At 45.6% G+C, this 288,358-nt stretch overlaps 1 protein-coding gene across 2 annotated transcripts; it reads right to left on the reverse strand.

Moving 5' to 3' along the window:
• Nucleotides 1-4,931: 4,931 nt before the first annotated feature.
• On the reverse strand, nt 4,932-231,243 carry LOC140403854 (myosin-9-like). Of its 2 annotated transcripts, XM_072492055.1 has the most exons (42): nt 231,022-231,243; nt 192,744-193,094; nt 187,155-187,311; nt 143,546-143,573; nt 129,723-129,816; nt 129,378-129,398; nt 125,818-125,910; nt 123,387-123,450; nt 122,155-122,253; nt 120,433-120,576; nt 115,785-115,880; nt 114,705-114,823; nt 101,112-101,264; nt 94,393-94,566; nt 94,130-94,303; nt 93,538-93,652; nt 84,381-84,574; nt 80,836-80,957; nt 78,041-78,110; nt 76,324-76,484; nt 70,398-70,506; nt 65,916-66,047; nt 65,470-65,676; nt 64,844-64,981; nt 64,573-64,696; nt 57,503-57,674; nt 56,345-56,557; nt 47,115-47,259; nt 44,366-44,572; nt 43,034-43,138; nt 41,768-41,920; nt 39,935-40,183; nt 37,546-37,758; nt 36,297-36,509; nt 35,777-35,938; nt 35,038-35,166; nt 31,382-31,470; nt 30,078-30,201; nt 28,388-28,596; nt 15,819-15,927; nt 10,155-10,327; nt 4,932-7,285 (listed from the first exon to the last, which is right to left on the reverse strand). In XM_072492055.1, the coding sequence occupies exons 2-42, from the start codon at nt 193,074-193,076 to the stop codon at nt 7,171-7,173; spliced, it is 5,901 nt and encodes a 1,966-aa protein (XP_072348156.1). In that variant the 5' UTR covers nt 193,077-193,094; nt 231,022-231,243; the 3' UTR covers nt 4,932-7,170. The 2 variants fall into 2 exon arrangements, with proteins under 2 accessions (XP_072348156.1, XP_072348157.1); XM_072492056.1 differs by lacking the exon at nt 129,378-129,398.
• Between the last annotated feature and the right edge of the window lie 57,115 nt (nt 231,244-288,358).

A 288,358-nucleotide genomic window follows, 5' to 3' on the forward strand; every position in this document is an offset into this window, starting at 1 on the left:
AATCAGCATAATCACAGCCTTGTGGTATAACTTGAGGTTTGTAATAAAATCAGTGATGGGCCCTTTGCTTCTCTGGCATTTATGACAAGTTAAATCTTTCCAGCATCTCACCAGACTTACTCTTAACAGTGTTCATCAAATTATTTGAGTATTACTTCTAATTTGGTATTGTCTTCACCTTCTAAGTAATTAAAGCAATTATAGATTTCTCTAGCTTCATGCCCTCCTATTGAGAGTAGTGCTATTTTTGTTGCATCAGAGACCGTGCTTAAATCATTAGCTGCGATAAATATTTGGAATATCTGTTCAAATCTTTTCCAGTCAAATCTTAAATTACCGGTTGTTCCCAGCTGCCCTAGAGGTCCAATGAGTCCCATGGTTAGTCGTCGAGGATCAATTTTCTGCAAAGTCTTCCACAGTCAAATATCTGGTCTGAATTTTCTTCTCTTTTTGTCTAACCTAATCTAACTAGTTCTGTTAAAGCCAACACGCCTGGTACCATATTTTGTTACCTGTGTGGTAGGTAACATGTGCTACTCAATCCTTGGTTAGTGATGAGGTATTCTGAATCTCGATGAAGATGATTCAAACTCATCCAGTAGTAACAAAAGGTTTATAGAGTAACTACAATAATAATTGCATGAGTTCTTTACTTTAACTTTGATGCTAGTGATAAGGTTAACAAGATCTAACTACTGTAATTATACGTAACTCAACTAGCCATCTGAACTAGTCTGCTATTGCCCTGGTCACAGTGCACCCATGAGAGAGCGAGAGACCTAATGTGGTTGCTTTTTATACCCCTGTTGGTCCGGCCCTCTAATGATCATGTGGTGCTACTGATTACGCATTAACTCCTTGTGTACATGCACATATAGAGATCACTGCGCACTCAATCTCCGGCATCATTTCGGAGGTATCGTCAGATAATTGGGAGGGCAGCCTTACCACTCACACTTATTGGAACACTCAGGTGCAATCATTCTGACCCCTGCTGGAGTTCCCAAGATCCTTCCACCGACAGGTGCTGGTGGTCAAGCTCGAACCAAGATTGCTCAGCACAACCAGGAATCAGGATGCGAAGCGCACCACGTCAATGATCAGGCTCCTGACCTGCTGCCCACACTCCCACTGCAAGCAGGTTCATTCTATTAAAATGTCATCCTATAATCGGACAAATTACAGCTCAGGGGATCCATTGTTCTTTTGAGCACTTAATACACACGGACAGTTGTGCTAAGGGGGTGCTACAACCCTGGGTGCCACTTTGCTGATGAAAACCAGTCACTTTCTCGGATGTAGGAAAAAAGATCCCATCGGGCTATTTTGAAGAGCAGGGAGCTTTCCGACGTACTGACTAATATTTATCCCTCAATCACCATTCACTGCAAATGATCAGATCACTATTGCATTAGTGCTTATGGGATCTTTGCATGCAAATTTGGCTTTTTACATCAACCCAGGCTAAAGTTTTTTTTCCACTACCCTTTGAATGAAGCTCACCCTGACATGTCCGACTAGCCCAACTCTTATTTTGAGGTTATGCCTGCTTTTGGACATCTCCTCAGCCAACATTATATACATAAGGGAATGCAAGCCTTCATAATTTAACTCCTCTAACCAAGGTGTTATTCCAGTAAATCTGTGCTCCAAGGCCAATAATTTTCCGAGGTGCAATGTCCAGAACTATAGTATGCCAGGTGAGCTCTAAGCAGAGTTCTATACTGTTTACGCACTTGATAGACTAGCCTCTGAGAGGCTCTTTACAGAGTCCAGAGTTAAGGGTCATACATCTCAGAATAGTGTTGGCCATTTAAAGGGAAGATGGTGACGTTGTGGTAATATCACTGGACCAGTAATCCAGAAGCCCAGGCAAATGCTCTGGGGACATAGTGCATCCGAACACGCCGGAGCAGCACAGTTGCTTCACAGCTCCTAGGTCCCAGGTTTGATTTCCGGCTTGGGTCACTGTCTGTGCGGAGTCTGCATGTGTTTCCCCCCAGTCCAAAGAGGTGCAGGTTACGGGGATTGGCCATACTAAATTGCCCATAATGTCTCAAAAAAACGTTTGGTGGGGTAACTGGGTTGTAGGGATGGGGTGGAGTTGTGGGCTTAGGTGGCTTGGTCTTTTCGGTGCGGACTTAATGGGTCAAATAGTTTCCTTCTGCACTGTAAATTCTATGTCTATGACTAGGGGATTTTCAGTTACTTCATTGCAGTGTTAATGTTGTCCTACTTGTGACACCAATAAAGATTATTATGGGTTTAAATCCCATCATTGCGCTGGCAAAATTTAATTGCAATGTATTTTTCTAAAATTGATAGCAAAGTCTCCAGCACAGATTGTTGTAAAAACCCATCTGATTTAACCTCACTCGTGCCCTTCAGGGAAAGAAATCAGCCAACTGTACCATCTGGTAGGGCAAGCACGATGGCTAGCTCTGCTACCTCAGCGCCAGGGACCCGGGTTTGATTCCGGCCTCGAGTGACTGCGTGGAGTTTGCACATTCTCCCCGTGTGTGCGTGGGTTTTCCTCCCACAGTCCAAATATATGCAAGTTAGGTGAATTGGCTATGCTAAATTGTCACATAGTAGTTACAGGGATAGGGTAGGTGTACACCCGTTGGGCCAAATGGCCTCCATCTGCACTGTAGGGATTCTGTGATTCTGGCCTACACGTGGCTCCAGATCCTGACTCTTAACTGCCCTCTGAAATGGTCTAGCAAGCCACTCAGTTCAAAGGTGCTAGCAATGCCCACATCCCATTAGAAGATAAAAATAAATCAGGGCCAAGATTAAACAATTCATCAATCACGAGGGTTGCGAATCTTTGTGACTCTTTACTCCAGAAGGCTGTGAATGCTCAGTCAGGGTATATTTACGACAGAAAGTGATAGATCTTTGAACCCAGGCTTGGGTGACTGTGTGGAGTTTGCACTTTCTCGGTGTCTGCTTGGGTTTCTCTCTCCCCTCTCTTCCCCCCCCCCCCCCCCCCCCAGTCCAAAGATGTGTGTTAGGTGGATTGGTCATGCTAAATTGCCCAAGAGTCCAAAGATGTGCAGGGTAGGTGGGGTTATGGGGATAGGGTGGGGAATTTGGCCTGAACAGTGTTCTTTGAAAGGTTCGGTGCGGACTCTATGGGCCAAATGGCCTCCTTCTGCACTGTAGGAATTCTATGGTTCTCACTGTGGATCTTGCTGCCAACTCCAGGGCATCAATATCTGTTATAGAACGGCAACCCATATTTGGGGCAGAAATTGACTTCAGAAAATGCGTCAATCAGATTTCGTACCCCCTTGAGTTGCAACTGCTTGGCAGGATGCTATTCCACCGTAACGGGATTAGACTCCAGTTGGTCATTCGCCAATTGGATTTATGGGTTAACGCCCTAAATGGTAAATTTTCCACACACCAGCACTAAGGCTGTCACTGGCATGGATCACTTGGACCTCCTCAGGTTCTCTATCCTGTTGTGGATAATGGGGGACAACATCGATGAGTTAACTGCTGTAGGATATCAAAAGCTTTTTGAAACAAAATACACTATGGAGGCACTACTTTTGAAGCAAACTATTTAGGTCAGTGCTGAAGGATGTATTGTTTGACCACATGGCCTGAAGCAGTGGCGTTGGACTGGAAAATTCTAGTTTGTGCCCGAGCATACACTCCCCAGTTAATGTTCGTTTCCTTGTAACCTTGGTTCCTTGAAAGTAAAGAGCAGTTCTTCCCTGGAAACAGTTTTCTATTTCTCAGAGGTTTATCATCTGCTGTGGACTTACTTTGACAGTATCTTGAGAAACAATCCTAGACATGCCAAGCCCTCATTCCAACAAAATTCTGTATAGCAGCTGGAGATTTTAATTCAAGTTTGGGATCAATGTCTAACAGCAGTGGAGAGCCTCTGCCCAAAGTCCCAGGTGACAAGCACTTTCTGAAATGTGGGAACAGCACAAGTTTCATCAGCGCACTTGGCGCAATATCAGAAGCGGTCAAATTAGCACCTGCAGGGGAGGCATGGTGTCACAGTGGTCAGCACTGCTGCCTCACGGCAACCGAGGATGCGGGTTTGATCCCAGCCCCAAGTCACTGTCGGTGTGAAGTTTCCACATTCTCCCAGTGTCTGCCTGGGTCTTGTCCCCCACAATCCAAAGATGAGCAGGGTAGGTAGATTGGTCATGCTAAATTGCCCCTTAATTGGGTAAGAAAAAAAGAAAATCGGACACTTTAAAAAAAAAAAGTTAGCACCTGCAGCAGGTAGAGAATGAGCAGAGACTTCCACCTCAAAAAGTGGAAGAGAAAAAAAAGTGTAACCCACTTGGGGTAAGGCAAGCACGGTAGCACAGGGATTAGCACTTGTTGCTTCACGTCAGGGTCCCAGGTTTCCGGCTTGGGTCACTGTCTGTGCGGAGTCTGCACGTCCTCCCCGTGTCTCTGTGGGCTTTCTCCGGGTGCTCCGGTTTCCTCCCACAAGTCCTGAAAGACGCGCTATTAGATGAATTGGACATTCTGAATTCTCCCACTGCGTACCCGAACAGGTGCTGCAGTGGCGACTGGGGCTTTTCACAGTAACTTCATTGCCGTGTAATGCAAGCCTACTTGTGACAATAAAGATTATTAAGTGGCAGTTGGGAATGAAAAAAGTAAACATTATTGCTTAAAGTGAATTTCATTTGGGAAACGAGGGCTCATTGGCAAATAAAAACAGGACACTATGAGCATGCAGAGAACTGGTTTCCCAAGAGCACGCAGGCCAGAACTGAAACACGAGGCAGGGAGATGGATGCAGAGCTGCAGCTACACAAAGCTGAAACATAAATGTGTCTGAACAGGTAGGTACACTGGAGGCACAGCAAGGCCCACCATAACAAATAAGAGTTCATTCTTGTGAATGTCACAAAATGGAAAAGCCGACAAACATTTCACACTAATCATACTTTTTCAATAAACTTTATTTGTAACACATTTGTGGTAATATCTGTAAACCACGGTTACAATTCAGTTTAGCGGCACTGGTGTGACACATGCTTAAGGCACTTTTATAAAAATATGAGTGCGTGCGTGTCTGTTGCGGACTCGACCAGTTTCTATAGCAACCCTGACAGGAAGAAATAAATGGAGCAACTTCTCTTTGTGAAACTTAAATGTTGCAGCATAGAGGAAAATGAGACACCTTTTGCTCTCTTAGCCCAATACTTGTGTTGTGTGTGTAAAACACATTGAACCAAGGTCCCAAACAATTCAGTGAATAAGGGAACATGCATGTGGAATATCCTGATGCACCCAGTGCGCACTGCATCCCCTGCCAAACATGGCAACTGAACTTAAAACTGTGCAGTTTACATTTTAGCACATTTTCCAGTTTTAATTTTTATTTAAATTGGAGACCAGTGCTCAGAAAAAAAGGTCATGATTGGCCAGAGCAAATGGTTAATTATACGTATATATATATTTATATATATAAAAATGAGAATCCATTAACAAATTTTTCTTGATTATATTTTTCCTGTTTTAAATATATATTTGGTCCTTAAAAGAATCACAGGAAATTAAGTCATTTTACAAATCCAGTAAAGCCAACAGATTATCAAAAACCGTTTCCAATATAACCATGAAGCAATACTCATTTGGATAAAAATGAATATATATATCTATGCATTTCCTTTCAACAGTCTTCTTGGACGTCATTGCACATTTAAAACATTTTCAGAGAAATCTTGGAACTGGCCAGGTTTGTTTTTTGTCTGCAGTGTTAGACGAGCATGTATCTCCTCTCCCAGTGTCAGTACTGTGGCTCTGTACAGCACCAGCACTGGAGCAGTGTTAGACGAGCATGTATCTCCTCTCCCAATGCCAGTACTGTGGCCCTGTACAGCACCAGTACTGGAGCAGTGTTAGACGAGCATGTATTGCCTTTCCCAGCATCAGTACTGTGGTCCTCTGGCACAGAGATCTGAAAACAGAGATTCTGAACCAAGCAGAATGCTTCATAAATAGCTGGCTTAGGTGGGGGTTGAAATGCTTGCATTTCTGCACCACAGGGAGGTGTGCCACATAGAAATGGATAGAAGCCTTTGCTCGGAGAATAGGAGGAATGCCCATGTTGACAACATGCTCTGGACATTCTGAACTAGGACATCACCTGAAATCAGTATTCGACAATGACTGGAGAAAAATGGTATATTCCCTTTTCTCCTTTCCCATGAAAATGGAAATGGGTAGATCCCAGTAACTAAAGCTAGAAAAGAAGGATTGTCACAATTAAATTCACAGAAAATACAAAGGGTGTTGGGCAAAGTACACTGGCTGCACATCAACAAAGACAAACTGAACAGACGGGCTTCCAGTTAGAAGTTAATGTTTTCTGTTGGCACCTGAGCCTAGTCACATCAATAGGAAAAGGGAAACTTTAAAATTCTGTTCTCGAACCCACTGAAATCTCTCGGGCAGTGATTGGGTAGCCTGCTCCAACCGGGAACTTACTCCAAGCAGCAAAACTCCAAATATGAAATGAGATATTCCCACATGAGACAGAACTGCGGTTAGCATGCATCGATGATGATCTTAAAAACTCAATTACAGAGGAAAGCACTGTGCTATATTTACAACACCCATTGATGCTTTTGAGCCACTGAATTGTCAACTTGCGCTGTGTGAGCCCCAACAAATGCTTTTAAAGATTGTCAAAACAACATGAGAAATTTGTTGTCTAAAACTAGACACTGGTTCCAAGAGCCTCCTGCCCAAAATGCTACATTCCTGAATCACAATAACCCAAAGCAAAATAAAGACAAAAACTCTTAAGGAAAGTGAGAAGGACTGCCCCACGGGCTCAATTCCAGGCCAAGCTGGGTCACAAGCTGAGAATTGCAGTCGTGATTATTTGAAGAAATATAATTCCACGTCGGGTTAAATCGAAACCCTCCATCGCTGGGCGCACTGCCGCACATATGATGAGCCTTGTTCTTCCTGATGCACAATAACTGTACTATGCTATTAACACATTACATTATTCAGAAAGATGTTATATAAAGCTGAGGGGGAAAAGAGGGAAAGAGTGCCCTGATGTTACCTGTTGCAGCATAAAATACACAACTACGCATTTTAAAAAATCTTAATAGCAATTGGCCCAATGATGGTGTTTATACTGAGTGTAGATTGGCGATTTGGCATTTATTCAGCAGGTTTGGAATCTCCTCCATCAGCACGACCTTCGACATCATCATCAGAGATTTCATCCAGTTTTCTGCCTGCGGTACGGCGCACAGCGAATCCCACATCTGTACGCCTATGCATAAACATGTAAACATTACCATGTGAATTTCTAGTCAAGCGATTTTGAGAACGAGCGATTAGCCTTTTTCAAAATGCAGTAGTTACAGCTCAATAATGGGACAGATCAGATGGCGGTCAGAGCTGCCCCTCCAGCCACCTGTTTTCTAGACAGATTGCGAATTGGGCAGCACGGTAGCAGTGTCACTGGCTTGGGTCACTGTCTGTGCGTTATCCCCGTGTGTGTGGGTCTCCTCCGGGTGCTCCGGTTTCCTCCCACAAGTCCCGAAAAACATGCTCGTTAGGTGAATTGGACATTCTGAATTCTCCCTGTGTACCCGAACAGGCGCCGGAATGTGGCGACTAGGGGCTTTTCACAGTAACCTCATTGCAGTGTTAACGCAAGCCTACTTGTGACACTAATAAAAATGATTATTATTCAGTCGTGCCCACCAGCATTTTGCTTACAATTCAACAAACTCTCAGATTTGGAGCCTTACACCGGCAACACAGTAGCACAGCGGTTAGTACAATTGCTTCACAGCTCCAGGGTCCCAGGTTCGATTCCCGGCTTGGGTCACTGTCTGTGCGGAGTTTTCACTTTCTCCCCATGTCTGCGTGGGTTTCCTCCGGATGCTCCGGTTTCCTCCCACGGTCCAAAGATGTGCAGGTTAGGTGGATTGGCCATGTTAAATTGCCCCTTAGTGTCCAATAGGTTAGGTGGGGTTACTGGGATAGGGTAGAGGTGCGGGCTTAGGTAGGGTGTTCTTTACAAGGCCCGGTGCAGACTCGATGGGCCAAATGGCCTCCTTCTGCACTGTAAATTCTATGATTCTAAGTCAAAGCTGATTCCAAAGCATAGTGCTTTGCCAACTTACCCATAGCCCTATTTAAATAGACTAGCATCTGATTACTATTCACATGTACCTGCATTTCCTTGTAGTTGTAAAGTATCCAGACTCAAGACCCAAGATCCTGATTTGCCAAGTCCCATTGCAGTTTTAAGCATTCCAATTAGATCATCTCAAGTTTCTAAATTTAAGGGGTCACAAACCAAGTTTATTGCAACACACCCTCAAATTTGAACGATTCGGTCCTGACCAAGCTAGAGAGTTTTTTTATGTTAGCCATGTTCCTGGTCATTTCTGCAAGTGGACATTGAAATTGCTACAATTTGGAGAGTGCTTTAACATGCCCAAAATCCAGAGAAATGATCAAGAGGCACAGGTATCACAACAGGATATTCTATGAACTGGCTCCACCACTTGATTCTCTCCTCTCAGAAAGCAGGCCAAACATGCAAACTCGAACAAATGGTTTATTCAAGCAAAACCATCATTTTTTTTTTCTTTAAAAAAAATATATAGAGTACCCAATTTCTTTTTTCCAATTAAGTGGCAATTTAGCTTGTCCAATCCACCTACCCTGCACATCTTTGGGTTGTGGGGATGAGACCCACGCAGACATGGGGAGAATGTGTAAACTGTGACCCGGGGCTGGGGTCAAACCCAGGTCCTCAACGCCGTGAGACAGCAGAGCTAACCATTGCACCACCATGTGAACATATACCTATATGTAGATTTTATTTCTCCCATTGTGAAACTTGCTGCAGTTTCAAACTGGCTTAACGTAACAGCCGATAGACAGAGCAAAAAAACAAACTGAAAACATAAATCCTCCGATGAGGCACATTGCAGTCTTCTGGACTTAACATAGTTCAGCAACTTCAGACTTTCCTCCACCATCACCCCATTTTAATTTCTATCATTTATTTTCATTTATTCCATCGATTTTCCCTCACCATTGTCCCCCTCACCCCCACCACTTGGGCCATCTGTTCCATGCTCCTAGTTGTCCTTTGACACACAATTTTACGTTTGTTTTGCCATTAACACATTCTGATATCAATGTGCCACTATCAGCACCATTTACATTCCCCTCGTCTTTCTGTCCACAACATCTCTGGCCCTCTATGCAGCCCCACTGTTCCATGCGTCCCCCCCAGTATATATCTGATCCCATTTCCAGTACTCTCCAGCTTTGGCAAAGAGCCATTCAGACTTGAAATGCTAACTGCCTTCTATCTCCACAGATGCTTGTCAGACCTGCTAAGATTGTCCAGCATTTTCTGTTTTTGTTTCAGATTCCAGCATCCGCAAGAATTTGCTTTTTTCTGAAAATATAGACCCATCCCAACGACTAAAAAACTTAAATCTGACAACTAGCCCTTCTAGAAAGCTGAAGTTGAAAAAAAAAAGATTTAAAAGCTTGAAAACAGATTTTATGTCTCATGTTTCTCATTTTTCCGTTTCACCCTAAATTGTCTAGTCATCCCATTTCATTTATTATTAACTTTTACCAATGTACCACCTGGTTGTCACTTTCTAATTTCCTTTGTACTTCTTTCCCCCAGTGTATCCTGATTTAAAGCATATCTTTGGACTTGACTCAGTAAATTAAATATATTACTTCTCCTGCTTCATAACTGAATATAGTTTGACTGCCTGGACAGAGGCTGCAGAATACTCATTCTGTGCCTCTCCTCCCTCCATCGGCTGGTTTAGCACAGGGCAAAATAGCTGGCTTTTAAAGCAGACCAAGGCAGGCCAGCAGCACGGTTCAATTCCCGTACCAGCCTCCCTGAACAGGTGCCGGAATGTGGCGACTAGGGGCGTTTCACAGTAACTTCATTTGAAGCCTACTTGTGACAATAAGCGATTTTCATTTCATTTAATTTCCAGGGTGTTAAAGTGAAAGTATCATAAAATGTGACTAAAACATAAAGAGTAGGCCAGGACCAGTTACTTTAAATGTGTAAATACTTTGCCTTCTTAATGTGCTCAAAGCAGGATTATTCTAGTGTTAGTGCTTCGTCACCCTCTCACCTGAGCTTGCTCTTGAGTGCGCTGACTTCACGGGTCATCGCGTCTGCAGTTTCAGAAGTATCTTCCAGTTCTCGCTGTAGTTTTCTGCGTGAAGCATTGGCACGCTGGGCTTCCTCTTCTGCCTCCTCCAGCTGCCGTTTCAACTGTTTCAAACGGGAATTGGCTTTCTCAACCTGCAAGTGAGATAAGAGGGGATAATCCCATTACCCCAGATTGCCAATCACTCCTTGCTAGCAGTTTTTATTATTATAATCTTATTTTCTTTGGAGACAAACATGGCTAAAGTAGACCTAATAGGCTAGTCCCAGGTACACTACATGAAATACAATTGCTGGCTGAATTGTTGCAGATCTCAGCAGTCTAAGCTCTGGATTCCCTTCCTTGATATCTCCCTCTCCTTTTTAAGACTACTTAAAACTCAACCCTTTGCCTACACTCCTAATATTTTCTTTGGCATAGTTTTTTTTTTAAAAAACACTTCTGATGTGATGGGATTTATTTTAAAACTTCACAGTTTATGGGCGGCACGGTAGCACAAGTGGATAGCACTGTGGCTTCACAGCACCAGGGTCCCAGGTTCGATTCCCCGCTGGGTCACTGTCTGTGCGGAGTCTGCACGTTCTCCCTGTATCTGCATGGATTTCCTCCGGGTTCTCCGGTTTCCTCCCACAGTCCAAAGACGTGCAGGTTAGGTGGATTGGCCATGCTAAATTGCCCTTAGTGACCAAAAAGGTTAGATGGGGTTATTGGGATAGGGTGGAAGTGAGGGCTTAAGTGGGTCGGTGCAGACTTGATGGGCCGAATGGCCTCCTTCTGTACTGTATGTTCTATGTTCAAAAACACAATGTTGCTTTTTGCCTGAAACATGGCATTCGATAAAGAAAGAAGAATGTCATTTATATAGCAACATTCCAACACTCAGAACATTACAGCACTTTTAGGAAGTCTTGTATCCAAATTTGATGATACAAACCTAGGTGACATTGTAGACAGTTTAGATGATGGCATCAAATTGCAAAGTGATATTGACAGAGTAGGTGAATGGGCAAAATTGTGGCAGATGGAATTCAACGTAAGCAAGTTATCCATTTGGACCAAAAAAGCACAGAGTACTCTCTAAATGCTAAGTACAGTGGATAGCCAAGGAGACTTGGGGGTTCAGGCCCATAGATCTTTAAAATGGCTTGAACAAGTGCAGAAAATAATCAAAAAGGCTAATGGAATGCTAGCTTTTATATCTAGAGGATTGGAGTGTAAGGACACAAGGGTTGTGCTGCAGCTACACAAAACCGCTTGGGTTACTGTGAGCAGTTCTGGGCACCACACCAGGAAGGATATTTTGGCCTTGAAGGAAGTGCAATGAAGGTTCACAAAATTTACACCTGGACTACAGGGGTTAAGTTACGAGGAGAAATTACACAAATTAGGCCTGCTTTCGCTAGAATTTAGGAGATTACAGGGTGATTTAAAAAAACAAAACACTTTTTATTCTCCTTTTTCACATTTTCTCCCAGATTTACACCCACCAACAATAAACAGTAACAAATATGTCAATCCCCATATCAATAATAACGATCCCATCCTCCCACCAAACATTTGCCCGCATGTTCACATAAACAAATGACAAAAAGGAATCAGGAATCACCCATAGCCAACATTAACACACACCGCACCCCCCCCGCCAACTAATGTTCGATGTTATCCAGTTCTTTAAAGTGCATAATGAATAATGCCCATGAATTGTAGAACCCCTCCATCCTGCCCCTCAGTTCAAACTTAACCTTCTCAAGGGTCAAGTATTCCAACAGGTCCCCCCGCCAAGCCAGGGCATGGGGTGGAGAGGCTGCTCTCCAACACATCAGGATCCGCCTTCGGGCGATCAACGAGGCGAAGGCTATAACATTTGCCTCCGCACCCGTTTCCAACCCTGGCTGGTCCGACACCCCGAACATGGCCTCCCGAGGGCCCGGGTCCAGTTTCATGTGCACCACTTTAGAATTTACCCTAAAAACCTCCTTCCAGTAATCCTCTAGCTTTGAACAGGACCAGAACATATGAACGTGATTAGCGGGGCCCCCCGCAACGTTCACACACATCTTCTACTCCTTCAAAGAATCTGCTCATCTTCGCCCTCGTGAGGTGTGCTCTGTATACCACCTTCAGCTGTATCAGCCCCAACCTCGCGCACGAGGTGGAGGCTTTCACTCTCCGGAGCACCTCGCACCAGAACCTCTCCTCCATATCCTCTCCCAACTCTTCCTCCCACTTTGCTTTGATCCCTTCCAGTGGTGCCTTCTCCCCTTACAAAATAGCTCCGTAAACCGCTGACACTACCCCTTCTCCAGTCCCCCCCGTCATCAGCACCTCCTCCAGCAATGTGGAGGCCGGCTCCACCGGGAAGCCCTGATCTCCTTTCTGGCAAAATCTCGAACCTGCATGTATCTAAACATTTCCCCCTGCTCCAGCCCATACTTTGCTTCCAGCTCCTTCAGTCATGCAAACCGACCCCTAAGAAACACATCTTTTAGTGTCTTAATCCCCTTCTCCTCCCATTTCCGAAAATTTCCATCTCACCTCCCTGGCTCAAATCTGTGGTTCCCCCGAATCGGCATTTCCCTTGACCCTGCCCCCAACCCGAAGTGTTGGCGAAACTGCCTCCAAATTCTCAATGAAACTATTATTAACGGACTCACTGAGTACTTCCCCGGGGCTATCGGAAGCGGCGCTGTTGCTAGTGCTTTCAATCCCGTCCCCCTGCACAAACTCTCCTCCAGTCTGACCCACTGGGAATCAACCCCTCTGACCCAGCTCCGCACCTTCTCCACATTCGCCGCCCAGTGGTAATACATCAGGTTCGGAAGACCCAAACCCCCTGCCTTCCCCTCTGTAGCAGCACCTTTTGAACTCTGGCCACCTTCCCTCCCCATATGAACGACCTAATCCTTTGCTCAATCTCTGAAAAAAGCCTTTGGCAGGAAAATCGGCAGGCATTGAAAAATAAACAGAAATCGCAGCAACACGTTCATTTTAAACCGCCTGTACCAGACCCGCTAGTGACAGAGGGAGACCATCCCACCTTGCTAGATCCGCTTTCACTCTCCACACCAAACTAGAAATGTTGTACTTGCGGAGCCCCCCCCCACTCCCGGGCAACCTGAACCCCCAAGTACCTAAAGTGAGTCCCTGCCCGACAGAATGGCAGCCCCCCCCACCCCCGGCCGAGACACCACAAACTACTCACTCTTGTCTAGATTTAGTTTGTACCCCGAGAAAGACCCAAACACTCGAAGCAGCTCCAATATTCCCCCTATCGACCCACACGGTTCCGACACATATAACAGCAAGTCACGGTATATAAGGATACCATATGCTCTATTCCCCCCCTGCCCGCACTATTCCTTTCCATACCCTGAACTTCTTAATGCGATGGCCAACGGCTCAATCGCGAGTGCAAACAGCAGGGGAGACATAGGACATCCCTGCCTAGTCCCACGGTGGAGAGAAAAGTATCTCGAGCTGATGTTGTTTGTGTGGAGACTCGCCCTCGGCTCCTTATATTATAGCTTTACCCAGTTCACAAATCTTGGTCCAATCCCAAACCGCTCCAGAACTGCCATCAAGTACCTCCATTCTACCCGGTCAAACGCCTTCTCAGCGTCCAATGCCACAACCACCCCTGTTTCCTTCCCCTCTGCCGGTGCCATAACGACGTTCAATACCCTTCTAATGTTTGAAAAGAGCTGCCTCCCTCTCACGAACCCCGTCTGATCTTCACCTTTCACCTTCAGGAGGCACTCCTTCAGCCTACCCGCCAGTACCTTCGCCAATACTTTTGCGTCCACATTCAGAAGTGATATGGGCCTATACGACCCACACTCCGTCGGATCCTTATCTTTTTTTCGCAACAGGGAAATCGATGCCTGCCCCAAAGTTTGTGGCAACACCCCCTTCCCTATCGCCTCTTCAAACATCCTCAACATCAGGGGTGCCAGCTTATCCTTGAATTTTTTATAATATTCCACCGGAAACCCACCTTCCCCGGCTGCATCCTCCCAATCACATCCTTTATCTCCTGCTCCACTATCGCTCCTTTTAAAAAAAAATTTAGAGTTCCCAATTAATCTTTTCCAATTAAGGGGCAATTTTAGCGCGGCCAATCCGCCTAGCCTGCACATTTTTGGGCTGTGGGGGTGAAACCCACGCAAACACGGGGAGAATGTGCAAACTCCACACGGACAGTGACCCGGAGCCGGGATCGAACTTGGGACCTCGGCGCCGTGAGGCAGCAGTGCTAACCCACTGCGCCACCGTGCTGTCCCCACTATCGCTCCTTTTAATGTAGTCCTGTCCCCCTCCCCTAACCTCGGGTACTCCAACCCATCTAGAAATTCCTGCATCTCACGGTCTCCCCCAGGTGGCTCTGACCTGTACAACCTCTCATAAAATGCCTCAAAAACCTTGTTAATCAGATCCAGAGCCACCACCAACTTCCCTGCTCTATCCCTCACCTGCACAATTTCCCTTGCCGTTGCTTCCCTCCGGAGCTGACCTGCTAACATGACCTTATCGCCATGTTCGTAAACTGCACCCCTTGTTCGTCTCAGTTGGCGCACCGTCTTCCTGGTAGACAATCGGTCAAAGCTCGCCTGTAGTTCCTTCCCCTTTTCCAGCTTTGCTGGGTCCCCATCCTTAACATAACTCCCATCTACCTCCAACATCTCATCTATTATCCTCTGCCGCTCCAACCTCTCCGGTTACAGGGTGATTTGATTGAAGTTTTCAAGATATTAACAGGAAAAGATAGGGTAGATAAAGACAAACTATTTCCTCTCGGCCAATCAAGTCCATGCAGAAGTGACTGGGTCAATTTGGTGTGTCCTAGCCTGGAATAAGCTTCAGGTCTATGAGATGACAAGAGCCATGGTTAACATACAATGAGCATGGTGGTGCTAAGGAACTGTGACATTTGGCAAACATTTAAAGCTGTTGTCTCGGCGCCAGTGATTGAAAAGTTGATATAAGGACTCGAGTCGAATGGGTCAAGTTTTACGTCCGTGACACCTCATGATCAGATTATGCGGGTGGCAGAAAATATTAAACAGAGTTCCAGTGATTCTTCCCAGAGTGGGAGTGAATTCAGAGTTGTTCTTCAACGGCTCTTCCCGGCAGCCAGTTTGAAAAGTAGTACGAAAGGATTAGCAGGTGGTCACGTTTCAGCGGGAAACTTGAGAAAAATGCTGGCTCCAACACAAAAGATAAATGATTCTGTTCCCGATTAAATAACCTGGGCTGTTGTCTATCTTATAATGTGGAATTAATATGCACAGACGCCTATTTTTGCTGCAATTTACAGATCTTGCAGATGGGTACCTCAGTGAGAGGGAATTGGTTTGAATTGATATTTCACAGCATGAAAGTGTACAACATGACAAATGATTGATGAATCAGGGGATCTTGGAGGGAAAGGCAAGCAGACCCAAGGGTTTTTCATCTTGGGGCTGGTCTTACAGTTCTGAGCAGATGGCACTGCCAAGGCAAGCATATGGCTTAGTTTGGAGGAGAAACGGGACAGACACAAATTAACTTGTATAGTTCACATTTGTAAAGCACATCATGTTTCTAAAGCATATCATTCAATCAAAATTATCAAAAGCTGCGACTGACCTGGTCTTTGTATTGATCAGAATTGCGTCTTTCATCGTCCATCTGCAACATCACCTCCTTCAGCCTCTTATCGGAGCGACGGGCCAGCTTACTGGCAGCTTGTTTATCCCTAGTTTGACAAGAACAGTAAGATATATTTGCAAATTTTCCCACGGTGCTAATACTTACTGGAGAACAGATCTGTGTGCTGACAACCCCCTGTACTTCACCCAAGGAGTTATTTGAGGGTTGAGCCAACATTAAAGGCTATTTGACGTCTGCACCATTACAGGCGAGCACCATCCTCTCCAAACCAAGTACTCATACAGTCAAACCTCCCAGGCGTTACTGGATAGCAATCAGAGGGACTTGCTGAAAAAGACATATGCTGTCAAAGCTTTTCATTTTGCACTCATCCCGTAACAATTTGGCATTCTTGCAAATTGCCCCGAGTGCAAGACGCAAAACTTTGGTCTTTTTTCCAGCAACACCAGTTCTGTCCTACCAAATGACTATTTAATCAGAGGGTTATTGGTAATAAATATTCACCCTTCCCAATCTCGGCCACTTCTTAATTCCCCAAATAAGATCAGTTAACTAACCATAGAGCAAGGATCAAAACTGGGGCCTTCATTCAAGGCATGGTGCATTTCCCCACTGTCGGTGCTACTTACCAACCTAACCAATGAAAGCTTAATGTTATTTTTTTGCAACTGACTAAAAGGTATTTGGAAGTGGAATACTGATCAATGATAATTAGAACTTGACTGGCCCATGAATATCCTCCCAAATTAAACTCAATACAGAAATATTCAGTCAGTGTTGATCTTTTGAGCAGTGAATTCGCTCATGGGACACAAGTGTCGCTGGCTCATCCAACATTTATTTCTCATCTCTAACTACCCTTGAAAAGGTGTCTTCGTAAACTGCTGCAGTCAGTGTTGCAGGGCCACTTGCAGTACTGTTAGAAAGGGAATTCCAGGATTTTGACCCAGCGACAGTGAAGGAACAGCATTTATTTCCAAATCAGGGTCGTGTGTCGCTTGGAGGGGAACTTGCAGGCGGTGAGAGTTCCCATGCATCTGCTGCCCTTAACCTTCCAGGTGGTATGGGTTGCAGGTTTGGAAGGTGCAGTCGAAAGAGCTTTTGTGAATTGTTGCAGTGCATGTTGTAGATGGTACATACTGCCGCAACTGTGCGTATTGGTGGTGAAGGAAGTGAATGTTTAGGATGGTGGAAGGGGTGCCAATCAGTTGGGCCATTTTGTTCTGGATGGTTTCGAGTTTTATGAGTGTTGTTGGAGCTGCATTTATCCAGGCAAGTGGAAAGTATTCCATCATCCTCCAGACTTGTGCCTTATAGATGGTGGCCAGGCTTTGGGGAGTCAGATGATGAGGTAGTCGCTGCAGGATTCCCAGCTTCTGACCTGCTCTTGTAGCCACAGTATTTTCTGGCTAGTCCAGTTCAGTTTCTGGTCAATGGCAACCCCAGTGTGTGAATAGTGGGGGATTGTAATAACTGAATGTCATGGGGCAATGGTTAGATTGTTAGAGATGGTCATTGCCTGGCACTTATGGCACAAATGTTGAGTGCAGTAAGAAGTGGCTGAAATAGCCTTTGAAGAATGCATAATGGTCTGAAACAGTGACATTTTTATCTATATCTTCATTCCTCAAAATTGGTTCATGCGTTTGGTCATTAGTAATCTAACAATGCTGAATGGCACATATCTAATTACCAGCAGCCTCCAGTGATTATCAAATCATAGATTTGGTTAGAGCACAGAAGGAGACCATTCAGCCTACTGTATATGCTGTCCCTCTGAAGCAATCTGATCACCAGTTTCTTTTGGGCTTCATGATGGTGACATCAACAGAAGAGAAAGTGCTGATTGTTGAGTGGCCTAAGTCCTTATTTAAGTCTATTATAAGTTATTTCTCTTAATTTAGTTAATACCACAATAAATGGAGGCATGGCACCTCAGCCATGCGGATTATGTATCTTGGTCCACATGGAAAATTCAAGACGTATCTCATGTGCTGGGTAATCACACGAGCAGAAAATGTTATGAGGAGCTGGAGCTCTGGATGTCAGAGCTTTAGTAGGAGTTGGAGCTCACGGTGATGTATCCACGAGGCTGAGAGCTACGTGATTGGCATGTTTCTAGAGGAAACCAAGCTGTAAGTTAAGCAGTGGGGCAGAGGGGGAATGGGCAACTTCCAGGCAGTCAAGGAGAACCAGGCAGGTACTACAGGAATCCCGGGATGCATCTCATTTTCCAACTAGTGAAAGGTTATCAATACTGGTGAGAATTGTGGGTCTTTAAGGAGAGTATAGCCAGAGCCAAAGCCACAGCATCATGAGCTCAGCTGAAAATGGGTGCAGGAGGAAGGGGGAAGATTGAAAAAACAAAAGCAATACAGCATTTCATAGCTAAAGGAACAGGCAGGTGTTGCTGTTGCTGCAGATGTGAGATAAGTATGTTGCCTCCCCGATGTCGGGGTCAAGGATGTCACTGAGTGGCTGCAGAGCACTGAGGTCGGAGGGCAAACAGCCAGACATTGCAGTCCACATCAGCACCAATGACATAAGTAGAAACAGAGGTGAGGTCCTGTAGGCAGATTTTAGGGAGCAAGGAAGATGATGAGAAAACTACACCTCAAAAAGATACTGATCTCCATATTAGTGCCACACTCTAATAAATATAGCAATTGGAAGATACAACAGGTGAACACATAGCTGAATAGATTGCGTGAGAAGAGAGCTTCAAATTCAACGGACATTGGGACAAGTTGCAGGGGGGATGGAACTTGTACAGGTTGCTGGCAGGGTGGTTTGTTTTTGCTACTGTTGAAGATTTAAACTAACTAGGCAGAGAATCAGAAAGGAGAAACAAGATGCACCAAGGATTGGGGCAGACAGAATTAGAATAAGAAATAGTAAGCTAATAGGTGGGGTTCGAGTAAGAGGAAATGTAATACGGTCTAAATTAGGCTTACATTTCATGTATGTAAATAGACAAAGGATAGTAAATGAGTTTGGTGAGCCGCAGGTGCAGATAGACACATGGAAATTTCATGTTGTGACAATAATGGGGGTCCTGCTTTAAAAGAGAAAAAAAATGGGTAATAAATATTCCTGGATATGAAGTGTTCAGAAAAGACAGAAAGGAGGAGAGTTGGCTGTGTTGATCAAGGTGAATAGTACAGTGCTAGTGTGAGGATGTTCCACAGGGGTCAAGGATATAATTTATTTGGTTAGAGTGAAGGACAAAAAAGAGGCACGAGTAGGTGGTCAACTAGCAGGAATGAAAGAAGAATAAATTTGCAGGGAAATTACAGAGAGGTGCAAAAACTATTGAGTAGTTATGATGGGGGCCTTTAATTATCTGGATATAGATTGGGTAGTAAGAGTTTAAAGGTCAGAGAAGCAAATGAGTTTCTGCAGTGAGTTCAGGATATCAGTGTGTCTCTGGACCAAAAAGGGGACTACACATGGAGGAAGGTGGCAAGCACATTAAATGGGTACTTTGCATCTGTCTTCACTAAAGATGATGATGCTGCCCAAATCCAAGAGGCAGTATTTGGGACACTGGGTGGGCTAAAAATTGATGAACAGGAGATATCAGAAAGACTAGCTGTATTAAAAGTTGATAGGTCACCAGGACAGGATAGGATGCACTCGAGGATTGGGGGCAAGGGTCAATTATGGAGACACTAACAATGTCCCAATGCTCCTTAGATACAGGGAACTGGAGAATTGTAAATTTTGGACTTCTGGGTGCGGCGATGACCAGCTAAGTCGCACGTTTCGGCAGCTCCCGGTGGAAAGGACTTTTGGGCTCTTAATAGGAGGAGCTTATGAGGAGCGGTTGAATAAACTCGGTTTGTTCTCACTGGAACGAAGGAGGTTGAGGAGAGACCTGATAGAGGTATACAAAATTATGAGGGGCATAGACAGAGTGGATAGTCAGAAGCTTTTCCCCAGAGTAGAGGGGTCAATTACTAGGGGGCATAGGTTTAAGGTGAGAGGGGCAAGGTTTAGAGTAGATGTACGAGGCAAGTTTTTTACGCAGAGGGTAGTGGGTGCCTGGAACTCGCTACCGGAGGAGGTGGTGGAAGCAGGGACAATAGTGACATTTAAGGGGCAACTTGACAAATACATGAATAGGATGGGAATAGAGGGATATGGACCCAGGAAGTGTAGAAGATTGTATTTTAGTCGGGCAGCATGGTCGGCATGGGCTTGGAGGGCCGAAGGGCCTGTTCCTGTGCTGTACATTTCTTTGTTCCTTGTTTTTTGAGCCCCAACGGCAATTTTAACGGCTAAAAGTACTGTGCGGTAAACCAGAAGGGAATCCCCCCTGGACACATATGGATAAAGGAGAGGAAAGTGGCCGGATTGCGGTGGATCCTCTAGAGCAGCGGCAAGGAAGGCAAGCACAAAGCAAGATGGCGTCGGAAGGAGGCAGTTTAATATGGGGCCCTGACCAACAAGAGTTCCTGCGGCGTTGCGTGGAAGAACTTAAAAAGGAGATGAAGAAGGAGCTGTTGGCCCCGATATTACAGGCGATTGAAGGGCTAAAGGAGGAGCAAAAGACCCAGGAGCAGGAGCTTCGGGTCGTGAAGGCAAAGGCTGCTGAGAATGAGGACGACATACAGGGCCTGGTGGTGAAGACAGAGATGCACGAGGCACAACACAAAAGGTGTGTGGAAAGGCTGGAGGTGCTGGAGAATAATGCGAGGAGGAAGAATTTAAGGATTCTTAGTCTTCCCGAAGGTGCAGAAGGGGCGGATGTCGGGGCATATGTGAGCACGATGCTGCACTCGTTAATGGGATCGGAGGCCCCGACGGGCCCGTTGGGAGGTGGAGGGAGCCTATCGAGTTATGGCGCGAAGACCGAGGGCTGGAGAAATTCCTCGAGCCATAGTGGTGAGATTTCTCCGATATAAGGACAGATAGATGGTCCTCAGATGGGCAAAGAAAACTCGAAGCAGTAGGTGGGAGAACGCGGTGATCCGCATATATCAAGATTGGAGTGCGGAGGTGGCAAGAAGGAGGGCAAGCTTTAATCGGGCAAAGGCGGTGCTGCACAAAAGGAAGGTTAAATTTGGAATGCAGCAGCCGGCAAGACTGTGGGTCACACATCAAGGGAAACACCACTTCTTTGAAACGGCAGAAGAGGCGTGGACATTTATTGTCGAGGAGAAACTGGAATAAGCGGGCTGGAAAAAGAACGTTTGGGACAAAGTGGTGGGGCGAATATGTGGGGTGAAGAGGGGGGGGGAAAAGGGGGAAGAGATGATTTCCCAAGTTGTTAATCCTGCGACCCTGTAACTTTTCTCTCTTCCCCATGTCGTGGGGAGGGAGGATGAGGAGCTGGGGGCGCCAGACATTGGGGGCGGGGCCAAATGGGAAGCGCGGGCTTTGTTCCCGCGCTGGCAGGAACAGGGAAGCAGGAAGGAGGGGGCCTCGCACAGTGGGAGCCGAGGTCACGGGGGGAAGCAGAGGTCGGCCAGAGTTTGCTGACTTCTGGGAGCAACATGGGGGGTGCAATTACGCTAGTGAGGGATCTAGCGGGGGGGGGGGGGGGGGGGGGGGGTTAACTGGGTTGCTGCTGCTGGGGAGAAGGGGGAGCTGGTATGGGGTGGGGTGGTCGGGGCGGGAGGGCGCCGTTGGGGGGAGATACGGCTACATGGGAACCGGGTGAGGAGCTGGATTGAAAAAGGAGATGGCTAGTCGACAAGGGGGGGGGGGGGGTAAAGAGCCCCCCAACCCGGCTGATCACGTGGATTGTGAGAGGGCTGAACGGGCCGATAAAGAGGGCACGGGTACTCGCACACCTAAAGAAACTTAAGGCAGATGTGGTTATGCTGCAGGAGATGCATCTGAAACTGATAGACCAGGTCAGACTACGCAAAGGATGGGTGGGGCAGGTGTTTCATTCGGGGCTAGACGCAAAAAACAGGGGGGTGGCTATACTAGTGGGGAAGCGGGTAATGTTTGAGGCAAAGACCATAGTGGCGGATAGTGGGGGCAGATACGTGATGGTGAGTGGCAAATTGCAAGGGGAGGCGGTGGTCTTAGTGAACGTATATGCCCCGAACTGGGATGATGCCAACTTTATGAGGCGTATGTTAGGACGTATCCCGGACCTAGAGGTGGGGAAGTTGGTAATGGGTGGAGATTTTAATACGGTGCTGGACCCAGGGCTGGACAGATCGAGGTCCAGGACCGGAAGGAGGCCAGCTGCAGCTAGGGTGCTTAAGGACTTTATGGAGCAGATGGGAGGAGTAGACCCCTGGAGATTTAGTAGGCCTAGGAGTAAGGAGTTTTCGTTTTTCTCCTATGTCCACAAAGTTTATTCACGGATAGACTTTTTTGTTTTGGGAAGGGCACTGATCCCGAAGGTGACGGGACGGAGTACACGGCTATAGCTATTTCGGATCACGCTCCACATTGGGTGGACCTGGAGATAGGGGAGGAAAAAGAACAGTACTTGGAACTCAATGATAATGGGGAGGTTCAGGTGGGAGTGGTCTGGGAGGCGCTGAAGGCAGTGGTTAGAGGGGAGCTGACATCTATTAGGGCACATAAAGGAAAGTAGGAGGGTAGGGAAAGGGAGCGCTTGTTGAAAGAACTTCTGAGGGTGGACAGACAATATGCGGAGGCACCGGAGGAGGGACTGTACAGGGAAAGTCAAAGGCTACATGTAGAATTTGACTTGTTGACTACGGATAATGCAGAGGCACAATGGAGGAAGGCACAGGGTGTACAGTACGAATATGGGGAGAAGGCGAGCAGGTTGCTGGCCCACCAACTGAGGAAAAGGGGAGCAGCGAGGGAGATAGGGGGGGCGAGAGATGAGGAGGGAGAGATGGAGCGGGGAGCAGAGAGAGTGAATGGAGTGTTCAAGGCATTTTATGAAAGATTATATGAAGCTCAGCCCCCGGATGGGAAGGAGAGAATGATGTGCTTTCTGGATCAGCTGGAATTCCCTAAGGTGGAGGAGCAGGAGAGGGCGGGACTGGGAGCACAGATTGAGACGGAGGAAGTAGTGAAAGGGATTGGGAGCATGCAGGCGGGGAAGGCCCCGGGACCAGACGGATTCCCAGTTGAATTCTATAGGAAATATATGGACTTGCTGGCCCCGCTACTGATGAGAACCTTTAATGAGGCGAGGGAAAGGGGGCAGCTGCCCCCAACTATGTCAGAGGCAACTATATCGCTCCTCCTAAAGAAGGAAAAAGACCCGCTGCAATGTGGGTCCTATAGGCCTATTTCCCTCCTGAATGTGGACGCTAAGATTCTGGCCAAGGTAATGGCAACGAGGATAGAGGATTGTGTCCCGGGGGTGGTTCATGAGGACCAAACTGGGTTTGTGAAGGGGAGACAGCTGAATACAAATATACAGAGGCTGCTAGGGGTAATGATGATGCCCCCACCAGAGGGGGAAGCGGAGATAGTGGTGGCGATGGATGCCGAGAAAGCATTTGATAGAGTGGAGTGGGATTATTTGTGGGAGGTGCTGAGGAGATTTGGCTTTGGAGATGGGTACAGTTGCTCCGATGGCGAGCGTGGTCACGAATGGACGGGGGTCTGATTATTTTCGGCTCCATAGAGGGACGAGGCAGGGATGTCCTCTGTCCCCGTTATTGTTTGCACTGGCGATTGAGCCCCTGGCCATAGCATTGAGGGGTTCCAGGAAGTGGAGGGGATTACTCAGGGGAGGAGAAGAACACCGGGTATCTCTGTATGCGGATGATTTGTTGCTACATGTGGCGGACCCGGCGGAGGGATGCCAGAGATAATGCGGATACTTGGGGAGTTTGGGGATTTTTCAGGGTATAAATTGAACATGGGGAAAAGTGAGTTGTTTGTGGTGCATCCAGGGGAGCAGAGCAGAGAGATAGAGGATTTACCGTTGAGGAAGGTAACAAGGGACTTTCGGTACTTGGGGATCCAGATAGCCAAGAATTGGGGTACATTACATCGGCTTAATTTAACGCGGTTGGTGGAACAGATGGAGGAGGACTTTAAGAGATGGGACATGGTGTCCCTGTCACTGGCAGGTAGGGTGCAGGCGGTTAAAATGGTGGTCCTCCCGAGATTCCTTTTTGTGTTTCAGTGCCTCCCGGTGGTGGTCACGAAGGCTTTTTTCAAAAGAATCGAGAAGAGTATTATGAGTTTTGTGTGGGCCGGGAAGACCCCGAGAGTGAGGAGGGGATTTTTGCAGCGCAGTAGGGACAGGGGGGGCTGGCACTACTGAGCCTAAGTGAGTACTACTGGGCCGCCAATATTTCAAGTGGATGGGAGAAGAGGAGGGAGCGGCGTGGAAGAGATTGGAGAGGGCGTCCTGCAGGGGGACTAGCCTACAAGCTATGGTGACGGCACCGTTGCCGTTCTCACCAAAGAACTACACCACAAGCCCGGTGGTGGTGGCTACATTGAAAATTTGGGGGCAGTGGAGACGGCATGGGGGAAAGACGGGAGCCTCGGTGCGGTCCCCGATAAGAAATAACCATAGGTTTGTTCCGGGGAGAATGGATGGGGGATTTGGAGCATGGCAAAGAGCAGGGGTAGCACAATTGAGAGATCTGTTCGTAGATGGGACGTTTGCGAGTCTGGGAGCGCTGACGGAAAAATATGGGTTGCCCCAAGGGAATGCATTTCAGTATATGCAACTGAGGGCTTTTGCGAGGCAACAGGTGAGGGAATTCCCGCAGCTCCCGAAGCAGGAGGTGCAGGATAGAGTGATCTCAGAGACATGGATGGGGGATGGTAAGGTGTCGGACATATATAGGGAAATGAGGGACGAGGGGGAGATCATGGTAGATGAGCTGAAAGGGAAATGGGAAGAGGAGCTGGGGGAGGAGATTGAGGAGGGGCTGTGGGCTGATGCCCTACGTAGGGTAAACTCATCGTCCTCGTGTGCCAGGCTAAGCCTGATACAATTTAAGGTGTTACACAGGGCGCATATGACTGGAGCACGGCTCAGTAAATTTTTTGGGATAGAGGATAGGTGTGCGAGATGCCCGAGAAGCCCAGCGAATCACACCCACATGTTCTGGTCATGCCCGGCACTACAGGGGTTTTGGGTGGGGGTGGCAAAGGTGCTTTCGAAGGTGGTGGGGGTCCAGGTCGAACCAAGCTGGGGGTTGGCTATATTTGGGGTTGCAGAAGAGCCGGGAGTGCAGGAGGCAAGAGAGGCTGATGTTTTGGCCTTTGCGTCCCTAGTAGCCCGGCACAGGATATTGTTAATGTGGAAGGAAGCCAAACCCCCGGGTGTGGAGACCTGGATAAACGACATGGCAGGGTTTATAAAGTTAGAACGGATTAAGTTCGTACTAAGGGGTTCGGCTCAAGGGTTCACCAGGCGGTGGCAACCGTTCGTCGACTACCTCACAGAAAGATAGAGGGAATGGAAAAGAAGAAGACAACAGCAGCAACCCGGGGGGGGGGGGGGGGGAAATCGGACGACTCTCAGGGATGTTATTGTATATGTATAGGCACTTGTTTTAGGTAATGTATATTGGACTGTTGGATTGTATCTTTGGAGAGTATTTATTTTTGACCAGGCAGTTGCCATTTAGTTTGGTTTTTGTTTCTGTTCATATATTATTTATTTATTTGTTTAAAACTGGCCACTGTTATTTATATTGCTTTATTGTTGTTTAAAAGAAACACTACGTACTGTTATGTTTAGCCGAAAAATCTTGAAAAAAATATGTTAAAAAAAAGAATTGTAAATATTGTACTTTTATGCAAAAATGGGTGCAAGGACAACCCAGCAACTACAGGCCAGTCAGTTTAACTTTGATGTTGGGGAAACCTCTGGAAACAATAATCTGGGGGGAAAAATAATGATCACTTGGACAATTATGGATTAATTAAGGAAAGTCAGCACAGATTTGTAAAAGGCAAACTGTGTTTAACTTGATTTAGTATTTTGAGAAAGTAACAGAGAGGGTTGATGAGGGTAATACAATTGATGTAGTATACACGGAACTTCAAAAGGTGTTCGACAAAGTGCCACATAATAGGCTAGCAAAGTTGAAACCAATCAAATAAAAGGTGATAGTAGCAGCATGGATACCATGTCGTTAGATTACAGAGTGATATAGACAGATTGGTCACATGGGCAGAAGTGGCAAATGGAATTTTACCCTGTAAAAGTGTGAGGTGATGCATTTTGGGAAAACTAACAAGGTGAGGGAAAACACAATGAAGTGTAGGATTCTCGGACTTAAAGAACCAGAGGGACCTTCAGTGCATGTCCAAAGATCCCTGAAGGCAGCAGGACATGTAGATAAGGTTGTTAAAAAGGCTTATGGAATACTTGCCTATTTAATTGAGGCTTAGAGTACAAGAGCAGGGAGGATATGATGGAGCTGTATAAAACAGCTCATTAGGCCACATCTAGAGTACTGTGTGCAGTTCTGGTCACAACACTACAGGAAGGATGTGATTGTACTGGAGAGGGTGCAGAGGAGATTTAACAGGATGTTGTCTGGGCTGGAGCATTTCAGCCAGGAACATGATGTGATGATAATTTTCAATCGCCTGCTCTCTTTCCTCCTTGGTGATGGCTTCATCAACTACCTGGGACATGCGCTTTAACTGTCAAATTCCAAATGACACGGACTCCAGATCCCGGACAAACTGCCTCCTCCTACTAATTCCTGAGGTTGATTAGGCTGGAGTTGTTCTCCTCAGAGCAGAGGAGGCCTGATCGAGGTGTACGAAATTACGAGGGACATAGAGAGGGGAGATTGGAAGAAATGTTTTCCCTTAGTTGAGGGGGTCACTAACCAGGGGCAAAGATTTACGGTAATGGGCATAAGATTTTGAGGCAACTTGAGGAAAACCTTTTTCACCCAGAGGGTGGTGGGAATCTGGAAGTCATTGCCTGAAAGAGTGGTAGAGGCCAGAACGCTGACAATATTTAAGAAGCATTTAGATGAGCACTTGAAATGCCAGAGCTTACAAGGCTGCAGACCAAGTGCTAGAAAATGGGATTAGAATAGATAGATGCTTGGGCGGCACGGTGGTACAGTGGTTTGCACTGTTGCCTCACGGAGCTGAGGATCTAGGTTCAATCCCGGCCCCGGGTCACTGTTCTAATAATAATAATCTTTATTAGTGTCACAAGTAGGCTTACATTAACACTGCAATGAAGTTACTGTGAAAATCCCCTAGTCGCCACACTCTGGCGCCTGTTCAGGTATATGGAGGGAGAATTCAGAATGTCCAATTCACCTAACAGCACATTCACCTAACAGAACAGTACTGGGGCTGGTTTAGCACAGTGGAATAAACAGCTGGCTTGTAATGCAGAACAAGGCCAGCAGCGCGGGTTTAATTCCTGTACCGGCCTCCCCGAACAGGTGCCGGAATGTGGCGACTAGGGGGCTTTTCACAGTAACTTCATTGAAGCCTACTTGTGACAATAAGCGATTATTATTATTATTAACTACTGCACCACCATGCTGCACTCTATGACCAAGTTGGCGGAGTGACAATAAACACGATTAGTGGTGAACATTTGTTTTATTTAGAAGGGAATCAGTTGGGGTTCCCAGGGAACCTGTGTGGACCACTGCTGTTCTTGATATAAATTAATAACTTGGACTTGTATGTACAGATCACAATTTAAAAATTTGCAGATAACACTTTGGCATTGGGGATCCTAGGCTTTATAAACAGAGACAGAACCTTTTTCAAACACTGGTTTGGCCTCAACTCGAGTATTGTGTATAATTCTGGGCACACTTTAGAAAGGATGTAATGGCATTTGAAAGGGTGCAGAAAGGATTCCAAGATTGGTTACAGGGACAAGAGACCTCAGTTTTTGTGGATAGATTGGAGCAGATGAGGTTGTTCTCTTTAAAGAGAAGGCCGAGAAGAGGTTTGATAGAGACATTCAAAATCATGAGGGGTTTAGATGGAACAGAGAAACTTTCTATTGGCAGGAGGGTCGAGGACCAGAGGACGCTGACTTAAGGTGAATGATAGAAGAACCAATGGCGACATGAGGAAATCCGTAGGTCTTCGAAGGAGTGGTTAGGACCTGGAATAACCAGAGACTGTGGTGGAAGCAGATTCAATGATGCCTTTCAAAAGGAAATCAATTCAGCACCTGAAGAGAAATAATTTTCAGGGAAGGGCAGGGAAGTGAATTCTCTGCACAGAGCCAGCATAGACAATGGACCAAATGGCCTCCTTCTGTGCTGTAACGATTCTATGATTTTGGTGTTCAAACTTTGTTTTAAACAGTGAAGTGGGACACAGAGGTATTGATACCAAAGCACTACCAGAACAAAAGAGTTCTAGTGCCTTTTTAATGCTATACTTCAGTCTAGAAACAAATCCTAATCTTAACTTTGAAATAATGCTAATGCTAAACTGCTGTATTTACATTTCCCAAATCCAGCATTCCTGCAGTCTTAGGTGAAACTACCTTGAGTTAAATTATGGACCTCAATTTTTTTTGGATGCTTGGCTTCCAATCATTTCAAAAATAAGTCTTTCCCCACCTCCTTCCCAAAATAGCTGTTCCTGACACGATTATATTTCTAATCTATTTGTACCGGGTCTCCGCATCAAGCTGCTCCTCCAGCTGGGCAATTTTGGCCTCCAGTGCCGTGATGTTTGCCTTGTATTTAGATCTGACAGCATTCTCCATCTCCTGCAGCTTGGCTTTCAACTCTTTGTTCTGACGATCTAGTTGCTGGCGAGCATTTTCAGCCTTTTGGGCATTGCTGCGTTCAGCCGAAAGATCAGCATTTATCTGGTCAACCTGTTGAACAGAATCATGAGCAGATGCAAGAAATTATCCGCTTTAGTTCTCACACCCGATTTTCTGAGAGCGTGGAGTGAAATCATTTGGTCAACTCCCCCTACTCAACAGCAGAAAATTGCAGTTCCGACAAAACAAATTCCTGAATAAGTTGTCCCCACCAAAGTACAGGGTGGCTATACTAATTCAAAGTCCACAAAGTCCATTCTCCAGTGAGGGATTCAGAATAATTGCTCGAATTTTTAAAAAATGCAACAAGCAACTCAAGTCTTTTAGAGAGAAATTAGCCACTACAAAAAAAATGAATTTCACATCATCTCCAGAGTACCTAGACTCTGCCACATACATACCCCTCATCATACTCTGACTTTTATGGCATTCCAAGATACTGACTGGCTGATCTTTCATTGGGGCTCCCCATCACTTTGACAAGTGTGTGCATGTGCATGCCAAAGAACCAGAGCTATACTATTTTTAGAGCCGTAGCTTCAATGTTAACCATGCTGCCAATGTGAAAGGCACCGGGAACAGTTCCACATGCGCACTTTGTCCACACTGCGGCTGATGCTGCATGTGCAGCTGGATATCTTACTGGTTAGCGGCAGAGGTTTGGATATATCAAAAGCTATATCAAAAGTCTCTCACTACATTGGAACCTGCAATGTCAGCTATTCCCACGGGAATTCTAATGTTAAAATTCAACACGTGTGCATGTATGTTGCCATTAATACCAAGAGACATTATCATGGGAATTCCATTGTTGCATTTCAGTGTAGCACTCCAGAAACTAATCTGTGATGAGATCGATATCTCAATGAGATTTTATATGAGTGCTGCCTCCTCAGGCTAGATCCAATGTGTTAAGGCTTTGTGTAGGGAGTTTCTACAGAGCCCAGGTGGCTCAACTGGTTGATAATAGGACTCTTAATCCCAGGGTCATTACTTTGAATCTCACATTGGTAACTGTCCTTGAATTAAATATTATGATCAATTGTCCAACATTGGTACTGGAGTACCTCAGTTATTTAAATTTCTTGCTCATATATCTTCGTCAGAAGCATGTTTTAGAGAAAACATTTGCTAAAAGTGAACTAAATACAAGATAATGCAATTGGTTAAGGACTGCACAGAACTAAAAGCAGGTAACTTGAACTCTGTTAGTGTGTCAAGCCAATTTGTTTGTTTTAAAGCTGCCAGCTGATACTGCAACTGAGCATAGGCAGTAACTTCTCCACCTAATGTTGCGGTACAAATCAACACAGCCAATTCTCAACCTATGCTGATGTTTCTTGACACTGCACATCAGCATATTTGTCCAGTAGAAATTATGCCCAATGTTTTCTGATCCAGCCATAAGATGCTACAGTTGAACCAGTCAATAGAATGTCAGGGAACTGGAATATTTCACGGAATCTTCCTTTTATTGTCCACAGCCCAAGAAGTTCTCACAGTAACAAAGGGATAGCTAATGGAACACATACTTGGAGATTTGCTTTTCTGAGGCGATCATTGGCCATTTCAGCATTGGTCTGCTCCTCCTCTACTTCCTCTTCGAGCTGAGCAATCCTGGCCTCAAGGCGCCTCTTCTCGTCCAGAGCCAAAGACCTACGAAAGGAATCAATGACATTAGTCAAAAAAAGTCCTTTAAATGTGACAATTTCCCTGCCTTAGCAATATTACTGCAACAAGAGCCAATCCCTTTTTAGAAAATGCTGAAAGTTTTACTGAACCTACCCTAAATTCACTTTCGCCCTCATGCACATTTTATAGCAAAGTGCCAGCAATCCTGTCACTCACCCAGGAAGCCAATCTTCCAACCTGCCATGGGTCTGGTCAGCAAGTTAAAGAGAAAGCATCCTCATACACAGGCGGCACTAATCCTATTGCTGACTCACATGCACAAAGATAAGGAGACATAAAACCAGAGAAAAATCGCTGAAGACCAATTAGCTAGTTTCAAGGAGGGCAGTGTATTGCTTTAAATTCCTGCGCCACCGTGCTGACCTAATTTTAACAGGTTTAGTTCTCAATGAGATTATAGGGATTTCCAAATCAAACTGAGAACCTACATCCTAATATGGAAAGTACTCTATTCTTGCATGTGGGCAAATCACACTTTCCCCAAGCTCAGACTCTAAACATAGATTAGCAAAAGTGAAGAAATTCAGCTGGTGTATATCCAGCTAAAATGTACTCGGAGAGGATGGTAAGGTGATGCAGTGGTTAGCACCACTGCCTCAGTGCCGAGGACTCGGGTTCAATCCCAGCCCCGGGTCACTGTCCTTGTGGAGTTTGCACATTCTCCCAGTTTCTGCGTGAGTCTCACCCCCACAACCCAAAAAGATGTGAAGGGTATGTGGATTGGCCACGCTAAATTGCCCCGTAATTGGGAGAAAAAAAACTGGGTACTCTATTTATATATTTTAAAAACTTATTAGGATCGAGCACTTGTAAGCGTTCTGCTGTTTACCACCCAATGCAATAGGAACTTGGCATTAAGGTTCATCTGTAATCAAGTGGGGTGAATAGAAACCTTTAGTGACATGTTTATCTCTCTAGGGTTAATGAACAAGTCAAATTAAATCAATGTCCTGGAGTATTACACACCTACTGAGCAGGCGATATCTGATTACCAGTTTTCTACAGAGTATCAATTGTGTTCTAACCGATCAGCTTTCTCAGGAAAATCTGCTTAACCTTCCCACCCAGAGGACGAAGACATTGAACAACTCTGAATAGTACAAAAGCTGAAGAAAATAAAGTCCTGTTTATGAGAGACACATACTTTCCAGAACTATTGCTGGCAATCTCCTCAGCCAGTTCATCTCTCTCCTGCTGTATCAGCCTCTTGGCACGCTCTACTGCAGCAAGCTCCTGGATAATAACAATAAAACAAATGTGCTGTATTAGTCACTGCCATTCAGCTGGTCATGTTCTTGAAAGCTCAAAACAAATACATCAAAATAAAACTGTATTTAAACAGTTGCTGAAATATGTATCTCTCAGGCATTCTCCATCTGCCAAGATTAATACTCTTGTGGAACCTGGCATCAATTCGCCAGTAACTTAGTAACTCCAGGGTCAACTTTGAGATGTGTGCTTGTTACACAATCCTTGGGGCTGGACTTAACTATATCATTTAACATACACATTTTCCCGATATGGGCGGCATGGTAGCACAGTGGGTTAGCACTGTTGCTTCACTGCACTAGGGTCCCAGGTTCGATTCCCGGCTTGGGTCACTGTCTGTGCAGAGTCTGCACGGTCTCCCTGTGTCTGCGTGGATTTCCTCCGGGTGCTCCGGTTTCCTCCCGCAAGTCCCAAAAGACGTGCTTGTTAGGTGAGCTGGACATTCTGAATTCTCCCTCCGTGAACCCGAACAGGTGCCGGAGTGTGGCGACTAGGGGCTTTTCACAGTAACTTCATTGCGGTGTCAATGCAAGCCTACTTGTGACAATAATTTCACAGTAATTTAATTGCGGTGTCAATGTAAGCCTAGAATCATAGAATCATAGAAGTTTACAGCATGGAAACAGGCCCTTCGGCCCAACCAGTCCATGCCGCCCAGTTTTTACCATTAAGCTAGTCCCAGTTGCCCGCACTTGGCCCATAACCCTCTATACCCATCTTACCCATGTAACTATCTAAATGTTTTTTAAAAGACACAATTGTACCCGCCTCTACTACTACCTCTGGCAGCCCATTCCAGACACTCACTACCCTCTGAGTGAAGTAATTGCCCCTCTGGGCCCTTCTGAATCTCTCCCCTCTCACCTTAAACCTATGCCCTCTAGTTTTAGACTCCCCTACCTTTGGGAAAAGATGTTGACTATCTACCTAATCTATGCCCCTCATTATTTTATAGACCTCTATAAGATCACCCCTAAGCCTCCTACGCTCCAGGGAAAAAAGTCCCAGTCTATCCAGCCTCTCCTTATAACTCAAACCATCAAGTCCCGGCAACATCCGAGTAAATCTTTTCTGCACTCTTTCCAGTTTAATAATATCCTTTCTATAATAGGGTGACCAGAACTGCACACAGTATTCCAAGTGTGGCCGTACCAATGTCTTGTACAACTTCAACAAGACGTCCCAACTCCTGTATTCAATGTTCTGACCAATGAAACCAAGCATGCCGAATGCCTTCTTCACCACCCTGTCCACCTGCGACTCCACCTTCAAGGAGCTATGAACCTATACTCCTAGATCTCTTTTGTTCTATAACTCTCCCCAACGCCATACCATTAACTGAGCAGGTCCTGGCCTGATTCGATCTGCCAAAATGCATCACCTCACATTTATCTAAATTAAACTCCATCTGCCATTCGTCGGCCCACTGGCCTAATTGATCAAGATCCCGTTGCAATCCTAGATAGCCTTCTTCACTATCCACTGTGCCACCAATCTTGGTGTCATCTGCAAACTTACTAACCATGCCTCCTAAATTCTCATCCAAATCATTAATATAAATCGCAAATAACAGTGGACCCAGCACCGATCCCTGAGGCACACCACTGGTCACAGGCCTCCAGTTTGAAAAACAACCCTCTACAACCACCCTCTGCCTTCTGTCGTCCAGCCAATTTTGAATCCAATTGGCAACCTCACCCTGGATCCCGTGAGCTTTAACCTTCTGCAACAACCTACCATGCGGTACCTTGTCAAAGGCTTTGCTAAAGTCCATGTAGACAACGTCTACTGCACTGCCCTCATCTACCTTCTTGGTCACCCCCTCAAAAAACTCTATCAAATTTGTGAGACATGATTTTCCACGCACAAAGCCATGCTGACTGCCCCGAATCAGTCCTTGCCTCTCTAAATGCTTGTAGATCCTGTCTCTCAGAATACCTTCTAGCAACTTACCTACTACAGACGTTAGGCTCACCGGTCTGTAGTTCCCAGGCTTTTCCCTGCTGCCCTTCTTAAACAAGGGCACAACATTCGCCACTCTCCAATCTTCAGGCACCTCACCTGTGGCTGCCGATGATTCAAATATCTCTGTTAGGGGACCCGCAATTTCCTCCCTAGCCTCCCACAACATCCTGGGATACATTTCATCAGGTCCCGGGGATTTATCTACCTTGATGCGCTTTAAGACTTCCAGCACCTCCTCCTCTGTAATATGCACACTTCTCAAGACATCACTATTTATTTCCCTTAGTTTCCTAACATCCATGCCTTTCTCCACCTTGAATACCGATGAGAAATATTCATTCAGGATCTCACCCAACTCTTGTGGCTCTGCACATAGATGTCCTTGTTGATCCTTAAGAGGCCCTACTCTGTCCCTAGTTACTCTTTTCCCCTTTATGTATCTGTAGAATCTCTTTGGATTCTCCCTTAAATAATAAAGATTTTATTATTTCACAATATTGGAAGGGAAGGTATCAGCTCATTGCACAAACACTGCACTATGCAGAGCACTCAAAATTAAAATGACAGAATCCCAATGGATTGTAAAGCTGGACATCAAAATGATCTCCAAAGTGATGGCATGATCTGCAAGTTCTCAGAAATGGTCAAGTTACAAGTGAGATCAACTGCATTTGTTCAATTGAGTTGAATGCATTTTTTGTTTGCGGGCAAGATCCACTCTGGACCAGGTTGCCTTTTTACAGGACTTTCACTGCAACTCGCATGGATATTATTTGCTACTTCATAATTGAAGATTTGAAGGCAATGAAAGCATCCAACACAATACTAAAATTAAAGAGCAAACTTTGCTTACAGCACCAGCTCCCAAGTAAGTTTTCTTGTGGTAGATTGAGCAGATCTACCTGGCTGCTGCACACCCTTAGAGACTAAACTGCTGAATTCCTCAAGTCAGCATTTGCACGCCGTTTAACACAAGTGAAGTTTTATAGTGCATGAAAGAATGAACAGAAGAACCCAAAGCATTTACTCATTGTGCTGTCCTTGTTCATAGAATTATAGAATGGTTACAACAGAGAACATTATTTGCCCCTCATGTACGTGCTAGCTCTCTGCAAGAACAGCTCAGCTAGTCCTACTCTTTTCCCACAGCCCTGTAATTTCTTTCTCCAGTTAATTATCCACCTCCCTTTTGAAGTCCATGATTGAATCTGCCTCCATCACATCCAGGCAATGCATTCCAGATGTCAAACATTCGCTGCGCAAAAAAGTTCTAACAGTACACAGACCTTCACAACTTTATTGCAATAGGGCCATAATATAATGCTTAAGCACTCTGGATGCCAAGTGACATCTGCTGGCTATTGTTAAATTCACAGCAACAGGCCCATATTAAATAAGCAAACTCGGATTAAAAAGGAAGCAGAGCCAATCAACGGGTTGCAAGCATCGGATCAACACCATTCAGGAACAAAATCCATCAAGAGCACTGAATCCCTGATCCAAAATCTCTCAGTATTTAATAGAATTCCTTCTGCATTAATTTCATATCAATATGTAATCTCGCACCTCCTGCATATGAATTATTTCTGTCTCAAGTGCTTTCAGCCTCTTCTCATTTTCTTTGGATTGGGTCAGGATTTCCTCTCGAGAGTTGCAAGCATCTTCCAGTTCACGCTGACAGTCTTTGAGCTGAGCCTGTTGAAGACAAAGAAAGTGTAACAAATCATAGCCAGGCACCTAGTTGTATTCTCTCCCAACATTCCTCCTCCCAAAGTAGGAACGTTAGCTAGAGTAGTTGGGGCAGGACAATTAGCATCAACACTACTGGGGCCCCAAGAAGGAGCTTTGTAGAGCCACCTGGATTACTGGCGAGGACAGCAACAGGCTTAGCCATGATGCTTTCCACAATCCAGTTGGATGTTGTGCATCATTTTGAATGTGCATTTGTGAGGCACCCGAGAGCTGTCAGCACTTGTCACTCTGGACTCTTAAAATGGAGATGGGGCAGTAAATTAGCAGAGATCTCCAGGCAATACCTAACAATCAAATGAGTAAGACTAATGGAGGCAATGAGGATTTTCTTAAAGTCGAATGAATCCAGGGTATAGTTATATTTTGGGCGTGCTTAACAGCTACCTCCAAACTTGCACTACAAACAGCTTGAAAACAGCACTAATGTTTATTCTACATACACCACTGAGGAGAAATGCTGAGCTTCATTCATAAAGTCACAAAACGGACAGCGATATGGTCACAGAGACCAGTGCTGTGTTCTATCCTATCCGTGCTAACTACTGTAGCTTACTTGTAGTTTGCGAAGCTGCTTGATGGCTTCCTCACGACCTTTGTTTGATGCTTCGATTTGTCCCTCCAAATCCTTCAAATCCATCTCCAGCTTCTTCTTGGAAGTAATAGCCATGGAACGTTGCTTCCGCTCATCTTCCAGCTCACTCTCCATCTCACGCACCTGGAACATGCAAATTAGCAGCAAATAAAATAATTACTGTTTAGGAAAACAAAACAGAGCAATAATGATTTTTTAAAAGGCCAGAGTAAATAAAAATGATCTAGTCCTCCAGCGAACATTCGACACAAGGATCAGAGTAAGGCCATTAGACCTAACAAGCTAATTTCTGATTGGAGCCATGATAATTGAACCAGAGTGGAAAAAAATTGCCTGGATCAGCTGAATCAATTCTCCAGATAATCTTGTAAATTTCAATTAGGCCATTAGAAAGTCTGTTCTTGTCCCCCAATGCAAGTGACTTTTCCCAGAACTTAAATTCATGATATTCACCTCTGTATACTCTCAAGGACATACTTGCCTGCTTAATTAGCTGTCTTCTCTTTTCCTCACTCTGCTCATCCTTACTCAGCAGGTCCCTGTCAAACTGAGCTTTCATGGCTTGCAGATTTACTTCCAGACGTAACTTGGCATCTTCAGTGGCCTGGAGTTCATCCTCCAGTTCTTCCAGCTGAGTCTTCATCTCTTCCACTTGCTGCTCCAGAGTACGTTTCGACTTTTCCAGCTCATGTACCTGCACAGAAATAAGTGGAATAATGTAAATCGCAGTCGATTCACAACAGCAGTGTGTTTCATGCACAGCGACAAAAGGTCAGATATCAATAAAACAGCTCCCATTCAACAAACTTAGGAACACACTGGCATGGTCATTTAGGTGATCCATATTCCATGGAGGGAGAAAGAAAAAATAGCAGCTTTTTTCTACAGTAACCTAACAAGTTTCATATTAACACAAAAAACTGCATTTCATATAAAGATACTAAGTGGTATATTATATGTTTAAAATGCTTCCAAGAGCTCCCTCAATGGCCAGGTGAATGAAAGTGGTACTAACCTGTAAAGATCTGTCCTCTGGATTGATTTGTGATTTTCACTGAGTTACTGGACTCCAGTATCATCAACAGTTGGCCTCAGTACCAAGACGAGGAAGCCAGAGTATTAATCATGGCCATTGTCCAGTGATCTCAAGTAGAGAGTGCATGTAGGATGGGCATTATATGAGATGGCGATCAGTGGCAGTGATAATGTCACTGGGCTAGTAATCCAGAAACTCAGGCTAATGCTCTAGGGACAAAGATTCAAATCCCACCCACAGCAGCTGGTGGAATTTTAATTTTCATTAAAAAATCTGGGATTGAAAGCTAGTCTCAACAATAGTGACTACGACACTATCATCACTATAAAAACCTACCTGGTTCATGAATGCCCTTCAGAGAAGGAAAACCGCTGTCCTTACCCGATTTGAGCAGATTGTGACTCTAGACCCACAGCAACGCAGTTGACACTTAACTGCCCTCTGCAATGGCCTAGTAACCCACTCAGTTCAAGGGAAAATAGGGATGGACAACAAATGCTGACCTTGCCAGTGACGCAACATTCAACAAAAGAATAGATTTTTAAAAGTCAGGCTTGGTTGTGAAACCACTGATGTTTGAATAGCCTAAAATGAAGGATTACTTAAATTAACTATTGATGTGCTGTGGATCAGTATTGGGGAAGGGGAGAAAGGGACGGTTCCCTACCCTCTGCTGCAGGGTGCATCTACTTACACTCTTTCCTACATCATCCTTGGAGCTAACAAGGTCTTCCATCTCTGTGCGCAGCAGCTTGCTCATTTTCTCCATTTCTTCTTTCTGTTCCATAGCCGTCTCCAGGGCACGGGTCAGCGACAGGACCTTGGTTTCTTTCTCGCGGGCCTCCGCCTGTGCCCGATCCTGTTCCTCGGAGTACTTTAAGGAGATGTTCTTTTCTTCAGCCAGCATCTGAAACAGTAAAATGTGACCCAATTAACAGGATTGTACTAAAACGATTTTTATTAAAATAAAGGATAAGTGCAGAGCCCAGACTATTCATGTAACACCTCTGAGAATATTCTTGGACTAACCCAAAAATGAATAAGTTTCAAGGTTAGGCAAGATAAAAGTTAAAGTTGATTGGCTCCGAATTAGTGAGTTATATTTAAATATTTTGGTACAATATAATTACATCTTGATTGATAACCACATCCACAGCAAAAATAATTTCCTGACTTCTTTCTGGCACCAGAAATCATCAATTCCAACAGAAAAGCTTCTGCTATTTGATAAGTTTGTCCACTCCCCATGTATAAATTACATGGATAACCTATTCCTGGGACAGCATTACTGCTTGCATAAATAACATTAAGAATTTTAGTTCCTATTTTACAACTTTAATGAACTTCCGAGTTTAAAACCAAAAGGCTTGAAAGTTATAGGGAAGATTCAGGACAAATCTCATTGCAATCTTCTCTCACACTAAGAATCTGGTTGTGGAGTTGGTCTCTTTTGGTCCCTCAAAATTTTCATTTTTTACAAAATATTTTTATTCTCCTCCTTTTTCACATTAATTATATTTACAAAAACAAATTAACAACAACAAATACAATGCCAATCCCTTGGCCAACAATCCTCTCAACCCACCCACCCTCAAACAGCTCCCAACATTTCAAATACAAACCAATGAAAAAGAATCATCATTAATTTATACATTCCAAATGCCCCCCAGCCTAATGTTTGTCATCCAATTCATGAAAATGCATGATGAACAAGGCCCATGAGTTGTAGATATTTTCCATCCTCCCTCTCAACTTGAACTTTACTTTCTCAAGCGTTAAGAACTCCAGCAGGGGGCAGCACAGTGGCACAGAGGTTAGCACTGCTGCCTCACGGCACACAGGTCCACGGTTCGATCCGGGCTCTGGGTCACTGTCTGTGTGGAGTTTGCACAGTCTCCCCGTGTTTGCGTGGGTTTTGCCCCCACAACCCAAAGCTTTGCAGGGTAGGTGGATTGGCCACACTAAATTGTCCCTTAAGGGAAAAAATTAATTGGATCCTCTGAATTTATATAAAAAAAAGAACTCCAGCAGGTCCCCCCACCACGCCGATGCACAGGGAGGAGAAGCCGACTTCCACCCCACCAGAATCCGCCTTCGGGCAATCAGCGAGGCAAAGGCTACAACATCTGCCACCTGCACCCGTCTCCAACCCCGGCCGATCCAACACCCCGAATATACCCTAAAGACCTCCCTCCAATTCTGGGCAGGACCAAAAAATATGAATGTGATTTAGAGCCCCCACCCCCCCTCCACAGGGTTCACAAACGTCCTCCACCCCCTCAAAAAAGTGGCTCATCCTCGCCCTTGATGTGTGCCCTATACACCACCTTCAACTGTATCAGCCACAACCTCACGTATGAAGTTGACACATTCACCCTCCGTAGCACCTCACACCACGGTAGCATTGTGGATAGCACAATTGCTTCACAGCTCCAGGGTCCCAGGTTCGATTCCGGCTTGGGTCACTGTCTGTGCGGAGTCTGCACATCCTCCCCGTGTGTGCGTGAGTTTCCTCCGGGTGCTCCGGTTTCCTCCCACAGTCCAAAGATGTGCAGGTTAGGTGGATTGGCCATGATAAATTGCCCTTAGTGTCCAAAATTGCCCTTAGTGTTGGGTGGAGTTACTGGGTTATGGGGATAGGGTGTGGAGGTGTTGACCTTGGGTAGGGTGCTCTTTCCAAGAGCCGGTGCAGACTCGATGGGCCGAATGGCCTCCTTCTGCACTGTAAATTCTATGATAAAAAACCACAACCCCTCCTCCATGTCCTTCCCCAACTCTTCCTCCCACTTTGCCTTAATCCCATCTATTGATACCTCATCTTCTCCCAGAATAACCCCATAAATCGCCGACACCACCCCTTTCTCCAATTCCCCCGCCGTCAATATCTCTTCCAACAGTGTGGGGCCGGTGCAATCGGAAAGCTCTGTACCTCCTTCCTGGCACAAAAGTTTCATTATTGTTAAATTTTATATCTTCCCTTTTTGCAAAGAGACTCATGTTTACGTCCTTTGAGAATATATAAGCATTGAATGGCTTAAAAGCCAACTTATAAAACTTTGGATCAATCGGTCTTTCTCTCACACCTGGTCAAATTTCTTTTGTTTCTTCTCAAGATTGGAAACAATCTGCCGTTGGTGGTCCAGACTCACAACCAGATCATCCAGCTCCTGCTGCAGACGGTTCTTGGTCTTCTCTAGCTTGTCATAGGCTGCCGTTTTCTCTTCGTGACGCTGTGTCAAGACTTCCATGTCTTTCTGCAGCTTCTTCTTACTTTCCTCGGCAAATTCCAGAGATACATTTCCATCCTCCTGGCGCTTTCTGAATTCAGCCAACTGAAATATTAACCAACAGTGATTAGAAAGTAAACTTCAACATACTCTACCTGTGTATTTAGATTATTTCAGCTGCAAGATCAATTTAACAATTTGCATTAGTGTATGGTAGGAAATTGTTTCACTAATGTATACAGTATGGCACTTAAAATTGGACTGGGTGACCAAAAGATGGGAGAGAAACAATCTTAAAGCAGAACGAATTGTAGAATTATCAATTATTACATAGCACTGATTGATTGTAACTTTGCAGTGAGTAGGGGGGAATACTAAATGGATTTTCAATGCCGGTGTGGTACTAGGTATGTAGGTTGTACATCCCAAAAGATCACATCAGCAGCAAGTCCCAGCCGCTGTTCGCAATGGGCAAGGTAGACCGTAGCCAACCAGCCTGTGCTTGCAAAAACTCAAAGCACGGTGTCCAACGGGAGATGGGATTCGCAATAAGACACTGACAACCAACTTAAGATGGTCGGTCAGGCTCACAGTATGGTGCATTTGCATGTACTGGAAGCTACATATGTTAACAAAGAGGGCCCGGTTCTTCGCAGACAGAAAGAACATGTACACACATTGCACCTGTTTCAGCACAACAAAATAAGTGACAGCCATTCGTTGACTCATTCCTCAGGGCCCAGAACAATGCCTTGAGCAATCGGGGTCAAGCTGCCCGGGTTAAATTTTATAATGTTCGGCAGTTATCTGCCAGTCACCATCAACTGGTGCATTCTCCATGGCAATGCCTCTACCAATTATCATTCTCTTCTCATTGCGTATAAATTGTTGTTTTCCCCCTTACACTGTATTCTTGCAAAATGTCCTAATGAACGCAAGAAACTTTTGATATGTCTCTTTTTAGCAATGCATGAATTATGGTAACTATACTTGCCGTAATCTTAAAAACTTTTAGTGTCCTGCAAAACATCATTTTTATCACATTGATGAAACCTTTTCCAATTTCATTTTAGCTATGCACCCTAGCATTGTCACTGTCAAAAGATAGATACACAACTGCACTGACAAGATCTAGAGTTTGAGCAGTCTAGTGAAATACATGCACCGGATTGTAGTCTATTTAGGCCAATTGCCTACTCCACATTGGGGTCTTGGATAGAGTAACAATTACACAATTTGAAGCATCACATTAATTGGAGTGTAGGACTATTAAAGTAATCACGTTTGTAATGATTGATGAAATTTGATGCCTCCAAGAGAAGGCATTATAATGATGTGCCACAATGGGACAGCCTTGATAACCATGAGGCTTCTAATATTCACGAGGAATAGACGCTTGGAGAGGTCTGAAGCCTATACATAACTAAAATAGCACAGAAGTGTAGAAGTATTTGGAGATGGGCGGCATGGTGGCACAGTGGTTAGCACTGCTGCCTCACGGCGCTGAGGACCCGGGTGCCATCCCGGCCCCCTGTCCGTGTGGGGCTTGCACATTCTCTTCGTGTCTGAGCGGGTCTCAACCCACAACCAAAAGATGTGCAGGCTAAGTGGATTGGCTACGCTAAATTGTCCCTCAATTGGAAAAAAAAGAATTGGGTACTTTAAATTTATAGTTTGGAGATATTATACCTGAGCCTGGATATTGGAAATCTGTTTCTCCAAGTTCCTTTTTCCTTCCTCCTCCTCTTCCAACTGCTCATGGAGGTGACTGTTCTCATCTTCCATATGTCTCATCTTGGTACTGAAAGCCAACTTCTGTCGAGTCTCTTCTTGAAGCAGCTCCTGCACAGGGCATGAGACAATAGTAACACATCATGGGCAAATGGGGCAAAACAAAACAAGGATGTGGATTAGCAAGTCATATTACTGAAAATACACATTCCAAGGTAAGCCATTGCCTGCATGGAATCCATAAGACACCCAGGTATCACTTCTAAACCACCATTAGATTTCATTTCCACAGCGTTTTATTTTATTTATCCATTACTTTATCAGCGTTACAAAGCCAGAGCACAGTGCGGGGACAGGGGCGAACCCGTAATCCAGCTCTTTGCCTGCTCCAAAAGCCAATTCAAATTGAATCCAATTCATGGTCTCCACAAGAGAGACATACCAGATCCAGGCATTACACTTAACCTCATGCTCATCTTAGCCAAAAGGCCAAGATGCGATACACAGGGTTTTATGTCACTTAGTCACAAAATTTGAAATCAGGCTATCCATTGATTAATGTTAAATTCAGTGCAGTTTATTACAAAGATTTCAGTACAGCTTCTCCTTAAACCAAATGGGTCTATATTCCCACCCAATTCTGCACCATTCCAATCGTGACTTCTAGTCAAACAAACATTGCGCCCGTTATAAATAGCGCGCATCCTTTCTTCTCTCCTAAATGACCCCCAGGCTCAGTTCCTGGTTCAATTTACATGGGTCTAAATTTCTTTGTGAAGTTGGCCAAATAAGGAGAAATCTGTCCTCCCTTTATTACACTCCCTACAATCTTTGTACCCCAGCTGCGGCTACCATTATAATCCAATATTTAGAAAATAATTAGAGCTGCACCATTATCCATACAGATCCACTTTTAGACATTAGACTTCAAATTAGTGTTTAAGAATTGTTTAAAATCCAAACAGAAGTTTATGCTTTGGTAAGTCATTAGCATTCTGGTAGCTTTGAATTGAATTCTAGATGACTAGTGATTTTCAGGTTGTCGAAACAAGAAACAAATGAATGAAAGGATATCTATAAACAACATACTACTCAATTTATCATGGATTATAGGTCTGTTTAGGTAGTGGAGCTCTTTTTTTTTTAAAAAACACCTCTTTACTCGGTTTGTAGATTAAAGGGCCTTTCACCAAATCATTTAGACCACTTCTTCCTCTCACATACCTGTGTGTCCTGTAGCTGGGATTCTAGGGTGCTGTGGTCCTTAGCGAGTTTAATGGTCTTGCTTTCTGCTTGATTCATGAGGCCATTAACGTTGTCCAATTCACTCTGAACATAAAGCAAATATTTCAGTAACCATAAGCTAGGTCGTCCACTTGACAGCAAGTTAGAGCTATGAACAAGTATCAAATCTCAATCACGGAACAAGGGCACCTAGGCCCTTCTTTAGATTCCACACCAATGTGTGGTTTGGTTGCTCCCAGATTTTTATGTCCCCCAAACTCAAAACAAACAAAACATTGGGTAAGGTAACATAGAGGCAACTGAGGCAGAAAGCAGCATCTGTCACCTAGTTGTGAAGCACATTTGATAGCAACTTGGATCAATCAGTTTTTTAAAACTGTGATTTTGAAGACAAGCAAGCGTAATGATACCATTTCAAGACAACTGGCAACTTGCATCTTTAAAGACCTTTTTCTACAGGGTTTCTGGATGCCTCATTGGGTACATCACATAGAATGAACCCAGGGAGTCCCGTGGATCCCATGACCTATCAATATGGATCACAAGCCTGTCCATGTTAAAAGGTCTGAGCACTCAACTATCTTCTACATTCCTGAGTAGCAGAAAATCAGCAAAACTGTTGCCCACTCACTGCTATCTCAACTGTCCCTCCAATGTCAAACCACCTACCAACAGAGTCATTGCCTGGGTTCATACAGCAGTAGGTACTCTGGCCTCGATTCCATCAAAAATCTCAGCCTTCAATAAATTCGATGACTCAGCCTTCACTGCTTTCCGGGGGAAGGACAGTTTCACAGGCTAACAACATACTATGTACTCTACGTCATTTCAATGGACTGCTTCAAAACAATCCGATAAACAGGATCAAAACCACAGAACTGCAGTCAACACACTGATCCATGGAACACAGTCGATTCCTGCCAGTCTATAAATTGTGTTCTGATCTCATCCATGCATGAACCAGAAAACCTGGAGCTACGCACAAAAGAGGCTGGCACAATATCTCACACTGCTTTTCTTAACCAACCCTGAAGTGGTATTGGCAGATTCTGGGTCTAGTTTACGGGATGGTGCAAATGTAGAGATAGAAAATATTGGGGTTTCTCAAATATTGATTATATATACACTTGGATGGTATTCCAATGTATAGATACATAAATTAATATATAAAATGTATATCAGAAATTAAACTCCACAACAGCTTTATTCTACTGTTGGTCCTCTTACCCAAACCAAATGGTTAATTATATTTCGAGGATATATTGATTTAATTTCACCAAGGTAGTAGCAACAGCTAGCTTGTGCATTTACCTGAAGCTTGCTGACTTTTTCACTGAGCTCAACTCGGCACCGATCTCCATCTGTGTTTTTAACCTGCAGCTCCTGCAATTGGGACTCCACCTTCTTCCGCTTGTGCTCAGATTCAGCCTTAGCCTGCAGCAGACGTTTTACCTCAGAGCTAATCTCGTTGCGTTCATTCTCCAGGGCTTGCTTGGCCTTCTCCACTCCAACTTTGAACTGCAGAGAGAACGAGTTTAGTCAATTTAGGTTAGTCAGAACTTAAGATCACTGCAAGGTCCAAAGTTACGACACCCATTTCCTCTTATGTGCAGACAAATATTAATAGGGTCAGCATTTAGATTTTCAGCAACGTGATATATATATATATATCTATCGACTATTATCACTCACGTTATCTACCTACACCATAGCGAGTTAAATCCTTCATCATCTATTTTTCATCTATCAGGCTGCAGTTCTTGTCGCTATTCTATGAAGAGCATAATTGAAGCATCAGAGAAGGTGCAAAAGCTATTTACAAGGAAGGTATCAGAACTAAGACTGAATAGCTTGAAGCATTTTTTTTTTTTTAAAAGAAAAAAAACCTTACAGGAGACTTGTTAAAGGTCTTTAAAACTTATGAAATCGGTAGGCGTGTAGACATTACTCCCCACTTGTGGAAGGGTGCAATACAAGATAGTTACTAATAAAACCAATAAAAGTAGAAATTTCCTAGCTTGCTACAAGGGAGTGGTTCAGGCACCAGCTTAGATGCATTCAAAAAGAAAAGAAATTAGACAAGTATGAGAAAAAAGGGAACAAAAAGGTATGCTGGAAGACTTGAGAAGAGATAAACGGAATGAGAGGGGACCCTGTTTTTATACTGCTTATTCCACATAATTCTATTACTGAGATCATCAAAAAGGGAAGGACCTTTACAAATCTATGTGAATAAGTCTCCAGTGTTAATCTTTCTTTCACCAGTGCGGGCTACAAGACTTTAATTGTTTTAACTGTTCAGTAACTATGGAGGGATTTTAAAGAAAACTAGCAGCTATTAATAGCCTGCAGAATTATTGAACTTCATAATTATAAGTATTTTTCAAACATCCCAAACCTATTCACGATATCAGAATTGCCCCGAGTATACTCCCAGTAGCGAACGACGTGTGACAAATAACCAGAAAGTAATTCCCTTAGATTTTTACTATCAGGTAACTAGTGGAATTAAAAACCAAACTGCAAATCATTATTCAAATACAACTTATTAATAAATAATGTTATTTTGTACAAACCAAAATATATGTATTTTATTCTAATTTCAAGAAATGATAGTAATTTTAGACACTTAATTTATCAGAATCATTTTCAGTACTGTGGTCAGTGTGGACTTGGGCAAGAATAACATTATACAAACAGAACAGTTCATATTTATTAATCATTCTTAACAATTTGTGTTGTTCCTCCCTTACGGAGTTCTACCAAACTCTTCACAAGGTTGTAACAGTATAACGGTGTCTTAAATCAACTACACAATGCATATGGGGTGGGAAGGTGGCCAAGTGAGAAAGGTGCTGCTACAGAGGGGAAGGCAGGCAGGGGGTTTGGGTCTCCCGAACCTGATGTACTACTACTGGGCGGCAAATGTGGAGAAGGTGTGGAGCTGGGTCAGAGGGGTTGATTCCCAGTGGGTCAGAATGGAGGAGAGTTTGTCAGGGGGTCGGGGCTGAAAGCACTAGCAACAGCGCCACTCCCGATAGCTCCGGGGAAATACTCAGGGAGTCTGGTAATAATAGTTTCATTGAAAATCTGGAGGCAGTTTCGCCAACACTTCGGGTTGGGGGCAGGGTCGAGGGAAATGCCGATTCGGGGTTACCATAGATTTGAGCCAGGGAGGTGGGATGGAAGTTTTCGGAAATGGGAAGAGAAGGGGATTAAGACGCTAAAAGATTTGTTTCTTTGGGGTCGGTTTGCAGGATTGAGGGAGCTGGAAGCGAAGTATGGGCTGAAGCAGGGAGAAGTGTTTAGATACATGCAGGTTCGGGATTTTGCCAGGAAGGTGATACAGAGCTTCCCAGAGGAACCAGCCTCCACATTGCTGGAGGAGGTGCTGACGGCAAGGGGACTGGAGAAGGGGGCAGTGTCAGCAGTGTACGGAGCTAGTTTGGAAGAGGATAAGGCACCACTGGAAGGGATCAAAGCAAAGTGGGAGGAAGAGCTGGGAGAGGTTATAGAGGAGGGGATCTGATGTGAGGTGCTCCGGAGAGTGAATGCCTCCAGCTCACGTGCGAGGTTGGGGCTGATACAGCTGAAGGTGGTATATAGAGCACACCTCACGAGGGTGAGGATGAGCTGATTTTTTGAAGGAGTAGAAGATGTGTGTGAGGGGGGGGGGCTGTGTATATTAAGGGTGACACTATGGGTAATCCCAGATTCCTTTTTGTCATTTGTTTATGTAAACATGCGGGCTGATGTTTGGGGGTTGGTGGGAGGATGGAATCGTTATTGTTATGGGGATTGACATATCTGTTGCTGGTTATTGTTTATTGTGGGTGGGTGTAAATTCGGGAGAAAAGATGAAAAAGGAGAATAAAATTTTTTTTTTTTTTTTAAATCAACTACACAATTGGTGGCTGGCAAGTTCCCACTGGATATTCCTGATCAGAATAATGATGTGCCATTAATGTTCATTTGTCCCCTATTACACAAGAACAATAATATATTACATTTCCTACTCCTCGAAACTCCATTTCCTTCACAGACAAATAAACCAACATACCCGCTTTGTTTGTTCTAGTTGCTCAGAGATATCTTCCACAATCTGGGAATGTTTTAGTCTCATTTCCTGGATCTGCTGTTCATGGGTTTTTCCCTCATCTTCCAGGACTCTCTTCATCTGGTTCACCTCTTGCTCACGCTTTGCTCTTTAATGATAATAGAGGAAGGAGAGAGCAGACGGAAACAAAGGTCAAGTGCTGCACATAATGAAAATTAAATTCAAATGAGTCCATTTGCATAGAATTGTTTTGGCGCAGGAGGCCGCCATTTGGTCCATCGTGTCTGTACCAGGATACCTACAATGTTAAAGAGATAGTATTGCAGTCCAGTACACCAGCTACCTCAAATGAAGGAAGAGTCTCACTTAGAATGTTTTTTGAGAAGTGACTGAAGTAGTGGACATAAGAATGTCTTTGGATGATATTTATATGGACTGCCATTGGCATTTGATAAAGCCGCTCAAAAGGGACTGCAAGTTGTTGTGAAGCCCATGGAAGTGAAGACAAATAATTGATCGGATTAGGAAACTGACCCAAGAGGAAGGAACTGAATAGGAAGAGAGAATGACCAAATACTCTAACTGGCCAATGTGATTAGTGGTGTTTAAGGATGTATGTTGGGGACATCCGGGTGCGGCTATGCAGAGCTAGGTCGCATATTCGGTAGCTCCTGCTTGGAACGGACTTTTGGGCTCGTTACAGGGCCCCCACGGCATTTGTTTGACATTTCCCGGTGTGGGAAGAAGGCTGCAACATTCCCCCGACAGTGTACCCCAGGAAGGGTATGTCTCTTGGTTGCCAGACACGGCAGAAACAGTAAAAGATTTGGCTGCAACTGCAGGATAAACAAGGCCTCTTCCAGCATGCAGGCGGGGAAAGGGCAAGCTTAAAGCTGCAAGCTGACCTGAGGGCCTGTATCAAAGGTGAATTCTAGCAGCAGAGGGAACAACTGTGAAAAGATCTCATCAAGGCCACTGAAGGGACTTCCGGTTGCGGTGATGCCGAGCTAGCCGCACGTTTCGGCGGCTCCAGCTCAGACGGACCTTCGGGCTCTTTTAAGAGCCCCAACGGGGAATTTTTTGACGACGCAACCCGGTGTGGGGTGTGTGAGAAGGGAGTCCCCCCCAAACGAAGGAGGAAAAAACCGGCGGCGGCTGCAGCGCGAGGAATCGTCGACCAAAGGGTCAGAAAGAGAGAAGTACAAGATGGCGGCGGAGAAAGCGCAAGCGACATGGGGGCCTGAGCAGGATGAAATTGTGAGACGGTGCGTGGAGCTGCTGAAGAGGGAGGTGCTGACCCCGATGCTACAGGCAATTGAGGGGCTCAAGGAGACACTAAAGACCCAGGAGACAGAGCTCCACGTGGTGGAGCAGAAGGTGACAGATATTGAGGACGAGATCCTGGGCCTGGCGGTTAAGACACAGACGCACGAGGCACTTCATAAAAAGTGTACTGAAAGGATCGAGGCCCTAGAAAACGGAGCGCGAAGGAAGAACCTTCGGATACTGGGTCTCCCTGAGGGTGTGGAAGGAGTGGACTGTGGAGCGTACGCAAGTACGATGCTGAGCTCACTGATGGGTGCTGAGGCCCCTACGGGCCCCTTGGAGGTGGAGTGGGCAAATCGGATTCCGGCGAGAAGACCAAAAGCAGGAGAACCACCCAGGGCGATAATCGTGCGATTTTATCGCCTTAAGGATAGAGAAGAGGTCCTGAGATGGGCTAAAAAGGCGCGGAGTAGCAGATGGGAGAATGCAGTGGTACGGGTATACCAGGATTGGAGTGCGGAGGTGGCGAGAAGGAGGGCGCGCTTCAACCGAGCCAAAGAGGTGTTGCATAAAAGGAAGGTGAAGTTCGGGATGCTGCAGCCGGCAAGACTATGGGTCACGTATCAGGAGAGACACCATTATTTTGAGACGGCGGAGGAAGCATGGACCTTCATCAAAGAAGAGAAATTGGATCGGAACTGAGGGACTGATGCTGCAGGAAATGTTATTGTTAATGTTATGGTTGAAGTTAATTGAGAAGTAAATTGGGAAGGGGGGAGACATTGGGGAAATGTGGGCGCCGGTGAGGGGGGAAAGATGGGACACAGTTGGAGAATGGGGAAGGGGAGGGGGAGGGGAAAGGGAGCTGCGCCATAAGAGGCGGGTCAGGTAAAGGAATGTTCCCGCGCCAGAAAGAATAAGGCGGGAAGACAGGCGCAAGGCGGATGAGAGTTCCCCACACGGGGGGTCGAGGAGTGAGCAGGAGTAGTCGGGGTCAGTTGAAGTCAGCTGACATACGGAAGTAATATGGGGGGAGCAATCATGCTAGAAAGAGATCTAGCGGGGGGGGGAGCAACTGGGTTGCTGCTGCGGAAATCCAAAAGGAAATGGCTAAAGAGTGGGTGGGCAGGGATGGTGTGCGACGCTGGGGGAGCGAGCGGGAGCGCGGAGGCGGGATATGGGACTGGCCTAGAGAAGGTAATGGCTAGTCGACACGGGAGGGGGGCAGGTAGCCCCCTAGTGAGGCTGATCACGTGGAACGTGAGAGGCCTGAACGGACCGATAAAAAGGGCCCGAGTGCTCGCGCATTTGAAAGGACTAAGGGCAGACGTGGTTATGCTCCAAGAGACGCACCTAAAGGTGGCGGACCAAGTTAGGTTAAGGAAAGAATGGGTGGGGCAGGTGTTCCACTCAGGACTGGACGCAAAGAATAGAGGGGTGGCCATTTTGGTGGGGAAACGGGTAGCATTTGAAGCAAAGGACATCGTAGCAGATAGCGGAGGTAGATATGTAATGGTGAGTGGTGGGCTGGAGGGAATGGAGGTCGTGTTGGTTAATGTGTATGCCCCAAACTGGGACGATGCGGGATTTAGGAGACAGATGCTGGGGCGTATACCGGATCTGGAGGTAGGAAACTTGATTTTAGGAGGGGACTTTAATACGGTGCTGGGCCCGGGGCTAGATAGATCCAGCTCAAGGACCGGAAGAAGGCCGGCAGCGGCCAAGGTACTTAAGGGGTTTATGGACCAAATGGGGGGAGTGGATCCATGGCGATTTCTTAGACCTAGGGCTAGGGAGTTTTCCTTCTTCTCCCATGTCCATAAAGTGTACTCCCGGATAGATTTTTTTGTTTTGGGAAGGTCGTTGATCTCTAAGGTGGAAGAAGCTGAGTACTCAGCCATAGCGGTTTTGGATCATGCCCCACATTGGGTGGACCTGGAATTAGGAGAGGAAAGGGAGCAGAGAACACTCTGGCGATTAGATGTGGGACCGATGGCGGATGAGGGAGTGTGCGCAAGAGTGCGGGGGTGTATTGAGAGATACCTGGAGGTCAATGACGACGTCGAGGTCCCTGTGGGAGTGGTATGGGAAGCACTAAAAGCGGTGGTCAGAGGAGAGCTGATCTCCATTGGGGCCCTAAAAAGGAAAACAGAGGCCAAGGAAAGGGAAAGATTACTGGGGGAGATTTTAAGGGTGGATAGGGAATTTGCAGAGACCCCGGAGGAGGAATTGTACAGGGAGAGGAGACGACTCCAGACGGAATTTGACCTACTGACCACCAGAAAGGCGGAGGTACTGTGGAGGAAGGCACAGGGAAGGAGGTATGAATATGGGGAAAAGGCTAGTCGCCTGTTGGCTCATCAATTGCGAAAGAGGGCAGCAGCGAGGGAGATAGGAGGAATTAGAGACGAAAGGGGAGACACGGTGCGAAGGGCAGGAAAGATAAATGAGGTGTTCAAGACCTTCTATGAGGAACTGTATAGGTCTCAACCCCCAGAGGGAGAGGAGGGGATGCGGCAGTTCCTGGATCAATTGAGGTTCCCGAAAGTGGAGGAGCGGGGGGTGGTAGGCCTGGGGGCACTGATTGGGGTGGACGAGGTTATTAAGGGACTGGGAAGCATGCAAGCAGGGAAGGCCCCAGGACCAGACGGGTTCCCGGTGGAGTATTACAGAAAATATGTGGACTTGTTGGCCCCGTTGATGGTGAGGACGTTCAATGAGGCCAGGGAAGGAGGGACTTTACCCCCGACGATGTCGGAGACGACGATACGTTAATTTTGAAGAGGGATAAAGATCCGTTGCAGTGCGGGTCCTATTTCATTATTGAACGTGGACGCCAAATTGTTGGCAAAAGTACTGGCATCGAGGATAGAGGACTGTGTCCCGGGGGTGGTGCACGAAGACCAGACAGGGTTCGTAAAAGGGAGACAACTGAATGTTAACGTGCGACGACTATTAGGGGTGATAATGATGCCCCCAGTGGAGGGGGAGGCAGAGATAGTGGCGGTAATGGACGCAGAGAAGGCATTTGATAGGGTGGAGTGGGAGTATTTATGGGAAGTGTTAAGGAGGTTTGAGTTTGGGAACGGGTTTATTAGCTGGGTTAGACTTCTTTATGGGGCTCCAACGGCAAGCGTAGTTACAGGTCGACATAGATCGGAGTATTTCCGACTATATAGGGGAACAAGACAGGGATGCCCGCTGTCTCCATTGTTGTTCGTGTTGGCAATTGAACCTCTGGCCATGGCGTTGAGAGACTCCAGGAAATGGAGAGGGGTGATTAGAGGGGGAGAAGAACACAGAGTCTCGTTATACGCGGATGACCTATTGTTATACGTGTCGGACCCAGCGGGGGGGGGATGATAGAGGTTATGCGAATTTTGAGGGGGTTCGGGGATTTCTCGGGGTATAGGCTAAACATGGGGAAGAGTGAATTATTTGTGATACATCCAGGGGACCAGAGTAGAGAGATAGAAGGCTTGCCTCTAAGGAAAGTGGAAAGAAACTTCCGATACCTGGGGATTCAGATCGCTAGGAGCTGGGGAACCTTGCACAGACTTAATCTGACACGGTTGGTAGAACAAATGGAGGAGGACTTCAAGAGGTGGGACATGCAGCCTCTATCGCTGGCGGGCAAGGTGCAAGCAATTAAGATGATGGTCCTCCCGAGGTTCTTATTTGCATTTCAATGTCTCCCTATACTAATCATCAAGACCTTTTTTAATAAAATAGACAGGAGCATCACGAGCTTCGTGTGGGCAGGGAAAGTTCCGAGAGTAAGGAGGGGGTTCCTTCAGCGTAGTAGGGACAGAGGAGGATTGGCACTACCGAACTTGGGCGATTACTATTGGGCCGCCAATGTGGCAATGATACGTAAATGGATGATGGAGGGTGAGGGAGCGGCGTGGAAAAGACTGGAGAGAAAGTCCTGTAAAGGGACGAGTTTAGAGGCGCTGGTGACGGCGCCGCTACCGATCTCACCTAAAAAGTTTACCATGAACCCGGTGGTGGCGGCAACATTGAATATCTGGGGACAGTGGAGGCGACAGAGAGGGGGAGGCGACAGAGAGGGGTGCGGGGAGCCCTGGTGGGGTCCCCAATCAGGAACAACCAATAGGTTCGCCCCAGGAAGAATGGATGGAGGATTTCAGAGCTGGTACCAGTTGGGAATTAGGAGGGTGGGAGATTTATTTATAGATGGGACTTTTGCGAGCTTGGGAGCATTGGAGGAAAAGTATAAGTTGCTCCGGGGAAATTTCTTGAGATATATGCAGGTGAGGGCGTTTACTAGACCACAGGTGAGGGAATTTCCGTTGCTCCTGACACAGGGAATTCAGGACAGGGTGCTTTCAGGGGTGTGGGTCGGAGAGGGCAAGGTGTCAGAGATTTACCGAGAGATGAGGGAAGAGGGGGAGGAGTCGGTAGGCGAACTAAAAGGAAAGTGGGAAGAAGAACTAGGGGAGGAGATAGAGGAGGGTATGTGGGCTGATGCCCTAAGCAGGGTAAATTCCTCTTCCTCATGCGCCAGGCTTAGCCTGATTCAATTTAAGGTGCTACATAGAGCACACATAACGGGAGCAAGATTGAGCAGGTTCTTTGGAGTGGAGGACAAATGTGGGAGGTGTGGCGGGAGCCCGGCAAACCACGCACATATGTTTTGGGCATGCCCGGCACTGGAAGGGTATTGGAAGGGAGTGACGGGAGTGATTTCGTGGGTGGTGAAGGCCCGGGTCAAACCAGGCTGGGGGTTAGCTCTATTTGGAGTTGCGGAAGAGCCGGGAGTGCAGGAGGCGAAAGAGGCCGACGTTGTGGCCTTTGCGTCCCTAGTAGCCCGGCGCAGGATCCTACTCATGTGGAAGGAGGCGAAACCCCCCGGACTGGAGGCCTGGGTAAATGATATGGCGGGGTTCATTAAACTGGAGCAGATAAAGTTTGCCCTGAGAGGATCGGCTCAAGGGTTCACCAAGCGGTGGCAGCCATTTCTCGACTACCTAGGGGAACGTTAGAGGGAAGACAGATGACCAGCAGCAGCAACCCAGGGGGAAGGGTGGGGGAGGGGGGAGGGTTTAGTTTAGTTTAGGTCAAAGATAATGGGGTTTTGTTAAAAATGTCTGTATTGTTATTGTTGCGTTTGCTTTGTAAGAGGGGAAAAATTGTTGTTTGGGAAAAAAATTTCAATAAAACATATTTTTTTAAAAAAGGATGTATGTTGGGGCCTCAACTATAAACAACTGACTTAGTTGATGGGTTTGAAAGCCATTCATTTAAATTTGCTAAAGACACAAAGATATAAGGTGGTATTACAAGTATATGGAGCATGGAATTCCAAAGAGACTGTATAGATTAAGTGATTAAGATGAAGTGAAATGAATTTCAAAGTAGGCAAATGTGAAGTCAGTAGTATTGGACCTAAAAAGAACAGAACACTTTGGAAATGGTGAAAAGTAAAAAACAATGGAGGCCCAATGAGACTTTGGGATTTAGGCACACAGCTCATGCAACTGTCATGAATAGATACAGCAAAATTATCAAAAAGACTAAGGGAATGCAAGCCTTCATGTCTCGAGGAATAGAATACAAGGTGTCGAAGTCATGCTTCAGCTATGCAAGGCCCTGGTTAAGACCGCACTTTGGAACACTGCAAGCAATTCTGGACATTCCTTAATACAGGAATGTAAGTCTGGACTTTAGTGTAGGTTAACCAGGCTAATACCTTGACTCCAGTGGTTATGCTATGTCAGTGATTACGCAAACTAGGGTTGTACCTACTGGAGTTTAGAAGGCTAATGGATGATTTGAAATCTTCAAAAGACATGAGGTGGAACAGATTGGGAGCAATTATTTCCACCAGCTGGGGAGATCTTGGATGGAGAGGACAGTCTAAAAACTAGAGCCAGGCCTTTCAGGAGTGAAATAATAATAACAATAATTGCTTATTGTCACAAGTAAGCTTCAATGAAGTTACTGTGAAAAGCCCCTAGTCACCACATTCCAGCGCCTGTTCGGGGAGGCCGGTATGGGAATTAAACCCGCGCTGCTGCCTTGTTCTGCATTACAAGCCAGCTGTTTAGCCCAGTATGCTAAACCAGCCCATAATTGAAAATACCGCTTCATGCAAAGGATTGTATAAATTTGGAACTCACTCCTGGCAAATTATGCTACACAACTGTTAACTTGAACAAAGAACAAAGAAATGTACAGCCCAGGAACAGGCCCTTCGGCCTTCCAAGCCCATGCCGACCATGCTGCCCGACTAAACTACAATCTTCTACACTTCCTGGGTCCGTATCCCTCTATTCCCATCCTATTCATGTATTTGTCAAGATGCCCCTTAAATGTCACTATCGTCCCTGCTTCCACCACCTCCTCCGGTAGCGAGTTCCAGGCACCCATTACCCTCTGCGTAAAAAACTTGCCTCGTATATCTACTTTAAACCATGCCCCTCTCACCTTAAACCTATGCCCCCTAGTAATTGACCCCTCTACCCTGGGGAAAAGACTCTGACTATCCACTCTGTCTATGCCCCTCATAATTTTGTACACCTCTATCAGGTCGCCCCTCAACCTCCTTCGTTCCAGTGAGAACAAACCGAGTTTATTCAACCGCTCCTCATAGCTAATGCCCTCCATACCAGGCAGCATTCTGGTAAATCTCTTCTGCACCCTCTCTAAAGCCTCCACATCCTTCTGGTAGTGTGGCGACCAGAATTGAACACTATACTCCAAGTGTGGCCTAACTAAGGTTCTATACAGCTGCAACATGACTTGCCAATTCTTATACTCAATGCCCCGGCCAATGAAGGCAAGCATGCCGTATGCCTTCTTGACTACCTTCTCCACCTGTGTTGCCACTTTCAGTGACCTGTACTCCTAGATCTCTTTGACTTTCAATACTCTTGAATCAACTGACAATAGATTATTTTATTTATTCTTTCATGGGATATGGGCGTCACTGGCTGGGCCAGCATTTATTGCCCAACCCTAATTGCCCTTCAACTGAGTGGCTTGCTTGCCCATTACAGAGGCAGTTAAGTGTCAACCACATTGCTGTGGATCTGGAGTCACATGTAGGCCAGGTAAGGGCGGCAGATTTTCTTCCCTAAAGGACATCAGTGGACCAGATAGATTTTTACAACAATCGATTCATGGTCATAATGGATCCCAAGGCACTATCTGAAGTGCAGTCAAGTGTTCCTGGTGTCTTGGCCAATATTTCTGCCTCCATGAAAACCAGCACAAATATATTTAGTTGTTCATTAATATCGGTGGGAAAATGCTCTTTAAAATTTATTTGTCATGCAGCCGTTTTAAAAAAAATAAGTTCAAGGTCCCTTGACCTGTTTTTGCACAAATGCGCGCACATTATTTATCACAGAAAAGATCTGTGTGGACCTTTTAAGGGTGCTGTGCGACCGTATACCCACACAGTTTAGTGGGAGCATTGCTTGGGACCTCGCTGCACAAATTAGCTGCCAGGTTTACATGCCTAACAGGTGACTTCAACCATGAAGCATTTGGAGCTGACATCAAGAAATGAAAGGCATTATTGTAAATGCTGGTTTTCTTCTCTTAACTAAATTGAACAGCCTTGATAGGTTGCAACCAGTGGCAACCAGTCCAAATATACAAAATATACCAGGCTCTCTTTGGGCTTCAGAGTCAAAATTTTATATCAATTGCTAAATGGCTACCGGACACACTCCCTGGGAAACAGTAAGCTTGATTAAAAATGACTGACTCAGGACACTTCCGAATTTGGTATTAAACAATGCAGTCTTCATTCCTTTACTCTCCCTCTATCTCACTCCGTTGAGTCATCTGAATCACTTTTGGACAATCTTATCATGGAGAAGGCCTTGCCGAAGGAGACTCAATAAATAACATGAACAGAGGCAGCGATTTAAAGTTGCACTTTACAGTTGAATCTTGAAACATGAAAATGCAGCCATTGCACTTCCAGTTATTACCTGAGTTCCTGTTGGGCAGCTGTTGAGTCAAGTGTATCTTCTAGTTCTGTTTTCAAAGCCTCCAACTCCTCACCAAGGTCTCGCTTCTGTTTATCAGCCTTAGTTCTGGCAACTTTCTCAGATTCCAGATCTTCCTGCAGTTCACTAATATGAGATTCCAGTTCACGGATTTTCTTTAGCGCAATAATCTTTTGTGCACCTTCTTCATCTGTTCTGTTGAAGATACAAAGAACCAGTTCAGAACAAAAAACTGGGCGTAACATTGCAGAGGCTTTCTGGACTGGTCCGCATTAATGTCTGGCAGTTGCAGAGGACCATAGGCAGGAAGCTGAAGTCAAACGTACACTATTTATATGTTGCATCTTCATAGGTAGGCTTCCAGCAACCAAAGGACAAGTTTAAAAAAAAAAAATATTTTTATTCTCCTCCTTTTTCACATTTTCTCCCAAATTTATACCCTCCAACAATAAACAATCAGTAACAAATGTCAATCCCCATATCAATAACAACGATCCCATCCTCCCACCAAACATTAGCCCGCATGTTCACATAAACAAATGACGAAAAGGAATCAGGAATCACCCAGTCACCATTAACACACACAGTCACGTCACCCCCCCCAATAAAACTAATGTTCGATGTTATCCAGTTCCTGAAAGTGCATAATAAATAATGCCCATGAATTGTAGAACCCCTCCATCCTTCCCTTCAGTTCAAACTTAACCTTCTCAAGAGTCAAGAATTCCAACAGGTCCCCCTGTCACGCCAGGGCACAGGGTGGAACGGTTGCTCTCCAACCCATCAGGATCCGCCTTCGGGCGATCAACGAGGCGAAGGCTACAACATCTGCCTCCACACCCGTTTCCAACTCCGACTGGTCCGACACCCCGCATATGGCCTCCCAAGGGCCCAGGTCCAGTTTCACGTGCACCACTTTAGAGATTACCCTAAAAACCGCCTTCCAGTAATCCTCCAGTTTTGGACAGGACCAAAATATATGATCGTGATCCCCCCCCCCCCCCCCCCCCCCCCCCCAACCCACAACGTTACCAAAGGACAAGGTTGACTACCAATGTACATCTTATTTTTTGTGAGTAGAGGTTCTGAATGGAGAACAAAAACTATCTTCTCTGTCCACATTCCGATTGTAATCTTTACCTGGCAAGTGCAGCCTGAAGTTCCTCCTCTTTCTTGGCCAACTGTGCTTTGAGCTCTGCAATCTGTTGCTGTAGCTCAGCAATCTGGTCATGTAAATCAGATGAGTCTCCCTCCAATTTACGGCGATTCTTCTCCAGCTCCTGTCGTTGCTTCTCCTCCCTCCTCAGACGATCTGTCAAAAAACAAATGTGCTACAATGTACTGTTTTGCTTTATCCACCCTGAAAACCTCAATTCGGAGATCCTGTTCAGGATGGAAATGGGGTACAGTGCACACGTGATTTCTTTGTGGTCCAAAATTGGTGAGCTGCCTTCTTGAACCACTGCAGTCCCTGAGCTGGGGTACACTCACAGTATTGTTAGGGAGGGAGTTCCAGGATTTAGACCCTGAACATATTTAAAGTGTGAAAAGGGGGACTTCCGGGTGCGGCGATGACCAGCTGAGTCGCACGTTTCGGCAGCTCCCTGTGAAACGGACTTTTGGGCTCTTGATAGGAGCCCCAACGGCAATTTTAACGGCTGAAAACACCGTGCGGTAAACCAGAAGGGTGTTCCCCCTGGACACGGATGGAAAAAGGAGAGGAAAGTGGCCGGATTGCAGCGGATCCTTTGGAACAACGGCAAGGAAGGCAAGCAGAAACCAAAATGGCGTCGGAAGGTGGCAGTTTCATATGGGACCCTGAACAACAAGAGTTTTTGAAACGCTGCGTGGAGGAGATAAAAAAGGAAATGAAGAAAGAGTTGTTGGCCCCGATATTACAGGCGATTGAAGGGCTGAAAGAGGAACAAAAGACCCAGGAGCAGGAGCTTCGGGTCGTGAAGGCGAAAGCAGCAGAGAATGAAAACGATATACAGGGCCTGGTGGTGAAGTCGGAGATACAGGAGGCACACCAGAAACGATCTGTGGAGAGGTTGGAGGCACTGGAAAATGACGCAAGGAGGAACAACTTGAGGATTCTTGGCCTTCCTGAAGGTGTGGAGGGGGCGGACGTTGGGGCATATGTGAGCACGATGCTGCACTCGTTAATGGGAGTGGAGGCCCCGACGGGTCCGTTGGAGGTGGAGGGAGCATACCGAGTTATGGTGCGAGGATCGAGAGCAGGAGAAGCTCCCAGAGCCATAGTGGTGAGATTTCTCCGTTTTAAGGATAGAGAAATGGTCCTTAGATGGGCGAAGAAAACTCGGTGTAGTAAATGGGAGAACGCGGTGATCCGCGTCTATCAAGATTGGAGTGCGGAGGTGGCGAGAAGGAGGGCGAGCTTTAATCGGGCCAAAGCGGTACTTCACAAAAAAAGGATAAAGTTTGGAATGCTGCAACCGGCAAGACTGTGGGTCACATATCAAGGGAGGCACCACTACTTTGAGACGGCGGATGAAGCGTGGACTTTTATTGTAGAAGAAAAATTGGAATGATTGGACTACGAAAATGAACGTTTGGACAAAGTGGTGGGGGGGGGGCGAAGAGGGATAGTATGATTAATCCTGCGGTATGGTAACTTTTCTTTCTCCCACAGGTGGTGATGGGGGGAGGTGGGGAGGGAGAGGAGATGGGGCGTTGGCCATGGGAGGCGGGGCCGAGGGAGAGGCGCGGGCTTGGTTCCCGCGCTATGATAATTATGGCGGGAATAGAGAAGCAGGAAGGAGGGGGCGCCGCACGGGGCGAGCCGTGATCACGGGGGGAAGCCGAGGTCAGCCAGAGTTTGCTGACTTCTGGGAGCAACATGGGGGGAGTAATTACGCTAGCGGGGGGTCTAGCGGGGGGGGGGGGGGGGAATTACTGGGTTGCTGCTGCTGGGGAAAGGGGGGAGTGGGTACGGGAAAGGATGGGCGGGGGGGCACCGTCTGGGAGAAATACAGCTGCGTGGGAACTGGGCGAGAAGCTGGAAAAAGATGATGGCTAACCGGCAAGGGGGGGGGGGGGGGTGGGAAGCCCCCCAACTCGGCTGATCACGTGGAACGTGAGGGGGCTTAACGGGCCGATAAAGAGGGCACGAGTACTCGCACACCTTAAGAAACTTAAAGCAGATGTGGCCATGTTACAGGAAACGCACCTGAAACTGATAGATCAGGTTAGGTTGCGCAAAGGATGGGTAGGGCAGGTGTTCCATTCGGGGCTGGATGCGAAAAACAGGGGGGTGGCTATATTAGTGGGGAAGCGGGTAATGTTCGAGGCAAAGACTATAGTGGCGGATAACGGGGGCAGATACGTGATGGTGAGTGGCAAATTACAGGGAGAGATGGTGGTGTTGGTAAACGTGTATGCCCCGAATTGGGACGATGCCAATTTTATGAGGCGAATGCTAGGACGCATCCCAGACCTAGAGACCGGAAAGCTGATAATGGGGGGAGACTTTAACACGGTGTTGGAACCAAGGCTGGATAGGTCGAAGTCCAGGACTGGTAGGAGGCCGGCAGCAGCCAAGGTGCTTAAGGATTTTATGGAGCAGATGGGAGGGGTGGACCCGTGGAGATTCAGTAGACCTAGGAGTAAGGAGTTCTCGTTTTTCTCCTATGTCCATAAAGTCTATTCACGCATAGACTTTTTTGTGTTGGGTAGGGCATTGATCCCGAGGGTGAGGGGAACGGAATATACGGCTATAGCCATTTCGGATCATGCCCCACACTGGGTAGACTTGGAGATAGGGGAGGAAACAAGAGGGCGTCCACCCTGGAGAATGGACATGGGACTAATGGCGGATGAGGGGGTGTGCTTAAGGGTGAGGGGATGCATTGAAAAGTACTTGGAACTCAATGACAATGGGGAGGTTCAGGTGGGAGTGGTCTGGGAGGCGTTGAAGGCGGTGGTTAGGGGGGAGCTGATATCAATAAGGACACATAAAGGGAAGCAGGAAAGTAAGGAACGGGAGCGGTTGTTGCAAGAACTTTTGAGGGTGGACAGACAGTATGCGGAAGCACCGGAGGAGGGACTGTATAGGGAAAGGCAAAGGCTGCATGTGGAATTTGACTTGCTGACCACAGGCACTGCAGAGGCACAATGGAGGAAGGCGCAGGGTGTACAGTATGAATATGGAGAGAAGGCGAGCAGATTGCTGGCACACCAATTGAGGAAAAGGGGAGCAGCGAGGGAAATAGGGGGGGTGAGAGACGAAGATGGAGACACGGAGCGGGGAGCAGAGAGAGTGAATGAAGTGTTTAAGACATTTTATAAAAAATTGTATGAAGCTCAACCCCCGGATGGGAGGGAGAGAATGATGGAGTTTTTGGATCGGCTGGAAATTCCCAAGGTGGAAGAGCAGGAAAGGATGGGATTGGGAGCACAGATCACGGTAGAAGAAGTGGTGAAAGGAATTAGGAACATGCAGACGGGAAAGGCCCCGGGACCGGACGGATTCCCAGTTGAATTTTACAGAAAATATTTGGACTTGCTCGCCCCGCTACTGACGAGGACCTTTAACGAGGCAAAGGAAAGGGGACAACTGCCCCCGACTATGTCAGAAGCAACGATATCGCTTCTTTTAAAGAAGGAAAAGGATCCGCTACAATGCGGGTCCTACAGACCAATCTCCCTCCTCAATGTAGATGCCAAGGTCTTGGCCAAGGTAATGGCAATGAGAATAGAGGAATGTGTCCCGGGGGTGGTTCATGAGGACCAAACTGGGTTTGTGAAGGGGAGACAGCTGAACACGAACATACGGAGGTTGTTAGGGGTAATGATGATGGCCCCACCAGAGGGTGAAACGGAGATAGTAGTGGCGATGGATGCCGAGAAAGCATTTGATAGAGTGGAGTGGGATTATCTGTGGGAGGTGTTGAGGAGATTTGGGTTCGGAGAGGGGTATGTTAGATGGGTGCAGCTGTTGTATAGGGCCCCAGTGGCGAGTGTGGTCACGAATGGACGGGGATCGGCATATTTTCGGCTCCATAGAGGGACAAGGCAGGGATGTCCTCTGTCCCCATTACTGTTTGCACTGGCGATTGAGCCCCTGGCGATAGCGCTGAGAGGTTCCAAGGGATGGAGGGGAATACTTAGGGGAGGAGAAGAACACCGGGTATCTTTATATGCGGATGATCTGCTACTATATGTGGCGGATCCAGCGGAGGGGATGCCAGAAATAATGCGGATACTTGGGGAGTTTGGGGATTTTTCAGGGTATAAATTGAACATGGGGAAGAGTGAGCTGTTTGTGGTGCATCCAGGGGAGCAGAGTAGAGAAATAGAAGACCTACCGTTGAGGAAGGTAACGAGACTTTCGTTACCTGGGGATCCAGATAGCTAAGAATTGGGGCACATTGCACAGGCTAAATTTGACGCGGTTGGTGGAACAGATGGAGGAAGATTTCAAGAGATGGGATATGGTAGCATTGTCAATGGCAGGGAGGGTGCAGGCGGTTAAGATGGTGGTCCTCCCGAGATTCCTCTTTGTGTTTCAGTGTCTCCCGGTGGTGATCACGAAGGCTTTTTTTAAAAGGATAGAAAAGAGTATCATGGGTTTTGTTTGGGCCGGGAAGACTCCGAGAGTGAGGAAGGGATTCTTACAGCGTAGTAGGGATAGGGGGGGGCTGGCACTACCGAGCCTAAGTGAGTATTATTGGGCCGCTAATATTTCAATGGTGAGTAAGTGGATGGGAGAGGAGGAAGGAGCGGCGTGGAAGAGATTAGAGAGGGCGTCCTGTAGGGGGACCAGCCTGCAGGCTATGGTGACAGCCCCATTGCCGTTCTCACCAAGGAACTATACCACGAGTCCGGTGGTGGTAGCTACACTGAAGATTTGGGGACAGTGGAGACGACATAGGGGAAAGACCGGAGCACTGGGGGGGTCCCCGATAAGAAACAACCATAGGTTTGCCCCGGGGGGAATGGATGGGGGATATGGAATGTGGCAAAGAGCAGGTATAACGCAATTGAAAGATCTATTTGTGGATGGGAAGTTTGCGAGTCTGGGAGCGCTGACCGAGAAATATGGGTTGCCCCAAGGGAATGCATTCAGGTACATGCAATTGAGGGCTTTTGCGAGGCAACAGGTGAGGGAATTCCCGCAGCTCCCGACACAAGAGGTGCAGGACAGAGTCATCTCAAAGAAATGGGTGGGGGACGGTAAGGTGTCGGATATATATAGGGAAATGAGAGACGAAGGGGAGACTATGATGGACGAACTAAAAGGGAAATGGGAAGAAGAGCTAGGGGAGGAGATTGAGGAGGGGATGTGGGCAGATGCCCTAAACAGGGTAAACTCGTCGTCCTCGTGCGCCAGGCTAAGCCTGATTCAGTTTAAGGTATTACACAGGGCACATATGACTGGAACACGGCTCAGTAAATTTTTTGGGGTGGAGGATAGATGTGCGAGGTGCTCGAGAAGCCCAGCGAATCATACCCATATGTTTTGGTCATGCCCGGCACTACAGGGGTTTTGGATGGGGGTGACAAAGGTGCTTTCGAAAGTAGTAGGAGTCCGGGTCGAACCAAGCTGGGGGTTGGCTATATTTGGGGTTGCACAAGAGCCGGGAGTGCAGGAGGCGAAAGAGGCCGATGTTTTGGCCTTTGCGTCCCTAGTAGCCCGGCGCAGAATATTGCTAATGTGGAAAGAAGCCAAGCCCCCGGGGGTGGAGACCTGGATAAATGATATGGCGGGGTTCATAAAGTTAGAGCGGATTAAGTTCATCCTAAGGGGGTCGGCTCAAGGGTTTACTAGGCGGTGGCAACCGTTCGTCGAATATCTTGCGGAAAGATAGATAGGGGAGAACAAAGAAGGCAGCAGCAGCGGCCCAGGACTTGGGGGGGGGGGGGGGATGGGGGTGGTGCTGTGTGGCCTGAGACAAGGCAGTTGCCAATTAGGGCTAGTTTTTATTTTTTGTTATTTAATATTTATTTATTTGTTGTTGTTTTTGTTTAAATTTAAAAAGGTCATTATTATCTGTATTGTTACAATGTTGTGTAAAGGATGCACAATGTACGATGCACAATGTACTGTGTTGGTTGACCAAAAATTTTCAATAAAATATTATTTAAAAAAAAATAAAGTGTGAAGAGTTTTCAGTGTGAAAACTGAAGCAAACTCGGACTTGAAAGGCAGATTACTGAACAGTTTCCCTGCCTAATCAGGGCCTATAATTGACGGTCAACAAAACATCAAACTTTCCACTAATTCTATTCTAGGCTGTTTCATCTCCAAACCCAAACTGTTTCATAGAATTTACAGTGCAGAAGGAGGCCATTCAGCCCATCGAGTCTGCACCGGCTCTTGGAAAGAGCACCCTACCCAAGGTCAACACCTCCACCCTATCCCCATAACCCAGTAACCCCACCCAACACTAAGGGCAATTTTGGACACTAAGGGCAATTTAGCATGGCCAGCCCACCTAACCTGCACATCTTTGGACTGTGGGAGGAAACCGGAGCACCCGGAGGAAACCCACGCACACACGGGGAGGATGTGCAGACTCCGCACAGACAGTGACCCAAGCCGGAATCGAACCTGGGACCCTGGAGCTATGAAGCAATTGTGCTATCCATAATGCTACCGTGCTGCCCCAAAGGTGTTCAAGGTGCATCGCCAAACACAAACCTTCAAAAGGTACATCTTTAAAGCTCCATCTACTTGAGAATCAATACTCCAGTACCAAAAACCACTCATGCATATGGTAGTGTGGGAGATATGTTTCTGGACTCGTAACTCAAGAGGCCGCGACTAATAAACTTTTAACCTTTGGATTAACAATTTTAAGTCAGTTTTTTCAAAAGTACAGAAGTACTTTTAGCCCCAAGTAAATTATTCCATTAATGCCCAAGTAAATTATTCTAACAAGCTACTACTCAACGCAAACGGGGACAGGCAATAAATGGCATCTTTACCAGTGGCACGCACATCCTGAGAAACGTATAACAGAAAATTGATATTCTAGATGGAGCTCAAGTGAAACTTTCTTTCTTGTAGGGTACCAGAGCTCAAATACAATTTTAAGCAAGGGACTGAAAGCAGCCCACCTAAATGCTGTCAAGGTTAACTATGATAAGCATTATGACTCTCAAAATTGAACGAGTGCTTCAAAAGCACGTTACAACAAAATACAATTCTGATGCAGGTAAATATTTTGCTGATGGCAGTTCCTCACCTTCCAGATCTGTGATCATGGTTTCATGTTTAGTCTTGAGCTTGAAAAGACTTTTGGACTTCTCCTCCTCTTCTGCAAGGTTAGTCGTAAATTCTGCTACTCGCTCCTCCATAAGTTTCTTTTCCTGTGGATTCATATGCAGAGAGGGTATGCACAACAGATCAACAACATATTGAGGTGATGAAAGTGATTGCTAGGAATGCTTAACTTCTTCTCAAAATTTGGAATAAACTATATGCTGTACATAAAAATGTGAAAAGCAATTGCTAACCTTATTGAGTTTATTGTTCTGATCTTCCATGAGAAAGATTTCATCATTCATTGCCTTCAGCTTCGAATCAACAGTACCTTTATCTAATTGCAACCTTTGTCGAGTTGCCTCCTCTTCTTCCAGCTGTTCCTCCAGTTCCTGGAAACACAGAAGTCAAATTGGATCATCAATATCACTCATCCCTTCCCTTAGCCTGGAGGCATTCAAACATTTTCTTCATGTCCAATCATTGGCAAGAATAACAGACAGGGGCAACACTGTTAGAGATTCATCCCACCAGGCATGCCATGTGACAACTCAAACCTTTTGTCACCAAATAAAAACGCTACAGGTCTACAAGGACATTCTCCTCTGCTTCCCAACATCATCCAAGTCTTAAATGGACATCAATTAAACAAATCCCAGAGCATGCAGACAAGTGTACGAAAGGGTGGTTTGATATCTAACAAGATCATCTGCACAAACCCTCACTCCAAAATATCCACCCTTTTCTAAGATGATCAAGTGAACAAATTAGGACATCTCCCCCTCACAGATCTCTCTAGAGTTGGAAGGAGCTGGGTACTGAGCGCAACAATTTTAACACCGCTACAAACTTACTCTACAAATGTATATACCAACTTTACCTGGATGTTCTGTTGCATTTTCTTCTTATCTGTCATTAGATGCTGACAGCGTTCTTCCTCCTCCTCCACTCGGGCTTCCAGATCATGCAAGATCTCCTCTAGTTCCTGCTTCTTGGCTGCAAGTCGTGCCCTCATTTCCTCAGCCTCTGCACAGAGCTCAGTCTCAGCCTGCAGCTGCTCCTGCAGAGCAGACTTCTCAACCAACAACTGCAAGGCAATTGGCAAGATGACATCAATCGGTACAACTCAACTCTGGCAAAAATGGTCCCCCACCTCCCTCCAGTGAAATCAATCAGTGCTCTCCAGGCGATGCAACAAAGAGTGCAGTCAATCTGCATGTAGTTTTGCTTCTGTTAATATTCAGGAGTAACACATTTTACCATTGGAAGAGGCAACTATTTCAGGGCGTAAGAAACATGAATACAGTATTAAGGGAAGGCATTCACCTGGGTCTGTTGCTCCTCCAGCTCAGACAATCTATTTTCTGTTTGCAATTGTTTCTCCTTGGTTTTTGATAATTCATCCTCCTTGGCAATCATTTCTTCCTCTTGTCGACTCACTTGAAGCAATGGCTTTACCTATATACATTAATAGTACACTTGTTAGAAATGACAACCACCCAGATATTTTCTCAAAAAATGAATCCAAAAATGTTTGTACATAGACATAAAAGGGTGACAATGCAGGGTAACAGATCACAGCGCAACAGAGCCCTGTCTCAGGCCCAGTACAGAACCAGCACCATTCCATGCAATTATACAAGGAGGACCAGCAGCCTTGCAGCAAAAAGGACGAAGTGGATCACAGGTTAATAAGGGTCAAGACCCAACTATTGGTCCATATTCCCCTGGTGCATGCCCACTCTCATTAATGAAAGAAAGAGTGATTTAAAAAAATGCTCAATTAAATAAATAAGAAGCATCCCTGACCGCAAGAGAGGAGCTACAGTATATGAACTAAAGTTCAGAATTCGGCTCAACCTCAGACCCCTGTGCACAGAAGAAACCTCTCAGGATGTCCCTAATAAGTGCCTTTGGTATCCCAATCTCCTGGATACCAACTTCCCGTACCGGCCTCCCCGAACAGGCGCCGGAATGTGGCGACTAAGGGCTTTTCACAGTAACTTCATTGAAGCCTACTTGTGACAATGTGATATTTATTTATTTATATACAGCACCAAACCTGGCCTAGCCCAGCACATTCCAAAACAAGACCTATCACCCCTAGACCAAGTTGGCTTTCTTAAATTAACTCATGCTTTATCAAATGAAAGTTTATATTGCCTGATATTCGCAGAATAATAGTGCAGAAGAGGCCACTCAGGCCAAGCGGGTCTGCACCAACGCATGAAAAACACCTGACCTGCCTATCTAATCCCATTTGCCAGCACTTGGCCCATAGCCTTGAATGTTATGACGTGCCAAATGCTCACTCAGGTACTTTATAAAGGATGTGAGGCAACCCACCTCTACCAATAATAATTCCCAATAACTTCCCAATGCCAATATTGGATAGATTTTCACAGATTCTGGTTTATCCCTACACACGTCTCTCACCCCCACTCTCTAATTGCAGCATATCAATCCTCCATCTGCCAGTTCTTCACCTGCATCCAACCAGGGGCTGGTTTACCACTGTGCTCAGTAGCTGGCTTTGAAAGCAGACCAAGGCAGGCCAGCAAACAAAGAACAAAGAAAATAGGGGCTGGTTTAGCGCACTAGGCTAAATCGCTGGCTTTTAAAGCAGACCAAGGCAGGCCAGCAGCACGGTTCAATTCCCGTACCAGCCTCCCTGACCAGGCGACGGAATGTGGCGACTAGGGGCTTTTCACAGTAACTTCATTGAAGCCTACTTGTGACAATAAGCGATTTTCATTTTCAAGTACAGCACAGGAACAGGCCCTTCGGCCCTCCAAGCCCGTGCCGACCATGCTGCCCGACTAAACTACAATCTTCTACACTTCCTGGGTCCATATCCCTCTATTCCCATCCTATTCATGTATTTGTCAAGATGCCCCTTAAATGTCACTATCGTCCCTGCTTCCACCACCTCCTCCGGTAGCGAGTTCCAGGCACTCACTACCCTCTGTGTAAAAAACTTGCCTCATACATCTACTCTAAACCTTGCCCCTCGCACCTTAAACCTATGCCCCCTAGTAATTGACCCCTCTACCCTGGGGAAAAGCCGCCTCCGTCGTTCCAGTGAGAACAAACCGAGTTTATTCAACCGCTCCTCATAGCTAATGCCCTCCATACCAGGCAACATTCTGGTAAATCTCTTCTGCACCCTCTCTAAAGCCTCCACATCCTTCTGGTAGTGTGGCGACCAGAATTGAACACTATACTCCAAGTGTGGCCTAACTAAGGTTCTATACAGCTGCAACATGACTTGCCAATTCTTATACTCAATGCCCCAGCCAATGAAGGCAAGCATGCCGTATGCCTTCTTGACTACCTTCTCCACCTGTGTTGCCCCTTTCAGTGACCTGTACACCTAGATCTCTCTGACTTTCAATACTCTTGAATGTCTCTTGAATACTCTTCAATGTCATACACCGGGAGCAGTGACAGCTGGCGGCCCTGCACCTTGCACCTACCAGAGGCCCAGGAATGTGGTGGCATCCAGAACAAAGGTGAGCGAGGGGGGGGGGGGGGGGGGGGGGCCCACGTGGTGGGAGTCATGGGTGGGGTTCGGAGGGTCAGAGGCAAGGGCAGTGGTTTGTCTTTTAGTGGCTCCCCCATCCTCTATTCCACTTCCCGATGCCGGATTCCTTGGTCCGACAGGATTTACTGGGCGGCCATTCGAGGGCATGAGGAAGCTGGACGGCTACCATCTAATCGCCGAGCCATCACTAAATTGAAACTTAACTGAAAGACTGAAAATTGCTTATTGTCACAAGTAGGCTTCAAATGAAGTTACTGTGAAAAGCCCCTAGTCGCCACATTCCGGCGCCTGTTCGGGGAGGCTGTCACGGGAATTGAACCGTGCTGCTGGCCTGCCTTGGTCTGCTTTCAAAGCCAGCGATTTAGCCCTGTGCTAAACAGCCCCTGCAGCAGCCTCGGGGATAATGGGTGCCGATTGGATCATTAATTAATCTAATTGATATCCCGTCACTGGTGGCTTGGAAAGAGTTCCCCTTCCATCCTCCAACTTAATTGGGGGAGGCTCTCCCGTTGCTGAGAGACAGATGTGCCCCCCCCGCCCGTCGCAATGGGTTGCTTTAAATCCAGTTCAATGTTTCAGGTTGATGATGATGGCTCTGACGAACTGTCAGACGGTGGAAAGTGAAGAAAGATGCGAGGTGGCTCAAACGAAGCATAAATGTCAGGATACGTGGAGGTGATGACATAATGGTATTGTCACTGGATGGTAAAACAGACACCCAGGGTAATGTTCCGGTGACCTGGCTTTGAATCCTACAGATAATGGCGAAATTTGAATTGTATAAAATCGGTGAGTCTCTTTTCAGCAATCCTCAAGTTCTGTATTACGAAACGACTTTTTGAAATATATACATGTGAAGTACATGCATCAAATGACGTGGTATCGTGCCAGTGAAGTAAAGTGTTCAAGAAACCCCAGTGGGAATGTGTAAACGTAAAAGTGAGGAAATGGAGGACTCTCACTCAATGTGACCAGCAACAAGGTGAAGAAGCTGAAGCCTCCAGCATGGTTCAATTCCCGTACCAGCCTCCCCGAACAGGCGCCGGAATGTGGCGACTAGGGGCTTTTCACTAACTTCATTTGAAGCCTACTTGTGACAATAAGCGATTTTCAATTTTTCATTTTCAATAGGAATTGAAATTTGTGACAATATCCCTGTTTCTTTCAACATCCTAGGATGCATTACATCTCAACTAGGGGACTTACCAGTAATGTTAACCCTTTCAGCACATCTTTTCTATTGATTATCCATCTATTCTTCTGGTGCAACCTTCGCATCATCCACTTTTTATGAATGTCGATAAAGTACTCATTTTTTTAGCCTTGTCCTTTGCCTCGACAGAAAGAATTCCCCCATTGGGGCTATTACCACCCTGCTTTCCCCAGTTTACCACTTACACTTTGTAACATTTAACTAAGCGCAAACATTTGTCTCCTGCAGTGACTTTCACAATTCCTTCTGATACTATTCCTGCTGGTGAACTAAATATTGCTCCTGAGACTTGTCATAAGCCTTTTCTTTTTAAAATACTTATAGATTTTCAGAAATAATTCAGTCTCAAACAGCCCCAAATTCCAGGCTCGAGGCAAGGAAAGGTGCTTGGTGTAAGAGCACTTTACCTACAAAATCCAAAGCCAACTGCCAAATTTATATGGTCAAGTTTTAATTCTTTGTCCTATTTGCAATTCTACTTTTGGCCTCCTACACTGCTCCATGAAATCAATGGAAGCTTGAGGAACTGCAACTCATTTCCAATTAGAACCCTTACATCATTTTATCTCAACATCAAATTCAATCATTTCAGATCATAAACATCACTCCCATTTTTTGGACAGGGAATGCTGTAGTGTTTCTGCTGTTGCCATAGACCCATTGTGTGTTTCTTTACGGTCCCATTACAATCCCTTCTTTTGTCTTGCACAATTCATCCTTTTTGTCATTTAATCGATCCTGCCTTTCGCCCCATCAGAAGTCAACTCTTTGTTCTTTCCTCCGCATCCAATTTCCCTGCATAAAAACTATTACAGCTCTACATTTTTCAGTTTTGACAAAGAGTCATTGACCTGAAGTATTAACCTAGATTTTCTCCAGATGCAGGCAGGCTTGCTAAGTATTCCCTGCCTTTTCTATTCATAGTGGAGTATCCAGATTGTCAAAATTTACAAGTGACAATATACTTTAATATCTACGTTGAAAGGAGAAAAAAATTGAAAGCTCCTTTTCAGGCAGACAATTTTATCTAAGGAGTGGGCATCATACTTGCCTTTGTGAACAGTCTCCACCACTGCCAGTTACGCAATTTGAGGTAAGCAGCGCAGTTCCTCTGTATCACCTTCATGGCATTCAACTGCTGCTGGCGTCTGGCAAAGGCCCTGTAATACACCAACAGTTAGAATACAGTTCCCATAATAGTAGCACAGCACCACATATTCCAAACTCCTGGAGGACTCAGTTATAGAACAGGAGTCTGGAAGCATGATTAAACATAAAATGGGTGGAAATCCTATTAAAGATGAGCAATGTACATAGTATATGTACTAAAAAGGGGAAACTTAAGACAATCATGAAGTGGGAGGAATCAGACATAGCAGGAATTACTGAAACATTGCAGGGGAAAATATATTTAGATAAATTAGAGTAAAGTGGGGAGGTGGCGTAACTGCTTATTCAGGTTAAAATAATGGTAGTAGGAAAAAAAAGGGATGGAAGACAATAACAGAATCCATTTGGATGGAGATAAAGATAATAAAAGGTCAGTTACATGGATAGGTGTAGTCTACACACCACCTCATAGTGGTAGGGAGGCTGAGAAAGAGTGTGCAGACACGTTAGGGAATTGAGTGAACAAAAAAATTATGGGGGATTTAATGGTGGCACGGCAGCACAGTGGTTAGCACAGTTGCTTCATAGTGCCGGGGTCCCAGGTTCGTTTCCTGGCTTGGGTCACTGTCTGTGTGGAGTCTGCTCGTTCTCCCCTTGTCTGTGTGGGTTTCCTCCGGGTGCTCCGGTTTCCTCCCACTGTCCAAAGATGTGCAGGTTAGGTGGATTGGCCATGCTATTTGCCCTTCGTGTCCAAAAAAGTTGGATGGGGTTACTGGGGAAAGGTGGAGGTGCAGGCATGGGTAGGGTGCTCTTTCCAAGGGCCGAATGAACTCCTTCTGCACTGTAAATTGTACGACTCTATGATTAACTACGCCGATATCAATTAGACCGAAGGGATAAATGAATGGAGATTCTACAATGTGTGCGAGACTCCTTTCTAACCCAAATGTGTAAATAGCCCTAAAATTGAAGAGTTGCTATTGGATCTAGCAATTGGAAATGGAACAGTAGACTAAGAGAACTAAAAGTAAGGAAACATCTAGGTAACAATGATCATAATATAATGTGCTTTGAGATGATGATACAGAAGGTCATAATTATGACAAAAAACATGTTAATAGATTGGAGATTGGAGAAAAGATGACCTTTGAGGGCCTAGGAATAGAACCTGTGAAAATAAAATGGGCAGCTATTTTGGCAAATAATGATGTTGAACAATGGAGAGTATTTTAAATGGGGTTTGGAATACAGGGAATACATATTCCACTAAAAGGAAAGAGCAAAGTAAATACTACTGGGACTCCATGGATGAATAAATACATAAGGAAACAATTGAGGTTTAGGAAGAGGAATACAGTAAGTCCACAGACAGCACATTACACAAAAATACTAAAAGATTCAGAGAGAAGTTAAAAAATAAATAAATAGGAAGGCAGAGAGGTACTATAAAAAAAATAAACTATCAAGGAACAAAGGAAAATAAAATATTTCACACACATCAACAAAATAAAGAAAGAAAGCGGTGATGAGAATAGGCCCATTAAGGTATAGTCAGGATATAACCACAGGCAATGATAGAAAAATGGCAGGACTATGAATTGTTTTGCTTTTGTATTTACAAGGCAGATAGAACAGATAGGCAAGCATTGAAAGATGATATGCGTAATGAGATTAAGTGCATTTAGGGTAACACGGTGGCGCAGTGGTTACTACTGATGCCTCACGGCACCGAGGACGCGGGTTCGATCCTGGCCCCGGGTCACTTGCCATGTGGAATTTGCACATTCTCCCCATGTCTGGGTGGGTCTCACCCCCACAACCCAAAAAAAGATATGCAGGATCTTTAATGTGGATTGGCCATGTTAATTGCCCTTTAATTGGAAAAAAAAATTGGGTACTCTAAATTTATTTTAAAAATTTAAACAAGAGATTAAGTGCATTTAAATTTTAAAAAAGACACATTGAACAAACTCCAAGGACAAATAACCAGGTCTGGATAGATTGCATCTAAGTATATCAAAGAATCTAAGGAACAGATAGCAGAGGCATTACTAGTCATTTAATAACTCGTTCATAAAAGGTGTAGTGTCAGAGGATTGGCAGATAGCTAATGCAATTCCTATCTTTAAGAAGGGGAATACAAAACATCTCCAGGGAATTAGAGACCAGTCAGCTTAACGCAGTGGTGCAAATATCTGGAAATGAGAAATACAATAATGAAAAGGCAGCTTGGATTTCAAAAAGGGGAAAGTTTTGTTTGACCAATCTTATTGAATTTTAAGAGGTAACAGAGAGGGTAAACACCGGTAAATGAGGTAGGTAGGTATGATTCAACTGGATTTTCAAAACAGCTTTGAAAAGGTGCCCTGTAATAGACTAAAGAATAAGGGAAGCCAGTGGACAAGTGACCAAATGGATTACTAGCTGGCTTTAAGCTAGAAAGCAGAGACTGGGATGGTTAATCAGAGCGATAGAAGTTGGGAAGCAGTGTTACAAAAGGATTCGTGCTGGGTTCACAGCTTATAGTATTTGGACTTCAAAATCACAATTTCTAATCGCAGATACCAAATTGAGGGATAGTCAAAACGGAGGAAGACTGCAACAAACTGCAGGAAGATATTAATAAACATGGAGAATGTGCAAATAATCAGCATGAGGTTCAACAAAGATAAATAAGTAGTACATTTTGGTACAAAGAACAGGGAGGTGATTTATTATTTGGAAGGTGCAAGTCTAGGTGGGATAGAAGAACAAATGGATCTCTCACAATCATTAGGTTGTGCCAAAGGTTAGTTAGGCTATTAAAAAAAGCAACCAAACACTTGGTTTTATTTCTCATTCATTCAGGTGGGCTCCATTCAGAGGCAGGTTCTTAGCTCGTGGCCTGATGCTTCAACCTGACCCATTTTCTTGGCAGTTTTTGTCAGTGGTAGTTTGCAATTGTCCACTCTCGATGTCAGGGCAAGGAGACAGGTCCCAAGTCTATAAAACTCTAGTTAGACCACATTTGGAATATTGTGTCCAGTTCTGGTCGCCTCATTATAGGAAGGACGCGGATGCTTTGGAGAGGGTACAGAGGAGATTTACCAGATGCTGCCTGGACTGGAGGGCATGTCTTATGAAGAAAGGTTGAGGGAGCTAGGGCTTGTCTCACTGGAACGAAGAAGGCAGTGAGGGGACTTGATAGAGGTGTACAAGGTGATGAGAGGCATAGATAGAGTGGATAGCTAGAGACTTTTCCCCAGGGTAGAAATGGCTGTCACGAGGGGACATAATTTTAAGGTGATTGGAGGAAGGTATAGGGGAGATGTCAGGGGTAGAGAGTGGTGGGTGTGTGGAATGCACTGCCAGCAGAGGTGGTGGAGTCAGTCATTCGGGACATTTAAGCGACTCTTAGACAGGCACATGGACAGCAGTAAATTGAAGGGGTGTAGGTTAGGTTGATCTTGGATTAGGATAAATGGTTGGCACAACATCGTGGGCTGAAGGGCCTGTACTGTTCTATTTATTCTGAATGACACATTAGTCATTCAGCCAATTGCGCCAACCGTGCCCCACCTTATTTCTACAGGAATAAAATTTAAAAGTAGTGAAGTGATGCTAGGTTTGGTTAGACCACACAGTATTGTGTGCAGCTGAGGTCGCCATGTTATAAAAAGGATTCATTGAGGCACTGGAAAAAGACGCAGAGACGATTTACAAGGGCGATTCCAATAAAGCACAAGTACACATCAGGAAAGGAGTGGTAGGCTGGGTCTAGTTTCTCTTGAACAAAGGCCGAGGGGTGACCTAATAGAGATCTCAATTATCGAAGGTTTTATAATAATAGTAATAATAATCTTTATTGTCACAAGTAGGCTTATAGTAACACTGCAATGAAGTTACTGTGAAAATCCCCTAGTCGCCACACTCCGGCACCTGTTCGGAATGTCCAATCCACCTAACCTGCACATCTTTGGACTGTCTGAGGAAACCGGAGCACCCGGAGGAAATCCACGCAGTCACAGGGAGAACATGCAGACTCCACACAAGCAGTGACCCAAGCTGGGAATTAAACCCGGGTCCCAAGTGCTGCGAAGCAACAGTGCTAACCACTGTGCCATCGTGTCGCCCGTGATAGAGTGGATAAAGATAGAACATTTTTTATGGGGAAGAGCATAACTATAGATCATCAATACAAGATGGGAGGAGGCTCAACTGAAGCAAACACTAGCATCGACGAGCTGGGCTGAGTGGCCTGTTTCTGTGCCACATCTCCTGTGTAATCTTATCTGCTTTCTCACAGCAATGACTGATTCCATGTGTACAGTAATATTTTTAGATAAATTTTGGTGGTGACTGTTTTCAAATTTGAAAAGATTATAAACAAATCAGGAAATAATTGACAGGCTGGATTACTTCTCTCTTGAAAAGAAAAGCTGAGGGGTGACCTGATAGGTCTTCTAAATTATGAAAGGCTTTGGATCAAATGCTTCAGTGGAAATGCGGCTTGATCAAGGATCCGATTCTTAGAAAGGGTTCGTGTGATCAGACATATGATAGTCATCAGGTGACAAAATATTTAGGAATGAAACATCGGAATTTTGCACTGTCCATGTATCAGCATTTTCAACCTACTTTAAAGTGCAGAGTTATGGCTGTGATTACCAACAGAAGTGCCTAATAAGCATCTTATTAACCAATGGCCTACAGAGACAGAAAACAAAGATGCGCAAGGCAAATTGTAAATCTGGACTGGTGGACAATTGGGTACAGGTAGTTTGCCTCCACTTGGTTGCAACCCAAGCCAGGAGGTCAAAGTAATATTTTGAAACTCAGCGTAGTTTCTATTTAACTAAATATGGGGCTTGGCTTGGATACTGGGCTCTCGGGTCACTCAAATCAAATCCCAACTAAACTATGGGGTGCGGTCAGAAACTCTCCACTTGCCTGGATGAGTGCAGCCCAACACTCTAAGCTCGACACCATCCAGGACAAAGCAGCCCGCTTGATTTCCCCCTCTTTCACAAATATTCAAACGCTCCACCACCGACGAACAGTGGCAGCCTTTTGTACAAGATGCACTACAAGATCTCGCCACGGTTCCTCAGACAGCACCTTCCAAACCCACGGCCACTGCCATCGAGAAGGACAAGAGCAGCAGATACCTGGGTACCCACCACATGGAGGTTCCTCTCACCTTCCTAACTTGGAAATATTTGGCATTCCTTCACTGTCACTGGGGCAAAATACTGGAACTCCGTCTCTAACAGCACAGCAGGCGTACCTACACACCAGGGACTGCAGCGGTTCAACAAGGCAACTCACCACCACCTTCTGAAGGGCAATTAAGGATGGGCAATAAATGCTGGTGTAACCAGACATCCACACCCCGTAAATGAATAAAAATGTTTTAAAGTGCACAAGTTCATTGAAAAGTCTGCCATAAATTTCCATTAGTTCACATTCACTGTAATTATCTCATCCTTATTTTTTTTTTCCAAGGCAGGGTGCTGGCAAGAGAGCAATAACGGTATAATAAATTCAGCCAGCCAAGCGGAAAAATAGGACCTGCATTGTATCAACATAGGAGGAATAAAGTTCAGGATAAATGTGGATAAGTGCCAGTTCAAATCTCAGTGAGCAGGGTACTGCTCGGAGCCACACAACATTACATCACTCCCAAGCTGATCTCACGTCTCCAGGTACGCAGACATTGGAAAAGGCCCAACAAGCCCAACTTATCAGAAGATTAAAAATATTCCAAGATTACTTAACCCAAGCAAAGGAACCAAATTTTTGCTTCACTCTAGATATCTTTTGGGGAGCAATAGCAAGAGTCCAACCCTAACCCAGCGAAGTTAATAATTTAAAAATCACTTTCTTACTTTCTTGCCAAATAGCCTCTGCACAAGGCTTGGAACTCAATGATGACATCTGTGATCTTCAAGTCCCTCTCTTCCTCAAGATGAGCCAATACACCAGCACGGAAGAAAACCTTACTCTGTCCTATCCGGTACAGGTTAGGGTCCAACTCAAGAGCTTTGATCTGTAGAATGCAGCAATACAGGGTGGAAAATCCAGAAGATATAATATTTTTCAAGGAATAGCTATAACAAGTCTCTCCTGATGGGATCGTGACGTGAAACTCAGATCACAGCATGGGTTGAGGTATCAAATATTATTTGGAACATTAGCTGATGACAAGATGGGACTCTGCTGTGAAACACTTATTACCTCAGCTCACATACAAAGCTCTCTTAGTCAAGGTAAGTGCCGGTACCTGTGAAACTGTGCTCCAAGCATAAGATAATACTGACAGAAAAGGGTGGGTAATTTAGACACACAAGTAGTTATCTGTTGCTTTACATCCAGAACATTGCATGTAGAACAGGGGAGTTATCAATTTAGAGTTCCAAGCGATGGTTCCTCTGGGGAGTGCAGCCAGAGCAAAGTGCATGGCACCATATATGACTCAGCTATAGGGAGGTCAGGAGGAAGGTTTGGAAATCAATAGCGATAGGAGGTTTTTTAGTTTGGGGTACAGACATGCAGGCTGTGTTGCCCCTCATATGCCAGGTTCAAGGATGTCACTGAACAGCTGCTCAGTAATTGGAGGCGATGAACAAATCAGCCAGCAGTCGTGGTCCACATCAGTACCACTGACATAGAGAGAAAGAGGAAAGCAGCCCTAAAGGCTATTTTAGGGAGCTAGGGAAGAGATTAGAAAGCATGACCTCAAAGGAAGCAATCTTCAGGTGCCACATGCTAGTGAGCATAGTCACTTGGGCAAATGTAGATTAATTAAGGAAAGCCGGCACATATTTGTTAAAAGCAAAGCATACTTCACTAACTTGCTTTAAGTTTTTTGAATAGGCAACAGAGTGGATTGATGAGGGTAATGGAGTGAATGTGGTGTATGTGGATTTCCAAAAGGTGTTTGATAAAGTTCCACATACTAGGCCTGGTAACAAAGTTGAGGCTCATGGAAAACAGGTTCAGTGACAGTGTGGATACAAATTGGGGGTATATAACAAGTTCCCCAAGGGTTAGTATTAGGATCACTGCTTTGCTGCAGTTAATCTGAAGTGCAGATCATAATTTAAAAATTTGCAGATGATACAAAGCTTGGAAGTATTGTGAACTGTGAGGAAGATAGTTATAGACTAAAGAGGACAGAACGCCAGTGGAATGGGCAGGGTTATGAGAGAAAGAGTCTGTAGGGCTAGTTGAAGTGCTCTTGCAGAGAGCTAACATGAGCAAGGTCAGCCAAGTGGCTTCCTCCTGTTCTGCAGTCAATCTATGATTGTCCTCTTTGAGCGTAAGTGAACAGAAATGGCATTTGTCAAGATTCCGTCACGCCAAGTTTCAGCATTACAAGAAGGTAAGGAAATGGGTAGGTTGGACTGTACACCAATCTCACAGCTGCATTAAAAAAAAAAATCACACTTCATATTAAAACATGTATTGGCGTGACTAAATCTGATCACACCATGCATTAAATGCTGGCCTTAATGATTTACATGCATCCCATGAACTAATTAAAAATTACAGGCAAGTTAGAAAATACCCTCCAAATTTAAGAACAGCTTTTAAAGTACATACCATGCGCACACAGGCTTGCTTTCCATCCATGAAACCTTTAGGGATGGAATTAGGTGTAAGGATTTCATATCTGCAAGAGAATTACAACAAACCAGTCAAAACAAAGAAAAACTGACTATCCCACTGATACACAGAGCTTACTATTAGAGCCTGTTAAAGAAAAACAATTGGCTAGATTCTGGCTATCTGCATAAACCAGAAAAGTAACAAAACATTGTCATAAGAAGTGATTTGAGATAGGGAACTTCGACAAAATAACTTCTGCAATCGTGCTAGATTAGCACATGAAAACAAATATATTTCCATGCATTTACCCACATATTATGACCCTGTTCGCAAGCATTAATTAGGGATGAGTTTTCTTGCTCTATTTACCATCATAACAGGCAAGACAGTATTTCAGAGAACCCATTTTTGCTTAATGAGCCCAGTGCAAGCACTATAATAATAGTAATGATAAAGCACAAGAAAGTCATGCTGGGAACAGATGATGGCTGACCCAATTTTTGTTATTGGGATATGGGCAACTTTGCCAAGAAAGCCCACTCATTGCCCAACTCTCATTTACCCAAAGATCATTAAGAATAGTGTGGGATTGGAGTTCATTCAGTTCAAAGTAGGGTTGATAGGTTCTAAACCCGTCATGTTTATAATGCCAACTCACAGCTTGTCCAGCTATTTTCAGTTCCAGCCTACAAATTACCAAATTTATTAAATTATTTAAAAAAATTTTTTTTTTTTTTTTTTAAGAATACCCAATTATTTTTCCCCCCCAATTGTGGGGCAATTTAGCGAGGCCAATCCACCTACCCTGCACACCTTTGGGTTGTGGGGGTGAGAACCATACAAACATGGGGAGAATGTGCAAACTCCTCACGGACAGTGATCCAGGACCGGGATCAAACCCGGGTACTCAGCGCCATGAGGCAGCAGTGCGAACCACTGCACTGCCCTAAATTTATTGAATTCAAATGTCATTACGTTTGGAATCAGAATGGTTTCAGCACAGAAGGAAGCCCATCATATCAGTGCCTAATCTCAGTTGGTCCAATCCCTCTACTTTCCCCTCCACCATAGCTGATTGAATCTGCCTCCTCTACCACATTCACAGGTAGCATATTCCTAGCCACTCTCTGCGTTAAGACGTTTTTCCTCTTGTCACCTTTGTTTTTTTTGTCCATTTACCTTAAATTACCTTCTCTGGTCTCAACCCTTCCACCAATGGGAGGTTTCTCCCCATCTGCACTGTTCAGATACCTCATGACTTTGAAAGCCTCCATTAAATCTCGTCAACCATCTCAGGAGGAGAACAGCCCCAGCTTCTCCAATTTATCCGCTTAACGCAAGTCCATTGCCCCCAAAACTAGCCTTAATTTGTTTCCCGTGCCCTCTCCAATGCCTTCACATCCTTCATAATGGGTGGTGTCCGGAATTGGACACAATATTCAGTTGAGACTAAAGCAGTGTTTTATAAATATGCACCATAAATTACTTGCTTTTGTGCTCTATGTCTCTACATATAAATCCCATATGCCTTATTAACCACTTTCTCAACCTGCCAGTCACCTAGGCCTCTGGTCTTGCACCCCCTTTAGAATTGCACCCTTCATTTTATATTAGTAGGAAGAACAAGGATTGGCAAAATGCATCACTTCACACTTCATTGGATTAAATTTAATTTGCCCTGTGCCATCCACCCCACCAATCTGTCTATGTACTCACAAATTTTCAACATTGTGTCATCTGCAAATTTTCAGATTGTGTCTTGCACACCCAAGTCTAGGTGATAGCTTAAGTTGTGGTCCTAATACCAACACCTGGAAACCTCTCCACATACTTCCTCCAGTCCAAAAAATTTACTATTCACCAATACGATTAATTTCATATCAATCAGCCAACTTGGTACCCATGCTGCCAATATCCCTTTTATTCCATAGATTTTAACTTTTCTGACAAGCCTGTTACGTGGCATTTAATCTTTATATTAATATCTTTCACTGTGAATAAATCCAAACTGAGTAACTGGATGGTTAGCACTGCTGCCTCACAGCACCAGTGGCCTGGGTTCGATTCCAGCTTTTGGGGACTGTCTATGTGGAATTTGCACATTCTCCTCATCCGCGTTAGTTTCCTCTGGGTGCTCTGTTTTTTTTCCACAGTCCAAAGGTATGCAGGTTAGGTGGATTGGCCACGCTAGATTGCCCCTTTATTGTCCAAAGCTTGGCAATTTGCTGGAGATACGGCAATAGGGTGGGGGAGTGGGCCTAGGTAGGTGGGTTGGTGCAGACTTGATGGGCCGAATGGCCTTCACCTGCACTGTAGAGATTCTATTCATTCTAAAGGTTGGCTCTGGTTTAACTGGCTATCAGGACTACAATGTACATTATTACCATTATCAATCCTCTGCTCCTCATCAAGAAACCTAATCAAAATAAATCCAAATCAGTTCTGGCTTTCCTTAATTAATCCACATATGCTTATGGTGTTTCTGCACATGGAACTGGCCAGATCATTGGAAAAAGCAGTAGGTTGGTATCTCTTTACAAGAAGTCAATCCCAAGTAGCTTTTCTACATTGTTTAGTTGCCAGTCATAGAGTAGTGCAGGATTGGAAGGTCACTTGCCCTCTCATCCAACCAGAAAGAAAGCGGAAACTATTTTCTTCTCGACTAAAACCGTTTTGCTTCATGAACTGAGAAACGCAAACCCATCTCAAGGAACTGAACCCAGTTATCTGCACATTATTGTGCAACAGATCAACAGAAATTTACTGCTGAAAAGGTTAGGGAAAATTACCTTTGGCGGAATTCCTGGAACACAATCCGGTTGGGGAATCCCTGTCTGCAGATACGAATACCCTCAAGGACACCATTGCAGCGTAGCTGATCCAAAACAAGGTGTGCTTCCAGTTTTCCAGACTATTAAATCAGAGAAGTCCAGACATTTATACATTTATACTGTTAATTGGCAGCATGATTTGTGCAATCATGATGGGGTTACATGCCACAGAAATACAGTAGCACAGTGGTTAGCACTGTGACTTCACAGCACCAGGGTCCGAGGTTCGATTCCCTGCTGGGTCACCGTCTGTGCGGAGTCTCCACGTTTTCCCCGTGTCTGCGTGGGTGCTCCGGTTTCCAACCACAGTCCAAAGACGTGCAGGTTAGGTGGATTGGCCATACTAAATTGCCCTTGGTGTCCAAAAAGGTTAGGAGGGGTTACTGGGTTCTGGGGGTAGGGTGGAAGTGAGGGCTTAAGTGGGTCGGTGCAGACTCAATAGGCCGAATGGCCTCCTTCTGCACTGTATGTTCTATGTATCTATATAGCCTAAAATACACAAATCCAACTTTGCTTCCACAGTTCATGCCAACTTAGAGATACTGCCAAATTTATGAAGTGATTTTATTTAAAGCTATGCATCTATACATGTTTTTCTCTCACAAAATGTTGGGAGACAGCGCCATGGTTTTGACTTACCAGTTAATGGAGGCATTGCTTCCTCCTTTATTTTGCTTATGGGTTATCAAACAGTAAAGTTGGGGGATTGGGGGTGAGGATGTGGGAGGGGGGGGTGGTTTCATTCGGTCCATTTTTTTCTCCCTTAAATAGAAACTTACAAGGACCAGCACGGTAGCATTGTGGATAGCACAATTGCTTCACAGCTCCAAGGTCCCAGGTTCGATTCTGACTTGGGTCACTGTCTGTGTGGAGTCTGCACATCCTCCCAGTGTGTGCGTGGGTTTCCTCCGGGTGCTCCGGTTTCCTCCCACAGTCCAAAGATGTGCAGGTTAGGTGGATTGGCCATGATAAATTGCCCTTAGTGTTGGGTGGGGTTACTGGGCTATGGGAATAGGGTGGAGGTGTTGATCTTGGGTAGGGTGCTCTTTCCAAGAGCCGGTGCAGACTCGATGGGCCGAATGGCCTCCTTCTGCACTGTAAATTCTATGAAATCTATAAGTGCTCCCTTTATAGTATCCAACAACCTCTTGAATTACTTCTGCCATTCCACCTGGACGATTATTCTAGTTATTAGACTGGCTCTTCCTAACATCAATTCTGAATTTGACTTTTAACATGTCCTGAAGTCAGGGTTTATAAAATAGTACCCAGGATCAACATTTTCTACTTAGTACCTATGTACCTCTATCAAGGGTTCCTCTCTTTCAAGGGTTTTTTATAATGTTTCTCAAGGCATGGATCAGCTGGAACACATTTCTCTTAAGGAATCGTAGAAATGTTTTACTATGGAAGGAGGCCATTCAGCACATTGTGTCTTTGTTGGCAAAGTAGTGATCAAGCCCAATGCCACTTTCAGGCTCTTGATCCACAACCTTGTTGGTATGGCACCCTTAAGTGCATATCCAAGTAGGTTTTAAATATGAGGGTTTCTGCCTATTGCTTTTTCAGCTCTAGATTCTCATCACCTTTTGGGTGAAAAAAAATCTCTTTAAATCTCCTCAAAACCTACCCCTTACCTTAAATTTATGCCTTTGGTTGTGGGGTCCATCAACTAACCAAAGGGCATAAGGCGCCACAGTGGCACAGTTGTTAGCACTGCTGCCTCATGGTGTTAAGGACCCGGGTTTGATCCCGGCCCTGGGTCACTGTCCGCGTGGAGTTCCGGGGTAGTTTAGAATTGTGGAAATTATAAATGCCTTAATAAAATATTTTCTAAAAAGAAACTATCCCCCAATATGAAATGGCCCAGCAACCCACTCAGTTCAAGCAAAATTAGGGATAGGCAACAAATTCTGGCCCAGCCAGCGATGCCCACATCCCAAGAATGAATAATAAAAACCACCTCAATTACAAAGAAAAGAACCTGAGCCAAACCGATCTTTTAAAATTCTTAGCCAACCTCCTTGTAAAACTTCTCTGTACCTTCTTTAGTGAAATAATTTTCTATAGTGCAGTGACAAGAACTGCATGCAGTACCCCTGCTGATGGCCAAATCAGTATTTTGTACAGCTTCAACATAACCCTCCGAGCTCTTATATTCTATGCCTTAGCTAAAATAAAGACAAGAATCCAGAATGCCGAGCAGCACGGTGGCACAGGGTTAGTGCTGCTGCCTCACGGTGCCGAGGTCCCAGGTTCCATCCCAGCTCTGGGTCACTGTCAGCGTGGAGTCTGCACATTCTCCCCGTGTTTGCGTGGGTTTCGCCCCCACAACCTAAAAAGATGCGCAGGTAGGTGAATTGGCCACACTACATTGCCCCTTAATTGGAAAAAATGAATTGGGTACTCTAAATTTATATTTTAAAAAAAGAATCCAGTATGCCTTTTTGTCCACCTTATTTACCTGTTGAGCCACCTTCAGGGATCTGTGGACATAAAGGTCTCTGTTCCTCTACACTTCTCAGTAACCTACCATTTATTGTGTATTCCCATGCCTTATTAGCCTGAAGTGTCTTCTCCAGATTAATCTCCAGCTCCTATTGTTCCACCTATCTGACTATGCGATCGATATCTTCCTGCAGTCTACATACAGCTTTATTCCTCACTATCAGTCATGTGGCCAATTTTTGTATTATCTGCAAACTTCTTTATTTACAATAGAATCCCTACAATGCAGAAGGAGGCCATTTGGCCCATCAAGTCTGCACTGACTCTCTGAAAGAACATTATACCTAGGCCATTTTCCCACCCCATCCCCATAGCCTCACTTAACCTGGACACCAATAAGCAATTTAGCACGGCCAATCCACCTAATCTGCACATCTTTGGACTGTGGGAGGAAACTGGAGCACCCGGAGGAAACCCACACAGACACGAGAACGTGCAAACTCCACAGAGTCACCCATGGACAGAATTGAACCTGGTCCCTTGTGCAGTGAGGCAGCAGTACCAACCACTGTGCCACCATGCTGCCCTCAATCATGTTCCCTACGTGGAAATTCACTACAAAAAGGAACATAGTCATGAGCCTACAGAATCCCACTGGAAACAGCCTTCTACTCAAAAACATCCATTGAACATTATCCTTTGCTTCTGGTGTCTTAGCCAATTTTGGATCCAACTTGCTACTTATGGACTTTTACTAATGTGACCATTTTTTTTGCGAAACGCAGGGGACCACAATTACTATGGCAAACACTGCAAGGAAGGGATAAAAGAAAAGGAAGGAGAAAATGTGATGTATCTATGTAAATAGTTAAAACCAATCTTGATGTAAATAATTCTAGTATTACTCCTTATATACTCGCTTGCATTATTCACACTGCTTGGTCATATTTATATTGTTTTGTAAACCAAAAACCCAATAAAAAACTTTTTAAAAAACATTGTGCTCCTCCTCCCTATCTCATCTGAAAACTGACTGGGAGAGATCATGCACTCACCTTCTTCTCATGGTTAGGAATAATGCAGCGCACAAAGTTAGGATTGGTGTTCCTGAGCGTGGCCATCAATTTCGAGAGCTGCTCCTTGTAAAGTTGACTAACTGTGCGGAACATGCCCCTTTTGGTTTTGAATGCACCAGGCAATGTTGAATGGGACATATCTACAACTTGATCCAGTCCAACAATTCGGTCCACTGAGAAAGCAATTGATACAAGCTGATTAACTGTGTCAGACATATAGAGAATTGTGAAGAGGAGTGCCAAGTCAGGTGAAAAGTGTGGGTATGGTGAGAAGTGACAGCAAGCAGTAATAAACACTAAAAAGCTGCAGCAATTTTGATTAACCCACACAGGTGCTACTTCAAAGCCTTTAGAAATTTATCTTCAATAGTTCAGAGTGAACATAGAAACCAATTCAAAAATTAAATGGTGCAATATTCAGTAGAAATTGAAAATATAATGTAGGGGGGGGAATGTACACAGATTGTCTTCTAAACATATTTCCTGGGTTTGATCTTTTAATACTGAGAAACAGACATCATTCAAAAAGGTGTTGAATGCCTTTGACTATATTAATTTAAAATGGGCAAATACAGCAATGCACATTGGCAAATAAAACAAGTCCACAACAGATGGAATTATTGGCAATGGCAACAAAAGACTTAATGGCCACAAAAAAAATGCTAAACCATTACCCAAACTAAAAGATTAAAATATATTTTGATGATTACAATCAGTAATAGGCTGTTGTATTGTATTTAGCCAACTGGTAACTGCATAACTTCCAAAATAAAGTTAATGAATTTGAGAGTTTAAAGTCAAAGCAGAGTGTTCAGAAGACAGTGAAGGATTTTGAGACTTAAGTTCTGAAGAACTGAACACTTGCCTTACAAATACCAATAGGGACTGTTAATGTAAACAGGTTAATGAATTAAATTGTGTTATTTAACTGAAGACTGATCATAGGGTAGGGACAAAATCAACATTAGTCTCAAATGATACCAGAATTGCATGGAACATGAAAGTGTGAACATACTTAAGGACTGACTAATACAGTGAGTTAGCAAACTGACCTTTTTCATCTCAGTCTAGCATAGAATGGAATTAATCCTTAGCTGGTTCTACACAGAATGAATTTGCACAACCACAACTTAAGTTTCAACATGCGCACCGCAAAGGACAAACTCCCTTCAATTTTCCCTTTGTAATCAGATAATGAAAATTTGGAAGTGGAAATAGTATATGCATGTGGTGAAGTCTTTTGTTCTGCAGTTAAGTTAGGATAGAAACCTAATCCAACAGGCAGTCATGGTAGAGATTTTGGGGTGTTTGATGCAGACAGCAGTGTCTAAAATGGCAAAGCGTGCCATTCGGCACCACCAATGTCCCTCACACGTCAATAACCACCCACACAAAGATCCAAATTGTGCAAAAAATATTCCCTTTGCACGCCCACATTTTGGCCAAGGCTCTGGAACTGAACAAGTCCTTTTCAGTTGTGTTGTTATCATGACCTGCACAAAGCTTCTTGTGGGATCAAATACATATTCTACATTATATTGTCTTTAAATATTTTTCTCCTTTGCAAGTAGCTTGGCTGGGAATGTGGGAAAGTCTAGGTCACAGATGCTCCATGTGAAGTAACGATGCACTGACAGTCAGAAAGTGATGTAATCATAACTGTGCCAGATGACAAAAGGAGCGTTTCCCCTTCCAACAGCAGTATCGGTTCCAAATGGCGAACATAGCAAAACACCAAAAGCTAGAAAAAAAGGTTTTCTGCATCGGATATCCTGGAGACATTTCTACTGACTATGGCACTACAGTCTCCACACCAGTAAAAACAGGTATAGATCTTAATGAAATGGAAGAAATCAATTTTTAACACCCATGTAGGATAAACAAATTACACTACAGCTTTAAATCCCAGCTGTAATTTCTATACAATACATCCAGTGCAACTTTAGACTGAACATCCTTGGGTCATGCAACTCAATCCGCTAAGTACTCAGCAATGAGCAAGGCTACAAATGCAAGCTGAGATTAATGAGCCCAAGGAAACTGCTATTCACAATTATTGCAGTTATTGGTGATAGTGAAAATGCGGATGTAGCAAATTACAATGTTAAAATAGTCTTAATCTAAAGGGAGTTTATGCAGCTACTCTTTCTTTAATCCTACCAGCTGCGACTTTCATGTTTTCTACAATCATAGGAATTACAGTATTAAAAATAGCACAATTCCCTCAGAAACATCTTACCCTAATTTCAAAAATGTTCCACCTTTTATAATCTTTACCCAAACTGTTCAACTGCATGCAGCCAAACAAAAATCCTTTTACAATGTCTTTGCAAATTAGATTATTGTTCCTCGTTTTGTGGGAAAGCGTTCTTACGTGTTAAAACATTGTTTAACTTCCTTCTTTCTCATAACACCAACTCAGAATCTATGCCTTCAGTAAATAATTTACTTACCAATTTTACACTATTTAGCCCCTCAAAACCACCTATTTTGAAAAGCTCGTTCATATCCCCTCAGCCATCTCTCTTCCAGGGAGAAAAGTGGCAATTTTTATTCGTTTATAGCAATTCGATTCATTGGTCTACTTTTTCTTCCATATTCTAGAAACACAGGGTGAAAGGAGGCCATTTGGCCCAGTGCCTCTACTGGCTCTTTGAAAGAGCAGTTTGTTTGCTGCCATTTCCCCATTTTGCAACCCTGCAAATTGCTCATACTGAAGTAGCATCCAACTCCCTTTTCCGATCAGCTGCCACCACCTTTCAAGTAATGTTTCGGAACCGACAATGCTGAATTTAAAATGATCTTCCCTCGGCTCTTTTGCCAATGATTATGAACCTACGAGTTCTGCTTATTATCCCACTTACCAGAGGAAAAAGTGTTTATCTATTCTATCCAAAGTCAACAATCTGAACTTTTCCAACATCTCCTCATAACTGAAGACCTTCATCACTAGTATCATAGTAATCCTCCTCTGTTCCCTTTCTACGGTCTTTGCGGCTTTCCAAGTGTTGTGCCCAGAATTACCTATAATACTCCAGCCAAGGCCTAACAAGTGATTTATAACGTTTCAGCACGATTTCTTTGTTTTTATTATATTCCTCTATTATTAACTAAATAGCGCACCAAAACCTTATCAACTTGTTCTACCACCTTTAAAGAATTGTTTATATGGGTGCCAAGTTCTCGCTGCTCATTTATTACACTTTTCAAATTATAATTTTCTATCATTGCAATCATATCTTTGCATCAAGATGATAGATTAAAATCACGTATAATCATTCCCATTTAACGAAACGGTGACCTGTGGAACAAATCCAATAAATAAACTCTTTACAAAAAAAAACTTGGTGAAGTTTTACTACTCTTCATCTTATAAGCTATAATTACCTGCAGTCTTTTGGGAGGTCAAGCCACCAGTAAGCAAATTTTCAATAAAGGATACTAACTTCTCAACACTCACGGTACCTTGGTATACATGAGGCTATGGTTGTTTACCCTAGGCATTGCTTAATTTGATATCTCTGATGTTCCAAGAAACACAAGGGGGTTAAACTTTGGGGTTTACACTGTGTTAAATAAACCTTTCTTTAAACAAATGTGCGGCAGGGCCGAAATTCCTAACTTGGACCATAGAAATTACAGCTGAAGTCTTTTGTAATCAGGCTAAACTGACTAAGCTTAGCTGTTGCAATGCAGATAAATGCTGATGTAACGCAAGATGTAAACGCAAGATGTGGAAAACTGAAAGATTATTTAGAAGCTGAACCCAATTTCTATTTTTTTTAAAAATAGCACGAAAGATAAATATTTACATATTTCAAGGAATCTTCAACTGCCCCATAACATTACAAAAATTATAAAAAAGGTTACAGTAGAGGGCCATTCAGCCCATCACATCAGTGCAGCCCACAGAAGGGACCACCTATTCCCGTAACAGCCTCCCCGAACAGGCGCCGGAATGTGGCGACTAGGGGCTTTTCACAGTAACTTCATTTGAAGCCTACTTGTGACAATAAGCGATTTTCATTTCATTACATTCATTGCCACTCCCCTGTCCTTTCTTCCCGCTAAACCTGTAAACTTTCCCTTTTCAGATAATGATCCAATTCAGTCTCGAATGCCTGATTTGTATCTGCCTCCACCACACACAGGCAGTGAATTCTGGTTGCTAATCACTAGCTGTGGGAAGTTTTTTTTTTTCTTTCAGCCCCACACTCTTTCTGATAGTTCCTGCACTTTTGTCAGTGCGGATGTAAAGTTAATTCAATGCCATGATTAAAATTCAAACATATAAAGACTTCCGGGTGCGGCTATGCAGAGCTAGGTCGCATATTCGGCAGCTCCTGCTCGGAACGGACTTTTGGGCTCGTTACAGGGCCCCCACGGCATTTGTTTGACATTTCCCGGTGTGGGAAGAAGGCTGCAATATTCCCCCGACAGTGTCCCCCAGGAAGGGTATGTCTCTTGGTTGCCAGACACACGCAGAAACAGTAAAAGATTTGGCTGCAACTGCAGGATAAACAGGGCCTCTTCCAGCATGCAGGCGGGGGAAGGGCAAGCTTAAAGCTGCAAGCTGACCTGAGGGCCTGTATCAAAAGTGAATTCTAGCAGCAGAGGGAACAACTGTGAAAAGACCTCATCAAGGCCACTGAAGGGACTTCCGGTTGCGGTGATGCCTAGCTAGCCGCACACTTCGGCGGCTCCAGCTCCGACGGACCTTCGGGCTCTTTTAAGAGCCCCAACGGGGAATTTTTCGACGACGCAACCCGGTGTGGGGTGTGTGAGAAGGGAGTCCCCCCCAAACGAAGGAGGAAAAAACCGGCGGCGGCGGCTGCAGCGCGAAGAATCGTCGACCAAAGGGTCAGAAAGAGAGAAGTACAAGATGGCGGCGGAGAAAGCGCAGGCGACATGGGAGCCTGAGCAGGATGAAATTGTGAGACGGTGCGTGGAGCTGCTGAAGAGGGAGGTGCTGACCCCGTTGCTACAGGCAATTGAGGGGCTCAAGGAGACACTAAAGACCCAGGAGACAGAGCTCCGCGTGGTGGAGCAGAAGGTGACAGATATTGAGGACGAGATCCTGGGCCTGGCGGTTAAGACACAGACGCACGAGGCACTTCATAAAAAGTGTACTGAAAGGATCGAGGCCCTAGAAAATGGAGCGCGAAGGAAGAACCTTCGGATACTGGGTCTCCCTGAGGGTGTGGAAGGAGTGGACTGTGGAGCGTACGCAAGTACGATGCTGAGCTCACTGATGGGTGCTGAGGCCCCTACGGGCCCCTTGGAGGTGGAGTGGGCAAATCGGATTCCGGCGAGAAGACCAAAAGCGGGAGAACCACCCAGGACGATAATCGTGCGATTAATCATTAAACTGGAGCAGATAAAGTTTGCCCTGAGAGGATCGGCTCAAGGGTTCACCAGGCGGTGGCAGCCATTTCTCGATTACCTAGGGGAACGTTAGAGGGAAGACAGATGACCAGCAGCAGCAACCCAGGGGGGAGGGGGGGGGGGGAAGAGGAGGGGTGGTGGGGGTTTTAGTTTAGTTTAGGTCAAAGATAAAGGGGTTTTGTTACTTTGTGTATTGTTAAAAATTTCTGTATTGTTATTGTTGCGTTTGCTTTGTAAGAGGGGAAAAATTGTTGTTTGGGAAAAAAATTTCAATAAAACATTTAAAAAAAAAAAATTCAAACATATATAGCAGTAAAATATTTATAGCGCTGGATTACACAGTGGATGTATACAGACAGTAATCCTTCTACAGTATTTGCGACAGGCCTGTAAACTTTAAAATTAGAAGGAATTCAAGTTAGTATATAAATTTTGGTGCTGATATATAGGCTTCAGTATTAGTTGTGTGAATCAACAACATGACATGCTCTTGGAAACCCATTTCATGCAACAATCTTTAGTACCACAAATAAGGAAATAAGCCTGTACCTTTCAAAAAAACCTTCTACATTCTTAAATGACAAATCAGAACATCAATTTCATAAAACATAACCTGTGGAATACTGTAGAGGCAGTTGACATAAAGTGCACTTTAAGTGTGCGTATAATTTTATAGAGAAAAGTGATTAATTCAAATGTCTGTATAGGTTAATTTGCAAAGATTGTAGAAACCGAAGTTGCCTGATGTTCCACACGGTGAAGCATGGAATTGAAAGGAGGGAATAGCAAGAATGTTACCTTGGGGTGTTTACATACTTGTCCTGCAAGCCCATTCAAGCCTTGCACTGTAAATGGTTGACAACTTGATGCTAGTCTTCCCCCTTGCTCAGCATGGGGGATGCTACGGTGGAGATGGGAGAAAAGAGAATTGTAGGAATGGATTTTTTTTTTTAAGAAATGGAACACCTAGTTGAGAATTAGTTTGCAATGGTCCACCACTATCTTAAAGAAACTGGAAGGACATCAAGGCCCTAGAATAAAACTTGTGCACCCAAATTTTGTTCCAACAATAACAAAATGGTTATATTTATGAAATTACAGTCTTATCATTGAATGCAGAAGAAAATTCCTCATACAGGAACAAGTCAATATTTAAGTTAAAATTCAAGATAAAGCTAATTTCAACTTTTCCACACAGGTGCATTTTGCTTACGAGTTGGTGGAACATGTTTCACCACTGCAGCTCAGGATGAGGCACTGTTGAAATGGTTGGGCCGCATTAACCTGAAGCGAGGGGGAAACAGAAAAGAAAACTGCACAACCAGGAATGGAAAGGAAAGATGAGCATTCAAAGCAGGCGATTCTTAGAAGCATCAATCTACGGCACTATCAGAGTCTCCTCTCTCACGTCACCTGGTTCTAGATGTAGAATAGGAAAGCGAGTATAGAAATAGGCTCTCTGAAAGCTTTTTATCTCTGCAACAGATACAGAGACATCAAGACAAAAATAAGAAATAAAAATAAGTCGTTAAAAAAAAAAATCCCACTAACAATGAGAACTACAAGATACACAAGATTTAGTCTGGTCTCTTTTGGTAGTTAGTCAATTGTAATTAATCATTTAGCAATTACGTATTCACCACCTTCAGGAGTAGGTGCTGAACACAGAACAAGCATTCCTCTAAAAAGGGTGGGCGATATCAAAGACAGAAATGCCACTTATCATTTCTTAAATTTCAAATTATTGAACAGTATTAACAGAGGACTGCAAACAGATCACCTGCCTATCTTTTGAGAAATTGTGCCCTATTGGGGGGTTTGGAAATGGGAATGTGGAGCTAAAGATATTGCAGAAAACAATGAAGAAATTGAACAGATTGAATCCTACCAAGGAATGCAATGATGTAGTTTTAGTACTATTTGTGAATTGAAATGCAAGGAAAATCTCTCACTGTACTTTCTGTTATCCCGACATCAGTCTTTGGGAAAGGTCTAGTTTATATTATTAAGGAAATGTTAAGAATGAATTTAGAAAATCAGTGTGATCAGACAAAGTCACTTGGATTTATACAAATGAAAATCATGTTTGACAAATCTATTAGAGTTTTTTTAAGGATGTAACTAGTGATCCAAAAGTCATTCAACAAGTTGCCACACTAAAAATTAATACACAAGGGTACATGGATAGAGGATTGGTTTACAAACAAGAAACAAAGAGTGGGGATAAACAGCAAATTTTGGCAGGCTGAAACTGGTGGAGTGGCACAAGGATGATGTTGGGGCCTCAACTGTTTACAATTTTTATTGATGACTTAGATAAAATGACAGAGAGTAATGTATCTAAGTTTGCCGACGACACATAGCTAAGTGGGGATGCAAGCTGAGAGAAGGACACACTAAGAGGCTTCAAAGAGACATAGAAAGGTTAAATGAGTGGGCAACAAGATGGCAGATTGACTATAATGTGGGGAAGTTTGAGATTATTCATTTTAGCAAGAACATAAAGCAGAATTGTATTTAAAAAGATGCAAACTTAACACAAAAAGCTAGCATGCAGGTATAGCAAGCAATTAGGAAGACAAGTGTAGGCTTTTTGTGCAAGGTGACTGGAGTACAAGAATAAGGAAGGCCTGCTACAATAATTTCCACCTTTAAATGAAGGATATACTTGCACCGGAGGCAGTAAAGCAAAGGCTCACTGGATTGGTCCGTGGGGTGAGAATATTGGCCGTACAGTGGTAAGTTGAGTAAATGGGTCTGTGGTCTCACAGAGTTAAGAAGAATGAGAGGTGATCTCATTGAAACATGCAAGATTATGAAGGGGCTTGAAGTGCTAGACACAGAGGTTGTTTCCCCTGGCTCTGGAACCGACACGGGAGCACGGTCTCAGGATGATCGTTTAGGACAGAGGAGGAGGAGAAATTTCTTTATCCAAAAAGGGACATAGATCTTTGGAATTCTCTACCCAAAGGGTTGCTGATGCTTTATCGTTGAATATATCTACAGCTGGAAATGAGATTTTTGGTCTCAGGGATTTGTAGAGTGGGTGATAAAGTAGGAGTTGAAGCCAAAGATCAGACATGGTTATACGGAATGGCAAACAGGCTCAAATGGTTGCACCCATTTCTTATGTCCGTGCTCAAAGTCGCCAAACCAAAGAAATCACAACAAATCATAAATGGATATATTACACATAGCAGGAAAATTATCCTTCTTAGGCTCTACCCAGCCTCTATTTTTCAATGTTGATTGTCTGAAACTCTTAAAGCAGAAGCTTAATTGGCAATTGTGATTTGGGGATGAAAACACTCCACTACTCAATCCACTAACCGCTACTTAGAAATGGGTTACTGAAAGTAATTTTTAAATTTCATTTTCTAAGCAAAACAAATTCACCCAAAGCAAAGAGGACCGGATTGGATTGTCCTTTTTGCAAGATAAAGTGGGGTCTTATATCTTGCACATTTCCACTTGACTTATTATGGTGTCATTGCATACCGTCTGTGCTAGATCCTTGTAAACGTGGCGTTACAATCAGGCACACGCTGCAAATGTTTTCAAAATTCATAGTTTAGGAAGCAACTGGAACTCTGAACTTAATTAATGAAGAATAAAAAGTGTTGCATCCTTAAATCTAGACAGCATAAGAAGTTGACCACGGTATATTGAGAACAAAAATCTGTTTAAATCAAAAAGCTACAATAAACAATAGAAGTATTTTAGACAGCCCAAGTTACTAATTTTAACATACCATCCCTCCAGAGATCAGCTATAAACTTATCAGATGACTGGTGCAGTAAAGTGGCAATGTTATCATTCAGGGGGTCCATGTTCTTCATCAGCCATTCATTTGCTTTGTAATCCACCTGTATTGCAAAGGAGATACCTTACATAAATACCTATAGAGTACAGAGGTTAATCAGCTATCAATTATTTAATCTGTCGAGTCGTGGTTATGAAGTCTGGTCAACACATTTCACTTTCATGTTCTTTGAAGGAAAGCACAACCTCAGGCAAGGAGAATAAAACAGCTCAACAACAGGGCAACTGAATGACTGGATTGTCACACATTCATTGTAATTATTTTAGGTATAACTTGTGTATTGTACTCATAGGATAAAAGGGTGTAATGCTGAAGCACCTGGGGTTGAACACAGTTTTTAATAGAGGTTTATTGAATGGTTGTAAACTGTACAAAGGCTTGATCTAGACTGACGCAAAAGCCTGTGAAGCAGTTGATGATGTCACGGACTATCACGTGACTAGACTCTTAGAGAGACCATGCAACACCACAGCAACTCTCATATACAACAAAAACCCCACCCAGTTTTGGATCTGCCTACCTTGCCAGCATAGTGAATAATGCAGAAGTCCGCTTTATCTTTTAGCTGCTTGGGTTTCTGGAACTTAGGGTGGGTCCCCTGCTCCTGCACCACCTTCTCCACAAAGCTCTTATCAGTAGCCTTGGGGAACCAACACTCTTCGTCGAGCAGAGCCAGGATACCAGGAGGACTAGCCTGAAAAAGGAAGTATTTTTTAATAAGTTAATCCCAATATACTTCTGGGGAGCTAGTTAACCGAAAGTCACAAGAGGAAAAGGACTCACAGATTTTTCAATTAGATCAATGCAAGGCTGCAAGTCGAGGCCAAAATCAATGAAGTTCCATTCAATTCCTTCGCGCTGGTATTCTTCTTGCTCCAGGATAAACATTGTGTGATTAAAGAGCTGTTGCAGCTTTTCATTTGTGTAGTTAATGCACAATTGTTCAAAGGAATTCAGCTGCAGAAGCACAAAAAAATAAAATCACTAGGAAAGAAGAGGAAGATAGCACCACGTGACAACCTAGATTCTCCAGCCAGGTGAAACGGTGTCTGAGTATTTACCCTGTCAAGTTCTTTCATAATGTTTCAATGAAATCACTTCTATTTCTTCTAAATTCAAATAGACCCAATTTACTCAAGACTCTTGGCAAAGCTTCACTCCATTGCCTCAAATAAGCATAACCTTCCTTAAACATGGAGACTAAAATTGCACACATTCCAGGTGTGCTCTTACTGAAGACCTGTACAATTATAGCAAGACTTCTTTATTCTTGCACCCCAATTCCAATCCCTTTGAAATAAAGGCCAGCGTGCTAATTATTTTCAGAATTGCTTCCTGCACCTGCATGCTAACTAAAAAAAGAAAGTTTTGAAAGCTCTGGCAGCATCTGTAGGGAAAGAAAACAGGGCTAATGTTTTGAGTCCACATGACCCTTATTCAGATCTAAAGAGGGAGAAATGTGATTATGAGGGGGTGGAACAGCAAGAAGTGGTCAATGGGAGCTGGAAGTGATTGCAATAAAGATGTAGAAAATCTTAAGAACAAGTTACAGATGGCCCAGTTGTGGGTAGGGAACAAATAATGTTTGGGATGAAAAAAAAATGATGAGAAGAACGGTTGTAGTCAATGTTGCTTAGTGAGGGATGTAACGTACTAATCGGAAGATGAGGTGCTGCTCCACCAATTTACGTTGGGTTTCACTTTACTGGAGCACTGCAACAGGTCAAGGATGGGCACGTGGGCATGAGAGCTAAATGGTGAGTTTAAATGGCAAGCCCTCCCTCCTACACCATTCCTGCAGCCACGTGTTCATCTGCACTCTCTCCCTATTCCTAGCCCCGCTATCACGTGGCACCGGCAACAAACCAGAGATGACAACTCTGTCTGTCCTGGCTTTTAACTTCCAGCCTAACTCCCTAAACTCGTTTATTACCTCCACACCCCTTTTCCTACCTACGTCGTTGGTACCAATGTGCACCACGACTTCTGGCTGCTCCCCCTCCCCCTTAAGGACCCTGAAGACACGATCCGAGACATCCCTAGCCCTGGCACCCGGGAGGCAACATACCTTCCGGGAGTCTCGCTCGCGACCACAAAATCTCCTATCTATTCCCCTAACCATTGAATCTCCTACTACTATTGCTTTTCTATTCTCCCCCCTTCCCTTCTGAGCCCCAGAGCCAGACTCAGTGTCAGAGACCTGGCCGCTAGGGCCTTCCCCCGGTAGGTCATCCCCCCCCCCCAACAGCATCCAAAACGGTATACTTGTTTTGAAGGGGAACGGCCACGAGGGATCCCTGCACTGTCTGCCTGTTTGTTTTCTTTCCCCTGACTGTAACCCAGCTACTCTTGTCCTGTACCTTGGGTGTGGTTACCTCCCTGTAACTCTTCTCTATAACCCCCTCTGCCTCCCGGATGATCCGAAGTTCATCCAGCTCCAGTTCCCTAACACGGTCTTTGAGGAGCTGGAGTTGGGTGCACATCCGGCAGGTATAGTCAGCGGGGACACCGGTGGTATCCCTCACCACCCACATCCTACAGGAGGAGCATGCAACTGGCTTAGCCACCATCCCCTCTTACCTTACAGAATATAGCTGCCCTGTGGACCAACTAAACCTCCGCTCTCCGACTCTGCTCCCAGTCAGCTGCACTCTCTGTAAACTCCTGGCTCCCTTCTCGCTCTTTGTGGAAATGTAGGAAACAAAATGAAAGGAGCACCTTACTCCCTCCTCACCTAACTCCCTCAGTCACCAAACTCTCACTATAGCACTCAAATGCACCAAATTCAGCACTCCCTCAGTCACCAAACTCTCACTATAGCACTCAAATGCACCAAATTCAGCACTCCCTCAGTCACCAAACTCTCACTATAGCACTCAAATGCACCAAATTCAGCACTCCCTCAATCACCAAACTCTCACTATAGCACTCAAATGCACCAATTTCTGCACTCAGTGCAAACAAAGTCTGCACTGTGGAGGATCACTTTTATACTGTAAATCTAGCCTCTGAATACTGGCCTAATCCAATTAACTAATTAACAAGCTCCAGCTGAAAGTACCTACAAGTAGAACCTTTGTTTAAAGCTGATTGAAAATTCACCTTCTTCTAAACCAAACAGCAACTTTTAAGTTAATTAAATAAAAGAAAGACTAGACTTTAGATAAAAATGAAGCCTTTATATCCCTCAGTCACCAAACACTCACTATAGCACTCAAATGCACCAAATTCAGCACTCAGTGCAAACAAAACCTTGTGTCTAGTCACATCCTCAAAGAATTCAATGAGGCTTGTTAGGCATGACCTGCCCCTCACAAAGCCATGCTGACTATCTTTAATCAAACTATGTTTTTCGAAATAATCATAAATCCTATCTCTCAGAATCCTTTCCAATATTTTGCTCACCACAGACGCAAGACTGATGGGTCTGTAATTCCCAGGATTTCCCTATTCCTTTTCTTGAACAGGGGAACAACATTCGACTCCCTCCAATCATCCGGTACTACTCCAGTGGAGAGTGAGGACGCAAAGATCATCGCCAACGGCGCAGCAATCTCCTCCCTCGCTTCCCGTAGTAACCTTGGGTATATCCCGTCAGGCCCAGGGGACTTATCTATCCTGATGCTTTTCAAAATTTCTAGCACATCCTCCTTCTTAATATCACCTGTTCGAGTCTATTAACCTGGTTCACACTGTTCTCATGAGCAACAAGGTCCCTCTCTCGAGTGAATACTGAAGCAAAATATTCATTTAGGGCCTCCCCCATCCCCTTAGACTCTAGGCACAAGTTCTCTCCACCACCCCTGATCGCCCCTACTCTCACTCTGATCTCCTCTTATTTCGCACATACATGTAGAACGCTTTGGGATTTTCCCTAATCCTTCCCGCCAGGGCATTTTCATGCCCCCTTTTAGCTCTCCTCAGTCCATTTTTGAGTTCCTTCCCGGCTACCTTGTAACCCTCTAGAGCCGAGTCAGATCTTTGCTTCCTCAACCTTACATAAGCTTCCTTCTTCCTCTTTTGTTTTTTCTCAGTACTCTTCCTTTTTTTAATAAATGTTTTTAATCGAGGTTTTGGTTTACAGAGCAGAAATATAAAGATGGACAAACATTAGGAGATGAAACAAAAGCAAAGAAAGAAAGCAAAATAAAAATGTAAAACTATTTACACATAACATCGGCTTCACCTGTTCAAATATATACATCGCAGTTTCCTTTGTGTTTCCTCCTGGCAGTATTTGCAGGGGCAATTGTGGTCCCCTGCTTTTTGCCTCCCATCGGTTTTCTCTTTGACTTTTCCTCTCCTCCTCCTCCCCTCCCCTCTCCTCTCCTCTCCCCATTCAGGTTGTTGCACCTGCCCCCTCCTTTTGTAGATCATGTTTCTCTTATTGGGCTTGGTTGAGTTCGATGTTTCCCTGACCACCCCCTCCCCCCCCCCCACATCACCTTCCTTGCTGTGTCGTGGCTATCCCCTCCTGATCTTTGGCTTCCTAGTTGTTGACTACAAACAGGTCTTGGAACAACCCAGTGAATGGTTCCCACGTTTTGTGGAAGCCTTCTTCTGACCCTCTAATGGCGAATTCAATTTTCTCCATTTGGGGAAATTCTGGCAGATTAGACTGCAGTCTGCAGCTTTCGCTGGGGCTGCTGACCACCAGCTGAGCAGGATTCTCTGGCAGACTATTAAGGAGGCAAAGGCAAGGGCGTCAGCCCTCCTCCCTCATTGGGCAGCCCGGTAGCACAAGTGGATAGCGCTGTGGCTTCACAGCGCCAGGGTCCCTGGTTCGATTCCCTGCTGCGTCACTATCAGCGCCAGGGTCCCAGGTTCGATTCCCTGCTGGGTCACTATCTGTGCGGAGTCTGCATGTTCTCCCAGTGTCTGCGTGGGTTTCCTCCGGGTTCCTCCCACAGTCCAAAGACGTGCAGGTTAAGTGGATTGGCCATTGCTAAATTGCCCTTAGTGACCAAAAAGGTTAGGAGGGGTTATTGGGTTACGGGGATGGGGTGGAAGTGAGAGCCTAAGTGGGTCGGTGCAGATTTGATGGGCCAAATGGCCTCCTTCTGCGCTGTACGTTCCTCCCATGAATAGATCTGGCTGATCTGATATTCTGAAGACTGCCATTCTCAGGCATGGCTCCACCCTCACCCCCTTGGCATTGCCTCAAAGGCTGTCCAGAAACCCCCCCCCAGGGCAGACAAGTCCCCAGGGCTACATCAGGAAATGGCAGCAGAGATAGTGGATTCATTGGTTAGGATATTCCAAAATTCCATGGACACGGGAAAGGTTCCAGTGGATTGAAAAAATGCTAACATAACACTCTTATTCAAAAAAGGAGGGAGGCCAGACCAGTTAGTTTACCATCTGTTGTTGGAGGTTGTTAGTCAATTATCAAGGACATAATATCAGGACATTTGGAAAGACAAAGCACTATCCATCAGAGTCAGCATGGTTTTACTACGGGCAAATCATGCTTAACTAATTTGCTCGAGATCTTCGAAGATGTAACAAGCAAAGTCTGGACTTCTGGAACACGTTTGATAAGGTCAATTCACAAGGTGCGATCACATGGGATTAGGGGTAATTTATTAACTTGGGTAGATGACTGGCTGACGGACTGGAGACAGAGTCGGGATAAATGGGTCTTTTTCTGGATGGCAAGATGTAACTAGTGGGGTGTCACAGGGTTCAGTCCTTGGGCCCCAGCTATTTACAATCTACATTAATGACTTGGATACAGGGATAGAAGGTTCTATAGCCAAATTTGCAGATGACACAAAAATAGGTGGGACAGTAAGTTGAAATGAACATGGATAAGTGTGAGGTCATGCATTTTGGAATGGAAAGGCAATTTATCTAAATGGGAAGAGACTGCGGATCGCTCCGATGCAGAGAGATCTGGGCCTCCTCGTGCATGAGTCACAGAAAACGAGCATGCAGGTGCAGCAGGTAATAAGGAAAGCAAATGGAATGTTGCCATTTATAACAAAAGGAACTGAGTATAAAGATAAGGAAGTGTTGTTACAACTATACAAGGCATTGGTAAGACCGCACCTGGAGTATTGTGCACAGTTTTGGTCCCCTCATTTGAGGAACGATTTAGTGGCATTGGAGGCAGTTTAGAGGAGGTTCACTAGATTGGTTCCAGAGATGAGGGGTTTGTCGTACGATGAGAGATTGAATAGTTTGGCCTATACTCTCTAGACTTTAGAAGCATGAGGGGAGATCGAATTGAGGAATACAAGGTGCTAAAAAGTATGGATAAAGTAGGCGTGGTGCTGATGCTTCCTCTTGTGGGGCATTCTAAAACGAGACATCATAATCTTAGAATAAGAGGTAGCAAATTTAAAACAAATTTGAGGAAAAACTACTTCTGCCAAAGGGTTGTGAATCTGTGGAATTTGCTACCCCAGTGTGATGGATGCAGGGACAGTGAGTAAATTTGAGGAGTTAAGACAGATTTTTAATTGGCAATGGGTTGAAGGGTTATGGAGAACAGGCAGGGTGGTGGAGTTGAGGCCACGATGGGATCAGCCATGATCACATTGAGGGTGTTAGGCCCGAGAGGTTAAATTGCCCACTCCCGCTCCTAAATCATGTTTTCTCGGGAGGAGATGCTTTGGCTGATTTCGCAATCCAGCTCTTGGCCTGTAACATTGTAGGTAGCAGATGAGGAACATATCAGCCATGATAGAATGGCGGAGCAGACTCGATGGCCCGCATGGCCTAATTCTGCTCCTATATCTTATGAACTTAAGCTTGAACGATTTCAATCCAATTCCTAGTGGCCGTATACTCAGATGAATGCCATCTTTAACTTGGGGGACAAATTGGCAATGTCTCTCAGGCTGATGTCATGATGGTTAGTGTGGGGGAGGGGGAACCACCACACTGGTATAGAATTTGATGGCAGAGTCACAGGTTAAAAGGGCACTATTCTGAAACTAATAATATTACGCCAGATCGGAGAGTGGATCAATATGTAGCACTCTATTACTCGGAACTCAAATACATCACTTGGCCAAGTCACATTTTTACGAAGTTGCTCTCCAACTGGAAAGGGCTCTGAAGTGTGAATATGAAATTCAATCACATAAGTATTGCAGTTCTAAAGACACCAAAAAACATGCTGCTCATTGACAAAGAGTGTATCATATTTTGGGTTCAACAGATTTCAGGACGGAATGCTGAGTTCAGAAATCAACCCAATGCTCAGGTATTTACCATCTTAATGTCAAGTCCTTGAAGCACATTCCAACCATTCGAAGGCTACTTTACATTCAGTATTCTCCCCATTATCCATTACCCATGTTCTCCAAAGTTAAACTGTAGGGAAATTGGCATTTGTCACTCCTTACAGGAAACAGAACACTGTAAATACTCCAGAAACGTCAGCTGAGATGCAGTGCCAGAATTGCCACAAAAGGCTGTTCTTGACCTTCTGACTAGAAATCTACCCCAACTTGAAACATCTCCAATGAAACAATTAAGCAATTTCAAGGTACCTCGAAGATCTCAAAGCCAGCAATATCCAAAATGCCCACAAAGGAGGCACCCTGTCTTTTGGTTCTATCCAGAGCTTTGTTGATGCGCATCACCAGCCAACGGAAGAAACGCTCATAAGTGGCTTTGGCCAAAGCCTCAACAGCAAAGTCAGCCTAAATGTAAAAAAAAATAAATCCAAGTCAGCTCAGCTACTTATTGATTAAAAACCCAAGAGACGAAAGTGAGAAATCAAATAAAACAAAGTACACCAAATTTTGATAAAACTATGTATTGCAAGCAGAAATCATTTTAAAACAGTAAATCCCATATGAAGACAGAGCAATGGATTTTGCAGTCATGATCTCCCAAAATAGTACGGGTGGCCCGGTAGCACTCCAAATAGCACCAGGGACCCAGGTTCGATTCCAAGCTTGGGTCACTGTCTTTGAGGAGTCTGCACACTCTCTCCAAGTCTGCGTGAGTTTCCTCCGGGTGCACAGGTTTCCTCCCACAAGACCCAAAAGACGTGCTTGTTAGGTGACTTGGACATTATGAATTCTCCCTCAGTGTACACGAACATGCGATGGAATGTGGCAATTAGGGAATTTTCACAGTAACTTCATTGCAGTGTTAATGTAAGCCTACTTGTGACACTAATAAAGATTATTATAATAAAATATGCCCGATTAGGAGGTTTGCAAATACCTATCAAAGAACTACAAATGCGATAATAGCATAACATTCAATAGATTATTAACACATGTCTATTTGGATCAATCAGATTGCTGACTTCAGTCAGGTATTTCTTCTCGTTAGACCTATTCCAACCTTAAAATAGTCCAAATCTCTCACTCCTGACAGATTCACTGAGAATCTGGCACAGAAATAAATGCTTGAAATAATGGCAATGATTATTTCACAATACAGATGGTCATGCTGAGTCTATTCCAACAATATCCAAGATCTGCAGATACCCACCAATTGGTTATAATAATAATCTTTATTATTGTCACAAGTAGGCTTTAGTCAACATTCCATGATACTACCTGCACATCTTTTTTTTTAAATAAATTTAGAGTACCCAATTATTTTTTTTCCAATTAAGGGACAATTTAGTGTGACCAATCCACCTACCCTGCACATCTTTGGTTGAGGGGGCGGAACCTACGCAAACATGGGGAGAATATGCAAACTCCACACGGACAGTGACCCAGAGCCAGGATCAAACCTGGGACCTCGGCGCTGTGAGGCAGCAGTGCTAACCCACTGCGCCACCGTGCTGCCCAACCTGCACATCTTCTGATTTAGCACCAATTCACTGGCCAAGCACTCAATTAAGCAGCAGCAAAATGAAGGGAGAGATGATCTTTCTCAGCCATTGTGAATTTATTTGGTTGAGAAAACAGATCCTCAGGAACAGGTTCTATCTGATCTGTGAACACAAAACATAGTGTGCAGCAGGAGACCATTCAGCCCATCGAGTCTGCACCAACCCACTTAAACCTTCACTTCCACCCTATCCACGTAACCCACTAACCTCTAACCTTTTTTGGTCACTAAGGGCAATTTTATCACGGCCAATCCACCTAACCTGCACGTCTTTGGACTGCGGGAGGAAACTGGAGCACCTGGAGGAAACCCACGCAGACACGGAGAGAACATGCAGACTCCGCACAGACAGTGACCCAGCAGGAAGTCAAACTTGGGACCCTGGCGCTGTGAAGCCAGTGCTAATCACTTGTGGTACCATGCTGCTCAGTTGATGAAGGAGCCATGCTCCGAAGGATAGTGATTGCAAATAAATCTGTTGGACTTTAACCTGGTGTTATAAGACTTCTCACTGTGCTCTATTAGTTGTCATTATTGGAGCATAATGTAGTGTGGGTTTCACAACATATACAACTTAAGGAAGTCCAATTTCAAAACAGGACGTACTTTTTCAGAAAAAAACCAGAAAGCCCTTCTTAGTCCCTCACTGTGGAAAAACACCTCTGTGCTTCCTGTGATAGCTCACTGCAGACTGGCAACACATAGCTATTAAGATTTAAACCTACATGTTAACTATCCAATCCAGTTGGTGAAGCTTTCAGGTACTGCGGCAGCCTTTGACCCAGAAACAGTAGAGTAGGAAAAGTTGCAATTACTTTCAAATGTCTGGAAACTGTGATTGGTTTTCAGAATGTTTGAAAATGAGTTGCATCAATTGTAACGGAATCAATTGTGATTTTCTTGGATAAATAGAAATACTGATCCATGTGCCTCGGCGATCCTCGACATGGAAGCAGCACCAAGGAAGCAGTATCAAAAGAAAGGAAGTTAAGACAGAAGCTGTGTGGTTGATAGACACCAAGAAGTGCTGGAGGCAAAAGTCATTCAGCATACAGGCGCTGCACAAAGAAATCGTGCAGCAGGACACAGTTATCAACTTCATGGCACTGAAGTAGGCCATTTTCCAGGATCATATTTTTATCTCATCAAACATTCTTCATTCATTGGACTGTTTTATTGGACCGATTGGCACCGTTTATAATGTGCCCACAATGCAGAAGGGGACACCAGGATGGACATGCGTTTAAATCCCCTTCTGCACAGCTGAGAGACCTTGAATTCGAAATTGATGGAAGACCCTTGTTCTGCCCAGCAACAGCACGAGGCTGCATCTTAAAACGGCCCCCTGGCCAGGAGATCGGGATATCTGCGAGTCAAGACCCTGGCAGTGGGATATATGGCACAACTGTATTGCAAAGACTTATGAAAGAATGAAATAATATATTAATAAAATGGCCAAGGCAGGCAAAGAAACCAGAATAGGAGGAATAAAAGAAATGTATAAATTAGATTAGCGTCCCCACACACACAGCAGGACAAAGATGACATTAACACCTCATCTAGCAAACACAGAAATAAACGCATAGCACAGCCACAGACATCGGAGGTCGATTTAGTTAAGGAGACACATCAGGGGGATAATGGGAAACACATTAAAGAAGGGAAGGACACTCGGAGCAAGCACAGATAATCTCATCAACACGAACACACTCCATACAGATGCAAATTGACACGGGAGGGACACTCTGAGCAAGCACAGATAATCTCATTAACATGGACACACACCATACAGATGCAAATTAACAAAGATGCATATTCTCAGTTTAAACCTGTCTGAGAGATCTAAATCAAAACTACCCTTTGACTATTATGTATGAGCAAATGTTCCCGCTCGAATTTGGATTCCTATAAAAATCCAGAGCGAATGTGTAATTGTTGAGATCAACGTGGGCCAAGCCACTGTTTGAGCTGGCTGCATGGGTCTCCCTGAAGGCTTCAGTAATTGTACAATAAAGAACAACGCTTTGAACCTTGCCTTGAGACTCGGCCTCTTGACTGTACTGGTACAAGGGATTTTTCCCTACAACAAAATGGCGCTGCGAGCAGGGTTTGATATCTGACTTCTCAAGCCAGGATCAAATTCAAACCAATCTGATAAAAATCCAGGGCAGTCAACAACGGGTACAAGTCTCCGTTCAAAGTAAGGTACCTTTAAGGGCTAGGGTTTGTCTGTTTAAATTGTATAATCTTGCCTAAGTTTTTTTTTAAAGTAAAACAGAGAATCTTTTTGAGGGAAAGAGGACGCCAGACAGAGATACCGTGCGTTAAAGAGGTATAGGTCAAAACGACCACGTGGAAGAAGGTAAGTAAGACCTTATGTGAAACTTTTAATAGAAGTAATAGAGGACCAGAGGTAAAGATAACAGTTTTTGGGGTATTTTGATAACGGGGATAAGGAATTAAGACTAAAATAAGGATAAGAACCGCATGCAGAACTAATTGGTGTGACTAACCCAGGATTGTAAGTGAAACCGCTGTCTGTGCCAAGGCAATAGGACAAGGGAGTGCTTGACTCAAGATGCCCTACCTTAAATCGAACGTTAAGAGGAGGAATCTCCCACGCTAAGGTTGGGTGTTGAAGCGGGCACTGAGAGGCACAGGCACTCAGGGTGCAAGGCACGGACAGTGTAAATCGGGTAACAGCACAGACTCTGTAGGGGCGAACAACGCAGAGTCGACACAGTTACTAATTATAACAGGGGCTTTGATAACAGATACACATGTGTAAGTGTTGAGGAAAAGGGGACCCGATCCACCCTGACCAAGAGATACGACGACGGAGAGTCCATTAGGGGCCCGGGCGGAGTTTGATAACCTTGTTCGTCTGTAGGGAACACCACAATCCATAGCAGGGTACCAGGGAGCTGAGGCTTCCTCTTTGGGGTGATGGATCAGCCTTGCTAGTGGAGGTGGTGGCCAAGCGGGAGGCGTTGTACTTAAAGGGGCTGGGGACAGGGGCCGACAAACCCACTAAAGACCAGCACACATCCCAATAAGACAACACAAAATAGACCAAGCGTGAGGTGTCAGGAATAGTTGGGGGAGCACAGGGGCCGAGACTCACTGGGGCCCCACTACGAGACCCTACAGCAATACAGACGGTGCTGGAGCAGTATGTGGTAAGAGAGAGTTGGGGCGCTTTTACTGTTAGAACCAGCACACGGGGGTTGCAGGACTGCTAGACAGAAAAATGGCAGACCACGTTACTAAGGGAGAAACTGCAGTAGCTCTCATTTTTAAGTATTTGTTAGCCAGAGAAGCGATAGTTGCAAAGATGAAACGGAAAGGGTGGAACGCATCACAACCTTTGGAAGATCAAAGAAAATGGGTGGAAGGAGTAAAACGGGACAAAACAAAACTAATGGGAGTAATGTTGGTGACCCAGTTAGCTGGACTAATTGAGAGGGTAAATGCCTCCATGGAGGAGAGACACAAAGAGACAGAACAAATTAAGGTGTTGCAGGAGAGAGTGAGGGAATTAGAAAGCAGAAACCACACTGCGGAGATAGCGCAGAGATCAAAGGAAACAGACCCTCTGCCCTCATACGAGTCAGTGCAGAGTGATGCAACCGCTCCAGTATCAGAGTGGGACATAAAAAATTACAATCTAGCGCCAGTCACCAGAGGAGGGACAGCAGCACAACCGAAAGCAACCTATAAGCCTTTCACCCCAGGGGAAAGACAGCTGATTATGGCCTCACTGGGGAAGTTAAAACCCAGAAGCGCAAACCTGGAATTTTGGGGCGAATTAGATATACTCTGGGTAGGGCACCAGTTACATTTAAGGGACATACACCAGCTGGTCAGGGCAGCCTGTCCAGCGGATAAATGGAGGCTAGTGGCAGGAGGGCCAGCGACCCAAGCAGCACAGGACTATAATGGAGGAAGGTGGACACATGCCGTTCCTGTAACGGCTGAGATAGACGCCCAGCAGGCACCCTTCACATTATTTAAGACAGAAATCTAACGGGTCTTAGGGAACTCCCCCACTAATTGGAGCAGGATCACAAATACTAAACAAGGACGGGCGGAAAGTGCATCGGAATTTGGAGAGAGATTATTCCAGGTATATAAGGAGTGTTCAGGACAGGACAATGTGGATAGGGGAGACAGGGCTTTTATCCAGGCATTCAAGGACGGGCTATCAGAAGTACACCAAGAGCTCCTTAAGATGGGGGTGATAGCATCCCAGGACTATGACGAGTTAGTCGAGTGGGCTAGCGGATAAAGGAAGGGAAGGTTGCCCAGACCAGAGAGGACCGGAACCCCCCATAACAGAGGTGAGGGAAGAACCGGGCTCAGCTGCTACACGTGTGGCCAGCAAGGGCATATGGCTAGATTCTGCAGGGCAGCACCATTCAGGGGGAGACCAGAGAATGGCAGACCCCACTGTGACCATTGCCACAGGGCAGGGCACACCGAGGCAACGTGTTGGGGGAAACATGGGAGACCCCAAGACTACTACAGACCAGCCCCGGAGGCACCACATCCCCAGAATTCTCAAGGGTGACTAGAAGGAACCCCAAACCCGTGAGATGGGAGACAGGAGAGGATTAGTGTAGCCACGCCCACAGAAGACAGTGAATCCCAACAGAAGCCGGTGTCCACACACCCCACGCGTCGACCAACACCGGTCGAAATCTCACAACCCGTAGCTCCCATTCAAAGCAGTAAAGAGGGAGATAGGATATATGTGGAAGCCTTGGTGGGGGGTAGGGAATGCCACATGTTAGTAGATATGGGAGCAGCAATATCAATTACAAATCTGCCGTTGCCACTGACCAACAAAAGAATATACATAACCGGGGTAGGGGGAGAGAAAATGCCAGCCTATCTTAGCGAGACCACATTGGTAGAAGTCAACCACAAGTACATTCCAATGCAATTTTACGTATGTCAGAATAATGAGGGCACAATCATGGGGAATGACTTAATGCGGGAATACCAGGTGCTGATAGATTGTGGGAAAGGGAAACTAATTTGGCCACAACCTGACGGTAGGAAGACCGAAATAGGGACATTAGCAAGCCTCCTGGGGACGATCGGGATAGCCCCCATTGTGGCCCAAGATTGGGATAAGGAAAGAGAAGGGTTCGGAGCCATCTGCGCTTCCATTCCCGAAGCCTGGACTTGGACAAAATTAGATACTGGGCGAACCGACACAGAACCGATAAAAGTCCCAGGACCGGAACACAAGCCCCACTGGCAATACCCTATCAAGCGAGAAGCGCAAGCGGCAGTGGTAGACATAGTCAAGGGTTTTGTAGAAAAGGGAATCCTCAGGGAAACCACCAGTACCACCAATTCCCCACATGGCCAGTCATAAAACCTGATGGGAGCTACCTGCTCACCATCGATTACACAGGTTTGAACAAAGTGACACCTAAATTACACCCCATTGTGTCAAACCCCTCGACTATTTTAAACGGATTGGCACAAGACCACAAAATTTTCACGGTATTGGATATAGCAAATGGGTTCTGGTCCCTTCCACTGGACACAGAATCCCAAAACAAATTTGCCTTCACTGTGGGAGAAAAACAGTACACATGGACTCGCCTCCCACAGGGATTTCACAACAGCCCCACCATATTTCACAGAACAATGAGTAATATCCTGAGTAGGGTGAAATTGCATGAGGACAATACGGTCCTCCAGTATGTGGACGATGTATTAATAGCATCCAAAACAGAAGAAGGGCACAAAGCAGCCCTGTATTCAGTATTAAAAGGATTGGCGAATGCCGGGCTGAGAGTCAGCCCACATAAGGCACAAATTGCAAAACCTCAGGTCCTGTACTTAGGACACCTAATTTCCCAGGGAATTAAAGAAATGCCTGAAGATCGCAAAACCGCGATTAAAAGGATGCCGCGACCAGTTACAGTAAGAGGGGTCCGGAAGGTTTTAGGACTATTCAATTACAGTAGGAGTTTTATCCCTAATTTCACAAGAATCGCAGAGCCAATTCAGAGACTAGTGAAGGGAGGAAAGCCAGCCTTAGAAAGTATAAAGTGGGAACAGGAGCAAGAGACAGCATATGCAGAGTTGAAAGCTAGGTTAGTTTCAGCCCCAGGACTGGGACTGCCAGATGGAAGCAAGGAGTTCCACGTATTCTGTGACAACCAGGACGGCTTCTATTCGGCCGTGGTGGCACAGACTCACGGGGATAGGAAGAGACCCGGAGGGTATTATTCAACGGCTGAGGGACCAGCAGTCACCGGGATGCCCAGGTGCATAGCCGCCCTAGATTGTGCAGCATGGGCTGTGAGGATAAGTGAACCCATTGTCATGACAGGCGATATCGTGTTACACACAAGACATACACTGGTGGAAATGCTAAACACGGGCAAACTCAAAACAGTCTCGAATATAAGAAGGGCAAGGTGGGAGGCCACACCCCTACCACCTAACAAGTCAGTCACCATCATTAGGGACACGGGAGAAAACCCCGCGGAAGGGATTTTAGCTATTGGGGAAGCGCACAGCTGCGGAGAAAAAGATAGCGAGGAAGAGAAGATTAGGGACGAACCCCTTCCAACAGCAGATCAGACCCTCTATGTGGACGGGTCCCGCAAATATGTATCCGGATCACCAAGGACAGGGTGGGCAGTAGTAGACCAGAACCTGAAAACCCTAGAATCGGGACGGATCAACGGGAGTCAGTCCACTCAGGTAGCAGAATTAGTTGCCCTCACCCAAGCCTTGAGATTAGCAGCAGGGAAGACCATAAATGTGTACACGGACAGCCAATACGTGTTTGGCGTGATCCACGACTACATGTCCACATGGGGGAGAAGGGGGTTCATTACCACAGGAGGTACCCCCATTAAACATCAGCAGCGGATAAGGGCACTGCTAGCAGCTAGTGAGCAGCCTAAAGAGGCTGCAGTAATTAAAATAAAAGCCCACCAGCGGGAACCAGGAGGGAACACCCCGGGGTGGATTCATTTCAAAGGGAATCAAGCCGCAGACATAGCGGCACAGCAAGCCTTAGAAAACATCGACATTAAAAGCATGCCCCTGGCAGCGATAGCGGTAGAACAGGAAGTAATTGATATACAGAAATTACACAGGGACATTCCCCAACAAGAACGAGATAGATGGGAGGAGTTGGGCGCAGTTAAAGGGACAGATGGGGTGTGGAGAAAAGATAACCGGGTATTGGCACCAGGATGCATCCAGACCACATTACTGGAACTACACCACGGACTCCCCCACACAGGCAGGGATGCAATGATACATAGCCTGGGGAGAGAGTGGTGGTGGAAAGGATTGGGACGGGATGTGGCTACGTACTGCCGCAGATGCACTGTATGTGCACAACACAACCCCGGGAAGCCCATAAAGGTAAAGATGGGACACCAACCCAGACCGAAGGGACCCTGGGAACAGATACAAATGGATTTTATAGGACCATTGCCTCCCTCTCACGGGAAAACATACTGCCTGGTAATAGAAGATCAATTCACCAGGTGGGTGGAAGCATTCCCCACCACCAATTGCACAGCCCCAACGGTAGCCAGGATCTTGGCAGCAGAAATCTTTCCCAGATGGGGGATGCCAATTCAGGTTGATTCGGATCAGGGAACACACTTCACAGGAAAAGATATGAAAACTATGTGCCAACTATTGGGAATAAAACAGAAATTTCACATCCCCTACCACCCACAAAGCTCCGGGATGGTGGAGAGGATGAATCGGACTCTAAAAATAACCATAGCGAAAGCAATGCAATCCTCAGGTAGGAATTGGACAGAAGTCCTACCTGCAGTTCTGATGAGGCTTAGGGCGACCACAAATCGAACTACTGGCTTGACTCCATACGAGCTGATGACCGGGCGAGCAATCCACTTACCCGAAAGCATTATTACAGGCAGGACAGATGTGGGCCCGATAAAGGATAAGATCCGTCAATACATCCGAGACCTTAGCACCCAATTAAAGGGGATGCGCCGGTCCGTAATTTTAAATCAGGCACAGGTCGACACAAAGGAGGACTCAGAAATATTACCGGAGGTCCCAAAAGCCGGGAGCCGGGTCTTAACAAAAATGCTTCCTGCAAAACCAGGATTTGCCCCGAAATGGCACGGACCTTACAAGGTCATTATTAGCGGAGATACCTGTGCCTGTATAGATATAAGGGGACAGGGGATCTGGAAACACTGGACCCAATTGAAGCTGTATGAAGACAAATGAATTAAAGATACTATTTTTCTTTTATATTTAAATTCCACAGGGACCAGGACCAGATCTACTATCAAGACGTCGAAACAAACAACTTTTAACTTAATTACCGGTTTATTTTCTGTATATACTATAATTATAAAAAATACTGTTGTAAAAAAAAAACCGATATGGGAATAGGGACACATTTGATGATAGCCATGACCATTGTAGATACGATCCAACACATGAGGATTATGGGAGCAGCACCACCAATCGTGGAAGAAAACCTATTCCTGAGAACACATTCAGATCTATGGGAATAGGACCGCTTGTTACCCTTCAGCGCGATCAGTAAACTCCCTATTCATCGCGACACCAGGGTGGCTCCCACAAGAGTTATTCACTATCGACACATCAGGGGCGCCCTGCAAGGAACATAGTGGGTACTTTAAACAAGGGATACAAGGGAGGTGTGTAGAGCTCACTGAGCCGGGAATTCCTGGGGGGGTGGGACCCCAACGGGTAGACACACATGGGGACTACCCACAATGTTTTAAGGGAAAGGGATGGGGGTGCGTGCATGCCTTTGTTCCTAAAAACGATTTGTGCGCTGAGACACATTGTGCTCTCCAGGACTGCCGGGTCCGGGAAGGACACTTCACCTGTGACTGTAAGCAACAAAAATGCATTGCAGCCACCGCAGGTAGGCAGCTCATATGTGGCAAGTGCAACGGCACCCACGTAAGCTCAGCCTCGTGGACATACCCATTCCATTCTCACCAAGGGGTACAATCGAGTGGGCAGTCCCGGGGGAGGGAAGGTTCCACAACATGGAACCATGAGGTCAGGCGACCCAGGGGTAATGCATGTTATCGGGTTAAAGAGAGTTATGTGTTTTTATTTTAAAATATATACATGACGGCCACAGACAGGCCTCCAAGGTTCTTTGCCGTAGGGACAATCAGACCCCTCACGGTTCCATGCCCAAGCGAAGGGCATGTCCAGAAACGCATAGTGACCAGGGCCATCAGCGCAGAATTCTGCGCCGACTGGCAGGCCCCTGTCACATTAGGATCTTCTTTGGGATATGGATTTCTGGCGACACTATCCCTAGGGGGATCAGCAGGAGTGGTCAGTGCCAAGAATAGGAATTTCTTCATATGCGGACTGACCATCTTAGGGAACAGCACCTACAAGCACTAGGGGCAATTGACCAAGAACTCGCGGAGCTCAGACTATACACACAGCAAACGAGATATGCAGTAGACTATCAGTTAGCCAGACAAGGAGGGGTATGCACCACCAAAGAAAAATGCATCACATATGTACATGACGAAACATTAAACATAACAGCAGCCATGTCCAGGATACAAAAGCAATTGGATAGCTTTAAACAGGGATTTGCAGGGACTGATGAGTGGTTAGGGTGGTTGTTTAACACAGTTTGGGTAGCATACATCATGAAAGGATTAATTTTAGTAGTAGCCATCCTGTTCACACTCTGCCTGGGCCTAACTTGTATTAAAATGATATGTGCGAATATTGTATCGAGAACGCTACCCACTGCCAGTATCCAGATGCAAGAAGTTCACCACACCGTAGAGGAAGAGGAACAACAGCAAGGACGACATCTGCACAGGTCTCTATACCTCTGAAGATCGTCCATGGGGGGGTCAGCCATGAATGGGACCCCCTGGACGAGAGGAGGGATTGAAGTAGGCCATTTTCCAAGATCATACTTTTATCTCATCTCATCAAACATTCTTCATTCATTGGACTGTTTTATTGGACCGATTGGCACCGTTTATAATGTGCCCACAATGCAGAAGGGGACACCAGGATGGACATGCGTTTAAATCCCCTTCTGCACAGCTGAGAGACCTTGAATTCGAAATTGATGGAAGACCCTTGTTCTACCCAGCAACAGCACGAGGCTGCATCTTAAAACGGCCCCCTGGCCAGGAGATCGGGATATCTGCGAGTCAAGACCCTGGCAGTGGGATATATGGCACAACTGTATTGCAAAGACTTATGAAAGAATGAAATAATATATTAATAAAATGGCCAAGGCAGGCAAAGAAACCAGAATAGGAGGAATAAAAGAAATGTATAAATTAGATTAGCGTCCCCACACACACAGCAGGACAAAGATGACATTAACACCTCATCTAGCAAACACAGAAATAAACGCATAGCACAGCCACAGACATCGGAGGTCGATTTAGTTAAGGAGACACATCAGGGGGATAATGGGAAACACATTAAAGAAGGGAAGGACACTCGGAGCAAGCACAGATAATCTCATCAACACGAACACACTCCATACAGATGCAAATTGACACGGGAGGGACACTCTGAGCAAGCACAGATAATCTCATTAACATGGACACACACCATACAGATGCAAATTAACAAAGATGCATATTCTCAGTTTAAACCTGTCTGAGAGATCTAAATCAAAACTACCCTTTGACTATTATGTATGAGCAAATGTTCCCGCTCGAATTTGGATTCCTATAAAAATCCAGAGCGAATGTGTAATTGTTGAGATCAACGTGGGCCAAGCCACTGTTTGAGCTGGCTGCGTGGGTCTCCCTGAAGGCTTCAGTAATTGTACAATAAAGAACAACGCTTTGAACCTTGCCTTGAGACTCGGCCTCTTGACTGTACTGGTACAAGGGATTTTTCCCTACAACAGCACGTTTAGCAGTAGCCACCATCTCTATGAAATGTATTTATTCTGTTTGGCAGTAAGAAAAATAGAATTCCAGAAGGTCTTGGGGAAGTGCAAATGACACATGAGTGAATCCTAAGAGCAGTGTGAATAGTTCAGACAGACGAAAGAGCTGTGCTTGTAGCAGGGGACGAGATTGCAAACCGGGCATTGTTGGCTGGTTGAAAGGGAATTCTGGAGAGCTCTGCCATCAGGATTGACGTGAGCTGCACGAGTGAGGGTTTGTAGATGTGTGCCTTGTCAGTATTAAACATATCTGGGGCCTCTGATGGAATACGGCTGCCAGTGAATGCAACTAGAGGGCAGAATTGATTGTGTGGGGAAAATTAGAGATCTTGCGTACTAGAGGCAGAGTTGGAAGGATTGTGCGAGTGAACATGAAACCACAAAACTAGTTTGGTTGTTTTGTTGCATCGACGATTTAAAGTGAAACCTATCTTATTTCAAGTATTTTAAAGTATTTTAAAGTCACATTTAGTTTGAGTTGATTCCTATTCGTGTTAAAATAAAAGCGACAAAAAGCAGGTAATTTCTTCATTTGGGCATCATTCAGCAAATTAGGTTACTTTATTTATGGTTCCCCAAGGAGTTCATAAAAAGTATTATTAAAACTCTTGCCTTGTAGCAGAAATCTTGTTATTAAACGTATCTGCAGGACCTTAGAAAAAATGGCTAGTGCCCCCAGCAGCCACAACCTCAAAACAGAATTCCCTCCAAAAGGATTTATTAAGGTGGTAGAAATAAATAAATAACCACAATTAGATTACTACAGTTAAGACAACAGATGATGGGTATTAATTGTCTTTGAGCACCACAAATAGGGATCATAAGAACTAGGAGCAGAGTAGGCCATCTGGCCCATTTTTATCTGATTATTTTTTCGAAAGGGGAAAGCTGGGACACTAGGTTGAGTGGGAAGAGAGCTGTGAGACTGAATAAGTCAATAAACTTTGTAAATAAAGAAAAGCTGTGTGTCTTGGCTTTGGCTTCACCAACCGGTATGGATCCTATTAATGCCATTCCCGGATAAAACTTTGCGTGCCTAATTTTAAATACTGTGCGTGAATTCTGCCAGCTAAGATTCCAGATATGCGGTATATTAATGCAAATGTCTTTTACATGTTGCTATACCAATTGTTTTACATTGACACACCGTTTGAAAGAGTATGGATAATGTAATAGTGTGACGGTTTCTCATGAGTGCATTAACTACTTTCTGATATAATTGATTGAACTAATTTTAAAATTCCAAAACCATTTTCAGTATTCCAACTTCAGCATGAGCTTTTTAAATGATTTCCATAGAAACTTAGCCAATACTCACTTGTTCTTTGGTCTGAGCTTTCTGAACATAGTCCCTCCCGACTTTGATGCGGGGAGTGAGGATTGCCCTGCTGAAGTCAGTTACGTTGATTCCCAGCAGGTGGCAGACTTTTTGGGCAGCTGTGAAGCAAAAGACACGGTGAAGATTAAACAGCCCTTCATGTCATTGAGAATCTAATACTTTGCTGACAGACAACAAAATGCTAGCTGCACCTTCAACAACCAGAAATATAATATAGCACAGCAATATTTCTGCACAGATCAAATTAAAGCAATACGTAGAATTAACAGCACAGAAACTGGTTATTTGCTCCAACAGCTCTATGTTCCACATGAGTCTTCTGTCACACCTCTTCATTTCACCCCGGCAGTGTATCCATGACCTGGCTTGCCCTTAATTGCAGCTGCACCGTCTGCATCATTTCCAAAATGTTTTATTCCTCAAATCTGCCATCCTGTTATGGAACTTGCACGCTCTTTACACCTACAAAGCATCTTTGGATTTGAACCTAATGATATTTTTAAAACTAAAAATTCTGTAGAATAGGAGAAAAGTCAAGCTAAAGTATTTAGGTCTAAATTTGAAATAATACAATTATTTAAAATTCAGCATTTATTTTACATACGGATTTTCAAACTACTCAGCAATAGTTAAAAAATAAACTCTTCGATTTTAAAATCAGCTCGGTTAGAATAGTCAATTCGCGACTTTCTCTGTCATTTACTGCTTATTGTTTTTGCATTCAGTGCACTTTATTGCATTTTACCCAGGGGAAAACCAACAAACAATTGAACATGCCCAAAATAAAATTCAGCTACTTATTAACTTGCTATATACACACACCAACTTTGAAATTGATAGTACAAATAGTGAACTAATGGCTTTCGCTTTTAGGCTATCAGCAACTGCTTGGTTAAAACATGGGACATTCTGAATAGCGGGGAATAGACAAACTTCACAAGAAAACACAACTCAACCAAGTAAATGCAATATCCAGTGCAATGAGGTTGCGCATGTGAGCATGAAGACGAAAAAAAGTTGAATATTCATAAGAGTCTCTTAAGTTACAGTTCTGTTTACCTGTATTATCAGGCATGGAAGCTTGGTCTGTGTTGCGTTCCTTCTTGAAAATTATGTTGCCAAATTGAAGTACTGCAGAAACAACCTTCAGCATGGCTGAAAAAGAGAGGGAAAAATTAAATGTGCAACTTAATCAAATGGGTGTTAATAAACTGGGTTGATGCACTGCACCATAGAACAAGAGACTGCTAAACTCTTATCTCAGTTGGGCCATTTAGTGAGTGTGTAAATGGGGGGCTGTTCACGCCAGGAGTACGCAGAAATAAATAAATAATCTTTATTGTCACAAGTGGGCTTATGTTAACACTATCATAGATTTTACAGGGCAGAAGGAGGCCTTTCAGCCCATCGAGTCTGCACCGGCCCTTGGAAAGAATACCCTACTCAAGCCCATGCCTCCATCCACCCTAACCCCACTTAACCTCTTTTTGGACACTAAGGGCAATTTAGCATAGCCAATTCACCTAACCCGCAGATCTTTGGACTGTGAAAACCCACGCAGACACGGGAAGAATGTACAGACAGTGACCCAAGAGGGAATCAAGCTGTGAAGCAACTGTGCTAACCACTGTGCTACCCTGCAATAAAGTTACTGTGAAAAGTCCCTAATCACCATTCCGGCGCCTGTTCGGGTACACAGAGGGAGAATTCAGAATTCTGAGCTGGTACGGGAATTGAACCCGCGCTGCTGGCCTTGTTCTGCATCACAAACCAGCCCTATCTATCAATTTCTGTCTTGAACGTGCCCAATGATTGAGCTTCCAACACCCTCTGGAGCAGAGAATTTCAAAGATTCACCACCCTCTGACTAACCCCACAACACTCGGATGCAACACAATAGATAAAAATCTTCGGGTTATAAGATGTGCAGGTTAGCTGGGGTTACGGGATAGGGCAGGGAAGTGGGCCTAGGTAGAGTGTACTTTCAGAGTGTCAGTGCAGACTCGATGGCCGAATGATCTCCTTCTGCACTGTAGGGATTATGGATTAAACAAAAACGTAGATTTTGTGTTACATTGCAAAGGGTTTGCAATATCAGATTTAAAGGCTTTGATGGCTAAGCAGTTGGAATTTTAACATGACAATGAAAACAAAAATGCGGATGACAAATAAAGAACATAGAACATAACAGTGCAGAAGGAGGTCATTCGGCCCATCAAGTCTGCACCGACCCACTTAAGCCTTCACTTCCACCCTATCCCTGCAACCAGATAACCCCTCCAAACCTTTTTTGGTCACTAAGGGCAATTTATCATGGCCAATCCACTTAACCTGCACGACTTTGGACTGTGGGAGGAAACCGGAGCAAACCCGCACAGACAGGGGAAGAATGTGCAGACTCCGCACAGACAGTGACCATGCAGGGAATCGAACCTGTAACCCTGGAGCTGTGAAGCTACAGTACTATCCACTTATGCTACCGTGCTGCAGGTAAAGTAGAAGCTGCGCTGCCCTTGAAGAGGCCACATCTGCGGTACAGTGCTTTGTTTTGGTCTCCATATCCCAGGAAAAATGCAAGATCATTGGCAGGAGTCCAGAAGAGAGTTAAAAGGTCAAATTCTTAAACTTAAAACTGAATTGTGAGAAAAGGTCGCCCACCCTGGGATGTTACCCTCTGAAGTGGGAGATGTGGCTGGGAAAACCTAAACTGTTTTAAACTTCCTTGGGCATGGAGAATATAGACCCCGGAAAGTCTGCCAGAGATGGTGCTCAAGGACTTTGGAGGCATAGTTTGAAGTTTAGTATGCTAGACCAAAATAAATTTAGGCAACTTTTAAAAGAAAAGCATGACGGAGTTGTGGAACAGTTGCCAAAAAGAGGGGTAACTGGAACATAAAACCAAGTTTTTTTAAGTGGTGGCTGACAATGTTGGGAAAGGGAATTTCCGATTAATTAGTCCTAGAATCAAAGTAGAGAACTTGACATGAGGGTTGGAACAGTTTGCAAGATGATCCAATTATCTTCCCTTGCCAAAAGTAATACACTGCTAAGAAATTATTAAGAAACAATGAATAAATGTAATAACTGTTGCTTCAGCATACATTAACTTAGAATATTTCCCATGGAAATTTAACTGTGACATGGGGTAACAAACCCCTCAACTAGAAACTAGGGACAGATTTTTTTTTTCAATAAATACCGACATTGCCATGATGCTGCTTGTCAAGAACTTGTTTCAACTTGCACTTGTACACAGCAATTAAATATTGCCCTTCCCCAAAAACAGGGTTCTACTAAAGCTTAAAAACATATTTACAGGGCGGGGCAAGAACCCAGAGCTGTGTAGGTCCTACAGGCCGTTCTCCCTTTTGAATGTAGATGCCAAGTTGCTGGTCAAAATCTTGTCCTCCAGGATCGAGGATTGTGTTCCTGACATTATTGGGGAGGACCAGACGGGGTTTGTTATGGGAAGGCAGTTGGTGGCCATTGTAAGAAGGTTGTTAAATGTGATCATGATGCCCCTGGAAGGTAGGGAGGTGGAGGTAGTGATCGCAATGGATGCAGAAAAGGCTTTTGATCGGGTAGAATGGGACTATCTGTGGGAGATAGTGGGACGGTTCGGATTCAGGCTGGGCTTTATTGACTGGGTCAGGTTACTGTATCAGGCTCCTGTGGCAAGTGTGCGGACGAATAGGACAACATTGGACTATTTTAGACTGCACCAGGGGATGAGACAGGGATGCCACCTCTCCACACTGTTGTTTGCGCTGGCTATAGAGCCGTTGGCAATTGCTCTGAGAGCCTCGAGGACTGGAGAGGAGCGAGATGTTTGTGGTCCAGGAGAGGCGACTGGGAGAGCTGCTGTTTAGGTTAGTAAAGGGAAGCTTTAGGTACCTAGGCATCCAAGAGGTGCGGGGAATGGGACCGGCTGCATAAATTGAATTTGGCTCGGCTGGTGGACCAAATGAAGGATGATTTTCGGAGATGGGACGCGCTTCCGTTGTCTCTGGCTGGGAGGGTGCAAACGGTGACGATGGCGGTCCTCCCGAGATTCCTATTTGTATTTCAATGTCTCCTCATCTTTATTCCACGGTCCTTTTTTAAGTGGGTCAACAGAGTGATCACGGGCTTTGTCTGGGTGGGCAAGACCCCACGAGTAAGGAAGGTAATGCTTGAGCAGAGTCAGGGAGAGGGCGGGCTGGCACTGCCAAATTTCAGCAACTATTACTGGGCGGCTAATATAGCCATGATCAGGAAGTGGGTGGTGGGGGAGGGGTCGGCATGGGTGCGTATGGAGGCAGCTTCATGTAAGGGCACCAGTTTGGGGGCATTGGTAACTGCCTCTGCCGTTCCCGCCGGCAAGAGGTGTCGGAAGACCCGGGAATCCAGGAGAAGAAAGAGGCAGACGTTCTGGCCTTTGCATCCCTGGTAGCCCGGAGACGGATACTATTAGCTTGGAGGGACACAAAGCCCCCGAAGTCGGAGACCTGGCTATTGGACATGGTTAGCTTTCTCTGTTTGGAGAAAATCAAGTTTGCCTTCAGAGGGTCACTGTTAGGGTTCACCCGGAGGTGGCAACCGTTCGTCGACTTCTTTGCTGGAAATTAACCGTCAGCAGGGGGGGGTAGTTTAGATTAGAGTAGGGGGTCAATAAGGGTGGGACTTGTACGAGAGGTAAATGGCTTTTGCACTATGTTTATGGTTTCATGTATATTGTTTATTTTGTTGGTGTCACTATAACCAAAAATACCTCAATAAAATGTTTATTTAAAAAAAACATATTTATAGATCAGTAGATGTAACCATTTCAAACAAGGCCACAGATTTGTTTGCTTTATAAGGACTGATCCTCTGTTCAGTCACCCCAGCTTCTCCTCTCCGCCACCTCAGAAGTGGAATAAAGTATTTAAGCCAATAGGGCGGCACAGTGGTTAGCACTGCTGCGTTACAGGGACCCAGGTACGATTCTGACATCGGGTGACTGTGTGGAGTTTTCACATTCTCCACGCATTTCCTCTGGGTGCTCCAGTTTCCTCCCACAGTCCAATGATGTACAGGTTAGGTGGATGGCCACGCTAAATTTCCCCCAAGTGTCCAAAGGTTAGGTGGGGTTACAGGAATAGGGCGGGACATTAGATTGGGTGCTCTTTCGGAGAATTGCCGCAGACACGATGGGCCGAATAGCCTCCTTCTGCGCTTTAGGCATTCTATGGATTCGAAATTCAATATATGTCCAGTGGCAATGTAACAATGAATATTCTACTGCATGAACTTATTTCACTCATTCAAATATTGACACATATATTGGAAAGCAAAAACGTAGCAATTTGAGCTTGAACTGCTTCTTGGATACTAAAAACATTGGGGGGTTTTTCAACATTTGCTAATGACAACTACAGCCTATGCTTTTATATCATCAGAACTGGAGCCATTTCCTGCCAAATAAAGTAATCAAAGTAGATTTTTAGATTATTTATCACAAAAATCTCAATGTGGAAAAGATTCAGGTGCCAGATAAGCTAATTGATTTGAAATCAGAGTATGTACTAACTTCAAGACTTAGTTACTAAAAGCTAGCAAATTGGGGAACTGGGGAGAAGCTTACAGCATTTTTAAATGGATTGTGGGGACCTCTTAAGTTACCACTATGAATCTGAAGTGTATACATGCAATATCAAACGATTTGTTGCTACTCGTCAAAGCATACCAATTAGTTCATCATCAGGAATTCCCATGATTCGGAATGCCTCCATTGTTTCCTGAAACAAATCCTTGTCTTGTTGTCCAGGAATGGTAACGTGACCATTAGAGAGAAATTTGTAGTTATTGTAACCCTCTAACAACAGATCAGCTGCAATCAAAGACATTTCATACATTAGCATTGAAGAAAATGGGCAAATTTGTATATAGTTTTTCACAAGTTCAGGACATACAATGATGCTTTACAGTCAATTAAGGATTTGAGGCATAGTCAGTGTACTAATATAGTGAAACACATCTATTGCACAATTATGGTTGAGAATCTTTAACGGCCTGATGGGAGCTCCGGTGGTGACAGGTGGGAGAAGGCCGCACATGGCTCAAACCATGGTCTTTTTGGATTTTTTAAACCTGGATTCCTGGGGATTTTAAGACCATAAAACATAGGAGCAGAATTAGCCCATTCGGCCCATTGAGTCTGCTCCGCCATTCAATCAGGCTGATATGTTTCTCATTCCCACTCTCATCAAAACTGGCGCATCACATGGAATAAGGAATTTGTCAGCGATAATATGTTGAAATCTATGAAGAAGGTTGGTGGGAAGAAGATTACAGGGGGTAACCCTTCAACGGAGCCAGTAAGCCTGCGAAGCTCTGCAGGAGGCAAGGCAGCAGACCCGGGCTTGGATGTGGCGGCCCATATCGCGATGGAGAATCCTGAGCCGCCCAAAGCAAACTGGTTAATTTTGCAAACACCAAGCTAACCAAGAGGGGGTAGAATCTAAGAAAGCAACTCAATGATTTCAAATGATTTAAGTCAAAATGTGTAAGAGGACAAATTAAATTTAATACACCTTTTAAAAAAAAACTGATATGGAGCTGGGAGGAGCAGAAGCATGTACTTCCCAGCTCCAAAATAATTTTATGGCTGCAGTCTGACCCCCCCCCCCCCCCCCCCCTTTCACTTTGAGCCTTGGCACAGATGTACCCACGGGCCTTGCAGATGACCCAAAATTCCAATTTTCAGTCAGGGCAGTCATGTGTGGAGGCACAACAGACTCTGTAATTGTTGAAGATCAATCCTCGTTTCCATTGTCTGCTGCAGGTATACTTCCTCTGCCACTTGGTGCTTGAAAACTGACAAGGAACTGGTTAGGATCTGGAACGCACTGGCCCAGAATGCGGCAGATTCAATCGTGGCTTTCAAAAAGGAATTGGATCATTTTCTGAAATGAAAAGATTTTCAGGGCTCTGGGGGGAAAGGCAGACAGTTGGACTAACGGATTTGCTCTTGCAGAGAGCCAGCCCGAACACATGGGTCACATTGGCTTTCCACTGTGTTATAACATGATTCCACACTCAAATTATATAGTGCTCTGGTGAAAGATTGCAAAGAGATCACCTTGAAAGAAAACAATAATGGGGTGATCTTGGGGTACTTCCAGAAGCAATATAGAAAATACAGATCTGGAACATTGCAGAAGGAAATTGATTTAAACTCATGAATGGTTGTAAATGTAAAGATTGCAATGAGGAAAATTTTGATCATTCAAAAAATGATAAATACATGTAATCAATTTATGGGTGAGATAGTAAAGATAAAAGCCTATTTAATAAATATTTTGATGTTATGATGCAAATCCTTCAAACCGATTTAAACGAAGATTGGTCATTCACCCTTCTCCTCATACGTATCTTTCCTGTGAAATAATTCAGCATGCAGGCTTACTTTTCAAGTGTTCGCCAGCACCAGAAAGTAGGTAGTAAAATATATGGAAGGTGCGTTCATCTTTGGCTTGACGTATGGCACGAGACTTTTCCAACAGATCTGGTAGTTGGTGGTTAAAGAGGCTCACAGTAGATGATTATCAACAAAAGTTAAAAAGGGTAGCAAAGTGGAGTTTAATTTAGATTTGTCAGAGTTTGAGGTTAATATGCAAATTCTACCTTTGGGGGGGGGGGGGGTCAAGTTTTAAACCAAGGTAAGCAATTTATTCCCCAAGATCTACAGGGACATAATTTAGATGGACAAATTATTGAAAAAATGGGTGTAACGGTTATTTGCGTCCCAATTCTAGGGTCAGATTGGACAATTTTCCTAATCTTAACACTTTTCTTTAAATCTTGAAGCAGGAAATAATTTCATTAATTTCAAAGGCTTCAAACCTCTTTGTATTTATTGCTTTGGGGGACGTGTGTTCCACAAAACAATGCAAGCTAATGAAGTGCAGAACAAAAAACATGCTTCATTCATCAAATATCATCAGCCCTGTTTCCCGAACTGACTTTTTGCCCTTGTATTCCATTCTTCAATTTTACATAATTAAAATCGCCTGCAACTACTGAACTCTTTTCCTGATGCATTTAATAACTATCAATTTTCTCCTATTCGTCATGGTAGTTGGTTACAATCGCGGATCAATTTCCTTTTCTTGTGTTCCCACATCCATTCAAGTTCATTGAGATCTTCCACCATCTAAGTGACTTTTTTTCATAATTTTTCATAAATTCTTGCCTTTTGCCTCTCCAAAAGCTAGCTCTTTTTTTTTTTAAATTCGAGATATACTTTTTGATGTTAAGTAAAGATTAGATTTTCCAGCAATATGGTGCCAAAATGACAAATGTAGCTACTAAAATGGATGTTTTTCTGCTTTTACCACTAACACCCTCTTTTTCTATGATCTACCCAAATGGTACCAATGGGTAACCCAAAAATCTCTGCAGGAGCAAGGAACACATTCCATACCAACATTTCAAAATGTCAGTTGCCTCTATATTGATCGGGGCGGACAATAAAACTTAAAACCCTAGACGAGCAAAGGCACGTCAAATTTCACAATACCAAAACTGTTATCCTGGGCAATGCATTAACATGTTCACATTCCATCATAAGTAACTCTGTTAAGGCAAGTCTGCGCAGTGAAGAATGCTTTTGTGGTTTTTCATGGCAGTAAAGGATACAAGTTTCAATATTGGCTCCGACAATGTAGCCATTCACATCAAAGTTGATTCGAATAAATTTACCCTGTGCATTAAAAAGTAAAACAAAATTACAAGTTAAACACTTGGAAGAAAATAGACTCGTTGATAAATTATTTTGTTGCTCTAAACTTCAAGGAGCAACTGTAGGCTCAGTTTCATCAACATATTTCATTCAAAACATTTGTGGCAAAGGATGCTTTGGAACCCAAAGCCACAAAATTAGACAACCAATCATATAAATTAATCAATTAGACGCTTGACTTAAGGAACTTGGTGGCTTAATGATGTTATTGGACAAGTAATCCAAAGGCTCACCACAGGAACTTAAATTCAATCAATAAGTTTGTGGGTCTACTCAAGAACGAACAAAGGAGGGAAATTATCCGTAGAACCAAAGGAAGTAGGTGAGATCCTAAATGAGTATTTTGCATCAGTATTCACAAAGGAGAGGGACACTTTGATTGGTGATGTCTCAGAGGGATATGTAAACTTAGAAGTAGTTATTGCGAGGGAAGTAGTTTGAGGTGTGGTAAAAAACATTAAGGGTAGACAAATCCCCAGGGCCAGATGGCCTATATCCCAGATTACCGAGGGAGACTAGAGATGAAATTGCTGAGCCTCTAACAGAAATCTTTGTTTCCTCGTTGGCCCTAGGTGAGGTCCCAGAGGATTGGAGGATAGCCAATGTTGTCCCGTTATTTAAGAAGGGTAGCAAGGATAACCCGAGTAATTATAGGCCAGAGAGCTTGACGTCAGTGATAGTGAAATTGCTGTAAAAGATTCTCAGAGATAGGATCTATGCACATTTGGAAGTGAATGGTCTTAATAGCAACAGACTGCATGGTTTTGTATGAGGGAGGTCATGTCTCACTAATTTCATTGAGTTTTGAGAGGTGGTGACAAAAATGATTGATATGGGGAGGGTTGTGGATGTTGACTACTTCGACTTTAGTGAAGCATTTGTCAAGGTCTCTCAAGGCAGGCTGGTGGAAAAGATTAAATCACATGGGGTCAGGGGTGAACTAGCTAGATGGATTCAGAACTGGCTTGGCCAAAGATGACAGAGGATAGCAGTGGAAGCTGTTTTTCCGAATGGAGGTCTGTAACTAGTGGTGTTCCGCAGGCATCGGTACTGGTACCTCTGCTGTTTGTAATGTATATAAATGACTTGGAAGAAAAGGTAGCTGGTCTGATTAGCAAGTTTGTGGATGATACCAAGATTGTAGGAGTTGTGGATAGTTATGAAGATTGTCAGAGAATACAGCAGGTTACAGATAGGCTGCAAAATTGGGTGGAGAATTGGCAGACGGAATTTAACGTGGATAAATGCGAGGTGATGCATTTTGACAGATCCAATTCAGGTGGGAGCTATAAAATAAATGGCAGAACCATCAGGAGCATAGAGACACAGAGATCTGGGCATGCAGGTCCACGGATTCTTAAAAGTGGCTGCACAGGTGGAAATGGTGGTAAAGAAAGTATATAGCATGCTTGCCTTCATAGGACGGGGCATCGAGTATAAAAGTTCACAAATTCTGTTAGTTATATAGAACGTTGGTTCGGCCACATCTGGAATACGGTGTCCAATTCTGGTCACCGCACTACTAGAAGGATGTGGAGGCTTTGGAGAGAGTACAGAAAAGGTTTACCAGGATATTGCCTGGTATGGAGGGTATTAGCTAGGAGGAGAGATTGAATAAACTGGGATTGTTGTGAGGGGTATAGATAGGGTGAACAGTTAGAGGCTTTTTCCCAGGGCGGAAATGACAATTACAAGGGGGCACAAGTTTCAAGGGGAGGGGGATAGGTTCAGTAGAGATGTGCGGGGAAGTTGTTGTTTGTTCTTTTTCTTTTTTTTTTTTTTACACAGAGGGTGGTGGTGACCATGAATGCATTGCCAAGTGAGGTGATTGAGGCAGATACGTTTGCGATGTTCTTATCTTGTCACAAGACTTATCTTGAAAGACACATGAACAGACAGGGTATGGAAGGATACAAGCAGTTGGTCTAGATAGGCACGTGGTCGGCGCAGGCTTGGAAGGCCAAAAGGCTTGTTCCTGTGCTGTACTATTCTTTGTTCTTAATACATTTTTCTAATTGAAGTTATTCCCAGTAATGGTGATTGCGACAAGTTGTGAAAACCCATCTGATTCACTATTTTCTTTAGGGAAGAAAATCTGCCATCTACCTAATCTGTGACTCCAGATCACACCAATGTGGGTGACATTTAAGCAGCCTTCCGAAATGCCGAGCAAGACATGCTGTTCATGGACAAACGGGATGGTCAGCAAATGCTGACCTTGCCAGCGACACCCATATCCCAGGATTTTTTAATTTTTTTTTCAAAAATCCATGGACATACTGCAGTTCACTAGTTTTAACAGGCATCATAACAATTTTCATTACTCACAAATCGGGAAGAGTTGTCATTTTTCACAGTTTTTGCATTGCCGAAGGCTTCGAGGATAGGGTTGGCTTGGAGCAGTTGCCTCTCAAGCTCTCCCTGTAATCACAGCAGTACTTAGATTAGTTAGTGGAATATCTGCTTTGCAAACAGAACTTGATAGAGAATTGTGAGGACTTTGAAGTATTGTTTACAGATCTGTAGAAGACTTTGATGCAACATGAAAGACTTTACAAATCACAGCTGGCTGCCATGAGGGTACAAATGTATGCTTTTGGTCACTCTGAAATGGAACGCAAACATATTTATCTGATAAATAGAGTAATTTTCCTCAGAGAGCCCATCTGGAAAAAGTTTTTTAAAATTCTTATTCATAACAACACTAACTGTAGACTGCACAAACATCAATTAATTTGAAACAACAAGCCAATAATTTCTTCAAGACAAGGATTCCAATGTGGCACTGCCGTTATTGGGGAATGAAGGGACAGGGAGACGCTAAACTAATAAAGACTAGATGGTCACAAATAGACATGAGCCAATTTCCTGCCACAAGAAATAATCTTAAAGATCTCCTCCCTTCCAGCAGGTTGCTCTGCAAGGGCAATGTCCAAGATTAAAGCATGTTGATCAGGGGCCTGATAAGATGGGTTAGAACAAAACGTGAACAGAATTCATTGTTGAGCAGCAAGGTTCTGCCTTGTACGACACGACAGGCATGCACCAAGGCTTATTCTACGTCAAAACAAAATGGAGTTACTTTGTATTGTTTAATGAGTTCAAAAAGATTTTGTCCCTCATGACAAATCTACACAATTTTATTCAGATACTTGTAACATCAAGGTCCAAAGCTCTGTCCAATTACTTGAAAGACCTGCAGGGCTTTTACTCACCACCACCCCTTTTGACAATTCATGCACACATATAGCACTGGCATTTTTTTGAAAAAGTCACCACTAGAAACAATGGCACCAAACATACCACACCAATATCACATTTAAAGACACCACATGTCCACTAAGCACACTGTAATTTAATATTCACTCGTCTTAGCAAGGGAAATACTCACTTGAAACAAGCAAACACAATGAGATTTTTGCAACTGGCAAAATGTTGATACAAGTTTAATCTGGCTCCAGAGAATATTTGTTCTCAATAATTCAGCATATACATATCCACAGTCTGAGTTTGAGAACAAATGCAAACAAGTTCTTAGACTTCCATTCAAAATGGGCAAGTTGAGATACACTTAAAAGCTTCATCAAATGGGGCACTAATGATACTTGCTCGATAGATATCAAGGAAAATCTTGGCAGTCTCTTCACAACATGGGATGCTTGTCTTCACGCAATTACCTTGTCTTCACGCAATTACCTTGAATACACCATCCAATTGCCATTTAAGAGACTTTTAGAAGTGGGTAAATGGAAGATTACAAAGATGACCTTGGGTTTCAACATGGGTTCCCACACTAAGAAACCAACACAGCCCCTTAAATTTGAACCATGCCATTCTTCACATTATTTCTGCACTGAAAAACACATTGTGACTCACGATCAATTTTGTCTTTTATAACACTGTTAGAAATAGATCAGTAGCTTTCTTTAGCATTAGTGCTAAATTAGGCAGGTGACAAGCAAGACATGGAAACTGCTCAATCTAATAGAGCTGTAAAGTAGCCTCTTCTAAATAAGCCTAAAGCCAATCCAATTTTTTGTTTCAGTGGAATAAATTTGGACAAATGAAATTGATGTTTGATAGCAAATAATGCCATATATTGTTAATTAAAACTATTGGGGTTCAAATGGAAAATCATTTTCCACACAACAGAATTACTTCATCTGAATTGGTAAGTGTATCAATTGAGGGTCGGAGGACCTTTGCAGCTCTACAATGCAAGAATGAGACTTGAGCTTTACATAAAGATATGCACATGACTAACACAGCGCGTAGTTAGGGCGTAGTTAGGAGTGCCACAAAGTTGTATTTTGGACAAGTCATTACACATATCTGTGTAGCAAGACTGGTGTTCATGATAGGAAAAAACCCAGCCTGACAAGGGCCCACAAATTTTAATTAACATCTAAATACTTAACCATTTCTATTTCTTTGGAGGAGTGGAATTAAAAACTGAAGAGTTATGACAGTTAAGGAATTGTTTAAAAATTCTAATTTCTGTTTTGAAAATTCTGTGGGGGACCAATGAAACCTCTGGCAGAAAACTGAAACACTGTAGTCCTTCATTGCATTGAGCTGGTGCTCAAATAGAACACTGATTGGGAGCTAATTAGTGAACAATGACTTGGAGCAATTGAAAGGTAGTCGGCCAATATAAATTTGAATTTTAGCATGATTGAATTAGTATCAATTGGATTGACAAACCAAGTGATTTGAAGGATTTACACTGGAGGTGCCCACATTCTTATTTCCCAACTAAAATGAGGAAAAAATAACCCTTTCCTGACCAGAAGGCACTATCGGTGCCTCTAAAGGTAAATAGATAATTTGACGGCAGTGGCACCAAAAGCTAAAATAGCAATTTGCTGGAATTTCTTTTCAAAAAGGGAAGATGTTTTCTAACAAACTTTTTCATTTGGTGCCCACAGATATATTAATTGACTGACCTAACATCCATATTTATATCACGGTATTACAATTTAAACAATTAAAACCGCTTAAGTTACAAGCTGAGGAACGGCATTTACATTAGGTGGAAAAATGACTAATTTCTAGACAAACACACTTTTGTTTCCTCATAATTCCACAAAGCGGCTTCCATAGTTTCAAACCGTATGGAGGTTATAGCATCATGATGGTTTCGAAATCTGGGCGCCAGGGAGCTGCCGATCAGTTTCTGGACTGGAAAGGGTTAGATACTCTCAGGATAGGCAGATTTCCATTTGAGTTATTAAATGTCCTGTTATAAACAATCATCTCCAATTCTAACAAGTTTCAGGATACATTTACACCACCTTTACACCCAAAGCATGCAACATAAACAATATACAGATCTGAGCTGTAACTTGCTCCCCAAAACCACCTAAACACCTGGACGTTTTGCCCAGCAAAATGACCAGGCTTTTGAAATTGTAGGTGTCTATTATTGTAGTGACTTCCAGAACCAATCATGATGCCAATATTAATGAGAACTGGATTTAAAATTGGACTAAGCAAAATGATTTTATTCAGACGTCATTTTCAGCTCCTGATACAATAGGTTTATAGTAACTGGACACCAGATTAGATCTCGCACAATTTTTAGGTGGTCAATCACTGCAGAATTTGACCTGCATTAAATATTTTCATCATTCCCATTTTACCTAGATCCACTGCTTCAGCAGAAAATACACATTAAAAGGAACAAACTGTGTGTCACATTTTTCCAATGTCAACAGTTTACTCAATCAGGGAGCAGTTACACATCCTGGAAAAGAGATCCTGTTAATCCAGAAATCATAATTTCAAAAACCAATTAAAGCTTCACCACTCCCCAAACAGCTATCAGATCTGTATATAACGCATAAAAAGTGCAGGATATGCGAATCAAATTATAATAACCCACTCACGTATGCTAACACCGTAGACTGCTGCAAATGTTGAAGGGGGAAAGTGTTATCAATAGCATGCAAAAATCTGTAAGAATTCTTCAAGCATTTACTTTGTTAAAGGGATTTAACAGCCTGAAAGGCAGTATGAAATGTTACGCTACAATAGATTCAAATTACAATTTAAGTAGGATAAATTTTAAAAGAAACAGGGCAACTACAATCATTATACAGACAGATCGCAATGTTTAGTATTGTGTTTCAAACGAATTTCATACAAATTTTAAAACTTTGTTATATATAATGACCCGTGACTGTGACTTTCATGAATAATATTGAGTAGCATACAAGACAAAATACACTTACTTGTTCCTTTCTAGATTTATGCGATGAAGCAACATGAGCTAGGTACTGAATCACTTTCTTGGTGTTTTCTGTCTTACCAGCACCAGACTCTCCGCTGTAATGAAATAAATTTAAATTTTAATAGCTCCTTTAACCTCGTCCAGTGAAAAGGCATTATAGTGAAATATGGAACAGAATTAAGTTGACTGCAGTACTGACCCTTAATTAAAAACACATCTTTGGGTATATTTGACAGTACTATCAATTCATCTTTGAGAAATACTAAATGATCCAAAAGAAATAAACATCCCATGGAATTGAAGGCAAAATGCTTCATAATTAATCCAGTTTGTCAGTCCAACGGGTCTGGGGCCAAGTATATTTGGGAATAAACTGGTCTGAGATGGCTCATGGAGAAATACCACTTGGCCAAGGTGACCAGATTAACAGCCAAATGGTGCGTGAACATTTATCTAGGCAACAATGGATAGAGAGCCTCATATCCAATTTTTCGATGAAAAAGATAGGTGGGCATTGTAAGAAATGCATGAAATTACAATGATATTAATAGATTAAGCAAATGGGCAAAAATGTGGCAAATGAATTGTCTCAACAAGAGAGCTTGATTTTAAGGTGAAAGCTGGAGGTTTAGAGGGGATTTGAGGGGCAATAACATACACCCAGAGGATGGTGAGAACCTGGAATACACCGAGGGTAGTTGAGGCAGAAGCCCCACAATCTTTAAAAAGTACTTGGATGAGCACTTGAAATGCCATAACATTCAAGGCTATGGGCCAAGTGATGGGAAGTGGGATTAGTGTAGATTTGTGTTTTTTTTGTCGGCACAGGCTTGATGGGAAGTGGGATTAGTATAGATTTGTTTTTTTTTTTTGTCAGCACCTAGATTCAATGGGGTGAATATTAAAAGAGATTACAAATTTGGGATGGAAAGCCTGGAATTTGGTGGATTGAGGATTTCATCAATGCATTAAAGATATTTTAGGGAATGGTAGGTAGACAGACAGAAACCATTCTGATTGGGGAATTTAAGACGAAGGGACATTGCCTGAAAAAATAGAGTTACCCGTTTTAGTAATAAAGTTCAGAAACACTTCTACAAGCAGACGATGGAAGAAGTCTGGAACTCTTTCTGAAAAAAAAGTTGATGGTGGGTAGTTTATTAATGTTCAATTTGAGATTGATAGAATTGTGTTAATCGGGAATATGGGTTTGAATGGCTCAAGGGGCTAGATGTTTGACTCCTGTTCCCTTGTACCAATGTACATCATTACCTCCAGGGAAAATATATTTCTTCCAAATGTCCTTCAATTCAAAATGCAATTAGTAAAACTGCATAAAACTTATTTCCGAAATCTTAATTCAGTTGTTGTGCTCTTTACTCAACTGCATCCCCACACTATATCGCAGGATAACCCAGTAAACCACAAATATGTCCTGCAAGTCAATTTTTAAAAAACTCTTTGTTCTAAGCTTTAGTATTATAAACTCACAAACTACATTGAATATCTGCATTGATGATAATCCATACAAACTCTCTTGACTGAGCACTAAGAGAATCTTTATTACACAAGTTTTGAATTGCAGTATACAGTCAATTTGCAGATGGAAAGACAAATTGGTAAAGTTGTTTCAAAACACATGGGTTCTTGGGCTTTACAAACAGAAGCATTGAGTTCAAAAGCAAGGAAACAAAAGCAAATCTTTATAAATACTGGCTAGGCCTCAGCTATTCAAATTCTGGGTACCATACCTTAAAACTGATTGGAGTGTGCACAAAGGAGATTTACCAGAATGGTACCAGGGATGAAGAAATTTAGTTATACGGAGGCGCTGAAACTGGTGTTCTTCTTAAAGCAAAGATTAATGGGAGTTTTAATAGACGTGCACGAAATTGAGGGGTTTTCAGCAGGGAGAATTGGTTTTCACTAGCAGTAGGTTCAGTAAGCAGAGGACACAGATACAAGATAACCAGCTAAAAGACAGGGGAGATGAGGCAACTTTTTTCAATATGGCAAATGATCTGGGGTTATGGAAACAGCTGCAATGACACCCTTCAAAATGAAATTGGCGTTAAACCTGAAAAGGAAAAAAAAATGCAGGGCTATGGGGAAAAAGCAGGGGAGTGGGACTAACTGACTGACTCTTTCAGAGAGCTGGCACAAACATGATGGGTCAAATGGCGTCCTTTATGTTCTGCTATTCTCTGAATTTAAAATATGCATATTATGGATCAAAATTTCACCAAATTTGATCCAAACAGCTAGAATACCAGAATCTCCTTTGGTCCCACTTCTCTCATTTTCTGTAATATGCTGCACATTAGAACAATAGGAAGGAGGCCAACTTCCTGGATGGCTTACTTATGCTCCATCCAACAGAAAGGGAGGAGTTGGCCTGCAATGTGAAATGGTGTGAGAAAATGTACTTGACTACCTTTTTATGAATCTTCTATTTGTGTCAGTGCATGCGTATGCTACTTAAAAGCACAGCTGTCATAAACTCAGCTGTTACTCTCAAGTCATCTGGCAACCTTAAATTAATTTAGCTTCAAGGTTACATGTGAGAACAAGGACTGGACTCTCCTTGTTGCAATTTTGAATGATAGTCTTAATGTTTATCAACAGATATATTCTTTGCCAAGATGTAATAGTCTCTGGAGCCTGTTGTTGCTAACTTTTGCCTTAGTTTAATTGCTCTGTTTTATCACCTTTGCTCTTGAGTCGCCAGGTATCTTTCTGATACCGCCACGTGGTTCAAGTCCGAGTAATGATCAATAATCCAATACACCGCTTAGTAAGATTTAAATCAAAGCACATTTATTATACACAGTAATCACTACTCATGCATAAATTCTACGTCTAAGCTACTTCTACGACTAGCAGGCATTGGCTTAACTTAACTCGGAACTGGCCCACCAGGTCAGGGAAACGAATGGCCTTTCGTTCGGGTTCTGAGCCTGCGGGATTCGAAGTTGGTACACATTGGTAGCTAGGAGCACCTATCTCGTAGCGATCGTTGAAGTAAGACTTACTGGATTTCAGCGATGGCTGGACCGGTCACTGTCAAGGGATGGTTCGCGTTGCTGAGTGACCCGGTCCAGAAGAGAAGCAGAGGGCCAATTTGAACTTGGCCTCTATTCTTATAGTCCCCAGGGGCTTCCCGCCTTTCGGGGCGTACCCTGTACCTGGTTCCAAGTGATTGGACTTTGTCCCAATCACTTGGTTCGATTTTCTCCAATGCTGGAGCGATTCCTTGATCGATGGGCGGTCTTGAGGTGGTCGTTCACCTCCCTTTGTGTAGGCTCCTGCTGGCGCCGACGAGTCTGGGTTGGCTTTATGTATCTAAATGTTACTCATTGTTCCCGGGGATTGCTCATTAGTATGCAGATGGCTGGTGTTTTGTTATGCTGATGGTTGCCGGTATCGATCTTGTCTGGCACTTTCCAGAGGTAAATACACACTCAACCCGCAGCTGCTTGTTTGTGTCCTGTTGGCTGACTTTCCCATCAGCCTTTGCCGTTAGCCATTTTAAATCGGGAGTTAGCCATTCTAAATCGGGAGTTAGCCATTTTAACTGGGTACACTGTAAAACCAGACAAGTTTTTGTCTAAAGCTGTGTGAAACAAAGCACTGTCAACAAGCTTTGCTTCTGGTCCTAAATTAAACCTCTCAATTCACAAAAAAAAATTGAGCTCTTGGAATGCCCTTCTCAATGGTCGTTGCAGTGGCTTTCCTGGGAAGACCAGGCACAGGCATGCTAAAAGCAAATACTATGCAACAGGTATTATGAAAATTCCGGTGCTGACCATCAGGAACATTTTGGATAAATGCCTAAAAAATTAACTTTAGATGCAGGTTAGCATGTAGATTGCAAATTTACATTACAGTAAATTACATTCATCTGTTGATTCGACTGCATTAACAAGAGGTCACACTTACAAATAAAGAACAACAGAAATGACACACGAGAGGAATGTCTTTTTAATACTTTTTTTTAAAAAACTTCTTTTAAATTTAAAGTACCCAATTCTCCCTTTTCAAATTAAGGGGCAATTTTCAAATTAAGTGGCCAACCAAGCTATCCTGTACATCTTTGGGTTGTGGGGGTGAGATCCAAGCGGACACGGGGAAAATGTGCAAACTCAACACGGACAGTGAGCCAGGGCCGGGATTGAACCTGGGTCCTCGGCGGATTGAGGCTGCAGTGCTAACCACTGAGCCACCGTGCCACTCTCAGGAGAATGTTAAACAGTATCATGTATGTGGAACTAATTACTGACACAGATGGTGGAACAAGTAATAGGTTCCCAGGACAAACTAGACTGTTACTTTTAATTGTTTTTTAATTGACTGCTTAATTATAGTCAGGTGCTGGACATTCACAGAGGATTCACTTTTGCTCATATAGTCTGAAGATGTGTGTTTGTAATGTGCGCCTCTGTAAATGATAGCTATGTGTAAAGATTAGACTCCAATTCTATCAGTCACTACCTGGCTAACAAGTATACCAGACATCAATAAAATGGAAATCAGGGTAAATTTGAAATGTGCTCGGGCAGGGCCATAACCTTGCCCCTCGCATGAGGTGTGGTGATCCTCAGGTTAGATCATCACCAGTCAGCTCTTCCCCCTCAAAGGGGAAAGCAGCCTATGGTCATCTGGGACTACGACAACTTTACTTCATTGATAGATGAACCAAAGGTTTATAAAAAAATATTCTTTCATGGGATGAGGGTGCACTGGCAAGACATTTGTTGTGGCCCTTATTTCCCTTTGAACTGAATGACTTGCTAGGACATTTCAGCGGGCAGTTAATCACGCTGCAGTGATTCTAGAGTCGCAGGTAAACTGGACCAGGTAAGGATGGCAAATTTTCTTCCCTAAAAGGACATTAGTGAATCAGATGGATTTTTAACGACAATCTGGTAGTTGCATGGTCACTGTTATTCCATTCCCGAATGTTATTAATTTAATTTAAATTGGGACGTCCGGTTGCGGCTATGCAGAGCTAGGTCGTATATTCGGCAGCTCCTGCTTGGAGCGGACTTTTGGGCTCGTTACAGGGCCCCCACGGCATTTGTTTGACATTTCCCGGTGTGGGAAGAAGGCTGCAATATTCCCCCGACAGTGTCCCCCAGGAAGGGTATGTCTCTGGGTTGCCAGACACGGCAGAAACAGTAAAAGATTTGGCTGCAACTGCAGGATAAACAGGGCCTCTTCCAGCATGCAGGCGGGGGAAGGGCAAGCTTAAAGCTGCAAGCTGACCTGAGGGCGTGTGTCAAAAGTGAATTCTAGCAGCAGAGGGAACAACTGTGAAAAGACCTCATCAAGGCCACTGAAGGGACTTCCGGTTGCGGTGATGCCGAGCTAGCCGCAGGTTTCGGCGGCTCCAGCTCCGACGGACCTTCGGGCTCTTTTAAGAGCCCCAACGGGGAATTTTTCGACGACGCAACCCGGTGTGGGGTGTGTGAGAAGGGAGTCCCCCCCAAACGAAGGAGGAAAAAACCGGCGGCGGCGGCTGCAGCGCAAGGAATCGTCGACCAAAGGGTCAGAAAGAGAGAAGTACAAGATGGCGGCGGAGAAAGCGCAGGCGACATGGGGGCCTGAGCAGGATGAAATTGTGAGACGGTGCGTGGAGCTGCTGAAGAGGGAGGTGCTGACCCCGTTGCTACAGGCAATTGAGGGGCTCAAGGAGACATTAAAGACCCAGGAGACAGAGCTCCGCGTGGTGGAGCAGAAGGTGACAGATATTGAGGACGAGATCCTGGGCCTGGCGGTTAAGACACAGACGCACGAGGCACTTCATAAAAAGTGTACTGAAAGGATCGAAGCCCTAGAAAATGGAGCGCGAAGGAAGAACCTTCGGATACTGGGTCTCCCTGAGGGTGTGGAAGGAGTGGACTGTGGAGCGTACGCAAGTACGATGCTGAGCTCACTGATGGATGCTGAGGCCCCTACGGGCCCCTTGAAGGTGGAGTGGGCAAATCGGATTCCGGCGAGAAGACCAAAAGCGGGAGAACCACCCAGGGCGATAATCGTGCGATATTACCGCCTTAAGGATAGAGAAGAGGTCCTGAGATGGGCTAAAAAGGTGCGGAGTAGCAGATGGGAGAATGCAGTGGTACGGGTATACCAGGATTGGAGTGCGGAGGTGGCGAGAAGGAGGGCGAGCTTCAACCGAGCCAAAGAGGTGTTGCATAAAAGGAAGGTGAAGTTCGGGATGCTGCAGCCGGCAAGACTATGGGTCACGTATCAGGAGAGACACCATTATTTCGAGACGGCGGAGGAAGCATGGACCTTCATCAAAGAAGAGAAATTGGATTGGAACTGAGGGACTGATGCTGCAGGAAATGTTATTGTTAATGTTATGGTTGAAGTTAATTGAGAAGTAAATTGGGAAGGGGGGAGACATTGGGGAAATGTGGGCGCCGGTGAGGGGGGAAAGATGGGACACAGTTGGAGAATGGGGAAGGGGAGGGGGAGGGGAAAGGGAGCTGCGCCATAAGAGGCGGGTCAGGTAAAGGGATGTTCCCGCGCCAGAAAGAATAAGGCGGGAAGACAGGCGCAAGGCGGATGGGAGTTCCCCACACGGGGGGGTCGAGGAGTGAGCAGGAGTAGCCGGGGTCAGTTGAAGTCAGCTGACTTACGGAAGTAATATGGGGGAGCAATCATGCTAGAAAGAGATCTAGCGGGGAGGGGGGGGGGGGGGAAACAACTGGGTTGCTGCTGCGGAAATCCAAAAGGAAATGGCTAAAGAGTGGGTGGGCGGGGATGGTGTGCGACGCTGGGGGAGCGAGCGGGAGCGCGGAGGCGGGATATGGGACTGGCCTAGAGAAGGTAATGGCTAGTCGACACGGGAGGGGGGCAGGTAGCCCCCTAGTGAGGCTGATCACGTGGAACGTGAGAGGCCTGAACGGACCGATAAAAAGGGCCCGAGTGCTCGCGCATTTGAAAGGACTAAGGGCAGAAGTGGTTATGCTCCAAGAGACGCACCTAAAGGTGGCGGACCAAGTTAGGCTCAGGAAAGGGTGGGTGGGACAGGTGTTCCACTCAGGACTGGACGCAAAGAATAGAGGGGTGGCCATTTTGGTGGGGAAACGGGTAGCATTTGAAGCAAAGAACATCGTAGCAGATAGCAGAGGTAGATATGTAATGGTGAGTGGCGGGCTGGAGGGAATGGAGGTCGTGTTGGTTAATGTGTATGCCCCAAACTGGGACGATGCGGGATTTAGGAGACGGATGCTGGGGCGTTTCCGGACCTGGAGGTAGGAAACTTGATTTTAGGAGGGGACTTTAATACGGTGCTGGGCCCGGGGCTAGATAGATCCAGCTCAAGGACCGGAAGAAGGCCGGCAGCGGCCAAGGTACTTAAGGGGTTTATGGACCAAATGGGGGGAGTGGATCCATGGCGATTTCTTAGACCTAGGGCTAGGGAGTTTTCCTTCTTCTCCCATGTCCATAAAGTGTACTCCCGGATAGATTTTTTTGTTTTGGGAAGGTCGTTGATCTCTAGGGTGGAAGAAGCTGAGTACTCAGCCATAGCGGTTTCAGATCATGCCCCACATTGGGTGGACCTGGAATTAGGAGAGGAAAGGGAGCAGAGAACACTCTGGCGATTAGATGTGGGACTGATGGCGGATGAGGGAGTGTGTGCAAGAGTGCGGGGGTGTATTGAGAGATACCTGGAGGTCAATGACAACGGCGAGGTCCCTGTGGGAGTGGTATGGGAAGCACTAAAAGCGGTGGTCAGAGGAGAGCTGATCTCCACTGGGGCCCACAAAAGGAAAACAGAGGCCAAGGAAAGGGAAAGATTACTGGGGGAGATTTTAAGGGTGGATAGGGAATTTGCAGAGACCCCGGAGGAGGAATTGTACAGGGAGAGGAGACGACTCCAGGCGGAATTTGACCTTCTGACCACCAGAAAGGCGGAGGTACTGTGGAGGAAGGCACAGGGGAGGAGGTATGAATATGGGGAAAAGGCTAGTCGCCTGTTGGCTCATCAATTGCGAAAGAGGGCAGCAGCGAGGGAGATAGGAGGAATTAGAGACGAAAGGGGAGACACGGTGCGAAGGGCAGGAAAGATAAATGAGGTGTTCAAGACCTTCTATGAGGAACTGTATAGGTCTCAACCCCCAGAGGGAGAGGAGGGGATGCGGCAGTTCCTGGACCAATTGAGGTTCCCGAAAGTGGAGGAGCGGGGGGGTGGTAGGCCTGGGGGCACCGATTGGGGTGGACGAGGTTATTAAGGGACTGGGAAGCATGCAAGCAGGGAAGGCCCCAGGACCAGACGGGTTCCCGGTGGAGTATTACAGAAAATATGTGGACTTGTTGGCCCCGTTGATGGTGAGGACGTTCAATGAGGCCAGGAAAAGGGGGACTCTACCCCCGACGATGTCGGAGGCGACGATATCGTTAATTTTGAAGAGGGATAAAGATCCGTTGCAGTGCGGGTCCTATAGACCCATTTCATTATTGAACGTGGACGCCAAATTGTTGGCAAAGGTACTGGCATCGAGGATAGAAGACTGTGTCCCGGGGGTGGTGCACGAAGACCAGACAGGGTTCGTAAAAGGGAGACAACTGAATGTTAACGTGCGACGACTATTAGGGGTGATAATAATGATGCCCACAGTGGAGGGGGAGGCAGAGATAGTGGCGGCAATGGACGCAGAGAAGGCATTTGATAGGGTGGAATGGGAGTATTTATGGGAAGTGTTAAGGAGGTTTGGGTTTGGGAACGGGTTTATTAGCTGGGTTAGACTTCTTTATGGGGCTCCAACGGCAAGCATAGTTACAGGTCGACATAGATCGGAGTATTTCCGACTATATAGGGGAACAAGACAGGGATGCCCGCTGTCTCCACTGTTGTTCGTGTTGGCAATTGAACCTCTGGCCATGGCGTTGAGAGACTCCAGGAAATGGAGAGGGGTGATTAGAGGGGGAGAAGAACACAGAGTCTCGTTATACGCGGATGACCTATTGTTATACGTGTCGGACCCAGCGGGGGGGGGGGGATGATAGAGGTTATGCGAATTTTGAGGGGGTTCGGGGATTTCTCGGGGTACAGGCTAAACATGGGGAAGAGCGAATTATTTGTGATACATCCAGGGGACCAGAGTAGAGAGATAGAAGGCTTGCCTCTAAGGAAAGTGGAAAGAAACTTCCGATACCTGGGGATTCAGATCGCTAGGAGCTGGGGAACCTTGCACAGACTTAATCTGACACGGTTGGTAGAACAAATGGAGGAGGACTTCAAGAGGTGGGACATGCAGCCTCTATCGCTGGCGGGCAGGGTGCAAGCAATTAAGATGATGGTCCTCCCGAGGTTCTTATTTGTATTTCAATGTCTCCCTATACTAATCACCAAGACCTTTTTTAATAAAATAGACAGGAGCATCACGAGCTTCGTGTGGGCAGGGAAAATTCCGAGAGTAAGGAGGGAGTTCCTTCAGCGTAGTAGGGACAGAGGAGGATTGGCACTACCGAACTTGGGCGATTACTATTGGGCTGCCAATGTGGCAATGATACGTAAATGGATGATGGAGGGTGAGGGAGTGGCGTGGAAAAGACTGGAGAGAAAGTCCTGTAAAGGGACGAGTTTAGAGGCGCTGGTGATGGCGCCGCTACCGATCTCACCTAAAAAGTTTACCACGAAACCGGTGGTGGCGGCAACATTGAATATCTGGGGACAGTGGAGGCGACAGAGAGGAGTGCGGGGAGCCCTGGTGGGGTCCCCAATCAGGAACAACCAATAGGTTCGCCCCAGGAAGAATGGATGGAGGATTTCAGAGTTGGTACCAGTTGGGAATTAGGAGGGTGGGAGATTTATTTATAGATGGGACTTTTGCGAGCTTGGGAGCATTGGAGGAAAAGTATAAGTTGCCCCGGGGAAATTTCTTGAGATATATGCAGGTGAGGGCGTTTACTAGACAACAGGTGAGGGAATTTCCGTTGCTCCCGACACAGGGGATACAGGACAGGGTGCTTTCAGGGGTGTGGGTCGGAGAGGGCAAGGTGTCAGAGATTTACCGAGAGATGAGGGAAGAGGGGGAGGAGTCGGTGGGCGAACTAAAAGGAAAGTGGGAAGAAGAACTAGGGGAGGAGATAGAGGAGGGTATGTGGGCTGATGCCCTAAGCAGGGTAAATTCCTCTTCCTCATGCGCCAGGCTTAGCCTGATTCAATTTAAGGTGCTACATAGAGCACACATAACGGGAGCAAGATTGAGCAGGTTCTTTGGAGTGGAGGACAAATGTGGGAGGTGTGGCGGGAGCCCGGCAAACCACGCACATATGTTTTGGGCGTGCCCGGCACTGGAAGGGTATTGGAAGGGAGTGACGGGAGTGATTTCGCGGGTGGTGAAGGCCCGGGTCAAACCAGGCTGGGGGTTAGCTCTATTTGGAGTTGCGGAAGAGCCGGGAGTGCAGGAGGCGAAAGAGGCCGACGTTGTGGCCTTTGCGTCCCTAGTAGCCCGGCGCAGGATCCTACTCATGTGGAAGGAGGCGAAACCCCCCCAGACTGGAGGCCTGGGTAAATGATATGGTGGGGTTCATTAAACTGGAGCAGATAAAGTTTGCCCTGAGAGGATCGGCTCAAGGGTTCACCAGGCGGTGGCAGCCATTTCCCCACTACCCAGGGGAACGTTAGAGGGAAGACAGATGACCAGCAGCAGCAACCCAGGGGGAAGGGGGGGGGGGGGGGTTTAGTTTAGTTTAGGTCAAAGATAAAAGGATTTTGTTACTTGTGTATTGTTAAAAATTTCTGTATTGTTATTGTTGCGTTTGCTTTGTAAGAGGGGAAAAATTGTTGTTTGGGGAAAAAAATTCAATAAAACATATTTAAAAAAATAAAAAAAAAAAATTTAATTTAAATTTCACCAGCTGCCATGGGACTTGAACCTTTGTCCCCAGAGAATTAACCTGGGTCTCTGGATTACTTGTCAGGTGATATTCCCACTTTGCCACAGTCTCCCCAGACCAAAAATGTAATAGCTAGTTCAAATCTAATGCAGAGGAGCATGATGGCACAGTGGTTACCACTGTTGCCTCCCAGCACCAGGGACCTGGAGTGGCACAATAGCACAGTGGTTAGCACGGTTGCTTCACAACTCCAGGGTCGCAGGTTCGATTCCCGGCTTGGGTCACTGTCTGTGCGGCGTCTGCAAGTTCTCCCAGTGTCTGCGTGGGTTTCCTCCGGGTGTTCCGGTTTCCTCCCACAGTTCAAAGATGTGCAGGTTAGGTGGATTGGCCATGCTAAATTGCCCTTATAGGTGGGGTTACTGGGATAGGGTGGAGGTGTGGGTTTAAGTGGGGTGCTCTTTCCAAGGATCGGTGTAGACTCGATGTGGCGAATGGCTTCCTTCTGCACTGTAAATTGTATGATCTATTCTATGATCAATTCCAGCTTTGGATGACTGTCTGTGCGGAGTTTGCACGTTCTCCCCGTGTCTGCGTGGGTTTCCTCCGGGTGCTCCGAGTGTCCTACCAGTCCAAAAATGTGCAGGTTAAGTAGATTGGCCACGTTAAATTGCCCCTTAGTGCCCAGGGATGTGTAGGTTAGGTTAAAGCGTTATAGGAAAATGGCAGGGAAGTGGGCTTGGGTGGAGTACTCTTTCAGAGGGTTGGTGTTGACTCGATGGGCTGAATGGCCTTCTTTTGCACTATAGGGATTCTATGGGACGTTCTTCTGATTTTTGAAAATGAAAAAAAAATCCCGAGGAGAGACAGGATAGATTCAGTAGCTAATATGAATAACAGACAGTCTGCTGTTTTCTATCTGGGCTCCATTCTCAACTATTTCTCATGCCAAGAGATGGCTCTTAATGTAAGGACCTAAAACTTGCCTGTGAGGGTAATAGAAACATAGAAAATAGGTGCAGTAGGCCTTTTGGCCCTTCGAGCCTGCAACACCATTCAATATCAAGGCTGATCATGAAAATCCAATATCCTACTCCTGCTTCCTCTCCATACCCCTTGATCCTTTTAGCCACAAGGGCCATGTCCAGATCATTCTTGAATATATCGAACAAACTGGCCCCAACAGCTTTGTGGTAGAGAATTCCACAACTTAGAGAAGAAGTTCTTCCTCATCTCAGTTCTGAATGGCTTACCCCTTATTCTTAGGATATGACCCCTAGTTCTGGACGTCCCCAACGTCAGGAACATTCTTCCCGTATCTAGTCTGATCAGTCCCATCAGGATTTTGTGTGTTTCTATGAGATCCAAGATGCAGAAACAAAATATCACGGTGAAGGGGACCTGAAAAGCCTCAAATACAAATACATGGCTACAAGTTGAGGGTCCTTTGGGTGATTGGACCAGGTCACAAATATAAAAATGACAACGTCTCAGGGTGAAAATGTAGAGGATATCCCTGATGATTTCCTGGATCCGAGCAACCGTGGTAATTCTCACTCAGATCCACAAAGTGGATCCACAAAGTGGGCTTTGAAAAGAGAACCTTTTTTGAGGTGGTGAGGCTGGATTTGATTCAGTCATGAATAATAGGGTCCTCGTGGTGTAGTTCTAGGAGTTCCAAGCAAAACAACAAAGTTGATGTGGCAGTGCCTTTCTGGACATTCCTAGACCTGCTGGCAGAACAACTGGCTCCTTAAATGTCAGAGTGGCCTAGAGATTCCATTAGTACTGCCTTAGACCGTTTTACCACTCTTCAACTTTCCTGTCAAAAAGCTTTAAGAAGCACACGTTACATTCAATTTAATCCTCAAGGCCAGATTCTGTAGCCATCTGGGATGGCCACTTACAAAGGGGAACATGGCCACTTGCAAAGAATCACGGGAAATATGGCCAATGCAGGATCCAGACGAACTCAGAGCTTAAGTGTATATTTGCCACTAGATAACCAGCCACTATCGAAACCCCCAGCCGATTTTCATTCTAATGGCCCATTTCCCCAGAACAAAAGACTTGTACTCAGGTATCAGATACAGGTACAGACTCATCAGCGCCACTCCCTTCACCCAGGAAGCCGAAACAGCCACGGTCAATGACCGCTCAGGACACGCCCAGCCATCAAGGCACCTGCCCCTTTATTGGCTAAAATCAAAGGCAGTAATCAAAGCCTGCCAAATCATTGGGTCCAAAGCTAAGGACCGCCCAAAAGAGTGCAAAACCTCCGAAGGATAAAAAGAGACACTGCCATGTGTTCAGTCTGTTTTGGCCCCGGCGCACCGGCACTCTCTTGGCCCCAGGCTTGTGCCCAAAACCAATTGCAGCACCACGACCAGAAGCATGTTCAAGACCAACGATCGCGACCAGACGGATGAGCCCAGCAGAAACTAAATCACTTCTCGAGACCCAGCCACGCAAGATCCGAACAAAGGCCTTGTTCCTCTGCATAAAGCCAGGTGCCTGAAGTTAAGTACAGGTTGTTGTAGTGTTAGGTGTAATTTAACTTGTAGTGTTTTATGTTGCATATCGAAGTAATTCTAATAAACTAAGTGTAAATAAACTATCATTGAACTTGAACTAACTAACTGGTTGTTGGGCCTTTGAGCGATATCCAGCTAACCTTGTGGTGGTACCATTTGATACCTGGTGACTCTGAAAAGCAATATCATTAATAACTATCAGTATCCAGTTAAAAAGAGCAACATTATTGGCGTCTCCGGTGCGAATTGGCAACAATTCTCGCCTAATGACATAATCCCCGACTGGCAAAGATCTGCAGCTTAACTTCACTTCTTCCAAAATGGAAAACAGGAAACTTTGCCGACTTGTGACAATAAGCGATTATTATTATTGCAATGAAAGTGCCTTATAAAAACCATGCATCGAGATTAAAAGTAGCAAACGAAAATTACTTACGTGCACAGGATTGACTGGTCCTCCCGATCTGAAATGAAACAAACAAAATGTGTTATTAAATTCCCATTTTTTAAATCTGTTATCCCATTCTACCCTCGAGGCAACTCATCGCAATATTGCTGTCAAACATTCAAACATGCTTAGAATGGAATTATTTAGCATAATCATGTAGACGTTTTAAAACTGAATTAGTTCTCATCTCAGCTCTGCAAACAATTGCTCACAAGCACTTCAGAAAATTTGTTTCTCACCTTAAACTGCCATTTGCTACTCAAATTCTCTTTTAAAATACCTAAAAGAGTTACTGTTGAAAAGGTACATGTTAAAAAGGTCCAAAGTCTGCAGATTTTGCAGTGGTATGTTAAACGTAGCCTTTTTCAGTGATTGTCTTGGTCAGTGATCTTCAAAGTCGGGGGCGCGACCCGCAGGTGTGTCGTGGGCAGGTCAGGAGGGTTGCGGCGCTCCCGATTGCTCAAATTCTCGCGCAACAACCGCAGCAGCCGACTTTTAACTACGTCGGTTGCGAGCAGCCGTTTTACCATATTAAAAAAATTCAGCCGCACTGCGCATGCGTGCCCGCTCATCGGTGCGCATGCGCAAAACTCTGCGCACGCGCAGTGCGGCCGTATTTTTTTAATACGGTAAAATAGTCGCTCGCAGCCGGCATAGTTAAAAGCCGGCTGCTGCTCGCTCTGCCCGGTTTGGAAGTGCTCGGTTCTTCTGAACGAAGCTAAGGCCTAGTTTCCCCCCCGGCGACTAGCACCATCGGACCCACCCGCAGAGATCCAGTGCCATGGCCTCCACCTCGGAACTCGCCTGTATCTACAGCGCGCTCGTCCAGCACGACGACGAGATCACTTTCACTGAAAACAAACTCAATGTCCTGATTAAAACACTTGGGGAGACCATTGAGCATTTCTGGCCTAGTCTGTTTGCAAGGCATTGGCTAATATTGACTTCAATAGTTTGACTTCAATAATATTGACTTCAATCTGCAACGTTGGTGCTGGTAGCAGTGCCCCAGCTGCTGCAGCAGTCATTTTCACCGCTGCCCCTGTTGCTGAAGAGAAAAAGGAAGAGAAGAGACGAAGAATCTGAAGAGTCTGACAATGACATGGGCTTTGGTCTCTTTGATTAAATGTGCCATGCAACAACATTGTTCCAATTTACAAAAAATGAATATAAAAGTCGGCTGCTGCAGCTGAAGCCTGTGAATTTGCACCATCTAAGATGAAGATTTTTGTTTAAATTCTTTATAATCTTCCTGCCTGAGGGAGGCAGAGGACAGGTCCCGGCCCCGAACGTTGCCATCACATGCTTTGGGCGCGATTGTGATTCCTCCATTTTATCAGCAGCAAACAAGTGGTGGTCGCCGAAGGCCGGCCGGCGGGGGCGGTCGCCGAAGGCCGGCCGGCGGGGGCGGTCGCCGAAGGCCGGCCGGCGGGGGCGGTCGCCGAAGGCCGGCCGGCGGGGGCGGTCGCCGAAGGCCGGCCGGCGGGGGCGGTCGCCGAAGGCCGGCCGGCGGGGGCGGTCGCCGAAGGCCGGCCGGCGTGGGTCCCCGCCGAAGGCCGGCCGGCGTGGGTCCCCGAAGGTCGGCCGGCGTGGGTCCCCGAAGGCTCGCCAGTTGGTAAAAATGGGCCCCAAGAAAAAAAGTTTGAAAAATACTGGTCTAGATAGAATCTAAGTTACGATGCCCATGTTGCTACACGATTGTTTGTCACAGAAGCTGAAAAAATATAAGTTGTAGATTAGATGACATTCTCTCTGCTGCCAAAGATCCTCGCAATACATGAGACTACAGGTAAACAAAATGCTCTAAACTGGATAGTTGCAATGATGGGTTGGAGGATGATTGGTGTAGTAAATGGGAAAAGCTATACTGCAAAGCTGGGAATAAAAAGGTGAGCTTTAATTACATCAAGCTGAACCAAAATAAAGCACTTGATATTTGAATTGACACTGGGAATCTGAAAATGAAAAATGCTCCATTCTCTTTCATCTTGATCAGAATGAACAAAACACTACCAGTAGTTTGTGTCGCTGTTCCCTCTTTAAGGTACATAACAGTCAAGCATCGCATAAATAATTTTGTATCTGGATTCTGTTGATTATTAGCAAACACACCACGGCACCAATTTTGTGGCAGTTAGCGTGTGCCTCTTCAACTGCGCTGTCAGGGACCCGGGTTCAATTCCGAACTTGAGTGGCTGCGTGGAGTTTTCACATTCTCCCAGTGTCTGCCACGGATTTCCTCCGGGTGCTCCAGTTTCCTCCCAGAGTCCAAAAATGTTCAGCTTTAGGTTGAATTGCCATGGTAAATTGTCCGTCAGTGTCAAAAAGGTTAGATGGGGTTACAGGGAGGGGTGTGGGCCGAGGTAGGGTGCTCTTTCAGAGGGTCAGTGCAGACTCGACGGGTAAAATGGCATTCTTCTGCACTGTAAGGATTCTATGAACTTCCTATAGTCAGTGATAGCAGTTCTAGCTTCAGTTGCGTAAAAATTATTCAAACCTTTGAGTTTACTCAGATGCACATGAAAAACAGAAATTCGTAAATGTACATGATTATTTTTGTGGCTGCGAAACGTACATAGTGAAAAGCTGCTTTGCTGTATTTACAGAACAGACGTGGACAACTTAGTTGTTCATTTCACCATGGTCCCCAAAAAACAAGGTTACCTTCAAAGGCAATCTTCACAATTATGCTCACAGTGCCAGAGACCATCTTTACTTTATTCGCTAATGAAGTTCCCAACGCTCCCAAAAAGGTAGTTAGTATTAACTTTACCACACTTTCAGATTTTAAATATAATACTGTAATGTCACTATGACCCTATATCAAATACAAAAATACAGCAAATGCTTAGAACAAATACACTGCGCTTAATATAAATTACGTGACTTTAAATTATTTGATATTCAAAACGTATCTACACCAAATTCCCATCATGCTATATGTACGCTGTTTAATTCAAATTATTGGACTATTTTTGCAAAAAAAAAAAAGTTTAAACATCGTGAATAGACCATACAATGGGCAGGATTCTCTGGTTCCTCAGTCACGTGTTTCTCAGAGGTGTGCCGTTCATTGGCTGCAGGATTCTCTACTCCTGTCGCTCGTCAATGGGATTTCCCATTGAAGCCACCCCATACCGCCACGAACCCCGCAGGTGGGTGTGCGCTGCTGTCGGGAACAAGGAATCCCAACGGCTGGAGAATTCCAGCCAATATCCAAATGGTCAGAAAATTGATAAATCAAACACAGCAAAACAGCAGCCCAAATTAAAGGTATTGCTCATTTTTCCCTTCGTGAAGAGGAACCGTGGCTACTTAAGACAGAAATATCGGTTAAATCTGCCACAACTTCTGGAATCATTTTGTTCGTTATGATGCTAACAACGCCTGTCTGAAAACTTTCAGACAATAATTTACAGTTTGCCTTCGGCTAACCCAATATTTCTAGATCAGTATTAAAAAAAATCATCAACTCCACAGGTGCACTTCAAAAGGCATTTTTAAAGATTCCAAATAGCTGTCTTTCACAGTCTCTTCCATGGCTATAAGCCTTGTTTCAAGCAACCAGAGGAAGTTAAACTACTAGATTTAGTTTATTATCTGAATCCACAGATCCCACCACTAATCCGGAGTAAAAGAACAGGCAGCCTGATGCCATTACTCCTAAAATGCCATCAATATAAATTTATGAAGTGATGTAATGATGCAATTGCACTACATCATGGGCAATTTGTTTAGCTCAGTTGGCTGGGCAGCTGGCTTGTGATGCAGAGCAAGGCCAACAGCAGGGGTTCAATTCCCGTACCGAAAATACAAAAATACAGCAAATGCTTAAAACAAATACACTGCGCTTAATATAAATTACATGATTTTAAATTATTTGATATTAACAAAGAACAAAGAACAAAGAAATGTACAGCACAGGAACAGGCCCTTCGGCCCTCCAAGCCCGCGCCGACCATACTGCCCGACTAAACTACAATCTTCTACACTTCCTGGGTCCGTATCCTTCTATTCCCATCCTATTCATATATTTGTCAAGATGCCCCTTAAATGTCCCTATCGTCCCTGCTTCCACTACCTCCTCCGGTAGCGAGTTCCAGGCACCCACTACCCTCTGCGTAAAAAACTTGCCTCGTACATCTACTCTAAACCTTGCCCCTCTCACCTTAAACCTATGCCCCCTAGTAATTGACCCCTCTACCCTGGGGAAAAGCCTCTGACTATCCACTCTGTCTATGCCCCTCATAATTTTGTAGACCTCTATCAGGTCGCCCCTCAACCTCCTTCGTTCCAGAGAGAACAAACCGAGTTTATTCAATCGCTCCTCATAGCTTATGCCCTCCATACCAGGCAACATTCTGGTAAATCTCTTCTGCACCCTCTCTAAAGCCTCCACATCCTTCTGGTAGTGTGGCGACCAGAATTGAACACTATACTCCAAGTGTGGCCTAACTAAGGTTCTATACAGCTGCAACATGACTTGCCAATTCTTATACTCAATGCCCCGTCCAATGAAGGCAAGCATGCCGTATGCCTTCTTGACTACCTTCTCCATCTGTGTTGCCCCTTTCAATGACCTGTGGACCTGTACTCCTAGATCTCTTTGACTTTCAATACTCTTGAGGGTTCTACCATTCACTGTATATTCCCTACCTGCATTAGCCCTTCCAAAATGCATTACCTCACATTTGTCCGGATTAAACTCCATCTGCCATCTCTCCGCCCAAGTCTCCAGACAATCTAAATCCTGCTGTATCCTCAGACAGTCCTCATCGCTATCCGCAATTCCACCAACCTTTGTGTCGTCTGCAAACTTACTAATCAGACCAGTTACATTTTCCTCCAAATCATTTATATATACTACAAACAGCAAAGGTCCCAGCACTGATCCCTGTGGAACACCACTGGTCACAGCCCTCCAATTAGAAAAGCATCCCTCCATTGCTACCCTCTGCCTTCTATGGCCTAGCCAGTTCTGAATCCACCTTGCCAGCTCACCCCTGATCCCGTGTGACTTCACCTTTTGTACTAGTCTACCATGAGGGACCTTGTCAAAGGCCTTACTGAAGTCCATGTAGACAACATCCACTGCCCTACCTGCATCAATCATCTTAGTGACCTCCTCGAAAAACTCTATCAAGTTAGTGAGACACGACCTCCCCTTCACAAAACCGTGCTGCCTCTCACTAATACGTCCATTTGCTTCCAAATGGGAGTAGATCCTGTCTCGAAGAATTCTCTCCAGTAATTTCCCTACCACTGAAGTAAGGCTCACCGGCCTGTAGTTCCCGGGATTATCCTTGCTACCCTTCTTAAACAGAGGAACAACATTGGTTATTCTCCAGTCCTCCGGGACATCCCCTGAAGACAGCGAGGATCCAAAGATTTCTGTCAAGGCCTCAGCAATTTCCTCTCCAGCCTCCTTCAGTATTCTGGGGTAGATCCCATCAGGCCCTGGGGACTTATCTACCTTAATATTTTTTAAGACACCCAACACCTCGTCTTTTTGGATCACAATGTGACCCAGGCTATCTACACCCCCTTCTCCAGACTCAACATCTACCAATTCCTTCTCTTTGGTGAATACTGATGCAAAGTATTCATTTAGTACCTCGCCCATTTCCTCTGGCTCCACACATAGATTCCCTTGCCTATCCTTCAGTGGGCCAACCCTTTCCCTGGCTACCCTCTTGCTTTTTATGTACGTGTAAAAAGCCTTGGGATTTTCCTTAACCCTATTTGCCAATGACTTTTCATGACCCCTTCTAGCCCTCCTGACTCCTTGCTTAAGTTCCTTCCTACTTTCCTTATATGCCACACAGGCTTCGTCTGTTCCCAGCCTTTTAGCCCTGACAAATGCCTCCTTTTTCTTTTTGACGAGGCCTATAATATCACTCGTCATCCAAGGTTCCCGAAAATTGCCGTATTTATCTTTCTTCCTCACAGGAACATGCCTGTCCTGTATTCCCTTCAACTGACACTTGAAAGCCTCCCACATGTCAGATGTTGATTTGCCCTCAAACATCCGCCCCCAATCTATGTTCTTCAGTTCCCGCCTAATATTGTCATAATTAGCCTTCCCCCAATTTAGCACATTCATCCTCGGACCACTCTTATCCTTGTCCACCAGTACTTTAAAACTTACTGAATTGTGGTCACTGTTACCGAAATGCTCCCCTACTGAAACATCTACCACCTGGCCGGGCTCATTCCCCAATACCAGGTCCAGTACCGCCCCTTCCCTAGTTGGACTGTTTACATATTGTTTTAAGAAGCCCTCCTGGATGCTCCTTACAAACTCCGCCCCGTCTAAGCCCCTGGCACTAAGTGAGTCCCAGTCAATATTGGGGAAGTTGAAGTCTCCCATCACCACAACCCTGTTGTTTTTACTCTTTTCCAAAATCTGTCTACCTATCTGCTCCTCTATCTCCCGCTGGCTGTTGGGAGGCCTGTAGTATACCCCCAACATTGTGACTGCACCCTTCTTATTCCTGATCTCTACCCATATAGCCTCACTGCCCTCTGAGGTGTCCTCTCGCAGTATAGCTGTGATATTCTCCCGAACAAGTAGCGCAACTCCGCCTCCCCTTTTACATCCCCCTCTATCCCGCCTGAAACATCTAAATCCTGGAACGTTTAGCTGCCAATCCTGCCCTTCCCTCAACCAGGTCTCTGTAATGGCAATAACATCATAGTTCCAAGTAGTAATCCAAGCTCTAAGTTCATCTGCCTTACCCGTAATGCTCCTTGCATTAAAACATATGCACTTCAGGCCACCGGACCCGCTGTGTTCAGCAACTTTTCCCCGTCTGCTCTGCCTCAGAGCCACACTGTCCCTATTCCCTAGTTCTCCCTCAATGCTCTCACCTTCTGACCTATTGCTCCCGTACCCACCCCCCTGCCATACTAGTTTAAACCCTCCCGTGTGACACTAGCAAACCTCGCGGCCAGGATATTTATGCCTCTCCGGTTTAGATGCAACCCGTCCATCTTATACAGGTCACACCTGCCCCGGAAGAGCTCCCAGTGGTCCAGAAAACGGAAACCCTCCCTCCTACACCAGCTGTTTAGCCACGTGTTTGTCTGCTCTATCTTCCTATTTCTAGCCTCACTGGCACGTGGCACAGGGAGTAATCCCGAGATTACAACCCTCGAGGTCCTGTCCTTTAACTTTCTGCCTAGCTCCCTGAACTCCTGCTGCAGGACCTCATGCCCCTTCCTGCCTATGTCGTTAGTACCAATATGTACAACGACCTCTGCCTGTTTGCCCTCCCCCTTCAGGATTCCCTCTACCCGTTCGGAGACATCCTGGACCCTGGCACCAGGGAGGCAACATACCATCCTGGAGTCTCTTTCACGTCCACAGAAGCGCCTATCTGTGCCCCTGACTATAGAGTCCCCTATTACTATTACTCTTCTGCGCTTTGACCCTCCCTTCTGAACATCAGAGCCAGCCGTGGTGCCACTGCTCTGGCTGCTGCTGTTTTCCCCTGATATGCTATCCCCCCCGACAGTATCCAAAGGGGTATATCTGTTCGAGAGGGGGACAACCACAGGGGATTCCTGCACTGACTGCCTGCCCTTTCTGGTGGTCACCCATTTCTCTGCCTGCACCTTGGGTGTGACCACATTTACATAACTGCGATCTATGACGCTTTCCGCCACCTGCATGCTCCTAAGTGCATCCAATTGCTGCTCCAACCGAACCATGCGGTCTGTGAGGAGCTCCAGTTGGGTGCACTTTCTGCAGATGAAGCCACCCGGGACGCTGGAAGCCTCCCGGACCTGCCACATCTCACAGTCAGAGCACAGCACCCCTCTAACTGACATTGCGTCAATTAATTAAAATTTGTCTCTTTTTTTTTTTAAATACTTTTTTTTTTAAATTGCAAAGTTACTGTCAACTATCTGTTTCCTAGCACTAGATTTCTAATAGAAATGCGATAGCCAACTATAATACTCTCCGATCTCTGGCTTAGATATCCTCTAAATTATAATTAAGTTATTATGTTTAATTAGTTCCCAAATACTCAAATATTTTTTAAATTTAGGTTAGAATCCCAACCAGCCACTCAGGTCACAGCTTTTCTGTGATGTCGCTTCAATTTCCCCCCGACACACACAATTTGAAAAAAGGTATAAAAGTAAAAATCACTTACTTGCCTTCTGAGTGTCTGAGATGTTCTCAGGTTCTCTCGCTGACAGAGACTGCTCCTCCACCACCGATCCTTGACCTGCACAATGCTAATAATATAATAATATAATATGGCACTTACCTTACACCAATGGGTCTTATTATTAGGTTAGAGGAGGAGGGCGGGTGGGAGACACTACACGTGCAGTGTCTCGGGTTTCCTCTCCACCAGAATTTATTGGTTGGGGGGGGGGGGGGCACTTGCCAGAGGTAGAACTTCCGGTTCCCGCCTTATATAAAAACAAATAAAACTGAAAAGAAGAACAGACACGGGACCAGGCAAGGCTTTTTAAACTAACTACTCACCTCCCAGAAGGCCCCTGCGCACCGCTGCCGCCGAAATCCAAAGGGCTGCTCCTGTAAAGGTAAGTGGTTTTAAATTCACTACTCACCTCCAAGAAGGCCCCTGCGCACCGCTGCCGCCGAAATCCAATGGGCTGCTCCTGTAAAGGTAAGGTTTTTAAACTAACTACTCACCTCCCAGAAGGCCCCTGCGCACCGCTGCCGCCGAAATCCAAAGGGCTGCTCCTGTAAAGGTAAGTGGTTTTAAATTCACTACTCACCTCCAAGAAGGCCCCTGCGCACCGCTGCCGCCGAAATCCAATCATTCAAAATGTATCTACACCAAATTCCCATCATGCTGTATATACACTGTTTAATTCAAATTATTGGACTGTTTTTGCACACAAAAAAAGTTTAAACGTCGTGAATAGACCATACAATGGGCAGGATTCTCTGGTTCCCCAGTCACGTGTTTCTCAGAGGTTAGCCTTCTCAACCTTGCCCCTCGCCTGAGATATGGTGAACCTCAGGTTAAATCACCAGCAGTCGGCAGCACGGTTGGTGGGCAGCACAGTAGCATAAGTGGCTAGCACTGTGGCTTCAGTGTCCCAAGTTCGATTCCCTGCTGGGTCACTGTCTGTGCGCAGTCTGCACGTTCGCCCAGTGCCTGCGTGGGTTTCCTCCGGGTGCTCCAGTTTTCTCTCACAGTCCAAAGACGTGTAGGTTAGCTGGATTGGCCATGCTAAATTGCCCTTAGTGTCCAAAAGGATTAGGAGGGGTTATTGGGTTACGCGAATAGGGTGGAGGTGAGGGCTTATGTGGGTCGGTGCAGACTCAATGGGCCGAATGGCCTCCATCTGCATTGTATGTTCTATGTTCAGTCAGCCCTTCCCCCTCAAAGGGGAAGCAGCCTATGGTCACCTGGGACTATGGCAACTTTATTTTTACCCTGGCTAACTCCTGCCCCCACAGCACAAACATAATGACAAGCTTAGATTACAACCTGCATTGGTTAAGACGGGGTCAACTTTATAATGGATACTCAATACTTTTTAAAATATCACTCCACTTGCAAGCCAAGAACAGATTTTAAACAATTTCCTTTTTTCATCCCAAGCCTGACACAAAATGTGCATAACTCAGAATTGACCAGACAGTATCTTTTATTATCTGTTTTTTGGTAAAAGCAAATTTGGTGCAATTGTAGCAGCTGCAATTAGCTATAAGTACAAGTGCCAGTAAATTTATAACATCCTGACTAGTCCAAGCTTGCCTACGAACTAGTTAGATGCTTAATTTTTCTTCAATATGTCCTCTTCTGTGGGAGCATCTGCTCCTTTTTAAAAATAAATTTAGAGTACCCAATCATTTTTTCCGATTAAGGGGCAATTTAGCGTGACCAATCCACCTACGCTGCACACCTTTCGGTTGTGGGGGCAAAACCCACGCAAACACGGGGAGGATGTGCAAACTCCACACGGACAGTGACTCAGAGCTGGGATCGAACCTGGGACTTCGGCGCCATGAGGCAGCAGTGCTAACCACTGCGCCACCGTGCTGCACTCATCCGCTCTTTTTTTGAAATTATTTTTAATCCAATTTGTCAAAAAAACAATTTTTGCATAACCGTACGCAACAATTAACAGAACAAAGAAAAAAAATGTTACCCGTATATACAAAGAAAGGAACAATACAACGTAACGATTCCCCTCCCCCCCCCCCCCCCCCTCCCCCCGGATGCTGGTGCTCTCCCAGAAAGTTGAGGAACGGCTGCCACCTCCGAGAGAACCCCGCCATGGACCCTCTCAAGGCAAACTTTATTTTCTCGAGACTGAGAGACCCAGCCATGTCACTAACCCAGGTCTCTACACTCGGTGGCTTCGAGTCCCTCCACAGTAAAAGGATGTGTCTCCGGGCTACCAGGGAGGCAAAGGCCAATACGTCAGCCTCTTTCGCTTCCTGAACTCCCGGATCTTCTGACACACCAAAGATCGCTATCTCTGGACTCGGCACTACCCGCGTGCCTATTATCTTGGACATTGCCTTAGAAAATCCCTGCCTGAATCCCTTAAGAGCCGGGCATGCCCAGAACATATGGACATGATCTGCGGAGCTTCCCGCACACCTTGCACATTTATCCTCAACCCCAAAGAACTTGCTCATCTGACATGCGTGCCCGGTAGACCACCTTAAACTGAATTAAGCTAAGCCTGGCACATGATGAGGAGGAATTGACCCTGTTTAGGGCGTCCGTCCACAGGCCCGCATCCAGCTCCCCATCTAGCTCCTCCTCCCATTTGCCCTTAAGCTCCTTCCATCTGCTCCTTTTGAACCTTTTTCAACACCTCAGAAATTAAAATTTAGAATTCTCCATGATTACCACGGTTAAGACAAAGTATCGGCTTTTCTGAAGCAATTTGCACATCTCTATATTTAGGCTCTGATTAATTCATTTTAATTTCACCTTGCCCAACATTAAAACAGGTAGATAAAATTGGAATGCTCAGTCTGCAAATCATTTGACAGAAGTCACATGACAAGAACTGAAAACAATGGCATAAAAACCACATCACATCATATTAGTTGAACTTGTGCTTCGCCATGTGGCGATGAGAATGAATCTGGCCATGGTAAATAGAGAACTGAACCAAAATCATCTCCAAATTAAAGCAAAATCCAAAGAATCATATTGGACCCGAAACATTAACTCGGTTTCTCTCTTCACAGATACTGCCAGACTTGCTGAGTTTTGTTTTTACATCACCTTATCATAGGATTTACAGTGCAGGAGGCCATTTGGCCCATCGAGTCTGCACCGGCTCCTTGAAAGAGCACCCAACCCAAGCCCAGTTCTCCACCCTATCCCCATAACCCAGTAACCCCACCCAACACTAAGGGCAATTTTGAACACTTACAGGCAATTTAGCATGGCCAATCCACCTAACCTGCACATCTTTGGACTGTGGGAGGAAACCGGTGCACCCGGAGGAAACCCACGCACACACGGGGAGAACACAGACAGTGAACCAAGCCGGGAATCGAACCTGGGACCCTGGTGCTGTGAAGCAATTGTGCTAACCACCATGCTGCCTTGATCTATTTAAGATGATAAAAAAAGCTAGTTTCAAATTCATAACTGGAAGTAGACACAAGGAGGATAAACTGCTTAACAGAGGAACAGCCAAAATAGTAACAAGTATTAATAGGAAACTTCCAGTGACTCAAGGAAAGAAGTATTTTCAACAACAAAACACATTTCCCCTTTGCCCACCTAAAAAAGGGTATATTTCAACACATGTTGAAACACGGCAGCACGGTAGCATAGTGTTTAGCAATGTGGCTTCACAGCACCAAGGTCCCAGGTTCGATTCCCGGCTGAGTCACTTGTTTGTGCGGAGTCTGCACGTTCTCCCTGTGTCTGTGTGGGTTTCCTCCTGGTGTTCTGGTTTCCTCCCACCAGTCCCGAAAGACGTGCTGTTAGGTAATTTGGACATTCTGAATTCTCCCTCTATGTACCCGAACAGGCGCCGGAATGTGGCGACTGGGGGCTTTTCACAGTAACTTCATTGCAGTGTTAACATAAGCCTGCCTGTGACCATATAGATTATTATTATTACAAGTAGCCTCAGGAGACCCACTTTACACTTGCTGCTCAGCTGACAAAATCTTTTGCTCATTCACATTCATCTTTCGGGTTGCTGATTGTAGAATGCCTGCAGTGCAGGAGGCCATTTGTCCCATCAAGTCAACATGGGAGCACCCTACCTAGGCCCATGCCCCACCCTATCCCTGTAACCCAATCTAACTTTTTGGACACTAAGGGGTAATTTAGCATGGCAAATCTACCATACATCTTTGGACTGTGGGGTGAAACCCACGCAGACCCAGGGACAACGTACAAACTCCACAGAGGTCGGAATCAAACCTGGCTCCCTGGCACTGTGAGGCAGCAGTGCTAACCACTGTGCCACCATGTCATCCTGAGCCTGAACTTAAACACAAGTCAAAGTCTTCTATCAGGGTCAGAGGCATAAAATTGGAGCATTGTCTTCCCAACCCATTTTTAGTTTAAAACAGTAACCAAAAATTAAAACAGCTATCAGCTCAAATCAAAAACTTAATTAATCACAACGGCGAATTGAAGATTTGAGAAGAAAGCTTCTATAAAACTGTTAAAGGTAGGGCAACAACAATTGACCTCCATGTCATTAAGTTAGTGAGGGCAGGAAAGTAAGCCAAAAAGTTCCAACTTCCGACTGCTATCTAAAAATCCTTGCTCGAAGTGTACATAGATGGGTAGTATTGGGTTTCGCTGCATCAGGTAAATTAGTCAGTCGTGTGGAGTTTGCAAATTCTTCCAGTGTCTGTGTCGGTCTCACCCCCACAACCCAAAGATGTGCAGGGTAGGTGGATTGGTCACGCTGAATTGCCCCTTAATTGGAAAGGTAAAAAATATATACCGTCAGTCAACATACCCTCAGTTAAATTATGACCCGTTGGCAAAATATCAGATGTGGAGTTCTCTGCAAAGAACCATGCCAGGGTGTTTGGTGGGTACAAGGGGGGAAAATTGCAGAAAATTAAAGAGGGAAAGAAAAAAAAACTCCACAGACTACATGAGACTCAAAAAAATAGCACTTTCACTAGGCTGGGTCACAGTAGAAGAAAAAATTACAAGTGTCTTGCTCAATCTATTACGATAATAAAAACTCATTGCTTGAAACAAATGTTATCAAGCTGCGCAGTGAGAGCAGTGTGACACGTACTGAAACTGATCCCAAGACTTTTGGCAAGGAGGTACTACTGTTTTAATAAACTGTTGTGTTCAGTGGTCGATGTCTAGTAAGGAATCCACAGAACTGCTCGTGACTTGTCCAAACCAGGATCTTTATTAAATCACACGTGGTAAGGTAACAATCTGAATCAGAGCAAGTTATCATGGAATTGCTTTATATTTCCCTAGAACTATCCCGATGCATGACTATCCTCATGTACCTCTTATAACCATCTGGGGATCTACCCTCACTTATATCTGAGTGCCTTGTCACATGACCACTGTCTCTAGACCGCATGGTGAATCTGTACCTCCACCTGCTGGTTGGAGGTCACACCACCAACTATCTACAATATTGTTTACAGGCATATCACCACATAAAACTAAAGCCATCATGGAGGAAATTAATATCTAATCTGGTTTTACGACAGAACGAAAGAAAACTCAAAGTTCATCTTTTTATTTCCTTAAATGCAAGGAGGAAGATGGCAATTAAGTCACGCCTGTGTAAAACTGGTGACATCACTTGAAAAAAATACCAAAAGCAAACTAACTTTTAAAAAAAATAAATTTAGAGTACCCAATTAATTTTTTTCCAATTAAGGAGCAATTTAGCATGGCCAATCCACCCAAGCTGCACATCTTTGGGTTGTGGGGACAAAACCCACACAAGCACGGGGAGAATGTGCAAACTCCACACGAACAGTGACCCAGAGCCGGGATCGAACCTGGAACCTCGGGGCAGCGAGGCAGCAGGGCTAACCCACTGCGCCACCGTGCTGCCCAAGCAAACTAACTTAAGGGTGACTAACTCAGATTAAAGTTCAATTGATCAATGTTAATTCAAATGTTAAACGCCCATTATAATAAACTAGGTCACATTAACAGCAGGATCTTATTCCACCCACCTCACCAGAGGTCAAAGATTAGAAGTTATCCATTCTGATCCTTCAGCATCTTCCACCATTCAATCACATCTTGCTTTTTTTTTTATAAAATAAAAATATATTTATTAAAGTTTTTAACACAATTTTTCTCCCTTACAAACAATACCCCCCCCCCCCCCCCCCCCCCCCCGTAATCGCGCAGAGCAAGATATATACATGGCAAAATGATATATTTTGTACACTGGCCCTCACCCGTACGTGCCAGTTTCCCCAAACCTTCATGTTATCTCTTGCTCATCCACCCTCCCAGGCAGTCTCCTTCTCCCCCCCCCTCCCAGGCAGTCTCCTCCCTCCCCCCCCCCCCCCCCCAAAGGTTGCTGCTGCTGCTGACCGACCTTCCTCTAACACTCCGCGAGATAGTCTAGGAACGGTTGCCACCGCCTGTAGAACCCCTGCGCAGACCCTCTCAAGGCGAACTTAATCCTCTCCAACTTTATGAACCCAGCCATATCATTTATCCAGGCCTCCACGCTGGGGGGCATCGCCTCCTTCCACATTAGCAAGATCCTTCGCCGGTCTACTAGGGACGCAAAGGCCAGAATGCCGGCCTCTTTCGCCTCCTGCACTCCCGGTTCGTCCAAATATTGCTAGCCCCCAGCTTGGCTTGACCTGGACTTTCACCACCTGAGATATTGCTCCCGCCACTCCTCTCCAGAAGCCCTCCAGTGCCGGGCATGACCAAAACATATGGACATGGTTCGCCAGGCTCCCTGAGCACCTTCCACATCTGTCTGTCCTCTACCCCAAAGAACCTACTCAACCTCGCCCCCGTCAAGTGCACTCTGTGGACCACCTTAAATTGTATCAGGTTGAGCCTGGCACACGAGGAGGAGGAATTAACCCTACCTAGGGCATCAGCCCACTGACCTTCCTCGATCTCCTCCCCCAGCTCCTCCTCCCATTTAACCTTCAACTCTTCTACCAGCGCTTCCCCCTCTTCTTTCAACTCCTGGTGTATTTCCGACACCTTGCCCTCCCCGACCCATACACCCAAGATCACCCTTTCTTGAACTTCTTGTGCTGGGAGCAACGGGAATTCCCTCACCTGTCGCCTCACAAAAGCCCTCACCTGCATATATCTGAAGGCATTTCCCGGGGGGTAACTCGAACTTCTCCTCCAGTGCCCCTAGGCTCGCAAACGTCCCGTCGATGAACAGGTCCCCCATTCTTCCAATCCCCGCCCGATGCCAGCTCTGGAACCCCCCCCCCCCGTCCATCCGGTGGTTACCCCTGATCGGGGACAACACCGATGCTCCCATTGCACCCCAGTGCCATCTCGACTGGCCGCAGATCCTTAGCGTTGCCGCCACCACTGGGCTCGTGGTATACTTTGTCGGCGAGAGCGGCAGCGGTGCCGTCATCAACGCCCCCAGGCTCGTTCCTTTACAGGACGCCATCTCCATCCTCTTCCATGCCGCCCCCTCTCGCTCCATAACCCACTTGCGGATCATCGCCACATTTGCTGCCCAGTAGTAGCTCCCCAGGTTTGGCAGCGCCAACCCTCCTCGGTCCCTACTGCGTTCCAGGGACCCTCTCCTTACTCTCGGGGTCTTATTCGCCCACACAAACCCCATAATACTCCTGCCTACTCTCTTAAAAAAGGCCTTAGTGATCACGATGGGAAGGCACTGAAACACAACAGAAACCTCGGAAGGACCACCATTTTGACCGACTGCACTCTACCCGCCAGCGAGAGCGGTAACATGTCCCATCTTTTGAAATCCTCCTCCATTTGCTCCACCAACCTCGTCAGATTCAGTTTATATAGGGTCCCCCAACTCCTGGCTATCTGGATCCCCAGATACCGAAAGCTCCCCTCCGCCCTCCTCAGCGGTAGGTCCCCTATCCCTCTTTCTTGGTTCCCCGCCTGTAATACAAAGAGCTCACTCTTCCCTACATTGAGCTTACAGCCCGAAAACTCCCCAAACTCCCTTAGAGTCTGCATGACCTCCACCATCCCCTCCATTGGATCCGCCACGTACAGCAACAGGTCATCCGCATATAGCGACACCCGATGCTCTTCTCCCCCTCGGACCACCCCCCTCCATTTATTAGACTCCCTCAATGACATGGCCAATGGTTCGATCACCAATGCGAACAACAGGGGGGGACAGGGGGCACCCCTGCCTCGTCCCTCGGTGCAGTCGAAAGTACTCCGACCTCCGCCGGTTCGTCACTACACTCGCAATCGGGGCTCTGTAAAGGAGCTTAACCCAATTGATAAACCCTACCCCGAACCCAAACCTACGCAGCACCTCCCAGAGGTACTCCAACTCTACTCGGTCAAAGGCTTTCTCCGCGTCCATAGCTGCCATTATCTCCGCCTGTCCCTCCTCCGATGGCATCATGATCACGTTTAAGAGCAGCCGCACATTGGTGTTTAATTGCCTGCACTTTACAAATCCCGTCTGGTCCTCGTGGATTACCCCCGGGACACAGTCCTCGATCCTCGTGACCAGCACTTTTGCCAGCAACTTTGCATCCACATTGAGGAGCGAGATCGGCCTGTACGATCCACATTGCAGTGGGTCCTTGTCCCGCTTTAGGATCAAAGAAATTGTCGCTTTCGACATTGTCGGGGGCAGGGTCCCCTCCTCTCTTGCCTCATTAAAGGTCCTCACCAGTAGCGGGGCCAACAGGTCTGCGTATTTCCTGTAGAACTCCACCGGGAATCCGTCCGGTCCCGGGGCCTTCCCCGCCTGCATGCTCCCCAAACCCTTGCTCAGCTCCTCCAACCCAATTGGTGCCCCCAAACCAGCCACCTCTTGCTCTTCCACCCTCGGGAATCTCAGCTGATCTAGGAATCGTCTCATCCCCTCTTCCCCCGCTGGGGGCTGGGAACTGTACAGCTCTTCATAAAAGGCCTTGAATACCTCGTTTATTTTCATCGCACTCCGAACCGTGGCTCCCCTTCCATCTTTGACTCCCCCTATTTCCCTCGCTGCCATCCTCTTACGGAGCTGGTGTGCCGGTATCCGACTAGCCTTTTCCCCATACTCGTAGGTCGTCCCCTGCGCTTTCCTCCACTGTGCCTCCCGCCTTCCCTGTGGTCAACAGGTCAAACTCCGCCTGGAGCCGTCGTCTTTCCCCAAGTAATCTTTCCTCCGGGGCCTCTGCGTATCTCCTGTCCACTCTCAAAATCTCCCCCACTAACCTCTCCCTTTCCATACCCTCTGTCTTCGCCCTATGAGCCCTAATGGAAATTAGCTCTCCCCTGATCACCGCCTTCAACGCCTCCCATACCACCCCCACCCACACCTCCCCGTTGTCGTTGGCCTCCAAGTACCTTTCGATACACCCCCTCACCTTCCCACACACCACCTCGTCTGCCAGCAGTCCCACATCCAGCCGCCACAACGGGTGTTGGTCCCTCTCCTCTCCCAGCTCCAGTTCCACCCAGTGCGGGGCATGGTCCGAAACGGCTATAGCCGAATACTCCGTCCCCTCCACCCTCGGGATGAGCGCCCTACCCAGAACAAAGAAATCTATCCGGGAGTAGGCTTTGTGTACATGGGAGAAGAAAGAAAATTCCCTGGCCTGCGGCCTTGCAAATCGCCATGGGTCCACTCCCCCCATCTGATCCATAAACCCCCTGTACCTTGGCCGCCGCCGGCCTCTTTCCAGTCCTTGATTTGGAGCGGTCCAGTGCTGGATCCAACACTGGATTGAAGTCCCCTCCCATTATCGGGCCTCCTGTCTCCAGGTCCGGAATGGGCCCCAACATGCGCTTCATGAATCCAGCATCATCCCAGTTCGGGGCGTATACGTTTACCAATACCACCCACGTCCCTTGCAGCCTACCGCTCACCATTACATATCGCCCTCCATTGTCCGCTACAATAGTCTTGGCCTCAAATGACACCCGCTTTCCCACCAATATTGCCACCCCTCTATTCTTCGCGTCCAGTCCCGAGTGGAATACCTGTCCTACCCATCCCTTTCTTAGCCTGACCTGGTCCGCCCCCCCCCCCCCCCGGACTAGCCATCTCCTTTTCTGGGCCAGTCCCGTGTCCACGCCTCCCCCACCCTCCAGCCCCCCAGAGGGGGGACCCCCATCCCGACCACCTCTTGTGTCCCATTCCCTTTCGGCCAGTGCAGCAGCAACCCTTTTTCCCCGCCCCCTTCCCCTCCTCCCCTCCCCCACCCCTCTAGACCCGTCTAGCTTTTTTGCTCCCCCCATGTAACTCCCGTAAGTCAGCTGACGCCTGCTGACCCCGACTTCCCCCGCCGTCCCATTGACCTCCCCGCGTGGGAGTTTCCCAATCCATATGCATTCCTTCGTCCCCTTCCCACCTTTCTTCCCGCACGCGGGAAAACACCCCGCGCTCTCTCCCCCAGCCCATGTAACATTTCCTGCGCGTGATTGACCCCCTATATACAACAACCATCACACACCAAACCCCAAAACATCCCCCCCACCCTCACAAACCCTCAGTTAGAGCCCAACTTTTCGGCTTGTACAAAGGTCCACGCCGCTTCAGGCGTTTCGAAGTAATAGTGTTGACCCTTGTATGTGACCCACAGTCGCGCTGGCTGCAGCATTCCGAATTTCGCTTCTTTCCGGTACAACGCCGCTTTGGCCCGGTTGAAACCCGCTCTCCACTTTGCAACCTTCGTGCTCCAGTCCGGGTATATTCGGATCTCTGCATTGTCCCACTTACTGCTCCACTCCTTCTTGGCCCATCTCAGGACTCACTCTCTGTCCGTGAACTGGTGAAACCTCACCACCATCGCCCTTGGCGGCTCATTTGCCTGGGGCTTCTTCGCCAGCACCCGATGTGCCCCATCCAACTCCAGCGGCCTCAAAGGGGCCTTCGTGCCCATCATCGCCTCGAGCATCGTACTCGCGTATGCCCCGGCATCAGCCCCCTCTACTCCCTCAGGGAGACCCAGGATTCGCAGATTCTTTCTCCTCGACCTATTCTCCAGGTCTTCGAGTCTTCCCGCCCACCTCTTGTGTAGTGCCTCATTCTGCTCCACTCTCACCGCCAGGCCCACGAGCTCGTCCTCGTTCTGACTGACTCTTTTCTGTACCTCCTGGATCTTAGCTTCGTGGGCCTTCTGGGTGATCCCGAGTCCTTCAATTGCCGAAAGCATAGGCGCCAACATCTCCTTGCGCATCGCCTCGCGCTGCTCCTCGAAGCAGCGAAGTCTATGGAAACTCCTGAAAAAGGTCTGAGTCCGTTCCAGACGGGAGCTGCCGAATGCACGACCTACTCCTCCATGGCCGCCACCGGAAGCCTCGTCCCTGCTTCTTCAATGGCCTTGGTAGATCTTTTCACAGTTGTTCCCTCTGCAGCTAGAATTCACCTTTGATAGAGTCAAGTCAGATTGCAGCTTTAAGCTTGCCCTTCCCCCGCCTGCATGCTGGAAGAGGCCTTTTGTCTATTCCTGAAGCTCAAGCCAAATCTTTTACTGTTTCTGCTGGGTCTGGTAGCCAAAAGACATACCATTCCTGGAGGACACTGTCAGGGGAATGCTGCAGTCTTCTTCCCACACCGGGAAATGTCAAACAAATGCCGTGGGTGCCCTGTAAAAGAGCCCAAAAGTCCGTTCCAAGCGGGAGCTACCGAATATGCGACCTAGCTCTGCATAGCCGCACCCAGAAGTCCATCTTGCTTTTTCTATATGTCAATGCCATTTAAGTAGTCTGGTTAATTTCCCTCAATACTCTTTCCAAATATGTCCCTTTTGTTAACTACACAGCCATGCAAAATGCTCAGAATACACACCTTTCACATTAGAACAAAAAACCATTACATTTGACTTTCTGACCACAAAGTAATTAGAATACAAATTAAACAATCTAAACATTCCAGCTCGTATCCAAGGCACAGCATGTCATTTTAGGTAAAGCCGAGGAGTTAATGACAACTTTAGATCAAGCTTGCCACAGCATTACCAGGTTTTGTCGCAAAATCCCTGAGCTTTGTGGCAAGATTTTATGATGGGCTCAGCAAATAACAGCTCTCAATGTACAGGCCTTGCATTGTCAACACCAAACCCAAGTAAACTGGCTGGGTCCCCAATACAGGCCAAGATGATTTGGTCGAAAACTGCACTCTTCTTGGCTTGCTTCCCAGTGACAGTCAGCTGGCTAAAACTAATTTAAGTGCGTTAAGCCCAGTATAAAAGTTACTTTATCAGAGAGTCAATAATCCACAGGGCACATTCATGAGCTACTTTCAAGCGCACCCCCCCCCCCCCCACCCCCGCCCCAAAAAAAACATTCTTGGTAGAAGTAAATGGAAAACTCAAAATCATACTCTTGCCCTACCCACCTGCTCGAACTACTTCAACATTGCCAGCTGCTTATTTACAGACACAGATTTGGAAGTGTTTCAAGAGCTGCATGACCAGTCAATATGTTCAGCAAAAATCAGCTTTCATCAAGTGCTCAAAGTTCTGCTCAGGTTTTCCAGAACGCTTTCTCTGCTGCAGCAATGCAATAGCTGCAATAGAATAAGTGCTGTCTTCTTACTTTCAAATGGAAGCACGTGAATGATTTAGAAATTTACAAATTTTTTTTAAAAGTTAGCTTTCATTCTGGGTGTGTAAAATTACAAAACTTGACCACTTGCCATGAAGATGTGGTTATCTTAATTCATTATTACTGTCTCTTTAGCGAGATAAAGAGCTGCAATCAGATTGGTTCGTACGGCAGGTAATTGGACCTGGCTAAAACTAAAATAAAACATTTCACAAAAGACCAAATCATTTTCATTGATTTAACAGCTTTACCAACCTTAAAAAATAACCGGCATTTGAAGGCAAGGATTAAAAGCAGGCTTTAATTTAGATTGGACTATTGCTGAACTCGGTGTAGTGGGGGGCCAGGATTAAAAAGGCTCTCTACAATTTGAGGGCCATGCAATTATTTTAGGTGTGTTCATTTAAATCATAGATATTTTAAATGCATAACGCCATTGATACCCTACAAGTTGGGACATTAACAGCAAAGAATGGAGCCAGAGAGAGAAACGCGTGCTTGCTGTCAGCTGCACTCTTCTGGCACAAACATTTAGCGATCCTCAAACAGTCTCTAGAAGCTTGTTATTAGCCTGTAAAATGAGCCAGCATTAGTAAACAAAGCTCACTTAATACAACACCTAACACATGGACAAGCATATTCTTGATAGAGTAGACAGATTATATAACATGTATTAGGTTCCCTCGTGCAGACATTTTTATCCTTTTAAATTCTACTTCAACCTCTGTTCTGTCATCTTAATAAGGTGTTTGTAAAATGTATGTCAGTTTCCAACACTGATGATTCATTAAAAAAATTATAGAAAATGATTATTAGACAAGATCCATAATCTGACTCTTGCACAAATATCTGAGCAGTTAATATTACATCTCATTGTGAGGTGAAACATACTTCATTGGTGTGCAATCTCAGTTAACTCCTATAATATTTAATCACGGAATACGTTTGGTTAGGAGTTCAAGAAATTGGATTAAGCCTTTCAAGCTGATAAGCTTTTCAGTTACCAGGTAGGAAGATGAACAAAAGAGGAATGTCAGGAAAACAGGCTTTTAAATTAGCAACATTTGTATTGTTAAATATTAGAAATACGGTATTAGTTTTAAGTAGGGTTAATTTTGTGTTTCTGCGTAAAGAGGGATAAACCTATAGTTAGATTCATGTTAGACGGTGTTTGCATCTGGGGTTTTTGGTTTCGGTTTAATCTAGGCTTCTAGGAGTGACAATGTGAAAAGTAAACAAGCTTGGAGAAATAAATAGCCATTGCTTAGCAACCGGGGCACTTTTAAGGTAGGAAGGTTTTTTGATGTTTTAGCTGATTTTATAAGGCTAGAGGGGGAACATTTCTTTCAGTTTTGCTAAAGAAAAACCACACCATGGAGTAATGGTTAAGAAAAAATGTACAGGAAGCTTAAAGAACGACTAGTTAAGGAAACTAGAGAAATGAAGAAAAGTTTCCAAGAAATCTGAAGTTAAAAGGAACAAAGCGGAACTGCCTTTTGGAACAAAATACCTCCATCCTGACTTGGGCATACGTTGTCATTTCTTAGCTGGATAAAAATGATTGAACTCCATAACCATTGACATTATGGGAGTACGGTCATGACATGGAATGCAGCTTTTTAACAAGAAATCTCACCATTGACTTCTCATGATAAATAGGGATGGGCAATAAAAGTTGATTTAGCCTCAAGATTTTCTTTTAAACGGATAAAAAAATGTCAATGAGGAGACATTAGGAAAGTGACCAAGTATTTGGTCAGTGAGTTTTTAAGAAATTCTTAAAAGAATGGAGAGGTGGAAGGGCTTTTGCCAGGGAATTCCGAGAGACTGAAGGAGCACAAGGGACCACACTCAGGTATTTCGGAGGTGGTTGGGGAAGGTGGAAAGGGGCAGTGAGGAAGGAGTGCATATGCACAGTTAGAGATAGGGGTGAAAAGGCGCTAAAGGGATCCAAACATGAGAATTTCATAGTAAAGGACTTCAGAAAAAAGGAGCCAAATGAAGGTCAATGAGAGGAGATAATGGGAGAGGAAAGCTAATGCGCAGATATTTGGATGAGTTGGATGGTGAACATTAGAGGACAAAAGACTTACCATAAGAGCTTTGGACCTACTGAGAATAGTGGTGACAAAGGCACAGAAACGTTTCAGCACAAGGTGGGTGAAGCAGGGCCAGAGCCTGGTCACTGTGTGCAAGATAATGCTGTGGTGCCAAGGATTTGATGTTGGAAGTTCAAATAAAAGATGTCAAAATTGTGAACACTCTATTTGAATCCAAGATAGTAGTTGGGCAGGGGATGGAATTGTTGGCAGTGTGTAATAAAAAGGTTGACGACAATAGTCTTGGATGTTTAACTGGATAAAACTAGCACATCCAAAACTGGAAGTCTGACAACACAGAGGCAGTTGAGAGTTGACAGAAGCGATGGATAGGTAGGCCAAGCACTAAAAACCTGCATGTTAAAAGTTGACACATCTGCAAGTTATGTAACATGGGGCATCAGGCAGTTGAAGGTGAGGCGGCTCTCTTCCCTCTTCCTCCTCCCCGCTCCAGGTATATCAGGTTCTTCCAAAAATGAACGGAATTCCAGCTAGGTCAGCATTTGGGCACAAATGCAGAGAACAGAATGCCTGTGTCGTAAAATATCAAACCCAGGAAAGTTCCAAAACAAGACTGAGCACAATGATAATTTAACTTTTTTTTTAAAGACCTACTGAAACCGATTACTGTAAAAACATGATTTTGAAAACAAGCAACACCCACAGAAAAGGGCTTTGAAACATGACTCGCCTGTCAACATACTCAAAACAAAGTTAAATTTCCTTCTGCATCTTTTCAGAAGGCAATTTGGAAATACCAAGCTCACAGAAGAATGTACCTTATCTTTATAGAAACATAGAAAGTAGAAGCAGGAGGAGGCCATTGAAGCCTGCTCCGCCATTCATTATGATCATGTTCAATACCTATCGGGTAATGGTGCTCAATGTTCAACAGTTACAGCAAAAAAATAGTCTCTGAAGTGTTCCAAATGGCAATGCCAAATCTGCTGTAGAAATAATCGAGAGATAATCATACCTTGAATAGACAAATAGAGCCAGTTGTGACAACTTTTCACTAACAGATTTGTGTGTCGGATTATGAGAATATTAAGGTCATAAACCAACTGACACCTGCCATACTGTACACAAGGTATTTCAAAATTGGACATGAGGCATTTTGCTGACAACTGAGAAAACATTCAAAGAAATAGTTCAGTGCCTCCACACGTCAACAAGTTTTAGCGTTTAGACAAAGTGGAGAACTATACAGAATGTGTTGAATTATAAATGCCAAGTTCGAATACTTTACTTTACATATGGAGTGATAACAAGCACCCTTGCCTATACTGCAGCACAACCCTTGAATACAGTTTCTACCTAAATTTATCTTACACCACATTGGACTGTATTTGAAAACCCATGTGCATTAAAACTTTTCTTTGCGCTTTACAGCCTGTGTTTTTGTATTTATCAGTGCAATAAATCAATTCTGAAGAGCACAACTGTTAAAAATCTATCCCAGAATTGACAATGGAAGATACCATCAATTGAAGTTAAAACTATTGCTCTTTAAGGAACAAAATCTGCCATCCTTACCTGGTCTAGCCTACGAGTGACCTACAGCAATGTGGTTGATTCTTATAATTGCCCTCTGAAATGGCCCAGCAAAGCACTCAGTTCAAGGAAAAGTAGGGATGGGTATTAAATACTGATGCCCACATCCCTTGAAATAATAATTAAAAAAGAATGCTAGAAAAGTAAAACTAAGGAGCGTCAAAGATCAAATTTATTATATGCACTAAAATATTCCAGATTGATTTTTTAATATAGAGGTTTATAAACTATAAAATAAACACTGTTAAATTTAAGACCATAAAAATATAGGAGCAGAATTAGGCCATTTGGTCCATCAAGTCTGCTTTGCCATTCGATCATTGCTGATATGTTGTTTCTCGTCCCCATTCTCCTGCCTTCTCCCCATAACCCCATATCTTCTTATTAATCAAGAACACCAGTTCATTGCAATGTTAATGTAAGCCTACTTGTGACACTAATAAAGATTATTATGGACAGCATGGTGGCGCAGTGGGTTAGCCCTGCTGCCTCACAGCACCGAGGTCCCAGGTTCGATCCCAGCTCTGGGTCACTGTCCGTGTGGAGTTTGCACATTCTCCACGTGTTTGCGTGGGTTTTGCCCCCACAACCCAAGGAAGTGCAGGCTAGGTGGATTGGCCACGCTAAATTGACCCTTAATTGGAAAAAAATTAATTGAGTACTCTAAATTTATAAATAAATTATTATTATATATTTTTTTAAAACACCAGATTTGTGCTAGAGATGCTATTACCTACAGGGCTACAGACCAAATTTGACCACAACCGAAAGAATGTCTTGACATGGAGATGCCGGCGTAGGACTAGGATGGGCACAGTAAGAAGTCTCACAACGCCAGTTTAAAGTCCAACAGGTACATCACCTAATGAAGGAGCTGTGCTCCGAAAGCTAGTGACTCCAAACAAACCTGTTGGACTTTAACCTGGTGTTGTAAGACATCTTACTATAGAATGTCTGCATTGGTATTGCTTTTCAGGTGAATAGCACAAAGATACCAACCATTTATACTGACCGGATATAAAAATGCACAAGTGTCATTTGAATGTGTGGTTTAAAGCAATTCACAGAATAATGATAATTTTCCCACAAGAAATATTCGGGGCTTAGTAACTAGTTTCCATCTGGTTTAGAAACTTCATCCTAAATTCCCACAAGGCATGTCCACAGTCTTGCAATATAAAGGGTATTACACCTAAAAATCCAGTGCAGCTGATTGGAAGCTCTAAGCTTGGGTTTTTATTGCTTGTACTAACACGTGTGAATATATAAACATGCAAATACAGGTTGGAGGTTTGCTTAAATATTGAACCTTGGGAAAGGAGGCCAAGTGCGGAGGCCAAGTGCAAATCCCAAGCGTGTTGAAAAGGTTCACTTGGATATACCCGAAATACTTTTGCTGGGGTTTGCTTTGGAGGGAATGGAAGAACGATTGTGAAAAGAAAGGAGTTTAATTAACTAAGTGACATTAAGTATCTATGGCAAGATCAAACTAGTCTTTTCCGACCACAACTCTCAGATTACTGCTCGCAAACTTGGCTTAATTCACGTTTCTCGGGTTCTCAGAAACAGAACAAGACTTTTATCTAAGCACGAGTGCGGCACACAAGTTTGGACGAGGACATGCATTGTCTCAAAACGCGATGTGTTTGGCAACACGAGTCTCCCGATAGAAAGATTTTATAAGCAAGTCAGCCATGATACCAGAGCTAATGGACACAAGAATCATTGCTCACGAATACCTTGATAATCGGCTATCCTGACAGACTCCACTTAAGACTTGGGACCTATAATAACAGTGCAGACTCGATGGGCCGAATGGCCTCCTTCTGCACTGTATATTTTATGTAAAAAAGAGATGAGGAGGAGTTTCTTCAACCACTGGGTGGTGAACCTGGGGAAATCATTGCTGCAGAAGGCTGTAGAAGCCAAGTCACTGAGTGACTTTAAGACAGATAGATAGGGTCTTGATTAATAAGGGGATCAGGGGGTGGGGGGAGAAGGCAGGAGAATGGGGATGAGAAACATATCAGCCATGACTGAATGGCGGAGCAGACACGATGGGCCGAATGGTCTAATTCTGCTTCTATGTCTTGTGTTGATGTGGATGATCTGAAGTCAGCCCATTGGTTAGAATCTCTAGAATCCCAACAGTGCAGAAAGAGGCCATTACATAGAACATACAGTGCAGAAGGAGGCCATTCGGCCCATCGAGTCTGCACCGACCCACATTAATCCCTCACTTCCACCTTATCCCCGCAACCCAATAACCCCTCCCAACCCTTGTGGACACTACGGGTAATTTAGCATGGCCAATCCACCTAACCTGCACGTCTTTGGACTGTGGGAGGAAACCGGAGCACCCGGAGGAAACCCACGCGGACACGGGGAGAACGTGCAAACTCCGCACAGACAGTGACCCAGCGGGGAATCGAACCTGGGACCCTGGCGCTGTGAAGCCACAGTGCTAATCACTTGTGCTACCGTGCTGCCCAAAAGGCCATTCAGCCCTTTGAGTCTGCACCGACCCTCCAAAAGAGCACCCGACCCAGGCCTACCTCCCAGCCTATCCCCACAACCCCACCTAACCTGCACATCGTTGGACACTAAGGAGCAATTTATCATGGCCAGTCCACTTAACTCGCACATCCTTGGACTGTGGAGGAAACCGCAGCACCCAGAGGAAACCCACGCAGGTACAGGAGTGCATGCAAACTCCACACAGACAATCACCCAACATCGGAATCGAACTCGGGTCTCTGGCGCTGTGAGACAACATGCAAACCACAGTCAACCCCCCATTGTGCGGGATCAGTTTGCTGTGTTATTGATAACAGTATGGTATTGTCAAAGCATTAACAAACCTGTTAAAGGAGTTGGGTCAGTTAAGCAATGTGGTCTGTAGCTCTACACCATGCAATTTAACAGTGCAAGATTTGCCAGTTCCCTCAACTCTTTCTTCCCAAAGTTACATTGGAACTAATGATCTGATCTGCGATGGTGACAATTTTCCTGGAACTAATACTTTTCTTTATAACATTGCAGACAGACTTTCATTACGAACTGAAAAAAACTGGATAAAGTATAGATCACCAGATCATAGAATCCTTACAGCGCAGGAGGAAGCCATTTGAACCATCGGATCTGACCGACGCTCTGAAAGAACACCCCATCCAGGCTTACTCCCCCACCAGATTCCCACAACCCAACCTAACCTGCACATCTTTGGGCGGAAATCAGAGCACCCGGAGAAAACCCACGCAGACATGCAGAGAACGGGCAAACTGCACCAAGTCACCCGAGGCCGGAATTGAACCCGGGTCCCTAGCGATGTGAGGCAGCAGTGCTAACCATTGTGCAACCATGTACCTCATATTGCACATTGCTCAAATTAACTGGCATGCACTATGCTTTAAATTCTTCGGTTCAGCGCCATCCTTCAGGGGCTCTTATTTTTTTAAATAAATTTAGAGTACCCAATTATTATTTTTTTCCAATTAAGGGGCAATTTAGCATGGCAAATCCATCTACCCTGCACATCTTTGGGTTGTGATGGTGAAACCCACGCAGACACGGGGAGAATGGGCAAACTACACACGGAAAGTGACCCAGGGCCAGGATTTAAACCCGGGTCCTCAGCGCCGCAGTCCCAGTGCTAACCACTGCGCCACGTGCCGCCCTTTTTCAGGGGCCTTTATAGCGATGAGAAATAATGTATGCTGTATATGAAGTGATCCACCATGTTGTATCCCCCACTCTTGAAACTAAAACAGATGGGATAGCACCACCCAACATTATCAGCAAGCAGACTAGCAGTACATAGATTATCCCTTGTAACTTCCACGTAATGAAGTCTAGCTCCATTGAATCCTTACAACCAAATGAGGATCAATCATTTCTCTCCTGACGGGCATCTCAGAGCAAGTTTGGAAATAGCGGGGTTGTGGCTTTTCCCAAAACCCAAAAGATCATCATCTTTAGTACTTCACTTACAAGGGATACATTAAACAGGAACAAGGAAGGACCATGTCAGTTCATTTAGCCAAAAAAACCTTTAGCCCTCTTTTTCCACCAAACCCACCCTTCGCCTGTACTGATGCATTCAAGCACTAAATGTTTTCAGGATTTTACCCCCACTGCTGGAAACTGGAGTCCACCACAGATTAACTGGCATCTGAAAACTATTATAATTCATTAGTGCCATCATCTCCTGCACAAACGTTTCACCCAGGATGGGGCAACACCAATGCAAAGATGGATAGAAAGCTGGTTAGCAGGAAGGAAGCAAGGAGTTGGAATAAATGGTCCTTTTTCAGATTGACAGACAGTGACTAGTGGAGTAGCACAGGGATCTGTGCTGGGACCCCAACTGTTCACATTATGTATTAATAATTTGGACGAGGGGACTAAATGTAGTATTTCCAAATTTGCAGATGATAAAGTTGGGAGGGAGGGCAAGCTGGGAAGACAATGCAGAGATGCTTCAGCGGTATGGGTGAGTGGACATATGCATAGCAGATGCAGTATAACGTAGATAACTGTGAAGTTATCCACTTTGGTAGCAAAAATAGAACGGCAGATTATTTGAATGGGTATAAATTGAGAGAGGTGTCCTCGTGGATCAGTCACTGAAAGTAAGCGTGCAGGTACAGCAGGCAGTAAAGGCGGCAAATGGTATGTTGGTCTTCATAGAGAGAGGATTTGAGTATAGGAATAGAGTTTTACTGCAATTGTATCGGGCATTGGTGAGCCCACATCTGGAATAGTGCGTGCAGTTTTAGTGCCCTTAACTGAGGAAGGATGTTCTTGCTATGGAAGGAGTGCGGCAAAGGTTTACCAGGCTGATTCCTGGGATGGCGGAACTGTCATATGAAGAGAGATTAAATTGGTTAGGATTATACTCATTGGAGTTTAGAGTTGTGCGAGGAGATCTCATTGAAATTATAAAGTTCAGGGTGGCACGGTGGTGCAGTGGTTAGCACTGCTGCCTCATAGGTTTCGATCCCGGCCCCGGGTCACTGTCCATGTGGAGTTTGCACATTCGCCCCATGTCTGCGTGGGTCTAACCCCCAGAAACCAAAGATGTGAAGGGTAGTTGGATTGGCGATGCTAAATTGCCCCTTAATTGAGTACTCAGAATTTTGTTTCTTTTTTTAAATAAATTTAGACAGAGTAGATTCAGAAAAAATGCTCCTGACGGTGGGGGAGTCCAGAACTAAGGGTCATAGTTTGAGGATGAGGGACTGAGGTGAGGAGAAATTTTAGGACTGAGACGAGGAGAAAATTCTTCATCCAGAGTGTGGTGAATCTGTGTCATGCACTCCACAATAGTGCTGTGCGATCTTTCAAGTACATCTGACAGGAGAGATGGGGCCTCGGTATAATGTGACTTAGAAGATGGATCTCCAACAGTGCAACACAGTGCTGCCTGATCAAGGAAGCAATGACCTAATTTCAAATCTGCTTACAGAAAGGAACGATTTGATTGCAGGGAAATACTGCAGAATTTTCTTAACATGAATTTCCTTCACATAACGTGGGGCGGTGCGGTGGCACAGTGGTTTACACTGCTGCCTCACCAGGGGCCCCGGGTTTGATTCTGACCTCTGGTGTCTGTCTACGTGCAGTTTGCATATTCTCTGCATGTCTGTGTGGGTTTCCTCCGGGTGTTGCAGTTTCCTCCCACAGTCCAAAGATGTGCAGGGTAGGAGGATTGGCCATGCTAAATTGCCCCTTAGGGTGGGGTTGCAGGAATAGGATGAGGGATTGGGCCTGGGTCGCATGGTCTTTCAAAGAAATGGTGCAAACTCGATGGGTCAAATGGCTTCCTTCTGCACCATAGGGATTCTATGATAAAATAGTTTAACCATAAATCCATTTTGGATGTCAAGATTGTTTTAATAATTTCCAACGCAGAATTCCTCACCCAGCTAGACCCAAAATGTTTCTCTCCACAGATGCTGCCAGGCCTGGGTATTTCCAGCATTTTCTATTTTATGTATAGCTGAAATTTTGCTCACATGTCGATTTACAGAAAGATTGATTTTCAAATTCTACAACATCTCAATAAGATTGGCCACTGCCAAAATAATTTTTTGTTCAGCTCCTGCTCTCGAATATTGTCACGTGTACCAGGGTACAGTGAAAAGCATTGTTCTGCGTACAGTCCAGGCAGATCGTTCCATTCATGAAAAACATGAGACATACAATAAATACACAATGTATAGACAGAGACATTGGGTGAAGCATACTGAGTGTAGTGCTACAACATTAGGGAAGAAGCATAAAGGGATCAGTTCACTCCATAAGAGGGTCATTCAGGAGTCTGGTAACAACAGGGAAGAGGCTGTTTTTGAATCTGTTAGTGCGTGTTCTCCGACTTTTGTATCTCCTGCCCGATGGAAAAGGTTGGAAGAGGAAAAACCCGGGTGGGTGGAGTCTTTGATTTTGCTGCCCGCTTTCCCAAGGCATCGGGAGGTGTAGATAGAGTCAATGGATGGGAGGTGGGTTTGTGTGATGGACTGGGCTGTGTTCACGACTCTTAAGTTCCTGGACCGAGCAGTTGCCATACCAAGCTGTGATGCAACCAGATAGGATGCTTTCCATTTCCTTTCTTTAGTCATTTTTCCCTAAATTATTCAAAAACCCCAAATATTTGACCCAACATTCTGCAGCTAACAAATCATTTAAGATAGTGCATGGAGGGGCTGGTTTAGCTCACTGGACTAAATCGCTGGCTTTTAAAGCAGACCAAGGCAGGCCAGCAGCACGGTTCAATTCCCGTACCGGCCTCCCCGAACAGGCGCCGGAATGTGGCGACTAGGGCTTTTCACAGTAACTTCATTTGAAGCCTACTTGTGACAATAAGCGATTTTCATTCATTCATTTCATTACAATTTAATGCATTCCAGTGACAAACTAAATAAAGGGGTCCAAAAAAAAAAAAAGTATAATCAGCTACGGAATTCTTGAAGCACCTTCCTTACTGCTAAAGCTACTTGCAGTTGAGTTTTTAAATTTCTGATTAAATTTAACTGAACATGGGTACGGAAACTGGCAGGTCTGAAAAAGTGTTTACATTTTAGTGTTGGAGGAAATCGCATCTCATCCAGGACTGGATGTTGGACAAGCAATCTGATAACACGAAGGGCAGTGAAGGATCTAGAGAAGTAGACAGGTTGTGCATTTTGGAAGGTCTAATGCAGGTAGGGAATATACAGTGAATGGTAGAACCCTCAAGAGTACTGAAAGTCAAAGAGATCTAGGAGTACATGTCCACAGGTCACTGAAAGGGGCAACACAGGTGGAGAAGGTAGTCAAGAAGGCATACGGCATGCTTGCCTTCATTGGCCGGGGCATTGAGTATAAGAATTGGCAAGTCATGTTGCAGCTGTATAGAACCTTAGTTAGGCCACACTTGGAGTATAGTGTTCAATTCTGGTCGCCACACTACCAGAAGGATGTGGAGGCTTTAGAGAGGGTGCAGAAGAGACTTACCAGAATGTTGCCTGGTATGGAGGGCATTAGCTATGAGGAGCGGTTGAATAAACTCGGTTTGTTCTCACTGGAACGAAGGAGGTTGAGGGGCGACCTGATAGAGGTCTACAAAATTATGAGGGGCATAGACAGAGTGGATAGTCAGAGGCTTTTCCCCGGGGTAGAGGAGTCAATTACTAGGGGGCATAGGTTTAAGGTGAGAGGGGCAAGGTTTAGAGTAGATGTACGAGGCAAGTTTTTTACGCAGAGGGTAGTGGGTGCCTGGAACTCGTTACCGGAGGAGGTGGTGGAAGCAGGGACGATAGTGACATTTAAGGGGCATCTTGACAAATACATGAATAGGATGGGAATAGAGGGATACGGACCCAGGAAGTGTAGAAGATTGTAGTTTAGTCGGGCAGCATGGTCGGCACGGGCTTGGAGGGCCGAAGGGCCTGTTCCCGGGCTGTACATTTCTTTGTTCTTTGTTGTCATCACTTGACTTGTAGAATTAAATCCCATAGCTTTGGTTGATTTTGTCAAGGGACAAGAGGATGGCCTAACCATGGCTAATAGTCACGACTGGGCCAACGTCACAGACCAAAAACCTTAATTGCTTTTCTCTCCGGCCTGTAAAGTATTTCCAGCATTTTCTAGATGGGGTGATACTGTGACAAAAGGTGCAGATGAGATCAAGAAAGATCAGGAAAGACAGTACACCAGTTACATGTAAAATGATATTTTCAACTGATTGGGACGGTTTCCATTCTATATAGAGCAGTAGGTTAAAGAATAATGTTAAGGTATTCTCAGCAAAACTATTTTTACAATATATTCTGAAGGCAGTATGATTTTAGTTAAATGACAAGAGATAATATTGTATTGCCGTTCCCCAACCCCACACATTCACCACATCCTGCACACAACTGCCAACCTTATCCTTCACCTATATTTGCATGTGATGAATTTGTCAAGCTTCACCATATAAGGGAAAAACACAGAACTGTATGGTTGAGTCATCAGCCTGCTCATACAGCCCCAAATTCAATATCCTGCAGCAATTATTTCGATGTTAAAAGACAGCGCGTCATAACAAGCTGCTATATTCCTTGCATTGCAAAGTGATATTCCTGGAATTTTAAATACAACCAAATTCTGCATGCTTTGTGATTAACTGTCATGTCTCTGCAAGACTCCACTGTCTGTGTGGAGTTTGCACATTTCGTCGTAGGTCTCACCCCCACAACCCAAAAGATGCGTCGGGTAGGTAGATTGGCCATGCTAAATTGCCCCTTAAATTAAAAAAAATATTTGGGTTCTCTAAATGTATAATTAAAAAAATGTCTCTGCAAGAATTCAAGACAAACTTATATCGCATATATGGCACATGAAAACCCAAAGCTGCAAAATCCTACAATTTCTCTATTGAAAATACTTTGAGCATCGTTTGGAACCAATGTTCCGTCTTTAATTTTAGCGCCCCAGCTATCATCCCCATCTTACTAACTTTCACCTCTTCCCTCCTGAAGCCATTACACATGCCGCAAGTCAGAAGCCATTACACATGCCACAAGTCAATGATAGAATTATTTTAACATTGATGAAAAACATCCAATTTAACAAAACTAATGAGGTTATTGAATAAAATAACTGAGCAAAATGTTACTTGAAGAAATGCATGACGTCATCACAGTCCAAAGATGTGCAGGTTAGGTGGATTGGCCATGATTAAATTTAGAATACCCAATTCATTTTTTCCAATTAAGGGGCAATTTAGCGTGGCCAATCCATTCAACCTGCACAGCTTTGGGTTGTGGGGGTGAAACCCCACAAACACGGGAGAATGTGCAAACTCCACACGGTCAGTGATCCAGAGCTGGGATCAAACCTGGGGCCTCAGCACCGTGAGGCAGCAGTGCCAACCACGGTGCCACCGTGCTGCCCTTGGCCATGATAAAATTGCCCCCATAAAAATGAAAATAGCTTATTGTCACAAGTAGTGGGCCTAGGTAGGGTGCTCTATTAGAGAGTCGATGGAGGCTTGATGGGCCGAATGGCCTCCTTCTGCACTGTAGGGATTTGATGTTTCTATCATGGGAAACAAAGAGAGGAAACGATGCTCAAAGTATTTAAGGGCAGCACGGTAGCACAAGTGAATAGCACTGTGGCTTCACAGCACCACGTTCCCAGGTTCGATTTCCCGCTGGGTCACTGTCTGTGAGCAGTCTGCATGTTCTCCCCGTGCGCGCTCCGGTTTCCTACCACAGTCCAAAGACGTGCAGGTTAGGTAGATTGGCCATGCTAAATTGCCCTAAGTGTCCAAAAAAAAAGGTTAGAAGGGGTTATTGGGTTACGGGAATAGGGTGGGAGTGAGGGCTTAATGTGGGTCGGTGCAGACTCGATGGGCCGTATGGCCTCCTTCTGCACTGTATGTTATATGTATATGTAAACCAGTGTCCAGTAGCTCAAGTATACCCTTACACTGCTTGGGAGCAAAGATGCGTGCTGTTCGAAGGGAGATTATCCCTTTTTATCTTGCTCCTCATCACTTATGAAGCAAATACCAGTACAATTATATCAGTTAACTGCATCAGTAAATGCAAATAAATACAGCCCTAAGAAATTAACCAAAATTACACAAAATGCCTCGTGAAACTTTTCATTAAAATATTTTATTCATGAGATGTGGTAGTCACTGGTTGGGCCCAAATTTATTGCCAATTCTTAATTGTGCCAAGGTGGTGGAGATGAATTGCATTCTTGAACTAAAGCAGTCTGTGTGGTGAAATTGCTCCAACCATACCGATAGGTGAGCAAGTACCAGTATTTGACCCAGCAACAATGATGGCATGGTGACAGTGCTGGCGGCACAAGAGTTAGCACTGTTGCATCATAGCACCAGGTCCCAGATTCAATTCACGGATTGGGTAACTGCCTGTGCAGAGTCTGCATGTTCTCCCAGTGTCTGCATGGGTTTCATAGAACATAGAACATAGAAAATACAGCACAGAACAGGCCCTTCGGCCCACGATGTTGTGCCGAACCTTTGTCCTAGATTAATCATAGATTATCATTGAATTTACAGTGAAGGAGGCCATTCGGCCCTTTGAGTCTGCACCGGCTCTTGGAAAGAGCACCATACCCAAACTCAACACCTCCACCCAACACCAAGGGCAATTTGGACATTAAGGGCAATTTATCATTGGCCAATTCACCTAACCCGCACATCTTTGGACTGTGGGAGGAAACCGGAGCACCCGGAGGAAACCCACGCAGACACGGGGAGGACGTGCAGACTCCGCACAGACAATGACCCAAGCCGGAATCGAACCTGGGACCATGGAGCTGTGAAGCAATTGTGCTATCCACAATGCTACCGTGCTGCCCTTAAGAACAAATAAATCTACACTATATCATTTTACCGTCATCCATGTACCTATCCAATAGCTGCTTGAAGGTCCCTAATGTTTCCGACTCAACTACTTCCACAGGCAGTGCATTCCATGCCCCCACTACTCTCTGGGTAAAGAACCTACCTCTGATATCCCTCCTATATCTTCCACCTTTCACCTTAAATTTATGTCCCCTTGTAATGGTGTGTTCCACCCGGGGAAAAAGTCTCTGACTGTCTACTCTATCTATTCCCCTGATCATCTTATAAACCTCTATCAAGTCGCCCCTCATCCTTCTCCGTTCTAATGAGAAAAGGCCTAGCACCCTCAACCTTTCCTCGGAAGACCTACTCTCCATTCCAGGCAACATCCTGGTAAATCTTCTTTGCACCTTTTCCAGAGCTTCCACATCCTTCCTAAAATGAGGCGACCAGAACTGTACACAGTACTCCAAATGTGGCCTTACCAAAGTTTTGTACAGCTGCATCATCACCTCACGGCTCTTAAATTCAATCCCTCTGTTAATGAACGCGAGCACACCATAGGCCTTCTTCACAGCTCTATCCACTTGAGTGGCAACTTTCAAAGATGTATGAACATAGACCCCAAGATCTCTCTGCTCCTCCACATTGCCAAGAACTCTACCGTTAACCCTATATTCCGCATTCATATTTGTCCTTCCAAAATGGACAACCTCACACTTTTCAGGGTTAAACTCCATCTGCCACTTCTCAGCCCAGCTCTGCATCCTATCTATGTCTCTTTGCAGCCGACAACAGCCCTCCTTACTATCCACAACTCCACCAATCTTCGTATCGTCTGCAAATTTACTGACCCACCCTTCAACTCCCTCATCCAAGTCATTAATGAAAATCACAAACAGCAGAGGACCCAGAACTGATCCCTGCGGTACGCCACTGGTAACTGGGATCCAGGCTGAATATTTGCCATCCACCACCACTCTCTGACTTCTATCGGTTAGCCAGTTCGTTATCCAACTGGCCAAATTTCCCACTATCCCATGCCTCCTTACTTTCTGCATAAGCCTACCATGGGGAACTTTATCAAATGCCTTACTAAAATCCATGTACACTACATCCACTGCTTTACCTTCATCCACATGCTTGGTCACCTCCTCAAAGAATTCAATAAGATTTGTAAGGCAAGACCTACCTCTCACAAATCCGTGCTGACTATCCCTAATCAAGCAGTGTCTTTCCAGATGCTCAGAAATCCTATCCTTCAGTACCCTTTCCATTACTTTGCCTACCACCGAAGTAAGACTAACTGGCCTGTAATTCCCAGGGTTATCCCTAGTTCCTTTTTTGAACAGGGGCACGACATTCGCCACTCTCCAATCCCCTGGTACCACCCCTGTTGACAGTGAGGACGAAAAGATCATTGCCAACGGCTCTGCAATTTCATCTCTTGCTTCCCATAGAATCCTTGGATATATCCCGTCAGGCCCGGGGGACTTGTCTATCCTCAAGTTTTTCAAAATGCCCAACACATCTTCCTTCCTGACAAGTATTTCCTCGAGCTTACCAATCTGTTTCACACTGTCCTCGCCAACAATATCGCCCCTCTCATTTGTAAATACAGAAGAAAAATACTCATTCAAGACCTCTCCTATCTCTTCAGACTCAATACACAATCTCCCGCTACTGTCCTTGATCGGACCTACCCTCGCTCTAGTCATTCTCATATTTCTCACATATGTGTAAAAGGCCTTGGGGTTTTCCTTGATCCTACCCGCCAAAGATTGTTCATGCCCTCTCTTAGCTCTCCTAATCCCTTTCTTCAGTTCCCTCCTGGCTATCTTGTATCCCTCCAATACCCTGTCTGAACCTTGTTTCCTCAGCCTTACATAAGTCACCTTTTTCCTCTTAACAAGACATTCAACCTCTCTTGTCAACCATGGTTCCCTCACTCGACCATCTCTTCCCTGCCTGACAGGGACATACATATCAAGGACACGTAGCACCTGTTCCTTGAACAAGTTCCACATTTCACTTGTGTCCTTCCCTGCCAGCCTATGTTCCCAACTTATGCACTTCAATTCTTGTCTGACAACATCGTATTTACCCTTCCCCCAATTGTAAACCTTGCCCTGTTGCACGTACCTATCCCTCTCCATTACTAAAGTGAAAGTCACAGAATTGTGGTCACTATCTCCAAAATGCTCCCCCACTAACAAATCTATTACTTGCCCTGGTTCATTACCCAGTACTAAATCCAATATTGCCCCTCCTCTGGTTGGACAATCTACATACTGTGTTAGAAAAGCTTCCTGGACACACTGCACAAACACCACCCCATCCAAACTATTTGATCTAAAGAGTTTCCACTCAATATTTGGGAAGTTAAAGTCGCCCATGACTACTACCCTATGACTTCTGCACCTTTCCAAAATCTGTTTCCCAATCTGTTCCTCCACATCTCTGCTACTATTGGGGGGCCTATAGAAAACTCCTAACAAGGTGACTGCTCCTTTCCTATTTCTGACTTCAACCCATACTACCTCAATAGGGTGATACTCCTCGAACTGCCTTTCTGCAGCTGTTATACTATCTCTAATTAATAATGCCACCCCCCCACCTCTTTTACCACCCTCCCTAATCTTATTGAAACATCTATAACCAGGGACCTCCAACAACCATTTCTGCCCCTCTTCTATCCAAGTTTCCGTGATGGCCACCACATCGTAGTCCCAAGTACCGATCCATGCCTTAAGTTCACCCACCTTATTCCTGATGCTTCTTGCGTTGAAGTATACACACTTCAACCCATCTCCGTGCCTGCAAATACTCTCCTTTGTCAGTGTTCCCTTCCCCACTGCCTCATAACATGCTTTGGCGTCCTGAATATCGGCTACCTTAGTTGCTGGACTACAAATCCGGTTCCCATTCCCCTGCCAAATTAGTTTAAACCCTCCCGAAGAGTACTAGCAAACCTCCCTCCCAGGATATTGGTGCCCCTCTGGTTCAGATGCAACCCGTCCTGCTTGTACAGGTCCCACCTTCCCCAGAATGCGCTCCAATTATCCAAATACCTGAAGCCCTCCCTCCTACACCATTCCTGCAGCCACGTGTTCAACTGCACTCTCTCCCTATTCCAAGCCTCGCTATCACGTGGCACCGGCAACAAACCAGAGATGACAACTCTGTCTGTCCTGGCTTTCAACTTCCAGCCTAACTCCCTAAACTTGTTTATTACCTCCACACCCCTTTTCCTACCTATGTCGTTGGTACCAATGTGCACCACGACTTCTGGCTGCTCCCCCTCCCCCTTAAGGATCCTGAAGACACGATCGGAGACATCCCTGGCCCTGGCACCCGGGAGGCAACATACCTTCCGGGAGTCTCGCTCGCGACCACAGAATCTCCTATCTATTCCCCTAACCATTGAATCTCCTACAACTATTGCTTTTCTATTCTCCCCCCTTCCCTTCTGAGCCCCAGAGCCAGACTCCGTGCCAGAGACCTGACCGCTAGGGCCTTCCCCCGGTAGGTCATCCCCCCCAACAGCATCCAAAACGGTATACTTGTTTTGAAGGGGAACGGTCACGAGGGATCCCTGCACTGTCTGCCTGTTTGTTTTTTTCCCCCTGACTGTAACCCAGCTATTCTTGTCCTGTACCTTGGGTGTGGTTACCTCCCTGTAACTCTTCTCAATCACCCCCTCTGCCTCCCGGATGATCCGAAGTTCATCCAGCTTCAGCTCCAGTTCCCTAACACGGTCTTTGAGGAGCTGAAGTTGGGTGCACTTCCCGCAGGTATAGGCAGTGGGGACACCGGTGGTATCCCTCACCACCCACATCCTACAGGAGGAGCATGTGGTTTCCTCCCACTAATCCCAAAAGACTTGCTGTTAGGTGGTTTGGGCATTCTGAATTCTCCCTCGCTGTACCCAAACAGGCACCGTAGTGTGGTGACATGGGGATTTTCACAGTAACTTCATTACAGTGTTAATGTAGGGCAGCACCGCGGCGCAGTGGTTAGCACAGCTGCCTCACGGCACCGAGGTCCCAGGTTCGATCCCAGCTCTGGGTCACTGTCCGCGTGGAGTTTGTACATTCTCCGTGTTTGCATGGGTTTCGCCCCCACAACCCAAAGGTGTGCAGGGTAGGTGGATTGGCTATGACTGGCTAAATTGTTCCTTAATTGGAAAAAAATTAATTGGGTACTCTAAATCTATTTTTTTTTTAAATTACAGTGTTAATGTAAGCCTACTTGTGACACAGATTACTATTATTACTAACCACTGTGCTACCATGACTGTGCATCTGCTATTGGAAAATTTGATGAGAATAAAGTCAAGTAGGTTTTCCCCTTATGATGGTTGTCTCTAACTGTTGCAACTCCAGTCTGACATCTTTGCCCTCCAGTAGCCATCAGGCAAGTTAGCAGTGGTGCTACCGAACCACCTAGTGATTTTACATTTGAGTTCCCCCACCTTAGAGTACATTTTGTGCCCTAGTTATCCTCACTGTATCTTCCAACCAGTGCTCAACAGATGTGCAAAGGGCGGCACAGTGGTTAGCACTGCTGCCTCACGGCACCAAGGACCCGGGTTCGATCCCGGCTAACTGTCCGTGTGGAGTTTGCACATTCTCCCCGTGTCTATGTGGGTCTCACCCCCACAATCCAAAGATGTGCAGGGTAGGTGGATTGACCATGCTACATTACCCTTTAATTGGAAAAAGTAAAATAAAATGGAGAAGTGCTGATTCATCAGCTGGTAATCAGCAGGAAGTTTCACTCCCTGTGTTTGACCTGATGCTGAGACATCAAGGAATCCAGAGTCAATGTTAAGGATTCCCAGGGCCACTCCCTCCTGATTACAAGCCATTTGTCATTGCCTCTGGTTGGTCTATCTACTGGCATATGAAGAAAGTTAAAAGGTTCTTTAGAGGGCAATTAAGACAGAGGGATTAAGACAGGGTAATAACCGCTTAAAATTTCACAATTCTGCACAGAGACCAAACATACACGTGTTCATGTTAAAAAATGTTAAACAATCTAAAAAATAAATGCATTCAGGCACCAGCAAGCTGAATTGTCTTTGTTTCGTGGTAGAATTCATGTCACAGGGTGGAAAAAAAAATCTTAGAATCCCTCAGTGCAGAAGGAGGCCATTTGCCTCATTATGGCTTCTGAAGGAGGGCCCAACCTAACCCACTCCCCTGCCCTATCTCATAACCCCATCTAACCTGCACATCTTTGGTCACTAAGGGGCAATTTAGCATGGCCAATCCACTTAACTTACACATCTTTGGACTGTGGGAGGAAACCAGAGCACCTAGAGGAAACCCATACAGACACGTGAAGAATGTGCAAACTCCATGCAGTCACCCTAGGCCGGAATTGAACCCGGGTCCCTGACCCCGTGAGGCAGCAGTGCTAACCACCGTGCCACAGAGAGGCAGAGGTCAGTTTTGAAAGCAAAAGATAAATCTGAAATTTTCTGGTAGGTTTTATTTCTAATGAGAACAGACTTTTGTCACTCCTTTACATTGTTAGAATAAGCACATTAAGAGTACTAAATATAAAGTCAATCCAGATTTGGAAGTTTGCCCTTCCTTCTATTATCTATTATACTGCTTCAAAGCACTCAGCAATAGGGAAACAGCACTGCCACACCCAGTAAAAACCTGAACACAACCGATGAGATCATCCTAATCACTGTCAGCGCACCAATGCACGGTGGGATGGAAGACATTAGAAATTTGTAACAAACACATTACGCCCGGGTCAGGTGCTATGAAGAAAATAGAGTTGTTTCAGGTGTGCCATTGTCAACGGAATGGACCGTACCTGAAACTTCCATTTTTCTAATGGTTCCATAAATACTGCCTGAACTGCTGACTGTTCCCAGCATTTGGTTTTTAATACATTTCTTTAATCCCGGACTTACTTTAGGTTCCAAGCCATTGTTACATGAAGAACAGCGAATTATAAAACTAAATTTACTATAGAACCTCACTGAATAAGCAGTTTTGACATATCATCCAACAATAGGTTTAAAATGGTGGCAGCATCATCCAAGATTTTTTTAAAATATAAATTTAGAGTACACAATTATTTTTTCCCCCCAATTAAGGGGCAAGTTAGCATGGCTGACCCACCTACCCTGGACATCTTTGGGTTGTGGGGGTGAAACCCACGCAGACACGGGGAGAATGTGCAAACTCACACAGACAGTGACCCAGGGCCGGGATTAGAACCTGCGTCCTCAGCACCGTAGGCAGCAAACCACTGTGCCACGTGCCGCCCATCCGAGATATTTTGTTCTAAATAAGAACTACAGGCTGCAACTCAATCTCAAAATTCAGATAGCTATTTTGCCTCGTCTTGACAAGGATTCATCTGCGCAGTGCATTTGGTGCATTATGCCTGTGCCAGCTCATTGAAAGCTTTCAAGTTAGATTTTTGATTAGATTTAGATTTACTGTCATGTGTACTGAGGTACAGCAAAAAGCATTGTTCAGCATACAATCCAGGCAGATCGTTCCATACATGAAAACATAGGACATACAATAAATACGCAATGTAAATACATAGACATAGATATCAGGTGAAGCATACAGAGTATAGTGCTACAACAGAGAAGATGTGTGGTGAGTTCAGTCCATCTGAGGGTCATTCAGGAGTCTGGAAACAGCGGGGAAGAATCTGTTACTGCGTGTTCTCAGACTTTTGTATCTTCTGCCCGATGGAAGGGGTTGGAAAGGATAATAACCCAGGTGGGAGAGGTCTTTGATTATCATAGAATTTACAGTGCAGAAGGAGGCCATTCGGCCCATCGATCACCACCGGCTCTTGGAAAGAGCACCCTACCCAAGGTCAACACCTCCACCCTATCCCCATAACCCAGTAACCCCACCCAACACTAAGGGCAATTTTAGACACTAAGGGCAATATATCATGGCCAATCCACCTAAACTGCACATCTTTAGACTGTGGGAGGAAACCGGAGGAAACCCACGCATACACGGGGAGGATGTGCAGACTCCGCACAGACAGTGACCCAAGCCGGAATCGAACCTGGGACCCTGGAGCTGTGAAGCAATTGTGCTATCCACAATGCTACCGTGCTGCCCACTTTCGAAAAGCAGCGGTAGTCAGAGTCAAAGGATGGGTGCCAGGTTGGCGTGATGGACTGGGCTGTGTTCACGATGGCAGAGCAGTTGACATAGCAGGCTGTGATGCAGCCAGATAGGATGCTTTCTATGGTGCATCTGTAAAAATTGGTAAGAGTCAATGTGGACATGCCGAATTTCCTAAAGCTTCCTGAGGAAGTATAGGTGTTGTGCTTTCTTGGCAGTAGCGTCGACGTGGGTGAACCAGGACAGATTGTTGGTGATGTGTACACCTAGGAATCACCACTGACGCATACAGGGGTTCGCTTCCCGAAGTCAATGACCAGCTCCTTAGTTTTGCTGACATTGAGGGAGAGATTGTCGTCTTTGCACTATGCCACTAGGTTCTCCATCTCCCTCCTGTACCCTGACTCATTGTTGTTTGAGATCCGGCCCACTGCAGTAATTTCATCAGCAAACTTGTAAATGGAGCCGGAGCCAGATTTTGCCACACAGTCATGTGTGTCTAGGGAGTATACCGCTCTCTTTTTTAGACCATAACCCCATACATCTTCTCTCTTTAAGTATAGATCAAATTCCCCTTTGAAAGATACCACTGAATTTTCTTCCATTACCTTTCAGGCAGTACATCCCAGATCAGAACTCACTGTGTTTAAGGATCATCTCTCAGATTCTTTTGCCAATTAGCTTAAATCTGAACATCATGGGTGCTGGCTCTCCCACCACTGCAAGCAACTTTTCCCCATCTACTCCATCAAAACCCTTTAATTTTAAGCTTAAAAAAAGCCTCCCTCAGCCTTCTGCGCTTAAAGAACAAATCCAGTTTCCACAGTCTCTCCACACATCTCAGTTTTAACGTTTGAAAAGTTAACGTAGAAAAACATTGATCGGGAGTCCATTCCAAATCGTTGTCTGGTAACTCCTGCTGGAAGTGTGTATGCATGGAAATGGGTGAACAACAGAATACGGTGAGGGAAATTGTGAATGTTGTTTTGAGTCAGCCTACTGACATTCACAGTTGATGCTTATACATAAAGTGGCTACATCTGGAACCAATACCAGATGACTGGTTTCCTGGAACCCTACATTAGCAACGATTCATACATCTTCAAAAGCAAACCAAGAGAAAACGTAACCAGAAAATAATAAACCAAGAAGTAAGCAGTGCTAAATTAGTGCAGAGATTATCCTGCATCACAAACAGAACCAAGAGGGATGCTGTGCAATCATAACTGCAATGAATCAGTAATTGCTTGCTACCAAAAATACCTTAAGCAAAATCCTCACCTTGCAACATGCTCCTGTAGGCAGTGTCTGCAATGGCATAGATGTGAGGTGGCAACTCATGCCGTTTTTTTCCCTTGTACATCTCAACAATCTCCTCCGTGTAGATAGGCAGATTCTTGTATGGGTTGATTACCACACAGAAAAGACCTGAGTAAGTCTAAAAACAAAAGACAAAGACAAAGTTAAACACCTTTTACCATTATTATATAATATGTATTATGAGGGCTGCAGAGGCTGCGTCATTAAGTATATATAAGGCCAAGATAGACAGATTTTTAATCAGCAAGGGATTCACGGGTGATATGGCGGGAAAGTGGAGTTGAGGATTAGCTTATCAGATCAGTCATGATCTCATTGAATGGTGGAGCAGACAATTGCCTGCTGCTGTTCCTACGTCTTAGGGTCTCATAACAAAACTTTCATATATTTTAAATTTCAAAATGTATTTAAAGGGCAGCGGCTAAACTTAAAGAATAATGTTCCCGTATCAGCCTCCCCGAACAGGTGCCGGAATGTGGCGACTAGGGGCTTTTCACAGTAACTTCATTTGAAGCCTACTTGTGACAATAAGCGATTTTCATTTCATTTCATGTCAAATTTGTGTGTCTCCTCCAATGACATTAGGTTTATCCAGTGAGATCCTATATCAAATGTCCCAAGTTCACCCTCTTGGTAAATTAGATAATCTCATGTTTGCATGGGTTTCACCCCCACAACCCAAAGATCTGCAGAGTAGGTGGATTGGCCAGGCTAAATTGCCCCTTAATTGAAAAACAAAAATGAATTGGATACTCTAAACTTTAAAAAAAAGTTAGATAATCTCAGCTGCAGTGGTCACTGCAAGAACAAATGACCTCTGCAAACCTGGGTTAGTTTTCACCATTTATAGCAACCATTGCCAGAGGCGTACATCTGTAATGAAATGAAAAAATGAAACAAAATTAAAATCGCTTATTGTCACAAGTAGGCTTCAAATGAAGTTACTGTGAAAAGCCCCTAGTCGTCACATTCCGGCGCCTGTTCGGGGAGGCTGGTACGGGAAATGAACCGTGCTGTTGGCCTGCCTTGGTCTGCTTTCAAAGCCAGCGATTTAGCCCTGTGCTAAACCAGCCCCTGGTCTGTAAATGCTCTGTAAAGACAGGGTTGGGCTCAATTGCAACAACCCCTGCAAATGTATAGTTCACCAAAATGCATCAGTGATGCTAGTACATTGCAATTATTTGGACACGGTAATTGGAGAATGACTGGTTCCCATGATAGCTTAACCAAGAATTATGATGAATTCAATGCCTGCAGGGGTAGAAGGGAATATAGAAGCTAAGTCCAACAGAAAATGTAAAACGCAGACCCAAATTCAATCAATGTATGTGCACAATGTAAGAACAGTCTTATACATTAATAATGCTGCTCACAATTGTTGCAAGTAATGATTCCATGCTCAAGGCAATGGAAATGGTTCAATTTCACATGAGCAGGAATTCAAAATCGAACATGGTGCTTACGGCCAGCCGATGAATTGGAATTGGCCTGTACTGCCTCCAAATTTGGATTTTGTACAAGATCCATGGAGGTAAGAGGTCCTTCCTAAGGATCTGAATTCTGTTTAACCATGAAACTGAAATATTAACTGTTTCTCTCCCCGCAGATGCTGCTGGACCGGAGTATTTCCAGCATTTTCCCCAAATTTCCAGATTTTGCCCAAATTTCCAAAACCCACAGATTTGCTTCTGCAACTTTTCACACAAATCAGCAGCTTGGCTTAGTCAATCAAGTATTGACAGGAAATCAATCCTTGGCTAGAATTTGTGATTCTATAATATAAATATGACTACACTTCAAATGTACTTTGGAATGTTCTTGGGTTGTAAAGGCTGCTGCATAGATGCAAGTTTGTTCTTGTTTTTTTATTCAGATAAGTGCCTTCAGCCAGTTCACAGCTCACTCTGGAGGTTACAATTTCACATCACATGGTCAAGACTCAACATGTATTTAAAACGCCTACAGGATTGTGGTAAACAATAGCTGTTCCAGAATTTCATCCCACTGCAAAACTCTCACCGGTATTTTTGTGCCCAAAATATTTCAAAGTGAGCAAGTTTGATTCAAAACAGTTATCCAAAGGCCAAACCAGCTGTTTTCTGGGAGGTCAATTCTACTGCAATACATTCTAGGAAATTAAATGAAGACTTTGGTTCACTCAAGAGGAAGGACAGTGATGAAGAAAACAAATTCCTCATGATCATATGTGGAGAAATGAGAGTGTGGCAATGACAACCTTACTCACTGAGTACTCCATTATTACACCAAGACTCCTACTTGTTCAAAATTTAAAAAAATAAATTTAAAGTACGCAATTATTTCTTTTTCCAATTAAGGGGCAATTTAGCATGGCCAATCCACCTACCCTTTGGTTGTAGGGGTGAAACCCACGCAGATATAGGGAGAATGTGCAAACTCCACACGGACAATGACCCAGGGCCGGGATTCGAACCCGGGTCCTGAGTGCCATAGTCCCAGTGCTAACCACTGTGCCATGTACCACCCTTTACATGTTCAACTTTACCTCAAGAACAGATATTAGAAAATAACCAGCATCTGAGAAACTGTAAAACTGTGCTTGAAAGCATGATTATCATATAAGCCACTGAAGGGAAACTAGAAAATAAATTTACTTCATAGGTATTTTATTGGAAAATTAGCAAAATGTTTAAACTTACTAAACATTTATCGTTTATAAACGATGCAGCCAAGATTTGTCATTTTGAGTGGATTGTCAAGTCAGATATCCTCTTTAGTTGAAAATTTAGATCATGAACTATGACTTTAAAGCCATCATATGGTGGAAAACATGTAAAGTTAACTTGCTTGGTTCCCCATGATTCTGTCAAAAACAAACTTACTGAGCCACTCAAATTCCAGGTATTCAGTAAGACAGTAGGTGGTATAATTGATCAGTGCCCATTAGTGAAAAGAAGAACAATCTAAATCTCCTTCTCATCAGGATCCAGTCACCCCTGGTGTATGTAATGTGCACTTGTCTCAGCTTACAAGTGAACATTTTTATTTTGATGAAGTAGGACTGTAAACATCAGTAGGACTACTCCCAAGCAAGAATGCGTGACTGCAGGGAGGGTGAGGGGGTGAAAAACTGGACAATTAATTATACAGGGTTTGTGTAACTTCCTGCAAATGAATTAGACAGTCACAATCTGCATTCTATTGTAGGAACATAATAAAGACAGGCAGTCATGTATGGTCAGATGACACGAAAACAAGGAAATCACAAATATTGCATACTTTTCCCAAATCATTAGTTTGGAATGTACTTAGCAAGTGCGCACTTACATTTAAAGCTGCTAATGTTTTCAGTCGTGTTTCTCACCAGCAAATTAATGTCAACATGAACTCACAAGATAACCACTAAAGGAGGAATGACGAAAAAGGGCACTGCTCATAGCAAGTTTGATCTTGCATGCCTGAGTCGCTCTTTGTAAACTAGTTTCTTTTCACAGGTATCCATCCAGATGCTCTCACCATTAAAAGTGAATATTTTTATTCTTTTGCTTAGATGAATTATCAATTCAGCTGGAATTCTAAAATAGCCAGTAAAAATAACTAATTAAGCCCGAGGCGCAGCGGGATCTCTGCTGATCTTGATGCCACAATTAGTGGAGATGCCTTAGCTCCTGGTCTGAATAGAAGGGAGCACACCAAATCACTCAAAAATGTCAGCAGCAAGTTTTTCCATCAACTTTATCACGCTCCTTTGCAGCTGTTCTGGGCTATCCATCTTTAGCAAATGAGCTTCTAATTAAATTGAAAAGTGGAGGACCTTTATATAAACTTCAAAATTTCAAATGTCCTGAACTTGGCACAGTTTTTCCAAGCAAATGGGATCAAAATGTTTCTGCAACTAAGCAAATGCCTAAATAAACAGTGGGAATACATAGCATCTGGCGCAAAAAAGTGACTTTTGGGGGTGAAGTCGTCACTTTTTTTTAAAATGTGAAAAGAACTGCTTTTCATTTCTACCAATTCATATTTTATTTCATGTTCCTTCAAATTTCACTATCTATAATAGATAGCATTGAAGTAACATGTAACAAATACATAGCAAGGAAACTATAAGACTTTTCTGATTGACATGGGAAAGTGAACTTGCACGCAAAGTTACCAGTTTAAACCAAGTGTCTAGGAGTCTTAAATGTTTGTTTGTTTTTTTAAAAAGGGGAAGGCACAGTAGTTAGCACTGTTGCTTCACAGCTCCAGGGTCCCAGGTTCGCTTCCCCGCTGGGTCACTGTCTGTGTGGAGTCCGCACGTTCTCCCAGTGTCTGCGTGGGTTTCCTCCGGGTGCTCCGGTTTCCTCCCACAGTCCAAAGATGTGCAGGTTAGGTGGATTGGCCATGATAAATTGCCCTTAGTGACCAAAAAAGGTTAGGAGGGGTTATTGGGTTACGGGGATAGGGTACAAGTGTGGGCTTAAGTGGATCGGTGCAGACTCGATGGGCCAAATGGCTTCCTTCTGCACTGTATGTTCTATGTTCCTTTCCTGAATGACCTGCTTCCAATTTGAAGGTCATTTCCACTCGTCCTAAACACCCTCCACTAGCAAAAAGGTTTATCTCTCTTTTCCTGATGAATTATTTTCAAAATCCTAAAAACTTCCAAGAAAATCACCCATAACTTTCTATATTCCAGGGAATGCAAGTCCAATTTATATACTCTCTCGATTTAACCCCTGGAGCTCTGGTGATATTTAGTTGAATCTGTGCTGTACTTCATTCATGGCCTACATATTTCTTGGGTATGGTACCCAGACCAGTAAACAGTACACCAGATTAGTTTAACCAGGACATTGACAGCTGTAGCACAACTTCCTCCTTTCTGTTCTGGCTCTTGAAAGACACTGATTTTCTTATTGTACCTAACCACTGTATTTTAGTAATTTGAGTATGTGGGTCCCTCAATCTCTTTTAATTGCCATTGTACCTAACTTTTCACCTTTACGCACTTTCTTGACAAAATAAATCCATGATCACCTATTAGATGAAACCTTTTGGCACTTCTGTAAAACTATCACTTTTTTGCACGTGGTACTGCAGAAATATTTACATTGCACTTCAAACTGAATGGTTCAAAAGTTTCATATCTCATTTTCAAATTAGTTAGAATCATAGTTGGGATCACATTGCACAATTCGGCTGTGAGCAGGAGTTAATTGTTTCTCTCTGGTTCATCAGATTCTGGATGACGGGTGCTCTTGTTAATTTTTAGAAAATGAACAGGAAGATGTGTTTTAGCAGGGAATAACAACTTTTGGGCAGCTGTAAAGAAATAAGGAAAAAACATTTCATAACCACATTGATTGCAGAACAACTCAATTCAGCTTACATCCTGTTGACTCCAGCTGCTGGGATACATTATGGGGATCAAATAATGTTTGTTGAATAAAATTGTATGAGGGATATCTGCATTATGGATTTAAATTCGAGATACTTGGAATACAGATCAAAAAATAAATATAAATAGAGCGAAAAGTCAATTTGACAAAAATTGACAAAATTGAGCAATAATAGAATAAAACTTACATAGATTAGCCCTGAGTAGTAACGTTCTTTCAAATTGTGCAGTACAGAAGCCTCATTTAAGCAAGTCAGCTCTGCCATGTCTTCCACCTTGGAGAACTTAGGCGGGTTCATCTTCTGGATGTCGTCCTTGTTGACTTTGACTTTTTTGCCATTTTCTACCAACTCAAGTACTGCCTCATCGCCAATTTCCTCCTTGAGACTGGCAGCCTCAAATCCATGACGGTCTGAGGGTATCCACACCAATTTTTTTGCTGCCCAGTCAGCCTGTGTCAATGGGTTATTGATGAGATTTTTGTCCACATAGAGATACCGCTCTGCATCCCGTTGAGCCATTATGACTGAACTGGAGACCTGCAATTTAAAAAGAAACTCTGGTCATCGAAGTTACACTTTTGGCAATGAAAGCAATATGAAAAAATGCTCTACATTAAAAAAGAGTTCGTGATAATTTATTTTAACTGACAATTAAAATAAGATGGCTCTGCAAGGTAGATGCTGAGAAGCTGTTTCCTATGACTGGAGAATCAGGACTAAGAGCTATCAGAATAAAAGAGGTCAGCCATTTAGGACTGAGATGAGAAATTCTTCATGCAGGAGGGGCATGAACCTTTGGCATTTTGTTTTTAAATTTAGTGCAGCCAATTATTTTTCTTTTCCAATTAAGGGGCAATTTAGCATGGCCAATCCACCTAACCTGCACATCTTTGGGCTGTGGGGGTGAAAGCCACGCAGACATGGGGAGAATGTGCAAACTCCACACGGACAGTGATCTAGGGCTGGGATTCGGACCCGGGTCCTCAGTGCCGCAGTCCCAGTGCTAACCACTGCACCACATGCCACTCCTACCTTTGCCATTCTTTACCTCAAAAGTTGTGGATGCCCTGTTGTTGATTATATTCAAAACAGAGATAGACAGATCCTTGGGCACTAGGGAAATCATGGCACATGAAATATAAGTTTGCAGGCTGGGCAAACCTCTCACCAGAATATTCTCCAGTACAGTGTATTAATAGAGATTGTTCAACCATCCTATTGTATAGAGTTCATTTAAACTATGGTTTTATTTCTAGTATTGTGGGGATTTTGGCTAATTTACCTATTAAAGGTGTTGATTTTCTATTAGAAAACCATCTGAGCTGAGATAGGGTGCTGCCATCTCCATTGATTTCCGAAAAGCCCAGAAGCTGTTAAATACGAAAATGTTGAAAATTGCCATTGCAACCAATGATGTGCCCAAGGGTCAGAAATTCAGACTGCGAATGCTCAAAGGACATGGTATCAACTGATTACAAAGGATTAATAACCGCTTGAAATAAATTAAAGCTGCCCGAATTAAAAACGCAGGCAGGAACTGAGCAAAAGGTGACAAAAATGATGGCAAAATCAATTCAAGATGAAATTAAGCACTTTGAAAAAGAATAGCACCAATACTAATACCAGTGTTGCAAGGCAGGGTACATGTACTCAAAATGTAAACTAAAACTTCAGAATCATGAAGCTATAGCTGGAGAACTAGGCTACGCATGTGCAGAATGGGAAGAAAAACAAAACATAAATGGACTAAAAAGGAGTTCACCAACATAGCCTTAAAGTTCTTAAAGAAGTGGAGGATTTTACTCAACGAAAATATAATCTGAGCGCAAAAGGATTATCATAGATCATCATATAATTTACAGTGCAGGAGGCCATTCGGCCCATCGAGTCTGCACCGGCTCTTGGAAAGAGCACCTGACCCAAGTCCACACCTTCACCCTATCCCCATAAGCCAGTAACCCCACCCAACACCAATTTTGGATACTAAGGGCAATTTATCATGGCCAATCCACATAACCTGCACATCTTTGGACTGTGGGAGGAAACCGGAGCACCCGGAGAAAACCCATGCACACACGGAGAGGTGACCTAAGCCGGAATCGAATCTGGGACCCTGGAGCTGTGAAGCAATTGTGCTATCCACAATGCAAAGGAGGCAATGTTAAACCTGCAATGCCTGGAAGAGAACGCGGAAGGTTTACATCATGGAACAAACTTAAAAATAAAAGTAATCCTGCATTTAAACAGTTTTAAGATAATTCAAATGTGTGGTTGTTTCAAACTTTCTTTACATACTTATAGACATTTTTAAAAACCTGTGGGCATCAGGTGTTAAAACACAAGCAGGGTGGTTCAAAGACAGTTTGAAAAGATCGATACCTTGATGACAACGTTATTCTTGACAAGTGAACCAGGTCAAATCAAGTGTACAAATTTTCTAACGCAGGGCATGGAAAAGCTGCAAAAACGTCATGAAATGAGAAAGGACATTTGCAGCAACAGATGATGGAAAGTAAAGCCACAACCGTAATGTTAATTCTGGTTTTCAAGTGAGTTGTAACTACATGAACACTCTCAAACTGAACTTGAAATCCTAACAGCCGCATGCAGTTGATTGGCACAGGTTCAGCTTTATAATGTTGCCAGGACAGTGTTTAATGTTGGTGTGTGACAACAGGGAATGGGTATCACTTGTACGTCTGTAGGAAACATAGAAAATAGGTGCAGAAGGCGGCCATTCGGCCCGATGAGCCTGTTCCACCATTCATTATGATCATGGCTAATCATCCAACTCAAATTTCCTCTTCCCACCTTTCCTCCATATCTTTTGATCCCCCTCGCCCCAAGTGCTATATGTAACTGCTTCTTGAAAAAATACAATGTTTTGGCTTCAGCTACTTCCTGCGGTAACAAATTCTACAGACCGACCACTCTCTTGGTCCCAAATGGTCTACCCGTATCCTCAGAATGTGACCCCTGGTTCTGGACACACACGCCATCAGAAACATTCTTATTGCATCAACCCTGTCTAGTCCTGTTAGAATTGTGTAGGGTTCCACTCTCTCTCTCTCCCCCCGTCTCCCTCTCCCCTCCCCCTCAATTTAGCGTGGCCAATCCACCTAACCTGCACATCTTTGCGTTGTGGGTGTGAAACCCACACAGACACAGGGCGAATGTGCAAACTTCACACAGACAGCGGCCCAGGGCCGGGATCGCACCCGGGTCCTCGGCACTGTATTCTGAATTATTCCTCCGTGTACTCGAGCAGGAGCCGAAGTATGCCGACTAGGGGATTTTTACAGTTACTTCATTGCAGAGTTAATGTAAGCCTACATGTGACAATAATAAAGATTATTATTAATTCCCTGTTTCTGACATTTGTCTTCACCAGTCTGTTTCTCTTCACATACCTACAGAAATCTTCAGTCAGCTTTTATGTTTCCTGCAAGTTTATTCTCAGACTCTATTTTTCTCCCCTTCTTAATCAATTCCTTGGTCCAACTTCACTGAATTCTAAACTTCTCCCATTCCTCAGACCTGTTGCTTTTCTTAGCCAATTTGTGTACTTGTTAGTTGGAGTGTTTATTGAATTTTGATTGAGTTGTAGAAAAACGACAATAGTAATAATTTTTCATTTTTGGAAGGTATTATGACCACTAGACTTTTATAAGATGGTTATGTTTTAAACTGTCTTTTTTGATTTAAGGTAAAACAGAATGCCCCGTATTGGTGGTGGTGGGAGGGTTTGGAGGTTGGACAGAGGGGAAATGGTATGAAGTTGTTTTCTGCTGGCGACAAGCCTGGGGACAGAAGCCCAAGTCAAAACCTTTTCAGTCAGGTGAAGTAAAAGGAAGAATCAACTGGTCCAGCTGGGTACAGACTTAGTCAGACTGAAGGATTAGAGGAAGTAGGTTAACCACAGATGCTCCTATGCCAAGCACAGAAGGACTGCTTTTGGGGTAATCACTGAGGAGAGTGCTAGTAAAAGACAAGAGTTCAAAGGAAGAAAGCTTGTTGTGGAGAGTTGAAGACCAAGGAGTCACCAGTGGATCATTTGTCACCAGAGGGTATCTTGCTGGTCGAATGTTAGCACAGAAATAAATATATATGACCTGATCAACATTACAGAGACATGGATATAAGATTAAATATAAAGGGCATTGATAGTTCAAATGAAGAGGTGTGGTGTAGGGGGTAATATATTAGAAAGATTTTTAAAATTGGTTGACTAACAGGAAGTAGAGAGTACGGTTGAAAGAGTCTTTTTCATATTGGCAAGCTGCAATTAGTGAAGTGGCACAGGGACCAGTGTTGGAGCCTCAGCTATTTAAATTCTACATCAATGACTTAGAGGAAGGAACCAACTGTATGGGAATTACATCTGCCGGTGTTGTCAAGGGGTTTAGAGACTCTGCAAATGGATTTGGATAGTGTGGACAAAAATATTGGCAGATGAAGTATTAAGTGGGAAAATGTGAACTTGTCCAATCTGGCAGGAAGAGAACAGCAGTATACTATTTAAGTGAGTGAGACTGAAGAACCTGGTGGTACAGAGGGATCTGGGTTACATGGTGCATGAATCAAAACCTAGAATACGGTGTACAGTTTTGGTCTCCTTATTCAAAAAAGGGTATAGTATTAGAGGTAGTTCAGAGAAGGTTCACTCGGCTCATCCCTAGGATTACAGGCTTATTTTATGAAGAAAGGTTGAACAGGTTTAGCCTCTGCCATTAGAGTTTAGGTGAATGAGCGGTGATCATTGTGACAATAAGCGATTTTCATTTCATCTTATTGAAACATACAAAATCCCACTTCCGGGTGCGGCTATGCAGAGCTAGGTCGCATATTCGGCAGCTCCTGCTTGGAACGGACTTTTGGGCTCTTTTACAGGGCCCCCACGGCATTTGTTTGACATTTCCCGGTGTGGGAAGAAGGCGGCAATATTCCCCCGACGGTGTCCCCCAGGAAGGGTATGTCTCTTGGTTGCCAGACACACGCAGAAACAGTGAAAGATTTGGCTGCAACTACAGGATAAACAGGGCCTCTTCCAGCATGCAGGCGGGGGAAGGGCAAGCTTAAAGCTGCAAGCTGACCTGAGGGCCTGTATCAAAGGTGAATTCTAGCAGCAGAGGGAACAACTGTGAAAAGACCTCATCAAGGCCACTGAAGGGACTTCCGGTTGCGGTGATGCCTAGCTAGCCGCACGCTTCGGCGGCTCCAGCTCCGACGGACCTTCGGGCTCTTTTAAGAGCCTCAACGGGGAATTTTTCGACGACGCAACCCGGTGTGGGGCGTGTGAGAAGGGAGTCCCCCCCAAACGAAGGAGGAAAAAACCGGCGGCGGCGGCTGCAGCGCGAGGAATCGTCGACCAAAGGGTCAGAAAGAGAGAAGTACAAGATGGCGGCGGAGAAAGCGCAGGCGACATGGGGGCCTGAGCATGAAATTGTGAGACGGTGCGTGGAGCTGCTGAAGAGGGAGGTGCTGACCCCGTTGCTACAGGCAATTGAGGGGCTCAAGGAGACATTAAAGACCCAGGAGACAGAGCTCCGTGTGGTGGAGCAGAAGGTGACAGATATTGAGGACGAGATCCTGGGCTTGGCGGTTAAGACACAGACGCACGAGGCACTTCATAAAAAGTGTACTGAAAGGATCGAAGCCCTAGAAAATGGAGCGCGAAGGAAGAACCTTCGGATACTGGGTCTCCCTGAGGGTGTGGAAGGAGTGGACTGTGGAGCGTACGCAAGTACGATGCTGAGCTCACTGATGGGTGCTGAGGCCCCTACGGGCCCCTTGGAGGTGGAGTGGGCAAATCGGATTCCGGCGAGAAGACCAAAAGCGGGAGAACCACCCAGGGCGATAATCGTGCGATTTTACCGCCTTAAGGATAGAGAAGAGGTCCTGAGATGGGCTAAAAAGGTGCGGAGTAGCAGATGGGAGAATGCAGTGGTACGGGTATACCAGGATTGGAGTGCGGAGGTGGCGAGAAGGAGGGCGAGCTTCAACCGAGCCAAAGAGGTGTTGCATAAAAGGAAGGTGAAGTTCGGGATGCTGCAGCCGGCAAGACTATGGGTCACGTATCAGGAGAGACACCATTATTTCGAGACGGCGGAGGAAGCATGGACCTTCATCAAAGAAGAGAAATTGGATCGGAACTGAGGGACTGATGCTGCAGGAAATGTTATTGTTAATGTTACGGTGGAAGTTAATTGAGAAGTAAACAGGGAAGGGGGGAGACATTGGGGAAATGTGGGCGCCGGTGAGGGGGGAAAGACGGGACATAGTTGGAGAATGGGGAAGGGGAGGGGGAGGGGAAAGGGAGCTGCGCCATAAGAGGCGGGTCAGGTAAAGGGATGTTCCCGCACCAGAAAGAATAAGGCGGGAAGACAGGCGCAAGGCGGATGGGAGTTCCCCACATGGGGGGGGTCGAGGAGTGAGCAGGAGTAGCCGGGGTCAGTTGAAGTCAGCTGACTTACGGAAGTAATATGGGGGGAGCAATCAAGCTAGAAAGAGATCTAGCGGGGAGGGGAGGAGGGAGGGAGAAGGGGGGGGGGGGACAACTGGGTTGCTGCTGCGGAAATCCAAAAGGAAATGGCTAAAGAGTGGGTGGGTGGGGATGGTGTGCGACGCTGGGGGAGCGAGCGGGAGCGCGGAGGCGGGATATGGGGCTGGCCTAGAGAAGGTAATGGCTAGTCGACACGGGAGGGGGGCAGGTAGCCCCCTAGTGAGGCTGATCACATGGAACGTGAGAGGCCTGAACGGACCGATAAAAAGGGCCCGAGTGCTCGCGCATTTGAAAGGACTAAGGGCAGACGTGGTTATGCTCCAAGAGACGCACCTAAAGGTGGCGGACCAAGTTAGGCTAAGGAAAGGATGGGTGGGACAGGTGTTCCACTCAGGACTGGACGCAAAGAATAGAGGGGTGGCCATTTTGGTGGGGAAACAGGTCGCATTTGAAGCAAAGAACATCGTAGCAGATAGCGGAGGTAGATATGTAATGGTGAGTGGCAGGCTGGAGGGAATGGAGGTCGTGTTGGTTAACGTGTATGCCCCAAACTGGGACGATGCGGGATTTATGAGACGGATGCTGGGGCGTATACCGGACCTGGAGGTAGGAAACTTGATTTTAGGAGGGGACTTTAATACGGTGCTGGACCCGGGGCTAGATAGATCCAGCTCAAGGACCGGAAGAAGGCCGGCAGCGGCCAAGGTACTTAAGGGGTTTATGGACCAAATGGGGGGAGTGGATCCATGGCGATTTCTTAGACCTAGGGCTAGGGAGTATTCCTTCTTCTCCCATGTCCATAAAGTGTACTCCCGGATAGATTTTTTTGTTTTGGGAAGGTCGTTGATCTCTAGGGTGGAAGAAGCGGAGTACTCAGCCATAGCGGTTTCGGATCATGCCCCACATTGGGTGGACCTGGAATTAGGAGAGGAAAGGGAGCAGAGAACACTCTGGCGATTAGATGTGGGACTGATGGCGGATGAGGGAGTGTGTGCAAGAGTGCGGGGGTGTATTGAGAGATACCTGGAGGTCAATGACGACGGCGAGGTCCCTGTGGGAGTGGTATGGGAAGCACTAAAAGCGGTGGTCAGAGGAGAGCTGATCTCCATTGGGGCCCACAAAAGGAAAACAGAGGCCAAGGAAAGGGAAAGATCACTGGGGGAGATTTTAAGGGTGGATAGGGAATTTGCAGAGACCCCGGAGGAGGAATTGTACAGGGAGAGGAGACAACTCCAGACGGAATTTGACCTTCTGACCACCAGAAAGGCGGAGGTACTGTGGAGGAAGGCACAGGGGAGGAGGTATGAATATGGGGAAAAGGCGAGTCGCCTGTTGGCTCATCAATTGCGAAAGAGGGCAGCAGCGAGGGAAATAGGAGGAATTAGAGACGAAAGGGGAGACACGGTGCGAAGGGCAGGAAAGATAAATGAGGTGTTCAAGACCTTCTATGAGGAACTGTATAGGTCTCAACCCCCAGAGGGAGAGGAGGGGATGCGGCAGTTCCTGGACCAATTGAGGTTCCCGAAAGTGGAGGAGCGGGGGGTGGTAGGCCTGGGGGCACCGATTGGGGTGGACGAGGTTATTAAGGGACTGGGAAGCATGCAAGCAGGGAAGGCCCCAGGACCAGACGGGTTCCCGGTGGAGTATTACAGAAAATATGTGGACTTGTTGGCCCCGTTGATGGTGAGGACGTTCAATGAGGCCAGGAAAGGGGGGACTCTACCCCCGACGATGTCGGAGGCGACGATATCGTTAATTTTGAAGAGGGATAAAGATCCGTTGCAGTGCGGGTCCTATAGACCCATTTCATTGTTGAACGTGGACGCCAAATTGTTGGCAAAGGTACTGGCATCGAGGATAGAGGACTGTGTCCCGGGGGTGGTGCACGAAGACCAGACAGGGTTCGTAAAAGGGAGACAACTGAATGTTAACGTGCGACGACTATTAGGGGTGATAATGATGCCCCCAGTGGAGGGGGAGGCAGAGATAGTGGCGGCAATGGACGCAGAGAAGGCATTTGATAGGGTGGAGTGGGAGTATTTATGGCAAGTGTTAAGGAGGTTTGGGTTTGGGAACGGGTTTATTAGCTGGGTTAGACTTCTTTATGGGGCTCCAACGGCAAGCGTAGTTACAGGTCGACATAGATCGGAGTATTTCCGACTATATAGGGGAACAAGACAGGGATGCCCGCTGTCTCCATTGTTGTTCGCGTTGGCAATTGAACCTCTGGCCATGGCGTTGAGAGACTCCAGGAAATGGAGAGGGGTGATTAGAGGGGGAGAAGAACACCGAGTCTCGTTATATGCGGATGACCTATTGTTATACGTGTCGGACCCAGCGGGGGGAATGATAGAGGTTATGCGAATTTTGAGGGGGTTCGGGGATTTCTCGGGGTATAGGCTAAACATGGGGAAGAGTGAATTATTTGTGATACATCCAGGGGACCAGAGTAGAGAGATAGAAGGCTTGCCTCTAAGGAAAGTGGAAAGAAACTTCCGATACCTGGGGATTCAGATCGCTAGGAGCTGGGGAACCTTGCACAGACTTAATCTGACACGGTTGGTAGAACAAATGAAGGAGGACTTCAAGAGGTGGGACATGCAGCCTCTATCGCTGGCGGGCAGGGTGCAAGCAATTAAGATGATGGTCCTCCCGAGGTTCTTATTTGTATTTCAATGTCTCCATATACTAATCACTAAGACCTTTTTTAATAAAATAGACAGGAGCATCACGAGCTTCGTGTGGGCAGGGAAAGTTCCGAGAGTAAGGAGGGGGTTCCTTCAGCGTAGTAGGGACAGAGGAGGATTGGCACTACCGAACTTGGGCGATTACTATTGGGCCGCCAATGTGGCAATGATACGTAAATGGATGATGGAGGGTGAGGGAGCGGCGTGGGAAAGACTGGAGAGAAAGTCCTGTAAAGGGACGAGTTTAGAGGCGCTGGTGACGGCGCCGCTACCAATCTCACCTAAAAAGTTTACCACGAACCCGGTGGTGGCGGCAACATTGAATATCTGGGGACAGTGGAGGCGACAGAGAGGGGTGCGGGGAGCCCTGGTGGGGTCCCCAATCAGGAACAACCATAGGTTCGCCCCAGGAAGAATGGATGGAGGATTTCAGAGCTGGTTCCAGTTGGGAATTAGGAGGGTGGGAGATTTATTTATAGATGGGACTTTTGCGAGCTTGGGAGCATTGGAGGAAAAGTATAAGTTGCCCCGGGGAAATTTCTTGAGATATATGCAGGTGAGGGCATTTACTAGACAACAGGTGAGGGAATTTCCATTGCTCCCGACACACGGGATACAGGACAGGGTGCTTTCAGGGGTGTGGGTCGGAGAGGGCAAGGTGTCAGAGATTTACCGAGAGATGAGGGAAGAGGGGGAGGAGTCGGTGGGCGAACTAAAAGGAAAGTGGGAAGAAGAACTAGGGGAGGAGATAGAGGAGGGTATGTGGGCTGATGCCCTAAGCAGGGTAAATTCCTCTTCCTCATGCGCCAGGCTTAGCCTGATTCAATTTAAGGTGCTACATAGAGCACACATAACGGGAGCAAGATTGAGCAGGTTCTTTGGAGTGGAGGACAAATGTGGGAGGTGTGGCGGGAGCCCGGCAAACCACGCACATATGTTTTGGGCATGCCCGGCACTGGAAGGGTATTGGAAGGGAGTGACGGGAGTGATTTCGCGGGTGGTGAAGGCCCGGGTCAAACCAGGCTGGGGGTTAGCTCTATTTGGAGTTGCGGAAGAGCCGGGAGTGCAGGAGGCGAAAGAGGCCGACGTTGTGGCCTTTGCGTCCCTAGTAGCCCGGCGCAGGATCCTACTCATGTGGAAGGAGGCGAAACCCCCCGGACTGGAGGCCTGGGTAAATGATATGGCGGGGTTCATTAAACTGGAGCAGATAAAGTTTGCCCTGAGAGGATCGGCTCAAGGGTTCACCAGGCGGTGGCAGCCATTTCTCGACTACCTAGGGGAACGTTAGAGGGAAGACAGATGACCAGCAGCAGCAACCCAGGGGGAGGGGGGGGGGGGGGGGGGGGGGGTTTAGTTTAGGTCAAAGCTAAAGGGGTTTTGTTACTTGTGTATTGTTTAAAATTTCTGTATTGTTATTGTTGCGTTTGCTTTGTAAGAGGGGAAAAATTGTTGTTTGGGAAAAAATTTTCAATAAAACATTTATAAAAAAAAAAAAAACATACAAAATCCCAAGGGGGTCTCCTCTACATTGGAGACCGCTCCAATGAGTGACCGCTTCACGGAACACCTTCACTGAGCCCACAAGCATGACCCCAAACTTCCTGTTTGCCATTTCAAATCAGCCCCTTGCTTTCATGCTCACATCTGTCCTTGGCCTGCTGCAATGCTCAGTGAAGGCTGGAGGAGCAGCATCTCATCTTCTGATTAGATCCGTTACAGCCTTCAAGACTCAACACGGGTTCAATAACTTTAGACTGTGACCTTGCACCTCCATCTTGACCTTTTTGTAAAATAAAAAAATCCCAAACATTTCTTTGTCCCTCTGCAAACCACCACCCCCCTCCTTTTCCCCACCAGGCCATCTGTTACTTGTTCTTAAGTTTTGCTTTCACGGGGCACTGAATCACAGAATAATACAGCACAAATGAGGTGCTTCGGCCCAATGGTACTACACCAACACATGAAAAACACCTGACGTCCCTACATAATCAAATTTGCCATCACTTCACCCATAGCCTTGAATGGTATGACTTGCCAATTGCTCATCCATAGCCTTGAATGTTACGACATGCCAATTGCTCATCCGGGTACGTTTTAAAGGATTTGAGGCAACCCACCTCTGCCGTCCTCCCCAGCAGTGCATTCCAGACCATCACCACCCTGTGGGTAACAAGGTTTTTCCTCAAACCCTCACCTTGAAACCCACACAAACACAGGGAGAATGTGCAAACTCCACACGGACAGTGACCCAGAGCCAGGATCGAACCTGGAACTTTGGCGCTGTGAGGGAGCAATGCTAACCACTGCGCTGCCCTATACAACTCCAACATGACTTCCCTGCTTTTGTAATCATGCCTCGATTGATAACGGCAAGTGTCCCATTTGCCTTTTTCACCGCCCTATTAACCTGCCCTTTAGCCTTCAGAGATCTATGGACAAACACAACATGGTCCTCAGAACTTCCCAGTGCCATGCCAGTCATTGAATACCTCCTTGCACATTACTCCTTCCAAAAAGTGTATCGCCTCACACCTTTCAGGGTTAAATTTCATCAGCCCATTTGACCATTCTGTCTATATCTTTCTGTGACCCAAGACACTCACCTGCCTGTTAACCACCCAGCCAATCTTCTTGTCATCCGCAAACTGACTGATCCTACCCCCACATAGTCATCTATGTCATTTATATAAATGACAAATAGGGGGCCCAGCTCAGATACCTATGGTACCCCACTGGACACTGGCTTCCAGTCACTAAAACAGCCATTTGTCATCACCCTCTATCTCCTACAGCTAAGCCAATTTTGAATCCACCTTATCAAGTTACCCTAGATCCCATGTGCATTTGCCTTCTTTGTAAGTCTCCCATGTGGGACCTTGTCAAAGGCTTTGCTGAAAACCATGTAAACTACATCAATTGCACTACCTCCTCTACTCCCATCACATGCTCAAAAAATTCAATCAAATTTGTTAGGCATGACCTCCTCCTGACAAAGCCGTGCTGACGATTGTTGATCAAACTTGGAGAAAGATGCTCTGCATCACAATTTTCTCCAATAGTTTCCCTACCACTGTTGTGAGACTCATTGGTCTGTAGTTCCCTGGCTTACAACCTTTTTTTAAATAGTGGGACCACATTAGCTGTTCCTCAATCCTTTGGTACCTCCCCCGAGCACTGACCTTCATTCTCCCATTAATAGATTCTGGTATTGTATCTTTATGCAACTACTAGCACCTTCTCCTGCCATTAACACTTCCTCTGAATCGTGACCTAAACATTGTTGTTGCAATCCTCTAACTCTAACCAATCACTGACCTTCTCCTCTATTTCAGCTGCTCCACCCCCTCTTATACAATATATAATCCAACACATTTCTCCCTCTCTTTAGCTAAAAAGGTCATACAGACTCCAAATGTTAATTCTATTTTCTCCCTCCACTTGTGCTGCAAGACCTGCTGAGTTTTTCCGGCATTTTCTGGTTTTGTTTAAGATCCTGACCGGGAGGATGTTTCCTGCTGTGGGCAAAACTTCAGTTTAAGAAAAAAAGACCTTGCTTTTAAGATGGGGATGAAGAGAAATGTTTTCCCTCAGGAGAGCATTAATGGATGTAATTGTCTTCCCAGAAAGCAGTGGATACTGGGTCATTGAAATTATTCAAGATGTGGAGAAGCTGACGTTGGACTGGAGTGAGCACAGTAAGAAATCTTACAACACCAGGTTAAAGTCCAACAGGTTTGTTTCAAATCACTAGCTTTCGGAGCACTGCTCCTTCATTTCACCTGAGGAAGGAGCAGTGCTCCTAAAGCTAGTGATTTGAAACAAACCTGTTGAACTTTAACCTGGTGTTGTAAGACTTCTTACTGAATTTATTCAAGGAAAAGTTAGGCAAACATTTGATTGACATGGGAGTCAGGGGGAATGGAGACAGACAGGAAAGTGGTATTGAGACCACAATCAGATCAGCCATGATCCTGAATGGTCAAATGGTTTATTGCTACCCCCAAGTCCTATGTTCATTCAAGTATGTTAGAAACATTTCATGAAGGGGTCTTTAAATTATTTAAAAGGACACTAGAAAATTCATCTTGGTGAGGGCGAAGAGAATCTATTGAATCACCAGTAGACATTTGGGACTTTAAATTCAAAACTATGTATTGGCTGAGAACATGCATAATGTATAAGCGTGGTGTGGCGTTTTCTGTTGTGTTACGTTATTGGAGATACCTTATCTGCAGTTTAGAGTATTAGTTGACTACTAAGTAATGTTTAGTCTATGTTAATTTTAGTCTGTTTAGTAAAAGTCTAAAAACAGGAGATCGTATTGCGCTATCCTTTGAACAGGCCACTGGGAAATTCATTTTTTTAAAAATCAACGATCTCTACAAGGATTATAAACGTGGTGAATGCATTCTGACAGAGCTCTTAAAGAGGCAGTTGCAGGATTTTGATGCGGGTACAGTGAAGGAACAGTCTGGTTCATAACTAGAATGGTGTTCATAATCATAGGCCGCTCCAACTCTTCTAGGTGAGGTTGAATGTTTGGGAGATGTTGTCGAAGCAGCCTTAGCTACAGTATTTCTTGTAAATGGTACAAACTGTTACTATACAGTGGTGCAGGGAGTGTTAATCAAACAATCCACTTTGTCCTCAGAACCAAATGCCTCGAATTGCACTCATCCAGACAAGTGGGAATTATTCCATCACATTCCATATTTATACTAGTAAATGGTAGAATGGTTGTGGAGTCAGGAGGCGAATTACTTGTCACAGAATTCCCAGCCTCTGAGCTGCTCTTGTAGCCAATATTTACATGATTGGCCCAATGAGGTTTCTGATAAATGAAACTCCGAGATTGTTAATGGTGCGAGAAATCAGCAATGGTGATTCTTTTAACTGTCAAGCTTAAATTGTCTCATCCTTGTAGATGGTCATTGCCTGGTACTTGCATGGTGCAATTACTGCTTGCCACCTATCATTCCAACCTGAAAGCTATTCCAGTCTTGCTTTTGTGCAGACATAGACTACTTTGTTACCGGAGGACTTATGAATGGAACTGAACACTGTACAATCAGCAGCAGACACTCGACTTCTGATCTCAAGTTGGAGGGAAGGCAATTGAAAAAGCAGCAGGTGGTGGTTGGGCCTAAGACAGTACCTTGACGGACTCCTGCAGCAACATCCTAGAGCTGAGATAATTGTCCTACAACAACTACAACCATCTTAATTCCCACTGACTTTAATTTTATGCCACACACCGTCAAATGCTAAAGGACAAATTTTACCACCTTGATTTCTAGTCCTCTAGAAAGACCAATTATTCCATCAGCCTTTTTAATTTTTTCTGTACCGGTTCATTACATTTTTTTTTTTTTAATAATATATTTTATTCAAAATTTTTGGCCAACCATAACAGTACATTGTGTATCTTTCACACAGTAATATAACAATATAAATAACAATGGCCAGTTTTTTTAAACAAGAAATAAATAATATATAAACAACATCAAAATTTAAAAAAACAAACCTAAATGGCAACTGCCTTGTCCCAAATAAATACCCTCCAAAAAATACAATTCAGCCGTCCAGTATATAATTACCTATAACAACAACCTATACACATTATACTTATACACCAACATCCCTGAGTGTCCTTCTGGTCCCCCCCCCCCCCCCCCCCCCCACCCCCTTGGGTTGCTGCTGCTGTCTTCTTCTTTTCCATTCCCTCTATCTTTATGTGAGGTATTCGACGAACGGTTGCCACCACCTGGTGAACCCTTGAGCCGATCCCCTTAGGACGAACTTAATCCGTTCCAGCTTTATAAACCCTGCCATGTCATTTATCCAGGTCTCCACACCCGGGGGCTTGGCTTCCTTCCACATCAACAGTATCCTGCGCCGGGCTACTAGGGACGCAAAGGCCAAAACATCAGCCTCTTTCGCCTCCTGCACTCCCGGCTCTTCTGCAACCCCGAATATAGCCAACCCCCAGCTTGGTTCGACCTGGACCCCCACCACCTTCGAAAGCACCTTTGCCACCCCCACCCAAAACCCCTATAGTGCCGGACATGACCAGTACATGTGGATGTGATTCGCTGGGCTTCTCGAGCATCTCGCACACCTATCCTCTACTCCAAAAAATTTACTGAGCCGTGCTCCAGTCATATGCGCCCTGTGTAACACCTTAAATTGTATCAGGCTTAGCCTGGCACACGAGGACGATGAGTTTACCCTACTTAGGGCATCAGCCCACAGTCCCTCCTCAATCTCCTCCCCCAGCTCTTCTTCCCATTTCCCTTTCAGCTCATCTACCATAATCTCCCCCTCGTCCCTCATTTCCCTATATATATATATATATATATATATCTGATACCTTACCGTCCCCCACCCATGTCTTTGAGATCACTCTGCCCTGCACCTCCTGCGTCGGGAGCTGCGGGAATTCCCTCACCTGTTGCCTCGCAAAAGCCCTCAGTTGCATATACCGGAATGCATTCCCCTGGGGCAACCCATATTTTTCGGTCAGCGCTCCCAGACTTGCAAACGTCCCATCTACAAACAGATCGCTCAATTGTGTTACTCCTGCTCTTTGCCATGTTCCAAATCCCCCATCCATTCTCCCCCGAGCAAACCTATGGTTATTTCTTATCGGGGACCAGACCGAGGCTCCCGTCTTTCCCCTATGCTGTCTCCACTGCCCCCAAATTTTCAGAGTAGCCACCACCACCGGGCTTGTGGTGTATTTCTTCGGTGAGAACGGCAACGGCGCCGTCACCATAGCTTGTAGGCTAGTCCCCCTGCAGGACGCCCTCTCCAATCTCTTCCACGCCGCTCCCTCCTCTTCTCCAATCCACTTACATACCATTGAGATATTGGCGGCCCAGTAGTACTTACTTAGGCTCGGTAGTGCCAGCCCCCCCCCCTATCCCTACTACGCTGCAAAAATCCCTTCCTCACTCTCGGGGTCTTCCCGGCCCACACAAAACTCATGATACTCTTCTCAATCCTTTTGAAAAAAGCCTTCGTGATCACCACCGGGAGGCACTGAAACACAAAGAGGAATCTCGGGAGGACCACCATTTTAACCGCCTGCACCCTCCCTGCCAGTGACAGGGATACCATGTCCCATCTCTTGAAGTCCTCCTCCATCTGTTCCACCAACCGCGTTAAATTTAACCTATGCAATGTACCCCAATTCTTGGCTATCTGGACCCCCAAGTAGCGAAAGTCCCTTGTTACCTTCCTCAGCGGTAAGTCCTCTATTTCTCTGCTCTGCTCCCCTGGATGCACCACAAACAACTCACTTTTCCCCATGTTCAGTTTATATCCTGAAACTTCTCCAAACTCCCCAAGTATCCGCATTATCTCTGGCATCCCCTCCGCCGGGTCCGCCACATACAACAACAAATCGTCCGCATACAGAGATACCCAGTGTTCTTCTCCTCCCCCGAGTAATCCCCTCCACTTCCTGGAACCCCTCAATGCTATGGCCAGGGGCTCAATCGCCAGTGCAAACAATAATGGGGACAGAGGACATCCCTGCCTCGTCCCTCGATGGAGCCGAAAATACGCAGACCCCCGTCCATTCGTGACCACGCTCGCCATCGGGGCCCTATACAGCAGCTGTATCCACCTAATCTACTCATCTCCAAAGCCAAATCTCCTCAACACCTCCCACAAATAATCCCACTCCACTCTATCAAATGCTTTCTCGGCATCCATCGCCACCACTATCTCCACTTCTCCCTCTGGTGGGGGCATCATCATTACCCCTAGCAGCCTCCGTATATTCGTATTCAGCTGTCTCCCCTTCACAAACCCAGTTTGGTCCTCATGGGCCACACCCAGGACACAATCCCCTATCCTCATTGCCATTACCTTGGCCAGAATCTTCGCGTCTACATTCAGGAGGGAAATAGGCCTAGAGGACCCACATTGCAGCGGGTCTTTTTCCTTCTTTAGGAGAAGCGATATCGTTGCCTCGGACATAGTCGGGGGCAGCTGTCCCCGTTCCCTCGCCTCATTAAAAGTTCTCATCAGTAGCGGGGCGAGCAAGTCCACATATTTCCTGTAAAATTCAACTGGGAATCCATCCGGTCCCGGGGCCTTCCCCGCCTGCATGCTCCTAATTCCTTTCACTACTTCCTCCATTTCGATCTGTGCTCCCAGTCCCACCCTCTCCTGCTCCTCCACCTTAGGAAATTCCAGCTGGTCCAGAAAACACATCATTCTCTCCTTCCCATCCAGGGGCTGAGCTTCATATAATCTTTCATAGAATGCCTTGAACACTCCATTCACTCTCTCCGCTCCCCGCTGCATCTCTCCCTCCTCATCCCTCACTCCCCCTATTTCCCTCGCTGCTCCCCTTTTCCTCAATTGGTGGGCCAGCAACCTACTCGCCTTCTCCCCATATTCGTACTGTACACCCTGTGCCTTCCTCCACTGTGCCTCTGCAGTACCCGTTGTCAGCAAATCAAATTCTACGTGTAGCCTTTGCCTTTCCCAGTACAGTCCCTCATCCGGTGCCTCCGCATATTGCCTGTCCACCCTCAGAAGTTCTTGCAGCAACCGCTCCCGTTCCCTACTCTCCTGCTTTCCTTTATGTGCCCTTATTGATATCAGCTCCCCTCTAACCACTGCCTTCAGCGCCTCCCAGACCACTCCCACCTGGACCTCCCCATTATCATTGAGTTCCAAGTACTTTTCAATACACCCCCTCACCCTTAGACACACACCCTCATCCGCCATTAGTCCCATGTCCATTCTCCAGGGTGGACGCCGTTCTTTTTCCTCCCCTATCTCCAAGTCCACCCAGTGTGGAGCGTGATCCGAAATAGCTATCGCCGTATACTCCGTCCCCCTCACCTTCGGGATCAACGCCCTTCCCAAAACAAAAAAGTCTATTCGCAAATAAACTTTGTGGACATAGGAGAAAAACGAAAACTCCTTGCTCCTAGGTCTGCTAAATCTCCATGGGTCTACTCCTCCCATCTGCTCCATAAAGTCTTTAAGCACCTTGGCTGCTGCCGACCTCCTTCCAGTCCTGGACCTCGATCTGTCCAGCCCTGGTTCCAGCACCGTGTTAAAATCTCCACCCATTACCAACTTCCCCACCTCTAGGTCCGGGATACGTCCTAACATGCGCCTCAAAGTTGGCATCATCCCAGTTCGGGGCATATACGTTCACCAAGACCACCGCCTCCCCCTGTAATTTGCCACTCACCATCACATATCTGCCCTCACTATCCGCAACTATGGTCTTTGCCTCAAACATTACCTGCTTCCCCACTAGTATAGCCACCCCCCTGTTTTTCGCATCTAGCCCCGAATGAAACACCTGCCCCACCCATCCTTTGCGTAGCCTAACCTGGTCTATCAGTTTCAGGTGCGTTTCCTGTAACATAACCACATCTGCCTTAAGTTTCTTAAGGTGTGCGAGTACCCGTGCCCTCTTTATCGGCCCGTTCAGCCCTCTCACATTCCACGTGATCAGCCGGGTTGGGGGGCTCTATACCCCCTTGTCAATTAGCCATCCCCTTTTATCCAGCTCCTCACCCGGTTCCCACGCAGCTGTGTCCCCCCCAGGCGGTGCCCTCCCGCCCCACCCACCCCACCCCATACCAGCTCCCCCTTCTCCCCAGCAGCAGCAACCCAGTAAATCCCCCCTCCCACCCCCCCCACCCCCCGCTAGATCCCCCACTAGCGTAGTTACACCCCCCATGTTGCTCCCAGAAGTCAGCAAACTCTGGCCGACCTCGGCTCGCACCATGCGACGCCCCCTCCTTCCTGCTTCCCTCTTCCCGCCATAATTATCATAGCGTGGGAACAAAGCCCGCGCTTCCCTTTTGGCCCCGCCCCCAATGGCCAACACCCCCAGCTCCTCCACCTCCCTCCCCCACAACCTGTGGAAGAGAGAAAAGTTACCGGGTCGCAGGATTAACAACATAAAAATCATCTCTCCCCCCTTTTTCCCCCCCCCCCATATTCGCCCCACCACTTTGTCTCAAACGTTCTTTTTTAGTAACCCGCTTATTCCAATTTCTCTTCAACAATAAATGTCCACGCCTCATCCTCCGTTTCAAAGTAGTGGTGCTTCCCTTGATATGTGACCCACAGTCTTGCCGGCTGCAGCATTCCAAATTTAATCTTCTTTTTATGAAGCACCGCCTTGGCCCGATTAAAGCTCGCCCTCCTTCTCGCCATCTCCGCACTCCAGTCTTGATATACACGGATCACCGCGTTCTCCCACCTACTGCTCCGAGTTTTCTTTGCCCATCTGAGGACCATCTCTTTGTCCTTAAAACGGAGGAATCTCACCACTATGGCTCTGGGAATTTCTCCTGCTCTCGGTCCTCGCACCATCACTCGGTATGCTCCCTCCACCTCCAACGGACCCGTCGGGGCCTCCGCTCCCATTAACGAGTGCAGCATCGTGCTCACATATGCCCCGACGTCCGCCCCTTCTGGAAGACCAAGAATCCTTAAATTCTTCCTCCTCGCATTATTCTCCAGCACCTCCAGCCTTTCCACACATCGTTTATGGTGTGCCTCGTGCATCTCCGTCTTCACCACCAGGCCCTGTATATCGTCCTCGTTCTCGGCAGCCTTTGCCTTCACGACCCGAAGCTCCCGCTCCTGGGTCTTTTGCTCATCTTTTAGCCCTTCAATCGCCTGTAATATCAGGGCCAACAGCTCCTTCTTCATCTCCTTTTTAAGCTCTTCCACGCAGCGTTTCAAAAACTCGTGTTGTTCAGGGCCCCATATTAAACTGCCACCTTCAGACGCCATCTTGGTTTTTGCTTGCCTTCCTTGCCGCTGCTCTAGAGGATCCACCGCAATCCGACCACTTTCCTCTCCTTTTTCCATCCGTATCCAGGGGGGATTCCCTTCTGGTTTACCGCACAGTACTTTTAGCCGTTAAAATTGCCGTTGGGGCTCCTATTAAGAGCCCAAAAGTCCGTTCCACCGGGAGCTGCCGAAACGTGCGGCTTAGCTGGTCATCGCCGCACCCGGAAGTCCACCGGTTCATTACATTTTAATGATCTATGTTCCTGGGGCACCATTTCTCATTGGACCTATACTGTATATAGCTTTTACCATTTAGAAAATATCCCATTCTATCTTTTGTGTCCAAAGTGACTGCACTCAGATTAGCCTACATTGAAATCCATTTACCACAATTTTATCTATTCACCTAATCTATCGATATCGCCATGTAATTTTACTTTCCCATCTACTCTGCTTCTACTACCTGTCTTTGTATTAGACAAAGTTGAATGTGGTTTTCTGTTCCCACAGTTACGTTGTTAACAAATACACTATAAATTGTGGGACACCACTAGTCACATCCTGCCTATTAGAGTACCTGCTCATCATCTCCTTCCACTTGACCAATTTCCTAACCAGGTCAGCCGAGCATAAATAAGAAAGAATTTTACCTTTAACCTTCAATGAAAATAAACTCTTGCATAGACATGGCCTCCTAGGTATTAGATATTTACTACCATCTCAGGGAAGCAAGGAACTACCCATACGAATGCACTGTACTAAATGTGATAATTATCAGCTTGACAAATCCAAGCTGGTTGTCTCCGACGAGCTGAAAGTTTTAAAGATGTTCAATCATCCTATCTTTAAATGCAAACTCCAGCAATGTCCCAACATGCATGTTCGGCTAAGGGATTTATAATTCCCTAGTTTCCCCTTTGACTTCTTTAAATAGAGGTGTGATGTGCACCCGTTTCCATCTAAAAGAACAGTTTCTGAATAAAGAGAACTTTGAAAGCTTATAGTTGGGACATTTGCAAAGAAAAGCACCATATGGTAGTGTAAGTATTGTCACTGGACTAGTAATCCTGAGACTCAGGATAATGCTCTGGTAACCTGGTTCAAATCCCACCATGGCAGATGGTGACATGTTAATTAAATAAAAATCTAGAATTAAAAGTCTAATGGTGACCATGTAACCAGTGTCAATTGTCATAAAAACCACCTGGTTCACTAATGTCCTTTAGTGAAGGAAATCTGCCGTCCTTACCTGGTCTGGCCTACATGCGTCTCCAGACCCAGAGTATTATGGTTGACTCTCAAATGCCCGAGCAAGCCACTCAGTTAAAGGACAACTAGTGATAAACACTGGTCCACATCCCATGAATGAATAACAGATATACATATTTAAGCGTGCAAACACCCATTTAGAAAATAGATCTTGCAACATCCACATTTATTGCCTCCCGTCCAGTTTCATTTATTTATGGTTAATTTCCCCCAGTAATAAAGCAACATTTTATTTGCTTGGGGCTCAAATTACAAACTTGCACCCATGGCATCTGTTTTCACAAAGCATTTGTTTATATGCTAGGCCACGTCAACTTTCCCAGGCCGAGTCATCTACGCACAAAATGGCACCTTCAGCAATGCAGCACTCCTTCAGTACTGTACTGAGGTTTAAGTCAATTTAATACTAGGTATCCTTGCAAGCCAATGCAATAACTGGGAAAATGGTCCCTCCTGGACATGCAAAAGTTCACCAGAACTCTGCTAGTAAGCTACACAATTTCAGGTGGTTAACCTCCAGTTAGCACAATGTATACTTTACCAGTTCCCAAATCTGATTGTGAAGCCAAGTGCACTGAAGTGTTTTGAATTTAGTTACATGAGGGACACAAGAGAAAGTAAAGATCCAGAAATTATTGGGTAGTGACTGGGCATCTGCACCAACATGAACTGTTCAAAGACAACCAGCATAGATTTGTAAAGGGCAAGTCATGTCTAACCAATGCATAATTTTTTTTAGGTCGCCACCACTGTGCTAGATAAAGGAGTTTCTAGCACAGGGCTAAATCGCTGGCTTGGAAAGCTTGGATTGGGGGCAGTAGAAGAGAATTATTTTCACCCAGAGGGTAGTGGAGATCGGGGACTCTGCTTGAGAGATAGGATCTCATCACATTTATGCATATGCACTTGAAGCCATAACCCATAAGGCTGTGGAACAAAAGCTGGAAAATGGCATTAGGCTAGGTAGCTTTTTCTCAGCGGGCACAAAGATGATGGGCTGAATGGCTTCCTTCTGTTCTTTAATATTTTAATGATTCTAAACTATATGTTTCTAACAAATTTCTAAACTATAAGCTGTTCAGGTATGATATCAGTGGCAAAGACGGTCTGGTACATTCCCTCAACTCGGTCAAAAAGAGACGGGACATATTTTTGTACGGCTTGAGTATTATGGGGGATTAAATAAAGGCAGATAAAATGGAGTTTCATTACAGGACAACCATAACTAACTGAATGGCATAACTGATTTTGGATTATGTGCTCAAATCCTGGAGGGAACTCAAACACACCACCTGACAAAAGATAGAACTGTAAAAAATCCCGTCAATGAACTTGTTTTGCTGGCTCTCATGAACTGCTTATAAAAGGACTTCAAATATAAGGCATTGCATTTCTAGTAGAGTGAAAGATCGATTTCAATTCACATGGGTCAATAATGAAATCATCGATGATCAAAAGGAGATAGCAAAACAAAAAATCCTCTTCCTAAATGGCTAAAAAGGAGCATGATGGCAAAAGGCATCATGTGAATGCACCATTTGGTCCGCCATATTGCAGCTTTGCACTGGATTACATGCCAAAATGTTGCTAAAATGTTCTTGTTCTCAAATATCTTCAAAGCATCTGTATAAAAAGTAGATCCTATGGTGAATTAAACTGCCCAATGGAAAAGAAATCTGGAGATTCTGGATTAAAATTAGAGCTCCTCAATCTACAGACTGTAATTACAGCTGATATCTGTATTTATTAAACATTATTTCGTTGGGCACAAGTCAGCAAGAAATTTTCGAAGTTTTGTTGCAACTTAGGAAAAAAAACAAAGCATTTGCAGTCTAGCAATGTAGCAGTTAAAATTACCCATTGAAACCGATATTAAACTATGTATTGTAAGCAAGGGTCTACAAATCAAATCCCATCCTCACTTGAATTACACAAAAGAACTCCCACTCAGAGGCCATGAAACAAATCAGGAGGGGGAAGTAGGACTGATCTTTTCCCCTTCATTTTAGCCCAGAAATGTGAAAAAGTTGGTTGCAACCAACACATTCAAACAAAAGCAAGAACAATGGCAGTGAGTCATATAACATGCTATTGCACCAAGAGAGTAACAGAGTTCTTTGGCTGTTCTGAATTTCTTTATTCCTTCACTCGGGGAATATAGGCACCACTGGCAAGACAAGCATTTATTGCCATCCCTAATTGCCCTCAAGACAGTAGTGGTTAGCCACCTTCCTGGACTACTGAAGTCCATGTGGTGAACATAATCGCAATGCTGTTAGGCAAGTAGTTTTTGACACTGTAATGGTGAAGGAACAGTGGCATATTCCTAAACCAGGGTAGTATATATGACTTACACATCCTGCCGTTCCAGGGAGTACCGGTCCATGTTTAAGAGGTACTGCCAAAGAAGCCTTGGAAACAGTTATCTGGCACAGATGACACACACTGCAGTCAAGTGGCACCAATGCTGGACAGAGTGAATGGTTAAGATGGTGGATGAAGTGTCAATCAAGCAAGGGGCTTTGTCCTAAATGGAGTCAAGCTCATGTTGTTTGGGTATAAGACCATAAGACCTAGGAGCGGAAGGCCATTCGGCCCATCGAGTCCACTCCACCATTCAATCATGGCTGATTTCAATTCCATTTACCCGCTCTCTCTCCATAGCCCTTAATTCCTCGAGAAATCAAGAATTTATCAACCTCTGTCTTAAAGACACTCAACGTCCCGGCCTCCACCGCCCTCTGTGGCAATGAATTCCACAGACCCACCACTCTCTGGCTGAAGAAATTTCTCCTCATCTCTATTCTAAAGTGACTCCCTTTTATTCTAAGGCTGTGCCCCCGGGTCCTAGTCTCCCCTGCTAATGGAAACAACTTCCCTACACCCACCCTATCTAAGCCATTCATTATCTTGTAAGTTTCTATTAGATCTCCCCTCAACCTCCTAAACTCCAATGAATATAATCCCAGGATCCTCAGACGTTCAGCGTATGTTAGGCCTACCATTCCTGGGATCATCCGTGTGAATCTCCGCTGGACCCGCTCCAGTGCCAGTATGTCCTTCCTGAGGTGCGGGGCCCAAAATTGCACTCAGTATTCTAAATGGGGCCTAACTTATGCTTTATAAAGCTTCAGAAGTACATCCCTGCTTTTATATTCCAAGCCTCTTGAGATAAGTGACAACATTGCATTTGCTTTCTTAATTACGGACTCAACCTGCAAGTTTACCTTTAGAGAATCCTGGACTAGGACTCCCAAGTCCCTTTGCACTTCAGCATTATGAATTTTGTCACCATTTAGAAAATAGTCCATGCCTCTATTCTTTTTTCCCCAAAGTGCAAGGCCTCGCATTTGCCCACGTTGAATTTCATCAGCCATTTCTTGGACCACTCTCCTAAACTGTCTAAATCTATCTGCAGCCTCCCCACCTCCTCCATACTACCTGCCCCTCCACCTATCTTTGTATCATCGGCAAACTTAGCCAGAATGCCCCCAGTCCTGTCATCTAGATCGTTAATATATAAGGAGAACAGCTGTGGCCCCAACACTGAACCCTGCGGGACACCACTCGTCACCGGTTGCCATTCCGAAAAAGAACCTTTTATCCCAACTCTCTGCCTTCTGCCTGACAGCCAATCGTCAATCCATGTTAGTACCTTGCCTCGAATACCATGGGCCCTTATTTTACTCAGCAGTCTCCCACGAGGCACTCATCCAGGTGGAGAGTATCCTATCACATTCTTTTTTTCCCTCCCAATTAAGGGGCAATTCTAGCATGGCAAATTCACCCACCCTGCACATCTTTTTGGGTCATGGGGGTGAAACCCACGCAGACCCGACAGAGACCCAGGGCCAGGATTGAACCCGGGTCCTCAGCGCCCTGAGCCAGCAGTGCTAACCACTGCACCACCATGCCACCCATTCCACCACATTCTTGACCCAGCCTTGCAGGTGATGAAATGACTTTGAAGAGTCAGGAGGCAAGTCAGTCACTTCAGACTATCCAGCATCTGACCTGCTCTTGTAACCACAGTACTACATGGCTGGTTCTGCTAAGTTTCTGGTCAATGGTTACACCCACAATGCTGGTAATGGAGTGGCAGGTCTTCAATGATAGCAATGCCACAGAATGTTATGGGGAGGTGGACATGCTTCTTCTTGTTGGCAATAATGATCTCAAACAGAGTGGGTGTAGCTTCCAGGTTTAGTGTTATCATCATCCTGGTGGACACAGCCTAGGATTTGAATCTGGGATTTTCCTGGACTATTTGCTAATTTGTTCTTAGTGAGTTAATATCAGAGAGGGTAAGGATACCATATGCCCTTGCTAAACTGGAAAGAAGAAATAAAGATCACTAGTTCTCACACTCCTATAGCAATATAGAGGAATCACATAGCAGCAAAAGATGGAATATTTTGTTTAAATAGAAAACCGCTTCCACAAGTATTAAACTCCTTTAAAGTATTGCTCAACTGTTCTTGTTACTGCAAAACAAAATTCCAGAAGTTGATTCAGTCCACATGTACAAGCGACATAGCTCACAAATAATTTCTGTGCTCCACTTCAAACTGTTGACAATCATTTTCTACTCAATTATTCTAATGTTTGCCATTCTCCTGCAAACACTGAACTTTACCCCAAATCACAAGAATACCTATCTGAGCACTCAGTAGTATCACAGCTCTGTCTACACAACAATGGGGAAGTTTTCACATGAAACCATCCCAACTCCTTCCATTCTCTCCTTATTCTAAAAGATCAAACAGACTTAATAAAGCAGAGTATGAACTGTTTGGAATTTTCCTGCTGACCTTTCATCACTCCCACCCCAAGAACGCCCTCATTCTAACATATGGGTCCAGATATTGTTGGGGGGAAAAAGGAATGACATATACCGTTATTAATGCACAAATTTGCTAAAAGAGTTGTGTAGAAAGGGAAAAGTACCCATGAATTGTGAAACAAAGTTACTGCTCAATTTGTGTGGCTCCGGGGCAGTACGGCAGTGCAGTGGATAGCACTGCTGCCTCACGGTGCCGAGGTCCCAGTTCGACCCCGGCTCACTGTCCATGTGGAGTTTGTACATTCTCCTCGTGTTTGTGTGGGTTTCACCCCCACAACCCAAAGATGTGCAGGGTAGGTGGATTGGCCACACTAAATTGCTCCTTAGTTGGAAAAAATGAATTGGGCAGTCTAAATTTTTTTTATTTTTAATAAATGTGTGGCTCTGCGGTTAGCTTCACACAACAGCATCTCACACTTTATCTCCATGATTTTCACGAAGATGTTGATGAGGGTTATATATTTGATGTTGTCTATGTGGACTTTAGCAAGGCTTTTGGTATGTCACGCAAAGTTGTACATTGGATTCAAAATTGGCCGAGAGGAAAGCAGAGGGTGACGATAGGGGGTCTGTTTCCAGTGGGATTCCACAGGGCATGGCCCTGGGACCCTTGCTATTTGGGTACATTAATGATTTGGACTTAAATGTAGGAGGTATGATCAAGAAGTTCATAGCTGACACGAAAATTGGTACGGTGGTAAATGGTGAGCAAGATAGCTGCAGACTGCAGGAGACTATGAATGGACTGGTCAGGTGTGCAAAGCAATGGCAAATGGAATTCAACATGGAAAAGTGTGAGGTAATGCAAATTGGGGTTCGGCCGACAAAACAAAGGATTACATTACGAATGGTCGGACCCTGGAAAAGTACTGAAGATCACAGAGAGCTGGGGGGGTTACGTACACACAGATCCCTGAAGGTGACATACAGTCAGAGAGAGTCAGAGGGCAGGACAGGTAGATAAGGTGGTTAAGACATATGGGATACTTGCTTTTATAAGCAGAGGCTTATACAAGAGCAGGGAGGTCATGCGAGAACTATATAAAACGCTGGTTAGGCCACAATTGGAGTGCTGCATGCAGTTCTGCTCGCCACATTAAAAGGAAGGAAGTGATTGCACTGGAGAGGGTGCAGAGGAGATTTACCAGGATGCTGCCTGGACTGGAAGGTTTGAGTTACGAGGAAAGATTAAATAGGCTAAGGCTGTTTTCTTTGCAGCAGCGATGGTTAAGTGGGGACCTGATAGAGGTGTACAAGATTGAGGAGCATAGTTAGGATGGATAGGAAGGCACTTTCTCTATTTGTAATGGAGTCAATAACCAGGGGGAAAGACTTAGGTTAAGAGGTAGAAGGCGAAGTAGGGAGTTCAGGAGAAACTTTTTCATCCAGAGGGTGATGGGAGTCTGGAATTTAGTGCCTGAAAGGGTGGTTGAAACAGAAACTCTTGTAACATAAGTATTTAGATATTCACTTGCGCTGCGTAACCTTCAGGATTTTGGGTCAAGCGCTGGGAATTGGGATTAGAGGAGTCAGACATTTGTTGACCAGTGGTCATGATAGGCTAAATGGCCTCCTTCTGTGCTTAAACATCTATGAATAAATGCTGTATTTGCACATTACTTGCCTGTTAAACCATAGACCATTCTTCAATAACTGACTACATCAGTACATCTTTAATATGATAATTTCAGTCAGCCTCTCTTGTCCAGAAAGTCTCGAATTATACATCCAGAACCTCATCCGTGCAGTTTGAATTTAATTCTAACTTTTGTCCCTCATATCTCTGTCCTTAATTTTTTTTAAAATAAATTTAGAGTATCCAATTAATTTTTTCCAATTAAGGGACAATTTAGCGTGGCCAATCCACTTACCCTGCACATCTTTGGGATGTGGGGGCGAAACCCACGCAAACACGGGGAGAATGTGCAAACTCCACACCGACAGTGACCCAGGGCCAGGATTGAACCCGGGTCCTCAGCGCCCTGAGCCAGCAGTGCTAACCACTGTGCCACCGTGCAGCCCCAAATGTGCAATTCTAAGTATCACTAAAATCGGCACACTGCAAAACATTCCACTCCAGCAAAATCTGTTTCATAGGCACCAACATCACTTAAGTTTAGAAGATGTCCATTTAAAGTATGAGCTCAGTAGCTCTAATTGTCCACGACGTAGTTTCAGGCTAGGCCTTCACCTGTCATGTTTGTCATCATCATTTGCATGTTTTCTTCTCTAATATTCATGACCTACTTCTCCAATCAGGACAGCAGATAACACAGTTGAGAGTGTCTCTAGCATATTGTGAGAGGACAGCAGGAACCGTGCACAGTTGCCTCACAGCACCGCGGACCCAGATTCGATCCCAGCCCCGTGTGGATCACTGCCCGTGTGGCGTTTGCACATTCTCCCCGTGACTGCATGGGGCTCACCCACACAACCCAAAGATGGTCAGTGTAGGTGGATTGGCCACGCTAAATTGCCCTTTAGTGGAAAACATAATGAATTGGGTACATTTTTTTTATAATGGAACTGTGCATGGAAGGCTTTAGCAATTGCATCTTCATCTACTCTCCACTGACCCAAGAAACTATCCTTCAATATTCAATGGAACAGCACCATCAGCAGAAACTGGGACACTACCAATCCTACCCAACAAAATTGTATGCTTTTAAATTTTACCAATTAAAGAGCTGGGCATTTGTGGAAGAGAAGTTGTGAAAGGAATGAACTAAATACAACGAAAAGTCGAAATCTGAAATAAAAACAGAAAATGCGGAATATATTCAGCAGGTTTTGGCAGCATCTGCAGACAGAGAAAGTTATTTTTCCAGTGTGATTTTTAAACCTGACCGCCAGTATTCAAGGGGACAGCACCATTAGCAGAAATTGGGTTTCCACCAATTCTCAGCCATTAACCCACCTTCATGACTATCAAGCTCAAGGTAGCCACGTCAGTATTAGACCATCCTGCCTTCAGGGGTATGGACCTGTGAACATTCACATCCCTTTGCTATGCATTTAGTGGAGGAAGTGACTAATCAAGGTCAAAATTACAGAATTACAATAAGGAAGATGTGGAAGTGTGAAACCTCAGTAACCTGAAAGGTCAGGCTTGAAACATTGATTGACTGTTTCTCTCTCCACAAATGTTTATGATTTTGTGTTTTAATTTCATATCAGAATAATTTTCTTTTATATTACAATAACTATCACATTTGCTGTCATAATGTGACCATATTTTCTGCCCAACCCTAGTTGTCTTGATGTGCTGGTGGTGGAGGACCAACTTTTACTGTTTCTTGCAGAGATGGTGGTGTTGGGTGGGGAATTTCAGAACTAGATGATCAAGGAACCGCATCACATCAAGTCAAGGCAGTGCCTGATTTGGATCTGTGACATTTTCAAGAGATAATTGCTCTGGGTAACAGAAGTTATCGGGTTGTCAAAGTAGCCTTCATGAATCCCCACTACATCATACGTACTGCAGTCACCATGCACAAATGATTAATCCTGTGCTGGGGAACCAATCAAGCAAACTGCTCTGCCCCAGATGTGTTGAGCTTCCTGAGAATTATGTTGTCACGTTCAGCTAATTGAGTGGATATTCCATCACAGTTCTGACTTTTGGCCTACACATGCTGGATAGGCTCTAAAGGGTCAGGTGTAGCCATTCATCAGTGCAGTCTTTGTCCTATATTAGTGTTGATATCGTTGATCCAGTTAAGCTTCTGATTAATTGTGAAAACCCCAGAAAACATGTCGACAATTGGTGGCTGAGCGATGATGCTGAAAACTGAGGAGATGGATGGGCTTTCTTTTTTTCAAGACATTCATAATCTGGCACTTACACTGCAAATGTGTGGTGAACGTATTAAATATCACCAGCCAAGCCTCCTTTGACAGCATCTTCCAAGCCCATGACCTCTAACACCGAGGACTTAGAACATCACCTGCACGTTCCCTCCCAAGCCACATATCATCCTGATGTGGAACCATGTCATCATTCCTTTACTGTGACTGGGCCAAAATCCTGAAACTTCCTTTCAAACAGCATTATGGGTGTGCCTGCTTCAAATGGACTGAAGCAAAACAAATGGTAGTTCAGTAACATCTTTGAGAGCAATTCGGATAAGTCAACGATGAAGCACCTAAAGATGATTGAGCCTGTGATACTTCCCTGCAGAACTCTATGGGGATATCCTGTGGCTGTGAATCTTTCTCTGGTAACCAATCATCCTCCATTGGCTACATGGTCACTGCAGGGTTTTCCCTATATTCTGCCACTGACCACAATTTTGATGGTAATCCTTGAAGCCACACTTAAATGCTGCTTTGATGCCAATATTCCAAGAAACTCAAAATATTGACATTCAAAAATGTCTGATAATTTACCAAATATATCACTCAAGACAAAAATGTAAAGAAGCACCTGTCACTTTGAAAATAAATACTCAGACGACAGCTCTCTGGCCTGTATATAGACCCTATTTTCACACAAATATATGACACAATGTATCTGCACCTATTGAGCCAACCCAAAGGAACCAAATTCACATTATTGAGAAAATGTAAAACCACTTTGTTCTGGTGTACTAATAGATTTTAAAAGATAGGACAAGTTGTCATGCCCAAATATGGATAAATACATTCTCTTTAAAAAAAAATTTGAATGAGTTCCACTATGACTCACTATGACAGCATGTTCTGTGGTACAAGGTTATACAAATGCAAAGGTCCTGGGCTTAGTCCCTGGTTTATTTGGCCAAACACAATCACATCAGTAATAGGGGAAAAAAATTGCTTTCTGCTGCCAAGTTGACAAGAGGAGGAACTGCCAGGATGCTCATTTTATCTTTTCACCAGGTAAAGTAATAATTTGGCTCAACTGCATTGAGGCAAAAACGCATATAATCTGCCAGCATATCTACACAGAATTCTATCACACAGAAATAGATCATTCACCCGAGCAACTGTGTTCCATACAATCCTCTTTCTTCATCTCCATTTCTTTCTCTCCCACATACTTATCGTGTTTTCTCATAAATGCCTCTATACTACTCACCTCAAATACTCAGTGTGATAGCAAGTTCCATTTTCACCATTCTCTGGATAAAGGCAGGGGAGTGGGACTAGCCAAGTTGCTCTGATAGCCAGCACGCACATGACTGGGCTAGTGGTCTCCTTTTTTGCTATAACCATTTTATAATTCTATTCACGGCGCCGAGGACCCGGGTTCGATCCCAGCCCCGGTCACTGTCCATGTGGAGTTTGCACATTCTCTCCATGCTTGCTGTGCAGGGTACGTGGATTGGCCACGCTAAATTGCCCCTTTATTGGAAAAAAATAATTGGGTACGCTAAGTTTATTTTTTTTTTAAACTATTCTGTAATTCTATAAAGAACTTTCTTCTGAATTCCTTCCTGGATTTATTAGTGACCATCTTATCTTTCAGAAATGAGGGCCCCAGTCTTTTCAGTGATTCCTGAGAGTTACACCCTCTTCCTTCTTTAAATCTTTTTTCCACTTTCTCTGTTGTTTCTATATAATTTTTGTAATATGGAGGACAGGACTGTGCACAGATTCAAGTGTAGTCTTGCATACAAGTTTAACCTAAATTCTGTTAAGAAATGAATTAATCCAATTTCTTTGCAGCTTTCGTGGCTTTGATAACCTGCATTACTACTAAATGATTTGGAAATCTGGTTTCCTTTATGCCTCTACCACATTTAGACTTTGTTTTTATCCCATCAACACCTCACACTGACCTATTTGAAATTTGCCATTTACACAGGCATTCTGCAAATTTGCTAATATTGTGTTGCATGGACAACATGGGCTAAATGCCGCCTTCATCTTTCAAGGAATCTAAGAATTAACCATATTCTACAATTTGCTATCACCTATAGGTGTTTATCTTTTAACTCCAATTTCTGAATCCAAATCAATTTATGCAAATAGACAAAAAGAGCAACTGTCCCCATGGAACACTACTTTCCATCTTCCACCAACTGGAGTATCTTAAAGCTCCACTGTTTTGTTTTGCAGCCAGCTTATTCTACATTCTCCTACTTGTTCCTTGGCTGCACATACTTTGAACTTAGCCACGAGTCCATTGAACGTATTTTATCACAGATCTTTTAAAAGCCCGACTATATTAAATCTACATTACCACAGCCAACTCCTTGTTATTTTGTCAAAGAATTCAATAAAGCTTGTCAAGCATGACCTTCCATTTTGAATATTTTGTTGTCTAGTCTTCATTATGTTTCCAGATTTTAGGTGTTTTTCTATCACACCCAAATTCCAATATAACTGGCCACAAACATTAAGCTGGTCTATAGTTCCTTGGATTTATTCATATGTTTAAAAAGAGAGATGGGAAAATATTTAGTGTTCACGAATGTCTCACCATATCCATCTTGTTAGTTTCCTTGATAAAATGGAGGAAAGGTCCAATATTTCTGCCATTTGTCTCATCTCTTAATGGCCATATCCCCATTTTAGTGTTCAAAGATCATAGAACAGTACAGGACAGGAACAGGTTCTGCGGCCATCCAAGCCTGCGCTGATCATGATGCCTGTCTAAACTAAAACCTTCTGCACTTCTGGGGTCCGTATCCCTCCATTCCCATCCCATTCATGTATTTGTCAAGATAAACTCCGCTATCGTACCTGCTTCCACCACCTCTTCCGGCAGCAAGTTCCAGACACTCACCAAACTTTGCCCCTCGCACTTAAACCTATGTCCCTTCTTGTTACCATCGAAAAAAAAACTTAGGACTATCCACTCTGTCCATGCCATTCCATCATTTTGTAAACTTCTATCAGGTCACCCTTCAATCTCCGTCGCTCCAGTGAATCAGAGTGTATCCAACCTCTCCTGACCACGCAGCATCCTGATAAACCTCTTCTGTACTCTCTCCAAAGCCTCCACATCCTTCTGGTAGTTATTTTTGCCTTCTTTATATTTTAGTTCCTTTTTTTATTGATCTAATTGTAGTATCCTTCACTTTATTTTTGATTTCATCATTAGTCTTTGCCTTCATAACTGTTTTTTTGACTTGCTTTGCAAACCGCTATATTTTTTCATCCTCTCCATTTCCTTCATGTACTTATTTTTTCTTTAGTTTCAATTGTGCTCATCCCTGTTTATCCACAGTAGCTCAATAATGGCCGATTAACCTTTTTTTTTTTTTAAAATAAAAACTGGGCTATATTTCTCCTGAATTCTGTTGCCCACGTTTTAGCTGTTCGAGAGGGAGTTCCAGGATTTTGACCCAGCAGTGTAGGAACGGCAATATATTTCCAATTTGGGGTGGTGGGTGACTTGGAGAGGAACATCCAGGGGGAGGGTGATGTGTTGGGTGTTCTGGATCACACACAAGTCACCAACACTTGAAATAGTGCAACACTATTTTATTGAATGGTTAACTATTTAAAACATACTCAAACTGTGGGTTAATGCGATACTAGCTTTAACTAAAGACCTTTGCCTTGTCCTAACCAGTTGATGCACTCAGCACATGGTGAATGTCTGTGTTGCAGGATGTGAGCTCTGTGCTCCTAGCTGGCTGCTACTCGAATGAGCGGGAACTCTGATGCCCCCTGTCTTTATAGTGCGTGTGCTCTCACTGGTGATTGGCTGCAGTGTTGTGTATGTTGATTGGTCCCACTGTGTGTCCATCAGTGTGTGTCTGCACCATGATATACTGGTGTATATTATAACATAGGGTTCCCAGGTATCTGCTGCTCGTCCTTCTAGATGGTCGTGATTTTGGAAGATGCTGCCTAAGGAACCTTGGTGAGTTCCTGCAGTGCATCTTGTAGATGGTACACACTGTTTGTCTGTGTTGGAGGGGATTGAATATTTGTGGAACAGGTAGCAATCAAGCGGGCTGCTTTATCCTGGGTGGTGTCTTTGACGCTCCTTTATGCTTGCTTTATATTATTATTATGTTATTATACTTCCCTTATGGCTTGGTTCATTGGGGTAGTTGAAATCTCCTATGAATATTCTTCAATGTCTTTTATTCATTTGATAGATTTCTCTGCATTTCTTCCCTCACTTCTCTTCCACTACTCGGTCTATAGTATATCACTATTAACATATTCCTATCTTAATGTTAGTTATGTTATTTTTTCTGCTGCAATTTTTTGCTGATTAATACAACTACTCTTTATTCCTTTCCTATCATTTCTATCAATATTATATATTGCAATATACAACTTTCTTCATTAAGTCATGTTTCAAGTTATTCCTACTGCATCTGGTTCCTCTCTACCAATTATTGCCCACAATCCCCCATTTTGTTTCAGATGCTGTGTACGTTGCTGTATAAACAAATTAATTGTTTCTATTAATCGCACCTCAAGTTTTATTACACTTCTGACCTGTGATTTTCATCTGTTCCCTGACCATTTCTGTTACCCTTATTCCTTTCCTTGGTCTGACTTCTACTCAACCATTTATTTTATCTTCAGGCCACTGCTATTTTTACAAGTTGACTCTCTCCCAGCCTATGTCTTACTGGTTTTAAGTTTTATGTATACTCTTATCCTGTTTGCCTTAGTACCATTGCAGATCAGTTGTGGCTTGTCCCAGTACCACAGTAAATAGAACCTCCACCTTCCTGCACCACTCTTCAGCCACACATTCACTTTCCTGATCTCACCATCCCTATGTCAATTAGAACACAGCTCAGTTAATGATCCTAAGAATACAGCCAGAGGCCATTTTTCTAAAGATTTAGTTCTTATGTCCTGATCCTCATTTGGTAGGACCTCTTCACTATTCTTTCTCATGTCAATGCAACTCTTATCTAGGCTCAGAGAAGCATGTGATACTAACGGAAGGTACCAGAAGGATCATAGCAACCACATCAGCATAATTAACCACTTTTATTTAGGGAGGAAACAAAATTGCAAGAATTAGTTCACCTTGCTTATTTTACATTTTAGTTACTTAAATTTTACCCCACTAGCTATTTGCACACTATTTGTTTATTTTAACATTGATTTCTGTAGTCACGTCCCTTGCACAGATTCCATTTTAAACATCTTGGGTTCCACAGATCTATCATTCAAAATACCATCAAGAGTGTTGCATTGACATCAAATTTTGAATACGGCATCCAATACAAAGCAATATGATTAAAATTCATTCCAACTCCAGTCTCATGTTTTTCCCCTTCTCCTGCTCCTTTTAAAAATGCCTTTCCAGAATAAAACACAAAGCAGGACAGCACACACGTGATATGGAATGTGCATCAGGAACAAGTCAAAACACTGTCCTACATTCCTGAGTACCCTGCCACACCTTAAGCTCCGAGGGACTTGGAAAACACACAAGACATAAAAAAAGTTTAGAGTACTTGTATATTGGCATTGGCAATATTGTCAACTGCAGCCCTAACTTGTTACATGTGCAGGTTTGATTTTTATACAGTAGTTTACCGATTATATTTTGACTACCAAGTGTACAATGGCCAGGAAAAGCTTTAATTTGTGCAAAAAGCTAATCCAGTTTAAACCATAATTCAACTGCTCATGAATTTCACATGGGGTAATGTATTTCTTTCCAAATAATTTCATGGAGAGCCAATTAATACAGAACATGGTGTCAGCACATCAATAAAAAATGTCCAAACTGCAAAAATATATGACTTCAGTACTTTCTGAAAGGCCAGAGAAAAGGTCAAAGCGTCCCTTACTGAGGGATTTACGACCTTTTTTTTTTTTAAAAAAGAATTCAGGCTAGTTAAAATTGCCTAATCTCAAATGTGTGACAGGGTAGCCACCCCAGTAACAATATTTAAGGTTTTGCATAACATTTTGAAAGACAATGTGCACTGCCAACTAGACCCAGGCTAACAAATCATGCAGATAAAAACTTGCATTTATTTGGCTCTTTTAACAGAGTGAAACATTCCAAGTTGCTTCATAAGGACATGACAGACAAAATGTGACATCAAGCCAGGTAAGATATTAAAACGGATGAGACAAAGGTTTTAATGAGCATCTTAAAGGAGAGGGGAGGATGAGGTAGAGTTCAGCAGAGGTTTGGGGGGGGGGGGGGGGGGGTTTCAGAGCTTATGGAATGCATGACTGTCAATGGCAGAGTTGAAAATCAGTGATGTACAAAAGAGGCCAGAATTGTAAGAGTACAGAAATCTGAGGGGCATAAGGCTGGAGGAGATGAAATTGATTGAGAGAGGGGCTGCAGGGCAGTAGGCCACAGAGGGATTTAAAAATAAAGCTAAGAATTTTAAAACAAAAGCATTGCCATACCAGGAGCCATTGTACTTCACCGAACACAGGATTTGAGCAACTGAATTTTGGATTAGTTCATTTTTATGGGGTAATGTACCATTTTCCATTTTAATTACAATGACCACACTGTTAAAAATGATAAAGCAAAAAGCAACTAATCTTTAGCAAGTATTTCACTACTGTATTATTCATAGTACTGAAAAGATAAAATAGAATTGCTTTTAGAATTAGTCAAACTATTTCTGATATCCCTAGCCTCTGTAAAATGCATGCATCACCAGGAGTTAGTATGAGCTGCTACCAGAAATGTTAAGCAGTAACATTTACAAATTACAGAAAAAATTACTGGTGAGCTAACAGGAAGGCTTTTGTAAGTTATCGGCACACTTCTCCATGAACCATTCTCGACTTGCATTACGCTGTCTTACACTTGGAACTGGGTGGGGCTATAGTGCATTCAGTAAAGCCCACAAGAATTTCATACGGTAAAGTACAGCAAGCAGCGGTCACACAACTTTAACAAAGCAGTGTAAAAAGAAAACGTCTGCAGCACTTTTAAGAAAATATGTTGTATGTCATCGAAGCTTCCTCTTTTTCAACTCCACCAAACCATCATCTCCAAATTTGGGGAAACATGCAATGATGAGTTGTGAGAAACATATAACAGGTTTTAAAGGAAGTCATTACATTTGTTCTCAGTTTTAAAATGGTACACAACTTCCAGGCTGCATTCTGGTTACACCCATCTGGACGCTTTGCACATAAACTTTGTCCCTTTCCGAAACAGGAATTATATTACCTACCCTTTCATAACTTCCTCGTGCATTTACTTTAGGAATGAGCTACGCTAGATACTATAATGGCAACATGTTATGCCATAGTTTTCATTTAGTTCGACTATCCTTAGGATGCTAAACATTTTTGAATGAATGAGGTGGGCATTTGGGGGCGGGGGGGGTATAAATTGGAAGAATGAGGAGAATTTCTTTCCCAGAAAGTAGCTTTTCACTGTACTGGAAGAGAAATCAATTGTGCAAGTCAAACCACACCAGAATGATTCCTGATAGGACAGCCCGAGCGAGGATTTAATTTGGCTTGGATCACTGTGTGTGGAGTCTGCACGGCAGCGCGGAGGGCAACACAGTGGTTAGCACCGTTGCTTCACAGCGCCAGGGTCCCGGGTTTGATTCGCGAATTGGGTCACTGTCTGCACGCTCCGGTTTTCCTCTCACAAGTCCCGAAAGGCATGCTTGTTAGGTGAATTGGACATCCTGAAGTCTCCCTCCCTGTACCCAAACAGGCCCCGGCGACTAGGGGCTTTTCACAGTGGTGTTAATGTAAGCCTACTTGTGATAATAAAGATTATATTATACATTCTCCCCGTGTCTGTGTGGCTTTCCTCCGGGTGTTCCGGCTTTCTCCCACAAGACGTGCTTGTTAGGTGAATTGGACATCCTGAATTCTCCCTCCGTGTACCCGGACAGGCGCCGATAGCTCAGTGTTAATGCAAGCCAACTTGTGACACGAATAAAGATTAAAAATCAGTGGACAAAGTAGCTGCCCTCCACATTCCAGGAGTGCAATCTCACCCAGTTGGCATCGTGGGTGGGTGGCTGGGGAGGGGAAGGAGGGCGAACTTCGGGCTGATGGAGGAAACCACACTTTTGAACATTAAAATTGCAGCGAAGGCCAGGAGGGAGGAAGCTCACGCAGCCTCCGAAGGGAGCGGAAGCCAAGCCCATCGGCCTGCACCAGCAAAGGCGGCTTCCATGTTACCTGTCGCCCAACTTTGACGAGTTTAATGACGATAGGAGATATTTGCGTTAGACATTGCACTCCACACATTAATAATATTGCGCGACGCACAAAAGAAATAACGTCAAACGACCTGGCGGACTGGAAGACCAAATCAAGGATTAAATCGCTATTTTCCTCTCAAGTTCTGCTTTTCTTTTTAAGCAAGAGGTGAGATTGGAATGAGAATCTGCCTGCGGCGGCCCAGCCCCGGCGCCTGACTCTCTTCCTGGTTTCTTTCTCCCTCTCGCCTTTTCCGCTTCACCCATAAATCGGCCAAAAAAATAAAGTTGATTTTTTTTTTTTTAATCTTCTTACCTCGGCGATTCAGGTGTCTTCTCCAACGGGGAGGGATAGAATCTGTGGGGAGGGGTGCGGTTCTTTTATTTTTAAAAAAAATAATAATTGAGCGGATTTTTTTTTTTTCTTTTCGAATGAAAGACGGCTCCGTGCCTCAGATCGTCCTCACCTCGCCGCCAGCTCGAGCTCGCCGGACTGCAGCTGGCTGACTTGGCTCGCGCGCGCACCGTTGGTGCCGCATCCGAGTCCCCTCCCCCCTCCCCCCCTCCCCCCTTTCGCGCGCGCCAAACCACCACCACGCCTCGTCCCGCCCCCTGACGTCAGCGCGCGCCCTGCTCTCCAGGCCAATCGGATGACAGGGCCCGGCGGAGTGATGGCGGACAAGCACCAATGGGAAGGAAGGGGGTGGGAGGACGCCGCTCCCATTGGTTGCATTAGAAGAGGCCCCTCCTCGCCCCTTCCTACCTCGAGCCGCCAGAGCGGTTCCCCGCTTGCCGCAACGGTCGTGAGGGGCGCGGAGCTCTGGTCGAGGACGACCCCGAGCAGGACGGGTGGTGGGATTTACATTTAGATTTAGAGTTTGTAACGGGGGAATTGAAAGATTGGGCAGCATGGTGGCACAGTTGTTTCCAGGGTCCCAGGTTTAATTCCCGCTTGGGTCACTGTGCCGAGTCTGCACGTTCTCTCCCTGTCTATGTGGGTTTCCTGCAGGTGCTCCGGCTTCCTCCCGCAGTCTAAAGATGTGCAGGTTAGGTGGATTGGCTGTGCTACCATGTCCGAAAAGGTGGGGTGGAGTTACGGGGTTTGGGGTGATGCAGACCCGATGTTCCGAATGGCCTCCTGCACTGTAAATGCTATGATCCGAAACCAATTCCCCCCCCCCCCCCAAAAAATTGGGTTTTTATGTTGCTCAGAGTAAATGTCAAGACGGTGAGGAGGTTAGGGAACAAAAGTTACATAGATACATGGAACATACCGTGCAGAAGGAGGCCATTTGGCCCATCGAGTCTGCACCGACCCACTTAAATCATAGAATTCACATTGCAGAAGGAGGCTATTCGGGCAATTGCGTCTGCACCGGCCCTTAGAAAGAGCATCCTAGACTTCCGGGTGCGGCGATGACCAGCTGAGTCGCACGTTTCGGCAGCTCCCTGTGAAACGGACTTTTGGGCTCTTGATAGGAGCCCCAACGGCAATTTTAACGGCTAAAAACACCGTGCGGTAAACCAGGAGGGTGTTCCCCCTGGACACGGATGGAAAAAGGAGAGGAAAGTGGCCGGATTGCAGCGGATCCTTTGGAACAACGGCAAGGAAGGCAAGCAAAAACCAAGATGGCGTCGGAAGGTGGCAGTTTCATATGGGGCCCTGAACAACAAGAGTTCTTGAAATGCTGCGTGGAGGAGATAAAAAAGGAAATGAAGAAAGAGTTGTTGGCCCCGATACTACAGGCGATCGAAGGGCTAAAGGAGGAACAAAAGACCCAGGAGCAGGAGCTTCGGGTCGTGAAGGCGAAAGCAGCCGAGAATGAGAACGATATACAGGGCCTGGTGGTGAAGTCGGAGATACAGGAGGCACACCAGAAACGATCTGTGGAGAGGTTGGAGGCACTGGAAAACAACGCAAGGAGGAACAACCTGAGGATTCTTGGCCTTCCTGAAGGTGTGGAGGGGGCGGACGTCGGGGCATATGTGAGCACGATGCTGCATTCGTTAATGGGAGCGGAGGCCCCGACGGGTCCGTTGGAGGTGGAGGGAGTGTACCGAGTTATGGTGCGAGGATCGAGAGCAGGCGAAACTCCCAGAGCCATAGTGGTGAGATTCCTCCGTTTTAAGGATAGAGAAATGGTCCTTAGATGGGCGAAGAAAACTCGGTGCAGTAAATGGGAGAACGCGGTGATCCGCGTTTATCAAGACTGGAGTGCGGAGGTGGCGAGAAGGAGGGCGAGCTTTAATCGGGCCAAGGCGGTACTTCACAAAAGGAAGATAAAATTTGGAATGCTGCAACCGGCAAGACTGTGGGTCACATATCAAGGGAGGCACCACTACTTTGAGACGGCGGATGAAGCGTGGACTTTTATTGTAGAAGAAAAACTGGAATGAGTGGATTATGAAAAAGAACGTTTGGACAAAGTGGTGGGGCGAATGGGGGGGGGCGAAGAGGGGTTTTATGTTCTAATCCTGCAGTATGGTAACTTTTCTTTCTCCCACAGGTGGTGATGGGGGGAGGTGGGGAGGGAGAGGAGATGGGGCGTTGGCCATGGGAGGCGGGGCCGAGGGAGAGGCGCGGGCTTGGTTCCCGCGCTATGATAATTATGGTGGGAATAGAGAAGCAGGAAGGAGGGGGCGTCGCACGGTGCGAGCCGTGGTCACGGGGGGAAGCCGAGGTCAGCCAGAGTTTGCTGACTTCTGGGAGCAACATGGGGGGAGTAATTACGCTAGCGGGGGGGTGGGAGGGGGGAATTACTGGGTTGCTGCTGCTGGGGAAAGGGGGGAGTGGGTACGGGAGAGGATGGGCGGGGGGGCACCGCCTGGGGGAGATACAGCTGCGTGGGAACTGGGTGAGAAGCTGGAAAAAGATGATGGCTAACCGGCAAGGGGGGGGGGGGGTGGGAAGCCCCCCAACTCGGCTGATCACGTGGAACGTGAGAGGGCTCAACGGGCCGATAAAGAGGGCACGAGTACTCGCACACCTTAAGAAACTTAAAGCAGATGTGGTTATGTTACAGGAAACGCACCTGAAACTGATAGACCAGGTTAGGCTGCGTAAAGGATGGGTGGGGCAGGTGTTCCATTCGGGGCTGGATGCGAAAAACAGGTGGGTGGCTATATTAGTGGGGAAGCGGGTAATGTTCGAGGCAAAGACTATAGTGGTGGATAACGGGGGCAGATACGTGATGGTGAGTGGCAAATTACAGGGAGAGATGGTGGTTTTGGTAAACGTGTATGCCCCGAACTGGGATGATGCCAACTTTATGAGGCGAATGCTAGGACGCATCCCGGACCTAGAGACGGGAAAGCTGATAATGGGGGGAGACTTTAACACGGTGTTGGAACCAAGGCTGGATAGGTCGAAGTCCAGGACTGGTAGGAGGCCGGCAGCAGCCAAGGTGCTTAAGGATTTTATGGAGCAGATGGGAGGTGTGGACCCGTGGAGATTCAGTAGACCTAGGAGTAAGGAGTTCTCGTTTTTCTCCTATGTCCATAAAGTCTATTCGCGCATAGACTTTTTTGTGTTGGGTAGGGCATTGATCCCGAAGGTGAGGGGAACGGAATATACGGCTATAGCCATTTCGGATCATGCCCCACACTGGGTAGACTTGGAGATAGGGGAGGAAACAGGAGGGTGCCCACCCTGGAGAATGGACATGGGACTAATGGCAGATGAGGGGGTGTGTCTAAGGGTGAGGGGGTGCATTGAAAAGTACTTGGAACTCAATGACAATGGGGAGGTTCAGGTGGGAGTGGTCTGGGAGGCGTTGAAGGCGGTGGTTAGGGGGGAGCTGATATCAATAAGGGCACATAAAGGGAAGCAGGAGAGTAAGGAACGGGAGCGGTTGCTGCAAGAACTTTTGAGGGTGGACAGACAATATGCGGAAGCACCGGAGGAGGGACTGTACAGGGAAAGGCAAAGGCTGCATGTGGAATTTGACTTGCTGACTACAGGCACTGCAGAGGCACAATGGAGGAAGGCGCAGGGTGTACAGTATGAATATGGGGAGAAGGCGAGCAGATTGCTGGCACACCAATTGAGGAAAAGGGGAGCAGCGAGGGAAATAGGGGGAGTGAGGGATGAGGAAGGAGAGATGGAGCGGGGGGCGGAGAGAGTGAATGAAGTGTTCAAGACATTTTATAAAAAATTGTATGAAGCTCAACCCCCGGATGGGAGGGAGAGAATGATGGATTTTTTGGATCGGCTGGAAATTCCCAAGGTGGAAGAGCAGGAAAGGGTGGGACTGGGAGCACAGATCACGGTAGAAGAAGTGGTGAAAGGAATTAGGAACATGCAGACGGGAAAGGCCCCGGGACCGGACGGATTCCCAGTTGAATTTTACAGAAAGTATTTGGACTTGCTCGCCCCGGTACTGACGAGGACCTTTAACGAGGCAAAGGAAAGGGGACAACTGCCCCCGACTATATCTGAAGCAACGATATCGCTTCTCTTAAAGAAGGAAAAGGATCCGCTACAATGTGGGTCCTACAGACCAATTTCCCTCCTAAATGTGGATGCCAAGGTCCTGGCCAAGGTAATGGCAATGAGAATAGAGGAATGTGTCCCGGGGGTGGTTCACGAGGACCAAACTGGGTTTGTGAAGGGGAAACAGCTGAACACGAATATACGGAGGCTGTTAGGGGTAATGATGATGGCCCCACCAGAGGGTGAAACGGAGATAGTAGTGGCGATGGATGCCGAGAAAGCATTTGATAGAGTGGAATGGGATTATCTGTGGGAGGTGTTGAGGAGATTTGGTTTTGGAGAGGGGTATGTTAGATGGGTGCAGCTGTTGTATAGGGCCCCAGTGGCGAGTGTGGTCACGAATGGACGGGGATCGGCATATTTTCGGCTCCATAGAGGGACAAGGCAGGGATGTCCTCTGTCCCCATTACTGTTTGCACTGGCGATTGAGCCCCTGGCGATAGCGCTGAGAGGTTCCAAGAGATGGAGGGGAATACTTAGGGGAGGAGAAGAACACCGGGTATCTTTATATGCGGATGATCTGCTACTATATGTGGCGGATCCGGCGGAGGGGATGCCAGAAATAATGCGGATACTTGGGGAGTTTGGGGATTTTTCAGGGTATAAATTGAACATGGGGAAGAGTGAGCTGTTTGTGGTGCATCCAGGGGAGCAGAGTAGAGAAATAGAAGACCTACCGTTGAGGAAGGTAACAAGAGACTTTCGTTACCTGGGGATCCAGATAGCTAAGAATTGGGGCACATTGCACAGGCTAAATTTAACGCGGTTGGTGGAACAGATGGAGGAAGATTTCAAGAGATGGGATATGGTAGCACTGTCAATGGCAGGGAGGGTGCAGGCGGTTAAGATGGTGGTCCTCCCGAGATTCCTCTTTGTGTTTCAGTGCCTCCCGGTGGTGATCACGAAGGCTTTTTTTAAAAGGATAGAAAAGAGCATCATGGGTTTTGTTTGGGCCGGGAAGACTCCGAGAGTGAGGAAGGGATTCTTACAGCGTAGTAGGGATAGTGGGGGGCTGGCATTACCGAGCCTAAGTGAGTATTATTGGGCCGCTAATATTTCAATGGTGAGTAAGTGGATGGGAGAGGAGGAGGGAGCGGCGTGGAAGAGATTAGAGAGGGCGTCCTGTAGGGGGACCAGCCTGCAGGCTATGGTGACAGCCCCATTGCCGTTCTCACCGAGGAACTACACCACGAGCCCGGTGGTGGTAGCTACACTGAAGATTTGGGGACAGTGGAGACGACATAGGGGAAAGACCGGAGCATTGGGGGGGTCCCCGATAAGAAACAACCATAGGTTTGCCCCGGGGGGAATGGATGGGGGATATGGAATGTGGCAAAGAGCAGGAATAACGCAACTGAAAGATCTATTTGTGGACGGGAAGTTCGCAAGTCTGGGAGCGCTGACCGAGAAATATGGGTTGCCCCAAGGGAATGCATTCAGGTACATGCAATTGAGGGCTTTTGCGAGGCAACAGGTGAGGGAATTCCCGCAGCTCCTGACACAAGAGGTGCAGGACAGAGTCATCTCAAAGAAATGGGTGGGGGATGGTAAGGTGTCGGATATATATAGGGAAATGAGGGACGAAGGGGAGACTATGGTGGACGAACTAAAAGGGAAATGGGAAGAAGAGCTCGGGGAGGAGATCGAGGAGGGGCTGTGGGCAGATGCCCTAAACAGGGTAAACTCGTCGTCCTCGTGCGCCAGGCTAAGCCTGATTCAGTTTAAGGTATTACACAGGGCACATATGACTGGAACACGGCTCAGTAAATTTTTGGGGGTGGAGGATAGGTGTGCGAGGTGCTCGAGAAGCCCAGCGAATCATACCCATATGTTTTGGTCATGCCCGGCACTACAGGGGTTTTGGGTGGGGGTGACAAAGGCGCTTTCAAAAGTAGTAGGAGTCCGGGTCGAACCAAGCTGGGGGTTGGCTATATTTGGGGTTGCACAAGAGCCGGGAGTGCAGGAGGCGAGAGAGGCCGATGTTTTGGCCTTTGCGTCCCTAGTAGCCCGGCGCAGGATATTGCTAATGTGGAAAGAAGCCAAGCCCCCGGGGGTGGAGACCTGGATAAATTATATGGCGGGGTTCATAAAGCTAGAGCGGATTAAGTTCGTCCTAAGGGGGTCGGCTCAAGGGTTCACCAGGCGGTGGCAACCGTTCGTCGAATATCTTGCGGAAAGATAGATGGGGGAAAAAAGAAGGCAGCAGCAGCAGCCCAGGACTTTGGGGGGGTGGGGGTGGGTGGGGGGGGGTATAGCCTGTGACAAGGCAGTTGCCAATTAGGGCTAGTTTTCATTTTTGTTATTTAATATTTATTTATTTGTTGTTTTTTGTTTATATAAAAAAGGTCACTATTATCTGTATTGTTATAATATTGTGTAAAGGATGCACAATGTACTGTGTTGGTTGACCAAAAATTTTCAATAAAATATTTATTTAAAAAAAAAAGAAAGAGCATCCTACTCAAGCCCATGTGTCTACACTATCCCCGTAACCCCCACTTAACCTTTTTGGACACTAAGGGCAATTTAGCATGGCCAAACCACCTAACCCGCATATCTTTGGACTATGGGAGGAAACCGGAGCACGGAGGAAACCCACGCAGGCGCGGGGAGAATGTGCAGACTCCGCACAGACAGTGACCCAAGCTGGGAATCGACCCTGGAGCTGTGAAGCAACTGTTCTAACGACTAAGGGGCTGGTTTAGCACAGGGCTAAATCGCTGGCTTTGAAGGCAGGCCAGCAGCACGGTTCAATTCCCCTGCCGGCCTCCCCGTACAGGTGCCGGAATGTGGCGACTAGGGGCTTTTCACAGTAACTTCATTTGAAGCCTATTTGTGACAAGCGATTTTCATTTCATTTCATGCTACCGTGCTGCCCAAAGTTTGATGTGGAGATGCTGGCGTTGGACTGGGGTGAGCACATTACGAAGTCTTACAACACCAAGTTAAAGTCCAACAGGTTTGTTTCGATGTCACTAGCTTTCGGAGCGCTGCTCCTTAGGTGAATGAAGAGGTATGTTCCAGAAACACATATATAGACAGATTCAAAGATGCCAAACTGCTTGGAATGCGACCATTAGCAGGAGATTAAATCTTTACAGATCTGTAAAGATTTAATCACCTGCTAATGGTCGCATTCCAAGCATTGTTTGGCATCTTTGAATCTGTCTATATATGTGTTTCTGGAACATACCTCTTCATTCACCTGAGGAAGCAGCAGCGCTCTGAAAGCTAGTGACATCGAAACAAACCTGTTGGACTCTAACCTGGTGTTGTAAGACTTCGTACTGTGCCCAAAGTTTGTGTGTGGTCTACAGATTGGTTAGTCGTAGGTGCACAGAAAGGTGAGGTAGTGCTTCTTGGGGGGGGGGGGGGGGGGAGAAAAAAATGTACTTTGAATGGCGTGATTGATTCTCCATAAAAGTGGAGGCAGCTGGGTGGCACAGTGGTTGGCACTGCGGACCCGGGTTTGATCCCGGCCCTGGGTCACTGTCCGTGTTGAGTTTGCACATTCTCCCCGTGTCTGCTTGTGTTTCGACCCCACAACCCAAAGATGTGCAGTTAGGTGGATTGGCCACGCTGAATTGCCCCGTAATTGGAAAAAAATAATTGGCCACTCTAAATTTTTTTAAAAGGAGACAGTGTGTAAGTGGTATTGTTGCTGGACTAATAATCCAGAGACCCAGGGTCATTCATGCTCTGGGGACCCAGGTTTGAATTCCGCCTCTAGATGGTGAAATCTGAATTCAGTAACAAAAATCTGGAATTAAATGTCTAAAGTTGACCATTGTCGATTGTCGCATCTGGTTCACTAATGTCCTTTAGGGAAGGAAATCTGTTATCCTGGTCTGGCATAAATGTGACTTCAGACCCACAGCAATGTGGTTGACTAAAACTGCCTGCTCAAGGGCAATTGGGGATGGGCAATGAAATGCTGGCACAGCATGTGATACTCATTGTCAAAGAACAAAGAAATGTACAGCACAGGAACAGGCCCTTCGGCCCTCCAAGCCCGTGCCGACCATACTGCCCGACTAAACTACAATCTTCTACACTTCCTGGGTCCGTATCCTTCTATTCCCATCCTATTCATATATTTGTCAAGATGCCCCTTAAATGTCCCTATCGTCCCTGCTTCCACTACCTCCTCCGGTAGCGAGTTCCAGGCACCCACTACCCTCTGCGTAAAAAACTTGCCTCGTACATCTACTCTAAACCTTGCCCCTCTCACCTTAAACCTATGCCCCCTAGTAATTGACCCCTCTACCCTGGGGAAAAGCCTCTGACTATCCACTCTGTATGCCCCTCATAATTTTGTATACCTCTATCAGGTCGCCCCTCAACCTCCTTCGTTCCAGTGAGAACAAACCGAGTTTATTCAATCGCTCCTCATAGCTTATGCCCTCCATACCAGGCAACATTCTGGTAAATCTCTTCTGCACCCTCTCTAAAGCCTCCACATCCTTCTGGTAGTGTGGCGACCAGAATTGAACACTATACTCCAAGTGTGGCCTAACTAAGGTTCTATACAGCTGCAACATGACTTGCCAATTCTTATACTCAATGCCCCGGCCAATGAAGGCAAGCATGCCGTATGCCTTCTTGACTACCTTCTCCACCTGTGTTGCCCCTTTCAATGACCTGTGGACCTGTACTCCTAGATCTCTTTGACTTTCAATACTCTTGAGGGTTCTACCATTCACTGTATATTCCCTACCTGCATTAGCCCTTCCAAAATGCATTACCTCACATTTGTCCGGATTAAACTCCATCTGCCATCTCTCCGCCCAAGTCTCCAGACAATCTAAATCCTGCTGTATCCTCAGACAGTCCTCATCGCTATCCGCAATTCCACCAACCTTTGTGTCGTCTGCAAACTTACTAATCAGACCAGTTACATTTTCCTCCAAATCATTTATATATACTACAAACAGCAAAGGTCCCAACACTGATCCCTGTGGAACACCACTGGTCACAGCCCTCCAATTAGAAAAGCATCCCTCCATTGCTACCCTCTGCCTTCTATGGCCTAGCCAGTTCTGTATCCACCTTGCCAGTTCACCCCTGATCCCGTGTGACTTCACCTTTTGTACTAGTCTACCATGAGGGACCTTGTCAAAGGCCTTACTGAAGTCCATATAGACAACATCTACTGCCCTACCTGCATCAATCATCTTAGTGACCTCCCCGAAAAACTCGATCAAGTTAGTGAGACACGACCTCCCCTTCACAAAACCGTGCTGCCTCTCACTAATACGTCCATTTGCTTCTAAATGGGAGTAGATCCTGTCTCGAAGAATTCTCTCCAGTAATTTCCCTACCACTGAAGTAAGGCTCACCGGCCTGTAGTTCCCGGGATTATCCTTGCTACCCTTCTTAAACAGACGAACAACATTAGCTATTCTCCAGTCCTCCGGGACATCCCCTGAAGACAGCGAGGAGCCAAAGATTTCTGTCAAGGCCTCAGCAATTTCCTCTCCAGCCTCCTTCAGTATTCTGGGGTAGATCCCATCAGGCCCTGGGGACTTATCTACCTTAATATTTTTTAAGACACCCAACACCTCATCTTTTTGGATCACAATGTGACCCAGGCTATCTACACCCCCTTCTCCAGACTCAACATCTACCAATTCCTTCTCTTTGGTGAATACTGATGCAAAGTATTCATTTAGTACCTCGCCCATTTCCTCTGGCTCCGCACATAGATTCCCTTGCCTATCCTTCAGTGGGCCAACCCTTTCCCTGGCTACCCTCTTGCTTTTTATGTACGTGTAAAAAGCCTTGGGATTTTCCTTAACCCTATTTGCCAATGACTTTTCATGACCCCTTCTAGCCCTCCTGACTCCTTGCTTAAGTTCCTTCCTACTTTCCTTACATGCCACACAGGCTTCGTCTGTTCCCAGCCTTTTAGCCCTGACAAATGCCTCCTTTTTCTTTTTGACGAGGCCTACAATATCACTCGTCATCCAAGGTTCCCGAAAATTGCCGTATTTATCTTTCTTCCTCACAGGAACATGCCTGTCCTGTATTCCTTTCAACTGACACTTGAAAGCCTCCCACATGTCAGATGTTGATTTGCCCTCAAACATCCGCCCCCAATCTATGTTCTTCAGTTCCCGCCTAATATTGTTATAATTAGCCTTCCCCCAATTTAGCACATTCATCCTCGGACCACTCTTATCCTTGTCCACCAGTACTTTAAAACTTACTGAATTGTGGTCACTGTTACCAAAATGCTCCCCTACTGAAACATCTACCACCTGGCCGGGCTCATTCCCCAATACCAGGTCCAGTACCGCCCCTTCCCTAGTTGGACTGTTTACATATTGTTTTAAGAAGCCCTCCTGGATGCTCCTTACAAACTCCGCCCCGTCTAAGCCCCTGGCACTAAGTGAGTTTCAGTCAATATTGGGGAAGTTGAAGTCTCCCATCACCACAACCCTGTTGTTTTTACTCTTTTCCAAAATCTGAAATCTGATACCAGTATATCATGGTGCAGATACACACACACTGATGGACACACAGCAAGACCAATCAACACACAACACCGCAGCCAATCACCAGCTAGAGCACACTCACTATAAAGACAGGGGGCATAAGAGTTCCCGCTCATTCGGGATGCAGCCTCCTACAAGGACAGAGCTTACAGCACAGGTCCTCACCATGTGCTGAGTGCACAGACTGGTTCGGAGAGGCATAGGTCTTTAGTTTAATCTAACATCGTGTTAACCCACTGAAAGTTGGTTCAACAGTTTCTAACTTAATAAAATAGTGTTGCACTATTTTAAGTGTTGGTGGCCTGTATGTGTTCCACGGATCCAGAACACCCAACACTTCACTCATGTCCCAGCATGCAATGCTCAAGTCCCAATAATGAATAAAAAAGGGAGATCTATGAGGGCATATAAACTGATCTTTACAGATGGGAGTGTAAATGGAAAAGGACTTTTTTTTGGGGGGGGGGGAGGAAAGGACAGAATAAATTATGGGGAATTCAATGTTTCAAAGTACCTGGCAGAAATTCACCTTGGGCACAACAGGTGGCCATGGGCAGCATGGTGGCACAGTGGTTAGCACTGCTGCTGTACAGAGCCAGGGACCCGGGTTCAATTCCAACCTCTGTCTGTGTGGAGTTTGCTCTTTCTCCCCGTGTCTCCGTAGGTTTTTCCGGGTACTCCGGTAGCCTCCCACAGTCCAAAGGTGTGCAGGTTAGGTGGATTGGCCTTGCTAAATTGCCCCTTGGTGTCCAAAAAGATAGGGGTGGAGGGCCTGGTTAGGATGCTCCTTTGGTGGGTCCGGTGTAGACCCAATGAGCCGAATGGCCTGCACTGTAGGGATTCTATGATCAGACCAGTCGCCCACCACTGTCTGATATTCAGTTCCCCAGCAGTCAGTGGAATTAACGTAGGGGTTACATTTTAGGCATTGCTTACATAATAGGCAAATGATCCAGTGGCTTTGTGCCACCGCCTGAGCTGATTGTCTGCCCTCAGGTGTTCAGTTGGATTAGATCACATTTCACAGGATCACAGAAATGAATACAGGTGCAAAAAGGATATTTGGTCCTTCTGAAAATTTCCCCTTCCCCCTCCCATCGCAGAATTCCCATTGATTCTGAAATGAATCTGCTCCAACCATGTTATTGATCATTCTTTGTGTGAAAAAAAAATACTTCTTGTTAACAGTCCTAAATTTGCGTTTTATTTATTCCAACCTATGGCTCTTCCCCTAACTTTTGCAATTTAATTAAAATTACTTTTTTCTGCATTGGCTTTTTCCCTGTTGTCCATAGCGAATAGCCCTGGGAATCCAATGGTAACAAAGGTTTTAAAGCTGTGAAAAGGGTACACCAAAGTCGCCAGAATACAGCTACTTTGTACCTACTGTAGCCCTGTAAGTAAATCTACTGCCCTGTGTGTTGAACCAGACAATCCAGGACGCACCCGGTTTCCATCCCAGCTCCCTACCATCAGCTGAAGTCAGCTGGTATGACAATAATGGGATGAGAGACAGGGGGAGAATCAGTCCGGGTTCCAATTACTGCCAGATATCGAGTGACGTTCCCCCTTCTAAAAAATGCAGAGTGTTATCATCGGGCGTGGAGCGAATCAGTCCCAGTTGTGATGTCATGATCCAGTAGCTTGCTTTGCATGATGCAAATGATCATGAGTAAGGCGTTTTAGCAGGCTATTTGATTGTTTTAAAAAATAAATTTAAAGTACCCAATTAAATTTTTTCCGATTAAGGGGCAATTTAGCATGTTCAATCCACCTACCCTGCACATCTTTGGGTTGTGGGGGTGAAACCCACGCAAACACGGGGAGAATGTGCAAACTCCACACGGACAGTGACCCAGAGCCGGGATCGAACCTGGGACCTCGGCGCCGTGAGACTGCTACCACTGCGCCACTGTGCTGCCCGGGCTGTTTGATTGTTGATGGAGGCGAGGGAAACAACACATCCAAAATATTTTCATCAGACATCCAGCAAAAAATCATGGAGTAGCAAATCGGAATTCCAGCTGGTTTTGCACCCCCCAACCGAGAACAGGTACACTAAAGTAACTACAACTTAATTAAAATCAGCTGGTTTGGTCCAAAAAATCAAATCCATGACCTGTATGGCACAGTACTATATCTAACGGTGCATTTAAAGTTGAGACCAACAAGGGAGTAGAACTACGAGTTCTGTCCAATCCACATATGGAAAGTTTTATACCTTGACCAACAAACAATAATGAAACTGAGATATAGGTTTCATGTGGGGCAGCATTCACCCGGCAATTACAAGAAGCTTTCATCCTATTACTCTGGATTGAAGATGTACCCAGGTCCCAGAAGTGAAATAACTGTTAACATTCTAAATGTACACTCATCGTTCCTTGGTTTGCAATGTAATGGTGCTAGTTCTCAGCTGTATGCATTTCACAAGTGTATCAAATATATTTATTGATGTCATTTTCTTATTGTTAGGTTTCTCCACATGGTGCTACAGTTTTCAGAAGGAAGTACTTTGCTTCATCAGTTCCTCAGTAGGTCTTAAACACTTAACCTCTTCAGATCCCATAAAATACCTCTGAAATGCATTAATTGCTGTTATGTAGGCAAATGTGGAGTAAAAAGGACAATAGCAACATGGATACAAAATTGGCTGAATAATAGGAAGCAGAGAGTAACGGGCAATGGATGTTTTTTGGGCTGGATGAAGGTTTGTAGTGAAGTTCCCCAGGGGTTGGTGTTGGAACCCTTGCCTTTCCTGATACGTATTAATGATCTAGATTTTGGTGTACCGAGGACAATTTCAAAATCTGCGGATGACACAAAACTTGGAAGTATTTAAATGGAAGAGGATAATGTATAACTTCAGAAGGGCATAGACAAGTTGGTGGAGTAAGTGGATAGGTGGCAGATGAAGTTTAATGTGGAGAAATGATGCAATTTGGCAGAAAGAACATAGACAATAGAGAATAAGGGATAAAATTCATAATGGGGTCCAGGAGCAGAGGGATCTGGATGGATGTGTGCATAGATAATTGAAGGTGGCAGGACACATGGAGAGAGTAGTTAAAGCATACAGTATCCTGGGCTTTATTAATAGGCATGATGTGGAGATGCCGGCATTGGACTGGGGTGAGCACAGTAAGAAGTCTTACAACACCAAGTTAAAGTCCAACAGGTTTGTTTCAAATCACTAGCTTTCGGAGCACTGCTCCTTCCTCAGGTGAATGGAGAGGTATGAAGAGAACATACCTATTCATTCACCTGAGGAAGGCGCAGTGCTCTGAAAACTAGTGATTTGAAACAAACCTGTTGGATTTTAACCTGGTGTTGTAAGACTGCTTACTTTATTAGCAGAGCCACTTCTTCAAACCAGCCACGTGAGATCAAGATAAAGGCCTTATCCACTTGCACAGTACCGGTCGCCTGAAGTTAAGTATAGGTTATTGTAGTTGATAGGTGTAGTTTAACTTGTAGTACATTGTGCTTGCGTGTCGAAGTAATCCTTGTGTGTAAATAAACCATCTTTGAAGGCCTGTACTGCGCTGTAATGTTCTAATGTCTAATGAACTGACTAACTGGTTGTGTGGTCATTTGACTGATATACGGGAAAGCCTTGTGGTTCAGTAAGAGAAACAGAATCACCCACAGTATTGGCGACGCTGTTGGGACATAACATCATATCATAAAAAGAGCCTCAGTATCATTTTGGCGACTCTAAAGAGCAACATTATTGGTGACGCTCGTGGGATAGTATTCCATTAAATTGGCAACACTAACTAGTGTCTTATATAAGCTCAGCATAATCGCCTTGCTCTTGTGCTCTCTGCCCCTATATGTTCTCTTCATACCTCTCCATTCACCTGAGGAAGGAGCAGTGCTCCGAAAGCTAGTGATTTGAAACAAACCTGTTGGACTTTAACTTGGTGTTGTAAGACTTCTTACTGTGCTCACCCCAGTCCAATGCCGGCATCTCCACATCATGCCTATTAATAAAGCCCAGGATACTGTATGCTTTAACTACTCTCTCCACGTGTCCTGCCACCTTCAATTATCTATGCACACATCCATCCAGATCCCTCTGCTCCTGGACCCCATTATGAAGCCATTTGCCCATTGTGTCTGCACAGGCTCTCCAAATGAACATCATGATTTAGTGTCTCTGCTGGGCTTTAACCGTCAGGTAGCGATCATTGGTCTTGAACTTAGCTGTCTGGTCGTTATGCTGCAGTTGGGATGGCACAGGCCGGGTTCAAAGGAGGCTAGCACAGGCCGGGTCCAAAAGTGGCAGAACACATGGCTGTTTCCCTTTTATCCCTCTAGGGTTTCGCGCTCTTGGGGCGGTCCTTAATCTTGGACCCAGTAATGGGCGGGTCCTTAGCGGTCCTTGGCAGTTGGGCTCTCTGAGTAAAGGGAGTGGCGCCGATCAGTCTGTGGCTGTATCGGTTTCTTGAGTGCAGTCCTATTGTTCTGGGGAAATAGGCCATTAGAATGCAAACGAGCGGGGGTTTCGATCAGGTCTAGCTACCTGCGTTTCAAATACACAGAAGCTCTGTATCTATCTGAGTCCTGGGTTGGCCATAATTCCCATGGTCCTTTGCAGGTGGACATCTCAGATGGCTACATTAGACCTTAGCTGGAATAATGTGTACAGTTGGCGCCACTCTATAGGAAGGGTATGAACATGTTGGAGAGAGTGCAGAAGAGGTTTACAAGAATGGTTCCAGGGAAGAGAAATTTCAGTTATGAGGAGAGGTTGGGAGTGTTCTTGCAAAGAAGAAGGCTGAGAGGGATTTGAGTGAAATCATGAGGGATCAAGAATGAGAGGGCACAAATTTAAAGTGATTTGCAAAAGAAACAAATGTGATGTGAGAAAAACCTTTTCACACAACCGTCTGGACTGCACTGTCCGGAGGTGTGGTGGCGATAGGTTCAAGGCATTCAGGAGGGCATTAGATGATTATTTGGAAACAAATATTATGCAGGGTTATGGGGGAAAGGCAGGGGAATGGCACTAAGTCATGATGTTCATTTGGAGAGCCTGTACAGACACAATGGGCAAAATGGCTTCCTTCTGCACCGTAACAATTCTGTGATTCTGAATGTTCACGCTGCAAGACCCTAAAAATAACAAACAAGGTGACTGAACAATTAAACTTTCTGGTGGTGTTGATTGTAAGGGCAGCCTCTAGAGATTCTTCAAATAATGCTGTCGGATCTTTTCCACACATCTCAAAATTAGGCCTGGCTTTGATTGAACATCTGATCTGAAATATGACACCTCCAATGCAGCAGTTCTGTATGAAGTGTTGGCCTAGTTTGCATGCTCAAACCCTGAATAGGCCTTGAACTCAAAACCTCTGACTTAGAAGATGAAAATCCCACCAACTGAGCCAATCTGACATCAAGGTAGAACACTCAAGAGTATTGAAAGAGAGATGTAGGCGTACAGGTCCACAGGTCACTGAAAGGGGCAACACAGGTGGAGAAGGTAGTCAAGAAGGCGTACGGCATGCTTGCCTTCATTGGCCGGGTCATTGGGTATAAGAATTGACAAGTCATGTTGCAGCTGTATAGAACCTTAGTTAGGCCACACTTGGAGTATAGTGTTCAATTCTGGTCGCCACACTACCAGAAGAATGTGGAGGCTTTAGAGAGGGTGCAGAAGAGATTTACTAGGATGTTGCCTGGTATGGAGGGCATTAGCTATGAGGAGCGGTTGAATAAACTCGGTTTGTTCTCACTGGAACGACGGAGGTTATGGGGCGACCTGTTAGAGGTCTACAAAATTATGAGGGGCATAGACAGAGTGGATAGTCAGAGGCTTTTTCCCAGGGTAGAAGGGTCAATTACTAGGGGGCATAGGTTTAAGGTGCGAGGGGCAAGGTTTAGAGGAGATGTACGAGGCAAGTGTTTAACACAGAGGGTAGTGGGTTCCTGTAACTCGCTGCCGGAGGAGGTGGTGGAAGCAGGGACGATAGTGACATTTAAGGGGCATCTTGACAAATACATGAATAGGATGGGAATAGAGGGATACGGACCCAGGAAGTGTAGAAGACTTTAGTTTAGACGGGCAGCATGGTCGGCACAGGCGTGGAGGGCCGAAGGGCCTGTTCCTGTGCTGTACTTTTCTTTGTTCTTTGTAAGGAGAGGGAAGCTCTGTTCTTATTGTGATTATTCACATTTTATTCTTTACCGCAATGGAGATACCTGGGATATATCCATCACTTATTCTGGCTGGCTTGAGACCTATCTGGAGAAGTAATAGGGTATCCTAATAGCTCACCCCTGCTGCTCTAGAAGATGGCGCAATAATTATTTTGATTTCCTCCTTTGCCTGCCAATTTTCTCTCTTCTTACGATGAAGCAGAAGATTCATACTGGGAATTACCTCATCGAACTAACCTTTCTTCATGCATTGTAAGGACCCTTGTTTATTCCCTGTCTATTCCCCTGTTTCCCTCTTTCTTTTATTTTTGCTATTCCATTTTTGATCCATGCATGTTTACTGGATCTGTGATTTTAAGGCAAAGCAACCTGTGCCTTTAATTCAAACAGAAGGATCCAGAAGGCTGTGTTATTTTAGGCTGGTGATTGCAGATTGGCTGACATCAGTGCTGACTTGGTTTGATTGATTTAGCTGGTGGCCAATGAATTGGCCCAAAAGGCTGTGCTCTGCCCGGTAAGAGGCGACGATGGGATTGGATCCCACAGGAATGTTTCAGAACTTCAGGGTTGAGTTTTTGCTTTCACTTTTGATTCTGCATCTTGGATGGAGGGTTTTAATTAATTCTCTCCAAAAAGATGTGACTAATCATCTCCATTAGGCCACTGTAAGGGCTGATTTTGTCTCCAGTAAGTCTTGTTGTCATTCTCCTCAGACTGCAAAGGCTTTAAGTCAAACCACGAGCTGAAATCAAGGTTTGATGTGGAATAAAGTGTCTATACAGAAATCTATAGGCCTGGATGTGAACCGTGAAGGTCCAGTTTGATAAAGAATAAAGCATTTCTCCAGAAAGCCTGCTGCCAGTGAAAACTAGATTCCCTTACCTGAATTAATGACTCTGCCAGGAAGACAATTACCAGCTGTAAACCAGAGACTTTAATCAGCGATCATGCTGTAAGGAAAGCATGCTAAAGGACCACCATTTGAAGCAAAGACTCATCTTTTTGACCTTCAACCGTATTATTTTTACCCACCCTCATCTGTATTTGTCTGCCCTGTGTATGTGGATAAAGGTGGGACAGTTAAAGGGGGGGTAGCTTGTTATTCAGTTGCATTTACTGCATATTTCATCATCATTGGTATAATTAAACAAGAATTGTGTTTCTACTTACAAACCTGGTGACTGTAATTGTTGGGCAGCCAAGAACCAATGAATTCAGGAATGCTAATCAGAATTATTGGTTAATTCACTTGTGTTGTGACACCAAGGCACGTGGGGTTGGAATTGTTCAGCACTTGTTCAGGGTGAATGGGGACAGTCAAGGTCAATGTCAGCGAATTATTCCAATGAGGGCAATCTCACAGCTTGGACAGAAGAAAATTTCCAAATTTGCACCATCCTGCATTTGTTACTCTAATGGAAATCCAGCTTTTTTTCTGTCTCTAGCTCTGAGGCCAGTAGGATAACCCTTAAGAATTTCTTCAGATCACTCTTAAGAAATAGGAACAGGGGCCCTTCAAGCCTGCACCACAGGGCGGCATGTGGTGCAGCGGTTAGCATTGGGATTGCAGCGCTGAGGACCCGGCTTCGAATCCCAGCCCTGGGTCACTGTCCGTGTGGAGTTTGCACATTCTCCCCATGTCTGCGTGGGTTTCACCCCCACAATCCAAAGATATGCAGGATAGGTGGATTGGCCACACTAAATTGCCTCTTAATTGGAAAAAAAATAATTGGGTACTCTAAATTTATTTTTTAAAAAGCCTGCACCACCATGGCTGATCTTATAGAACCCTCGGGTGTAGGTCATCTGGTCCCAGTGCTTTGTCAGATTTTAGTCTCCTACGTTTCTCCAATACTTGGGGCGGCATGGCAGCGCAGTGGTTAGAGCTGATGCCTCACAGCATGAGGACCCTGGTTCGATCCCAGCCCCGGGCAACTGTCCGTGTGGAGTTTGCACATTCTCCCCATGTCTGTGTGGGTCTCACCCCACAAACCAAAAAAGATGTGCAGGCTAGGTGAATTAGCCACGCTAAATTGCTCCTTAATTCGAAAAAGATTGAATTGGAAGTTTCTCCAATACTTTATCTCTGTTGATATTAAGTTTTCTAATTTCCTCACTCTTCTTAGCCCCCAGGTTGTTGTCTATTTCTGGTATGGAACTTGGGTCTTCAACTATGTAGACAGACTCAAAATATTTGTTCAATGCCTCTGCTATTTCCTTGTTTCCCATGATAATTTCTCCCTTCTCTGCTCCTAAGGGACCAATGTTTACTTTAGCTATTTTCTTTTTATGTATTTATAAAAGCTCTTAAGATCTATTTTTATATTCCTGGCTAGTTTACTCTCATTCTATTTTTCCCTTTTTATCAACTTTTTGGTGACCTTTTGCTTGTTTCTAAAACACTCCCAATCCTCAGAGTTACTGTTCTTTTTTGCAACATTGTGAACCTCTTCTTTTCATGTAATATCATCCTTCCTGAGTGAGCCATGGATGGATCTTTCTCACTGAGATTTTGTTCTTGGAAAATGTCACTTTCAAACTTAATATGAAATTGAACAGTATTATGGTCACTATTTCCCAGTGGATATTTTACTATGACATTATTAATTTAACCCAGCTTCATTACACAGTACTAGATCCAAGATTGCTTTATCCCTAATCGGTTCCACTATGTAATTCTCCAAGAAACTGGCACAAAAACATTCCAACTCATCTCCCATCTACAAATTTGCTGACGATACGACTATAGTGGGCCGGATCTCGAATAACGACGAGTTAGAATACAGGAGGGAGATAGAGAACCTAGAGGAGTGGTCTAGCGACAACAATCTCACCCTCAATGCCAGCAAAACTAAAGAGCTGGTCATTGACTTCAGGAAGCAAAGTACTGTACACACCCCTTTCAGCATCAACAGGGCCGAGGTGGAGATGGTTAGCAGTTTCAAATTCCTCGGGGCGCACATCTCTAAAAATCTGGCCTGGTCCATCCACGTCGACACTACCACCAAGAAAGCACAACAGCGCCTATACTTCCTCAGGAAACTAAGGAAATTCGGCATGTCTGCAACTTTTACAGATGCACCATAGAAAACATCATATCTGGCTGCATCACAGCCTGGTATGGCAACTGCTCGGCCCAGGACCGCAAGAAACTTCAGAGAGTCGTGAACACCGCCCAATCCATCACACAAACCTGCCTCCCATCCATTGACTCCATCTACACCTCCCGCTGCCTGGGGAAAGCGGGCAGTATAATCAAAGATCCCTCCCACCCGGCTTACTCACTCTTCCAACTTCTTCCATCGGGCAGGAGATACAGAAGTCTGAGAACACGCACAAACAGACTCAAAAACAGCTTCTTCCCCGCTGTTAGCAGACTCCTAAATGACCCTCTTATGGACCGACTTCATTAACACTACACCCTGTATGCTTCATCCGATGCCGGTGTTTATGTAGTTACATTGTATATGTTGTGTTGCCCTATTATGTATTTTCTGTTATTCCCTTTTCTTCCCATGTACTTAATGATCTGTTGAGTTGCTCACAGAAAAATACTTTTCACTGTACTTTGGTACACGTGACAATAAACAAATCCAATCCAATCCATACCATTCTTGCCAATTTGATTGTTCCAGTCCATATGATGGTTAAAGTCCCTCACAATTATTACATTTCTTTTGTGTCAGGTGGGGTTGCGGTATAGGGCGGGGAGTAGCCTGGTGGGGTGCTCTTTCACAAGGTTGGTGCAGACTTGATGGGCCGAATGGCCTCCTGCATTGTAGGGACCACAATTGATCTGCGTTGTCAAGATCAGCTCAGCCACAGACAAAATAAGTTGTATTCGTTAGTGGGCGGCACAATGGTTAGCACTGCTGCATCACAGCGTCAGAGACCTGTTTTGATTTCGGCCTTGAGTGACTGTCTGTGTGGAGTCTGCATGTTCTCCCCTTGTCTGCATGGGTTACCTCCAGGTGCTCCAGTTTCCTCCCACAGTCCAAGTATGTGCAGGTTCGGTGGATTGGCTGTGCTAGATTAGTGTGTAGGGATGTGCAAGGTAGGATATGGGGTTGAGGGCAGCATGGTGGCGCAGTGGTTAGCACAGCTGCCTCACAACGCCATGGTCCCAGGTTCGATCCCGGCTCTGGGTCACTGTCCGTGTGGAGTTTGCACATTCTCCCCGTGTTTGTGTGGGTTTCACCCCCACAACCCAAAAGATGTGCAGGGTAGGTGGATTGGCCATGCTAAATTGCCCCTTGGAAAAAATTAATTGGGTACTCTAAATTTATTTTTTTTAAAAAGGATATGGGTTGCGGGGATGGGGGGACTGGGCATGAGTATAGTGCTCATTCAAAGGTTTGGTGTGGACTCAATGGGCCGAATGGCCTCCTTCTGCACTGGATTCTATGATCCTGTTAGCAGGCCTATAAACAACTGACCACCAGTGTTTTCTGACTTATTATTCCTAATTTCCACCCATACTGCCTGATGTTCAGAGGCCAGATCATTTCTCGTTATATCATCCTTCACCATAAGGGCTACCCCACCTTCTTTGCCATTCTGTATGTCTTTCTGAAATGGCCATCTGCTCTGTAGGTATTCAATGAAGCACCAAAATTGATCTGCGTTAGACAAGATCAGATAAGCCAGGGACAAAATAAATTGTATTCATTAGAGAAATTAACCCATTTTTTTTTACTGTTTATTTCTTCTTCCTTGCCACATTGCTCCATTTCATTTTGAAATACCTAAGTTACGTCAGAACTAGGGTTCGCAGAGTTTGCTGTGTGGATCAGAATCTTTGCAAATTGCTGTGTTACTTTCGCGTTTGATGGTGTTTTGGGAGTCTGGCATCATATTACTGCAAATATAAAAGCAACCCCTCCTGAGAATTACAGTTTGAAAACTTTAGTCCCCTCTGGGAAACAGGGACCTCAGAATCAGCATAAAAGATGTTTACATGTTGTGTGGTTATGAAAGGAGCAGTTTCATCCAGTGGGAAAGAGCAATAATAACTGTTGTGTATTCATAGTGTTTTCAGTGATTCCTCACAAGCAGCCTTGTAGCTGAACAGGGACACTTTAAGAGAACAATTGCATTAGGTCATCAGAGATGACGTCATCGGCCGTTTGCGCGGGCAAACGGGCAGTCTAACACCCCAGCCGATAGTTTGTTGTTTTTAATTTAAAGTACCCAGTTCTTTTCTTTCCAATTAAGGGGCAATTTAGCGTCGCCAATCCACCTACCCTGCACATTTTTGGGTTGTGGGGTGTGACAAATGCAGACACAGGGAGAATGTGCAAGCTACACACGGACAGTGACCTGGGACCTGGTACGAACCCGGATCTTCAGCACGGTGTGGCAGCACTGCTAACCACTGCGCCACCGTGCCGCCCCCCCGCAGCCTGTAGTGTTAACAGCTTCTGTTTTGCTCTACATTTTGGTTGGACCTCCAAGGCCTGCAGACTGAATCTTGAATCCATCACTCAAACTGGCAAAGTGGTAGGCGAACAGCGTTAGTAAGCACCCCAGAAAAAGTCCAGCAACGTTTGTAGACACCTGAATAAATAATTGAAATTGTCGCTACATGAAAGCTGGTGATGGGGGAGCCAAACAACGGTTGCAACCACCGGAGGAACCAAAAAATCCAAAGGAAAGAAACTTGGAGAGAAATCCGCCACATGCTCCGCCCAAAACAAACTCGGTAGCCGTGAATTGCAAGTACCCTGTGTCATAATATACATCAGTACATTATGGTGCAATCACATACACACACTGATGGACATGCAGTAGGACCAACCAGCATACATAACACCGCAGCCAATCACCAGTGAGAGCAGAAGCACTATAAAGACAGGGGACAGGAGAGTTCCCGCTCATTCTAGCAGCAGCCAGCTCAGAGCACAGAGCTCACAGCCTGCATCACAGACATTCACCATGTGCTGAGTGCCTCACCATAGCTAGTGATAGGAAAGGGTCCACAGTTAAGCTGGTATTGCTTATACCCACGTTTACAGTATGTTAGCATAGTTGAACAGTTAATAAAATAGCGTTACACCACTTCCAGCATAGTTGGCTTGTTTGTGAACCAGAACACCCAACACAACATGGTACAAGGAGTGGCCGCAATCTAGCACTTGTGAGACCTACCTGCAACTTCGCAGCGTTCCAGCACCCGACAGCATGGAGAACATCAACCCGCCCCCGCCGCTCCGCATCGCTGGCAATCCCGGGGTAATTTGGAAGATATTTAAACAGCGCTTCCAGCTCTTCCTCGAGGCCACGGACAGGAAGAATGCATCGGACACCAGGAAGATAGCCCTTCTTCTCTCCACGGCTGGGCAACGTGCCATCCACATCTTTAACTCCCTGACATTCGCGGACGATGAGGGCAAGACCAAGTACAAGACGGTGCTCCTCAAACTCGACACACACTTCAGTGTTGAAGTCAACAAAAGTTTTGAAAGGTACCTGTTCCAGCAGCGCTTGCAGGGTAAGGACGAGCCTTTCCAATCCTATTTAACACATCTCCGCATCCTCACGCAATCCTGCAGCTACGGGCCCACCTCCGACTCCATGATACGCAACCAGATTGTTTTTGGTGTCATGTCGGACACCCTGCGTCAGCAGCTCCTTAAAGTTAAGCAACTAACCCGAGCGACTGCCATCGAGACCTGTGTCCTGCATGAGAATGCCACCAGCCGGTACTCCGACATACAGGCAGCTGAAACGGTGCGGCAAGGGCCCCATGAGGCGGAACAGGTCCAAACAATCGAACACCTCCCGGGCCGCCCTCTGGAGGAGGGCGGCCATTTTGCACGCTTTCCGAGGCCTCCCGTGCTTGTACGCGCCAAACGAGGGGACGGTGACGTGGAGGAACGCAATGCGCAGGCCCGCGCCATGTACATAAAAAGCAAGAGGGCAGCCAGGGAAAGGGTTGGCCCACTGAAGGATAGGCAAGGGAATCTATGTGTGGAGCCAGAGGAAATGGGTGAGGTACTAAATGAATACTTTGTATCCGTATTCACCAAAGAGAAGGAATTGGTAGATGTTGAGTCTGGAGAAGGGTGTGTAGATAGCCTGGGTCACATTGAGATCCAAAAAGACGAGGTGTTGGGCGTCTTAAAAAATATTAAGGTAGATAAGTCCCCAGGGCCTGATGGGATCTACCCCAGAATACTGAAGGAGGCTGGAGAGGAAATTGCTGAGGCCTTGACAGAAATCTTTGGATCCTCACTGTCTTCAGGTGATGTCCCGGAGGACTGGAGAATAGCCAATGTTGTTCCTCTGTTTAAGAAGGGGAGCAAGGATAATCCAGGGAACTACAGGCCGGTGAACCTTACTTCAGTGGTAGGGAAATTACTGGAGAGAATTCTTCGAGACAGGATCTACTCCCATTTGAAAGCAAATGGACATATTAGTGAGAGGCAGCATGGTTTTGTGAAGGGAAGGTCGTGTCTCACTAACTTGATAGAGTTTTTCGAGGAGGTCACAAAGATGATTGATGCAGGTAGGGCAGTGGATGTTGTCTATATGGACTTCAGTAAGGCCTTTGACAAGGTCCCTCATGGTAGACTAGTACAAAAGGTGAAGTCACACGGGATCAGGGGTGAGCTGGCAAGATGGATACAGAACTGGCTAGGTCATAGAAGGCAGAGAGTAGCAATGGAAGGATGCTTTTCTAATTGGAGGGCTGTGACCAGTGGTGTTCCGCAGGGATCAGTGCTGGGACCTTTGCTGTTTGTAGTATATATAAATGATTTGGAGGAAAATGTAACTGGTCTGATTAGTAAGTTTGCAGACGACACAAAGGTTGGTGGAATTGCGGATAGCGATGAGGACTGTCAGAGGATACAGCAGGATTTAGATTGTTTGGAGACTTGGGCGGAGAGATGGCAGATGGAGTTTAATCCGGACAAATGTGAGGTAATGCATTTTGGAAGGTCTAATGCAGGTAGGGAATATACAGTGAATGGTAGAACGCTCAAGAGTATTGAAAGTCAGAGAGATCTAGGTGTACAGGTCCACAGGTCACTGAAAGGGGCAACACAGGTGGAGAAGGTAGTCAAGAAGGCATATGGCATGCTTGCCTTCATTGGCCGGGGCATTGAGTATAAGAATTGGCAAGTCATGTTGCAGCTGTATAGAACCTTAGTTAGGCCACACTTGAGTATAGTGTTCAATTCTGGTCGCCACACTACCAGAAGAATGTGGAGGCTTTAGAGAGGGTGCAGAAGAGATTTACTGGAATGTTGCCTGGTCTGGAGGGCATTAGCTATGAGGAGCGATTTGTTCTCACTGGAACGACGGAGGTTGAGGGGCGACCTGATAGAGGTCAAAAAAAAAGTATGAGGGGCATAGACAGAGTGGTTAGTCAGAGGCTTTTCCCCAGAGTAGAGGGGTCAATTACTAGGGAGCATAGGTTTAAGGTGCGAGGGGCAAGGTTTAGAGTAGATGTACGAGGCAAGTTTTTTACACAGAGGGTAGTGGGTGCCTGGAACTCGCTACCGGAGGAGGTGGTGGAAGCAGGGACGATAGTGACAAATCTTGACAAATACATGAATAGGATGGGAATAGAGGGATACGGACCCAGGAAGTGTAGAAGATTGTAGTTTAGTCGGGCAGCATGGTCGGCACGGGCTTGGAGGGTTGAAGGGCCTGTTCCTGTGCTGTACATTTCTTTGTTCTTTGTTTGTAAGACCGTACCGCGCATGCGCAGTGGCGCAACGAACGCACTGACGTCACGACGTGTGGCAACTGTGGCTCCGCTCACTTAAAGCGGCAATGCCCTGCAAAATCGCGACAGTGCCTACGCTGTGGCAGGCTTGGCCACTATGCTGCCTGCTGTCGAACAGCCCAGCCTGCCAACTCACAACGATTTAACCAGCCTCGCAGGAATGTTCGGGCAATCCAACCCACCTTCACCGAGTCCGATCCTGACTTCATGCAGACCAGTGACACCGAGCACAGGGAGCATTTTCAAGTCGCTGTCATAACCAAGATCAGGCTGTCCCCGAATCGAAAGCACCAGCCGCTGGTGGTACACAGCATTGATCCGGTTGACGAGTGGTGTGCCACCCTGACGGTCAACCGATCCCAGATCAGATTCCGTCTGGACACTGGTGCTTCCGCCAATCTACTCGCATGGTCAGCATTTAAAACCCTGGGGGTCAAACAAACAATTCTTCCATCCAATTGCCAACTGGTCGACTAGAATAGGAACGTCATCCCCGCCACCGGGTCATGCCAACTCGAGGTGACGCACAACTCGCGAAAAGTCACCCTACCCTTCGAGAGTGTGGGCTCCTCAAAGGACTCCCTGCTAGGCGCACAGGCGTGCAAGCTCCTCAACCTCGTGCAGCGCGAACATTCCCTCTCTCCAGAGGACACGTCTGACTTCCAAGATGCGGACCTCAGCGCAACTAAGTGCCAACATCACTCAACACCGAGATGTCATCGAAGGCATGGGCACACTTCCCGACACATACAAAATCCTGCTCAAACAGGACGCCACGCCTGTGGTTAATGCACCTCGCAGAGTTCCAGCACCCCTCAAGGACCGCCTCAAGCAGCAGCTGCAGGACCTCCAGGACCAAGGAGTGCTTTCCAGAGTGATGGAACCAATCGACTGGGTCAGTTCCATGGTGTGCGTCAAGAAGCCTTCCGGTGAGCTCCGGATCTGTATCGACCCGAAGGATTTAAATTGTAACATCATGCGGGAGTATTACCCTATCCCCAAGTGTGAGGAGATCACGTGCGAGATGGCTCGAGCCAACATATTCACCAAGCTGGATGCATCAAAGGGCTTCTGGCAGATTCAATTGGACAAGTCCAGCAGAAAGCTGTGTACTTTCAACACCCCATTTGGCAGGTATTGCTACAATAGAATGCCATTTGGAATCATATCAGCATCTGAAGTGTTTCACCGCATCATGGAGCAGATGATGGAGGGCATCGAGGGTGTGCGTGTCTATGTGGATGACATCATCATCTGATCCACCACCCCGCAGGAGCACATCAGTTGCCTCCAATGCGTTTTTAAGCGAGTACGGGACCAAGGCCTGCGCCTCAACAGAGCCAAATGTTCTTTCGGCCAGATCAAACTCAAGTTTTTAGGAGACCACATCTCCCGGTTGGGTGTGCGGCCGGATGCGGACAAGGTGGCAGCCATCACGGCCATGCAGAAGCCAGCGGAGAAGAAGGCGGTGCTCCGGTTCTTAGGAATGGTCAACTTCCTAGGAAAGTTCATCCCTAACCTCACTTCCCACACCACGGCTCTCTGCAACCTAGTTAGGAAGACGACGGACTTCCAGTGGCTTCCCTCCCACCAGCATGAATGGGAGGAGCTCAAGGTCAAGCTGACCACCGCCCCGGTATTGGCGTTTTTCGATCCTGCAAGGGAGACAAAAATATCAACGGACGCTAACCAATCTGGCATAGGGGCGGTCCTCCTGCAACAAGATGACGCCTCGTCATGGGCCCCTGTTGCCTATGCGTCACGGGCCATGACCCTCACAGAGCAGCGCTATGCGCAAATCGAGAAGGAGTGCCTAGGCGTGTTGACCGGTGTCGACAAGTTCCATGACTACGTGTATGGCCTTCCCCAGTTCACTGTGGAGACCGACCATCGCCCGCTGGTCGGCATCATCCAAAAAGACCTCAATGACATGACCCCTCGCCTACTGCTCAAGCTCCGGAGATACGATTTCCAGCTCGTGTACACACCGGGTAATGACCTGATCATAGCCGACGCTCTGTCCAGGGCAGTCACCACGCCGTCCGACCCAGAGGGGTTCGTTTGCCAACTCGACGCCCATGTGGCCTTCACGGCCGCCAATCTGCCAGCCACGGATGAATGCCTAACCCACATTCGCCGTGAGACTGCGGCTGACCCCCTGCAACAACGTGTGATGCGCCACATGACTGACGGATGGCTCAAGGGACAATGCCCGCAGTTCTATAATATTCGAGACGATCTGGCAGTCGTTGATGGCGTCCTCCTGAAGCTGGACCGCATCGTGATCCCACACAGCATGCATCACCTGGTTTTAGAGCAGCTGCACGAGGGCCATCCCGGCGTAGAGAAGTGCCGACGGACAGCCCGAGAGGCTGTCTACTGGCCTGGCATAAATGAGGACATTGCCAACATTGTGCTCAATTGCCCCCATGTCAGCGGTTCCAGCCGGCCCAACCACGGGAGACCCTTCAGCCCCATGAGTTGGTCACGTCCCCTTGGTCTAAAGTAGGCGTGGACCTGTTCCATGCGCTCGGCAGGGACTATGTTCTCATAGTTGATTATTTTCCCAGCTATCCCGAGGTTGTACGCCTGCACGACATCACGTCATCGGCTGTTATCCGTGCCTGCAAAGGGACCTTTGCTCCCTGGATAAATGATATGGCAGGGTTTATCAAGTTGGAGAGGATAAAGTTTGCCTTGAGAGGGTCTGCGCAGGGGTTCTACAGGCGGTGGCAACCGTTCCTAGACTATCTCGCGGAGCGTTAGATGAAGGTCGGCCAGCAGCAGCAGCAACCCGGGGGGGATTGTTTGTCAGGGTGAAAATTTTTGTTTAAAAATTCTTAATAAATATCTTTTTTTTAAAAAAGAGACCTTTGCTCGTCACGGCATCCCACTCACTGTGATGTCGGACAATGGCCCCTGCTTCGCGAGCCAGGAATAGTCTAACTTCGCCAGCAGGTACAACTTTGTACACGGGACGTCCAGTCCCCTCCACCCCCAGTCAAATGGCAAAGCAGAAAAGGGCGTCCACATCGTAAAGAGGCTCCTCTGCAAGGCTGCTGATGCAGGATCCGACTTCTGCCTCGCCTTGCTGGTCTATCGCTCGGCTCCACTGTCCACAGGCCTGTCACCATTCACGTCCCAGACCTCAACCATGCTCCGGTCCTTCAGCGGATGCAACAGTCTCACGTGCAGCACAAGGCGGCACATGGCGCTCGAGCGACTGATCTTCCTGCTCTGGCGCCAGGTGACAACGTCCGAATCCAGCTTCCGGAGGGTGGCTGGTCTGCATCTGCTGTGGTTCTTCGGCTGGTGGCTCCCCGCTCATTCCTGGTTCGTCTGCCTGATGGCTCCATTCGCCGCCGCAATCGGCGTGCCCTTCGTCTGGTTCCACGCTCGCTACGTGATCCTCCACCGGTGCCACGCCCTCCTGTTGTCCCCAACCTGGACTTTGTAGAGCTTGGCCGTGGCCTGGCCTGATCCTCAGCTGGTGGCTCCTGACCCACCCTTGATGCGGTCAACCCGAATTCGTCGCCCACCTTAGAGACTTGATTTATGAGCCTTACAATGTTGGACTCGATGCTTTGTTCTTTCATCCTGTTTCAGCATTTCACTAGTTTGTTTATAGCATTCGTTATTAGTTTTGTTGTTTCTTTTCTCTGCACCAGGCACCTTCCCGTGTATATAGACTAGCCTCATGTACATAGTTATGTAAATACTGCACACACATGGTCAGATACACTCATTACACGTTATTTATTCTCACATAGGCACATGTTCTTTGTAAAATAGGGGGATGTCATAATATACATCAGTACATTATGGTGCAATCACATACACACACTGATGGACATGCAGTAGGACCAACCAGCATACATAACACCGCAGCCAATCACCAGTGAGAGCAGAAGCACTATAAAGACAGGGGACAGGAGAGTTCCCGCTCATTCTAGCAGCAGCCAGCTCAGAGCACAGAGCTCACAGCCTGCATCACAGACATTCACCATGTGCTGAGTGCCTCACCATAGCTAGTGATAGGAAAGGGTCCACAGTTAAGCTGGCATTGCTTATACCCACGTTTACAGTATGTTAGCATAGTTGAACAGTTAATAAAATAGCGTTACACCACTTCCAGCATTGTTGGCTTGTTTGTAAACCAGAACACCCAACACGACACCCTGCAGCAACAAATTTAGAACTGTGGTGCTGCAAAACATAAAGGAAAACAGGCTGAGCTTGAGTTGTGCCTAGCTTTGGGGAGAAAGAAAACAAGGTAGTGCAAACAATTCATGACACATTGTGCACACGCAGGTCCTTCCACAGAGACAGATGGCAGAAGATTTTGGCGCCGTGGGACCATTTGACGAGAATACAGAGTGATGGAGCTCGTATACAGAACAATTCGACTATTTTGTTCAAGTTAACAAGATAGCAGCAGATATAAAAGTCCCAGCACTCCTGAGCATAATGAGAGGGGGGGCGGGGGCGCATTTAACCTCCTTAGGAATCAGGTGCAGCCAGAAAAGCCAGGCACAAAAACATACAAAGAATTAGTAGAAAATGTGCAGGGCCACTGCTCACCAAGTCATTGCAGAAAGATTTAGGTTTCATAAGAGCAACCAAAGAGAAGGTGAATCGATTACGCAGTTTGTAGCTACGCTGAAAAGACTGACTGAACATTGCGAATTTGGGGATGTGTTAAACGATACCACCAGAGATAGATTAGTGTGTGGTTTCAGGAGCGAAGCTGTTCAAAAGCAGTTGTGAACCAAAAGCAACCTGACCTTAAAGAAAGTTTTGGAAGTTGCTGTATCCATGGAATTAGCAGCCAAAGAAGCTCAACAGTTGAGTGCAAGCGCAAGAATTCACAAGATATCAGCTGAAACTCAAACAAAACACAGACCTGCACTTGCCATAGGCGTATAAATACCAGGCACTCAGCAGCAGATTGTTGGTGCAAAGACATCCTGTGCTGAAATTGTGGCAGGAAGGGCCGCATTGCACATGCTCGTTGGAAAAATAAACACATTTCAGGCAAAAGTTGCAGGAAGCAAGAACTGAATAAAACAAATGGCAAAGTGAATTAAGGAAAAAGTGTTCACGTGGTCCAAAATGGAAGCGGGAAGGAATTCGATTTACAGTCCGAAGGTGAACTGTCATTAAGTGCAATAGCTGCTGCTGATGCAACAAACTGATATTGGCTCACTCCATTACTGGACAGTGAGCCGGTGAAGATGGAGGTGGACACATGGGCAGCTGTCTCGCTAGTGCAGGAGACTGTTTATCAAGAAAAGCTCCAACACAATGCTCTGTAACCCTCGAAGATAGTGTTAAAAATCTGCACTGGATGCACTGCTGCCTCATAGCGCCAAGGACCCGGGTTCGATCCCGGCCCCGGGTCACTGTCCGTGTGGAGTTTGCGCATTCTCCTCATGTCTGCGTGAGTCTCACCCCCACAACCCAAAGATGTGCAGGCTGGGTGAATTGGCCGCGCTAAATTGCCTCTTAATTGGAAAAAAAGTTGGGTACTCTAAATTTAATTTTTTTAAAATCTACACTGGATAAGTAGTTCCATTGAGGGGCCGTATAGATGTACCAGAGCAATTAAATGGGCAAAAAGCAGATTTGTCCTTGCACATAATCAAAGGAAAGTATCTAGCACTTATTGGAAGAACTTGGCTTGAAGATATCAGATTAAATTGGGCCGAGGTAAATCTCATGACAGATTCCAAATCAGGCCTACTTAAAATCTTGAAGAGACATGTCTTCAACAGTGAGCTGGAAAGCATGAAGGATATCTCAGTGAAGCTGAAGATCAAGGAGGAAAGTCATGGGAGATGCTTAAAGGCTAGTCAGTGCAGTATGCAATCAGACCTAAGGTAGAGTCATAATTAGAATGGCTGGTCAGAACAGGAGTCCCGAGGGTGGCACGCGGTGCAGTGGTTAGCACTGCTGCCTGTAGCGCTGAGCACCCGGGTTTGAATCCCGGTCCCGGGTCACTCTCCGTACGGAGTTTGCACATTCTCCCCGTGTCTGCGTGGGTTTCGCCCCCACAACCCAAAGATCTGCAAGGCAGATGGATTGGCCACGCTAAATAATAATAATAATAATAATCGCTTATTGTCACAAGTAGGCTTCAATGAAGTTACTGTGAAATAGCCCCTTAACTGGAAAAAAAAGAATTGGGTACTCTAAATTTTTTTTTTTAAAGATTCATAACAATTATTGATGATTGTGACACACAAAGGGTTAGTTTGATCCAAAAGATGACCATTTGGCATCACTTCAGTGCCATCGTTGGACCAATGAGCCATGGACCAAATCTTAAGCGGATTAGACGGAGTCCAGTGTTACCAGGATGACATCTTGGTTACTGGGAAGAAAGAGGACGAACATCTCTGCAACCTGGATGCCACACTCCAGAGATTAGAAGATTATGAATTAAGAGTCCGAAAAGACAAATGTGAATTTCTTCAATCTTCATGTCATCGACGTCAAGGAACTGCTTCAGTCGCCTTCGAAAGTCAAATCCATTGCTGAGGCACCAGTACCTCAAAATGTCAGACAACTTCGATCTTTCTTGAGCTTACTAAATTACTAGGTTTGTCCCTCACCTGGCTACTACTGCAAAATCTACTGTGCCAAAATAAAAACCTACTGTGCCAAAATAAAAACCTATTGGGGATCAATGTGAGAGAGCATTAGTGCAAGCCAAAGAGGTGCTCCTCAAGTCAGAAGTTCTGACACATTTTGATCCAAATTTATCCCTGCAACTAGCATGTGACGCACCAACTTATGATGCTGGGGTGAAGGTTTACCAACATAAAGCCCACAGATGAAGAGAAGCCATGTCTAAATTTAAATAAAAAGGAAACAACCTAGACCTTCCCAAGAACCTGACATTAACCAAATCAACTGGGGAAAACAGCACCTCAACTGCAAGTCAAACACTGAGTCAACCTCGTCTCCGGTTAAGATAACCACTGACGACGCTCACACCAAGCCAAAGGCACCAGAGGTTGCGGCAAGCACTAAAACACAGTTGTCTGAGATTCGCCGACAATCACACAGAAGAGAACGACCTGTGGAATGTCTGACCTCTTGACTGTGGTTGCTGATTGATTGCTCATATAGCTAATTGATTGTCAGTCTTACACTGTTTATTGTGTCAGGGACCTTTGATTTAAAGGGGGACGAAGTGTTGTGTATTCTTAGTATTTCCTCACAAGCAGCCTTGAACAGGGGCACTTTAAAAGAATGACTGTCAACGGAGCCATCGGCCATTTGCATGGGAAACGTCGCAGCCAGTAGAGTTGACATCATCTATTAAAGCTGTACATTTTGATTGGACCTCCCAGGCCTGAAGACTTGAATCCACCACAATAACCCTTTAATGCTTTATTGTACACCTGTTTTATTTTCCCCTGCAGACTCTCCCAAATGAGTGAATTCACAATGGTGAAGGGACCATCTGTCTAGGCCCTATCTCCCTAAATCTCTTCAACTCTTCCTCTCTCTTCCTTTAAAATGCTCATTAAAACCTCCCTCTTTGACCAGGCTTTTGGTCACCTGTGCCAATATATCCTTATTATACAGACCAGTGAAACATTTGTGATCAAATTAGAAAATTTATTGCAATCATACTTTAAATTCAGGAGTTCTAATTATTGTTTCACTAAAGACCTTAACAGAATTGAAATACCTCACCCTGGAAAAGGCTATTCACATAGAGCTTTTTAAAATTCATTCCTGGGATGTGGGTGTTGCTGCCTAGGCCAGCATTTATTGCCCATCACTAATTGCCCTTGGGAGATAGTGATGAGCTGCCTTCTTGAAAAACACTGCAGTCCATGTGGTTTAGGTGCACCCATGGCTGTGAGAGAGGGAGTTCCAGGATTTTGACCCAGCGATAATGAAGGAACTGCAATATATTTCCAAGTCAGGATGGTGAGTGGTTTGGAGGGAAACTTCCAGGTGGTGGTGTTCCCATGTATCTGCTGCCCTTGTCCTAGATGGTAATGGTTTTGAAGGCACTGTCAAAGGAGCCTTGGTGAGTTCCTGGAGTGCATCATGCCGATGGTACACACGGCTGCCACGGTGCATCAGTGGTGGAGGGAGTGTATGTTTGTGGATGGGGTGCCAATCAAGCGGGCTGCTTTGGCCTGGATGATGTCAAGCTTCTTGAGCGTTGTTGGAGCTGCACTCATTCAGGCAAGTGGAGAGCATTCCATCACACTCCTGACTTGTGCCTTGTGGATGGGGGAGAGGTTTTGGGGAGTCAGGAGGTTAGTTACTCACAGCAGGATTCCTGCTCTGGTAGCCACAGTATTTATATGGCTACTCCAGTTCAGCTTCTGGTCAATGGTAACCCACCCAGGATGTTGATAGTGGGGGATTTAGAACAACATAGAACATACATTGCAGAAGGAGGCCATTCAGACCATCGAGTCTGCACCGTCCCACTTAAGCCCTCACTTCCACCCTATCCCCGTAACCTAATAACCCCTCCTAACCTTTTTAGTCACTAAGGGCAATTTATCATGGCCAATCCACCTAACCTGCACGCCTTTGGACTGTGGGAGGAAACCGGAGCACCCGGAGGAAACGGGGAGAACGCAGACACGGTGAAAACGTGCAGACTCCGCACAGACAGTGACCCAGCGGGGAATCGAATCTGGGACCCTGGCGCTATGAAGCCACAGTGCTATCCACTTGTGCTACCATGCTGCCCATTGATTAGTGATGGTAATGCCATTGAACGTCAAGGGGCAATGGTGTGATTCTCTCTTGTTGGAGATGGTCATTGCCTGTGATGCGAATGTTACTTGCCAAGCCCGGAAACAATCTAGGTCTTTCTGCATTTGGACATGGACTGCTTCAGCATCTGAGGAGTTGCATATGGTGCTGAACATTGTGCAGTCATCAGTGAACATCCTCACTTCTGACCTGATAATGGAAGGAAGGGCATTGATGAAGCAGCTGAAGATGTTTGGGCCCAGGACACTACCCTAAGGAAACACTGCATTGATGTTCTGGAACTGAGATGACTGATTTCCAACCACCACAACCATTTTCCTTGGAAGGTATTACTCCAACCAGGGGAGAGCTTTCCCCCTGATTCCCGTTGACTCCAATTTTGCTCGGGCTGCTTGATACCACATTCGGTCAAATGCTGCCTGATGTGTTGGGTGTTCTGGATCACATACTTCAACACTTGAAGTAGTGCAACACTATTTTATTCAAAGGTTAACTATTTAAACATACTTGAACTGTGGGTAAATACGATACTGGCTTTAACTAAAGACCTTTGCCTTGTCCTAACCAGTTGATGCACTCAGCACATGGTGAATGTCTGTGTTGCAGGCTGTGAGCTCTGTGCTCCTAGCTGGCTGCTACTCAAATGAGCGGGAACTCTGATGCCCTTTATGTCTGATGTCTTTATAGTGCGCGTGCTCTCACTGGTGATTGGCTGCGGTGTTGTGTATGTTGATTGGTCCCACTGTGTGTCCATCAGTGTGTGTCTGCACCATGATATACTGGTGTATATTATGACACTGCCTTGATGTCAGGGCAGTCACTCACACCTCACCTGTGCAGTTCAGCTCTTTTGTTCATGTTTGAAGATCGAGAATTTTAAAATTGATCGTTGCTAGACTAGAAACCAATGTAAGCCAGCAAGTGCATGGATGAGCTGTGTAATTCACGTTGGCAAATGTCACAGCCTTGGAATTACCCTGTTGTCATAACATTGCTTATTATGATGCTTATCTTATTCATTGAAATTCCTTTTTTGCAGCATTTAAATAGGGGCGGCAATCCATTTATTTTGAACAGGTTTATGCATAGCCTCATTTCATGCTTGGATGGATTATTTGTCCTTGACAATTCAAAGTGGTCTGCTCTTTCACCATTTCTGGGTTGCCCCAGACTCAGTTCCGGCCCCCGGCTGCATTGAAACTGGATGTTAGGTGCTGCACAAGGATAGGTCAATGTTTAAAAAAAAATTTTAAGTACCCAATTCTTTTTTTTCCCCGATTAAGGGGCAATTTAGCGTGCCCAATCCACCTACCCTCCACATCTTTGGGTTGTGGGGGGTGAGACCACGCAGACATGGGTAGAATGTGCAAACTCCACACTGATGGTGACCCAGGATCGAACCCGGGTCCTCGGCGCCATGAGGCAACAATGCTAATCCCAAGTGCAAAATTGAGTCATACAGAGCAGTGCAAAGTTCCAGGCGAGCGACCACACACAAGCAATGACTGGAAGAAAATATTTATGTTACCTACCATAATGCAACTCCTACTCGAAAGGGTCTCCTACGCGTGGCCCATACTTGGGCCGAGGTATTTATGTCCACGGGGTCCTTGGTGACAGCTCCGCCCCCTAAAACTGGGGAGATCATACTCAAGTGAGGCCACAGGGACTCTGATACTTCAGACCCAGTGGCCTCTGGTCAGGTTATAACAAGCAGGTATGATTTCTTGTCAGTACGTGTCACGTTAGCTGATCTTAGTCAGGGAAGGCAGCAAGACAATTAACGGTTGTCCTCCGCAACTCTGGGCTGTCGTGGAGGGTGGGAATCACATTAATTGTTTCAGCTCCTAAGCATTTTCTATCCATTAATACTGGAAAATATACACATGCTAAAATTAGGTATGAATATCATTGACTTGGCTACACGCCCTTGAATGAACAAATCTCTGCTGCTGAAACTTGCTGACAGATAGGTTCAACATGTCTGCTCCCAGATCTATTCACTCTCTCCTTTGGCTAACTACGAGGAGGCACGAGGCACTGTCTAGCTGTAGGACATGCCTATCCGATTTTCTGTGCTGCTACAGGAGATATTGCTCTTTGTTCTCACTCCTCCTTGTCCAGCACATCTCAGATTGGTTACTGCAGGGTTGGGAATTAAAACCTCCTCTTCTATAGTGTTGCATGTTAGCACTCAGCTGTGCGACAGTGGGTCAGATAAGTGACTCACATTGTAGTGTTATAGATATAGTTCTTTACTGGGTCTTTTCATATTTTGTATGTTTTTAAGATTCAAAGCCTTCTTATTTTTTCTCCTGTTCCCGCAGCTGCGTGATTCTCGGCAGCTCACGTCGTTCACTGGTGACAGGATTCTCTCTTCCCGCCACTTGTCAGTGGGATTTCCCATTGAAGCCCCCCACCCCCCACCCACGCCACGGGAGGTTTGCTGCCAGCGACAAAAGAGAATCCCAACGGCTGGAGGATTCCGGCCATTACATGACCATTGAAATTAACTTGTGCAAGGGCTCAGAGAGTAACAGATCACCAATTTATGGTCTTAGCTGCTCTCAACTGAGCAATAGTTCAGTGCCTCTATTGGCCACAGAGGGGATAAAATAACTAGTGTTCCTGCTCCTAATCATGTTTCATTGGTAGCACTTTTGCCTCTATGAGTCAGTAATATTTGGGTTCCAGCCAGCCCTACCGCAGACATTTAAGCACACAATCAAGACTGACACGTAAGTGCAATTGTAAACGGTACACAAGAACTGGGAATAGAAGTAGACCATGCCACTCCTCATGCCCGCTCTACCATTCGGTAAGATCATGCTGATCTTTTATTTCATAGAATTTACAGTGCAGAAGGAGGCCATTCGGCCCATCGAGTCTGCACCGGCTCTTGGAAAGAGCACCCTACCCAAGGTCAACACCTCCACCCTATCCCCATAACCCAGTAACCCCACCCAACACTAAGGGCAATTTTGGACACTAAGGGCAATTTATCATGGCCAATCCACCTAACCTACACATCTTTGGACTGTGGGAGGAAACCGGAGCACCCGGAGGAAACCCACGCACACACGGGGAGGACGTGCAGACTCCGCACAGACAGCGACCCAAGCCGGAATCGAACCTGGGACCCTGGAGCTGTGAAGGATTTGTGCCATCCACAATGCTACCGTGCTGCTCTATTTCATTTTCCCTTTTCACCTGACCGCTAATCCCTTGATTCCCACAACCAGCGGGAACAGAGAACCCAACGGTTGGAGAATTCCGGCCCAAAGCCGTGCAGTTCTCCAGGTGTGGTCTTACCAAAGTCCTGTACAATTGCAGCAAGACTTCCTTATCCTTGTACTCCAACCCCTTGCAATAAAGTTCAACATGCCATCTGCCTAATTTCTTCCTGCACCCACATGCTAACGTCCTGAGTTTCTTGTATGAGGACAGAAAAACCTCTCCGAACACCAATCAGAAAATTAGAGAATTGATGGTAAACCAAGATGCTACTGAGTCACTGAAACCAGAAAGGTCCCAGGTTTGATTTTTTGTTTATATCTGTTAACTGGGGCGTCATTCTCCGACCCCCCGCCGGGTCGGAGAATGGCCGTTGGCCGCCGTGAATCCCGCCCCCGCCCCCGCGGAAGTCTCTGGTACCGGAGATTGGGCGGGGGCGGGAATCGGGCCGCGCCGGTTGGCGGGACCCCCCGCTCAATTCTCCGGCCCGGATGGGCCGAAGTCCCGCCCAGAAATTGCCTGTCCCGCCGTCGTAAATCGGCGTGGGACCAGGCGGCGTGGGCGGGCTCCGGGGTCCTGGGGGGGGCGCGGGGTGATCTGACCCCGGGGGGTGCCCCCACGGTGGCCTGGCCCGCGATCGGGGCCCACCGATCCCCGGGCGGGCCTGTGCCGTGGGGGCACTCTTTCCCTTCCGCCTCCGCAACGGCCTCCACCATGGCGGAGGCGGAAGTGACTCTCCCCACTGCGCATGCGCGGGAAATTGTCAGCGGCCGCTGACGCTCCCGCGCATGCGCCGCATTTCCGCGCCAGCTGGCGGGGCAACAAACGCCATTTCCGCCAGCTGGCGGGGCGGAAATCCCTCCGGCGTCGGCCTAGCCCCTCAATGTTGTGGCTCGGCCCCCAAAGATGCGGAGCATTCCGCACCTTTGGGCCGGCGCGATGCCCGTCTGATTGGCGCCGTTTTTGGCGCCAGTCGGCGGACATCGCGCCGTTGGGGGAGAATTTCGCCCCTGAACTCAATCAGGTTGGTGGTAGGAACATTACAAATATCCTCAGAACACCTGACCCACGAAGGGAAACCCAACCTGTTTACCCATTACTGATTGTTGTCCAGTGATAAACATTAGAAAGTACAATTCCATGAGGACAACATTGCACTGGAAGGTGGTGTCCCCCACACAATGTCCTGACTTGCTTATGAAGAATTGGCCATTTGGCTGAGGTAGCAGAATGCTGCTACCCACTATGGAATAATAGTCCAGTGAGTAGCTACAGCTTCAGAGAAAGAGGGGAAAAAAGTAAGGACATCAAAAATGGGCACATTGGGCTGGATTTACCTGATTTGGTGGGGGCGGGATTTCAGGCAGCAGGGGGAGCCAGGAAAACAGCAGGGAAAACAGCAATGTTGTCATTTATCTCAAGAGGTTTGGAATATAAAAGCAGGGATGTACTTCTGAAGCTTTATAAAGCATTAGTTAGGCCCCATTTAGAATACTGTGAGCAATTTTGGGCTCCACACCTCAGGAAGGACATACTGGCACTGGAGCGGGTCCAGCGGAGATTCACACGGATGATCCCAGGAATGGTAGGCCTAACATACAATGAACGTCTGAGGATCCTGGGATTATATTCATTGGAGTTTAGGAGGTTGAGAGGAGATCTAATAGAAACTTACAAGATAATGAATGGCTTAGATAGGATGGATGAAGGGAAGTTGTTTCCATTAGCAGGGGAGACTAGGACTCGGGGACACAGCCTTAGAATAAAAGGGAGTCACTTTAGATCAGAGATGAGGAGAAATTTCTTCAGCCAGAGAGTGGTGGGTCTGTGGAATTCATTGCACAGAGGGCGGTGGAGGCCGGGACGTTGAGTGTCTTTAAGACAGAAGTTGATAAATTCTTGAATTCTCGAGGAATTAAGGGCTATGGAGAGAGAGCGGGTAAATGGAGTTGAAATCAGCCATGATTGAATGGTGGAGTGGACTTGATGGGCCGAATGGCCTTACTTCCGCTCCTATGTCTTATGGTCTTATGGAGCTTCCTCAGGATGGACCGCTTGATGCATTCCCATCTCTGGGAACCATTCTCGGAGCAGGTTGGGAACTGGGTTTGCTGCCTGTTGCACAGAACTGTACACAACTAATTCAATTAAGGTCCTACCTAGGGGCCATTTTCCCCAATATTTTACTGATATAGGAGTGGTTCCCTGCTGTGTGCGGAGGGCGCCAACTCAGTTCTTACAGCCTCTTAATGGCAGGCCAGAGGACCATCAGAACGGAGGCTCCCTTACCTGTTCTTTTAAATCTAAATTTAAAGGACCCAATTCTTTTTTTTCCTATTTAGCATGGCCAATCCCTTCACATCTTTGGGTTATGGGGGTGAGACCCATGCGGACGGGGGAAAATGCAAACTCCACACGCACAGGGAGCGGGATCGAACCCGGATCCCCAGCGCCGTGACGCAGCAGTGCTAACCACTGTGCCACCGTGGCGCCCTCATTCCCCGGTTTTAAAGGGCCACAGGGTTGAAAGTCCACAGCATAGTCTGTCACTAGGCCTGTGGAGGAGTGTCCCTTCCAGCTTTGGGCCTCTTTTATTTCATGCCCCCTTGTTGAGATGCCTGGTGCTCATCTGGGGCTGGTTTAGCACACTGGGCTAAATCGCTGGCTTTTAAAACAGACCAAGGAAGGCCAGCAGCACGGTTCAATTCCCGTACCAGCCTCGCCGGAATGTGGCGACTAGGGGCTTTTCACAGTAGCTTCATTTGAAGCCTAATTGTGACAATAAGCGATTTTCATTTCATTTCATTTAATTTCATTTCATTTCTTTTTCATTCATCTCCCTGCCTCAGTAGCACCCACCTCTCGTAGTGGGACTGGTGCTCTGACATTGCTATGAGCCTTCTGATTGGGCCTGAAGCCTCCAGAGCTAGCCTGCTGCCTTTAATAAGAGACCATCTCCTGGAAGGTTGCAAAAGCTTGTGGGTTCATTGCTAAGATGGGAGGACTCAGTATCCTCATAGAGGCTCAAAGTTGGGGTTGCGACATCTGTTAGACAATCCAGGCCGGTGTCACAGCTACTATTAAGCAGAAAGTTGATTAGAGCATCAATGTGTCCTGACAGTTCATGTTAAATTTTTGGTCGGGCGGCACGACGGCGCAGTGGTTAGCACTGCTGCCGCACAGCGCCGAGGACCCGGGTTCGATGTTGGCCCCGGGTCACTGACCGTGTGGAGTTTGTACATTCTCCCCGTGTTGGCATGGGTTTCACCTCCACAACCCAAAAAGATGTGCAGAGCATGTGAGTTTTTTTTTAAATTTAGAGTACCCAATTCATTTTTTCCAATTAAGGGGCAATTTAGCGTGGCCAATCCACCTACCCTGCACATCTTTGGATTGTGGGGGCGAAACCCATGCAAACACAGGGAGAATGTGCAAACTCCACACGGACAGTGACCCAGAGCCGGGATCGAACCTGGAACCTCGGCACCGTGAGGCCACAGCGTTAACCCACTGCGCCACCGTGCTGCCCTCCAGGGTATGTGAGTTGGCCATGCTAAATAGCCCCATAATTGAAAAAATAATAATTGGGTACTCTAAATTTATTTGAAAAAAAACATTTAATTTCTGGTCAGTCGATCTCAGCACAATTTTGTACTAAGTGTTTTTTAGGATTTAGCTTTTTCAGCTCTGCGACTCTGGGAATGCAGCCCAGACAGATGGGATGGAAGGCTCAGATTGCGGTTCATTGCTGATTACTGATATGGTGTTTATACATTCCCAATCCTGCTTTCGCTCCCAGAGGATCCAAAACCACATCACAAAGTTACCCAACCCCACAATTCACAACTCATGACTAACAATTTGAAAAAATTACTGAAATGAGAAATAAAACGTCCAAATTCAATTTTCACTATTTAATTTTGAAAAAGGACCCGAATTATGAGACTCGCTTTTACAAGGGACGGCTGAAAGGATCTTCTAATGTTTTTGGTACTGGGACATGGGGTTGTATCTTCATGTCCCAAAGAATTCAGGAATGGCTATGGGTTTGACAAAAATGAGTCTGATGTGCAATTTAGAATTTCCAGTTGGAAAAATGGGTGATGCATTCCTTTAGTTTGCAACCTCACACGCACGTCCTTTGACATTGGGGGTTGCCATTGATAGACCAAGGGTAAATTTGTATTCCACGTCCCTCAGTATTTTCGCCAAGTTGGGTGGGGTTTGGCAAGCTTCTGAAATCCTGCCTTGTTTGACAGTTTGTGAAACTGGGAGGCAGCCTATTGAGGAGTTGGGAACATTCTAAATGATTTAACAACTTCAAATATCATTCTTAGATGCTGTCTTGTGAGCTAGATGTGTTTGACTGCAGCGATTGATTATAGGGTTCTAACCTGCAACAGTAAGTTGACCATTACGTTGGCCAGAAATGTGTATGGGTTGAGATGTATTAAAGTACTTTTCCCAAAAAGAAAAGTGCTATGGTGCATTCAAATCTCAAGACAATAGTGCTTTTGAACCCCAGTGTCATGATCTGAAGTCATTTAAACGTCCACAGTGTGGTAAATTTGAAAAAAACGGGTCTGAAGCGTTCACTTTGAGAAATAAAAGCCACTTGTTTGAAAGGGCTATCTGCTTTTGCAGTATCAAAAGGCTTCAATGTGCACTGCTGCCTCACGGCGCCGAGGTCCCAGGTTCGATCCCGGTTCTGGGTCACTGTCCGTGTGGAGTTTGCACATTCTCTCAGTGTTTGCGTGGGTTTCTCCCCCACAACCCAAAGATGTGCAGGGTAGGTGGATTGGCCACGCTAAATTGCCCCTTAATTGGAAAAAATAAATTGGGCACTCTAAATTTTTTTTTTTTAAAGGCTTCAATGTTTGTAAGGGTTTGCTTTGACAGCTGAGCCTAGTATGAATGTTTGGCTGAGGTTCACAGTCCTTTAACGCTGCCTTGGGAGTCAGAAAACCTAAACACTTCCCGGCCATGTCTCCAGATTAAAATATGGTGGGCATGGGCAGAGGTGACAGGCTCAGGTTTCAAAAGATGGGCGATTTCCAACTCACTTTTCGCAAGCGCAGCACAAAAATCCAGCCCGTACAGTCAGGGAAATTCCCAGATGTGACCTCAGGCCTCTGGTGGGTTTGCAGATCTTTACTAGGAATGGCAACAAAAATACTACAATTAACCTCAGTGACTCTGAACTAAAGAGGGAAAAATCAGGCAAGGTTTGCATTCCTGATTGCTATCTCGTGTCCTCCACTAGAGAGTAAGCAGGTATGCGCTCGCTTTGATCAGGGATAGGACAGGACTTGGCTGGTATGCTTTCTATAGTCAATGAAATTAAAATGAAATGAGGCCTCTCAGTTTAGACTCCTACTAGAAGAGTGAGCACTTTAAAATGTCCTGTGGAATCATACCCCTACAAGAGGCAGCACTTTCAAGAGAGGATGAACGAGATATGGCGCTCGACTCATCGGTCGACAGTCCCATTGCGCCACAGCAAAAAATCGCGCCAACCTCCTCAGAAGACAAACACGGGACACAACCGACAGAGTACCCTTAGTCGTCCAGTATTTCCACGGAGTGGAGAAACTACGAATCTTCTTCGCAGCCTTCAACATGTCATCGATGAATACGAACAGGTTGGAGAATCCCGACCAAGGTGGTCCCCACACCCCCACCACTTGCCTTCAAACAACCGCGCAACCTCAAACAAACCATTGTTTGCAGCAAACTACCCAGCCTTCAGAATAGCGACCACGACACCACACAACCCAGCCATGGCAATCTCTGCAAGACGTGCCAGATCATCGACATGGGTATCACCATTACACGTGAGAACACCACCCGCCAGGTATGCGGTACATACTCGTGCGACTCGGCCAACGTTGTCCACCTCATACGCTGCAGGAAAGGATGTCCCGAAGCGTGGTACATTGGCGAGACCATGCAGACGCTGTGACAACGAATGAACGGACATCGTGCGACAATCGCCAGGCAGGAATGTTCCCTTCCAGTTGGGGAACACTTCAGCAGTCAAGGGCATTTGGCCTTTGATCTCTGGGTAAGCATTCTCCAAGATGGCCTTCAGGACGCGCGACAACGCAGAATCGGCGAGCAGAAACTGATAGCCAAGTTCCACACACATGAGTACACACTCAACCGTGACTTTGGATTCATGTCGCATTACATTCACCCCCCCGCCATCTGGCCTGGGCTTGCAAAATCCTACCAACTGTCCTGGCTTGAGACAATTCACACCTCTTTAACCTGGGATTACCCCTCTCTCTGGATCTGTAAAGACTTAATTACCTGCAAAGACTCGCATTCAAAGCATTGTGTTGCATCTTTGACTTTGTTCATATAAATGTTTCTGGAACCCACCTCTGCATTCACCTGAGGAAGGAGCAGCGCTCCGAAAGCTAGTGACATCGAAACAAACCTGTTGGACTTTAACCTGGTGTTGTAAGACTTCTTACTGTATTCAAGAGAGGAGTAAGGGCAAGAAAACAAATGTGTGGTACTTAGTATCAATTCTGTCTGCCCGCACTCAAAGTACGGGATTCTCCGATCTTGTCCATTGGTGCTCTGCTGCAAGTGAGCATGGAGAATTTGGCATCCCAGCCAAATCTCCATTCACGTTGAGTGGGACTAGAGAATCCCAGCTGCCAGCGAGGTTGGAGAATCCCGACCAAGGTCTTTACCAACAGATTTTCTTAAATAAACCTCTCAATTGTTGATCTATTTTGATGTCTTTTGAATTACCCAACACTATATTTAGTTTGGAAAGACTATCTTTTACCTTTAATTAATGTTTATAGTTGTAAGAAGAACAAAGAAAACTACAGCACAGGAACAGGCCCTTCGGCCCTCCAAGCCTGTGTCGATCTTGTCATGATACTCTAACTTTAAAAAAAACCTTCTGCCCTTACTCGGTCCATATCCCTCTATTTCCTCCCTATTCATGTAACCATTGACTCCTCTTAAATGTTGCAAATGTACATGCTTCCACCACATCCTCTGGCATCACGTTCCAGGCACCCACCTCTCTCTGTGTGAAAAACCTACCTCGCACATCTCCCTTAAACTTTCCTCCTCTCACCTTGAACCTGTGCCCTTTGTGATTGACACTTCCACCTTTGGAAAAAGCCTCTTGATTATCCACCCTGTCTATGCCGCTTATAATTTCATGGACCTCTATCAGGTCCCTCCTCAGCCTCCGATTGAAAACAATCCCAGTTTATTCAACCTCTCCTCATAGCCAACACCCTCGAGACCTCGGCAACATCTCTGCAAAGCTTCAACCTCCTTCTGATAATGTGCTGACCAGATCTGCACACAATACTCCAAATGCGGCCTAACCAAGGTTTTATACAGCTGCAACATGATTTTCCAACTCCTGTACTCAATGCCTTGGCTGATGAAGGCAAGCATGCCACATGCCTTCTTAATGGGCGGGACGGTACAAAGTGGTTAGCACTGTTGCTTCACAGCGCCAGGGTCCCAGGTTTGATTCCCAGCTTGGGTCCCTGTCTGTCCGGAGGCTGCACGTTCTACGTGGGTTTCCTCTGGGTGCTCCGGTTTCCTCCCACAAGTCCCAAAAGATGTACTGTAAGGTAATTTGGACATTCTGAATTCTCCCTCAGTGTATCCGAACAGGCGCCGGAGTGTGGCGACTAGGGGATTTTCACAGTAACTTCATTGGAGTGTTAATGTAAGCCTACTTGTGACAATAATAAAGATTATTATTATTATTATTATTAATAATAATAATCACCTTGGCCACCTGAACATAGAACATTACAGCGCAGTACAGGCCCTTCGGCCCTCGATGTTGCGCCGACCTGTGAAACCACTCTGAAGCCCATCTACACTATTCCCTTTTCATCCATATGTTTATCCAATGACCATTTAAATGCCCTTAATGTTGACAAGTCCACTACTGTTGCAGGCAGGGCATACCATGCCCTTACTACTCTCTGAGTAAAGAACCTACCTCTGACATCTGTCCTATATTTATCTCCCCTCAATTTAAAGCTATGTCCCCTCGTGCTCGACATCACCATCCGAGGAAAAAGGCTCTCACTGTCCACCCTCTGATCATCTTGTATCCCTCAATTAAGTCACCTCTTAACCTTCTTCTCTCCAACAAAAACAGCCTCAAGTCCCTCAGAATTCCCTCATACCAGGCAACATCCTGGTAAATCTCCTCTGCACCCTTTTGAATGCTTCCACATCCTTCCTATAATGCAACCTGTGTTGCCACTTTTAGGGAACCGTGGACCTGCATGCCCAGATTCCTCTGTATATTAATGTTCCTAAGGATTCTGCCATTTAGTAATAATTCATACCTAGATTTGATCCTGCAAAATGTATCATCTCGCATTTGTCTGGATTAAACTCCATCTGCCACTTCTGTGCCATTTCTGTGCCCAAGTCTCCAATCCTGCTGTATCCTCTGACAATCCTTGGCACTATTAGCAACTCCGCCAATCTTTGTGTCATCCGCAAACCTACTAATCAGACCACCCACATTTTACTCCAGATCATTTATATGTAGTACAAACAACAGAGATCCCAGCACTGATCCCTGCAGAACACCACTAGCTACAGATCTCCATTCTGAAAAACACCCTTCCACCACTACTCTCTGTCTTCTATAACCAAGCCAGTTCTGTATCCATCTAGCCAACCAACCCCAAATCCCATGTGATTTTAGTTTCTGTACCAGTCTGCCATGTGGAACCTTGTCAAACGCCTTACTAAAGTCCATATAAACTACATCCACAGCCTTTCCCTCATCAGTTTCTTTTTGTCACTTCTTCAAAAACCTCAATCAAGTTGGTGAGACATGGGTGGGATTCTCCCCTACCCGGCGGGGCGGATGTCCCGGCGGCGATGGAGTGGCGTGAACCACTCCGGCGTTGGGCCACCCAAAAGGTGCGGTTCCTCCGCATCTTTAGGGGCTAGGCCCACCCCGGAGTGGTTGGCGCTCCACTGGCTGGCGTGGAAGGCCTTTGGCACTACGCCAGCCAGGGCCTAAGGGACTCCGCCGGCTGGCGGGAGTCCACGCATGCGCGTGGCTGCTGACGTCATCCGCGCGCATGCGCAAGGGGGGGGTCACCTGCGTGTCAGCCATCGCGGAGACCTACACGGCCGACGCGTAGTAAAAGAGTCCCCCACGGCACAGACCCACCTGCAGATCGGTGGGCCCCGATTGCGGACCAGGCCACCTTTGGGGCACGCCCCGGGGCTAAATCGCCCACGCCCCCCCCCAGGACCCTGGAGCCCGCTCGCCCCCCAGGTCCTGCCGGTAAGGGACCTGGTTCAATTGACGCCGGCGGGACCGGCATAGCAGCAGTGGGACTTCGGCCCATCGCAGACCGGAGAATCGCCCGGGGGGGGGGGGGGGGGGGGGGGGTGCGCCGACCGGCATGGCGCGATCCCCGCCCCGCCTAATCTCCTGTGCCTGAGAATTCGACGGCCGGCGGGGACGGGATTCACGCCGCCCCCCCGGCGATTCTCCGACCCGGCGGGGGATCAGAGAACCCCGCCCATGATCTTCCGCATACAAAACCATGCTGCCTGTCACTGTACTGAGGAATTCACCTAATTCCAACACTCATTGGTCCATATAAACAGAAGTACTGGGCGGCACAGTGGCGTAGTGGTTAGCACTGCTGCCTCACAGCGCTGAGGACCCAGGTTCGATCCAGGCCCCGGGTCACTGTCCATGTGGAGTTTGCACATTCTCGCCATGTCTGCATGGGTCTCACCCCCACGACTCAAAGATGTGCAGGGTAGGTGGATTGGACGCGCTAAATTTCCCCTTAATTGGAAAAGAAAACAATTGGGTACTCTAAATTGTTGAAAAATATATAAACAGAAGCACCAACAACATCTTCCTGTCAGGCTACTACCATTTTACCAGCAGCACACTTACTGATGAAAACTGAGCTTGGGGGCAGCACGGTGGCACAGTGGTTCGCACTGCTCGCTCACGGCGCCGAGGTCCCAGGTTCGATCCCGGCTCTGGGTCACTGTCGGTGTGGAGTTTGCACATTCTCCCCGTGTTTGCGTGGGTTTTGCCCCCACAACCCAAAAGGCAGGGTAGATGGATTGGCCACGCTAAATTTCCCCTTAATTGGGGAAAAAATGAATTGGGTATTCTAAATTAAAAAATATGTACATAAATAAATAAATAAAAACTGAGCTTGATTGTAAATTGCCCCCTCTTTGTCCTGGGAGGATAAGTTATAAATTCCACTGAGTGACTCATATATGAATCTAATGATTTGCAAGCTGTTTTTGTGGCTTGGGAGAGACACACAGACTGCAGCTGTCCATTATTCACATTCCATTGCCACAGTTTTCAAAATGACTTCAAAATGTTTTTTCCTCATCTGAAATTGTTTCCGAGCCCAGCTGGAGTTGGAGACACAAGCCCTGGTATCCTTCTCGTGCCTCATGCAACATTTTCTTTAGACTTTGGGCAGCACGGTAGCATGATTGCTTCACAGTGCCAGGGTCCCAGGTTCAATTCTCGGCTTGGGTCACTGTCTGTGTGGAGTCTGCACGTTCTCCCCGTGTCTGCGTGGGTTTCCTCCGGGTGCTCCGGTTTCCTCCCACAGTCCAAAGATGTGCAGGGTAGGTGGATTGGCCATGTTAAATTGCCCTTAGTGTCCAATAAGTTTAAATGGGGTTACTAGGAATATGGGGATAGGGTGGAGGTGTTGGGCTTAAGTGGGGTGCTCTTTCCAAGGGCCGGTGCAGACTTGATGGGCCGAATGGCCTCCTTCAGCACTGTAAATTCTATATTCTATGTTGGAAGGGGAATGATGTGTTGGGTGTTCTGGATCACATACAGGTCACCAACACTTGAAATAGTGCAACACTATTTTATTGAATCATTAACTGTTTAAACATACTTAGACTGTGGGTTAATATGATACTGGCTTTAACTAAAGATCTTTGTCTTGTTCTAACCAGTCGATGCACTCAGCACATGGTGAATGTCTGTGTTACAGGCTGTGAGCTCTGTCCTCCTAGCTAGCTGCAACTCGAATGAGCGGGAACTCTGATGCCCCCTGTCTTTATAGTGCGTGTGCTCTCACTGGTGATTGGCTGCGGTGTTGTGTCTGTTGATTGGTCCCACTGTGTATCCATCAGTGTGTGTCTGCACAATGATATACTGGTGTATAATATGACAGGGAATAGGGAGGCTACCTGAGGCTGCATCCTGTTATCATCTGACACTGACATACCTTTGCAGAAAGATTTACAGGATAGCAATCAGGACTGGACACTAGGCTGAGGACACTAGGGTTAATGAGACAGCCATGTCCCACTGGAGATCTGCTAGCTCAGTACAAATCGGTCCTCCCTTGATCCTGTGGTTACCGAGACACATCCTTGCTTGCACAGCACATCCACTTGACAAACAAAATCGGTACAGAGCCACTTTATCTATTTAGCAAATGCAAAGACCCTGAGCCGAGAGGTTTCTTCCAGTCCTGCTGTGTGAGTGCGAGTGTGTCTCCGCTGAGCCTGTGGAATGGACATTCTTCTTTAATGTAGTGCATGGTTTGATCTCTCCCTCTGGCACTCACGTCCCATCTGTGGAGGTTGGAAGGAGCAGTGGCCGGTCCTGAACCTTTCTTTGGAAGGTTGAAACCAGGCAGCTGTTGGGTACAGTTTGAGACCAGGCGCCCATTTGTCATGTCCAATGATTCCCACTCATTTGCCCAGGTGGAATTTGCGTTGAAGTCCTGTGTGGTCCTGTGTGGGAAGGGCCACTAATCCAGGCAATAGCTCAGGAAATGTTCGCACCAGCATCCAGTTACTTGAGCTGCGATTTAACATCAGAATTGTGAGTGATAATTTGAACTCAGTGGGGGAAATTCTCTGGCCTCACTGCGATGGGGAGGCAGCGTGCCGTTTGCCAGTGGCAGGATCCCTAAGCCACCGAGAAACCTGGGGGTGGGGGTGCACCATTTATTCGATGTGAACAGCCAGAGAATTCCGGCCACTATTTTTAACACATTTTGATCTCCTGTTTTTCTGTTTTCTCCCCTCCTCTCCAATTGGCACTTGTAGTGTACATTCCTCTTGTCCATGTAGGGGATCATAGCCAATCGTACTACTTGCTTAACTCAAAGTCTACACTGATACATTCTTTGCAGGAGTAGTCCTGAATACCAACCAAGAGCAGATGCCATAACCTGGAAGAGAGCTGTGGCATTTCCGGTCTCTTGTGTTGTAGTATCACATAGAGATCATAGCAGAAGGAGGCCATTCGGCCCATCAGGTCTGCACCGGCCCTTGGAAAGAGCACCCCAGCTATGCCCACACCTCCACTCTATCCCCATAACCCAGTAACCCCACCCAACCTTTTTGTTTGGACACTAAGGGCAATTTATCACGGCCAATCCACCTAACCTGTACATCTTTGGACTGTGGGAGGAAATCAGGGCACCCGGAGGAAACCCACGCAGACACTGGGAGGACATGCAGACTCCACACAGACCGTGACCCAAGCCGGGAATCGAACCTGGGACCCTGGAGCTGTGAAACATGTTACCATACTTTTTTTTTTGACATAGAATTTCAAGCGCAGGAATATGCTGTGTGGAGACAAGTTGAATTTTATTGCACTTTCTGTCATTTTCAAATGAAGGGGCGAGATTCTCCGGCCTCCCAGCCGTGTGTTTGTCGGCAGTGGCGGTAGGACTCTCTGCTCCCGCCAATGTCAATGGGAATTACCATTAAGGACACCCCACACTGCCAGGAAACCCACAGGCGGGGGTGCACTGCCGGCATGACCAGGGAATCCTGCCGCCAACGACCGGCCGGAGAATTCGCCAACATGTTTTGTAATATACTTTTACAAATATTATGAATAAAGTACATTTTTGGGGGGGAAAAATAAGCCATTTGGATCATTAGGATTGCGGTTCAAGGGCAGCACGGTGGCGCAGTGGTAGCACTGCAGCCTCACGGCTCCGAGGCCCCAGGTTCGATCCCGGCTCTGGGTCACTGTCCGTGTGGAGTTTGCACATTCTCCCCGTGTCTGCGTGGGTCTCACCCCCACAACCCAAAGACGTGCAGGGTAGGTGACTTGGCCACGCTAAATTGCCCCTTAATTGAATATGGTACTCTTTTAAAAAAAGGATTGTGGTTCACACAAGCTTCCAGCCCCCTTACTTCCTCTAACCCTATCTGCCCATCCTTCTATTCCTTGCTCCCTCATGTTACTAACTTATATGGAAGCCCTCCCATATCATCTTTTTAAATTAAATAAGATGTAGTAGCAGCAGCAGCGTGACCTACGAGAGCCAGTATTAACTTGGTGGGAACCTGACACACTGGATATTAATCTCTCATGAGAGTCTTTGCCGGAGGCCAAACAAACTTTAGCTGCTTTTTTGAATGAAAGCATTGTTTCGTTTGTCTCCTGCTTTTGCCACATAAGCATGAGCAAGCATGAAGATTGTACATCAGATATTAGATTAGGGGGCAGCATGGTAGCACAGTGGTTAACACTGTTGCTTCACAGCACCAGGGTCCTGGGTTCGATTCCCGGCTTGGGTCACCGTCTCTGCGGAGTCTGCACGTTCTCCCCGTGTCTGCGTAGGTTTCCTCCGGGTGCTCCGGTTTCCTCCCACAAGTCCCGAAAGACGTGCTTGTTCGGTGAATTGGACATTCTGAATTCACCCTCCGTGTACCCGAACAGCTGCCAGAGTGTGGCGACTAGGGGCTTTTCACAGTAACTTCATTGCTGTGTTAATGAAAGCCTACTTGTGACACTAATAAATATTATTGTTATTATTGATATGCAGGGCTTGGCTATAGTAACACTATATTTACCTTCAGCAACATGTCAGCATCAAATAATAATTTCTAATGTTCCTTTTGGGCTGTAACTTAAAATCTGATTACCTTAAACCTGAACTTAAAAAAATATCATCATGGGGTTCGATCCTGGCCCCAGGTCACTGTCCGTGGGGAGTTTGCACATTCTCACCGTGTCTGCGTGAGTCTCAGCCCCACAACCCAAAGATGTGCACAATAGGTGGATTGGCTATGCTAAATTTCCCCTTAATTGGGAAAAAAAGAATTGGCTACTTTACATTTTTTTTTAAATCATGCTTTGCTTTCTGATCATTTTAAGTTGTGCATGATCAATTAAAACCACCAAGGAGGGCAGCACGTGGTGCAGTGGTTAGCACTGCTGCCTCACGGCGCCGAGGTCCCAGGTTCGATCCCGGCCCCGGGTCACTGTCCCTATGGAGTTTGCACATTCTCCCCGTGTTTGCGTGGGTTTCATTCCCACAACCCAAGGATATGCTTGTTGGTGGATTGGCCATGCTAAATAACCCCCTAATTGGAAAAAATTGATTGGGTACTCTAAATAAAAAAGAACCATCAAGCTGTCAAATATAAAGGAAAGGGGATAATCTTTGAGGTGAAAAATGAAGAATGAAATGAAAATCGCTTATTGTCACAAGTAGGCTTCAATGAAGTTACTGTGAAAAGTCCCCAGTCGCCGCATTCCGGCGCCTGTTCGGGGAGGCTGGTACGGGAATTGAACCGTGCTGCTGGCCTGCCTTGGTCTGCTTTAAATGCCAGATATTTAGCCCAGTGTGCTAAACCAGCCTGGGATCTACTTAACCTGGGACCTCGGCGCCGTGAGGCAGCAGTGCTAACCACTGCACCACCGTGCTGCCCTCCTTGGTGGTTATAATTGATCATGTACAACTTAACAGGTACTACTTAACATTTGAATGCCAAGGGCAGCATGGTGGCCCAGTGGTTAGCGCTGCTGCCTCATGGCGCCGTGGTCCCAGGTTCGATCCCGGCTCTGGATCACTGTCCGTGTGGAGTTTGCACATTCTCCCCGTGTTTGCGTGGGTTTCGCCCCCACAACCCAAAGATGTGCTGGGTCGGTGGATTGGCCACGCTAAATTGCCCCTTAATTGGAAAAAATGAATTGCGTACTCTAAATTTATTTTAAAAAACATTTGAATGCCACTAGTTAACTTGAAGAGGCAGAAAGCAACATGCAGTGAGGAGTCAAAGGCTGGGGCAAAAATCAGGTAAGCCAGAGATAGCCGTCTGCATCAAGAGAAGGCTGCGGGTGGCACGGTGGTGCAGTGGCTAGTACTGCTGCCTCACGACGCCGAGGATCCGGGTTCGATCCCGATCCCAGGTCATTGCCTGCGTGGAGTTTGCACATTCTCCCCGTGTCTGCGTGGGTCTCACCCCCACAACCCATAGATGTGCAGGGTCGGTGGATTGGCCACACTAAATTGCCCCTTAATTGGAAAAATTAAGAGAAGGCTACCAACAATATGTTCAGGGGGTGGGTGCTGTGAATGTCTTGCAGGTGGCAGTGGGGGAACAGAACAGCAGAGATTCGGACTTTCCAAGAGGTGGGTGGGGGGGGGTCACTCAAACTGCTCCTGGTCTTGCTCGGGAAAGTTCTTCAACTCACTATCTCCCCGGAGCTTTACCTGGAGGAAGCTCAGGAAAGACTTAAAATATTATTGCAGTCCCAAGTGTCATGAGAATGTCGCTTTAAGAAATGTTTGGCTGCTCATGTTACTGCAGTGATGTCAGAGTGTGGGTGGAGCTGAGCTCTGGTCCTGCTTTTTAGTTTCACTTTGAGAAAAGCTTGGGTGTGTCTGTCTTTTTTGGTTTCGTTTTTCAGTGTTGGAGCTGAAGTCAGACAAAGCAGCTGTACTGTTTGTTTAAAAAATATATTTTATTCAAATTTTTTCCGGTCAAACAAAACAATACAAAGGTTTTCCTTTTTACAACAATAAAACAATATATATAACAGTGACCGTTTTAACAAATAAATAAATAATATATAAACTAAATGGCAACTGCCATAACAAAAATAATAACTCTCCAGAGATAAAATCAAACAATCCAATATACATAACCAAGTACAAATATCTATCCAAAAACACCCCTGAGGACCCACCCTAGCCCTCCCCCCCCCCCCCCCCCCCCCCCCGCTCCCCCCTGGGTTGCTGCTGTTACCTTCCCATTTCCTTTATCGTTCTGCGAGGTAGTTGATGAACGGTTGCCACCGCCTGGTGAACCCTTGAGCCGAACCCCTTAGTGCGAACTTTATCCGTTCTAGTTTTATAAACCCTGCCGTGTCGTTTATCCAGGTCTCCACGCCCGGGGGTTTGGCTTCCTTCCATATAAGCAATATCCTTCGCCGGGCTATTAGGGACGCAAAGGCCAAGACATCAGCCTCTTTCGCAACCTCAAATATAGCCAACCCCCAGCCTGGCTCGACCCGGACCCCCACCACCTTCGAAAGCACCTTTGCCACCCCCACCCAGAACCCCTGCAGTGCCGGGCATGACCAAAACATGTGGGTGTGGTTTGCTGGGCGTCTCGAGCATCTCCCACACCTATCCTCTACCCCGAAAAATTTACTGAGCCTTGCTCCGGTCATATGCGCCCTGTGCAAAACCTTGAATTGTATCAGGCTTAGCCTGGCGCACGAGGACGACGAGTTTACCCTACGTAGGGCATCAGCCCACAGCCCCTCCTCAATCACTTCCCCCAGCTCATCTTCCCATTTCTCCTTCAGCTCATCCACCATGATCTCCCCCTCGTCCCTCATTTCCCTGTATATATCCGACACCCTACCATCCCCCACCCATGTCCCTGAGATCACTCTATCTTGAATCTCCTGCGTCGGGAGCAGTGGGAATTCCCTCATCTGTTGCCTCGCAAATGCCCTCAGTTGCATGTACCGAAATGCATTCCCTTGGGGCAACCCATATTTTTCCGTCAGCGCTCTCAGACTCGCAAACGTCCCGTCTACGAACAGATCTCTCAGTTGCACAACCCCAGCTCTCTGCCATGCTCCAAATCCCCCATCTATTCTCCCCGGGACAAACCTATGATTATTTCTTACCGGGGACCGCACCGAGGCTCCCGTCCTTCCCCTATGTCGGCTCCACTGCCCCCAAATTTTTAGCGTTGCCACCACCACTGGACTTGTGGTGTATTTCTTCGGGGAGAACGGCAGCGGTGCCGTCACCAGTGCTTGTAGGCTGGTTCCTTTGCAGGACGCCATCTCCAATCTCTTCCACGCCGCTCCCTCCCCTTCTCCCATCCACTTACACACCATTGAGATATTGGCGGCCCAGTAGTACTCACTCAGGCTCGGTAGTGTCAGCTCTCCCCCTATTCCTGCTACGCTGCAAGAACCCCCTCCTCACTCTCGGGGTCTTCCCGGCCCACACAAAACTCATAACACTTTTCTCAATTTTCTTGAAAAAAGCCTTCGTGACCATCACCGGAAGGCACTGAAACACAAAAAGGAATCTCGGGAGGACTACCATTTTGACCGCCTGCACCCTACCCACCAGTGACAGGGGCACCATGTCCCATCTCTTAAAATCCTCCTCCATCTGTTCCACCAATCTTGTTAAATTAAGCCTATGTAAGGTTCCCCAACTCCTGGCTATCTGAATCCCTAAGTACCTGAAATCTCTTATTACCTTCCTCAGCAGTAAATCATCTATTCCCCTGCTCTGCTCCCCCGGATGCACCACAAACAACTCACTCTTCCCCATATTCAATTTGTACCCCGAAAATTCCCCAAACTCCCTGAGTGTCTGCATTATCTCAGGCATCCCCTCCACTGGGTCCGCAACATACAGCAATAAATCATCTGCATACAAAGATACCCGGTGTTCTTCTCCTCCCCTGAGTACTCCCCTCCACTTCCTGGAGCCCCTCAGTGCTATGGCCAGGGGCTCAATCGCCAATGCAAACAGTAACGGAGACAGGGGACACCCCTGCCTCGTCCCTCTATAAAGACGGAAATAGTCAGACCTCTGCCTGTTCGTGATCACACTCGCCACCGGGGGCCCTATACAGCAGCTGTACCCATCCGATATACCCTTCTCCAAAACCAAATCTCCTCAGCACCTTCCAGAGATAATCCCACTCCACTCTGTCGAATGCTTTCTCGGCGTCCATCGCCACCACTATCTCCGCCTCCCCCTCTGGTGGGGGCATCATCATTACCCCTAGCAACCTCCGTATGTTCGTGTTCAGCTGTCTCCCCTTAACGAACCCAGTTTGATCCTCGTGGACCACTCCCGGGACACAGTCCTCTATCCTCGTCGCCATCACCTTGGCCAGGAGCTTAGCATCTACATTTAAAAGGGAAATGGGCCTGTAGGACCCACACTGCAGCGGGTCTTTATCCTTCTTCAAAAGGAGCGATATCATCGCCTCCGACATAGTCGGGGGCAACTGCCCCCTTTCCCTGGCCTCATTAAAGGTTCTCGTCAAAAGCGGGGCCAGTAGGTCCATATATTTCCTATAAAATTCCACCGGGAATCCGTCCGGTCCCGGGGCCTTCCCCGCTTGCATGCTCCCAATCCCTTTTACCACCTCCTCCATCTCAATCTGTGCTCCCAGTCCCGCCCTCTCCTGCTCCTCCACCTTCGGGAATTCCAGCTGATCCAGGAAACACCTCATTCCCTCCTTCCCTTCCGGGGGCTGAGCCTTATATAACCTCTCATAGAATGCCTTGAACACCCCGTTCACTCTCTCCGCTCCCCGTTCCATCTCTCCCTCCTCATCTCTCACCCCACCTATCTCCCTCGCTGCTCCTCTCTTCCTCAATTGGTGGGCCAGTAGCCGACTCGCCTTCCCTCCATACTCATACTGTACACCCTGTGCCCTCCTCCACTGTGCCTCTGCCTTACCCGTGGTCAGCAGGTCAAACTCCACATGTAACCTTTGTCTTTCCCTGTACAGTCCCTCCTCCGGTGCCTCTACATATTGCCTGTCCACCCTCAAAAGTTCTTTCAACAATCGCTCCCTTTCTTTACCCTCTTGCTTCCCTTTATGTGCCCTTATGGATATCAGTTCCCCTCTGACCACCGCCTTCAACGCCTCCCAGACCACTCCCACCTGAACCTCCTCATTGTCATTAAGCTCCAAGTACCTTTCAATACACCCCCTCACCCTTAAACATACCCCCTCATCCGCCAATAAGCCCATATCCATTCTCCAGAGTGGGTGCTGTTCTTTTTCCTCTCCTACCTCCAGGTCAACCCAATGTGGAGCGTGGTCCGAAATGGCTATGGCCGTATATTCCGTCCCTGTCACCTTCGGAATCAGTGCCCTTCCCAAGACAAAAAAGTCTATCCGTGAGTATACTTTGTGAACATGGGAGAAAAATGAAAACTCCTTACTCCTAGGCCTAATAAATCTCCAGGGGTCTACCCCTCCCATCTGCTCCATGAAATCCTTGAGCACCCTGGCCGCTGCCGGCATCCTCCCGGTCCTGGACCTCGACCGGTCCAGCCCTGGATCAGGCACCGTATTGAAGTCTCCCCCCATTACCAACTTTCCCGCCTCCAGGTCTGGGATACGCCCCAACATACGCCTCATAAAATTTGCATCATCCCAGTTCGGGGCGTATACGTTCACCAGAACCACCGCCTCCCCCTTGCAATCTGCCACTCACCATCACATATCTACCCCCACTATCCGCTACTATGGTCTTTGCCTCAAACAGTACCCGTTTCCCCACTAAGATAGCCACCCCCCTGTTCTTCGCATCTAAACCCGAATGAAACACCTGTCCCACCCATCCTTTATGTAGTCTGACCTGGTCTATCAGTTTCAGATGCGTCTCCTGCAACATAACCACATCTGCCTTTAATTTCTTTAGGTGTGCGAGTACCCGTGCCCTTTTAATCGGCCGTTCAGCCCTCTC

This window comes from Scyliorhinus torazame, chromosome 29, assembly GCF_047496885.1.
Source record: "Scyliorhinus torazame isolate Kashiwa2021f chromosome 29, sScyTor2.1, whole genome shotgun sequence".
Classification (NCBI taxonomy): Eukaryota; Metazoa; Chordata; class Chondrichthyes; order Carcharhiniformes; family Scyliorhinidae; genus Scyliorhinus; species Scyliorhinus torazame.

What these genes read in the sequence shown, in the direction of transcription:
- LOC140403854 (XM_072492055.1), bottom strand. Translation starts at nt 193,076, where the DNA reads ATGGCTCAACGGGATGCAGAGCGGTATCTCTATGTGGACAAAAATCTC. An exon ending in ATGACAACTCTTCCCGATTT is followed by an intron (nt 123,451 to 125,817) that starts GTGAGTAATGAA and finishes TTTAATGCACAG; the next exon opens with GGTAAATTTATTCGAATCAA. An exon ending in GGTGGAGACTGTTCACAAAG is followed by an intron (nt 66,048 to 70,397) that starts GCAAGTATGATG and finishes TAATGTATATAG; the next exon opens with GTAAAGCCATTGCTTCAAGT.